This window comes from Vulpes vulpes, chromosome 12 (genome assembly GCF_048418805.1).
Source record: "Vulpes vulpes isolate BD-2025 chromosome 12, VulVul3, whole genome shotgun sequence".
Classification (NCBI taxonomy): Eukaryota; Metazoa; Chordata; class Mammalia; order Carnivora; family Canidae; genus Vulpes; species Vulpes vulpes.
Genome location: NC_132791.1, coordinates 20,318,224 through 20,563,447, shown reverse-complemented (window position 1 = coordinate 20,563,447; position 245,224 = coordinate 20,318,224). Strand labels below are relative to the sequence as shown.

The window sequence follows — 245,224 nt, the reverse complement described above, 5'->3', positions numbered from 1 at the left end:
CACACCCTGTCCCTGACATTTTCAGGATGACAGCCCTGCCTGATCAAAACCAATGAGTAGCTACCTATAAGCATATTTTATCATCTTAGAAACAAACACAGTAAAAAAAAAAAAGAAACAAACACAGAGCTTTCTAAAAGTAGGAATACATTTTATTCTTGCATATTAAAGTTGAATTGCTGCGCATTGTACGAATTGTGAATTAAGGAACATGCCAATCTTCCCATCATGTAATATTTAGACTCCAGTTGGGGAAAATAAACACTAGGCTTTATTTTGTGAAAACTTATCTTAACATCCAGGGGGTCTCTTAAAGTCCTTCTCTGATGCTTGACCCCTACCTCCAACATCCCTGCTTCTACTAGAGTCAGCAGTGGCAGGGAGCTCACACTTTACTGGGCAGTTCCATCTGTCTTCAGGTAGGAAGCTGTTTTCCTTAAGGCCAAAATCTGCCTCTCTCTGCCATATTCCCACTCGTTTTAGTTATGTCTTCCTAAGTGTCAGAAGCCAGTTGGGATCATTCTTCTCGTTGGATGTATAAAAGCAGCTTGGTTCTTCCTTTATTCTTTGTTTTCTTTAGGCCAAAAATAATTTTTGTAAGATTCTCTTAGAATTTTCCAGTTTCTCCTTATCTACAACCCTAACTTTTCTAGTTAGCAATGGACTGATTTACTCTGAGCTACCTGGCCTCACACCTTCCCCACTAACTGCTTCCCTGCCTGTCTCCCCAACAAAAGGGACATATTGAGTCCCTGGCAAGAATCTCTGGGATTCAAAACCAGAGATTCTTTATTTTTTACTCAGAGATTATCCTTGAACAAGAAGTGTGTGCCTGGGTTACCTGTGTCTTCCTTCAGGGCTCTCACAGTCGTGGATGGAATTCCTTGACCATCTGTTTTAGCTCTGGCCATTTGCACTGGAAATGAAGGCCAACTGTAGGACATGTTAACAAGAGGTAGTATGGTTGCAATAGGAAAAATGGGGACTTTGGAGTAAAGGTTAGGTTGAACTTCCAGCTGCTCCATGAAGTTGTTTTGAGATCTTGTGCCTGAACTTTTCTGGTCTTTTGTTTCTTCATCTGTGACAGAGAGATCTAATATCTACTTCCAAGTGTTTTAAAAGCTAAATAAGATGATGAACTTCAAAGTGCTTGCCTAGGGTGGGAATTCTTTAAATGGTAGCTACTATTAATCATAAGATATAATTTTTCTCTAGAAAAATGATGGCGTTGGCATACTCTAAATGGAACAAGTAATTTTTTTACTGCAACAGGACCTACTATCATTTGTCATCTTCATTTCAGTTCTCTCTGACCTCTGATTCACAGTAAATCTTTTTAAAATTATGATCCATTCTCCTGTTTCTCTTGTCTTTACCTCCTATTCATTTTGTAGCCCAAGGACGGATTGGGCTTCTGGCCCCACCTGTTCTCTGAAACTGTTTCCTTTAAGGGATGTCCTTATTGTCAAATCCAAAGGACCCTTGTGGGCCTCTACCCCGCCCCTGCAGAATTTGACACTGCTGGTCACATGACCCTTTCAGGGAAGCTCTCCCCTCCTAGGTTCATGGGTACCACATTCTTCTGGTTTTCCTCTAGATGCTCCACATCCTCCTTCCGCAGCTCTTCCCAAATGGCCACTTTCTTTAAGGTTCTTTCCTGGACCCTTTTCCATTCTCATGGGAAGTCTAATCTGCCTTTAATTGCCATTCTTAAGCTAATGATTCACCACATATGTCTCTAATTCATAATTCTCTCCAGAAACACAGACCCATATATCCAACAAACCTATTGACTTCACTATTTCCTTGGATGTCCCATGGATACATCATACATCACTGTTCAAAGTGTATCCAGTCCTCTTCTCTTCCTAATCAACCTTAACTCCTGTGCTCTGTGGCCTAATAACTGATACCACCATCCAGTCCCTCCAGTTGCCAAAACCAGAAATCTTGGAGTCAACCTTGAGCCTTCCTTCTCCCCTTGCTTCTATATCTGCTTAACCATCAAGTTCTATCAATTCCATCTCTGTACTACCTCTAAAATTCATTATATTCTTTCTGTCCCTTCCAATCACTATTTTTGCTCAGGCTACCCATCAGCTCGTCTTCTTTCTTCTGTCGTATCCCTGCAAGTGTGTTTTCTGCCTTGCAGTCTAACTAATCTTTTCAAGTATAGTTTTCATAATGTTAGTCTTTTGGATAAAATGCCTTAATTATTCCTCATGGTGCTCAGGAAAAAGTACAAATGCTTTGGGTCTATTTAGAAGGCCTTTTATCAATCTGGTTCCTGTCCTCTTCACTAACCTTCACTTCACCCTTTCCACTCTTCTTCCCATATCAGGAGTCTCTTCTTCTGTCCTCTTCCCCTGCAAATTTCCCACCTCCACCTCCACGTGGCTGTTCCCTGAACTCACAAAACCCTTAACTTCTGGGTCTTTGCCATGCTTTTCTTTCTGATTAAAATGATTTTTTCGTACCTCTTCATCTGGCTAACTTCTAGTGTCATTCAGAAATCACCCTAGATGTCACTTCCTTCAAGAAGTCTCTATTAGTTTAATTAAAAGTGATGAGCTAATGTTGGTTCCTCAGTTTTAAGAAATGTTTCACAGTAAGAGAAGATGTTTACACTATGGGAAACTGGGGTGAAAGACATATGAGAACCCTCTGTATTATCTTTGCAACCTTTCTGTAAATCTTAAAACTACTCTAAAATTAAAGTATCATTTTAAAAAGTCTCCACTAACCCTCCTGTGCTCGCTTAGCTGCTACTTCTGTGTTCTCTAAGACTTGGACCTGCTGTCCTAGATTCAAAGCTCTTAACATAATATCTGGCCATTGTCTATGTGTCTGCCTCTTCCACTGCAAAATGTTGGGAATCATGCTTTCCTCATTTGTTTATTCCTGATAGCATAATGCCTAGCAAATGGGCAATGCTCACAAAGTATCTCCTGAGTAAATTTTTGATGTTAAATATATTGTTTTTAGGGGGACAATACCAAGCTTTTGTTGTAGGGTAACCTGAAATTACAGGCCTACGAAAAAGAACTTAAAAGTATCAGACATTATGAGTGACTCGTAGTTTTGTTTCTCAGCATGACGAACTTGGGAGACATGCTGTGCTGGATACACTTGAACATCACATGTGTCCTTACCCAGTGCGTCTGTTTCCAAGAGAGTCACATGACATTCGTTCCTCTGCAGGTAAAGCACCCCAGGCCAGCTGATCTGGGTTAGTTTGCTCTGGGTGAACCTTACGGGCTGCTGACACATCCCAGGAGGGTGTGGACTGTGTGGTGAATGCATGAAAGCCAACTAGGGCAGAGAGCAAAAGAACCAGTTGGAGGAAGAATGACACCACAGGGAGATGAATCTCCAGTTTGGCAATTCTAATTCCAGCTCTTTCATTAATGAGCTGTGTAACCTTGGCCAAACATCTTCCTCTTTGTAGGCTCCAGTGTCTGTGTTTGTAAAATGAGGGCTTGGATTAGCTGGTCTCCAAAGTCTGTTCCAGGATTGATGCTGTGGGATTCTGCAATCAGTGTGTGGCCTGGACACGAGTGGAAGGAAGCAGGTAAGTATGTACTAGGAGCATAAGGGCAATTAACCTTTGGTTCCAGGTCAGCAGCAGTCTTCAGCAAAAGGAAACCAAGCTAGGACAGAGACTTGTTTAAATCATCCTAGAAGTAGAGACCTCTGGGGCATAGTAGCTCAACATTGTATCTTGAGGATCTAACTCAAGTCTATCATGAAGAAGCAATTCCAAGAATTGGAGTGGGTGAAGGTGGGCAGCAGAGCAGTGGTGATTTTTGCTAAATAATAAAACGATCACATTTGGGGAAAGTTTTTGTGTTTATTGGTCAATAGCTTTGATTATCTCCTTTGCACTGATATTATCCAAACTGTGTTAGAGATGATGCAAGGAGTACCACTGGGAGCATGGCTAGGGCAGGCATGGCAGCAACATGTATTTTTGAGTTGGAACTGTTAGGTGGGTGAATTGAGATTATTTGGAATGTGAGACTTTCAAGTCATGGAAATCCAGAATTACCTTAGTCAAGTAAAAAAAAAAATCCAGTTTACTTTAAATTTTATTTGTCTTAAATGGGTGGTAGTGGTTTTGATAATTAATGATTCCTTGGGAAGTGCAAGGAAAAGTATAGTATGCATTTGCCTAATTGAATAAATACATCATAGTCAACCTTTACTGGTTAAGAAGATCTATTCAGTGGAGAACGTAGGGTGAGTAGAGAAGAAAATAACATTATGATTCAGAAAAATTCCTGGGAAGATTCTTTTGTGCTCACCGTTCATTGGTATCTGAATTTCTGAGAGGTATGTGGAAACTCCTGCCTTTGGTTCTGAAAGAACTGGAAATACGTGGGCACAAGGGATGCTCAGGCTCTTGGCTTAGGGTGACACCGTTCAAATCTGGTCCTTCCTCTCTGTTGACCAAGTTTAGGGTGGAGATGTGTCGTTCTTGGCTCTCAGCAATGGGATGGGCCAGGAGCAAAGAAAAGCCCCTCCTGAAAATGAGGAAACCCATCAGATGCAGAGAGAATTAAGGGAGATGTACCAAGCTTTAGGCCACCTGGGAAGAGGAGCAACTTTTGGTCAAAAATAGTAATAGTTAAATTTATTATTTGCTCTGTACCAAGCATGGTTCTATATCATAATGATCATAATAGGAATTCGTCATAATTCTCACACAAACCTTTTGAGGCAGGCTCATATTTCCATTTCTTTTTTTTTTTCATATTTCCATTTCTAAATGAAAAACTCAGGTACAGAGAAAATAAATATTCACCCAAGGATAATTAGGTGGTGAGTCATAGAGCCAGAATACAAACCCAGACAGCCCCACTGTAGTCATCGCTGTTAACCACTCATGCCCTGGTGCACATACAGTCTTTCAAGGTTGCATGTCTCTCTAATTCTGTGTCTCTAGCATCCATCCTGGGGCTGAGAAGGTAATGGGCTTTGCTGAGTGTTCCCGAACTGAATGGAACCAAGTGGACTTAGCCTGTGCCCAAACCTGGTACCTGGAGTCTTTGGGAGGCCCTCTTTGGCTCAGCACAGTACTGAGAAAAGCAGAATGCTAGCCAGTACTTGAGGGCTGGCAGCAGAAACCCAGCTGGCATGGAATCATGGGAAGAACTCCCCCTTCCTGCACAGGAAGAGAGAAGAAAACCATGGGCACTCTGAAGCCTGGGACCCAGGGGTGTGGGAAAGCAGCCCTGTCATTCCATAGCGTGGCTGAGAACTCACTCTGCACAAGCCCCTGTGCTGGGCAATAGCCACTGTAGATATAGGGTTGGGTCACGCACGTTCTGTGCCCTGGAGGAGCCCCATTTGACACTGGGAAGGGCTGCCTCTGATAGGAACCCCCCAAACTGCCTTATGATCCCTGTCCTATTTTGTAGGGCCAGACAAAACTAATTCTAAAACAAACTATCTCTCTCAGTGGGATTTTATATGTTCAGCCCAGGGTCCACTAACTGAATTAAGGAGACAGGCTGTATAATTTTCAGACTCCTGGATGAACTTTCTGGATCAAGGATGTGGGGGCTAACTGGTGGCAAGACTGGGTAGACAGAACTTGTGAAAGGACTCTGCAATTAAAATGGCTAGAACAATTGTTGAATAAGTAAAAAGAAAGAAACCTGTTCCCATATTCATAAAACTCAAGGACCTACTTATCCCAGTAGGAAGGCAAGGGTATTTATTTTCAGCTGTGGAAACTTCTTTCAGGTCAGTTCTCTTGAATGAAGGAGAGAATTAGATAGGCCAGGATTCATTTGGTGATCAAAATGTTGTCTGGTTGCCCGGAAAGCACCAGTTTATGCTTATTATACTGCTATACCGGTGGCATTATTTATATTGCCTTGTTTCATTTGGAAAAGTATCCTGATTTGGATGATAAATTTTATGATCACACTGTCCAGGCACAAAAAAGCCCTGTATTATTCTGGTGAACCTGAGTTCTGAAGTTTAAGCCCAAAAGATTTTGGGGCATAAACACCTCATGCTAGAAAGCTTTTTCCTTTGTCACCACCATGCCTGGATATGGACAAAAGTCTTTCCTTTTCCTCCTTAGCTTGGCTGGAAAAATATAAAACCAAAATTTACTTAAAATAATTAATAGGAAACAGGGACACCTGGGTGGCTCAGCGGTTGAGCATCCGCCTTTGGCTCAGGGCATGATCCCGGGTCTGGGGATCAAGTCCCGCATTGGGCTCCCTGCGAGGAGCCTGCTTCTCTCTCTTTGCCTATGTCTCTGCCACTCTCTCTGGTCTTTCATGAATAAATAAATAAAATCTTAAAAAAAATAAAAATAAAATAGAAAAACAGACACAGGGTACAAATTCATTCAGTTCTTTCCACAGATCAACTGGACTGGCTCAGGTTAGAGTCACCAGTTCTTGGACCTTTTAGCTCTCCTGCACCTAGAGTTCTGGGACACACACCCAGAGAAAGGCCGTGATGGGGTGTCTGGAGGGAATGCACATGTCCTGCTGGACTATGGGACCCCAAAGTATTAGTCTCCGAAGTGTCCTCTCCTGACTCCTGGGGTGGGAGACAGGAGGGAGAAGAGTTATTTTCTCATGTGGAGCCACCCCTGGAGATCCACTTGAAGCCTGGTCATAATGAATGTAGCAATTATTAGAAACTTGCAAAAGGATCAGGGAGAGGAATGAAATTGGTGTTTCATGGAGTTTAATTGAGCATTACTCTGCTCATTAGCAGCAATCAACTCAGTTTATGTGGCCTCGTTTACAGATGGAAGAAAACAAAGATTCGGGGAAAGAGCCTGTCTTTTGTGTCCTTTTCTCTCTCTCCTCTCAACAGCGCATCTACCCCATCTGGGGTGGTGTGCTGCTGTTGCTAAATCCACCAAGCAAAATATATCATTGTATGTGACCTTAGTCACCTATTTGTTACAGACGCATTTTTGGACTGTTTGAACCTCTTCATCATCTCTTTCCTTTGGATACAGATGGAGATTAGGCGGATTATTAATAGACAATTATGGAGCCTTAGCTCTGTCATTGACGTTGAAGAGAATTACAGGGTCAAGGATTTTATAGTTAAAATTCAAAGAGATATAAAAGGAATGAGAAACCTCAGACATTGCTTAGGTTTTGATGCCAGAAACTCATTGCTTCAAAGATCTAGAAGTGTGTAATAAAACCACACCAGCTCTGTTTCCACTTTCTCAATATAAAACAGCTAAAGATCACTGAATAAATTAACACAAGATAATAAGAGTGTGCTTCTCCAAGAAAGTTCCTCTAAGAAGCTTGCTGTTTCAGGAAGACCTGAGTTGTGGCCTTTGTGAATCAATGTTAAAAGGAGCCAGATGAACTTGTAGCCAGTGATTCCATCTGTAGCTACTGAAGTCAAGACATGGTAGGGAGTCATTTCTTATGGTTCCTTCCACTTACACCTCCTATATCACAGGGGCCACAGAATGGGCTGGGAATATTTTCCCTGAAGGATCCTTGCTGGTCTCCAATTTCTCCTGATAAACTGCTTCATTCTCTGCATCAGACACTCCCTGAAACTTGAAATAAATTCTGAGTTGATTAACATACTATTTAAGAAATGTGACATTAACCTACCTAGAAAGACTATTGAATGCATGCAAAAGCCTTCCAAATTTTAAACTCTGGGGGCTAGAGACCAATTCCAACAGCACTGCCATGGCTCAAGACTCTTCTGTAAATCACCCAAGAACTGACACAAGAGACAGTGATCAATCTTAAAAACAACCACACTCACAACTTTATAGTAATGATAGAAATACTGACAGAGAGTTTAGGTTTCCATTAAAATAATAGTTAAATGATAGCAAGGGCATATTGTGTGCCAGGTACTGCACTGAGAGCTTTACATGCATTGTCTTGTTTCATCCTCCCCATAGTAAGTACTCTTATGTAGGCATTATTGTATTATTACTTCAATTTCACATGTAAATATGATTATAGCCCAACCTCCAGAATTCCAGATCAGATATCCAACTGTCTACTCAGTACCTCTGTTCAGATGTTTAAAAGGTGTCTTAAGTTCAAAATATCCAAAATGTGGCTCCTGATATCCACCTCTTATTGCCCTGCCTCTAACAACCTAATACCCCTTCAGTCTTCCTCATCCCAGGTGATGACAACTCCAGCCTTCAGGTTGCACGGGCCAAAACCCTTGGAGTCAGCTTTGATTCATCTCTTCTGCTTACACATCACATCCAATCTGGTCAGCAAATCCTGTTGCTTCACACTATATCAGAATCTGGCCACTTCTCATTCTTCCATTGCAGCTTCTCTGGTTCAAACTACCATCCTCTCACACCTCGATGATTGCAGTGACCTCCTTCTGCCCTTGCTCATTTCAAGTCTAGTCTTCTTACAGTAGACAGAAAGTTCCTGTTAAAATGAAAGTTCAAAACCCTCCAGCAGCTACCCATCTGACTCAGAGTGGAAATCAAAGACTTTATAATGGCTACAGAGTCTCATCAGGGGCCAACTTCTTTTCTGATCTTTACCTTGAGTTTACAGACTCTGAATTTTATGAAATCTTTTGTTCATATGTGAATCTGTGTGTTCTTTTAGGGGGAGCCCATGTGGCTTGTTACCAAGTTCTTGAAGGATTCAAAATCTTCCAAAAGCTTAATTACTGATTGGAGGAAGTTTCACTCTTGAAAATCCAATTTAAAGAAGGGATTTATTCAAATAATAAAATGATTTGGAAAAGATTCTTTGATTAAAGTAGTCATTGAAAATGTTTTGTGTGGTTTGCAAGACAATGAAATTGACAAAATTAAATATATGCACTTATTTTAGTAGACTCTTTGTGACCCAAGTGTATCAGTTCAAAGTGGATTTGGAATAAATCCCACTGCAATGAAATCTACGTGTAACAAAAAGATGTTTGAGTCTCCAGCTAAAACTTCTCTTATTTCAAATAGTATCAAACTGGCATGCAAAGCTTTGGGCCAGTTGTGTGTAAGGTGCTGTATTTGGGAACATTTTCAACATATTTCAGTACTCAGAGGCTAATGTAGAGCCTGGTACAGTAAGCCCCTGGTTTCTGTCTTCTGTATCCTCTTCTCCCTTTGCCTCTCATCCTAGAATTTGTAGCATTTCACAGATCTGGTATTAATGAAATTGAACCAAAAGTGATTCTGTCAGCCAAGGAGAGAAATCAATGATGCTTCCAAGTAGATCAGCCTGGATATAGGTTCTTGAGCCACTGAGACCTAGCAATGCAATTCTCTCCTCCACTGGACCCCAGCATGTGTGCAAAATATGCTGAGGCCCTTGTCTTTGGCTTGATTCCCTTGACCCTGACCTATATCCCGAGGGTGTTATGTGGATGAACCAGTAAATCATAATTAATTGCAAGGTAAACATTAATTGTTGTTATCACCATCAGTTCCGGCCTGGGTTCTTGACCCTAAGAGAGAACTTGCTTGTACAGTGGCTCTCTGTGGGATTGCAGAACAGCTTACAGACTTATGAGGGATGAGACCTTCTTTGAAGTATGTTAGGAGTACTCTAAAGTATTTTGAAGTACTTGAGTTCATGCTGGAGAAATGTGTTGTTTGTAAGTAACTGCAGGGAACCAGGTCACTGTCCCTGACATCAGAAGAGCTGCCATGGGACAGAGGATGTGGATTTACCCTTCATGGGCCGAGAGGGCAGAATTAGGACCAGTGAGGAGGCAAATGTTAGCCCAAGAGTGGAAGGAACTTTAATAGCTAGAGCAGTTCAACTGCAGAACTAGCTGCCTAAAAAAGTAGGGAATTCTATCTAGTTAAGGAAAAAATCAAGCAAAGCTCAAGCAAATTGATTACCTGCCATGTGCATGGCATTGTTTTAAGTGCCAGAGGAACCCAATTAGGAACTAGGCAAGAACCATGCTCTTAGAGAGCTTCTGGTATAAGAAGGAAGGTAAATCGATCCAACCAACCATCCATCCATTCATCCAGGCATCTTCACACTGGGAATACAGCAATGAACAAAGCAAAGGTTTTGGTTTCTTCACATGGTAGATGATATTGACAATAAGAACCCCTAAAGCATGAAGTTAATGTTACCCTTTGAGAATGAAATTAGAAGAAGTTAACATGAAACAAATGAGTTGGTGAGTGGGGATATAATTGTAACTAAGAAAGGTTAAATACAACATATGAGATCATATGTTGGTGACTGGGAATACTGTTGGTATAAAGGGCATGGTCTGCCTGGAGCTAGAAGACAGAAGGTCAGAGGAAAAATATCTGTGAATTTGTTCCTAGCATTATCTAAAGACAGGATAATCAACCAGGGACTGAAGACATCAGTCTGTTGCAACTCAGTGACATTGGCCACTGAAATCATTCAATTTATTCTTTCAACCATCCCCCTTCCTCTTCTTCTGGCCAAGTCCAAGCTCAGATTTTGACTTAAATTTAACTTTCCCAAAAAACCTCCTCTGCACTTTCACAGCACTATGTATTTCTCCTTTTTTTTTTTTAAACATATTTTATTTATTTGAGAGAGAGGGAGAGAGTGTGCACACAAGCAGGAGGGAGGGGCAGAGGGAGAGGGAGAAGCAGATTGCCCACTGAGCATGGGAGTCCGACATGGAGCTCCATCCCTGGGCTCTGAGATCATGACCTGAGCTGAAGGCAGATGCTTAACCAATTGAGCTACCCAGGCGCTCCTGTACTTCTTCATAGCACTTATCACAGCTTTGATTTATGGTTTCTTAGTGTCCATCTTCCCCATTGGATGGGAAGCTGCATGAGGGTAGAAACCCTGTCAGTCTTATTCACCACCATATCCCACTAACTAGCACACCGAGGCACTTAGTAAATACTTGTTAAATGAGTGAATGAGTTAATGAAAGACTGAATGAATTTGATTTCCCAGGAAGATTTTCCTATAAGCAAAGAACACTCTAAGAGATGAGTTTTCTTTCTGGAATTCTTGGAGACCTCACTCTTACTGCAGAATTCTAACATAAGATAGAAAGTGGGATTGAACAGGAAATGAGCTATGGGACTTTAGAGATGGACCTGCAATTATTGAAGTGATTATGGAAGAGAGGGCACAGGACCTGAGTCTTGAATTGAAGATGGGGATTTGATCTGTGGAGCTGAGGGAAAGAAGTTCCAGCCAGAGATGGATAACATGAGCAAGGATATCAAGTTTGGAATTTAGAGTGCATGTAGGGAATAATGGGACAGAACATGGGGAGGCAGCCCAGGGTCTCAATGAGATAGGCAGGATAAAGTATTTGGATTTATTCATCTGCTATTAGGCTTTGCCATAAAGGAATACTTGTATGGTGTGGTGATGGTGATGTCAGTTCCTTCTGCATTGTTCCAAAAAGAAATGGTGTCAAGCAATGACAAGGAGGGGATTACTCCAAGAGAAGGTTAGCTGGCTGTCTCCCTAAAGGTCTTTTATTGTAGGGTATTACCTCATTGAACTCGAAGGGTCCATGTTCTGGTCCTCTGCCAATTAGGCTCAGAAATCTGATATGGAAGCATTCAAGGGTAGATCTAAGCTCACAACACTGTTGTATATAATCTAGAATGGTAATTTAGTGATTTACAAGGTAAACTACAATTGCTGAAGGTTTAAAATGTTCAAGTCCTATGACAAGAGCATTCTGGCCCTGTAAGCAGGCTGTAGAAGAAGCCATATTATAATTACTTATATATATATAAATTTATATATATAATAATTTATTAACTCACAATAAGAAATATAATTACCAAAGGATGCCCAAGTCCAATGGCTAATGTATTCATTTCCTGTAGGTGGATCTACATGGGAAATCAAACTCAAATCAGATTGCTTGATAAGCTTACAGTTAGGGCAAGGGGAAATCATTAAAAGTATATTTAGAGACATCTGACCTAGACCTCTGTAGTAGGAAGATACTTGTCACCAGAATTACCTGGGTCACTTTCTTAACCAAAGCCCCTCTGCCCTGGATGGTATTAGATGGCTAATGCCAAGGTTTGCTTATCTGACCTCCTTTCCTTGTGTTTTCATGATTAGTCAATATCTCTTTTGACTGGTGCTTTCCTTCTTCAGCTGTATTAATACTTTTTTTAAAAAAAGGTTTTATTTATTTATTCATGAGAGAGACAGAGAGGCAGAGACATAGGCAGAGGGAGAAGCAGGCTCCCCATGGGGAGCCTGAGGCAGAACTTGATCATGCCCCGGGATCATGCCCTGAACCAAAGGCAGACAACCACTGAGCCACCCAGGTACCCCTGTATTAATACTTTCTTTCTTTCTTTTTTTTTGTATTAATACTTTCAGTCAGATTTTGTCAAGTTCTCGTGGTCTGAGAACCATTCTGTTTCTTTAAGGTGACTTAGCAAATCTCTGCTGTAATCAATTATGTGTTGGTGTCCTCATTAAACTCTCAAAGGACAATCTCATTTCTAATTCTTTCAGGATCACTCAGAGTTGCCCCTAGTACTACAACACTTGCCAGCATTGAGATTCTAGGGCACCCTAAGCCCCAGATGGCTTAGAAAATCTTATTTAACATTGTCAGAATTTCAACAATTAGATATAACCTCAGTGATAATGGCCCCTGCCATTCTATTCATGTGTTTCATTGCAATCAAAACACATGTTAACATCTGTTATTTTATTCAATCATTCTAAGAACTCTTGAGGTAACTAGGGCAGAGATTGGAGTTGCTCATAGTCACATACTTACTACATACTTACTAAGAGGCAGAGACAGAGTTCAGACCCCAGATTATTTTTGTGTAATCCTGCTGTTTCACCAAGAGAAGAGAATTTTCTTTTAAATGCCACCTGCACTGAAAAGAACATTCAAATAATACTATTGTTTATTCACTTGAAGGTCAGGCAAAGAAGTCAGGTGTTGAGGCTTAGGATGAAAACCATGACTGAGGATTTTAGTATCAGATCTAGGACTTGATTAGCAATAGACATGCCCAATCCCATCCCTACCTCAAGGAAGCAGAACAGTGGGGTTAGATGGACCCCTTTGGGCAGAGCTGGCAGGAGCAGTAGGAACAAAGACCCAATCAGACTGGAATGGCCATCAGTGAGTCCAGAACTCGGAAAGAGAAAGCTGGTATCCTGAGTGATATTGCCACCAAACTGCAGGGAAGGGTAAATGGCCCCTCTCAGCCTTTCTAGAATCAAAACATTCTTTCCTCTAAGCACTGCTGGATATACAAGGAAAATATACGTTCTTACTCTTTGCTTCCTTGTCCCAGATTTCACAGAGCCTACCTCTCTTTATGATGACGCTTTTTAAAAAAGATTTTATTTATTTATTCATGAGAATACACAGAGAGAGGAGAGAGAGAAAGAGAGAGACAGAGACACAGGCAGAGGGAGAAGCAGGCTTCATGCAGGGAGCCCGACGTGGGACTCGATTCGTGGTCTCCAGGATCATGGCCCGGGCCAAAGGCGGCGCTAAACCACTGAGCCACCCGGGCTGCCCTATGATGACTCTTGATGAGCACCCACACTGTGCCAGGCTAGGGATTAGATACATTATTTTGCTCATAACAAGCTGAAGATTGTATTGGCTCTACTCTATACCCAAGAAACTGTAACCCTTAGAGGTTAAGTAAATTGCCCCAGGTCAGTCACTACTATACAGTGGAAATGGGGTTCTAAGGCAGGTCTGTTTAGATGCAAGAGCAAGCTTTTCTCTTTGTGTCATACTGACCCTCAATACACTCATGTCTCAGAAGATGTCACAGTTCAGGCTTCTTAGGTCTTCTGTTCCTGCTGGTCAGAGTAATGAGAACAAGAGACAAAAGCAGAAAGTGATGCATTTCATTACATGCTAGACCTGGACTGCCAGATCCAAATTCAGACTACCACCTGCCAGCTGTGTAACTTGGGGCAAGTCTTACCCCCACCATGTCTGTTTATTTGCTTGTAAAATGAGGGTAATAGTAGTACTCACATTATAGAGTCATTGTGAGCATTAAATATATTATTATAACGAGAGTGCTTAGAAGAGTGTTTGGTACATAGTAAATGCTCAATAAAATTAGCCATTGTCTTTTGATTAAATTGAGGTCTTGGTCTCAGTCCAATCTGACTCCTTCGTTGGATTTGGGAGACCCTGCAGTCTCATTAATTCTATAATTCTAAGCCATCTCTTGAGGTGGTTTGCTTTCTAGAGGAGTCTTCTTAACCATTTTAATAGATCCCTATTAAATGTTAATATTTACATCTGATATGTAAATATCAAACCTCATCTAGAATTCAAGGGTTACATCGCAGGTGGTCCCTACAGTTTGCCACTACTGTACCCTCCTCCTCCCTTTCTTAGAAATGCCTGCATAAAGTGACTGGGTTTACTGGAGAGTTACACTAGGTGGGTCCCAGCAGCCCTTGGTTATTAGCATTCCTTGTGAGAACCCATTCTTCGCATACTTTGGAGCTCAGCAGGCTCCCTGAGTCTTCTCAGCTAATGATGTTCCAGATGCCAGAGCTGGCAGGACAGGGTGGGGCAGCCCTCGCTGACTCCAGAGAGGAAATCAGGTCTGTTCACCCAGACAACTGCAGACCAATTAAAATAGTGCATGAGCTAATTAAGGACCACGAATCAGGCATCACTGCTCTGCGGTGCCCCCCAAAAATGCAAGATAAACAGAGCCTTGGGCAGGCACCTTCTATGACCTGGAATTGGGCAACTTAGGTGACAAGATTAAAATAAAAAGAACAGAACATAAATTCATATATTCAAGTTGAATCTTTAATGCAGTTCAATTTCAGAAATATTTACAAAACCTAATTAAGGCAGAAAACAGTGCTGGACATTACAGGGACACAAATGGGTGACAGTCCCCGACTTGAGGATTTCAGTTCTCCATTCCCACTGCCACTTCTCACCAGCCCCTACAGGCCCTCTCACCTGGACTGTTGCAGTCATCCCCCTAACTGGTCTCCCTATCTCTTAGCTTTCCTCAACCACAATCTTACAAAACAAATTTGGTCACATACTCTCCACTCAAACTGGTTTCCCACTTGCCTGCACATGAAATGCAAATACCTTACTGGTATTTAAAGCTCCCACAGATTGGTCCAATTTGGTCTCCCAAGGTTTTTCTCTCTACTTACACAGTTCTCCTCCACTGGTTATGCGACATGCCAGCTTTACTGGTCTACTACAATTCCCTCAAACACCCTGTCTTCATTCTTTCTCCATTTTCCTCCCTGATTTATTACAAAGCATAGCAGGCCTTCCCTTTCGTCTGACTAGAAAGATCTTGCTCACTTTTCAAAGCTCCCCTCAACACCACTTCTTTCCTGAAGCATTCTGTAATGTTGGCCTTCTCTAGTGGGATGTCATCCATCCCCATGGTATCCTCCATTGCATTTGGTTTAACCTTCTCTCATGTCACAGAGTTTTCCTCCTGCATGTTCTCCGAGGAAGGGGGTCTTTAATGGGCTGTTACTCTCCTCCCCCAAATTGTGGCTAGGACAGTGCTCACATGGGGTGAATTATACTGAATGGAATGGAGGAAATAAACCCAGCCCGAAGTGACTGATAGAAGCCAAAAACACCACAGGGTTCTCTGCCAGAGCTCTAAGGTGGGACAAAATTTGGGCTGGAATGGGGATGAAATATATCCAAACAGGAAAGACCAGAAAAGGTTTTGTTTTTTCCTGTCAACCTTCCCTGATTTTTCCTCCTCTTGGCTGTGTCCCTCTTGTTCCTGTCCCCAACTGTGGTATTCACAAACTAGTACTGTAATTGTATGCTAATTTGTCTGACTTATTTACTAGACTGTAAGATCCTTGAGGGACCAAGCCTTAATCTTTGTTATTAGCCTTGTATCAAATCCAGTGCTTGGCATTTAGTAGGTGCTCAACAATTTTTTGTCAGCAGGGAGGAAAAAGAGGGTGGAAGGGAGGGCAGGGAAGGTTTATTCATGTAGAGATGGGACAGGGTGAAGGCTACAGAAAACTGAAACCAAAGAGGTACAGTCCTATGTGGGGATCCTGCCATATTGTCTGGGTAGATTAGCTTGATATAATGAAGGTGCTCCCTTGCTTCATATGGCTTTCTGTAGGCGCTGACACTGAGTAATAAGAAAAAAGCCTTATATTCCCAGATCCTCTCCCCCCACTTCACGCTCTCCCTCACTTCGCATCCTGGAATTGGTGCTGATACATTCCTCAATAAAGACAATTAGGAGGCATTTGGCAGCCACACTCCATTCCTATTCTGCAACAGAGGGGTCATTGTGATTGCTGATTTCACTAGCAAAGACCAGCCCAATGGCCACTTATGGTAGCTTTTAAAAAAAAAATCAAAGGCTTCTAAATGAAGATGAAATTCCTTTTCCCTTGCTTCTGCACAGATAGGCAACATTAGGAATGGAACCCTCACTAGAATCTGCTCCTATGCCAGATCATCATAGCATAGTGGAGGGAGATATGGCTCTGGCATGACTGCCAGCCAAGCATAGCTAGCATATTCACCACTCAAGACAAGTGCCTTAGTTCCTGAGGCTCGTTTTCCTCATCTATAAAATGGGAATATATAGTATTTTTTCTACCACAGGACCGTTGTGAAAATATCACATGCCATAAATAACTTAGTTCAGCACCCAGCATAGAAACAGCCCTAAGTAAATGGTAGCTATCGATCATCATGATTATTGAAAAAAAAAAAAAACTATTTAGGTTAAGGATTTAAGGGCTTAGTGAAGTAGACAACTGTTATATGATATTTCAGAAATCCTGTTAGATGTTCCAGTTGTCTGATAGAGCAGTTTTAGAGTACTTGGTATTCCTTTCAACTCCTGCTTTTATTTTATCCTGTCCATATGCCTGTGTTTATATGCTATAGGAAGTATGGTTGGTTTTTTTTTTTTTTTTTTTTTTTTTTTTTTTTTTTTTTTTTTTTTAGCAATAACTAAATTCCTTACTGGCCCTGATTATTCTCAGCTTGTTTCCTACTACCCCTGGCTCTATATATTGGGAATACATGATAAAGCACCTCCTTTACTAAACATTTTTAAGGCTTGTGTTTGCAAAAGCTTTGCAAGAACTTTGCAACTTGAACTTTGAAGAACCCAAATTCAAATAGACAACATCCTAAGCTTTGAGTTCAAAAAGTTACTATGCTAGGAGGATAATTTGATATCCAATATTTTCATTATTTACTGTAGCTTTTTATTTTATGTTTTCTTAGTCTGCTTGTTTTCCACTTTGGTACAGAGAGTGAAAAACTTTTTTCACACATGTCTACAATGATAGCTGGAAATCTGTAGAGAGAGGGAATGATTGATTCTTCATCATAACATTGGATAGCAGGAAGGTAAAGAATAGAACAAATGAGGAAGAGAAAAGAGGTAACAGAAACAGTCTACATTAAGGTAGACCTTCAATAACTGTTGGCCAAATACATGAGTTTGTTGTACAGGAGGGTTAGATTCCAAGTTCCCACAGAGAATCAAGACACACTAGCTATCAGATAGCCAAATTGAGGGACAAACCACCCAGAAGAATCTGCACAAAGGATTTAGCAAAGAATGGTTATATGACTCAGGTTCTCACGTCAAAGGTCAGAAGATACCATTATATCTTAATTTTTTAAAATTAATTTTTAATTTTTTTTAAAAGATTTTTTATTTAGTTGTTAGAGCACAAGCAGGGGGAATGGAAGGCAGAGGGAGAGGAAGAAGCAGACTCCCCACTGAGCAGGGAGCCTGATGTGGGGCTCCATCCCAGGCCCCTGAGATCATGACCTGAGCTGAAGGCAGACACTTAAACAACTGAACCACCTAGGTGCTCCTGAGGCTTATTTTTTTTAAAAGATTTATTTATTTGAGAGAGAGAATTAACTGGGGAGGGGGTGTGCAGAGGGAGAAGCAGACTTCCCCATGAGCAGATCAGAGAGCCCAACATGGGACTCCATTCCAGGACCACCACCTGAGCTAAAGGCAGATGCCTCATTGACTGAGCCACCCAGGTGCCCCTTGTTGAGGCTTTTGAAGAGAATTTCTTCAGAGGGAGCAGTGAGCGTGCTAAGTACCACTCCTGGACTCAGGAAGTAAGGGACGTGGATGCCCATCTTATCTTACCTGGTCTCAACAGGACCACTCAGAGTTTGAGCTGCATCCTGCTGTTGGAGGCCCAGGGCACTGAGTCTGAATCCTGCTCTGAAAATTTACAGAAAAAAAAAAAAACAAGCCAGGCTTAATGCTTTGGCAGTAGAGCAAAGGAGGTTGCTGCTACTTCCTGATTGGCCAGTACTCCTAGAATTTGTTAGGTCAAAGAATGTTCCCAGGAACAGATATGGGCCCTTGCAAGGGCTCTAGAGCCTGGCTGTGAAGCACCTAAGATCTGTTTAATAGGGTGTCCGTAGATCCAGCTGAGAAGCTGGATGAGGAATGCTCGCTAGGGCCTCCTGGGGCAGGAACTCCTGTCTGAATGGATTGTTTTGGTTAATTAAAGAATCCTCAAGTAAGAGCACCTAGGTTGGGGGGCAGGGCTTGGAGGAACTCACAGTAATACCATATAGGAGAAAGTCAGTTCTAGACAACTGCTAGCCCTGCTAGTGTGGTACCATGTCACCAGGGTCCCCATCAAACAAGCACTCTCTGCCACCTTCACTCTCCTCTCTTTCTCCAGGAGGGGGTTTAAAACCCCAGGTAGCAAGCTGGGAGTATTAAGAAGGAAAGAGAAGATTCATACCCTGGTTTCTCACCTGCCAAAAGCCCCTTGAATGAGATTAGAAGTTTCTATTACTACGTGGATATGGATATTTTAATTTACTGAATTGAAACTGTGTTCCTTCCTTTTAAGTGAAGGAAGGACTTTTGGCTACTTAGGAGGGACTGCCCAACCACAGGGGCATGCTTGAGTTTCTGTCTTGTGGCAGGGGAACGAAACTCTCTCCCCATTTCACCTCTGGTAAGTTTAAAAGGCAGGAGATTAAAAATAGTGTTTTCATTGTATTCCATGAGTTTGGGTTGTTTAGCTTACTGGCTACAGAATGAATATATGAGTGTTTGTTTATATTAGATTGCCCTGAGATTTCAAATTTAGGCCTTTAAAAAAATGGAATTCTTGGGATGCCTGGGTGGCTCAATGGTTGAGTGTCCGTCTTCGGCTCAGGGCATGATCCTGGGGTCCTGGGATCCAGTCCCATGTTGGGCTTACCACAGGGAGCCTTCTTCCCCCTCTGCCTATGTATCTGCCTCTCTGTGTGTCTCATGAATAAATAAATAAATAAAATAAAAATAAATAAAAAATTGAATTCTCGTAACATTTTATTACTTTTGGAAGGCATGCAATTGTTAAGTGGTAGATTATTCTGTAGCTCTTAGCTATATTAAGATCCCATGTTGAAATTAATACCACTCTGTTTCCTGTTACCTCAAAAGCTGTAGCAAGTGGAGTGTCAGCAATGTCTATTTGTTAGGGCCCTAACCTCCTTTTATTCCTAGTACTTCGGTGACCTGCTTAAAGCCTCGGCCAGTTGTTCTGCAGAGAAGGTGCTGAGCGTGCATTCGTACTCAGGTGTAAATGAGTTACAGAATTGGTTGTATGCTTATTTCCAGGAACAGTTTTGCTTTAACAGTAAAAGTGAGCTCAAAGAAGGAATGCCTTCATGGTGGATTTGGGCATCTGCCACAGACAAGTGTCCTAGGAGGTTTCTTTGGGAAGGGGCATCCCAGCTCCTTGGGAACCATCATTGATGTGACCCTGAGCTCTGGGCACCTGGGCAGCTACCCTTGCCTGAGAGAGTAAATGTGAAAGCAGGTTGTAAACGATAATGTACCATTCTGATGAGAGCTAGTATTGTTATCAGTATTGTTACTCTTAATAGCTCTAACTCCTGACAACAAACTTGTAAGTGCTTCTTAAAAGGTTAGTTACCACGCAGAGGCCTCTGCTGTCCTTATCAAATTATCTCCTTATGCCTGGAATTTTTTAGTATCCCAAAGGGCTGGAGGAGCTCTCATACATCAGACAAAGTGCTAAAAATCAAAGTGCTAAAAATCAAATGCCTCACAGGGCATTTCTTCTTTCTCCTTGTCTACTTTCACCTGCCCAAAAGCATTCTGCTTCTGACCCTATCAGTCCCATCTTGCAACTGAAGCAAGACTCTCGCCTGGCCTGAGCTTTTTCTGTGTGTTCAAAATGATAAGAAACAGCTGTCCTCAGATTAATGCCATCATCCCTGTTATGATTCAGCCATTCAGCTTGTGGCAGCAATTGTGTGTGAGATGAATGTCTTTCTAAATTCAATCACCCCAAAATAAATACATTGCAGTAGCCTCATTAAACAAAATTGGATGCAGGGAAAGGATGGGGCTGATAGGAAATGAGAAAAAGTAGAATATTTCAAAGCTGCATGCATCCACTTGCCCTTCAGAAACCTCTACTAGGACCCTGTTCAGTTGTGGCATTGCTAGTTTGTTTTGTTGTTGTTATTTTAAGATGCTTATGTGTGTGGTTCACTTTCCCCAAATAGATTTTTTTAAGAGAGATTTTTTTTATGAAATAGTATGTATTCATATTAAGAGACAGTCATACAAAATAGGCAAATATGCAGATATTTTCATATGCAGCATCCCATACATGACATTCAACATACATTTTCCAGGTTGTTCAACTTATTCAAATGATTTTAAGGTCTAACCACAGTAGACCCATGTTAGGTGCTAAAGGGATATTAAATTGAATCCATTCATCCAAAAGATACTTGCTGAGAGCTACTCTGTGCTATGTCCTGTGCTCATAGCTTAGGGGTACCACCATGAAACTGTCTGGAAAAGATGCTTAGAATGGGGTGTGGGATAGGATGGACACAGATAAGTATACAGAGAGGTGCAACTTGTTGAGTGCCATAAGAAAGAGATGCAGAAAGACCCATGAGAATTTAGGAGAAAGTAGTTGTTTATCTCTGTAGAGAAACAGAAAATCTTCAGGCAGGAAGCAATGTTTGGGCTAGCCCTGGAAGTCTGTGAACAGTTTCAAAGTTAAGGCCTTTCTAGGCTAAGGGAATGGTGCAAATAAAGTCAAGATCATATATTTTGGTGAGGGGTTGGGAAACAGAGAGCATGGAGGCACACAGGGGAGTTGTAGATAAGGCTGGAGACCCAGGCAAGAGCCCTGCGTGCTGGCTAAAGGAGTGTGAACTTTATGCTGTAGTCATTTGGGAACCATAGCAGGAATGACATGATCAAAACTGTGCACAGGGAAATTTAATCCAGTAGAAGGCTGTGGATACGACTGATTGAAATTGGGAGGCACCAGAGATGGGAGTTCACTCAGGAGACCCTCACAAAGTTCAGAACAGGGATAAACAAGGGCCCAAGGTAAGATTGTGGCAAATAAGCCCTGGAGAAACATACATTAATTATTAAAAGGGAAAAATCAATGAGTTCGTGACTGTGGATGTTTTAGGCTCACTGTGTTCCTCTGGGTATTAGATTTATTTTTACAGGTTGGAGCTATGTGGGAGAGAGGTGTGCATGATTCAGGGTCCTAGCAGGGAAACAGAATCTAACTGAGGTGGTTCAAGAGCTTTTAATGAAGGCACCATTTGCAGGGGTGCGGGTGGGATTAAGGAAACCAACAAGGAGAGGGGAGGCACCTAGACGTTAATTAGAGGGGAAAGCTGTTAGTACCCCTAAGGGGCAAGGGGAAAAATGCTATTATCAGCTTCCAATGAGAGTTGGAGTCTTGGAGATGCTGTGGTCTTACCTCTCTCTGTTGTAGCGCTTTGGGTTTCTGGTTCCTTTCACTGGCCAGATTCTCCTGAAAAGGTGACTAGTGACAGGAGTGGGCCTTTCAGGGCACAGAGGAGGGGGAGACATGAGCAGAAATATATATAGGGCAGAGTGTAAGGGGGAGCAAATGGAGAATAACCAATATACAATGCTAAGTTGTGCTGTATTTTAAGTGATTTTAATGTCTTGAAGCTCCTTAAATCCTAGGGATTTCAAATAGAAAGGTTTCATTATGAGATCTGATTCTAGTTGATAGTCATCACATGCTTGATAACAAAAACTAATAATAACATCTAAATAATGAAAGGTGAGGGCCAGGCTTGTGCACATAATTTCACTGCTGAATCTTTGTCTGTAAAACAATGCTATTAATTCCTGCTGTACCCACTCTGTAAGGTAGTTATGAAAAGAAAGTGAGATAAGGTTTATAAAAGTGTTTTTTAGATTAATTTTTGGCATACATCACTAGAAAGATAGATGTGTAGGATTGTTATTGTCGTCTGGGATCATCCTTTCTACTTTTGGTGCTCCCCGCTCCACCAGCAGTGTCTGGGCCAGAGGGCTGCTCAATCACTATCTTTGGCACTGAATTAACTTCAATTCCAAACACATACTCTTTCTCCCATGATTCATGTGTGACCTCTTTCATTCAGGTTTGTTACTGTGGGGCTTTATACTTCTTCAATATGTTCCACTGCCTGATAACCTGTCAAGAAAAAAACTAAGACCCCCTCAGGATTCAAATCGCTGGAAAGTATTAAACTGCACTTCATCAAGGGACAGTTCCATCACGTGTTCTTAGAGTGGGTCCTTATTAGGAGTTTTGACCACACACACCAGATCTGAGCCTGGGATTCATTACCTCACTTTACTAGTTTTCTTTCACGGCTTAAGACAGCTACACATGCAGATTTGGAGGAGATGGCAGTTTGAAAGATGAAAAGCCCTTCAAAGCTGTACGAAATCTTAAAATCCCATGGGTGACAACACCTGGTTCTTGTACCTGTAATTGCTTTAACTTAGTCTGGCCCTAAGGGACAGGTCCTAAATGAGATATTAGGCTGGTTCCATCTCCAAATCTTATGAATTTGCCTTCAGATCCCTGATTCTGCTGAAGTATGTTGGAGGAACGGCAGGCAGAGAGCTCTGTGCTGGGAAGTCAGTTGAGGAAGTCCTGTGCATCGCTTGCTGCAGCAAGCCTAGGGAGACTCCTGCATTGTGAGGAGTGCTCCTCATTTTGTCCCAAACAACATGGACAAACGAAGCTCACCACGGGCCTATTTCTCCTGGACATTGACTGGTTCTTAAATGTTTTAGGGGAATCTATTGACCACAGATCTGTCCCAGTGGCATGCTGATCTAATGGTAAGTAGCTGAAGGAACTGCAGGTGTAGGACATGGAAGGAGATAAGTAGGGTGACGAGCATGGTGTGGTTCTCTCCCTGCAGCCATCTCAGGGAGGGAAGGGGCAGTTTCCTCCAAAGAAGACACCTTGTATGCACAGTTTTGCCTTTCCATGTCCACCAGCATAGTATTCGCAGCTTTGCCTTTGCATGCCCACCAGCGTGCTTCCCCTTATGAGGCTGTGTGGGCAGTGCTACTCAAAGTGTGGTGGGCATATCCGCAGCATCAGCAGCACCTGGGAGCTTGTTAAAAATGCAGATTATAGGCCTCACTGTAGACCTACTGAATCAAAACCTCTGGGGGGGGGGCAGAGTCCTGCCATCTGGGTTTTTGCAAGGCCCCTGGAGGATTTATGTGCACTTTGAAGTTTGAGAAACACTGGTTTAGAGTACAGATAGTGCCCTGCTGGAGAGTGTGCAGATCTGGTGGGTAAAATCACATGCAGAGAGGTGATTGTGTTTGTCTTCGTTCCACTGAGTGTAACAGATTTTCATGGAATGGGTTCCTAGAACAACTGTCAGTTCCTCCATCTGCCAGGCCACTTTTGCTAATCCAATTCTTATATTTGCCCAGAGTTGTTTATGTCAGTTCTGATGGTCCCAAAGAAGCAGTCCTTTCCCTTCACTCTCCATTCTCTCAACTCCAGCTTGAAACAGCAGTCTTCTCGTTCCTTTGAATTCTAGCCCAATCCCCTCAGTTCCCTGAGTTGTAGAACTTTCCTGGTCTTTCTCCTTCCTGGCTCAGGGGCCACGTGAAATCCCAAGAGACCTCTTTGCTTTCTCCTGCCCCCTGCCCCACTTTTAAGTTTTTCTGTTTTGTTCTCTACCTCCTTGAATTTCTGAAATAATAACTCCCCTGACAAAATTTTATTTCTTCTTCTTTCTATCCCTGGCATCATCCCATATCACTGTCCTCTGTGGGTCCTTCTCTTTCATCTCCGGTCATTGTTGGGTTTCCATTTTAAGCACCTCAATTTTATTTCATCATTCCTTCCTCTGGAGCGGGTTACTCATACATAATCTCTTTAGTTTTGGGATGGTGAGGAGAGCAGGGTACATCCTCAGGCACTGTGTAAAGTTGCCAGATTTTGGCTGGGAAAATATACAGCCTATTCTGGATACAAAATAATGGGAAGAATGGGAGGCTCCTAAGAGTTATCAGCAGGGTCCAACCAGGCTTAGGCTTAAATTCAGCTCAATTCAGCCAACATTTATTGGGGACCTACGCACTGACAAGGATGTATATCAGGTGTGTAGGAATAGGACCATGATATAGAATGGCACAGTTAAAGGCAGGATAAGTTTCAGACAAAAAAGAAAACCCAATCCTGGCAGACCCTCATTAAGGCACGCTCCTTTGCACATAGTAGACACTTAAGAACATCTTTGTTAAATGAAGAAAATAATTTCTTTGATTATGTATATTTTTTCACCTAGTTGCTGTGAATTGGGGTTTCCACAAAAAGATTTTTTTTGTAAGATTTTATGTTGTAGGACTCTGTGTGCAACAACACATCCAGTCCTACTTGTCTTCCTTCTGCTTCTGTGATAATGGATGGGGCAGCGGCAGAATGGAGTCTTCCTGGAAAATGTGAAGGAGACACTTGGACTCAAGACAAGAAAGAACTTGTAAACATATTAGTCTTTGGGGAAATCTTACTGCAAATTGCTCTGAAGAATGTAGACAGAAAAAAGGACAGAGAAAAAGAAAGGGTGAGGGAGGATAAATCCAGTTTTAAAAGCAAACAGAAATAATGGCTTAGGTCAGATGGGTTTGTTGCACCAACATACTTCATGACCCAAGGAATCTCATTTGATTATGAGTAACCATCCTTAAAATTTAAATATAAAACTTAAATTTTGGGGGTACAAAGTGCTTATCAGATTATTTATCACTCCTCTTTGGGTTGGTGTCTACTGTAGCTATGTGAGAGGAGGCAATGTAGTGTAGCATCTTGAGGAGAAGGGACTTGGGTCTCCTGGTTCAGCTTCACCATAATCTTACTGTTTAATCTTTGGCAAGCTCCTTCCCTTCTCAGTGCTCTAGTTTCTTCTCCGTAAAATGAATAGTTTGGACTAGGTCAGTGGTTCTAAATGCACGGTCCCTGAATCAGCAACATTGGCATCATCTGGGAACTTGCCAGAAATGCAAAATTCCTTCCACATCAGAAACTCCCTCCAGGTGATTCTGGTGCATGCTCAACTTTGACACTCCCTGGACTAGTCATTCTGTGTTTCTATAAATGAAGTCATGGAAGCACATGCAGATCAGATGTAGGCAATTGAGGCAGATGTCAGCGCTGTAGGCCACCAATTCACAGCTGCTTGGTTGTGGACAGTAATGGGCCTGCTCTGCATAGAGTGAACTGAATCACAGCTCCCATCCTTCCCTTGCTCTGGCTCCAGATGGCCCATCATAGGCATACTAAGTGCGTATCTAGGATACTAGCAAAGCAGGGCCACTCACCAATGGTATTTGTGTTTGGAAAAAAATTTGATACCTGATGGTCCCAAAAAACATTGAAGTATTCCTCATATGAAAAATCAGAACATCATTAGACCTCTTTATATTTAGTTTATTGCTTAGTGCTTTTAAAAAGTTTTTTGAAATTCTCAGGGCAGGGATGGGGACATGATGGGCACTATACAACCTTTTCAAGGTTAGGGTATTTAAAGTTCCCTGTTCTGCCCTTTCTCCTTGTTCTTCCCTAAGGAATGCAATAAGTAAGTCACCATACTTCATAGACTCTAAGAAGCTCCTCTTTTTTAATTAAGGATTTTATCTATTTATTTTAAAGAGAGTGAGAGAGTGCATGAGAGCAGGAGGAGGGGCAGTGGAAGAGGGAGAGAATCCCATGCAGACCCTATGCTGAGCAGGGAGCCCATCGTGGGGCTTGATCTCTCAACCCTGAGATCACACAACCTGAGCCAAAACCGAGAGTCGGATGCTCAACCGACTGAGCCACCCAGGTGCCCCTAAGAAGCTCCTCTTTCCCCTCTCTGAGACTGGGATGTATCTTACAATTTTTGGTGCCTTAGATCCAATTAAATATATTGTTGCCATTGTTGATGTTCCTTAGAAAACATTCTGTGTCGGGCTCTCACCCATATCATTTCCTGAAGTCTAAAACTCTTGTATAACCCTTGCATCTGGAATGAAAGTTCATGGCCAGTGTGTACCATGGTTTAGGCATTCTGACAAACTTAAGCAGGAGGTACTTACTTGGTTATGTGTAGAGCTCCCACAGTTGTGGCGTCTCTTAGGTTATTTGGTGCTGGGGATCAGTAGCTTCCTCTAGGCAGGTTGACTACTCTTGGGCAATGATTAATGTTCTGGAATAGAGTGTAGTGGTGGAAAATGTCTTAGATGCACACCTGTCATTAAGGAGCTCATGTTATAGTGGACACACATGAAGGTCAACAAGGAATAATAATGTAAAATGCTAAATGCCATAAAAGGCAAATATAAACGTCTAAAGAGGGAAAAATTGAGTCAGCATGGGTTTGTTGGGTGTGACTTCACAGAGGAGGTGACAGTGCCTGGCTCTTAAAAAGGAATAGGAGATTGCTAAGTAGAAAAGGAAGACATGCCTAAATGTTCTTAGGATACACTTACATTCGTGAATTTTTTTCATATGTAAATTATACTTCAATGAAGTTCTTTTTAATACCTTTCCAAAGGAAAGTGCTTTGAGCCTGAAGTGCGAGGTCCATTTGGGAAGTGCTGAGCAAACCTTCGTGGCCTGCAAAGAGAGTGCTGTGAGTGGGGAGAGATGAGGTAGGAGGGTTTGTTTGTAATCAGATTGTGCAGTTTTCTCTGTCATACTAAGGAATTGAATAAATTTAAGAGGGTGTTGGGTAGAAAACAGATATTTGGAAATAAGCAGGATAGGCTGTGAGGTTGTGGGATTTGTCACTATCAGCTAGAAAAATTTGCTGTTATTTAGCAATAAATGTAACTCTGATTTCCTTGGCAGCCCCGTCAAAAAGAGATGTGTGGTGAGTTAGATAGTTTTCATTAATTGATAAAGGGAAGCAAGTCAGTTTGTCAAAAGAGAAAAACTATTTTCCTGGTGCTAAATTGTAAGGAATTTCCTATGTGCACTTTAATATTGGGGTCTTTGAACAGCATAGCTTAAAATAATAATGTCACATTTCTTTATACTAACTCCCAACTCCATGGCAATGGCAACTGTGTGACTCATCTCTGTAACTTTAGAAGTCAGGGCTCAGTAAATCTGGTGGAATGACCGTGTGACTCTCAGAGGCAGTGGGAGGCTCAGTGCTCAGGACCCTCTGCTTCCTGGAGAGGAGATTGACCCAAACCCCAGCAACTGGTGCTGTGCTTAGTCATTAAGGACTCACAGGACAGGCAGCATTGCAGTGATAGTGTGGAGAGAGGACACCCTACAATTAATTCATCACGGGACTTTGGATTAAGGTCAGCCGCATGTAACAGAAAATCTAAAATAACAGTTGTATTAGTTCAACATGGATTAATTTTCTCTCACATATTTTCACGAACTGAGCCCACCCATGAGACCAGATAAAAATAGAACATTACTCAGAAGCCCTCTTGTGCCTCCTTCCAGATCTTAGCTCTCCCCAAGGGTAACTACTATCTTGACCTCTAGCACAAAGAGATTAGTTTTGTCTGGTTTTGAACTTTGTTAAATGAAATCATTAGTATGTACTGTTTTCATCTGACAGCAGAAACTTTAACCTTTTTTATTATAAAATCATATATAGGGGTGCCTGGGTGACTCAGTTGGTTACACATCTGACTCTTGGTTTTGGTTCAGGTTGTGAGTTGGAGCCCCATGTCAGACACCATACTCAGCATGGGGTCTGCTTGAGATTCTCTCTCCTTCCCTCTGTGCCCCTCCCCTTGCTCAAGCCCACATGGGCACACTCCCTCTCTCTCTCTCTCAAATAAATAAATAAATAAATAAATAAATAAATAAATAAATATTTTAAAAAATAAGTAAAATTATACGTAGATACAGAAAACTATAAACAAGTATGTAGTTTAATGAGTTCTTGTAACCTAAATCAGGAAATAGGACCCTGCAGCGAACCCAGGGCCCTCCATGTGCCCACCGCAAGTCTCAAACTCCATTCCAGTAAAAAGTGATTACTCTTAGAATGATCATTTCCTTGAGTTTGTTTATAGTTCCATCACCTAACTCTGCATCCCCAGACATTATATGTTAATCCTGTCCATAAAATATCTTGCCCATTAAAGTTCATTATGTCATTTACGTCTCTTTTATTTTTTTTAAGATTTTATTTATTCATGAGAGTCAGAGAGAGAGAGAGAGAGAGAGAGAGAGAGAGAGGGAGAGGCAGAGACACAGGCAGAGGGAGAAGCAGGTTCCATGCAGGGAGCCCGATGCGGGACTCAATCCCGAGTCTCCAGGATCGCGCCCTGGGCCAAAGGCAGGCACTAAACCGCTGAGCCACCCAGGCTGCCCAATTACATCTCTTTTAATCTACCAGCCTCCCTTCCATTCCTTTCTTATTCTCATAATTCACCTGCTGAAGAACCTAGACCACTTGACCTGTGGGGTTTCCTGCAACCTGGATTCTTATTCCACACTCATGGTGCAGTTTAACATAATCCCCTGTTCTTTATATTTCCTGCAAAACTAGCAGCTGGGGGATCCCTGGGTGGCGCAGCAGTTTGGCGCCTGCCTTTGGCCCAGGGCGCGATCCTGGAGACCCGGGATCGAATCCCACGTCAGGCTCCCGGTGCATGGAGCCTGCTTCTCCCTCTGCCTGTGTCTCTGCCTCTCTCTCTCTTTCTCTCTCTCTGTGTGTGTGTGTGTGTGTGTGTGTGTGTGTGACTATCATAAATAAATAAAAATTAAAAAAAAAACTAGCAGCTGGATCCAGAGACTCTGTGGAGTTGGGTTGGATCCCATTGGTAGGACTCTAAGTGGTGTGGCATTCTTTCATCTGGAGGCACATGATGTTCAGTTGCACCTACTAGTGTGGTGTTAGTAGCTCTGGTGCTCAATGCCAAATCCATTAAATCACTACAAGTTGCAAAAATGGTGATGTTCTATTATTTCTCTTTTACTTATAAGTTTGACTAAGAGATGTTTCCCTTCACCTACTATTTTGCTACTCAGAGATATTGTCAGCAGTGTGCTTAAGCCACATTTTACCGGCTCTTGAGAGTCAGTTGTGCATGTCTCTTCCCAATCCTATGTTCATTGATATCACATTGGTAGCTTGAAATTGGCCACGGTAAGAGAATTTACAACATGGAAGTTGGCAAATGGTACGAATCAGGGCTTTCCCCCTAGAGTCAGTTGTTAGACATTCACCAGCACACAACTGGCTACAGTTTATATAGGAAAGACAGGTTAAATACTCCATTCTTCCCCCTTTATTTGCCAGCTTTCAAGGTAATGAATTGGTTCCCTAGCATTTTCCAAAGATAATCAAATAGGATTTTCATATCATTATGAATTCATGGAATTAAACATACTAGGTGAGTTTTAATCCAGTGCTCTTATATCCTCTTGAGGTTCAGATTATCCCCACTTTGGCCAGTGTGGGGATATGATAGATGGGGCTCCAGCAGCTAGTTAGGCTTGTAATTTGTTTGAGTTTATAGCCACCATCTTATTATTTGTTTTCTATTTGTCTCATCTGTTTTATACTCTTTTCTATAGTTTTCCTCACCTTATTTTGGATGAATCAACTATTATACACTATTCCTTTTTTCTCTTCTCTGAACTTGTTAATTATACATTCTTTTATTATTATTTTAGTGGCTACCCTAGAGAGCACAACATATATTCAAGCTCTTTATGTCCTTTTGTTCCCTAGTCTTTAGCATAGGTTTCCATCTTTAAGATCACCTCATGGTCCCAATTGCTGCTACAGCTCCAGCTATTTTATTCACAGCCCAGATAACTGGAAGGAAGAAATGGGGAAGGGCAAAGGGGGTACTTTATTAAAGAGCTTTCCTGGGAATCTTTTCCCAAGAGATTAAATCCCAATGGGCATCTTTATCCGGGGTGCAGACATGGAAATGTAGTTTCAGTTGGGCACAATACCCAGGACTTTGTTACTAAGGAAGAAGTGCAGGATGGATACTGGGTAGGCAATGTGCAGTTGCTGCCTTACTTTAATCTCTTTAGACCTCATCTGAAAAAGTAGGCAGTTAGACTGGAAAACAGCTAAGGCTATTTAAGAATTCTAAGCATAGTCAAAAAATACTTTTATACCTCTGTCTTCTTAGTAATTTAATGACAAATGGCAACTTTTTTCCTTAATGAAAATTCTTTTTACCTTTCTGACCTTTCTAAAACATATTTTTATATTGTGAAGAAAATTCAGTGTCAAAATCTAATAGAGAAGTACACAATTGAACAAAGCTCTCCATCTGGCTTTGTGAAAACATAATGTCCAATACCCTCTCTCCTCATCTCTTACAATAATCTGGAATTTTTCAGCAAAATTTTCTGAAGTGAGACACTTTTTGAATACTTTGGACAAAGATTGTTAGAATGGTAGTGTTCAAGTGTTTCAGAAATGCAGCTGAATGAGAGCAATACAGTGATCTGTCTGTAGAAAGGGATGGATGGTGTGGATACAAGTATGTAAGATTATAAACTGAGAACTGTAGGGCCCAGAGGGACCTCACATGGAACCAATTTTCCTTGTAAGGGAAGGAAATAGAGGAGTTAAGAATTTTTGGAGGGTCACGTTTGAGTAGAGCTGGCTACAGATCAAGTTGCTCCCCTCTATGGATAACACTGAGTCATGTCTACTAATACCACATTTGATAGGGCCTAGTTTTGCTTTCGTTGGTTGTAAAGTCAGGTACTCCCTCTTTTGCCAGTGCAGGAGGGAAGGAACCCTAACCTAATATGGAAGTCTGACTTCACTCCTGAAGTCTTCCTTCTATTGCCTTCAGCTCTGCTTTCCAGCCATCTCCAGTTCCATTGGTTGTGGCTCTGCCCTGGAGGCCCACAGGATAGGCTGAATTTGTCTTGTACTACATGGACCCCCAGAGAATTGAAAACAGCCATAATCTTCCCCCATATGGCTGATTTTTTCTTCAAGAACTCCAGATCCCCATGGGGGAATGGTAACTATTGATAACACCTTTCTGTCACAGAGCACATCTGTAGTTGTTTGCTGCAGAGTGTCCCATGATGCACCTGCCAAGAACATGTGCTTAGAGACTGCTGCCTTGCATGTGTCCCAGGAGTACTTCCCTTTGAATGGAGGGTGCAGGTGCTGCAGCAGCCATTACAGAAGCCAAAGGCCCATGGGTAGTAAGGCTTCATACTTACTTTTCTGGGTTTGCTGGACAGACTGCCCTTGCTGATTTGGATCTGGATTTTAAAGTTGCAGGGCAGTTTGTGAGCAAACTAAAAATGCTTACCATATACTGTGAAGATGGCACACTGTAAGACAAATAGAACCTTCCATTTGTTTTTCTGGTAATGGTGAGTAGCTGTGTCCAGCTATCCATAGGCTAGTTCCTCCAGAGACTACAGGCTGTGACATATTTTATCCAGACAGGGACTCAGTCTATCTCCAGGATAAAAAAATAACCTTCCCATCAATGACTCACAGAGGAACAGAGCTGGGAAGAAATCTGAGGGACTGGCTGGGCGGGCCCCTCTATGGATGAACAAATGATGCACAGTTATATCTGCTGTTCCAGTATAGCATCTGCTGTAACTGGTCATACAGACCGATAGTCCATTCTTCTCCCTTTTCAAAGGAGTCATTTCCATGGAAAAGAAACCCATAACTTCGGCTAAGAGATTTCTGTCCCCACCCCGAATCTCTGTTTCCTTGTTTGTAAATTGAGAGAGATGTCCTTAAAATATCCAAGACCTGTTTTGAGTTCCATGACAAGTGAGACTAGAGTCAAAGATTGAGCTAGGGATAGGATCTTGGCATTCTAGGATCCAGCCCAGGGCCAAGCATATACTCCTTGCTGCCTAGCCTCATCTCCTGCTCCTACACAGTGAAATAGAAAGAATCTTTCCTTGTCTTTTCAGAACTATGTAATACAATTATTCTGATTACTACGGAGAGCACTTACCACTAAACACGAGGATTCATTTTCTGTAACGCTGATATTTCATATCAGGATCCTTTTAGGCTCAATTAGCCTCATGGAAGATAATGGAAGGCACTTGCAATCTGTACTTTTAAATATACATGCAGTTGTTTAGACACCTTTTGTTTGTTCCTCAATGCTGCTCCATGAGAAAAGCAAGTATAAAGGTGCTTATATAAAAACTCAATATTAATAATGAAAACATTGCCTGATTAGCTTAAGTACTGATGGCAATACTATTGGGCAGGTGCTTTATATAGAACCCCCCTGAAATCTGAGCAACATTCAAAGAGGACCGAAGTCCACAAACCTAAACCGATATAATTACCAATAGATATCGATAAACACATGAAAGCATATTTTAGCTTCACTGGTAATCACATAAATGCAAATACATTTTTAAAATGATGAGATATCATTTTGTTACCTATAAAATTAGTAAAAAAGTTTTTTTTCATGATGCTCAGTTTGGCAAATGTGAGGCGAAATGGGTTCCTGTATATGCACAGTGAATCGATTCATCTCTCCTGGAATGCAGTTGAACAGTATGTATGAAGAGCCCTTTGACTCAAGAATTCTACATTTATCTATCTATCATCTATCTATCTATCTATCTATCTATCTATCTATCTATCTATCATCTATGTCTTTTTTGAAGATTTATTCATTTTTCTGAGAGAGAGAGAGTGCAGGCAGGAAAGGGGCAGAAAGAGGGAGAGAAGCAGACTCTACACTGAGCATGGAGCCCCATGCAGGGCTCGTCATGGGGCTGTTGTGGGACTTGATATGATGATCCCAAGTTCACAACCTGAGTTAATATCAAGATTTGATTGCTTAACCAACTGCACCACCAAGTTGTCCCAAGAATTCTGCTTTTAGGAATTTTACTCTAAAACATAATCAAGGAGGCAGATGTTGATTTATGCACAAAGGTGTTAATCATAGGAATTTTAGGGGGAAATTGGAAACAATGTCTAAAAATAGATGAATGATTAAATAAATTACAGTATGTCTTCATGAAAGACCATTTTGAAGCTTTACTGATCATGGTTTTAAAAACAGCTGTTAATTCAGCTGTTAATTCACTTTGCTCCTTCCCAGCATCACTTGGGGCTGCTTTCCTGAACACAGCCTCTCACAACTGAACCACCTTAGCATTTCTCATTCTTAAATGCTTCATGAATGTCTCGTGAACACTGTGTTCTAAACTGCCCCTTCCTTCAGCCACTCTGAACCAGACTCTGCTGCAAGTAAGAGGTAACAAGGTGCAGGAAGACCACTACACCCCTCCCCGCCAAAAGAAAGGAAAAAGCACCAGGCTAGCCTCACCTCCATGGTCTGGAAGAAAGGGGGATAATGTATTCCTGCCATTACCCACTGGCTTCACTCTCCCCATCCAAGGCAGAAACTCCAGTAGGGAGAAGGTCATAGCAGCAGTGGAGAGGTGACAGCAGCCCACTACACTACATGAAAAGCAGTGTTCAGCTTTAGGTAATGCTCTTTCTAAGAAATCCTAGGGATCAGAGAGGGTCCAAAGACTGGGACAAGGATGAGGAAGGATCTTTCCTAGAACTATTTTGAGGGAGCTTGGCTGGAGAAGTGAGGACTCAGAGTATCAGATATCACCCCTGTCTAGAATGAAAGGGGGTTAAACCTACTTTACAGTGACCCCAATGATAGAAACTGAATCAACAGGTAGAACTCACAGGGAAGCAACTTTTGACTCAATACAAGCAGGCACTTATTTTTAAAAATATTTTATTTATTTATTCATGAGAGACACAGAGAGAGAGAGAGAGAGAGAGAGGCAGAGACCCAGGCAGAGGGAGAAGCAGACTCCTCACAGGGAGCCCAACGTGGGACTCGATCCAGGGTCTCCAGGATCACACCCTGGGCTGAAGGCGGTGCTAAGCTGCTGAGCCACCCAGAGCTGCCCCAAGCAGGCACTTATATTTGAACATAATGTACTTAAAACTTGTTTTGTTGATTATATAATATTTGCATATGGTAAATCATTCCAAAGCCACAAAGAGATGTACAGTGAAAAGGAAATTGTCTTCCTACATCTGTCCCTCAGCCACATGTCAGTCCCAAGCCCCCTGCCTCCCGCCAAACTACCCACCCTTCCCACCACCAGGCAACCAATATTGGTAGTTTCTTGTATATTCTTCCAGAAATAGTCTATGGTCTTATGGAGTCTAAATACATGCATACTAAGGCAGGAAACCACAAATGTTGGAGAGGATGCAGAAAAAAGGGAACCCTTTTACACTGTTGGTGGGAATGTGAAATGGTGCAGCCACTCTGGAAAACTGTGGAGGTTCCTCAAAGAGTTAAAAATAGACCTGCCCTACAACCCAGCAATTGCACTGCTGGGGATTTACCCCAAAGATGCAGATGCAATGAAACGCCGAGACACCTGTACCCTGATGTTTATAGCAGCAATGTCCACAATAGCCAAACTGTGGAAGGAGCCTCGGTGTCCATCGAAAGATGAATGGAGGGCAGCCCAGGTGGCTCAGAGGTTTAGTGCTGTCTTCAGTCCAGGGTGTGATCCTGGGGACCTGGGATCGAGTCCCACGTCAGGCTCCCTGCATGGAGCCTGCTTTTCCCTCTGCCTGTGTCTCTGCCTCTCTCTCTCTCTGTGTCTTTCATGAATGGATAAATAAAATCTTTAAAAAAAAATAAAAAAAAGAAAGATGAATGGATAAAGAAGATGTGGTTTATGTATACAATGGAATATTACTCAGCCATTAGAAATGACAAATACCCACCATTTGCTTCAATGTGGATGGAACTGGAGGGTATTATGCTGAGTGAAATAAGTCAATCGGAGAAGGACAAACATTATATGGTCCCATTCATTTGGGGAATATAAATAATAGTGAAAGGGAATAGAAGGGAAGGGAGAAGAAATGGGTAGGAAATATCAGAAAGGGAGACAGAACATGAAGACTCCTAACTCTGGGAAACGAACTAGGGGTGGTGGAAGGGGAGGAGGGTGGGGGGTGGAGGTGAATGGGTGACGGGCACTGAGGGGGGCACTTGACGGGATGAGCACTGGGTGTTATTCTGTATGTTGGCAAATTGAACACCAATAAAAAATAAATTTATTATTAAAAAAATAAATAAATACATGCATACTATAAGCACATGACAGACTATTCTATATATATCTTTTTTATTCAAAACGGTTTAAGATTATTCTTTATTAATCCATAGAGTACCACCAACTTCTTTTTAATGATTGTATATAACTCTTTGTATGACTGAATTATAATCTATGAAGCTCTCTTCTTAGTTGACATTTCGGATGTTTTCAGTTGCCAGCCATTATATAAAATACTTCAGTGAATATCTTTGAATATATGAAACACATGTGTAAATAATCTGTAGAGCTAATTCCTAGAATTGAAATGGTTGTTAAAAGATCTTTTCAATATAAAAGTTCAAAAACATTTAATACCATTAAAAAATTCAGAAGATACAAAGGGTATATGTGAAAGGTTAGCTTTCATTCCAGTCCTTCAGCCTTTTTCAGTTCTTTTTTCCCCCTTATCAACCAGTGTTAAGGGTTTCATATATATTCTTGAATACTGATTTCCTTCCGTTTTTAAAAGTGCAAATGGTAGCACATTGTATTTGTGACTTTGTGACTTGCTTTTTTTTTTTTTTTAGATTTTATTTATTTATTCATGAGAGACATACACAGAGAGAGAGAGAGAGAGAGAGAGAGAGAGGCAGAGACACAGGTAGAGAGAGAAGCAGGCTCCATGCAGGGAGCCTGATGTGGGACTCAATCCCAGGTCTCCAGGATCACACCCAGGACTGAAGGCAGCGCCAAACTGCTAAGCCAGGGGGGCTGCCCTGCACCTTGCTTTAAAAAAACTAGCAACATATCATAAAAATTGTTTTCAATGGGTAGTAGCTAAAGAGCTTTCTTTTTCTTTTTTTTATAGTTATATGGCATTTCATTAAATGCATGTGCCATAATTATGATGGGCGTTCTGGTTGTTTATTTTTTTTAATTTTTATTTTTTAAAGATTTATTTATTTATTTATTTATTTATTTATTTATTTATTTATTTATTTATGATAGACACACACAGAGAGGCAGAGACACAGGAGGAGGGAGAAGCAGGCTCCATGCCGGGAGCCCGATACAGGACTCGATCCCAGGACCCCAGGATTGTGCCCTGGGCCAAAGGCAGGCGCTAAACCTCTGAGCCACCCAGGGATCCCCCGTTTTGGTTGTTTAAAATGTTTTGCTATTGATCCACATTTTAAATTTTTTCATAGATATTGCTAAATTGCCCTTCAGAGAAAATGTACCAATTTACACTCCTGCCAACAAAACATGAGTTTGTTTTTCAACGTCTCCAACAACACATGTATTAGGAAACTTCCAATCTTTGCCATTATGTTAGATAACATGATATCTCAGTGTTGCCTTTATTTCCATCTCTTATGAGTGAGTTTGAGCACTTCTGTAGATGAACCATTTATAATTGCTTTACCATGAATTAGCTATTCCTATCTTTTGCCCATTTTTTATAGGGTTGTTGGCCTGTTAATTACTGCTTTTTAGAAACTTTGTATATATGTATAAATATGTGTGTATATATATGTGTATATATATATTTAGAAACTTCACATATATCCCTTATTTATTTATCCCTTATTTGTTATCTGTATCGTATTTTCCCTAACTTTTCATTTATCTTTTGACTAAGCTTATGTTGGTTTCCCCCATGCAAGATTTTTAATTTTCATGTAAAAATGTCTATTGATCTTTTGTTTAATGTTTATGATCTTCCTTGTACATTAGCCAGTGTTTTCTTCTAGTACTTTTATGATTCCACCATGAAAATATTTGATTCATTTGGATTTTATTTTAAAATGAAGAGTAAGATATAAGAAGTAAGATAGGGATTCAACTGTTTTATTTTTTCAGATCATCATATAATTTATATAAACTTCAGGGGCTCCTGGGTGGCTCAGTCAGTTGGGCCTCTGCCTTTGGCTCAGGTAGTGGTCTTGGGGTCTTCCAATCAAGCCTGAGTTGGGCTCTGTGCTCAACGGGGAGTCTGCTTCTCTTTCTCCCTCTGTGATCTCTTTTACTCTCAGATAAATAAAATCTTAACCAAAAAAAAAAACCCCTCAGAGATGTTTGAGGGTCAGGACCCCGTGTTCTTCATAGCACTCCTTACTAATACCTAGCACTTGATAAGAATCAAGATATCCATATATCTGTGTTCTGAGTGACTCCAAAGCTCTGGAACTTTCTAGGACACTATCACCATTATAGCACATGCCTTACCCATACTCTCCTAGTCAATGTTATTTTAATGAATGAATAAATGTGGATGTATTTAATTTGGGCCACATCAGGCTAGCAAAGCACAGCAATTCACAGAGCCCAGTCAGTCCAAGTATATGCCTCTATACATCCAATGTGGGGCTGGGCCATTGCATTAGACAAAGCATAGCTCTGCCACTTAGCCTCTGACCTCAAAGTAATAGTTTAACTGTTGTGTACTTCTGTTTTCCTCATCTGTGGAATGGGATAACAAAACCTAGCTCAGAGGAGTATTGTGAAGGTCAAATGAGATATTGTCTGTATAAGGTCTTGAAGGACATCAAGGTGGTATGCCCTAAGGGATTATGGCTCAAGTGTGGATAATGCAGATACCATTAATGGCACATACCTAGTTATATGTCGTTTCCTGGTGGGACTGTAAGAGGAGGAGGCTGGAGAGAGGACAGAGTTGTTGGGAGATGGTGGCTGTAAGTAGCTATTTCTGTTCCCCAAGTGACCGTTCCCTAGGCATAGACTGAAATTCCCTCTGGAATCACACTAATGGACACATTAGTATCAGTTGACAAAGTACCGTATGCTCTAAAATGTTCTCCCATTAAGTTTCATGGGAAGTGGCAGGAATTCATGGACCATTATAGGAAATCTTCCATGACTTTAGCCTCTATAAACCGTAGGCTTTAGAAGGTCAGGCTATGCCCCCAGCTGTATGGTGATGCACAAAACATCACTTATTTTAAGACAGAAGGTCTGTAAAATCAGGTTATCCTTGTCTTGTCAATACTAGGATCAGAAAAGGATCTTTTATTTTTGAAAAAAATGTATGTTTTAATAATGGATTATTTTGTGAATGCATGCTGTTTGGTTTCAAGCTAATCAGCATGTATAACAGTCATTAATTGGGGTCTAGGTTATATATTTCTTCAGTGTCATTGTGTTTTTTCATAATCCACAACTTAAATTTACAGTAGTTTCAGCATTCTTTCACAAAAAGTTAATCTCTTTTTATATTTATCAATCTACATCTTTTAAAAAGAGAAAAGAAAAAAAGAGAAGAAAGACCCAAACTCCACAAATTGTGAAAGAAAAAGCAGATTTAAAGTGTTAAGATCTGGCAGTTTCTTTTTATTTTTTCAGAGAGGGAAGGGGGTTGGGGGAAGTGTGGAAGGAAAGAGAGAATCCCAAGCAGACTCCATACCCAGTGCCAGGCCCACTGTGGGGCTTGATCTCATAACCCTGATATCATGACATGAGATGAAATCAAGAGTTAGACACTTAGTGGACTGAGCCACCCAGGCGCCCCAAGATCTGGGAGTTTCAAAGTGTATAATAATAGCTGCTTTTATTTTTTATTTTTTTTTAAGAATTTTATTTTATTTTATTTATGATAGTCATAGAGAGAGAGAGAGGCAGAGACACAGGCAGAGGGAGGAGAAGCAGGCTCCATGCACCGGGAGCCCGACGTGGGATTCGATCCCAGGTCTCCAGGATCGCGCCCTGGGCCAACGGAAGGCGCCAAACTGCTGCGCCACCCAGGGATCCCTGCTTTTAATCAAAATCAAATGTCTACAATACCCTGATTCTCTGCTAGGTGCTTTATCCTTATTTAATTTGATCCCCACAACACTCCCCAAGGTCAGTATTATCTGTTTATTATGATGTGAAAACTGAAAGGCTGCATTAGTTGTCCAAGGTCACAAAACTAACAAGAGCAAGAGCTGGTATTCAAGCCATGTCTGAATCCATGGCCCAGATCCTTCCCAGAGTATCCCTGATTCAAAGAAAATACTAAGACACAATGTCTCGGTACGTAGTCCATCGTAACAAAACATGAATAAAGCCTTGTTTTTAACAAAATCTAGGTCATCAATCTCTCTCCCTATCCTACACTGAAGATGGAAGAGAATGCCTCCAACACACTCCCGTGTCCAGGGTTTCTCCATGAACTACTTCCAGAATTCATGGTTGTAAAAGAGTGTTTTAACTGAAGAGGGTTTAGGCTAGCACTACGCCTAGATCTCCCTTCAGTCAGATTTGCTCTGCTTATACCTGTCTTCTACATTGAGCTTCTATTTAATAGGCTTTGAATTGAATAAAGGATTCCACTGGTCTACCCTTCACCAAAGTTAGAAAGATACTAGGGGCTTCTGGCTGGCTTAGCTGGTAGATTGTGCAACTCTTGATCTTGGTGTTGTAGGTTTGAGCCCCATGCTGGGTGTGGAGGTTACTTAAAATCTTAAAAAAAAAAATTAAGATATTTAAAAAGTCAAGGTGCCATAGGGGCACCTGGCTGGCTCAGTCATGAGACTCTTGATCTCAGGGTCGTGGGTTTAAGCCCCATGTCAGGCATAGAGTTTACTTTAAATTAAGTTAAATTAAAAACAAAAACACTGATGTAGCTCAATTCTTTCTTTTATAGATGACACTCAGACCCAGTGGGCTTGCTAAAATCACCAAGAAAGGTAGGATCCTTTTCTCTTTAAAGTTTTAATTGCTGGGACACTACAGGGAAACTATGGACTGACAAAGACAACCATCATGGGAAATATGTCCTAAGAGCCTTTCTGGCTTGTCAACCCAATAGCAGATGGTGGATGACCCAGATTTAAGTTATGACTATCACCTACTACTGGATTATTTTGATCAAGTTATTTAACTTTGCTGAATCTCTTCATCAGCAAAAGTAACACCCTAATACCTGTTTGTTGGGGTTTTGCCATAATTAATAGTGTATTTAAAATACCCGGCATGGGGATCCCTGGATGGCTCAGCGGTTCAGTGCCTGCCTTCACCCCAGGGTGTGATTCTGGAGTCCCAAGATGGAGTCCTGCGTTGGTCTCCTGGCGTGGAGCCTGCTTCTCCCTCTGCCTGTGTCTCTGCCTCTCTCTCTCTCTCTCTCTCTCTCTCTCCCTCTCATGAATAAATGAATAAAATCTAAAAAAAAAAAAAATACCTGGCATATAATAGGTTTTCCTTTCCATCCTTGGAACCTTCTAGTATGTTGTTCACTGTCTGGGAGTTCTCTTCTTGCTCTCTTATTCAGGGAGCTAACTTACAGTCACTCTTTAGTTTTGTTCATTTCTTTCCTGGGTTTGAATCTAAGGTCTTAGATTCTAATTAAATGACCTTGGGAAAGTCTCCTCATCTATATAACAGGGGACCTAATAACATATATCACATAGAATTAAAAAATGAGATGACATGAACTGCTTAGAACATTGACTAACATTGACACCCATGAGCCATATGAGTGGCTCAGCGGTTGGGTGCCTGCCTTTGGCCGAGGGCGTGATCCTGGAGACCTGGGATGGGTCCCACATCAGGCTCCCTGCATAGAGCCTGCTTCTCCTTCCACCTGTGTCTCTGCCTCTCTCTCTCTGTGTCTCTCATGAATAAATAAATAAAATCTTTTGTTAAAAAAAAAAAGAACATTGACTAACAAATATTAGGTCTCAATGAATTTTAACAAGGGCAGTTTGTGGGGTCCACAAAATAATTCTGGGCAACTCTCTTTCCTTCATAAGTAAGCTATTCACATTGCCTGGAAGCTTAGGATCTTAATGCTTTGTTCTTGGAGTTCAGGAATTTCACCAGGGCATGTTTTTAAAACTCTGTTCTGCCAATCTCTGTCTTTTAATTGATATATTTAGACTAGTTACATCTACTGTAATTATTGAAATATTAGGACTTAAGTCTGACATTTAATTATTTATTTTGTTTGTCCCCCATTTTCCGTTCCTATCTTGCATGCTTCCCTGTGAATTACTTGAGCAATTTTTTAGAATTCCAATTTGAATTGTCTATAATGTTTTTTAGTGTATTTCTGTATAGTTTTTTTGTCAAATATAAAGTTACATTTTTTTGTCAAATATAACTTATCACAGTTTACGGATGCTGACATTTTACCACTTCAAGTGAAATGCACATTTAGGTCCCTTTACCCTCTCTCCTTTTTAATATGATTGTCTTAAATAATTCAAAAAAATTTTAAAAAGATTTGTTTATTCATGAAAGACACAGAAAGAGAGAGGCAGAGACAAAGGCAGAGGGAGAAGCAGGCTCCACGTAGGGAGCCTGATGTGGTACTCGATGCTGGACCTCCAGGATCACTCCTTAAGCCAAAGGCAGACTCTTAACCGCTGAGCCACCCAGGTGTCCTGATTATCTTAAATATTATATACATTGAAAACATCTAACAATATTATAATTTTTGTTTCCAATACCAAACATAAATCAGAAAACTCAAGAGGAAAATGACATTTTATTACACTAACCAATATTTTTATTCTTTCTGTCATTCTTTATTTCTGATATTCCAAGTTTCCTTCTTTTTTTTTTAAGTTTCCTTCTTTTATCATTGCTTTTGTGTTTGAACTTTTAATTTTTTTTTAAATTTATGATAGTCACAGAGAGAGAGAGAGAGAGAGAGAGAGGCAGAGACAGGCAGAGGGAGAAGCAGGCTCCATGCACCGGGAGCCCGACGTGGGATTTGATCCCGGGTCTCCAGGATTGCGCCCTGGGTCAAAGGCAGTGCTAAACCGCTGAGCCACTGGGCTACCCCATCCAGAGACTTTTTAACTTCTTTTGTTGTATTTTCCAGTTATATCATTTCCATGTCATTATTTTTTAAAAATAACATCTGTTTCTTTGTTGATATTTCCTATGTTTTCATCTGAGAACTCATGATTGCTTATTGAAGCATTTTTAGGATGGCCACTTTAAAAACATTGTCAGATCATTCTACATCTGCAGCTTCTCCATTTTGGTATCTGTTGTCTTTCCTTCATTCAAGGTGAGATTTTTCTGGTTCTTGGTATGATAAGTGATTTTTAAAATTGTATTCTGAACATTTTGGGTATTATGTTATGAGATTCTGGATCTTATTTGAATTCTGTTTTAGCAGGCCTCAGCAGACACTGTCCTGGTAGGGAAAGAGAACCGTGCCTTGTGACCACTGGGTGGGGATGGAAGTCCAAATCCCCACTCAGCTTCTGCTGATACCACCCTGGGGCAGAGTGGGAGATGTGTCTTGTGACCTCAGGGCAGGGGTGAACATCCACGTTCTCTAGTTAGCCTCCACTGACCAGGGGTGGGAGAGTGGGAGTAGGACCACTGTGTGTAATTTTTTACTCTAGTGTTTGGCTGGAATGGGGTACATGTTGTCACAAAGACTTCTGTCTTGTTGGGCTGCTCTTTCCCATCCCTTTGGCTACGGAAATCAGACTTTTCTTGAGGCCTTTTGAAAAAAAAGTCTGTGCCCTTTGGCATTTCCTAATTGTGGGCTTCTCTAGTGCCTCATCGGGGATATATAGGATGCAAAAAGAAAATCCACGGAATTTGTTGCCATGTTGTTTTTTGAGCCCTGAGGTGCCTGGCTGGTTTGCATTCTCTCCATCATTCAGAATTTCCTTATGTTTGTTTTACACATGTGTCTAGAGGGTTTAACTATATTTAACAGGAAGAATAGGGAGAAATATGTTCCTCTATCTTATCCAGAACTGGAAGTCCTAGGTATATGATTTTATTTTATTTATTTTATTTTATTATTTATTTTATTATTTATTTTATTATTTATTTTATTTTATTTATTATTTTATTTTATTTTATTTTATTTTATTTTATTTTATTTTATTTTATTTTATTTTAAGTAATCTCCACACTCATTGTGAGGCTTGAACTCACCACCCTGAGATCAAGAGTCTCATGCTCCACCAACTGAGCCAGCAAGGCGCCTCCCTAGGTATGGTATGTGTTTTAAAATTACTGCTGAATAGCATTCAATGAGTCTTTTTTCTAGCTGAAAATTCAAGTTGATTAAAATCCCTAAAGTTTTCTTCTTTTACTTCTTTGATGATTGCTTCACCCCCTTATTAATTTTGCTCCATTTGCTGCTCTATTATGTTTATCTCTCCTAGATATATCAGCCATGGTTATAACCTTTTCACTCATAACTTCCATTTCTTTGTATTTTTGGTTTGGTGGGGTTGTTCTCCTTTTTCATCTTTCAGGTCATTAAACCAATTTTCAGTGGTGTTCATTCTATTTTTCACTTCCACAATTAAAATGTTTAAATTTAGAAATTGTCTTTTTAACTTCCCAAAACCATGTGTCTTCATTCTGATTCTGTCTTTTTAATCTCTACTTGAATCTCAGAATTCTTATTTTATTTTATTATTTATTTATTTATTTATTTAAGATTTTATTTATTCATGGGGGCGGTGGCAGAGACACAGGCAGAGGGAGAAGCAGGCTCCACGCAGGGAGCCCGACATGGGACTTGATACCAGGTCCCCAGGATCGCGCCCTGGGCTGAAGGCGGCGCCAAACCACTGCGCCACCGGGGCTCCCCTCAGAATTCTTATTTTAAAAGCTTACTTTTTCTTTTAAACCTATCTCAATATGTGTAACCTCTTCTAGCTATTTAGCTTGGTCTTCTTCCTTCAAGCTATGGAGTCTCCTTAAATGATCTCTGATCTGCTTTGGCCACTCATGTTGGCACCTGGGCAAATCAGGATACGATGGCCTTTTGGGTAGCAACAGTGTAGCAATCGTGAAAGCAAAGGAAGCTGATGCTTCTCCAGTGGCCTAGTCATGAACGAGGCTGGTCAGCTGGGCCTACCATGCTGAGGTGAGATGGCAGAGGCTTCTAGGATCTTCAGACATCCCAATATGAATAGGAGAGGGTTGGGCTTCTGTGTGCCATTGTATAGGTTGTCTATACTATACAAGGGTACCTGGTTGAGAGGATCAGTAGGAACTAAAATCCACTTGCTGATTGTATACCATGGTGTGGAGCTACATCTGCCTGAAGGAAGGGAACATTATTTTCTTGTTTTCACAAAGGCATCTGAGGAGGTGATGCTTTTTTTCTAATCCACATAAAGGTGCTGTATGAGCTAGTAGTGGCCCTGGGAGGGGTAGATTGGCCCAACTGTGACATTCCCCTCTAGGAAGATAGACTTCAGCCAGGGTAGGGGTCTTCCCTCAGGGCTATGAGCAGCAAGTGGGCAGGGATAGTTTCTACTCACCTGTGAAAGGGTCCCACTCTGTCAAAGCCAGCTGGGCCTCTCAGGTGGCCCCAGAATCAAAAGGCTTCACTGGAGACTCACTAGCAAGACAGGTACTTTCCAGGCCCCTGGGAGTTGGTCCTCCCCACGGTTTTAAACAGTGTGGCAGAGACAGCATCCTCCACCAGTCCTGCACTGGTTCAGTCTCCCTGGGTATATGTGACATCTCTTTTATGTTCTAGCTCTAGGCCCTCACATCCTACCCTCTCCATTCATTATATGTCTCCCAGCATGACTTACCTCTATATGGAGCTGGCTAAGAAAGGGAGTCAGTTATAGGATGCAGGACCACATCTTTAGAGGACCCCCCGGATAGTCACCCTAAAATGATTTATGAAATTTCTCCATATTATGATGGTGTTGCAGCCATCTTCCTCCCTACAAGGATAGAGCTCTGTTACCCAGATAAACTTGAATTTGAATCCTGTTTGTCAGCTGTGACCTCATATAAATCATTTGACTTCTCTAAGCTTGTCTCAGCTTATACTCCTGTAAAATGGGGATAATAATGTTTGTGTTGCATAACTTAAGGAGCTATTGAGAGAATAAAGTGAGATGTTTACTTTGTCTGGGGTTTTACAAATGGTACAGTGCTTTGAAAAGTATAGGAGCTGAAGAAAGTGATGATGGAGGGATAGTGGCATCTGCCTCTTGGGCTATGGGGAGTAGAGAAGTAGTGTGATCTAAAGCAGAATCCAGCCTGTGGTAATTGGAGCAGATGTAGTGGCAGGACCAGAGTAGGGCCATGCTAGACACTGGCTATAACACTATGGGCATGCCATTGGAACTGATCTCCCAAAAGCTGCACCAATAGAGAAATAGAGAATTTTAAAAAGAATTAAAAAGGAAATAGATGCTGAAACCACTTCTATTTCCAAAGGTGTTCCTCAGAACACTGAAAGATTTATCATCTGGGGAATGAGATTTAAAACTTGTCTGACAGGACACATAAAGAATTCAAATATTTTCAAAAAATTGTGATAATCATTCCTGGCTCTATCCCATCCTTTCCCTCTGTTCCCAACCCAGTCATGAAATCCATTGCCATTAGCAATAGAGTAGAATATCACTTTCTTTATCAAGAAGCAGAGAATGTGATTAGGAATAGGGAAAGAAATGTAAGCAGACAAGGCTGATTGGAGAACTAAGGAAGCAGTCCAGAGAGGAGACATACTTTCTACATCCCCATCCCCCAATCCTCCTAATAAAGTAAAAATGGGCCATCTTTAGGAGCATGAGTGTGATAAGGAGTCAGGCACAGTTTGGAGAGTCCTGGGAGACAGGGCTCTCTTCACTAATACACAGAAAATGGACTCTCTCACCTAACTCTTTATTCATTGTATTTTACAGTGAGCTGGAGAGTTCATTTTTAAGAAGTGAGTGGTGAATGTCTGCTCCTGTGTCCTCTAGGATTCTAATCTTGGGAGTAAGAACATGTTGTTTTTATGTCATCATTTCTCTCTATAGAGCAACAATTTACTTGTTCTCAAGAGGTAATATAATCCTCGTGATAAGCACCCAGTTTCTTTTGCAGAGAACAGCTGAACCTCTCTTTCTGAGGAGATGACACTTTAGTTTCCTTATTCTCAAATAATCATTCAGTTTGGAGCTCAAGAGATCTTGGTCTATAAGGTATCATTCTCTCCTTTTACAGAGAAGAAGATAGTATCTCAGAGAGGTGATGTGACTTTCCCCTAGCCACACAGCAGGGTAAGGACAGAACTGGGTTTTAGAACAGGACACTGCTTTTCTACAAGCAGCTCGCCATAAGTGCAGCCTTGGATCTCCTATAGAGCTACTCCTAATGGTCTTCCTGAAGTACTCCAACAGTTCATGACCTTTGGCTCATCCTAGTTTCAAAGTAACTGCCTTTGTTATAGTTCAGTATTAAGTAGGTCTTGAATATTAAAGATAGGTATTTAGTTTTTGTGGTATAATAACACTCTCATAACCAAACCATTGCATTCCCTATCCAGTCTGCATTTGTGTTCATAACGCAAGGCACAAGTCCATAGCCAGCAATCAACAATGTTGGATGAATGACCTCTTGGAGTCCTATTAAGGAATCATATCATTTTAGATCTGAAAGAAACCACCAAGGTCATTCAGTCTCACTTCTCCTGTCTTCTGTAGCCTGAAGAGTAATAGGACTTGGGCAAGTAGCAAAATGGTACTAGTTTACCCTGTTTCCCAGACCACTGTTCACATTTTTGACCTGCACTGCCTCTCATTAATTTAACACGAAGGCATTAAAATTGCCAATGTACTTGTGTATACAAGTATTGGCGTACTGTATACTTGTGTACTGGTATACAAAATAGAAGTTTCTAACATTGGGATCCCTGGGTGGCTCAGCGGTTTAGCGCCTGCCTTTGGCCCAGGGTGTGATCCTGGAGACTGGGGATCGAGTCCCACATCGGGCTCCCTACATGGAGCCTGCTTCTCCCTCTGCCTATGTCTTTGCCCCCCTCTCTCTCTCTCTCTCATAAATAAATAACATTTTTTAAAAAGCAAAAAAAAAAAAAAGTTTCTAACATCTACTGTAAAAACACTGCTCCATACAAAATGATAGGGAAAGGTTTAAAAAAATTTTTTTTAGTCATAAGGAATTTGATCATTCAGAGGAAGAGCAGAAACTCATCCTAAATCACTATAGGCAGTAAATCTGAAATTTGAAGCAGTAAACTATTCTATTTTGGGAACAATAGATATAAAGTCAGGAAGAGTTAGGCATTCCAAGAAGGAAATTATATAGAAAAGCTTACTATTAAGTCAGCTCTCAGAAGTATTTGAATGCAAAGGAGATTAATATGGAGAAGGGGAAGGTATGGGCACTTAGCAGATAACAAATGGCACACTCATGCCATAGAGAAAGCAAAACTTTTAGCTGAAATGGTACTTATGGGAAATAAATTCAAACCTCAGATGTTTTTAGTCAGGAAGTCTCATTAGGATGCAACACAGCTTCTCATTATGGGTTATTACATAGTGTCACTAAAAAAAGGAGAGACATCTGAGAGGGACAAGGCGTGATCAAATAGCCATATGAGAAATTTCAGTCTTGCTGTATCTTGCTCTATGTTAATATTGGATCATTTGATGGTATTCTCTCAACAAAAAGGACTTCAGAGTGACAAAAACAGAGATTAAAAGTGATCTAGAGTGAAATGACAGCTGTTAGGGTAAAGTTCTTTTAAGAAGCTTATGTATATTTTATTCATCGACTTATTTATTCATTCAACAAATATCTATAGAGTCCTAGGAAGACAAAAATAAATAAGATAATTGTCTTTCTCAAGGAGGTTTCAAGAAGACAGATATGTAAATAAATCATTGTAATGTAGTGTGCTTGGTACTTTATTTGAAGAACAGCCCAAACACAGTACAGCCACGAAGGAGGGGCTGGGAAGACCTTATAGAGAAGATATTTTTCACCAGGATTTAAAGGAAGAAGAGTGGGACGCCTGGGTAGCTCAGTGGTTGAGTGTCTGCCTTCAGCTCAGGCATGATCTCATGGTCCTGGGATCAAGTCCCACATCGGGCTTCCCACAGGGACCCTGCTTCTCCCTCTGCCTATGTCTCTGCCTCTCTCATGAATAAATAAGTAAATAAAATAAAATCTTTAAAGGAGGAAGAGTTTGTCCAGCAAGTTGTAGGTAAAGTGGGAAAGGAGAAAGCCTTCTAGGGTGAGGCATCAGCTTCTGCAAAGCACTTAGTTGTGGGGGGATTTAAAATCCCCAGTGAGGCCCCGTGCAGCTGTTGATGGGCTGTGGAGTCTTACATGAATGACTATACTGCCTGGAGCCTCAGTTTCCTTCTGTGAAAAAGGAGCATGGGTGTCCTCACCAGGTACACTGATTATAGGCACGACTACGTGCTGGGTAGCAGACAATGAACACTGTTATATCTCTAAGTCACTCTTTTCAGAAGATCCCTAGATTTCAGGTATTCTTACGTATGCTCCCTTTGCAAAGGAAGAAACGGAGAACGGAGGGGTTGTAGAACCTTCTCACACTGACACGGCTTAACAAGAGGCTGTGTTGGGAGTTGAGGAAAGGCAGTTTGGCTCGAGACTGTATATTTTAGCACTACACTCCATGGCTTTCCTACATGAAATGCTGTGTGTAAAGCACTTAACACAGTGCCTGGCACACAGTAGTACATTAATAAATTGTAGCTATTTTTACAATTGTGAAATATGATGTGCCCTAGGAACGTAAGGTATTTGCTGTAAGGTAATAGAATGATGTCTAGACAGCGCTATAGCCATATCAAGTCAGATTACTGAGGGCTTCATGCCATGCTAAGCACTTAGGATTTTATCACAGGGTCGAGAAGAGACAATGAAGGTCTCTCAAGCAGGAGAGTGACTTGCCAGATTTGTGATTTGAAAAGATCCCTGGCAGCATGTGGAAGAGGAATTGCAAATAGACTAGACTAGAGGCATAGACTTCAGCTTCGATGGTGAGGCCTCACCTAAGTAAGGCACAGGCAGCAAGCAAGATGAAGAGGAGGAGACATGGATAAGACGTGTTATGGAAACAGTGTTGACTGGACTTAGCTACCAGTAAGATAATGAGGGCCAGGAAGAAGGAAGAGTCTAGAAATCCCCCCTGGTTTAGGTTTAAGTGCCACTACTATTAGAGATATGGAAGCAATGCAGAAGGGGCAGTTTAGGGGGAAAGTTGTGGTTTAGTTGTGGCTCTTTTGAGACTGGGGCACCTGAAGAGGATTCAGGAGATGTCCAGCTGGCAATTAGGTTTCTGGGTTTGGAGCACAGAAGAAGGATGAAGCCATGCATCTGATAGAATTGCTCAGTGAGAGGGAAGAGGTAAAAGAGATCAAGAAGGGACATGAGGAGCATTGGCATTTAAACAGCCAGCAGACAAGGAAGGCTGAAGGAGAAGAGCAATCAGAATGGGAACCTGGGCAGAGTGGGGACCCAGGAGCCAAAAGGTAAAATTGTTTACCCATTAAATCTCCTGAAAAAGCAGATGCTTCTGGCATAGGCAGCTAGGACACGGAGACGGAAAGGAAAAAATTCCATGGGCAAAATCTATACACACTGGCCAAGAGGGTTGAGTTCTTATTTTCCTTTCTGTCAGGTGCCTCCCTTAGTCCGTAATAATTTGCTTTAGGGAGAGTAATTTGGTTATTAATCTTTATTTACAACACATAATAAAAAAAAACTAAACTCTAGAGATCATTGTAGATGCACTGGAGTTGTAATAATGTGGACAGGTACAACACTTAAATTTTTTGGAGGCTTACTTTCTTTCCATAATGGCTTCAGAACTTTTCACTTTTTTATCCATTTTTTCCCTAATGGTGCTTATTCAAAGGCAGAATTTGGTACACTGTGTCTAGAGTGGAGACGGGTGGGGAAGCAGACCCCAAAGAATGAAGGGCTAACTCAGCCTGGATCTGGGTGGCAGAGGAGCTGGGGCACCGAGAGAAAAGAGATCTTTGAGGCACTGAGAGAAAAGAGATGTTGCAGGTTGGTTAGGAGGCCTTTCAAAGATAGCCTCTGAGGAGAGAGGTTTGGAAAAGAGGCCTGGATTTGGAAGTAAAAGAGAAGAGGTAGGTGCTGGAGTGATGTTCTTCACCTGGGCCAGGTAGGCTCCAATGGCTGCGATGCTGTTTTTGTTTTTTTGATGAAGGACACATTTATTAACTTCCATTTGTGCTTCATTCCATCACCAGAACGATCTAACATACCAACCTGATGGTGCCCCTTCCCTACTCAGAACTCCGTGTACCTCTCCTTCAGCTCTCAGCTTCTGTCCTTCCCTCATTGGGATGCTCTCATTTTGGGGTCTTTGTTCCTGTGGCCTCTGCCTAGAAAGCTCTCTCCACACTCCTCCCTTTCACTGGCCAAGCTCCTTGGTCTTTCTAGGTTTCTGTAGAGAGGAGGCCTTCTTCCCTGGCTCAGACAATGTAGCTGCCCAGCGACGGCACCCTGGGATCACAAGAAGTGCCCTGTATTAACAGCCCATTAGACAGTACATTCCAGAGGGCAGGGAGAACGCTTAATTCGAAGCTCTATCTCCAGTGTCCAACATGGGGCAGGGATCTAGTAGGTGTGGAACAGATGTTTCAGCAAAGAAAAGAGGTCTTGGACAGAGGTATGCATTTGGGAAGGATAGAGAGGTGGTAGGACCGGAGCCAGAGAAGTCGTTAAGATGGCCCAGGGAGTCTGAAGAGGGCTGAGTGCAGAGTCCCAAGGCACTCCAGCATTTTAGGGCTCTGGGGTTTGAGGAGCCCTCGAAGTGACCAAGAAGGAAAGAGCAGGGAAGTTGGGGTCATTTGCATCCCTCAGAGTCCTACATAGCTGGAGTTCTTCGAGAGGCCTTGGAGTATGACAGCCAGGAGAAGGGTGGGGTGAGAAGGCCGTGCCTGGAGACTGGGTTACAGTTCTGGAACGCCGCGGGGCTGGGTGACCTTGGGGAGCCCCTTCCCTCTCCTGGCCTCAGTCTCCCCGTGGGTACTCCGCGGACGCTGCGTGCCCAGGTGGGGAGCCGCGGAAGGCCGGCGGAGGCAGGGCCCGGGTGGGAGCGGGACCGCCCACTGCGGCGGGCCGGGACCTCCGGGGCCCGCGGAGGCGGCGCGCGGGGCTCCTCCCCCGGGGCGAGGGTCGCGGCGCCGGCTGGCGAACCCGCAGCTGCAGCCTCAGCACCTGCCGCGGCCAGACGGCGCGGGCGCGGCCGGGCCCTGCGCCCCCGCGCCCCCCCCCCCCCCCACCTCCGGCTGCAGCCGCGGCGCGGGAGGCGGAGCCCGAGCCGAGCCCGAGCCGAGCCGCTGCCCGAGCCTTGCCCGCGTCCGTGCCCGCCGCCGGGCGGGGCCGCCCCTCGCCGAAAGCGTCAGCTCTCCGGGTCCGCGTCCGCGCGGGCGGCGCCTCCTCTGCAGGTAAGGGCGAGGTCCCGGCGCCGCAAAGTTTTGGGGGCACTGACGGTCCCCACGCCCCGGGCCTGCGCCTGCCCGAGCCGCTGGCCGCCTGCCCCTCGGCTTCCTCCGCGCCGCCCTCCGCCGTGCGCTCCGTTTGCACCGCCGACCCCGGGTGACCCGCGCCCGCCTCCAGTCCTCGTGTCCCCATCCCTGTGGGAGGCGCGCCCGCGGGCTCGCTCAGGGCCTGCAACGGTTAAATTTCTCACAGTATCAGTGTGTTGCTTAAGTTTTTGAGATCTGCAAAGAGCGGCAAACCGGGAGGCGGGAGACCTGGGTTCAGGTGCGGCCGCGGCCAGCGCCAACTTTCTGAGTGACCTCGGACCAGCCAGCCCTGCCCCGTCTGGACAGCCACGCCTGGACCAGGAGGGGTTCGCCAGGGATGATCATCTGAAGTGCATGCCGGTGTTGCCATTTTGTGAGTCGGGGCACCCCTGAGTGTCTCAGCTGCAGGGCTCCCTGGGGCGCGGGGATAGAACCCACTGAAGTCAATCTGGGGCGGGGTGGGCCATCACGTTGCTAACCAGCAGCAGTTTGGGCTGAGCTGCAGGAGGGTTGTTGAGTCAGTCTCTGGGAATAGAGGGTGCTCCCAGAGCTAGGAGTCCGGGCTATGGGTTTTGGTGACCCCTCTGCCACCCACGGACTGTGTGACCTTGGGCAAGTCCCCCCACTGGTTTTGCCGCCCACGAAGTGGGGAGGGAGGAATGTGCACTAGATGATGGTTGTGGTCCTTCCGCTGTAAACTCTGGAGAAGTAGAGTCTTCCAGGTCTCTCTATTTAGGGTCAGTTTGGAACTCTTTCACAGTTTTGGAACATCCACCTATAGCACTTGCAAATGGGAAATAAAGGCAGCATTTGCAGTATGCTTTGGGAGTCTTGAAATAGACATGGCAAGGATTGGTGAATGCTGCCCTTCCCTCCTTCAGTGCTTTGGACCATCATAAAATATTCAACAGCATAATGATTTGTTTTCAGAGTGGCTTATAGATCAGCAAGCGTTTCTGTCTGTGAGTTGGTTATTTTTGTTAAAACCTCAAAATAATTTGAAGAAAAAAAATAAAGCACCATTGTAGGGGTCCTGACATAGAGGCCAATATCTACCTGTCCCTAGCCTAAAGTGATGTTTTCCAGTCAAGATGATGTAGAAAAACACTCTAAATCAAGTAGTTTTTGGTGTGTGTTCAACATAGGCATGGTTGGAGAGGCCTACAGTTTGGCAAGTACCTATTTTCTGGAACAGGTGCATTCTGGTGCAGCCAGAAGGAGAACTCTCTCATGCAGGAGAACAAGCATGAGGTAGTTAACCCATGTCCTTCAAAGTGAGCTTTGTGCTTTTGCCCAATCTCCTGTCCCCCTTGTGCTGCAATTAGCGTCTCCCCAGTGTGTGAGTGAAATCTGCTACTGTGAAAGGGTTCTTATGGAAGTGATTTTATTATTTTATTTCCTTCCTAGACTTCCTGGTTTTAAGTTTCAAGCTTAATGAAATCAGAGAACTAGTAATAGTGCCCTTTGTGACCAGGGCAGGAAAATAGCAGAGTTGTGGTACATATGTTTGCCTTTTCCCAGCCATACTCTGTAGTGGAAGCTCATTTGTCTGGAGCCTCTGATAGCTCAGATGCATTAGAATGCCACCAGTCACTTCCCTCTTCCTTCTTCAGTGGTTCGGTTCAGCAAGTGCTTTCTCACCACTCCTTCGGGAGGAAACAAATAGGAAAAACACCAATAGGCCCTCCCCTCAAGGAGCTCAGGGTCTAGTGAGGAAGAAGGAGGAACATACCACAGGCCATTCTGGGAGTATTCCTGGGGGACCTCTGGGAACACTGAGGAGTGTGGATTTTAACTGGGGGTAATGGGGAAGACTGTGTCTTGGAAGGTGGAAGGAGGAAGAGGATTTCAACAGGTGGTGGAAAGTGGAAAGGCCATTTTAGGTCAAGGAACTGGTGTGAGCAAAGGTACAGGGTCAGGAGAACTCAGGGCCCAAATGGAGAACAGTGGGTCAAGTGGAAGTGAGGGGAAGGCAGAGCACAGAGTGGAGCACCGTGGGGTGCAGGAGGCTCTGAACCTGGGCTTGAATCCACACTGATTTGGGGGATATTGGGCCTCTGAACCTCACTTTTCACATTTGCAGAAGGGGAATTATAATTCCAAATATACAAGGTTAAATGAGATCATGTATAAAGTGCCTAACAGAGTGTTTGTATAATGATAGACACTTGATAATCGTGCCTTTTATTAGAGTGTTCATGGGCAAGCTCCATAAGTGTTGCTAGACACCAATAAAGTGAATGAATGGTGCCTTTTGTTTTAGCATAGGTATTGACTTGGAACCTCACCATCAGACTGGAGTTCTTGTGACAATGCAAGGGCAGGGGCTTTTTGTCATTTGGGGGTGCTCAGATCAGACGCTGACATCAACAGCAAACAATGCTCTGTAAATACTGTTAGGTGGTGGGAGGCCACAGAGAAGTTAATCAGAACACGCAATCCCTGCCTCCCATAAGCTTATCACTATGTGCTCAAGGACCCAGGTGGGGGGATTTGACAGTCAGACACAGTTATAAATATATCAGCATTGTCCATATATGCTGGGAACCGGGCGCCAGCTCCCATCTGCCTTAGTGTGGGTTGCTGGGGATTTGTAGTAGCCAAGGACGGAGAATAGGACAGGAGGGTGAAGAAGGACACTGCAATACTTTGTGAATCTGTGTCCACCACATGGCAGCCATTCTACCGCCCTTCATTTGTTCATGGAACACTTATTCACAGAACACCTTCTCTGTGCCAAAGAATGATTCTAGGTGCCCCAGGAATACACTGGAACAAAAGGGAAGATCCCTGCCTTCCTGGAGTTTATATTCTAATTAGAGGAACATAGTAAACAAGTAAACATATAAATAATTACAAATTGGCTAAGAGCTGGGAAGGAAACAAGCAGGGTAAAGTGAGAGAAGGTAATGGGAGTGGCGAAGGAAGGTCTGTTGAACCACTGGGAGCTAAAGGAGACAAGGAGCCAGTTCAGACTAGAGCTGGGGGTAGGAGTGGGGGTGGCATGCAGTCCAGCTCAGTAAGAGGCAGGGTCGCTTTGGTGTGAGAATACAGGCTCTGGGCCACGGTGTCTGTATTTGAATACTGGCCCCACTGACAACTAAATATATTCCATTGTCAGGTTATTTAATCTTCTGGGCTTCAGTTTCTTTGACTGTAAACTGGGCATAATAACCCTACTTGATAGAGTTGTTTGGGGATTAAATGGATTGATATATGTAATGTACTTGAAATAGTGCCAGGTATGTAGCAAGCACCAAATGAAAGTTAAATTAAGAGGGTGGGGGGATGGGGGGAGGTGGGGCGAGGCAGCAAATGCAAAGACCCGGAGGCCTGAAAGGCTTTGTGTGTTCTAGGACCAGACAGGCTGTGTGCATGGGTATTATCACTACAGTTATGGGGATACTCCAGAGCAGGTTCTCTGCTCCTTCAATACAAAGCTATGTTTTAGGAATCCTGAAAAGAAGAATACCCAGCCATAGCATGGTCAAACCTAGAGTGGCATGGTAAGCTGCTGCCCACTTTGGGAACATCCCACTGTAGACCTCCTTCAGTATCTTTCCCTCCTTCCCTTCCACTCTCCTTTTCTTACCTTCCCTCTCCTGCCCCTTCTCCCTTTCCTCTCTGTCCCTACCTCCCTCGCCTTCTCCCCCGCTCCCCCATCTCCTCTCACTGTAAACCCTGAAGAGTAGTGCCCCTGGACTGCTCACTGATGTGCAGAGGGGAAGCATGCTGAGTGGCACCAAAGCCAGCCTTGCCCACTTGCTGTGTGATATTCTCTGGCCAGCAGTCTTCCACTCCCACCCTGGAAATTCCATGGTAGTGGGGGCAATGTGGGGGGTGCTACATAGTCACCCACAACCTTATTCTCTCCCTTGATCCCTCTTTATTGAAATCCAGTCACTCACCAAGTCCTGTCATTTTGACTTGTGAAATCTCCCTCAAACATGTCTCCACATTTCCATTCCCTCTCTGAACATCAGACTTCTGTTTTGTCTAATGTATGGCCCAGAGACCTTCAGTGGATCCCTTGCGTGTGGATAATGAAGTCCAGAGTCATCAGGCCCGCGGACATGAAGGCTGTCTCCATTTATTCTCTCAGTCCCCCTCCTCCCTCACCATGTCCTCCACACTTAATCCCTCCAGGCATTGCCTCTCCATCTGGCCCCTCTGCCTCATGTACCTCAGCCCTGGTGATCCTGCCCATGCCTGAGGGCCCAGCTTAAACCCTGTATGCCCTGGCAGCCGTCTTCTAGACCCCCTCGTCCCAGGGTTCTTGTCTGCCCCTGCTCTTCCCCTGCATTTAGTACATCTCGTAGGGAAGCTATTGCTGTCAATTGTGGAGGATTTTGTGTGCCGTCACTTATGCATGTAGCAATGGCTTTGAGAAGTCCCTGGGAGGCCAGACACAATGTCCCTCTTACCTCCGCCTCACAGTCCTTCTCATAGACCCTAGCCCTAGTGCGAGCTTGATATGTGTTTGCTGCAATGGATTGACCAAAGCCTGTGATTTTCCTGAGATCTGAAATGATTTGAGTCATGCCAGAAACATGATGCTGATGCTCAGGGCTTGTGGTCCCCAGTTGAACTCACTTGAGGCATTCTGATGCCTTGAAATGTAGGCCCTTCATTTGATGAAGAGTTGATGTTAACTCAAACAGGAGTCTAATTTTAATTTAGCTTTCCAATGTGGCCAACTTTTAATAAATATACTGTGCAAAAAAGCTAGATAAACTCATCAATAATTATTTATATTATGAAAGGATTTTTCACCATACCAAAAGAAAGCTGGTATGGAAAGCTTTCAAATATCCAACATGGGGCAGCCCGGTGGCTCAGTGGTTTGGCGCCGCCTTTGGCCCAGGGCATGATCCTGGAGACCTGGGATTGAGTCCCCCGTTGAGCTTCCTGCATGGAGCCTGCTTCTCCCTCTGCCTGTGTCTCTGCCTCTCTCTGTCTGTCTCTCATGAATAAATAAATACAATCTTAAAAACAAAAACAAAAACATCATGCCTGTGAACTTAACGTTATTCAGTATATAAAATTTTGATTTATGCACAGCTGTTGTAGCCATACTTCTACTATAGTCTAGGATATACACCAAACTTAATATGCATTCATAGAAGAATAATGATGTCTTAAATTTGTTTTGCTAACTACAGATTACATTATGTAGCTCTGCAAATAGGAGAGTTTTTAAAAATAATGAACTATCTGCCTGAAGGACAATGGAAAGCCCTATTTGGTGCTTGGCCAACTAATGTGAGGGCAGTAGCCGTTAATTTCACTCAAGTGACACAGTATTTTCAGGGACCCACCTGATGTTTGGAGACCTTTTTGCCATGGCTAGAAATGGCTTGGGCTTCCAATCATTTCACAAGCTGGCTGATAAATGATGTGTGTGCTTAACAGTGGTTCCTTTAGAAAAAGGAGGGGGGGGGACACTAATTACAGGCTAGAAAAGATAGGGTGGCAAATCCAAAAATATGAAAGTCTATTCTTTTGACCTCTCGAGGAATGATCTGAGAAGCTCAGCCATTTCAGTAAAAGGGTAACATGGCAAATTTTCAAAATTCTGAACAGAAAGAGCTTCAGAGGAATCCACCCGGATGCAACGATGAGATTTTGACTTAAGAGAAGACAGACAGATGTGCAGGCAGATGAGAAATGCTATGCTTCCTGTTTTCTGAGTATCCAGAATGTAGGGTGTAGGCTAGCATTTGTTACAACTGGCGATAACAATACCCTTCCCCTTGCCCCCAAAAAAGCCCTCTCCAAGACTGTTTTGAGCATTAGCATAGGTAAGCTTCTGAGTTACTGCTTTGTTGTTTGATTTGTTCCAAATCTAGAATTCAGAAGAATGCAAAAGGAAAAGCATTTATTAAAATAAACATGGAGTCTGTTTTCTCTGGTTTTCCCTGGAGGAGGAGATGAGCCCCAAAGCTCCCTTGGTACTGGAGCATGGGCTCTTGGCTCCTGGTCAGGGTAAAGGGTGATGTCCATATGGAGATATGTGCCCTTCCCTCTTTCTTCTTTCTTGGGTGTCGGAGACATTTGTATATAGGAGCAGGAGGAACTATTTCTTTTCTGAGTTCATTTCTGGATAGTTACAGTACTAAATTTTTTGGGTTTTTGTCTTTATAAAAGCTGCGTGGTAAGTTCCTTAGTTAGAGCACTGCCTGTCTATATGCCAAAAGCCCAGACTCATGCAAAATATTTTACAGGATATTTTAACTAACAGAACAGTCATAGACTTTCAAACAGGATTGCGAACTCCGGAGATGATCAACTATATCCTTTTCTGGTGCAGGAATTCCCCTAGCACACCCCAGCCTCTTTCTGCTTGGACCTGCCAGTCCTGGAGGCATTTCTATTCCATTGTCAATTGGCTCTGATTATTAGAAAGTTCTTCACTGTGCTGAACTAGACTCTCCCTACAGGCTGGGGCTGCGCTGTTTGCCTCTATTCTGCCCTTTGAAGCCCCACATAAAAATCCACTTCTTCTTCCCCACGATGGCCATTTAAGCCATTTGGACAATCAAAGACAGGGATCAGGTCCCCGAGTCTTTACTTCTTCAGTTAGAGTGTCCCAGTTTATCCAATTCCCTGAAAAAGACAGAACTAAGAATTGGACATAGTGACCATGCAGGTGAGATCTGACCAGCGTGGCGGGGTGCAAGACCATGGCAGCCTCACTTCAGAGTCTGTCTTTGCATTTAGCACAACCTGAGAACCAACTGAGTTCCTTGTGAGCCCCTCTAGAGTTTTGGGGGGAACCACATGCATGCTGGTGTCAGAGAGACCTGGGGGGGCTGTAGAGGAGAGTGTCAGGGACCAGTGGCTGATGTGGAGTGGCACTGGGTGAGGCAGCCCCCTCTCCGGGACTCAGATCCCTCATCAGTCTGATAATTTCTTTTTTTTTTTAATATATTTTTTTAAATTTTTATTTATTTATGATAGAGAGAGAGAGGGAGGGAGAGGCAGAGACACAGGCAGAGGGAGAAGGCAGGCTCCATGCACCGGGAACCTGATGTGGGATTCGATCCGGGGTCTCCAGGATCGTGCCCTGGGCCAAAGGCCGGCACCAAACCGCTGCACCACCCAGGGATCCCCAGTCTGATAATTTCTAAGGCACTGTCTTAGTCTTCTGCGGCTGTAGTAACAAATCACTGCAACCCTGGCTAAAAACAAAGCCCAGGGGCAGCCCCGGTGGCGCAGTGGTTTGGCGCCGCCTGCAGCCTGGGGTGTGATCCTGGAGACCCAGGATCGAGTCCACATCGGGCTCACTGCGTGGAGCCTGCTTCTCCCTCTGCCTGTGTCTCTGCCTCTCAATCTCTGTGTCTATGAATAAATAAAAAATAAAATATTTAAAAAAATAAATAAAAACAAAGCCCAAAAGTCTGAAATCAAGGTGTAGGCAGGGCTGTACTCCCTCTGGAAGCTCTAAGGAAGAATTTCTTCTTTGCCTCTTCCATCTTCTGGTGGCTGCTGGCATTCCTTGACTTGTGGCCAAACCCTGCCAGCTCTGCCTCTCTAGTCGCAACGACTCTTTCCGTCTGTGTCAAATCTAGCTCTGCCTCACTCTTACAAGGATACTTTGTCATTGCATGTAGGGCCCACCTGGACAAACCAGGATAAGATCCTCACCTGAACACTCTTAACTTAATTACATCTGCAAAGATCCTTTTTCCAATTAAGGTAAGATTTATGGATTCCTGAGATTGGGGCATGGACATATTTCTTAGGGGGCCACCATTCGGCCTTTAACTTTCTACTTTCTCTTTATGTGACTGTCTTCTGTGGATTGTATTTGAACCCAGCTCTCTGGGGTCCCCAGCCTCAGGTCTTTATTTTGGAGGTTTCATGTGTCTTCCTTTCTTTAGCATGGCAGCTGCTGCTCCAAGGTGCCCTGTTTTGCAGATGTGGCCAGGTCTTTCTGGTCCTTTGGTCTTCACCGGCATGCCCTGGCTAGTCAGTGAGTTTCTATCAATAGGAAGGAGAAGCTGTGCTATTAAAATGTTCATTACCAGTTCTTAGACTTAGGGGAGATCCCATAGTGAACGCGTTCTGTATAGAGAAGGGACACAGAGAAGAAGATTGAGTGTCCTTGTGTTTTCCTTATAATTTAGTCTGAGATTGGCTCATTGAGCGGGAGGCAAATTATTTACATTCTCAGTGACCAAGTACATATCTCTTTCTGTGAAAAACCAGGAAATGCTTCTTCACAGCTTTCAGAGTGTGTTGTAGCATGGTCTTCCTGGCCTTTAGCTAGCCTATCTCAGAAGTTCAAGGCCCTTTAAGTGGAGTCTTTGACCTCTGCGGGCTTACAGGCCCCTCAAAGGCAACACCAATAAAATACGCTTTTCCCCAAAGAGTGTCCGCATCATTTTGTTGGCAGTTGACATGCCAAAGTGCCAAAAAGGCCTGGGCAAGCAGGAGGGTTGGGTCTGGAGAAGCTGGGGAGAAGTAGCAGGAGGATGGTGGCCTAGGTGAGTCTAGCATTGAGCAGTTCCAGACTCTGCTCATGGCTGTCACTGCTGCTCTGTGATTACTGACTCACACCTGCCCAGAGCATGCTTCTTGACTGCTACTCCTCTCAGTTGGACATGCTTTGGTAAGAAAGGTCTGTGCAGGGGGTAGAGGCATGCGGGGGTGGGGAGGAGGGAGGAGACAGATGACTCACAGTCCTGCCCCATCTACAGCTGGTAGCAAGTCAGTGTGGGGCAGGGTGCTGCATGTTACAGAGACCTGCAGAGGGCTGGGCATGCCTTGAGTGAGATCCAGGAAGGCTTCCAGAAGAGACTGGCATAGAGCAGTTGGACTCTAGATTGCCACCTTCTTGGTCATCCAACCAGACCTGACCTGTACTTTGAGTTTGAAAAGGATCTTAAGGATCAGCTAGGAAGGCAGATATTCCAACTTCACTGCTTGGACTTCTAAGGGTAGGGGTGGGGAGCAGTTGAGAGAACTCTGCTTCTTATTTTGCTTACTAGGTTTAAAGAAGAGTGATTTCCCATTTTGACAAGGCTTGATGGAGCTGCCTACAAATATCCCCACATCAAAATGCCCTACTTTGTCTAGGAAGTCTTTTCCAGCTAGAGGAGCAACTCCCCAGATAATGTGGCTGAGAGGTGTTTCCATGTAACCTGCCCCACTTGAGTATGAGCTCTTCTCAGGCAAGGGCTCAGTCTGGTTCAGTCCAGAACCGAGAAGATGCCTGGTCCTGGGCACAGACTTGGTATATACAATGCTGACTGATGAAATGAAAGATGTCATTATGATGACTGCCTGCCTTGCATCTGACTCCAGCTGCCCTCATTGCTCTTTATGGTCACCAATGGTACCCTGGCTATGTTAAGGCCTCTGTGTTTCTCTGTCTTTTACCGCTTCTGCAGGTACCTGTCAGCCAAGTGCTAGTACGGAGTGGTGTCTGTTCTCTGCACTTTTGGGAAGCAGGGAGGCTGCAGACCTAACATTCAGGCTCTAGAGGTGCTGTCTCTTGTCCTGGGACATGGCCAAGGCCACCTGTAAACTCACTCAGTCTGCCTGGCTCTTCCTTGGTCCCCTGTAGCCTCAGGACAAGGATCAGAGAGTCAGTGGGGAGCAGGCAAAGTGCCAGAGTTTGACTCAGTGAGACCTGGGCTTCCTAGCTGTGTGACCTCAGGCACATTATTTCCTTGCTTACTTAGTTGATCATCTGTGAATGTTAAAATTACAGAAGACATGAGGAAGACACAACCACTGTCTTCTACCTAACCATGGTAAATTTTCAATAAATGTTAATCTCCCTTTTATGTTAGCTAAAGGGCTAATAAGGAGAAGAGGGACAGCTTCTATGAGTTAGAGGCTGTCTAAAACCAAACTTTGTTTCCCTCCATCCTTTCCAATTCCATCAAGCCCTTCAGCCTCCTAATTCCTCAAGCATTGCTACCATCTTTGATTTCTTCCTCTCTTTCACCTACTAATTATTATCAACTAATTTTTTGTGTATATTTGAAGATGTTGCTTCCCCTGCCTCAGTTTTTTTTTTTTTTGTTTTTGTTTTTTTTTTTTTTTAATCTGCGGACTGGGTTATTTCTAAGGTCCTTAAGGGCCCCTGCATTTAATTCCACAACATAGATTGACCATCCACTTTGTGCGGCCTTCAAATCAGGCTGGTGAATGTTTTAGGCCCCAGGGCACATAGGGATGGAGAAAAAGTCACGAGTCTTGTTGCAGAGGTCACAGCCCAGTGTGGCAACAAACAAGCAAAGCAGTGTGCTCAAAGCTCTGGTAGCGGATGAATCCAGAGCCAGGGGAATCTGAACCAGAACAGGGAGAGACTAGTCACTTGATGAATGTATGGGCTCTTCGGCCTCAGGGAAGAATTATCTAGAAATGTTTGCTGCTGGCACGAAGGCATTAATCATGGAGACTGATTCCTCCCAGGTGGCATTAAGATTTTCACTTTCAATTGGAATTATCAGATGGAAATTCCCAGCAGAGATGACATGCATTAGGGACCTTATTTCCTCTCTTCCTCCTGCTTTCCTGCAAAGAAAAAGAAATCCAAATCTCCAGAATACATTGACCTTTATGCACAGAAGCTCTTGGGATACGCAGCATAGTTTAACAAGTATCGTTTGTGTGCCTAACTGAGAAATGTCTAAGCAGATGCAGAATTACACGCCTAAAGAGAATTAATCTTATTTTTTGTCATGATTGTGTTCAGAAGCTAATTTTCAAAGACCATCCCAATGTTCCCAGCTGTCTGGATGATAGTTAGAAGCACACGACCCGTGCACTCCTATCCCTTCTCTTGTATTTATTCTGTCCCACGTAATTTGGTTAGAGTCTATAAGCTTTTACTGGTTGCCTATTATAAGTTAAGCCCAGTGTTGAAAGGCTATGGCTATGATAGAATATATCACTATCCAGAAGTTTCTTTCCAGCTGGACTGATAAGACTTAGCCCAGGAATAAGCAAACAGAGCCATCTATTCATTGGAGATTGCTGAGTACATTGGTGTGAGTGCCAGGATTTCAGCTCCAGGCAGAGAGGCCTGGAGAGAGGATGGTGAGGGTGATTCTCAAGAAGGTTTTTGGAGGAGTCTATTGGAGAATGGCCAGGGATTTCAAGCAAAGTCAAGGTGCAGGGAAAAGAACAGGTTGGCAGGTGAATTCAGCAAGGGCCAACTTTTAATTCTCAACCCCAGCCCCTCATTCTCATGTCTTAAGAATGAAAATAACATCCAGATGACCAAGAGACACATGAAAAAATGCTCAACATCACTTATTATCAAGGAAATACAAATCAAAACCACAATGAGATATCACCTCACACCTGTCAGGATGGCTAAAATAAAAAACACAAACAGCAAATGTTGGTGAGGATATGGAGAATAAGGAACCCTCTTGCACTGTTGGTGGGAATGCAGACTGGTGCATCCACTGTAGAAAACAGTATGGAGATTCCTCAAAAAGTTAAAAATAGAACTACTCTATGATCCAGCAACTACACTTCTGGGTATTTACTCCCCAATACAAAAACCCTAATTCAAAGGGATACATGCATCCCTATGCTTATAGTAGCATTATTTACAATAACCAAGATTTGGAAGCAGCCCAAGTGTCCATCTGTAGATGAATGGATAAAAGATGTGGTATATATATATATATACAAGGGAATATTTTTAAGCCATAAAAGAATGAGATCTTGCCATTTGCAATGACATGGATGGAGCTAGAGAGTATGCTAAGCAAAATAAATCAATCAGAGAAAGACAAATACCGTATAATTTCATTCATATGTGGAATTTAAGAAACAAAACATATGAGCAAAGGGGGATAAAAAGAGACAGAAACCAAGAAACAGACTCTTAACTATAGAGAAAAAAACTGGTGGTTACCAGAGGGGACATGGGTGGGAGGATGGGTTAAATAGGTGATGGGGATTAAGGAGTGCACTTGTGATGAGCACTGACTGGGTGTTGTATACAATGGAATCACTATATCACACACTGAAAACTATTGTTATAGTAGTATGTTAACTATACTGGAATTTTATAAAAAGAATGAAAATATTTCTTTCCTATATGATGCTTCAACAGGCCTCAAGACCTTTGCTCATGTGATTCCCTCTGCCTAGCCTGCTCTTTCCCTTCATCTATCAGTAAAACTCTGAGGTATCTTTCAATTTAATTTTTCAATTTAAGTTCAGGCCTCATTGACCCTCCCTCCCCTGGCTTCTCATAGTTTTGTTTACAGTTCTCTCTCAGTATGGTTCCTGAAGCGTTCCAGACCCCAGGAGATATCAGGTGAATAAACTGATGGCTGAATAACTGATCATTGGGTTCTGTGTCTGGCTTAATTGTTGGAACTGTGAAATGTATGCTGAGAAAGGAGTGGAGGGTACCAAGGTGAAAATGTGGATGGTAGATGCTGAGCCACCGTGGTGGGGTGGGAGGGAACGCCCTTTGAGGGGGAAGAGGACATTGGTTTTCTAATGAATAGAATGTACACAGTAAAAAAAAAAAAAAGCCTCTGAAAAACAACAACAACACTCTAGACACAGAGCATTTAGGAAAAACTCTGCTTCTGGAGTAATCAAAGAAGGCAACACCCAAATAAGGGCAACATTCCCTTTATAAACTTACTGAAGTAGCGGTCAGTGAGCAATTAGGGGAGGTAGCTCTTCTATGACTGAAGGAGGGAGCCTGCAATAGCCCTTCTGAAGGGCAATTTGTCTAGATCTAAGGCTGTAAAAACTTGTGTAGTTTTTCGCCCAGCAGCGCCACTCCTAATTATCCTAAGAGAATAATTAGCAGTGTATTATGTAAAGATATATTTCAATATTGTAATGCAGACATTGCTAAAACAGACCAAATATCCAGCAATAGGGTGTTAGCTTTAAATATGGCAATCCTATCAGTAAGATATACAAAATAATGTTGTACAATAATAAACACACAGGTAAATGTTTAAGAGGTATTGTTCTAGGGGGAAAAACAGGCTATAAGCCAACACATACAGAAAGTTCCCAGTTACATTGAAAATATGTATTTTCACACATAGAGGCTGGAAGGGTAATTAGCAACTTATAGATTGAGGCAGATTATTTTTATTTTCTTCTTTCCAAAGAAGAATAATTTCAAAATTTTCTACCAGACTCATGTATGACTTTTATAATGGTGCAGGGATGAGTGTTATTTAAGAAGAGAGAAGCAACTGGAGGGCATTCTTTGAGCTTCAGTGCGTTGGAAGCAAGATGGGCACATCATTTATCTTGCAAATGCCAGACAGGTAGTGTTTTCATAAGGAAGAGTGGTCTTGGGTCCATTTGTGTGAGTGTATTTATAGACGTGAAAGCTTTGGGGGAAGGAAATTGATTGATTGTTTTTCCCCTTGAACTTTTGAAATTATCCTTTCCACTCCATTTGTAATTGAGCCTGAGGAGGCATTCTTATTTCTTCCTTTCTTGGGCACTGCATTAGACCTAAAAATGTTAACTGGTGTAGGATGTGGGTTTTGCTAAAATGATTCCCCTTGAAGTCTTCACTGGACTTTCTTGAGTGCTAAAAAATTGGAGTTTCAAGGAAGACCACCTTCTGAAATTTGTCTTGTTCTTCTGCCTTCTGCCTGGTTCATTTTGCCCCTGCTCTCTGGCAGCCCTGGATAACCCGTCAGAAGCCAGCCCCTGAATTATTGGGATCATGGGTCCCATCGGCAACATGTAAGAAAGGGGCTTAGGGTCAAGCACCTGCTTTGGGTGCTGTCTGCTGGAAAGGTTTATGTAGACGCCAATCTGGCATCACCTTATCCTGTGGACGTAACATTAGTCTGCAGAAAAAGAGATCAGAGCTGGGTAGAGACTCTTTAAATATTAATACTAGTGATGCCTTTTGCCACACATCTCTGAAGAGCTCTGAGCATTTCAGACATTACCTCATCCTTAATTTTCACAGCGTTCTTGGGTGAGAAGCTGATGGCAAGTCTTATGGTCTCCATTTGGGACAGAACGTAGCAAATGCTTCAGCTAGTTGATCTAAACTTAGGAGTGGTCCTGACCAGATACCAACTGATAAAGAGTGGAGGCACTCTTTGTGGCATATTTTTCTACAGTTGTCACTCATCTCACACACGTGGGATTGCCTTCCTGCATGTTGCTCCACAGCATTAATGGGGGCCTGCTGTGAGCAGGTGTAGGGCTGAGCACTGTGGCCAGAAGCGAAGGTCAATCTCCTTAGTCCCACACTTAAGGCCTTTGGTGATAGGGCTTCTACCTGCCTGTCCTACCAGAAGTCCCTCAACCCTATTGCACATCTCCTTGGTCCTTCTGTCCATCTTCCTGGTCTTCAGGGTAGCCCTGGGCCATCTCCCGTCTGTGTACTTTCTCTGTCCTCCCCAGCTCTGCAGGTGTCACTCTCCTGCCCTCCGTGGCCTGGTCCCCCGCTCCACGGAGCCTGCCCTGAGAGCACCCTCCTGTGTCCACAGCTGTACCTGAGCTCCCATCATCCAAGTCTAGCAGCTCATCTGCTCTGGCCCTTTCTAGTCTCTACTTGGTATTTTAGGGGTTTGGGTATGCTGCTCAGTGACCTTTCTTGACTGCAGGGATGGTCCGGTTCATTCTTGTATCTCTCAGTGACTTGCCCCTGTGGGGTGCAGAGGACCCAGGGCCTGGATGGAACCCAGCTGGGCCTGACCCCTCCTCTGGTGCCAATCACCGAGGCCCCTCACTGCCTGCACGCCTGTTCTGTCCTCTCAGCACCCACACCCCGTTCCACCCATCCTTGTGGTTGAAAGTCCTTCTGTCACAGAGGTCTGGAGAAACGGGCAGAGAGGGACCATGGAAGGGTCTTCAGCAGGTGACCTCTCTGCTTTTGTCTTTTTTCACCTCTGGGGTACAAGGCCTCCTACTGCCGGAAGGGCTTTCTCCAGAGCATTCTCTCCATTCATGAGCCGACTCCAGGGCTGGGACTGCCACGGGCTCCACCTGCGGCAGGTTGTGTGAGGCCGGGCAGGTCATTTAATCTTCCTGTGGCGTCATTCCCCCATCTGTTGAGGGGGGATAAAGTGTTTAAGGGTGACCTACCTCCCTGGGAGGCTTATCGACTTAATGCTATGCCGTTCACTTTAACCCGAGGCAGCTGGGCAGACCTAGCTGGGGAGCAGGCACCCAGTCAGCGCTGCAGCTGCACACTGGCCACCTTGGGACACTCAGGTGTCACAGTCTCTGTTGCCCATGGCTCAGGAGCAGCCAGGGTGCCGCAAAGAACCTGTAGGGTCTCCTCTCTGGGCCAGTTCACGTGGCTGAGGGAGATAAGAGCGGCATTTGGAGGGCTTCTGGGCCTGTGGTGCTAAAGGGGAGAGAGTGACTCCTGTGGAGGGCAAGGCTGAGGCTGCCCGGGATCCGCAAGAGAGGGGGGTCCCCGGGCCACTGTGGGTACCTTCCCACTCAGCCCACATGGCCGGGTCATCAGCTTTACGGGGGCTCATTGACAAGCTATGGGAAAGTCACTTGATACTCCCATTCCTGTGGCCACGATCTTGGGAAGGCGGCCTTTTCTCTTTAAAGAGAGCTGTGTGCTGGGAGGCCCAGGAGCAGTGTGGGGAGGCAGGGGGGGCCAGCGCAGGGAAGGGGGGCTGGATTCTCTACTTGGACGACTCCCCTCAGCTCTGCTCCACTGGTGAGTTGTTTTCTCATTCTGTAACATGTCCTGCTTCCTCTAGAGGGTTGCAGAAAGGTAGCTGGGCTTTTTAAATTGTAGCATTTTTTAACTTAATTTTTTTTAACTTAAGTTTTTAATTCCAGTTAGTTAACATACAGTGTTATTTTAGTTTCAGGCATGCCATATAGTGATTCAGCACTTCCATTCGAGACCCCAGCTCGTCATGATAAGTGCCCTCCTTAATCCCCATCACCTATTTCTCCCAACCACCGGCCCTCGAGTATCCATTATTTTGTTGTCTATAATTAAATCTGTTTCTTGGTTTCTCTCTTTTGTTCCCTTTGCTCGTTGGTCTGTTTCTTAAATTCCACATTTGAGTAGAATTCTATGGTATTTTTGTTTTTCTCCAACTTATTTCACTTAGCTTTGTACTCTCTAGCAACATCAGCATCATTGCAGATGGCAAGACTTCATTCTTTATGGCTGAGTAGTATTCCTAATTGAGTATTTTTGCTGTATATTTTAAAAGCTCTTTCCATGGTATAATCTGAATGCTCATTATTTGTGAAACCTGTTTAAGTGAAGGTTCTTTCAGTCTTCATAATTGCAATTATTTATTCTGGGTTCTTCTCCCATTTAACTGTTATTTCTCATTTTAAGTTTCCAAATTGCGGTATCTTTCTTTTAAAAAAAAAAAAAAAAGATTACTTATTTGAGAGAGAGAGTGAGACCACTCTAGTGCATCCGGGTACAAGTGGGAGGAGGGACAGAGGGAGAGGGAGAAGCTGACTCCTTGCTGAGCAGGAAGCCTGAAGTGGGGCTCCATCTTAGGACCCTGAGGTCATGACCTGAGGCAAAGGCAGAAGCTTACCCAACTGAGCCATCCAGGGGCCCCATATTGCAGTATCTTTTAGCATCTGCTATAGAGATGGGTAATACTTCGTTTTGGAACTAAATTGCCAACAGGTTTTCTACATTATGAGATCATAGGATGTAAGACCTGATCCTGGAGATTTTTCTGGTGGAGCATCTCTGTGGTTCTAATGGTACAGTGATGTCCTGAGAAGGTAGCGAGGGGTCTTTAGCTACCCAGCTAACTAGTGACGGAAGCAGAACTCAAACTCAGGTCTCCTAACTCCCTTGTCCCTAACTCTCCAGGCTACCCTGTAGTATTTAGTTTCTGAATTACAAGCGAGAGGGAAAAATCACGGTATGATTTTGTTTTTCCATGTGCCTGCCTGAATCTGATTAAAAATTAGGTTTTTTGGCTTTCCATATGCCTGTGTTGAGGGACTCCTGAGTGGCTCAGTCAGTTAAGCTTCTGCCTTCAGCTCAGGTCATGATCTCAGGGTCCTGGGATCGGGTCCTATGTCAGTCTCACCGCTCATTAGGGAGGGGAGGCTGCTTCTCTGTGGCCTCCCTACCTCTGCTGAGGCTCTCTCTCTCTCCCTCTCTCTCTCTGAAGTAAATAAATAAAATCTTTAACAACAACAACAACAAAATGCCTGTGTCATGTACCACAGCTGATCCTCCTACCTTGAACCTCTTGATTCATTTGCCCATCTACACGGAGGATCCCTCAAGTGAGGGCCCTATCAGCATTATCTGGAGCTTGTTAGAAGTGCAAAATCTGAGCTCCACCCCAAGTGAGAGACACAGAACTGGGCATAGGAGAACTGTGTTTTAACAAGCTCTGCAGCGACTCGGTAAAGTCAGAACCGCTGCCTGGCAGGACTTCATCGTACCCTCCCTCTCTGTGCTTGACAGCAAGTGCTTGGCTCTCGTGGATTTTGAGCTGTCTTCCCTGAAGAAGGAGCTTCTTTGTTGCTGCTGCCAGGTTTTGATGAGCATCCCCCTCCTCCACTCTGCTTCCTTCCTCCTGTACAACACACACGCACATGCATGCACGTGCACAAACTCTCACACACGCACATCCTGCAGGACTGAGAGATCTCTGGGTAAAAAATGAGAGTAATTAGGGGGTTTCAGTAGAAACAGGTTTGTAGACCAAATGTTCTGACCACTGGATAGAGTTCCTGTGTTTCCAGACTTGCTCCCTCTCTAAGCACATGATAAGTTGGGTGGCTGCTGACCATTTTGTACTGTTTGCTGCCATTTGTTAGTCATTCAGGATTGTTTAGTACCTTCTGTTTGCGTGACATATGTTCAGTGTGAGGGGAAAATGTATTGGTTTATAGTTTATCAGGAGGTAGAGATTTTGTTCAGAAATAACTGTAAGAGGGCAGCCCTGGTGGCGTGGCGGTTTGGCGCCGCCTGCAGCCTGGGGTGTGATCCTGGGGACCGGGGATCAAGTCCCACATCGGGCTCCCTGCATGGAGCCTGCTTCTCCCTCTGCCTGTGTCTCTGCCTCTCTCTCTGTCTATGAATAAATAAATAAAATCTTTTTTTTTTTTTTAAGAAATAACTGTAAGACAAGTCAGCCAGGTATCAACAGAGGGGAATCATCTCCAGTAAAGGCTGTGGAAGCCTGGAGGTGGTGGGCAGCCTGTGTTATGGAGGACATCATGGAGGACTTCGTGGAAGAGATAGCATTGGAGTGAGTCTCACAGGGAGGCAGGGTTTGGACAGGAGGAGTTTGGGGGTGGGTAAAGAACATTATAGGCAGAGGTGGGAAAAAGACAAAGGCACAGCAGGGGCTCTCGCTGCATTCTGATGGGAGCAGGGGTTATTTGAAGGTGATTAGGAGGAAATGAGGCTGGCTATTCAAGTAGGTCAGTGCCAAAAGGAGAAGGATCTTTAACACTCACTTAGGAGTTTGTCCTTTATCCTGAAGGCAATGGGGAGCCATTGAAAGGGTTTGAATGAGGGCAAGGCATGAGCAGAGCTGTCTTTTAGTAAGAGTAATCTGCCATCAGAGTATGAAGTAGACTGAAGTGTGTGAAGGGGAAGTGGGGAGGCTTTGTTTTTATTTTGTAACTGTTTGCCACAGTATGTTGATACATTAAACAATCATCTTAATGTTTAATTAGGAGGTAATTGCTTTTCTTATGGTGGCCATTGAATTTTGAAATAAGCTTCCAGGGGCTAGATTATTGTCCAGGGGACACAGTTCTCATTTCATAATGAGAAATCTGCAAGAAGATAGAAATTGCTCAACAGAATGGCTTTATAGGAAACGTCCAGAACTTCTTCCTTCTTTTTCTTCTCTAACATTTTCTTTTAAATAAAAATATTTGCATTCATTTTACTCAGTAATGACCTGGTAATGTCAGGTCATATAAAATCTAAACAGCAAGCACCTGAGATGTGGCTCTTCCTTGCTGCTTCCTCCTCTGCCTCCTAATCTGTTTTCCATCTCAGTCAGTGACTTGCTTTGTTAAAGCACCTGAATCTTGCTCATTTCACAAGGATCTGCCTCCTTCCAGCTGTTCCAGTGGGAAGAGTTGTAGCAAACTGGGATGCCATGAAGTTCTAGATGTGCTGTGACTTCTAGGATTTGCCTCTAGGGAAGACTGCGTTCCTGTTGATTATTTTCAGTAGGGCAGCATTTCTGGGGCCTGGGCTTGTCTGGTTCGCACCATTGGTTTCAGTTCTTGAGCTAATATTTCCTGAGCGTCTGTTAAGCACTGAAGACTCATGGTGACTCAGACGCCCAAGGCCCTGCTCGCAAGGATCTTCTATTCCAGCAGGGGATATTGTAAATAGTCAAATAGAGTTGTGAGAGAGGGAAACAAGCCACAGAGGGAAGAGCACAGCCAGCAATGATGGTGTCCTGAGCAAAGGCTCAGTGGCCAGAGCAGAAGGGAAGAGGGTGAGCAGGGCTGGACAACCCTGGGAGGGGAATACAGGGGATGCAGGAGAGTAGAGCCTGGAGAACTGAGTGGGGCCTGAGCAGACAGGGCCTTGAAGGTCTATAGAAAGCACAAATCTGAAAATAGTAGCTACCATTTGCAGAATGCTTCTCACCAGGCGCTGTTAAGCAGTTTCCATGCATTAACTTAGTCCTCACAAAGAGCTGGTAAGGCTGGTACTGTTGTCCACATTTTACTGGTGGGGAAACTGAGGGACCAAGGGCTTAAGGAATCTGATAGTCACAGATCTAGTAAGTGATAGAGCAGCGATATGAGCCCAGGTGGACTGGCTGCAGAGCTTGCACTGCAGACCCTAATCAATTATCCTTAAAGTGATGGGGTGATTCATAGGGTTTGATGCAGGGTCTGATTTGTATCTTAGAAAAGTTGCCATGGGGCACCTGGGTGGCTCAGTTGGTTAAGCAGTTGGCTCTTAGTTTTGGCTCAGGTCATGATCCCAGTCAGGGTCGTGGGATCAAGCCCCACTACAGCCTCCTCACTTAGTGGGGAGCCTGCCTGAGGATTATCTCTCTCTCTCTCTCTTTCTCTCTCTCTCCCCCTCCCTCCTTCCCTCCCTCCACCTCTCCCCCTCATTGGGTTGTGAACGCTCTCTTTCTCAAATCTTAAAAAAAGAAAAAGATGACAGTGTGCTGTGGAAATGGCTTGGCAGGAGAGCAAGACTGAAGCAGGGAGAGCAGGTGCCATGTGACCCAGGTAAGAGACCTTGTAAGAGCCTCAAGGTGTGTGATGGCAGCAGAGGTAAAAGAAGTGGTAACGTGGGAGATGTTTGAGGGGCTGGAGAGTGGTGGGGTTGGCAGGGAGGATACCAAGGCTCTGAGACCAACCCTGGGTTCTAGACTGGGGAGTGGGGTGTTCATGGTGTTCCCGATGGCCCCAAGGTGGGCTGGTTTGTGTGTGTCACAGGGGAGCCGACCAGACAGCTGAGCTCTCTGCCAGCCAGAGCATGGAATCTGAGGTGCAGACCTTTGAACCCTTCCAGGTCTGCAGGCAGGAGTTAAGGACGCCAGGGGAGAAGGGGCAGGGCTGCTGGTGGGCACGGGCCCTGGTGCCCTTCCCCTGTGAGCCTTTGTCCTCGGAGCTTAGATTCAATCTCTCTGAGATGATCTCTCTGATTTTTAGGTGTCATCGTGCACAAACAGTAATAATGGGGTTTTAAAAAGAAATGAGTAAGTTTACCGCTTATTTCCAGCATCCAGATCAGACTTGTTTTCCGTCTCTGTGTCTGTCCAGCGTGACTTTACAGTTGTGCTCAGAGCACTGTTATGCCCAGAGCTGTATCTGTATAGATATGGCTTTATTGCCTATTTTTTAATACCTTACTTCATTGCCTATTTTTAAATACCTTACATTAAATCAATTGCAGCTCCTGGAATGTTGTATAGTTTCTTGGCTTTTTTTTTTTTTTTTTGAGGATTCCCCACAAAGGATGAGCTGTAACTTCTCTATGTCAGTTGATTAATTTCTTGTTCTTTCCCATGGTGACTCACCGGGTGCCTGTGGCCTAGGCTGTCCCTCCTTTCCTTAGGCAAAATCCCAGCCATGGCAACTTCTGTGTCCTTTCAGAGAGGGGTGACCCCACTGGGCACTTGTGAGTTCAGGAGACAGAAGGCAGAATGCTTCCTTAGGGCTGAATCTCTGGTTTCTGGGCCCTATTGTTTCAGTGACCTACCTCTGAGCCGAGGTGGCATTCATTGACCATTGTCAGCACTGCCACCAATAGCTGCCATCCCCCAACAGCTGATCCGATTCCCTGCATGGTTTGCTCTAAAGTGGGCAATTGTACAGGAGCAAAAAGAGGTTTCTGGGTAGAATGCTTAATGAGGGCTTAATGAAGCCAGCCAGAGTGGCCTGCTGGTTTGAACCCTTGCACGGGGGCCCGATTGGCAGGCAGCACCTGGCACTCTTGGCTCCCTGACAGCCATCAGCCTTTCCCGAGCCCCATGCAGCGATGCAGGACCCATGATATGCCACTGGCTGGCAGGAGCCATTTCGTCGGTCTCTGGAGCATTGTAGATGTCCCTGTCTCATGGGCCCCACATCCTGCCAGGAGTTATTTGTCTAGGTGTCTTATAGGCTCTGTCACACTGTGAACTGTCCAAGGGCAGGGACTGTCTGATGACCCTGTCTCCTCTACCAAGGCCATCACCAGGCCCAGTCTCAAAAGGTGCTTGATGAGTTGAACGGAAGGCATTGATTTGGGACCAAGTTCCTTGACTGAAGATGGTGGAGACCTTTCAGCTCGGAAGACCCAGGGACTAGACTTGAACTCTGCAGAGCAGAGCCCCCTGTCTCCGGCCACTGCCAACTCTATGGGAGGATGAGGACTTTGAGAGAAGATCCAAGACCTCTCTGGCCAGGACAGAGCCTATGTCCCAGGTCCCAGAGGCTGGGGCTCTGGGAATCGTGCGGGGCCCAGCTCCAGATGCCAGTCTGGTTCTGGGCTGTACCTGTGGTAGTTACTGTGCATCCACTGATGGATTTGGGGATCCCACCTTCCTTCTATGGATGAAGACACAGGCCGTCAAATCCAGCTGCCTCCTTTGGGCCCCTGCAGGAGTCGTCGGTCTGCATTTCCCCAACATTGCACTTGCTGTGGTGCCTCTGGTATCAAACATGTCCAGAAGCAACTGCAAAGTAGTTGTCTTGCATGACAGTTGGTGACTCAGTTGGTAGTAAAAAACAAGTCTGAGGGCTGAGTTTATGTTCCACTATTTTGTGAATTATGTCCAGGTGGTTGTCAAGAGAATTTTTCTTAACCAGATGAGGGCATTTGTAAAAACCCACAAGTCTATGGGGAGGGAAAGAATTTTACACTGAATGTCAAGGACACACTAGACACTGTCGGATCTGGTGGTGTCTGGCTGGAGAGGCCTTCCCTGGCTTCAGGGTCAGCCTGAGATCCTCTGTGGCTGTGTAGCAACAGGTGGCAGCAGGGGATCTATTATCACCAGAGTCCAGTCGCCAAGTCTGTGGCCCCTTTCAGGGTGGGTCTTTTGGTTGTCTTTGCTGTGTTTGTCATGGTGACATATTCTTTTGGTAAACTTTATACACATAAACTTCACCTTTAAAAAACTATTTAAAAATGCACAATTCAGTGGCATTAAGTGCATTCACAATGTAGTGCTACCATTACCACTATTTAGTTTCTGAACTTTTTCATCACCCCAATAGGAAACCTTGTACTCATTAAACAGAAACACCATATTTTGTCCTTCCCTGAGTCCCTGGCAAGGAGTAATCTGTTTTCTGTCTCTGTGGACTTACATAGATATGTTTTGTAAATGGAATCGCCATGTTGCCTTCTGTGTCGGGCTTCTTTCACTTTTTGAGGTTCACTGATGTTGTAGCATGTGTAAATATTTCATTCCTTTTTATGACTAAACAGTACTTCATAGTATGGATATACCACAGTTTGTTTATGCATTCATCCATTAGTGAACCTTTGGGTTGTTTCCATCTTTTGGGTATTGTGTGAACATTAATGTATAAGTTACTGTTTGAATATCTGCTTTCAACTATTTTGTGTGTATACCTAGGAGTAGAGTTTATGGGTCAATGGCAATTCTATGTTTAACTTATTGAAAATAAGAATGAGAAACTATTCTCATTCCCCCTTTGGAACCTTTCTTCTCTCCAGGCTCTTCTGGTGGTTCTCAGGCCTTATTGACTATTTCTTCTCAGTTTTCCTCATGATTCCTTTGTGTCTTCAGTCCCTCAAATGATAGTCCCACCCAGGCTTATTCCTTCTGTCCTTAGCTCTGCTCATTCTATCCTAGTGGTACTCAACTCTGGCTGCACATTACAATTCCAGGGGCTCCTTTAATAAATCCTGCCCAGGCCCTTTTCCAGACTAATTAAATCAGCATCTTTGGGCAGGTAGAGGCTGAACATTGATGTTATTTAAAGGACCTCAGTGATTTTAATATGCAGGACCTTTTAGGATATTCATTTATTTGCATGGTTTCAGTTTTTATTTTCAGCTCCAATTATCTAATGGACATAATTCTGAATATTTATAAATACCTCAAATCGGTATTTGAGCCTCTTTCAACCAAACTCATCTTTCTTCCCAAAGCTTCCCTTTCCCAATATTTCCCCCTTTGGTGAAAGGGACCACCATCTCCAGCCATCCAAATAAGAAATCAGACGTATTGTGCCTTTTCTTTCCCTGATCATCCAATTTCCACTGATTGATTAAATTTATTTATTCATTACCTAGTAGTTAGGAATAAGGGCAATTGGAGAGAAATGCCATCTGGGATTTATGTTAGGTATTACTAAAAGACAGAGATGATACAGTTAAGTAATAATATAGATAAGAGGATAACCTGTAATCAACAACATTATTATAACTGTCATTATGAAGGACTTCCTGTGTGCTATTGGTTCTGGTAGTACTTCATATATATTATCTAATACACTGGGAAGAAAGGGAAGTCAGCCCACTTCACAGATGTCAGTACAGGTTTAGGGAGGCTGTGGTAGTTGTCCAAGGATGTGTGGTTAGCACATGGCTGGTCAGAGTTGGAATTGGAATCCAGGTCATGTCAGGGCTCATGCTCTTGTCATGAGAGGTCACTGGGGAAGAGCCTTGAGTCCAGCAGCACTGTCAAAGATGGAAGGAGGAGGATCAGGATGTGACCACCAAATGAGATCATCCACACCCATGAGAGTGTTTTGGAAACTGTAGAGGATGGTGCAAAAGCCTGCGACCTTTGTTCCTGTCTCTTGCAGATGTCTTCTTCCATTCTGCTCTGAATTACAACTGGGTGTTCATAGCTCTGATTCCCTTGGTGAATTGTAGACTCCATGCAGGCGAGAACTATGCTTGCCGGTCTCCCCGTCCTCCTCAGCCCCTGTGCCTAGCATGTTGTTGCTGATCAGTAAGCGTCCTTGAATGAATGTATGGGTGTGAGTTGACTCAGAGGTAGAAAGGGAAGCAGAAGATGTGGCAATGTTTGTCTAAGTGTGTCACAGCCAAGCACTTTGACTAAAGATTTACCTTAGAGAATTGGGAAGAAAGAGGGGAACTCTGTGGCCCCCTGGAGATAGGAGTGGGAAAACCCATAATGAGATCTCCAAGTAAAAGCACTTCATCCTGAGCCCAGACCTGTAGCCCATGGCACTAATAATCTAGTTCTCCTTTTTCTCCCCAGCACTTACACTTTCTAACATTCTCAATTTCCTTTGCTAGCTATGTTTATTGTTTCTTGCCTATTGAAAGCCTCAGCTGGGCTGTAAGCTTCAGGAGGGTGTCAGTATTGTCTATTTTTTTTTTTTTTATGTGCTTCTGTTCCCTACCTCCTCCAGCCTAAGCAAACACCAGTTACTGTCTGCTGCTGTAGATCTGCCTGTTCTGGACTTCCTTATGACTGGAATCATATCAGCTGTGGCTTCTGGTGAATGGCTCCTTTCACTTTAGGACAATGTTGTCAGGGTTCATCCATACTTAACCCCTCAGAAAAGGAAGGGACATGACTTGGATCACATGTTCTGCTGGTAGCAGAGCAGGAACCTGATTGCAGGGCTTCTGTGTCCCTATCCAGTACTCTGGATGTCCAGGGTGGAGGCAAGGGGTTTGGCAGCCACAGACAACTCAGCAATGACATTTGCCATCCACCTTTGAGGCTGCTTATGGGGCCTCTTTAAGCTTGGTTGTGGGGAGGTGACACCTTCCAATTAGTGTTACTTTTCTCACTGTACTGCCCTTCCCTATATCCCTTCCAGGGCTCACTGTCCATCTGATAAAGTAGATAACTTGTGTGACCAGCTTGCAGTCTTCTGCATGGAGTGGCCTGGGAATCTAACAGGAGAAAGGCACAGCCTGGGTTTCTACTTGGGGTGGCTATTCCTGTTGTCACCCTGCAGCTCCCAGAGGGCTGTGCGGAGGCCATCTGTATTGAGCTAGAGAAGAGGCTATGCCCTTCCTAAGAGATGTCTAACCCTGTCCTGCGCATGTGAAATCTCAGTGGCATGACAATGCCCCCAAATCATGTTTCCCAAAGGCTTGTCTTTTGTGCCACATGGCACCCAAGATGGTTTTAGATGACATGTGAATGAACATTTTTGTATAACCATATTTATTTTAATATGTACCATGAAAAAAAAATATGGCATGATCAGATCTGTCATTTAATGAACGTTATTGTTTAGGATAAAGCTACAGAGGGAGTACTACACATAGAACCTTCTTTACACAGATTGTGTGTGTTGCAGGTGTGTTAGTCTGGCTGTTTGCTGACATGGCAAGAACCATGAGGGCAGTTGTCATTTGGGGACTGCCACCCTGGGGTGATAATGATCCAGGGTACTTTCCCATGGGTCACCTCCCACATCTCCTTTACACTCATTGCAAGGTGAGATGGCAGAGGCTCCAGGTGACCAGAGCTCCTTTACATGACTGAGGGACTTAGAAAACTAGAAGAACCTGCCATGAGACCCTGGTTTATTTATTTGTTTATTTCCTGACATCTATGATAAATCTTTATTTCAGGCATTCAAAGCCCTTTTCTTAAAAAAAGGGGGGGGGTGGTTCCTGCTGAAGACACTGAAAGAGGGGGAAGAAGGGAAGATGGAGGAGGAAGAGGAATGATGTGTGGTGTTATTTCAAAATAAGTGAAAATAAAATAAGTCTATTTAACTTTTGAGTCTATGACCACAAATGAAATGACTTGTGAAGTCAGAATGTTGGAGGCTATGTTGCAGTGAAAGACTTGACTGGGATCCCTATGGAGGGAAGAGAGTTGCCGCTCCTTCCTGGGGCCCTGGTTGCAATTATAGTTGAAGAATAAAAATGTGACTTGATGGGTAAGTCCTCTTCCTGTCTCATCTTAGTCTGAATTCCTTTTACAATGTTAATGTAGATGTAAGATCCCAGCCCTTATCTCTTACTGAGCTGTGATCACTGAAATGAACTAAGGCAACATCAATTGATTGACATCAGAAATATAAATAGGAGTTTACCTAAGAATTTATAAATAACTTTCTTTTATTTTTAGAACATTTAAGAATTAAACTTGCCTATTTTTCTGGTGTTCTGATCTTACTGTAGCATTTCAGACATCCATAAACTGCCATTATTAATTCAACAAATGTCAGCTGAGCTCAAGCATTTTGCTAGGCCCTCATAAAGAAACAGGACACCTTTCTCTTACTGTCAAAGAGCTTACAATGTAGGGGGCAGAAAACAAGACCTGAATCCATAGGAAGTGAGGAATCATAAGACGAGCATAGACGAGTGGGTCACCTGCTGGATGGAAGAATAAGACATAACATAGCAGTTCTGCAATCAGGGCAGTAGGAAGAACATGGTAGACCAGTAGGCAGAAACCCATCCTGGATGTGGTAGAGCTTGAATTGGGTTTTGGAGGTTGGAGAGGATTTGAATAAGTCTCAGGGAGTGGGGAGATCATGAACAAAGGCACAAGGAGGGGCCACTTAGGGCTGTTTGAAGGGATCAAGAGTCATGGGTTTGGAGAATTAAGTGATAAGAAGAGGATGGGACCTCAAAATGAAATAATTAGATTCCCACCATGTGAGGTTGTCATGAGTAGTAAATGACATGCTATAGGTTACATACCTGATGTTTCCTTCCTTTTTCCAAGTTGGTCAGGAGAGCAGTAGTGGGAGATTGAGGAGAACATTTGGGAAGTGGTTTGATTTTGAGGATGGGGAGCCTTGGAGTACCTAAGAAGGGAAATGAGATAATACAGTTTTAGAATTGGAAGATACTTAGAGAAATTCACTGCTAAAATGAAAGAGATAGCGAGAGATTTGGTTACTGTCTAATTCCAGGCTTAATTAGAGACAAAGCCAGGAAGAGAAAGCAGGTCTCCTGACTTTTAGTTCAGTGTACTTCTCAGCATTCCCTAGGTTTGACCTAGAGAGATATTATAAATGCAGATTCCTGGGCACCACTGAATCAGAAACTCTGGGCAATTTGTGTTCAAAACATTTTTAAAAATTGTATTTATTTTAGAGAGACCGAGCCTGAGTGAGTTGGAGGAGGGGGTAGAGGGAGAGGGAGAGAGGGGATCTCAAGTAGATCCCCAGTGAGCATGGAGTCTGATGCAAGAAGGGCTCCATCCTACCACCCTGAGATCATGACCTGGGCTGAAATCAAGAGTTGGACACCCAACTGACTGAGCCACTCATGAACCCTACAATTTGTGTTTTAACTAGCTCTCCAGATGCTTTAATGTTTTTAGGGAACCAATGTTCTTGGTTTTACTAAAAAGGAATGAGGAGAGGGATACAAGAAAAGCAGGTTCCTTATCAGAGTTAGGGTATACTTAGCACCACAGGAAAGGGTGAAGCTCAGTGCCAGAGGTTAAAAGAAGCAGTGTCTTTTTTAAAAACTGAGAAAAAGTTTCACATACCACAAAATTCACTCATATAAAGTATAGAGCTCAGTGGTTTTTAGTATTTCACAAGGTTGTACAATGGCTATGTTCTAATTCTAGAGCATTTCATTGTCCCCAAAAGACATCTCTTATTCCATTAGTAGTCTATTCTCTTTTCCCCTTCCCCATAGCCTCTGGTAACCACTAATCAGTTTTCTACATGTATGGATTTCCCTATTCTGGAAACTTAATGAAATCATATAATATGTGGCCTTTTGCATCTGGTTTATTTCACTTCACATGTTTTTAAGGTTCATCCATGTTATAACATGTGTCAGTAGTTCACTCCTTTATATGGCAGAGGTAAACTTCTTATACTTCCAACTTTTGCTTCAGACAAATTTGGTGATACAGCTGAGCTCACACTACCTCAGAAAAAGAGATTTCAAAAAAAAAAAAAAGAAAAATGGTAACATTGCATAGAACTTTATAGTTCTCAAAGAATCATCACAAGTAATATAACATAAACCTTAAACCAACCCTGGAACATAGCTGGGCAGGGTTTTACAGATGAGAAAAGCTGAGAGAAGTGTTCTGTGCTTGTCCAGTGTACCACCTTGGCCATTCATCGATGTGTGAGTAGGAATTTGGTGGGTGACAGGAAGGGAATGAAGACAAAGCAGAAGAAACAGCATCTGCAGGGGCATGAGGATGTGAGAAATCAGGGCCTATTTGGAGAACAAGAAATAACTCAGTTCTGCTGGAGGTCACAGTGTGAGGGAGATGAGACAGACAGGTGGGCAGAGGCCAGATCACAGAAGGCTTGACTGCATCTTGAGGCCAGGAGGGAGGCAGTAGGCTGGAATGGTTGGGTCCAGTTCCAGAAATAAGCAAGAAATTCTGATTTGGAATCCAGTTCTTGCCATTTCGTTACCATGTGCTCTTGGCCAAATTACTTTAAATTCTTCCTTCCTCAGTTTCCTTTTTGTAATGAAGAATGTAATAAGCATTAAATAAGGCATATGAATTGCTTAGGCCAGTGCCTGGTTCATAGCAAACATTAGTATTGTTAATATAGTTGTGTTGTTAGTATTGTAATTCCTGAGCTCAGACATTATCCTAAAGATAAAGAGGAAATTGTCTAAAGATGAAGAGGGAAAGAGTCACATGATTAGAATAACATGTTATGTCATGTCACTTTCGTTGCCATATGGAAGGCAGATTGAAGGAGGGTAGACTCGGAGGTTATTATAAGAAGTCACAAAGTTTGAATATGGCCGTAGCACTAAAAAAGGAAAGGAAGTGAGAGATTAAGATAACTGGAAGCAAAGTCAAAAGAACTTGGGGACTGGATCAATGTGGGGCATGAAACGAGGTGAGTCAAGAGTAATTCTGAAAAATTAAATGGTAGTCTCCTCAACAAGATGTTCCATTTGGAGGAGGGTATTTGAGGAATGGAGCAAAGAAAGATGGTGAATTCTGTTTCAGATATAATTGGCTCAAATGCTTAGGAGACATCTTGGTAGAGATCCTAGAGAGTCAGTTGGTTCCCAAAGCTGCTGAAACTGTGGGAATAGAGGACAATGCTTACGGAGAGTGGTTAAAGCAATGAGTCTCAAACTTTGCTGTATGCTGGAATCACTGGGGAAGGGGGATTATTTTTAAAAATCATCAGTGTCTGGCTCGTACCCTCAAACATTTTGATTTAATTGGTCTATGGTATGATCTGGGATTGTTAACAACTCCAGAGGTGATTTTAATATGTGGTGAAGTTTTGGAACCACTTGCTGAGAAACAATAGGTACCATTTATTTAGATGACATTGCAGCTGAAAATCAAAACCGAGAATTTGATGATGGGGGAAGAGGAGTCTGTGGAGAAGGCTTTAGTAGGTTTATGTAGTCTGAGATGCTGAAGGAAAATGAAACCGATATCACAGGAGCCAGGAGAGGAAGATCAAGAAGTTTTAACACTGTATGTATATTCGTTTAAGAAAAAAATTTTAGTTTGGTCATTTATTTCTCTCCTTATTCAAAAGACTGGATTTTGCCAAGCATTTGGTTTCTTATGTTGTTGGGTTTTTTTCTTGTGTCAACAGTTAGTTTATATCCTTGGACCTTGTGTATATTGGATATTAGGTGTTGTAAAAAGGTTTATTTATATCTTATTACTTTTTTTCTGTTTATTACTAGTGTGTAGAAGTTCCACCATCCCATTTTGTGTTCCATTCATCCATTTGTCACTTATTTATGTAACAAACACTGATTGAATTTATTGACTATATTGGGAGCTGGAGGTGACTCAACTGACTAAAAGAAAAAACTTAAAAAATTTTTGGGGGGATATAATTATCTTATGTTTCAAGTTTTTATTTAAATTCTAGTTAACTAACATATAGTTATGGGTTTCAGGATTTAAATTGTTTGTAATTTGCCCAAGATCAATTTATAATCTGGATTATCTCACCTCCTAAATCACAGACTCCCAGAAGGCATATAGGGATTTAGTCTCCATCCAATTTTGACTATCCTCTGTAGCTTCCCTGACCTGCTAATATCTTGTATAGTTTTTGCACACCTTGCTTATGAAAAGATCTTTCTCCTTCAAGAAAGCCCAGTGCCATTTTGATAGCTCTGATTATGAAAATGCTTTACAAAATGAGCAAAATAGATAAAAGTTAAAACTAATTTCATGATCTCATGGAAATTCATGACACTATTCAGTCTACTTTTGTGTATGTTTTAAATTGTTCTTTAAAAATAGAAGTTATTTTTTTAAAAGATTTTATGTATTATTTACTTGAGAGAGCACACACAAGCAGGGGGAGGGAGAGGGTGAGACAGACACCTGCTGAGCAGGAAGCCCAACTGGCGGCTCAATCCCAGGACCCTGGGATCATGACCTGAGCTGAAGGCAGATGCTCAAGCAACTGAGCCACCCAGGCGCCCCTAGAAAAGCTCTTTATGTTGAGTTGAGATTTGTCTTCTTGAACTTCAATGAATTGTCTTTTTAGGGCCATTCAGAACAAGTCCAGATTCCTTTCACACGTATAGTCCATTCCAATATTTGTGATTATTCATAAATTCTAAGTTTCATAACTGAACAATTTTACGTAGGTTATTTTTCTCCAATATTTTGAAATTGAGGCCCATATGCAATAATGCCACCTGTTGGCACTGGTGGTTTCCGTCCCTTTACTATATATATTCTCTTTCATGTTGCACTGGCTGGCAACTCCAATGTTGTAATGAATATTGTAATTTTATTTTCTCTTTTAAGTAGAATGCTTCTATTTTTCTTTCTAAAATAATATTGGGGGCAGCCCAGGTGGCTCAGTGGTTTAGCGCCACTATCAGCCCAGGGCGTAATCTTGGAGACTCGGAATAGAGTCCCATGTCGGGCTCCCTGCTTGGAGCCTGCTTCTCCCTCTGCCTGTGTCTCTGCCTTTCTCTGTCTCTCTCTGTGTCTCTCATGAATAAATAAATATTTTTAATTTTTTTATTTTTATTTATGATAGTCATACAGAGAGAGAGAGGCAGAGACACAGGCAGAGGGAGAAGCAGGCTCCATGCACCGGGAGCCTGACGTGGGATTCGATCCCGGGTCTCCAGGATCGCGCCCTGGGCCAAAGGCAGGCGCCAAACCGCTGCGCCACCCAGGGATCCCCTAAATAAATATTTTTAAAAAAATAATATTGAATTATTTTTTAAATCAAACAAGATTAGTTTCCAGCATCTTATGATCATTTACTTTATTATTTTTTGAGATAAATAAATATTTATTTATATTTGGTATAAATATTTACTATATTAATAAAATATATTAATAGTTTCCTTAGGTTGAGATTTTCTTTCTTAGGATAACCAGCTTGACTATGGTATGTTATCCTTATAATGTGGATTTTGCTGGAGGTAATTTTTTAAAATTAAAATAGCAAGCATATTAAGAACTCTCTATACAAAAATAGAACAGTAAAATGAACTTTTACCTACCCATATCCCAGCTTCAATAATTAACATTTTCTGGCGATGATCTTATTTAGGAATTTTTTTAGTATTTCATGCGTGAGATTGACCTATATCCCATTTTTAGTGAAGCTATGTCATATTTTAAATGCAGGGCTATCTTTGCATTATTAGAAGAACCTGGTAGCATGCCGTCATTTTTCTCTGTTGAAGAATATTGTCTATTAATTTTGGGGAGAATTTGAAATAATTCGTTGTAAACACAATAACACATCAAAATCTATGTAGGGCACTTTTTCCCCCCCAACAGACTTTTTTTAAAAAATTCACTTTCTAAATTTCTTCTGCAGGTATAGATTTACTTGGAATCTCTATTTCACATTTTTAGTCCTGGTTCTTTGCTTTTGGAGGTAAAGGTGGTGAACTGCCTCAGTTTCCTGAAGTTGATCAGCCTTGTCGAAGCCACAGAATAAATGAGCCACATATGCTGACCACTTTGCCAGGTACCTCTCAGTACCAGGCACCTCCTACCACCAGTCACAGAAAAGAAAGGGGTTAACCCTTCCCTGAAGAGGGGGCTGCATTTCATTCATCTCTCATTCTTGGTCATCTGCACCAAGTGTTTTTTTCAGTAAATGAGTGTTTCCTGTATTTCATTTTTTAAAATACATAGTATCTTCAGCACATCCAGGAAAAACCAACTTCAACCCCTCAGTCTCTTGGGTTCCCAGAGGCTACCAGGGGGTTTCACTGTTAAACTTCCTATTTTTATCTTCCTGCATGGGTCTTAGAGTCTTCTCCTATTAAGACCCTATATGGGAAGTATACGTCTTCCACTATGCCCAAGGAACTAGTCTAGGAAAATCCCTTGATAGGTAAGAGTGCACTTACATACTGAAAGGTTAATGTGGAAATCTTGGAAGGCACCATTCTGTGAGGCTGACCCTGTTACCCAGGAGTCTGCCCCTCAGGAAAATTAAGTACTTACTAGGAAGACTCTAGAAAGAAACATTCTTAATGTATCTTCCAAAGCCACCCATATTTACTTAGCTTATCTAAATTCCTTATGCATGACACGGATAGCACTCTCTAGTATTTTTTTTTTCTCTAATGCTTGTCTGTCTTTGATCATTTCTCATTTTGTTAATAATTATTTGTACCCTTGGTTTATTGGCTTTGTCAGTCTTTACAGTTTTTAACACACATTAACTTTGCCTCTATTAAGTGAAATTTTATACTAATTTTCCAGTTTATTTCTGCTTTTATTTTCAATTTTGTTTGTTCACTCATCCAGCAAACATTTGTTGAGCCTAGGTGACAGGTCCTGGGAGAAAATAGAGATAAGACATGGTCTTGGGATCCCTGGGTGGCGCAGCAGTTTAGCGCCTGCCTTTGGCCCAGGGCACGATCCTGGCGACCCGGGATCGAATCCCACGTCGGGCTCCCAGTCCCACATTGGGCTCCCAGTGCATGGAGCCTGCTTCTCTCTCTGCCTCTCTCTCTCTCTCTGTGTGTGACTATCATAAATAAATAAAAAAATTAAAAAAAAAAGACATGGTATTTACGTTCATGTTGCTGACAGTGTAATAAAAGGTGAGAAGAAGTAGTGTAAGAGAAAAGAAAACACTTAAGTTGACAAAAGACCTTCATTAGTAGGTTAAAAAAAAATCACAAGAGGACTCCGTGGGATGTCTTTCAGGAACACAGTTTCAAATACCACTTGTGAAGCTTTTGTATTCTCCAGAGAAAAAAAGAGCAAACTTGAATCTATACCTAAACAACATGCTGCAAAACATATGAACCTAATCTTTTCTTTTCCAAGCAGACATATTCTTTTCCCTTTTTAAAACAAGTTTGAAGGGTGCTTCAATCTTTGAAATTTAAGAACTTTAGTTGATGTGTAAGGAGCCTTCCTCAAGGCATTTATTAGTGAGTTGCTTTTTGTGATCTTTATGTTTGAAACAGGTATTTTTCAGCTCAAGAAATTTACCTTTGACTCTTGGATTTCAATTTTGTGCCTTTTGTCTTTCCTCTGCTATCCTCTATTAAGTTAAATACCATCAATCTGATTCTATATCTGATAGCTTCACTTAAATTACAAGTTTTCTTTTAAATTCTCATTTAGTGGGATCCCTGGGTGGCGCAGTGGTTTGGCGCCTGCCTTTGGCCCGGGGCGTGATCCTGGAGACCCGAGATCGAATCCCATATCGGGCTCCTGGTGCATGGAGCCTGCTTCTCCCTCCGCCTGTGTCTCTGCCTCTCTCTCTCTCTGTGACTATCATAAGTAAATAAAAAAAAATTAAAAAAAAAAATTAATTCTCATTTAGTGTAAGTGGTTTTTGGCTCTTGAGTTTCTCTTCTATCCTTTGTTGCCTCAGTTGATTATTTTCATTTCTCAATAACCGGTTCTAGTTGCTTGAAGTCCTTTGCTATAACCTCTTATTATACCTTTTGAAGGATTTATATCCTTAATTATAAATGTGCTTTTAAGATAGCTGTCTCCCTAGTCTCTTCTCCGTTTGCAAAATATTTTGAGAGAATTTACTTTTTCATATTACTTTGTCCCAGACAACCAGAAGTGTGTTCAGTTTGGGGATTCATGCCCCTTATAGGACTTTGGCAAATTGGTGTGTGCCCAAAGGAGGGTGATCCAAAGTGGTCTTGTCATATGAAGAACTGTGGAAGGAACTGGGGATGTTTATTCAGGGGCAGAGGAGACTTGAAGACAACAAGATTGCTATGTTCAAATCCAGAAAGGCCAATATATAGAATAAGGAGCTGATTTATTATAGATGGTGGTGAAGGGGTGGGGAGAAGTGGTCAGAGGGTAGCACTACTCCTGAGGACTGAAGCTGCAGAGAGGTAGAATTTAGCTTTATGTGAAGAAACTTTCTAGCCATAAGAGGGGCCCAACATGACAGAACAATTAAAGGTCAGGTGACTTCTTTGCAGTGGGATTGCAGAAGAGATTCAAATGTTTGAGAGATTATCTGGACTCTTATTTTCTTCCATTAGCCCAGCAATCCAGAGGCTTATATTAAAACCATTAGCAGGTCATTTTCTGGACTTTAAACTCTCCTGCTCAGACCTTGCTGAATCAGGGAGCACTTTTAATGGCTTGGTTGATGTAGTCATTTGTTTGGTCTTCAGGGATCCCTGGATGAAGGCATGTGCCTTACCCCCAGTCCAGATCTATAAAGCAAATTAATTCTTATCATTAAAGCCATATATGTTTATATAAGTCAGTTAACTAAATTGTATTTGGTAGTAGTTTTGTAGCAATTCCTTGTAAGTAACCATTGTAGTTTGGTGACCTTCAAAAGGAATGGAAAAGCTTTTGGATATGTCCTTTCAAATGTGCCTGAGATCCCTGACATCTTTGTAGTCATTTGGAGACTAAAACAACAAAGAGGTCAGAGATTTAGTATTTACTAGTGCTGTAGCTATTTCAGGATTTCCAGCTGCCTAGGTGATGTGGATCTTAATTTAAAGACAGAGCACAAAAAATATCATTTTGCCTGGTTTCTAGATCTAGTTAGAGACCTCAGGCTGCATGGATGGAAGAAGCCACAGAAATCATCTGGTACCTATATTCCATTGCAGTATCCCTCTTATATCCATGTAGTTATTTAGCCTCTATTTAACTATCGTTGACTAGGATCTTGCTCATTTTGGAGCAAACTCATTCCATCCTCAGATCACTAGAAACATTAGAAAGATCTAGGATTGGGGCACCTGGGTGTCTCAGCAGTTGAGTGTCTGCCTTTGGCTCAGGTTGTGATCCTGGGATCTTGGAATCGAGTCCTGCATCAGGCTCCCTGCAGAGATTCTGCTTCACCCTCTGCCTATGTCTCTGCTTCTCTCTCTGGGTCTCTCATGAATAAATAAATACATCTTTTTAAAAAAGATTTATTTTAAAAAAGATTAAAAAGATCTAGGCTTAGCCTGAGCTAGAGTCTCCTGCTCCATGGCATTCCCCCCATTAATCCTGGCTCTGCACCTCAGAATTGTATGAATTATGTCTCTTCCACATGGTGGCCTTTTGGTGGTTTGTGAACCAGCATCATATGGGCCACCTCCAAATCTTAGTCAAATAAATATACTCTGATTTTTTTTTCAATGAGTCTTCATATGATTTGGTTTTAAGTTTTCTTACCATCCTAGACCTTTATGGGAAGGTGCTAAAAGTTTGTTGCTTAGAATAGAAATAAGACAACATTAATATCCATATCCTGAAATTGTCACCTGACTCCTATTAAGGGCCTGACCGAAGCAATTAATATTTGAAAACAATATCCTGTAGGCCTTGATGAGTGTTTATCCTTCTGTCCTTTGTGATCAGTCTCTCTGTGTTGTCAGGATGCTAGAATGTTCTAGCACCATTACCCTCCATGGTAGGTCTCACAGAAATATGATGTGATTTTTGTGTCCTTGGCAAAGTGACATTAAATAATCCTTATTATGAAAGAGATTTACAATAACAAGAAGGCAAATGTTCCAGTAGAAAAATAAGGAAAAAATAGAATTTGGAAAGTAACAGAAGAAGAAATATAAGTGACCACAGCTCATGGAAAATGTTCAGATGTCATTAGTAATTAAATAACTTCAAATGAAAACCATAATGAGCTCTGATATGGAAAGATGTCCATGACATATTCACAGGGTAAAAAAATGCAGACTATTGAGTATAGAATGATTCTATTCCATTTTTGTGGACTATATATTTTAATATATGTAATACGTATGGGTATAAATTTAGTGCAAAGTTGGTGTACTAAATTTAATTTAATTTAAATTTAATTTAATACGCAATTATATATATGTATAATTTTTAATATGATAGAATTATGTGTATATTTATTTTTTCTATATTTTCGAAGATATACATATTCCAACAAATAATTAAATGCTACTTTTGATCCTATTAGCAAATATTTTTTTAAATGATAATATTCAGTGTTCACAAAGTCTGGCAGGGATTGAAATCCGCTACCTTCTTGGAAGCAATTTGACAATACACATCCAAATTCTCAAAAGTGACACATGCTTAAATTCATTAATTTCACTTTGAGAAATTATTCCCAAGAAAATATCTGGGAAGTAGCCATTTACCATGAATAAGGATGTTCATTGTAAAGCTTTTATAATACTGAAAAATTGCAAATGGTACAAATGTCCAAGGATAGATTTACTGAATAAATTATGATATGGCCAAAGAAAATAACACTATAGAGCAATTTCAAATGATGATGTAAATGCTTAAATATTAATATGGAATAATATTCATGAACTAAGTGGGAACATTATATCTTACTTGAATAAAAATATGTAGCATGTAAGCATCAAAAAATGAAAAATTAATAGTTGATAATTCTGGGAGGTATGATTGTAGGTGATTTTATTTTCATTATGTTTTTCTGTGTGTTTTACTATAAGCATATGTTCAATTTTTAAAATTTCACTAAAATAATTAACAATAGCTAAATAGTTAAAAAATAGAATAGTACTAAGGGCTTTTAATAGAACTCAACAGTCCCTGCTCCACTTTTCCTTAGCATCTAGTTTCTTAGAGGCAACCTCTTTAAGCACTTCTAGCTGTATCCTCTGATTTTTCCCTCCATATTTCTGGGAAATATGCTTGTATTGCTATTTCCTAATTTATTAATTTTAGATATTATTATAGTGGATGAGGACTTAGCTCTTATACCAGTACACTAGAATGTACACCTTCACCATATCCTCCCCAAATCATATCAGTTATTTTTGAGAAATCATTTTTCAGTGTTTACATTATTATGACAATGTAAATATTCATTTCTGAGACAAGTGATGAGCTAAAATTTGGTTTCCTTGGGCGACTGGGTGACTCAGTTGGTTGCATGTCCAACTCTTGATTTTGGCTCAGGTCATGATCTCAGGGTCATGAGATCAAGCCCTGTGTCAGACTCTGTGCTCAGTGAGGAGTCTGCTTAAGATTATCTTTCTCCTTTTCCCTCTGCCCCTCCCCCCACTCATGGGTTCTCTCTTTCTTTCTTTCTCTCTCTCTCTCTCAAAATAAATCTTTAAAAAGTTGGTTTCCTTTATTGTACAACTTTTTGTTTTCATAATTCTCTGGTTTTTATTTGCTTAACTTTCCATGAGCTTATTGCTAATTCTTTTCATACCCTCTCCAACAGCCTCTCAGTGAATTTTTCTGCAGAAACACTTAAGATAATCTATATTCATATTTTTTCCTAAAACCTTGGTCTTCATGCACCAGTCTGTAAGGTTGCTCTCTAGGTCTCATGTACAGGTGTTACCATAGTATATACCTTCATAGTCATCCTGGGTAATCCCTTTGCCTCTTGTCTGTATTTTCCCCAATTCCTGGATCCATTATTTTCTTTATTTACTTCCTTGTTTTACTGCAGCACATCCTCTGTGAGCATCCTAAGAAAGGATATATGAAAGGTAAATTTTTTGAGACATGAACATCTGAAAACGTCTCTACTATTTGATTGGTAGTTTAGCTGGGTATAGAATTCTAAGTTGAAGTGATTCTTTGAGGCGTAACTTCAATGTCTTCAAGCTTCCATTGTTACTAAGAAGTCTGATGCCATTTTTATTCTCAGTTGTTTGTATGCAATCTATTTTTTTCTCTGGAAGTTTTGAGGATATTCTCTGCCTTTAGCTTGTGAAATTTTATAGTATTATCTCTTGATGTGAGTCTTTTTTCACTTATTATGCTGGGCAGATAATAGACTTTCTTAATCTGGAAACTTAGGTTTTTAGGGAAATTGTATTGAATTATTTTATAATTTTCTTACCTCCATTTTGTTCTCTCCTTCTGAGATTACTAGTTAGATGAATATTGGGTCTTCTGGATTGATATACATTTCTATGCTTCTCTGTTTTCCCTGTCTTTGGCTTTTGGCTACTCTTTCCTCAATATTTCATAGACTTCACTGACACTCTTAAATTTTTAATTAAACTTTTAAATTCTAGCTATCTTATATTTAATGTTCAAGTGTTCTCATTCTTTTCTCCCCTTTTCAAAGAAAATCTTCTTCTTGTTTCATGGATGTAATATCTTTTTAAGGATCTATAATATTTTCATTCTGTTTCCTGCATTGTCTGTTTCTTCTGAGTTCTTCTGTGTGATATGTTTTTCATAATAATGGCTTTTCTCCAATATAATTCATATGTAAGAAACTTTGTATGTTGTGTGGGTTTCACTGCATAATAGATTTCAATGCATGATCAGGCAGCAAGTTGCCAGAAGTGTCAATACCTGAACGTCTTTCCTATGGTTCTTTTTAATTCTCCAGAAAAGAATTATCTAGTCTTTTGCTTGGTATTTATGGTCTTAGCTGCCAGTATTTTGGGAACTGGGCAAAGGAAAAAACCAAAAATCTTGTCATTCAGTAAGAAGAGTTTTAGTTAATCCTTCTATTTTCAATCCTGGAGTCTCTATTGTGCCTGGTTTCCCTAATTCTGGAGCCTCTCTGGTTTGATTTCTCCAGATAATAAGCCTCTTGTCTCTAGTATGGTGGAGAAGGGATGGTTGTCTAGGTGGGCAAGTGGCATGGGCTGGGGCCTGTGAACAAAATTGCTGCTTATAGAAATCCATTTTCATATTTCCAGCCCTATGCTTCATCTCTGCTTTCTCCCATACCTGTTGCCTCTAGTTCTTGGGCCATCTTGGGGGAGAATCAGCTCATTTTTCATCAGAATCCTTCTGTAAAAGCACATAGGTTTCTGTTTCCTCTTCTCTGAATAGTTTCTATCTTCCCAAAATTGTCTACATCTCTCATCTCTCATCTTCTCTCTTGTTTTGTTTTTCCTTATTCAATGGGTTTAATCCCCTTTATATTCCTTTGCTGGAATTTATAAGGTTTGGGAAAGGAGAAATTAAGACATAGTTTGAATTCACCGTGTTTAATTAGAAATCTTATATTCATATGTAAGTAACTTTGTATGTTGTGTGGGTTTCACTGAATAATAGATTTCAATGCATGATCAGACATTAAATTTATAATTTTAAAACAGTGAACTGTCTAGAACTGAAGACAGCATTCAGGTCTGATGTCCCTACTGTAGAAGAAAGCTAGACTGACACATCCTTGAATGTAAATGGAATTTATTTTTGGCTGTAGCTTGTTTTTGTCCATTAATTTGTATTTGGCTGCTATTTAACTGAAAAGTATAATTCTCCCACTTTCAAGGTCAGGTTGGTTGTCCTGCTTTCATTTTTTTTATGCCCTGGCTAGTGCACTCCTGGGTAGATCCCACTATTACTCTGTTAATTGCTGATAGATTCTATTTGCTAACATTTTGTTTATTTACTTTTATATTCACAAGAGAGATTGTATTTTTATTTTATTGTACTGTTTTTATCAGAATTAGTATCAATGTTCTACTGGCTATTCAAAAAGATTTTGGGAACTTTCCATGTTTATGCTCTAGAATAGTGAAAATAGCATTTGGGGAAAAATAAACTAAGCTGGTTAAAAGTAATGTGGTATCCAGGATTGGACCCTGGAACAGAAAAAGAACACTAATGGAAAAACTGGTGAGATCTGAATAAAGTCTAGAGTTTAGTTAATATTGGACTAGTGTTAATTTTGACAAAGATACAATGACTATGTAAGATGTTAATGTTAGGGAAAGCTGAATGAAGGATATGTGGGAACTCCCTGTATTTTCTCTGCAACTGTTTTATACATCTAAAATTATTCCAAAATAAAAAGATTATATTTAAAATAAAAAAAATTATCAGAGTGAGGCACATCTTATAGATTTGTAAGGATTCACCTTTGAATCTGTCCATGCCTAAAACTTTTTTGTAGGGGTGGCTCTTTATCAACTTTCTCTTCTATGGTAATTGTATTTTTAGATTCTGTGTCTTAAAGGGTTATTTCATATCATTTATCTTTTCTTTACAAACCACTGTGTCATCAAGGTTTTAAAATGTATTTGTGTAGTGTTAACCAATATAATCTCTTATAATTCATTTTTATTTTCTCTGTATCCATAGTTATTTCCCAATGTCATATCTTTCTTTCCCCTAATGTCGTATCTTACTTTGTGTGGATATTTACTGAGTTGTGAAATTAATTTGGTGAATTGAAACCAGTATTTTAAAAAGTGAAATAAATTAGAATAGAAAAATATATACTATTTTATAAACCTTTAATCTCAAGCACGTGTGTTGTTTTCTTGGTAACTTGACAATACCTATCAAAGCACAAATACATATAACTTTTGACCTAGCAATTCAATTTGGGAACTTATCCAGATACATAATCACATACATGCAGAAATGATATATGTGCAACATAATTCATTACATCATTATTATAATAGTAAATGATTGGCAGTGATCCAAATGCCTATCAAGAGAGGACTACTTTTTAAATTACAGTACATTCATACAGTATAATACTTAGGGGTTGTCAAAAAGAATGAAGAAGCATTCTATGTATCAATGTGGAAAGATACCAAGGATATATATTTTAAGAAGAAAGCACACTGGGGCAGCCCCAGTGGCTCAGCGGTTTAGCATCGCCTGCAGCCCGGGGCGTGATCCTGGAGACCCGGGATCGAGTCCTATGTCGGGCTCCCTGCATGGAGCCTGCTTCTCCCTCTGCCTGTGCCTCTGCCTGTCTCTCTCTCTCTATGAATGAATGAATGAATGAATGAATAAATAAATAAATAAGAAGAAAGCACAGTGCAGAACAAGTTGTATGATATACTATCCTCTGTGTTATTAAGAGGGAGGACAAATGAAATCTTTGTTTATATTTGTTTATATAGATATAAACTTTGTAAAGAAAAAAGAGAGCAGTGATTATGAATGAGTGTGGGAATTAGCTGTATGGGAACAGCACAGAAGGGAGACTTTTGACTATTCTTTTAAAATTATTTTGGGAAGTGTGGGTGGCTCAGTAGGTTAAGCATTTTCCTGATTCAGCTCAGGTCATGATTTCAAAGTCCTGGGATTGAGTCCCACATCAGGCTCCCTACTCAGCAGGGAATCTGGTTCTCTCTCTCCCTCCCCTCTCTTTCTCTCAAATAAATAAAATCTCTAAATAAATAAATAAAATTATTTTGGCAAGAACACACTTAACATGAAATCTGCCTTCTTAATAAATTTTTAAGTGCACAACATAATAATGTATATCTTCTTTGTACAGTTTAGGGTTTGAATTCTACAAATAAATTATCCTTTTCAAAAATTCAAAATATTCAGCAAAAGAAGCAACAATCAGCAGAATAGGCACAGTGTGATTAGAATGCTTCCATGTACATGCAACTTCCAGTGCAGGCAAAACTAAGCTGTGCTGTCTAGGGGTGCATGCGTAGTTGGGGGCAGCAGGCAGTGTCATGTGGCAAGGTGTGTTTCTTATGATAGGCCATAGTCACAGTTTGAGAAACCGTCTCTATTTTATTCCCTAGTCCTTATCTTTAACTCTTTAAGACGTGAAAGGTGAATGTGTTTCCCACAAGACCATGGACTCCTTAGGCGGAGGGCTGCTATAAACTTGTTCACTCCAGGAACATTGAGGACTTGTTTATGTTAATTTCAAAGAAAGAGAACCCCAGTTATTTGATCAGCATGTCATTAAATGGGCAAATACAGGAAACATCACAATGATTTGTCAGAATCCTCTTCCAAATATTTGGTTAGCTTCTTAAGAAAGCTCTTCTTCTTTTTAGGTAAATGGAAGAGGTGGAGACCAGTTTATTCCAGACACGGAAAGCACACAGAATAGAACAAATGGTGGCAAGATGGCTACGACGTTCGCGGGACAGCTCAGCCCGGTAAGGCTCCTGGGCTAGCAGAGATTTATGTCAAAGATTTGGTGTCCCTGTGGGAGGAGATTTTGCAGCACCAGGGATTGCTATCTCCAGTTTGCTTTGTTCTTACACCATACGGTGAGGAAGGCATAAAGAGATTGGCAATTTTGCTGGAGTGCCTGTCTATCCCCCATCCAACTCTTCCCTCTTTGTCTCTCCACACACACCCACAATGTACGCTCACACCAAACTCATACACACATTCCCAGAGACAAACACTCGCACACAAATGAACTTATACAAACAGACACACTCATACATACTGATGTGTGCATCTGCTTTCTGGAATATACACTCACTCATACACTTGTAAACACTCACTCAAGCTGTGTCTCACAGACACACCTCTTGTCTTAGTACTTGATGCAAGGGTCAGGCAGTCTTCTATTTATACTCTTTCCCCGTCTTTGTTTCCAGCAGCTGTTCCTTCCTTGCAGTCCCTATTTCATTCTAAACAAAATAAAATGAAATCAAATACAGATCTGATTTGACTGCTACAGGAGAACTTAAAATATGTTCTGTTTCGAAGTGTTCATTTTCCATCTCAGATTTCCCATCTGGCCCTGCCACAGAGATGAAATATCATGTGTCAGGTGTTTCTGAGACTCACAGTCTTCCAAAGGAACTGGAAACAGCTGTTGTGCTGCTGAGCGATAAACCTTGCTTAGGACCGGGCTGCCCTGCAGTCAAGTGCTCAGATCCTCACACACAGCAGTGAGATAAAGCTGGTAGGGTTAGCCCTGTGTTTCAGTTGAAATATCTGAGGCTCAGAGAATGACTCGTTTAAGATCATCTCCATCCCCTGTTCAGAAATTGTTGATAGGTTCCTTGTTCTTAGAGGATAAACATTTTGGTTTGGCATTCAGTGCTTTCCATGATTGACCTAGTCCTTTACAGCTGTCTCTCTTACTGCTGGGCTTCCTTCACATCATACTCCAGCTAAAAGGAACTATTCATTGTTCCCCTACTCCAAGCACCCCTTCTTCTCCTCTCATCCCTTAGATCAGAGCTCTTGTGCCAGATCCCTTCCTCCCAACTTCATGCATACGGAACATACCTGCTGCTCAAGATCTGGCTGAAATACTCAATCTTCCAGGAAGTGTTCCCCAAACCATAGCTAGACTTGACCATTCCCATGGGACCCCATTGTATTTGATTGGTAGCATCGGCATCATGCTCCACCTGGTGTGTTCAACCTATTTGAGCACATCTCTTTTTTTCCTCATGGACAGTAAGCTTTGAGCACAGGGACAGTATTGGCTTCATCTCTATGACCCAGAGGTGATTGAGCTCCAGGAGGTTGATTGCATGTAGTCAAGTAGTACTTGATGGTGAGTGGGAAAACTGCTAGGTGCGTTGCTTCCTAAAGTGGCTTCTATAAAACCTAGTCCCGTCTTATGCTATTCCACTAAAGTTTGGAAGTGACACAGACCATATTCCACTCCTACCCACCTCTGCTTTCATTTTGCACAGTGCATTTTAGCTCTATGAATTCCTGCAGAAAAGAGACCTGTGTAACTTTAACTTTTGCCTAAATATTTGATGTTGGTACTCTCTAATATCCTGCTTTTTCCACGGAATGTAAATAAAAGATGACATTGACCTGTAGGAAGTTGTTTTATCCAACATCTTATTTGAGATATACTTATGTATCATGAAGTTTATCCACTAAACATATACAAGTCAGTGATTTTTAGTATATATTTAGTATATGTACAGGATTGTACCACAATCACCACAATCCAATTTTAGAACATTTTCAATACCACAGAAAGAATCATCATACCCATTAGCAGTCACTCCCCATTTGCCCCTCTCCCATCCCCAGGGAACCACTCATGTAGTTTCTATCTTCATAGATTTGCCTATTCTGGTTATTTCACATAAACAGAATCATATAATATGTGGTCTTTTGTGCCTGGCTTCTTTCACTTCACCTTCTGTGGTCAAGGTTCATCCATGTTATAGCATGGATCAGTGTTTCATTTTTATTACCAAATAATATTCCATTATGAAGTATTTTCCTTGTCTGTTCATCAATTAATGTACACTTGGGTTGTTTCCACTTTGGGGCTATTATGAATAATGCTCCTATGAACATGTGTGTACAAGTTTTTGTTTGAACATACATTTTCATTTCTCTTGGGTATATATTTGGGAGTAGTATAGATGAGTCACATGGTAATTCAATATTTAATCTCTCGAGGAACTGCCAGACTGTTTTCCAAAGTGGCTGTACCATTTTACATTTGCACCAGCAGTGTACAAGGGTGCCATGCCTCCACATCCTTGTCGATTCTTGTTTTTATCTCTCTTTTCTGTTCTGGCCCTCCTAGTGTGAGCGAGGTGGGATCTCACTGTGGTTTTGATTTGCATTTTCCTGATGGTTAATGATGTTGAGCATCTTTCCATGTGTCTGGACAGTCATATTTCCAAGTGCTTGAGAAAGAGTAGCAAAAGAGGGAAAGGTTCCTGGAAATATGCATGGAAGACATCATTTCTGTGTTTCTAGGATCAATTTAGCCTTGTCTAAATTGCTTCTCATTTCTAATCTCACAACCTTTATACAGGGTGGGTTCTTGGGGTCCTCAGATGACTTGAAAGTGATCAAGAGTTGAGCAGCTAAGTTTGGGGTAAATAATTCAATTCCCCAGAGTGGAGTAAATGGTACCATCCACCACCAGCTGCTTAAGAACAAGTCATCCTGACTTGTTTTCTTACTCACACTCTGCACCCACCTTATCAGCAGCTATCAATTCACCTTCAAACATATCTCAGGTCTATCCACCTCTCTGTCTCTGGGGGCACTGCCATGGTCACTTAACTCTTTGTCTGATCCAGCCTATTCTCTACCAAGAAGCTGTAGTGGACTTTTCAATACACACCACTCGTGTCCCACATACTCACCTTCCATGCACCTGCCATTGTGCCACAGCCTACAAGCGCCTTTATGATCTGGCCCCAGCCTAACTCTCCAATCTCATTTTGTTCTTCCTGCTTCCTTGGCATAGCAGGTTCTCCTCTTTGTTCCTTTCAGAATAATTAGCCCTCATAACACTTATAATAATAGATCCATTGATAACTTGTTTATTGTCTACCCTCCATCCCCTGTTTATTATATGGCCTTTCTCCTTTCAACTCACCTCCACATATGAGACCAAGGATCACAACTGTTTTGTTTCACAAAGTATCATCAGCCCTGAAAGAGTACGTAGTATCTAATAGATGTCCAATAGATTTTTATTGGCTAAGGACTTTCATAATGAGGAATTATATTATTTATTAAAATACATTTAGAGATACCTGGGTGATTCAGTCAATTAAGCTTCTGCCTTAAGCTCAGGTCATAATCCCAGGGTCCTGGGACGGAGCCCCACATCAGAACTCAGTGGGGAGTCTGCTTCTCCCTCGGCCCCTCTCCCCTACTCATGTTCTCTCTCTTGTGTTCTTTCTCAAATAAAAAAAAATATTAAAAAAAATTTTAGGTCCTTCCTTCTTCCAAAGAAAATTTTTGATGGCTTGTAGCTTTAAACCATGTAGAAAATTTTAAATAAACTGAAATGCTATACATTGTTAGCCAATTAGATGTAGGATTTAACATTCGAGTATTAACGGGGATCTGAGTTTTTTGACAGCCAGAGCAAGAAAAGAAAGAAGTACATTAACATGTTTTTTTCTAGTCCAGAATAAAGAAACCTAGAAGCTCATCTGCAGTCATATAATTTTACATGCACCTTTTAACAATCCTGTTATTTTTTTCCCAGACTTTCAAAAACTTCCAATCATTTCAGCCTCTTTTTACTTCCTTTACTGGTAATTGCCATTTTTTTCCCATAAAATTTAAGCTTTATTTCTGACTCTAATTTAATTGTTTAGGAGCAAATTAGCCAAAATAGCCATTTACATTTCCAAATATTGCTGAACAGATTGATAACTTTTAAGGACCTAGGGTTCTATTAGAGCTTTATAATGCATCATAAAACAGGTGTTTTTCTCTGGAGGTATGCCTGTGCCAACTTTCAAAGTTGCTTTGGATTTCTTAAATTTCAATTAAGTTTCAGTGGATGGTTATTATTATAATCAGTCAAATTCAGACAGTGGTGCTCAGAATGAAGTGCGCATGCTCGGATAGGTACAAGGCCTAGTGAAACTTATAAGAGTGCAAAATCATGCAGATGTGGTGAAGATGACTACTCTCACTACCTATGTTCATATTCCAACATAAAAATAGCATGTATAGTGTCATTGCTCTTTTCCAAATACCTAACCCATTAAATGGTCACTGTAACGTGTTTTGAATTTCTGTATAAATAATGCAATAAAGAGATGCCTGAGTGGCTCAGTGGTGAGCGTCTGCCTTAGGCTCAGAGCATGATCCCAGAATCTGGGATCGAGTCCCTCACTGGACTCCCTCTGGAGAGCCTGCTTCTCCCTCTGCCTATGTCTCTGCCTCTCTCTCTCTCTGTCTCTCATGAATAAATCAATAAATCTTTAAAAAATAATAATCAATAAAATCTACTTAAGAGCTGCAACATAGTGACATTACATCATTACCTAATTTTTAACCATTTTGCGTTGAACTAAATTGTCATCTTTTTTTTTTTTTTTTTAATGACAGACATAGAGAGAGAGAGGCAGAGGGAGAAGCAGGCTCCATGCAGGGAGCCTGATGTGGGACTCGATCCCTGATTTCCGGGATCACACCCCAGGCCGAAGGTGGCATCAAATTGCCAGGCCGCTGGGGCTGCCCAATTGTCATCTTTTTAATAGCTCTGGATAGCTATAGAAATAATAACATAAGGAAGATTTAGATAATTGTATACTTTTCCACTTAATTATACCATTTTTTCCCTCCTATGAAAGTTTTGGCTTTTATGTAGTTAAATGTCATTTTCTTGATGATTTATTTGATTCCTTCTAAGCTTAGAAAATCTTCATCCCATAATTAATTAATTTCCCATTTAATTTAATAGCTTAAAAATATCTTACATTTAGTTCTTTAATTTGGAGTTTTAGTATAGGCTATGAGATAAAGAACTGGCTTGATTTTTCCCAAAACAGTAAGTAGTTATTTCCATCACCATTGACTGTGAGTGATCTTTCCTTTCTTCAATGATTTATGACTCCTTTTTTTATCATTATGAAATTCTTCTGTGAGTCAGAAATTGGATCTCTTTCTAGGCTAACTATTCTGAAGCATTGATCCGCTTGTTTTCACATCCCTGTAATAAATTTTCTATTTTTTTACCCTTACTTGTAATTCCTGCATATAAACTTTAGAATAATTTTACTATATTATTAAAGCAACCCAGGGATGCCTGGGTTGCTCAGTGGTTGAGCATCTGCCTTCAGCTCAGGGTGTGATCCTGGGATCCCGGAATCAAGTCCTGCATCGGGCTCCCTGAGGGGACCATGCTTATCCTTCTGCCTATGTCTCTGCCTCTGTCTGTGTGTCTCATGAATAAATAAATAAAATCCTAATAAAAAAACAACCCAGCATAAGATTTACTGAATTCTCTTATGCTTCATCTAGAAGTATTAGTTTTATAGAGCAAGATTTAAAGAAACATGAAGAGGTTAATGCAGCTTGGTGCTTGGTTCTATCCTCAAGGCTTAAGAAAGATTTCTCAACTTACCTTGAATCTTAATATTAATGAACACACATGCACATGTTGCAGACATGTGCACACATCCACGCACATACACAAGCACATGTGCACACACCTACCTGTGTGCACTGCATGTGTATTGTGGCATCTCAATGTCAGAAGCCCTCCCTGTTTGTTTTACATGTTTTCCAAATGTACTTTTTCACTACAACCATAAAAAGACTATTTACTAATTATAGGGATGGCCTTATTTGGCCTTTTTGATATTCCTATGATGTAGAAAGACCACTTCAGGTATCAATTTTTGCTTCTTGACCTATGAGCAAAAGTGGAAAGATCTGAGAACAGGCTAGAAGGCTCTTGCACTGCGTTTTCAGAATTGCCATCATCTTCTGAATCTCCTTTTTAAAGTAATAATAGAATAATTGCTTCTCTCAACTGTAGGCCTTCACCCTATGACACTATATTCACAGTCTCTTCGTTGCATAGTCCCTAGAAACTGTCATAAGCATAGTCCTATGATTATGACTACATGCTACATTTCTTTCCTGTATGGACTGCTCCCTCTATTTCTGCTTTCTTTTAATAAACTTTAGATTAAAAATTCAGCTTATACCAGACTTTAGCTTTTAAAATCACTCAAGCTGAACATCTAATACAGTGTTTAAACATTGATTCAAAATAGTTTCTCCATGTCCTGCTGGCCCTCAAAAATGAATTCTTTGTTGTTACAGGATAGAATAAAATACATTTTCTGATCTATTAGAGAACAGATAAAAAGCCACAGAATATCGGAAGCATAATCTATTTCCATGTGGAATTTTTTCATTTTCAGTGTTGATCAGTTCGGTGTGAACTAATAACCCATGAAATATAGAATTTGTCTATTTGAGACTACTTTCATGGTAAATGTAATTTTTTTTCTAGTCCTACTGTAGGCTAGATTCATTTATCGGACAGGAATTCCACTAGTGTGCCCTTAGGTCTTATTCTGTTACAATGTAAAATCATCAGAATGATCTCAGATTTATGGTTTGAAGCTGTTACAAAGGAACCAGACATAGGTTTTTGGATTATCAGTGTTCAGTTCGATATTTATAAGATGCTTCAGAGCATCTTAAATCAAATTTTGCAGCAGAGAGCATTTCCTTCAGCTCCCTGTCAAATATTAAACACTCTTTGTGATGAGAAGCCACAGTTTGGTCATGTTCTCAAACAATCCCTTTTCAAACAAAAGCTGAAACATGGCCTTTGGGGAAAATGTCAAATGCAGACTTTGGGCCAAAGCCACTGACACTGTGCAGAGATAAGTCAACACAGTGGGGCCTTGTTTGTCTACTATTGTTGAGGAATGTACCCTTCCAAAGGGAAAAGTCAGATAACTAAAGACTACACATTTGAAAAACATCAAAATGGATTCTATTTTAACTGTGCAGTATGGTTTGTTTTTTTTCTTTTATTCTCCATACATTAATAACCCTTACTCTATGCCTAGCTTTGAGTTTAGCACATGTGACAAAAAAGACATGGTTTTTGCCTCACAAATTATAGTCTAGAGAGGACAAGAGACTTCACATTGGTCATTGCAAATATTATTTATATTTTTAAAAGAGATGTAACATGTTCTGTGGGTGTGTTCAACAGGAGATATTTCTGCCCAAACCAGAGGATAGAGTAGGGGTTGGGCATGTTGGGTAAATTTCTGGAGAGTGGGTGCTATCAGGGGTTATGGGGCTGGGGGAGGATTCTAGGTAAAGGGAAGAGCTTGTGCAAAGGCCAGTGTATTTGAGGAACTCAAAGGAGACTCCTTTGACTGGAACAAGAATATCGGAGGATGAATGGCTTGTTGGTCAAGGCTAGGGTGGTGGGCAGGAGCTGTATTAAGCCATATAAGGGGTTTTAGATGAGGCCATTTCGTCAAGGAAGACATCTGAGCAATGTTGCATTTATAAAATCAATATGGGTATTGGATGGAGAAGCATTCAGGAGAAACAGAAGTGAAAAATGAAGAGACCAGTTTAGAGGCTATTGGAGAAAGCTGTCTGCAGGACAGGTAATGGAGACCTGAAATTGAATGGTGGCTGAGGAGATGGAAATGGACATTTTTAGAGATCTTTTGGTGTTGTGACTGATCAGATAGTAGGGATGAGAGTGGGGTATAATGAAGGATGATTCCCAGGAGTTTTCATGATACCATTTGCTGAGCTCTGGGACATGGAGAAGATGAGTCCTAATTCCTCAGGGCTGAGCTGTGTAGCCAATTAAGCAAACAAAGGAAAATGACAAATATTGAACTCTTGTTACTTCCATTCAAGTTGTCTGCTATTTTTTAATGGTTATATATACATTTTTACCTTTGCCAATCATTTGAGGTACTGTTTTGTATCATGATTTCTATATACAGTATTTTGCTCAGGTATTCATTCATCTAATAAGTACAAATGCTTCCTTATGGGCAAAGGATCTTCACTCAGCACTCAGAGAATTTAGGTCTAGAATAATCCAAGCTCTTCTTAGGAAGTAAATCTGAACTGTAGTTTAGAGGATGCTCTGAGTGGGTATGTTCTAAGCTATGTCTCCATGTATGTCTAAAGTTCTGAGGCTTGTGATATTTCATTGATGTAGAGTCTTGGAGTAATTCTTTACTACGTCCATCTTCTGTTGAGTTATTTTGAGTTTTTTTTCACTATTCTAAATGAAGTTGTGATAAATATTTTTGAATATTTAAGAATCAGGGTATTTTGAGTTCATATTCTATTCTAGGACTTTGCCAGGCCTGAGGAACACAGAGATAAATAGATACTACCCTTGTCTTTTAGGAACTCATAATCTAGTAAGATAATTTGTGTTTTTGTTTGGGGTTATCACTTTGAGAAATGGCGGTCTGAATAGTAACAGAAGGTCAAAGAAAATGATCACATTTTAAATTCATGTTACAATTTCCCTGATTATTTTCTAGAGAGATTGAATAGCCAATTGATATGGTCAGCCTTAAATCCCAGGGCCCGCACATATTGGACTTTAATATTTTTATTTATATTTTTGGTGCTTTACTTGACATGTAATAGCACTCTGTAGCCCTTTCAATTGTACTTCTTTAATAACATTTTTCATGTTATTTACCAGCTTTATTTCTTCATGTGCAAGTTGTCAGTTCACTTGCTTTGAGCATGTGAAATCGGTATTTTACTCCATGTACTTATGCCCATTTTTTATATATTTGTATCACAACATTTTACCCCCAGAATTTTATTTTTTTAAACTGATTTATCTTGGGGCGCCTGCATGGCTAAGTCAGTTAAGCATTGGACTTTGGCTCAGGTCCTGATGTTGGGGTCCTGGGATCATGCCCTGTGTCAGGCTCCAAGCTCAACAAGGAGTCTACTTGTCTCTCTCCCTCTGCCTCTGCCCCTCCCCCTGCTCATGGTCTTACTTTCTCTCTCTCAAATAAATAAAATCTTTTTAAAAACTAAACTGATTTACCTTATTTTCAACAGTTTTACTGAGATACAATTTACATACCATACAACTCACTTACTTAAAGCATACAATTCATTGGTTTTTAGTGTACTCACGATCCATTTTGGAAGATTTTTTTCACCCTAAAAAAACTCCATATCTATTGGCAGTCATTCCCCATTTCTTTCCAGAATTCTCTTGCTTTCAGCCCTAGGCAACCACTACTTTGTCTCTATAGATTTGCCTCTTCTGAACATATCCCATAAGTGGAGTCACATAGTATGTGTTTTTTTGTGGCTGGCTTTTTTCACTTAGCAGAATGTGTTCCAAGTGCATCCATATTATAGCCATGCATTCATATTTCATTCCTTTTCGTTGCTGAATAATATTCTGCAGTGAAATATTTTCTTTGTCATTTCATCAGTTGATGTACATCTGAGCTGTTTCCACTTTGGGGCTATTATGAATATTGTTGCTATGAACATTTGTGTGTGAGTTTATGTGGACATAAGTTTTCATTTCTCTTAGGGATATTTGTAGAAATGGCATTGCTGGGTCATATGGTATTCAGCATTTAGTCTTTTGAGGAACTGCCAGATGGTATCAAGGTTGCTTTTTCTCCACATAGTTGTCAACGCTTGACCTATCTTTCTGATTATGGTCATCCCAGTAGGTATAAAGTGGTATTGTGGTTGGCATTGTGGTTTTGATTTGCATTTTCATAATGGCTAATGATGTTGAGCATCTTCTCATGTACTTACTGGTTGTTGGTATATCTTCATTGTAGAAATGTCCACATAAATGTTTGCCCACTTTTTAATTGAGGTATTTTTCTTTTATAAGAATTCTTTATATTCTAGCTCCAGTTATCAGATACATTATTTACAAATGTTTTTTCCCATTCTGTGGGTTTTTACTTTCTTAATTGTATCCCTTTTTTAAAGATTTAGGGATCCCTGGGTGGCTGAGCGGTTTAGCACCTGCCTTTGGCCCAGGGCATGATCCTGGAGTCCTGGGATCGAGTCCCACATCGGGCTCCCTGCAGGGAGCCTGCTTCTCCCTCTGCCTGTGTCTCTGCCTCTCTCCCTCTCTCTCTCTCTCTGCCTTTCATGAATAAATAAAATCTTTAAAAAAATAATATTGATTGACTGATTGATTGAGTTGATAGAGAGAAAGAGACAAAGAGAGCATGAGCCAGGGGAAGGGCAGAGAGAAAGGGAGAGAGAGATTCACAAGCAGACTCAGCCCTGAGCTCTGAGCTGGATATGGGACTGGATTTCAGCATCCCAAGATCATGAGCTAAGCCAAAATCAAGAGTTGGATGCTCAACTGACTGAGTCACCCAGGTGCCCCTTAATTGTGTCCTTTGAAGCATAAGAATTTTTAATTTTGATGAAGTTCAATGTATCTGTGTTTTTGTTACTACTTGTGCTTTTGGTATCATATCAAGGTCACAAAGATTTACTCCTTATTTTCTCTTAAGAGTAGTGTAATGAGGGATCCCTGGGTGGCGCAGCGGTTTGGCGCCTGCCTTTGGCCCAGGGCGCGATCCTGGAGACCCGGGATCGAGTCCCACGTCGGGCTCCTGGTGCATGGAGCCTGCTTCTCCCTCTGCCTGTGTCTCTGCCTCTCTCTCTCTCTCTCTGTGTGACTATCATAAATAAATAAAAATTAAAAAAAAAAGAGTAGTGTAATGTTAGCTCTTACATTGAGGTCTATGATCCATCAGGAGTTAATTTTTGTGTGTATGAGGGAGAAATTATAAGCTTTTATGGCTTACTTTTTTCCTTGAGAGAGAGAGAGACAAGCAGACTCCCTGCTGAGTCGGAAACCGCCCAATGCGGAACTTGATCCCAGGACCCTGAAATCTCGACCTGAGCCAAAGTCAGATGCTTAACCGACTGAGCCATCAAGGTGCCCCTATCCTGTTATCTAGGTTTTAAAATTTATATGCATTTATTTATATATTATTAAGGGACTGAATATTTCATTTTATTTAAATGTATTAATTTAAATTCAAAGGCTGGTAATTCAGTTATTGGAAAATTTTAAGTATGTTTGGAATAACTCGGGCATGAAAATTTACTTTTAAGCTGTAAACTTTATGAAGTCTGAGTATTTCTGGTAAAAATATAGTGTCCAAACTGAATGTTCTCTAAATATGATTTATATCACACTGGATTTTGAGGACTTAATATAAAAAAGAGTGCAAAATACCAATTTTTTAATTGGCTACATGATGAAATTATAGCATTTTGGATATATTGAATTAAATAAAAATATATTATAAATTAAATTTTAAAAATATATTGTAAAAATTAATTTCACCTGTTTCTTTTTCCTTTTCTCATGTGGCTGTTAGAAAACTCACATTTACATATGTGGATGCATTAAATTCCACTTGGCCAGCACTGTCTGAGAAGCTGTGCCACAGAAACTTTGAAGAAAGGGGCCCATTTCCAGCTGCATGATTTTAAGCAAAAGTCCCTTGAAGGAAGATTCAGTATCCTTATCTATAAAATAGGGATAATCATTGTATCTCCCTCACAAGTTTGTTAGGAGGGTTAAGTGAATGAACTATGAAAATAAGTTGGGTCACTCCCTAGTACATAGTTATTGCTTAATAAATGTTATTTATGATTATTCTCATTGTTACTGCTACTATTGCTGTCTTCAATTTATCAAGTTTTTTTTTTAATTCTGGAAGAATTTTTGACTGACGTATTAAATCTGTATTTTTTATTAGAACTCAATATTTTTATTTTTTAAGATTTGGTCTTTCCCAATCAGGAATCCAACATAACTTTAGCCCAATTACTTGTTATTCCTTTATTGCATCAATTCATTAAGATTTATTTACGTATTTATTTGAGAGAGAGAGCGAGAGCTCACACATGAGCAGAAGGGGGCAGAGGGAGAGGGGGAAAGAATCTCAAGCAGACTCTGTACTGAGTGTGGAGCCCAGTGCAGGGCTGGATCTCACAACACCCTGAGTTGAAACCAAGAGTCAGACATTCAACTGACTGTGACACCTAGGCACCCCCTTTTAAAGATTTATTTATTTATTTTTGAGAGAAAGAGTGAATGCATCATCTTATTGAGAATACTTAGCACCTAGGTGTGTCTGGCTGGCTCAGTCAGTGGAGCATGCAACTCTTGATCTTGGGATTGTGGGTTCAAGCTCTATGTTGGGTGTAGAGATTACTTAAAAATAAAATCTTAGGGGTGCCTGAGTGGCTTAGTCAGTTGAGCATCTGCCTTCACCTCAGGTCATGATCCCAGGGTCCTAGGATCAAGCCCTGTATCAGTTTCTCTGCTCAGTGGAGAATCTATTTCTCCCTCTCCCTCTGCCTGCTGCTTCCCCCTGCTTGTGTGCGCGCACTCTATCTCTCTCTCTCTCTCAAGTAAATAAATAAAATCTTTTAAATAAATAAATAAATAAATTCTTAAAAAGAAAAAAGAATGCCTAGCACCTAATACACATTCAACTAATCTGTTTCAGTGAGTTACCGAGTGCTTTTTGAGGCTGTGTTTTGTGTTTGTATACTGCAACTCCACTAACCTTACTTTTTTAGCACCAGCAGGCCTCTTTGTTGATCATTTTCTAGTTGTAATATCATCATTTATTTAAAAACAAGTGGTACTTTTCCATTTCCTGTGTTTATTATGTGTCTTACTGTTTTTCCTTCTCTGATAACTATTACGTGCATTTTCTCTATATTCAATAGAAGTAGTATCTAGAGTATCTTTCCTGTTGTTTTTTTTAAAGAGTGTAAATGTGATTTTTAACACTTGGTATAGGATATTATTATTTGGAAAGGCCCTTTTATAGCTTTAAAGTTTTGTGTTGTTTTTTTAATCAGTAATGGCAATGGGCTTTTTTCACTACACATTTTCAGTTTTCTGTTTCTTTCCTCTCATGAGGTCTATTTGCTGACGCTTCTTAGTATGACGCATGTGCTTGCATAGATGAAATCCTCTTTGCTTCTGAGCTGGGGAGTCAGATCATCATCTGTTCAAATAGCCTAAATCAGCTCTAAGCTGAGGTGTGAGGAACTCCTTGATGGATAATGTACATGAGGTTTTGTACTTGAGTTTATCACATGCATTTGGACTCCATGGAGCAGTTTTTTATCTTTCCCAATTCTTGTTGAAATTGGAGGTCATTATCAATGACAGGTGATTTTCAGATAAGTGAGGTCCTGTTGCATTAGGCAGAGTTCCTGACAGTATTTGTTAAATGGATGAGAATAAATGATAGGGCTTAAATGCAGAGCCCCGGGGGTGCTGTTATTCCTCCACAGTCTGTTATTTATTATGACAATAAACACCGCATCCCATCCCCATTTGACCTTTCTCAGAAAGGACCACTGACTTGTAGGAGAGAAAAATCATTTGCTACAGACAAATGAGAAAATAGCTCATGACTTGCATTGTAGTTTTGAGAGAGAGAAAATACAACTTTCAACCTACCTGCTTTTAGATTTATAGGGAACATGTATGTTTTTAAAGATCATTATAGAGAGAACCTTCACTATCTGGGATTTCATATTGGAATCCTCACAGTTACCAAGTTGAAATGGAAGTGAAATTCATCTTAAAGCAAAAAAGAAAAAAAATCACCTAAGAAACAATCCATCTATGGAATTAGCATTATGCATCCAAACTGAACATTCCTCGTTCCTGTTTATGGTCCCTGTTTTTCCTCTTCTGTACCTCTGCTGAAGCACTGCCTCCTGCCTGATGGCTGGCTGTTCATCCATGCACCCATGCATCCCTGCATCTATACTTCCATCCACTCAGTAGTGGCTGGTGAATATCTTCTGTATGCCTGGATCTGGGATGTATAGATATGCCCTCGATATCTCTCAAGGTGCAGCTCAAATGCCCCCTCTTCCAGGTAGCAAATGTTTTCCTTGATTCCTTATCCCCTACCCCACAAGCTTAGAACTGCTCTCCCCCTTCTCTGAGTGCCCATAGCACTTCAATACTTCTGTTTTCGAGCATGGTGCTACATTCTACTGGATGTTTTAATCTACTGGTATTTGTGCCTTATCTCTGTCAAGAGGAGAGTTGAGCTGTGCTCTGCTCTGCATCTTTCTCCACCAGGATGCCTAGTGCTGTCCTGGTTTGTGACCATTACCTAGAATCTCCTCTCTCTCTTTTTTATATTACTCCTTCTCTTCCAGGGCTAAAGTTGCTGCAGCTGATGGGCCCGCAGGGATCCCAATCCAGACCATCACCCCTGTGAAACACACAGTAAAAATAGACAAAGATGCCCTCCTCCAGGACTATGGATTTCACATTTCTGAGAGCCTTCCCCTCACAGTGGTGGCCGTCACAGCAGGTAGGGGCTGACTGGGAAACAAGAAAGGATTTTGGCCTCTCAGGGTGGGGAGAAACAGCCCTGGATCTCTTCCCATCTCTCTGTCCTAGAATATAATTTTGAAAATGCCATCCCAGGAGGTTAGATAGGGCATATCTAATTCTGACCTAATTCTGTCTAGAGCTTTGTACCTTCCTTTGGTGCAGAGAGGGAGGAAGCCCCAAGTGCACTTGCCGATCTGAACCCCAGGCTCCTGCTGGCCTCAACCAGGCTTTTGCCCACCCATGGCTCCCTGGCCAGTCTCAGGGCAGTGACAGTATTTGGATCAGCTGGCCCTCCTCTCTGAAACCCTACATGCTCCACGCTGGGGAAAGTTTCTGGCCAGAGAGTAATAGAAATTATTGATTTGTTTTCACTTGAGTCTTTGTAAAATACAGGCTCTATCAGGGTGAAGAAGAGCAGGCTGGAAATGTCTAGTGTTTGTTTTCATACATCAGCTATGTATTGATGTTAGATCTGGAACTAGTTAAAATCTACTAATTTCAATTTACACACACACACACGCACACACACACACACACACACAGTTCTTTAGAGATGAATGTAGTAGATTCATTGGCCAGGTCTTTTGATTCAGGGGATTTCCACTAATTTTCTTCCCTAGGACAGTCTCCTAATATCCTCTGAAGGTGATGGATGGTAGGTACATTATCCATGTTTTGTAAACAGGAAATAGATCCACGGGAGCCCCAGGCTGGCCAGGGGAGTGAAGAGAGGGGTGAGCTAGTGCCCTGGGGACTGAATCAACCTGCCATTCAGTTATGCTGCTGTGACCCATGAGGTCTGGGTCCTCCTGGCCTGAAGACCAATTACTTCTTCTTTGTCCAACAGGAGGCTCTGCTCACGGCAAGCTTTTTCCTGGTGATCAGATCCTCCAAATGAACGATGAGCCTGCGGAAAGCCTTTCCTGTGAACGAGCAGTCAATATACTGAGGTACTAAATTGCTTCCATTATCTGAAGAGTCACACAGATTATCACAGAGCAAAGACGGGTGACAGGAATGACATAATTGATCTCCTGTGGTTTTAGTGGGTAGGGTCCAGGCTCCTTTAACGTGGAATTTGAGAATTCCATCTTGGTCACTGTGTGCTCTCTTTCATCTACCTAGAGAAGGGATGAAGAGGCACTAGGGTGCTATATTTCTCAACCCCCTGCTATGCTAGACACCGGACTGGGTACTGCAGGGGTTGTAGTTATGAATAATACAGGGGCTTTACCTGGTAAGGATTTCTAGGATTGTTGTAACATATGCCAAAGATTGGACTAAATTGATGCTGAATCTGTTAGCTCTTTCTTCAACTCTTCTGATAGCTCTTCTTAAATGCCCTTGCATACACAGCCTGCTGGGCAGATATGTAGTTTCATTGATATGGCAGCAGCCAACTTCTCCCTGGTGGCATTGTGACCTGTGCAAGCACCTCATTTTCTGTCTAGACTGTGATCTTCCTAGGAGCTGGCACATAGTGAGTGCTCAGTTGAATGAGCCAAGAGAGTTAGCACCAACAGTTACTGACCCTGGTTTTAAGACAGGAATGTCAATGGATAGGCAGGTAGGTGTGAAGAGGGCTAACAGACTCACTCTAACCTAACAGACTTTGTCTTCCAAATTGGTCACTCAACACTGTTTTGATGACTTTTATATAAATAAAGAGAAATGAGAACTTAGAGTTACAGGAAAACCAACTTGAAGATGCTTATTATGCCTTTTTTGTAAGTGATTTGGGGTTGGTTTTCATTTCTGAGAGCATCTCATGGACAGTACACACTGAATAATAGGTAACTAACAAAGAGTATGACAAAATGAAAATGCAGGAGGAGGCAGTCTTCGCCCTCAGGAGGTACACAGTCTCATTGCAGGGAGATACATACACCCAGTTTAAGATTTACAGAGACTTCCATCAACATGTGGAGAACAGAATCCTTTCAACCAAGCCCAGTATTGCTTCTGGATTGCTGGAGAATAAGTTGAGTGGGTGGGACAGCTGGGATGGGACTTGGTTATTTCATTTCTACGAAATGAAGTAATGGCGGTGGAAATCATGATGTTTGCTTTCCTGATTATTGTGTGATTTTCTCAAAGATAATCAATGCCAGCAAATTAATTTTAGGTTTTCAGTGATCCTAGTATTTCTGGCAAGCTAGATCAAACTCTAATATGCAAAAATTATTCTCAACTTAAAAGCAGTACACTGGAATTTGGGTGTTGGGGTAACACTGAACCCAACCTGCTTACTGAGCACCTTCAATGGGCAAGAAGCTCTGTGGAGCAGAGGGACTGCATTCTCCACACACCTTCAGGCTGGTTGAGCAGAAGTGACCTATGCACACCCCTGTGAGGTTGAGGGCAGACCATGCATTAAGAGGAGCAGACAAAAGGGGCTATAAATGCTACAAATTCCTCCAACTAGTGAGGCAGTTGTGTTTGACAAAACAGAGATGTCCAGAAGCACTTCAACTGTACTTTTAGTGTTGGGACGAATTTGGTGCACAAAGGTAGACAATCCAGGTGAAGAAGTGCTAAGCGGGAATTACCAGGTGGGGTACGGGGAGATGCTGAGGGCTCAGCTTGCCTGAAGCACCAGATGACTAGAGGTGACGTTCTGGGAAGTGAGGCCCACATGGTGAAGGGTGTCGCATGCCCACACTGCAAATTCAGGTGTTAGTCTCCGTCTGGAAGGTCAAGCCATTGAGGACTTCTTAGCTGGGATGCTACTTGATGTGTGCCATGTGCTGTGGTCTCTATCCTACACTGCATGTGAGAAGGCCGTTTTTTTGTTTTTTATTTTTTAGCTTAGTTCCCGGTGCCATTGCCGCCTATAAAGGGCTAAGTCCAAGCAAAACATGGTGCAACAAAACCTTTCTAATCTCTCCAGATATTGTGGGACCTAAATGTCCTTTTGAGAGCATTTGGAGCTTGGTTTGTTGTAGATTATCTTAGGAAAGGCCTGTTCTTATACAAAATGGAAAAGAGGCAATCCCCAGACACTTAGAAACCACAAGTTGATTTTTTTTTTTCCATTTGAGGAAGCAACACACCAGCAGCAATTGGCCTAAATGTTCATATTGCAAGAAGTCAAATGAAATTATTTGCAGACAGCTTCTCAATGTAGCAAGGGCAAAGAAAAAGGAAATATAGATTGATTTTTCAGTTCTGTTCTCTAATACAAAATGGAAGTTTGGCAGACATCTGTTTGATTTTTATCACTTTGGGAATCTAAAAGATAATAACAAGACAGAAATATCTAGTATCTTGATACACAAACTGGTTGGTTTTTACCTGATAAATGTTATCTATATTCATTTATTCAATTTAGTGAAATGTTTAGCCTCAGTTGTCTGAACAGCAACGTAAATTATCTGTGTTATTACTGTGTTTTCTCTTAAAGAATTTTTTTTTTTTTGGACATTAACCTAGCTAGTGGTCATGCCAACTGCATGAGTTCCCCATCATAAAGACTAAATTAAATCTAAGTGACTTAAGTGGCTGGAGGTATAGATTAGATGGTAGAGGCCGGGATCTGAAGATTCTCTCAAGGTGGGAGGGGCACTCTAGGACAGTGTCAGCTCCTGCAGAACACTGCTTTCCTCAACGTCTTTCTCAATGTTGCTGAGCCAAAGAAGCTGAAGCAAAAGAGGCTGCTTTGTAATTCTGCTGGTCTTTTTGACCTTGACCCCCCCAACACACACACACACATCATCCAAAGTGATGAAATGTTATCTTTATTCTGTTTTGTTTTTTTTTTTTCAGGGAAGCTGAAGACCCTCTTTCAATCACAGTTGTTCGCTGCACATCGGTAAATCTTTCTATGTCCTGTTAGTTTTACCTTTTTCGGACCCAAGACTCCATACCCCCTCATAGAATAAACAGGGAAGGCAAATGGCAGAGGGGACAGCAGACAAGCAGTGGGTGGGCAGGCAGTCAATGTAGCCTGAAGACGGCTTATGCATCAGTGCTGTGGAGGAAACAGGCATGGATTGGTCCAGGCTTCCAGAATTTGTCGTCCAGCTAAGGAGACAGATCTAGGATTAAGCAGAGTGGGATGATGACAAAAGCACCAAACTACAAGTTTTAAGATAAGTTTGTAGGTTATGACTTTGGGGAAGTCATTAACTTTCAGTTTTCATTTTTTGTAAAACAGTGATGATAACAGTAATTGTCTTGTCTAATGAGTTACTGTGAAAACCAAGTGAGATGTTGGATGTGAAAGTGTCCTGTCAGCCCTGGGGTTCATCACAGGGCAAGGTGTGGCTTAAACAATATGCTGGTAGGAAATGACAGTCCTAAATGCCACAGACCAATGAGCCCTTTATCTGTGATACAGAGAAAAGTGTATAATTAAGTCCTAAGAGAAAGAACTATCAAGGAGGAAGAGTTGACAGAAAATTCTCATTTGGAGACTTTAATAAATACCTCTTAGCTTTAGCCACATAAAGATAAAAAAAATAAATAGGGGTATGGAGAATTTCAGTGATGCATTTGATAATCTAATCTTATTGACCACATACCACTCTATCAAAAAAAAATTCAATAAATTCCCCAAATAAGAAACTATATAGAGGTACCTGGGTTGCTCAGTGGCTAAGCATCTGCCTTTGGCTCAGGTCATGATCCTGGGGTCCAGGGATTGAGTCTCTCATTGGGCTCCCTGTAGGGAGCCTGCTTCTCCCTCTGCCTATGTCTCTGCCTCTCTCTGTGTGTCTCTCATGAATAAATAAAATCTTAAAAAAAGAAACTATATAAATCTCTTTTCCAAAATATAATGAAATAGAAGCTAATAACCAAAAACTTAATTAAAACTGTCCAGACATTTGGAAATAAGAATGTAATCTCCCAAGTAAAGATAGAGTCGGATAGAAAAGCAAAACTAAAAAAAAAAAAGAAAAGCAAAACTACCATTATATAGACTAGTTAGAAGAAAATTTAAAATTAGAAGTGTGCTTTTTAAAATGTATGTGCAGTTGAAGCTATACTCAGAGTAAAATGTATAGCCTTAGGTGATTTTATTATTTAATAAGGAAATAGGTCAAGAGAATATTCAGTGCAAGAAGTTGGAAGAAAAGACTATAAAACATAAAGCAAAAGAGAGAAAATGATAAAAATTAAAATCTAAGTGATGCTTTGGAAAACGAAAGTTATAAAGTTGATAAATAAATCCCAGAGTCAGTTCTCTAAGGGAAAAAATAAAAAAGGAAATCTTCATGGAAAAGAAATAGGTGGACCCTATGTGAAGGAAAGTAGATTATGAAAGATAGGATGTAAAAAAAATTTTTTTTTAATACAAAAAGAAATATACCATGTTCTTTGATGGGAAGACTGTTATGAATACATTGGTTATTCTCATATTAATGTATATTCTGAATCAAAATTCAAACTCCTGATAGGACTTTCATTTGGATTTTGGCAAAGTTTATCGAAGTGAGGCTTACCAAGAAAATCTTTATTAAAAAAGGAGAGTAATGGGGTGCCTGGGTGGCTCAGTCAGTGAAGGGGCCCAGTCTTGATTTCGATTTCAGCTCACATCATGATCCCAGGGTCATAGGATTGAACCCTGTGTCAATGCTCTTTGCTCAGTGGGAGAATTTGCTTGAGGATTCTGTCTCTCCCTCTCCCCCCACCCCCTCACACTGCTCTCTCTTTCTCTCTCAAAAAAATAAATCTTTAAAAATAAAAAAATTTGGACAGCCCAGGGTGTGCGGGGCGGGGGGGGCTCAGTGGTTTAGTGCCGCCTTCAGCCCAGGGCGTGATCCTGGAGACCCTGGCTCTAGTCCTGCATCGGGCTCCCTGCATGGAGCCTGCTTCTCCTTATGTCTGTGTCTCTGCCTCTCTGTCTCTCTGTGTGTGTGTCACATGAATAAATGAATAAAACCTTTAATAAAAGTTAAAAAATTAAAAAATAATTTAAATTAAAAAAATTTAAAATGTAAGAATAATGAGGATGACTTTGGTGTAATAGATTTTAAAACTAATAAAGCTAAAATAATTAAAACAATATGATATTGACAAAATGGTTGGACATGACAGTGTAATCAAAAAGTCTTAGAATAGGTACTGAGATAAGAATTTAGTATGTGAAAAATATCGCATCTCAAGTCACTGGAAGAAAAGATGATTACTCACAAAATCATACTAGGACATTTCTTTAAGTATTTGAAAAAAGATAAAGTCTCATCACACCATTTGATGTAATAATAATTAAATATAGAAAAACATAAAAATGTAGACAATATAGATGAGTGTCTGTGTGGTCATAGGTTATAGAAAGAATTCCTAGCTAGAGAGTGGGAGGAAGCACAATGAACAAACAGCTATTTGATTATGTGGAAAAATTAAATTTCTATGGTTCAAAAACTTTACAACACCAGAAAGCGAAGAAATTGTGGTCTCTTCTCATTTTTGAAAAATACTGTTTTTTGTTTTTATTTCCTGGAAATAGAATAGAGGAAAAAAACACCTAAATAGTATTAAGATATTTGCCATAAATATGACAGACCAAATGGTTTTATGAGCAAATAAACAGAGATTCTTCTAAACAGAATTTGTCTATGAAATAATGTGAAATCAATATACAAAAAATAGTATACTGAAAGCTAATCAGTATAAATGGTTGTGCAGGTGGTAAGAGATTCTTTTTATTTAGCTGATTAGCATCTCAATGGAGAACATCTTAATCTTAATTAGGTGTTTTTTTTTCCCCTGCTGTTTTCAAGAAATGAAAACAAAAGAGAACACTTGTTAAGTAAATAAGAGGAAAACAGCTTATGGTTGCATTCTTTTATTTTTTTCTAAGATTTTATTTACTTATTTATTTGAGAGAGAGTATGAACAGGGTGGAGGGGGCAGAGGGACAGAGGGAAGCAGACCCCCAGCTGAGCTGGGAACCTGATACAGGGCTTAATCCCAGCACCCTAGGATCATGATCTGAGCCAAAGGCAGATGCTTAGCCCACTGAGCCACCCAGGTGGTTGCATCCTTTTAAAAATGAAAAATATAGGGAGAGGAAAATTAACATGTTCCAATACAACTCCTGAGTTTCCCCTGAGGCTCCCAAGCAGAGGAGGATGCAAATATTGTACTCTGGAGGTCCTGCAGGGAAAGCTTATATTGGTCCATGTCCTGAGAAATGCCCTGAATATTGTCCAGCTCACTCAGGCCTCTATTAGGAATTATACAAATGATCACATATGTCTTGCTTTAGTAAGGATGTTCATCTTTGCCATAGCAGATTCTTAGGGTTCTCAAATGGCTTGAAATTAATTATGATGGATAAAATCCAAAGTTGGTGGAGGAGGGTACCTGGCTGGTTCAGTCAGTGGAGCGTGTGACTCTTGATCTCAGGGTTACAAGTTTGAGCCCCACGTTGGGTGTAGAGATTACTTAAAAATAAAAAAATCTTTAAAAAAGTAAAAATCCAAAGTTGGAATAGTAATTACTACTTCTGTAGGACATAGAATTTTATGGGGAAAAATAAATGTATATTGGTGCAGAGCTGTATTTATATTAATGATTTATAATATATTGGTATTAATATTGGTATTGTTATATTAATACCAATATTTAATGTCTTATTAAATCTTCACCAAAAGAAAATCGTACAGGATAACAAATATCCCCCTTTTGCAGATAAGGACACTGTGGCCTCACATGCTCATAGTCTCATACGCAGAAATCAGTGGAGCTGGGTAATTTCCCAGGTAGTCAGATTTCAGAACCCACAGTCATTCGGATTATGCTAGTATACCTCCTTAAACTCTGCTGTCTTTTTTTATTTATTTTTTATTTTTAAGGGGGAGGGGCAGAGGAGAGGGAGATAGAGAATCTTAAGCAGGCTCCACACCTAGCACAGAGCCCATCATGACCCTCAGATCATGATCTGAACCAAAATCAAGAGTCGGATGCTTAGCCAATTTAGCTACCCAGGCACCCCAACCCTGCTGTCTTTATAAAATGACATTGACCAGTCCAGGGCCAATGTAAAAAAAAGATATAGAACTTTTTAACTTGTCCCTTTTGATGCACTTTAAAGTCTTAGTTCAGTAAAAATATGCACTGAGAAAATTTTTATCAGCTCAGGTCTGCTACTCTCTGATGAATTAATTTAGAACCCAGGGAGAATCTAAATATCCTAGAATAATGGGGAGCTCATATTGTTTAAAGTGCCTCTTTTTCATATTAGATGGCACAGGTGAGTGGTTCACAACATGTTTTAGATGCCAGGGCATACAGATAGCAGCAAAGCTGCCATTCAGATGTAAAAGTGGGACCTGTGGTGGTGCCTGTGGATTGGGCATTTCTATGACAGAGCGTGTATTCTTTCTCAAAGCAGCTAGTTTCATAGCTAGGCGGTTTCAAATGTGAGAGAGGCCCTTCTTCCCTGTGACTCCCACCGACTAGTGCTAGTCAGGGCAAGTCTACCTTGTGTGAAATAGATTGGCAAAGATTTCGGGTTGTGGCCTTCTCTTCTCCAGGCTGTCTACTGTTCCGTCAACTCTTCATCATAAGATGCTTCTCTGAATTCTCACTTCTCTGATAGCTTTCTGGACAGATTCCAGTTCCACAGTGGACTTTCCAAATGGTGGCACCTGAAAGGAATATAGTTCCTCCTGGGGCCAACTGGCGAGAGTACCCAGGGAATGGAGGGCGCACTTTTGACATGCATCAAAACTGCCAGTGACGCCTAAGATTGGGTTAAGATTTTAGTAGGCCCAGTCACGCTGTTGGCTTGGGTAAAACTTGTGGTTAACCAAAAACAGAGGCTGTGTTTCAAATGAATAGCTTCCAAGCCCCCATCCCATGCTGTGCAATTGAGTTTTTTGGATCCTCAGTGCCACACTTCACATTAATCCCTGTCAAATCGTGTTGCTTCAGCCCAGTGTTCTGGCATGCTGAGATTTTGCCGTCAGGGAATTACAGAACTGAAAGGAATATTTGTACAGTCATCAGCTGTACTCATTCTCCCTTCCTGTCAGGGATCTGCCTCTTCCCACGCTTCCTCCACTTCCTCCATTACCCAGCTCGTTGATTTTCTTTAGTCTGATCCAGCTCTGGGCCTCAGTCTTGCAGGGTTGCTGTCCCCAGGGCGAGAGAAAATAGAGGTTGCCTGCCCCCTGCCCACACTCCTGTCACAGATTCTTTTTCTCTCTGCATCTCTCCCTGTTCTGCCCCTGGTTTGTCATTCCTTTGAATCTTTAGCATAGTGATGGTTGCACCTGTCACTTTGACCCTTCACTTTACTCTGTTCCCTTCAGTCTTGACAGCCCTGCCCTCTTATATCCTCTTATGTTTGTTCTTAGTGATTTTTTGGCATCTGGCCCATAGCCACCCCTGCTCCTCAAGTTTTCCACACAGCTCCTTTAGATACCGTTCTTTTACTTTTCCTCCCAAACTTCTGCTGCCTATGACACCATGTAGCTCTATGTCATTCACAGGTTTGGTAAGTACACTTTCTCTGACTTCATCCAAGGCCTTGCTAAACATCATCAATGGAGACTGAGCCAAAGGGAGCCTGAGTTGCTTAGTTAGATATTAGGACAGTTTTGAGCATAGATCAACTCATTTTGAATCCTCCTAATGGCTCTGCATCTGGCCTTCTCCACAGGGGGATTATAGGAGACCTTATCAAACACTTTGCAAGAATGAAGGAATACTGCTATATCCACAGGACCCTGCCTTACCAATCTGGAATCCCATCTTCAAAAGGAAAATGAACTTGGTTGACTCTGACTTATTCTTGGTAACTCCATACTGGTTATTAGTGATCAATGACTAAAACTCCTTGACCATCTTTTGTCTTGAATTTTGCCAAGAAAAAATGACAGGCTTACCAATATGTGTTCTCCTTAATCTTCATGTTCATTTTCTGGGAAATTTGACACTTAACCATCTTTAGTCTTCTAATATTTCTTCCTTTTTCTCTTCTGTGGGTGATGCCAACTGTTACATATGACCCCTAGATTTACTGGGATAGGTGTCTTGAACTCATTCAAGGCAGTCTGATAGTCTTATCACCAATTTGAGGTTGTAACTTTCTTTTTTCCTTTATTTCTTCTATCTCTTCTGATTGGAAAATCATTCTACTTGAAGAAGAAAGCAAATCAAGGTTAAATAATTTCTGGAGTTGAGGGATTACCACACAGGTAGACTTCTTCCCCAGGGACATCGCTATTTCCTCTTCTCTTTTTACTAAATTTTTAAAAAGCAAACTGTACATTTGAGATACTGAATCATAGTCATGAACCTGTTACATGAATGCTCTAGTTACTGTAAGATCAAATTTATCTTGCCGTAAAATTTCAGGGTCACTTCTTCACTTCATGTACTTAATGGTATTGGTCTATTGATATCCGAGGCTATGAGCATTGTTTCCTGTAGTTTCTCTGATTGTTGTTCTATCTCTCTTCTGTCCTCTATGCAAAATGTGGTCCAGAGCTCCACCTTAAGACTCTTAATGTATGTAAACATTCTGCAGCTGGCCTAACAGACTATCTAGACCAAGAAATGTAGCATGCCATGCTGGGAATAATGTATCAGAATTCCATCCAGGAAGATCACATTCTGTTGGTCTAGATCATGCAAATTACTGTTTTTGTGGTCACAATTTAACCTGATACATTCTAAGCCAGGGCCTTCATCACATACCCATACCAACCTGTGATGACTCTTTCTACCTCTGGGGAAAGAAAGTACCACCCAAAAGATGAGAAGAGCAAAGAGGGGCCAAGGATCAATCACAAGGGTCAGAGCTTCAGGGAGCCCTAGAGGTATTCAGATCCAACTCTCACATTGTACACAGGAAGATGAAAGGCCCCAGAGGAATGATAACTTGGCCAAAGTCATGTCACACACAGTTATTTTGTTCACACACACACACACACACACACATATACATGTGGTCTTATTCCATAAGAATTTGTGTTTGAGGTAGTTCTTACAACTTCACAACTGTTTAGTAACAGAACTTGGGTATTCTTGTTCACAAGCCAGTTCTTGCTTCATCATACACAACTATTTACAACCATATTGAATCCTTGACTGTCCTCAGACACATAAGAACATTGTCTGGGTTGGGATTCCCAAATTTCATGAAGAAATCTTTAGTGGGACTATCCTTCTCTGTGGGTTTTAATTGAGTCCTCAACAGTTGTCAGGTTTATCACTTTTGTTTTTAAGAAGTGAGAAGATGTGTAATGGCTTTTACAAAAGTCCTGATCTCAAATGTGTCATGTTCATATTTTGCAGGGAGTCCCCAAGTCATCCTTCCTGACTGAGGAGAAGAGAGCCAGGCTAAAGACCAACCCCGTGAAGGTGCACTTTGCTGAAGAAGTGCTTGTCAGTGGACACAGCCAGGTACGTCACTAGTCAAGGGGTTGAAATCACTTTTCATGAAGCTGGGGAGCTGCCTCCTGGTACTTATCTCTTTGAGATTCTGGAATCTTGCAGCACAGAGAGGATACCAAGGGAGTGCAATAGGTGTGCTAAAGACTCTGAGCACCCTCAATAAGTTACCTGCTGACCATGGACAGGGAGAGCCAGGAAGAAAAACACTGGGTGTTTCTCTTTTATTCTGTGACTGAATTCTCACCCATGAAATGTCAACAAGCTCCAAATGATAATTTCTCATTTTGGCCTTGAACTTAGTGTTGCTTCCATATTGATAGTGATGGTTGTGATGAAGATTGGCTTCCCCCTACCCGAGAACCCATTTTGTATTGAACTTCTATTATATGAACCTAAACTTTTGGGGTACATAATCCTTCATCATCATGATACCCTGGAAAGGAGGTATTTTAACATGAGAGGAAGCAGAGGCTTGGAGAAATTAAGAGAATTAACCTCTGAGACCACATAGCAAAAAAATATATGAGCCCAGGTCTATGTGACTTCAGTTCTTTTGTTTTCCACTGTAACATTCTGTCTAGTCTTTTGATATGGAGATGTCCAGGATTGAGAGTTCAGAGGACAAATTTGAAAAGGGAAAGTATTGGCTGGAGTTTGATGTTTTTAATGTCGACTATTGGATTAAAGACTCGTTTATACATAGTTTACCCATTTTCTTCCCAATAGTCTGAAACTATTGCCATTCTGAACTCAGCAATCAATATTAGACTTTGAAACTTTCAGGTCAGAGCTTATCCTTATATGGTCTCCTTGCTGTAGAGACCAGCAGATGGGGGAGTCATGGCCATTTTAACAAAGGGTCCAGGTGATCTGGTTCACATCTGCCAAGCCCTTATTGTCTATATCACCTGCTACTTAACAGACTGTACCTTCATTAGACCTGAGAGTGGAAGGTGGATTTGTTCATGAACGGGCCAAAGGGAGGCCTAATGCATTAGAAAAGACCTGAGGCCCTGTCACCCAGCCATGCTTGTGTCTCTGTGTGTCCATGTTTGTGGAAGTGGATTGAACCTCTTTAGCAAATTAAATTTAGATTCAGTGTGTGTTTTTAAGACTAATGCACAGTGATGAGAAGTAGGGGCTAGAACCACCTCACAGGACAGGTAGAGAATAAGAGTTCTGCAGGTGTGAACCCAATCACTTGGAGCCTGTGTTAAAATGTGTACCATCCCCCACTTGCTGGTATTGTGAGAAGACCAGGTGAGGACAGGTTTTGACCTCAAATGGCTACAAAAATTCGATCAGAGTTTGGGGAGGGGTGGAAGTTTAGAGAAAGAGAATGCTAAAAATGTGTCGCTGGGGACACTTGCAGGTCAGAGCACCAAGTCTCTGTATCAGGCGCATAAGGCAGAGAGAGCAAAACCAATGGGAGTTCATCACTGTGACCTAATTACTCATCCTTTCAAATGTTTAAAAAATGATAAAACTGGGGCACTGCGGTGAATCAGTTGGTTAAGTGTCTGACTCTTGGTTTTAGCTCAGGTCATGATCTCAAGAGTAGTGGGATCAGTTCCACTTCAGGTTCTGTCTGCACTCAGTAGGGAGTCTGCTGGAGATTCTCTCTCCCTCTGCCTCGCTGTCCTACTCACTCTCTCTCTCTCTCTCTCAAATAAACAAATAAATGTTTTTTAAAAATGAATAAAAGTTGGGGATCCCTGGGTGGCTCAGCGGTTTGGCGCCTGCCTTTGGCCCAGGGCGCGATCCTGGAGTCCCAGGATCCAGTCCCGCATCGGGCTCCCGCTGTGGAGCCTGCTTCTCCCTCTGCCTGTGTCTCTGCCCACCCCCCCCCCCTCTCTCTCTCTCTCTCTCTCTCTCTCTCTCTATATATATATATATATATATATATATATATAATAAATCTTTTTAAAAAATGAGTAAAAGTTGATAAAATTGGTTATTAACCTTTTCCCCTGAAAGCAGGATAAGACCCCAGAAGAATTCAAAATAGTAAGCTAACACTTGCAAAATACTTAACTTTGCTAACAGTTAAAGAAATGCAAAGGAAAATATTAGGAAGTGCCACTTTACACTTAGTAACCAAGCACAAATAAAGAAAAAAATGTAAGGCCTGATGCTGACGAAGTAGCCACAGTCATGCACTAACTGGTGGCTTTGTAATTTGGTTTCATCTGTTTTTGTGTGTGGGAGGGGAAACAAAACATAATGAGTACCATAAAAAAAATGGCCCAAGGATCACATTCCTATTAATTTAGTTTATAAAATAATTTAAATGCAAAAATCCATATGTTCAAAGTACCTATGGTACTGACATATAAAATAGAAAAAAAATCTTTGAAAAGAATGCTCAATGTCTAGGGCCAAGGAGTAGTTAAATCAATTCTGATATTTCAAATCCATAGAAAATCATGAGTCCATTAAAATTACAAACATTAAACCTCTAGGAAAAAGTGTATGAAATACGTGTTGAGTAAAAATGAAGATAGAAATTGTGTATCTTCTATTATTGCCACTCTCTAAAAACGATTTACAGGTATAGATAAAAATTGGAAGAAGCCTTAAAGAAAAGTAAATGGTGGTAGTTATGTGATGCTGTTGTGGACATATTTTTTGGAAATCCCAAATAATAAAGTCCCAAAGAAGAAATTTTGCCTTTGGGAAATCCAAAGATGAAGGTCATTCTAAATACCCAAAACCAGAGAAGTGAGATGAGAGCAGAGCCAGCAGTTTGCAATCCCTCATCCCAGATTATGAAGCGGCACTGTGATCTGAACTTGCCTCCCTTTTCTTTCACAAAAAGACTTTTTTTTTTTTTTTAATTATAGAGAGTGATGAGTATGAGTCTTACCTAAAAGATACAAGTGCCCTTACAGTTAGAAGATACAAAATTCTCATGTAAAGCAGACTGTCAGGTTTTTTTGGAAAAGGATGATAGGCTTCTCTATCTAAATGGGCTTTATACCCAAACTCTTTGCAGAGACTAAAGCGGGGGCAGTTTGAGCTCAAATCTTGGGGACTCTAGAGCTGCTTACTCACTGATTCTCGAGGATACCAATCCCAAGAGCCCTTTTTATTTGCAGCTAAATACTCAGAGGTCACTCTTTATGAGGGCCAGCTCTAGGGGGATTCCTAAGCCCAAAGGGAATCTGCCTTCCCCCACCCCAGGAAGTCTGGCTGGCATGGGGTTACCACACAGATGAGTCCCATGCCTGCTTCCCAAAAAAGACCTTCCAAGAGTGGTTGAATCCCTTAGTGGTTGAATTCTGCAAGTCTGGGGCGATGGTTTGGATGAATGAAGGTGGGAGCAGCCCTCTGCACTTTGATGATGCTTCACTACAGGGAATGCAGCAGGAAAATGGTAGCAGGGAGGGAGGAGCTCTGAGGGAGCTTCCCACCCCAGTCAGCCCCCTAGCCCCTCCAGGAAAGGCCCTCTGGGGAGAGTGTACATGCTTGTCTCTGATTTATTAAATTGTATCACATAAGGGTAACAACCAAAGGTATTGAGGTTGCAGCTGATGGTTGTGAGACCTCATTCGGACTCATGCAGTGCCATGGGTATGCTCGTGACCGGGCTCACTCTTCTCCACCATCTCATATCTGACACTTTTAGTGGATATTCCTGGAACAAAGCATGCCTGTCTCTGTGTGGCATAGACCTGGTCCACTGGAGGAATTTCCAGATGCCAAGAATCAACCACTGCATAGTGAGGAAGTTAGGATCCTGCTCTCCACACCCAGCAGGGCCAGGGGAGCTGAGGACTTGTCACACGCAGGGAAAGGAAAGGCCAGTTTCAACACTACTCTTGTGTTTTCCAGGGTAATTCTCTGCTGTGTATGCCCAACGTGCTCAAGCTGTACTTGGAGAATGGACAGACCAAAGCTTTCAAGTTTGAGGCAAACACAACTGTGAAGGTATTAAGAGTAAACTTGAGTTTCTCTCCCAGTGAGAATTTGCTGGCTCCCGGGACTCCCAGGTATCCTGCCCCGCAGCTGCCTTGGTGTTCCTGTAACCATTATGGCCTGAGTACCTGCCATAAGCCAAGCACTGTGTTACCTCATTAATTGTACAACCACCCAGCAAGATGTATTTTTATCACCATCTTCCAGGGGAGGAAATGAGGGCTCAGAGGGATGAAGTACCCAAGGTCCTATGACAACTTGTAAGCCTTCACCCTTGACCTCTGGGCTCCCTGCCTCTTGTATGTGACTCCACCTGCTACCAGAGACTAGTGCAGCTAAAAACTAAAGCACCGTATCAGAGCAGGCCCACACATCTGCATATTCTGTTCTGGGTTGAAGTCAGTTCAACTTATATTTGACAGGTACCTCCATATGAGGGAGATACTATACTCCAGGGTGGGGAGAGGGGTACAAACTAGGTGAAGCGTAGTTTTGTCTTCCAGAAACTTACAGTCTAGTTGAGGGAGGTTAGACATTCAAGGAGCTCCCGGGAGTCCAGAGCAGGATGAAATAAGAGCTGCAAAGAGAGGGACAAGGAAGTGTGCTCTGCATGCCAGGGAAAGAGCACCATCTGGTTCTTTCTGTCAGTATGTCAGAGAAGGCTTTGTAAAAAAAGCTGGACCTGAGCTGAGCTTTGAAGGGCAACCAAGAGCTCAACAGGGGAAGGTGGGGGACAGGGCTGTTGGTGGGAGTTGGAGGGTACACGTCAGTCTGAGGAAGTTACATTCCTAATGTGAGAACCAGTAAGGCAAATGTTGCCCAGGAAGTAGTAATCTGTCCTACGGGCCTGGAGCATAGGCCATTTTCTTGTGGGAGGAGTGGGAGATGGCAAGGCTAGCTGTGGAGGGTGTTGAATGACAGGAAACAGAGTTTGGATTTTATTCACAGAGAGTGAGGGACAACGCAATGGTTTCTGAATGAAGGAGTAGACTGTGTTAGAGCGAGGCTCCAATGAAGAAGCAAATAAAGGGTGTTCAGGTGAGCCAGTGCATCTATAGGTAATGGATAGTAGCCAAGACACGCACGCGTGCACACACTCTCTCTCTCTCTCTCTCTCTCTCTCTCTCATGTATCCCTCCTCCACACACATACATGCACCAGCCAGTGTTCCTCTCTGTCACTTTCATTTGGCAATTCCCAGAGCTGTTCCAAATGCCCTATCCCAGTTTTCCCTCAGCATGACTTAGGAGAAGCCAGAGAAAGCCTCTCTGGAGCTGGAAAGCCCTTACTCAGAGAAGGAAAAGGAGAGAAGAATGGATTTGTTAAGCATTTATTACATGCCTGCTCTCCCAGGTACTTCCTTATGTACTATCTCATTTAATGTCCCCAGTAACCTTGTGAAGTGACAGGTGTTATCCCTATTTTGCAGATGAGAACACAGGCCCAAGAGACCTCCAAATTGTCAAGGTCAGCTAGCTCATAAGTGGCTTCAAACTTGGTCTGTTTCTGGACCCTGCCCTGGACCTTCCCACACACTATCCTGCACCAAAGTTTTGCAAATGAATTAGACAAGGTTTCTACTTCTGCCATCTTTGATCCAAGTGCATTGGAATGGAAGGGATGATTTATTTAAAGTGAGTCCCACTTTGGTGGCCAAAAAGACTTGGAGAGGATTTATAATAAAAGCACACACCATTAGATCCCAGATGATAGAGTTGGAGAAATGGGCAAGTTTTTAGCTGGTATAATACTGGTTACATTTACTTATCTATGGTAACCAAATTTTTTAAAAGATTTTATTTATTTAAAAAATATTTTATTTATTTATTCAATAGAGAGAGAGAGAGAGAGAGAGAGAGAGAGAGAGAGGCAGAGACACAGGCAGAGGGAGAAGTAGGCTCCACGCAGGGAGCCCGATGTGGGACTTGATCCCAGGACTCCAGGATCACACCCTGGGCCAAAGGCAGGCACTAAACCTCTGAGTCACCCAGGGATCCCTATAGGAACCAAATTTTTTAAAGCAAATCTTTTAGTTCTTTATGACAGAAAGGGCGGGGGGAGATACAAACAAATCCTGTGAGTCAGACAAAGGAAAAATCACCATCCATTCATAACTGACTTCTCTTCCCAGCTCCCTTACCAAGAGAAGCAGAGTCCCTACATTAGAAAACCCTCTTTTTCTAAGTCAAGAAAAGTAATACGACATTCGATACAGTGAACAGTTGTGTGCCTGCAAAGCTGTCAGTGACACAGCAATACATATACCAGGTCACACCTAAAGGGAGCCCAGAGACTTGGGGTGGGGCTGGGGACAAGAGGGGAGACCTGGGGATAACTCAGCATGAACTGAGGAAAGTGCAGTGTGCTCAGGAATGGGCCCTGAGTGGTATGTGAAGACAGTGAAGACAGTGTCCCAGGCATGGGAAATGGCACCAACAAACACCCAAAGATGGGAACGTTTGACAGGAGTAGAGGGCTTGTGAGCGGAAGACATTGGAAGAGGCAGCAGCAGATCAAGTGGGAGAAGTTGATTGACACCTGATGACACCTGAGTGTCAGAGCTTTGAGTATTAAGCTGAGGAGTTGGGATTTGGGCTAGCAGGTGGGGGCGGGGGGGGGGTGTCTATTCTTGAGCAAGGAAGCACAATCAGTATACAGTCAGTCAGTCAGTCCTAGGCTTAGACAGCTTTCTGTAGGTCAGAGGTCAGCAAACTTTTTCTGTAAGGGGACAGATACTAAATATTTCAGGTTTTACAAACTGTAGGGTCTCTGTCACAGTTACTCAACTCTGCTATTGTAACAAATGGACATAGCTGTGCTCCCATATAACTTTAATTACAAAAGCAAGTAGTGGGCTAGATTTGACCTCTGAGCTATAGTTTTCCAACCACTGCTCTAGATGCAAGGTGGAGGTCAGACAGTGGTAGGGTGGTCAATAGGATCCCACTCTATACAGCGGAGGAATGGCTGAGCCTCAGATTACACTAAACATAGGAGGATGGAGAGGGGGATGGAGTCAGGAATTGGGCTCTCCATCAAGGCCAATTCAAAGCAACCATTAGATAATGTTGAGTTACAGAAGCAGATAGATTCTTCAGGACTTAATCCCTGATGCATTATGGAGGGTGATAGAGCAAGCAGAAAGAGGATTCAGAATGGGGGGTCATGAGGAGCGAGTAGCACCTGAAACTTTGGCACCTACTAACCTGAGCTGCCAGCAGGACTTCTCTGATAAGTCTGTGATGATTATTTATTTGCTGAGTGAAAGTTTACTGAATGCCATTGAATGCCACGCTCTGGAGATCTAATGGAGCACAAAACAGACAAGGTTCATATTCTCAGGAATTTACCATCTAGTGGGTGAAAGATAGGAAGCAAGAAAACAACTATTAGCAGCTTGCATGTATTGAACACTTGTCATCTACTAGGTACTGTTCTAAGTGCCTTCAGTGGGGAAATTAACACACACAACAGCCCCATGAGATAAGTGTTATTATTACCATTTTACAAATAAAAACAGTGAGGCATAGAGAGAGTAGGAATTTAACCAGGGACACACAGCTAGTAGTGGTAGTCTGGCTCTAGAACCCAGTCACTTAACTTTACTATCTATTATTAAAGAATATACCTGTTATTGAAGCACATAATATTAAATATTGATGAGGGAAATGAACAGGACCCTCAGACAGAGAATGGCCAGGGCAATCACATTTAGATGCAGTGACTGGAGAAAGCCTTTCCGAAGAGAGGGAAACATCCTTGTGAAGAGTAATGGGAAAAGTGTGCCAGATAGAGGGAACAGCATGGGCAAATGCCCTGTGACAGCAAAGACTTTGTGATGACAAAGGCTGCTATAGTGAAGGAGGGGAACGTGGCATGGCAAACTCTAATGGCACAGCAGTAATCATCATCCCATGCTGTCAGCCACTCTGAGGCATAGGCATCATTATCCTCCATTTTGCAGGAAGAAACTGAGGCTGAGAAATGTTAGATTGATTTCCCAGTTGCAGAGTGGTGGGCTTCTGTCGGTTAGCAGTTGAAGATGCATATATCCCAGCAAGAGGATGAATCCAGAGATGTTGAAGAGAGGCATAAGCCCCAGCACATGGCTTCAGCCTTCCAATAAAGCAAGTCAGGATGGCTGTCTGGGTGGTGCTGGAGCCCCAAGGAGAGGGGGAACAATGGGTATGGGGCCATGAGAGGCGATGAGAAGTCCCACGTGCAGTTTGTGATTGTTTGGCCACCTAAATTGGCAGTGGACCCTGTCAGCACAGGCTTTTTTCTCCCCAGCTACACCGAGAAGCATAGAGAAGGTCGAGGAGGTCCCCCTTGCTCTGTGCCTGAACACAAAGTCCAGCCTACCCCTCAGGTGACCCTTATGCCTCTCTGTGCCTGGCAGGACATCATCCTCACTGTGAAGGAGAAGCTGTCCATCCGAAGTATGGAGTACTTCGCACTGGCCCTGGAAGAGCAGTACAATATCTCACGGCTACACCTGCTGCACGAGGAGGAGCTCATCCAGCAGGTACACCTGTTCCTTGTGAGGAGATCCTGGCTGGGCAAACCACATCCCTCAGCCAGAACCTTCAAGGCTAGGTTTCAGCATCTCTGCAGTTTTGACCCACTTTCTCGTGCCCTCACTCAGCCTGGGGATAACAGGGCAAGAATCAGGACTGATTTTCACATCAGTATGTGGGTATGTGGGAATTCCATTTCACAGATATGGAGACAGTGACTTTGAAAGATAAGGTCACTGAGTGAAGGCAATGAAACCAATAGAACCCCATCTTTTTGCCTCCAGCACTGAAGACCTTTGAGAAGTCAGGGAAGCATTTGTTGCTGGGTCTAAGCCCTTTATTGTAAGACTTACTCCCTGAACTGGTCCCTGACGGATGGATAGGGCACAGTCTGTCTATACAACTCAATCTTTCAGCCATTCAGTGATTTGGTGTACCAAATTTTTAATGCTTCTATTCCGTTGACATTGAAAATGAAAATCAAATGAGATCCTCAAGATAGTTGAAGTAGAAAAGTGAGGTGTATAATATTAAAACAATGTATATGATACTATTATTTATGGAAGAGAAAATAATACACATATGTAGAAGCAAATATACACATAGACTATCTCTGAAAAGGCATTGAAGACCTGTGAGCAGATTTCTTTTGGAAAGGGGAGCAACTTGACAGGGTCAGTGAGAAACTTTACTTTTTGAGCCTTTTACATTTTATACCCATGGGAAAGTCAGCAACAAAGGTCTGCAGCTGTCTTGGGAAGCACTAAAATTGAAGTCTCTGGGGACTTTATTATCTTTCTTTTTTTAAATTGCTTTGTGGAATAGCTACGAGAACAAAGGCGATTAAAAGATTAACCATATCTCCCTTACCCATTGTAGGTGGTAGAAAGGGAGGAGTCACATGACTACCGCTGCCTCTTTAGGGTGTGTTTTGTTCCCAAGGACCCCCTGGACCTCCTGAAAGAAGACCCGGTGGCCTTTGAATACCTCTATCTGCAGGTGACTGGTCTGCTCTTCCTAAAATAACTGGTTTCTCAAAGATGGCACGTTGGGTTATTTTGAACATGAGCTTAAGGCAATTAAGCAACTCCCTGGTAGGGATTATCTTTATCAGAAGGAGAGGCCTGATTATCCCTCGAAATTCCCTTTCCATCGCTGAATTGCTATGTTAGGAGATTTGCTATGTATTAATGAAATTTAGGCTTAGTCCTCAATGTGGATGATACATTTTCTACTGCCACTTTTTTTTTTTAAATATTTTATTTATTTATCAATGAGAGACAGAGAGAGGCAGAGACACAGGCAGAGGGAGAAGCAGGCTCCCCTCAGAGAGCCCGATTCAGAACTCGATCTCATGACTCCTGGATCACAACCTGAGCCAAAGGCAGACACTCAACTACTGAGCCACCCAGGCATCCCTCTACTACCATTTAGAGCTTCAGTTTTTATTGCTACAAGGGGCATTAGTGCTTTGAAGCCTTATTTTAGAAATGATGAAACGGAGTCTTGGGAAGTCACATGATCTGCCTGGGTCATGCATTTGGTGGCAGAGCCTTGGTGTTCCCCCAACTCTGCCTGCTTGGGTGAGATTTATCACATCATTTTTATATTGATAAAAAAGAGTTATTTGGGAGGCATTACCATTTTACAATTGAGGTAACTCAAACTAGGTGGATTAACTTGTCCAAATCTTACAGAAATGGTGGCAGCAAATAATTACAACAACACTACTGTATATTTGTATAATGCTGTGTCCTGATGCCTGCTTTCATATGTTACCTAATTTAAACCTCACAGAAACCATGGAAGGTAAACTTAACTATCTTCATTTAGCAGTGGGTAGAGTCTTAGTTCAGTGTTCAGAATCTTAGTAAGTTGACCAAGGTCACACAGCCAGGAATTGGCAGAGCCAGGTCTCAAAGCTTTTTGCCTAAAAGAACTAGGAACACAATCCATCTATTCTTGTTTCCCAATTCCTCTGATGTAATCTCTTCTAGAGCTGCAGCGATGTGCTCCAGGAGCGCTTTGCTGTAGAAATGAAATGTAGCTCTGCACTCCGACTCGCAGCCCTGCACATCCAGGAGCGGATCTACGCATGTGCTCAGCCACAGAAGATCTCTTTGAAGTACATAGAGTGAGTGGCAGGGGACTTCTAGGTCCCATCAACAGCAGCTGTGTTGCATTTATAACTTGGCTGGCCCCTGGCCAGGATGGCCAGGTTCCACAGAAAGCTGATACTTGACTACCTACCCCTCTGTCCATTGTCTTTGCATCCATTTCCCTCCCCACTGTCTCTGACCCAGCCCACCTCCTCCAGATGTCAGAATCTGGCGGCTCCCTCTGGGGCAGAAGCCAACTGCAGATGGAAGGACACAGGATCCCTTTGTAAATTCCCAGGTCTTGAGAGAATGTCTTGGAAATCAGTTGACAATGTCCATGTAAAGCTCTCCTGAGGGCAGAAGTGCCTTGGAAATTAATTTTGTGTGAACCGGTTGTGTTGCATTGTATTCTTTAAGGGCAGTTTCAAGTCCTCAGATTTCAATACCACCTGATGCTTAGCATAAGTTTTCATTTTGCTCTGGGCAGCATCAACCAGGTTTGCTAACCCACTCACCAAATCTCAGCTCTGTCCTGTCTGGACATGAAAATCAATCAGGGAATCATATTTAAAAAATAAAACAGATCCTTGGCTCTGTTCTAAGGTACTGGGTCAAACCTCTAGGAAGTAGAACCTGAGAATCTATATTTTTATCCATTTTTGGGGGGAATTTTGAGGCTGTGAGGCTGGTACCATTCAGAAGCATGGCCTCAGGGATTCACAGGTGCTGTGTGTTGCCTCGTTGAGCGTGTTATACATATGTGATCATTATTTTTCACATATACTGTAGGGAAAAGGATTGAGATCTGTTCTGATTAATAGAATATCATACCACACCAAAAGTAATCAGCTCCCAGAAAGATAAGCGGGGTTAACTCCTGAATGGGTGTGGTTTTGTGGAGAGAGTGTATGTGTATTACATATTTATAAATGTGATATTTAATACACAAATTTATGAATATATTTTATATATTTACATTAACATGTATATATAGATATATCTATCTTCTGTTGAAAAAGAAGCTCATGATTGCAGCATTCTATGAACACTAAGTTCCTGAATCAAATGTAATTATGCTCTTCATTAGAGCCAAGTATACTGTAAAAATGGTATCTCCAATATCTCATGGCAGGAAGGACTGGGGAATAGAGAACTTTATATCTCCAACTTTACTCCGAAACATGAAAGGCAAAGACATCAAGAAAGCTATTAGCTTCCACATGAAGAGGAACCAGAATTTGCTGGAACCCCGACAAAAGGTAATGTTGTGGCCTCTGCTGACACCAACCCTACCCCCCACCCCAGGGAAAGCATTTTCAACATTGTGTGGATTTTAGGCAAGTGAATAACTCTAAAGTCTTTTTTTCCCTCTATTTAAGCAACTTATATCTGCTGCCCAACTACGTTTAAATTATCTACAGATCCTTGGGGAACTCAAGACATATGGTGGAAAAATCTTTAATGCTACTCTAATGGTACGTATTATAGAAATGTGGACCCCCCACACACTCTTTTTTAAGATTTTATTTATTCATGAGAGTCACAGAAAAAGAGGCAGAGACACAGGCAGAGGGAGAAGCAGGCTCCTCAGAGGGAGCCCGATGTGGGACTCGATCCCCGAACCCCGGGATCATGCCCTGAGCCAAAAGCAGACCCTCAACCACTGAGCCACCTAGGTGTCCTGACCCCCCACTCTTATAAGAGACTGTAGAAGTCCTCTGAAGATCAGTGTCTTTTAGCCTACAATTCCTGAGTGCCCCATCATATACTAGAATTTGTTTGGGAAGCAAAATATTATACCATCGGGGAGTGTTTATCATGCTTGGTGCCAGCCCTGTGACACATGCTGGGGGAGGCAGAACTCAGTAAGACGTGATTGCCACCCTCAGTGAAGCAAGGTACCCAACAGACCAAGTGAGGCCATGAGAAAGGCACAGGACTGTTGCTGTAGTCTGAGACTGAGTCTGAAGACAGAGGGTACCACTGCTAGCTTCGGGTTGAATATGGAAAGGAGAAGGGATTAGGGAAAAGCAGGAAGGTTGGATTTGGCCAGATTTCAGTATGGAGGAAAGGCATTCTGAGGGATGGGAAGTGTACACAGTTTACTCTGGTACTTTGAGTATATGAAGGTGAAGAGGAAGACTTGGAGATCGTGAAAAGGGGATGAGAATGTTAGATTGACAGCTGGGCTGGGATCCTGATTGTTCAGAAGGGAAGAACTGAGGGTGTATCTGAGAAGGGAAAGGAGAAGCGAAAGAGTCCTCTGCTCCATTACTCATTCCTCCCCCAGCCTGCTTTCTGGAGCCTAAGCCTAAAGTTCTATGCATCGCAGCCGTCCATGACTGGTAGGCTGCGGCCTACAGGGACTCTCCCCCGCTGCCCTGTTCAGACAACCCCAGACTCCTGCACAAAACCAGACAATTTGCCCATTTGAAGGTTTTTCAATATATTAACAAAGCTCCTTTCAGTGTATTTGGTGTGCTTCTCAGTCATTTACAGTAATGGGTCAGTTTAATCAGGTGGAAAAAGAGAATCAATGTTTGGAGAGAAAGGAAGAGCATCAGATAGTTGGGAAAGGGAAAAATAGTTGAGTCTTTGTACAAGTAAGGTGACAAAAAGGTGGACAAGAGACTAAATCACAGAAAGGAAGGCTTGAAGATACAAGAAAAACTTCTATGTTTCCAATGGGCTAGTCCTGTCCCCTCCCAGCTGTCAAGTTCCTGTCCCCAGCCTCCCTTTACTTTTTCCTATCTAGGGTGAGAACTGGTAATGGGAGAAGAAGCCAGCCCCATTGAACTGGCTCAGGATGCTTGCTGGGTGCAAGGATGCCACCAACAGTAGATAAATAGACTCTTGTCAGGAAACTTAATGTGAATATGATACTTGGATACAAATAATTGCAGTTAGAAGTGGCAGCTCAGTGCTATCAGAGCAGTACAGAGGCTGTGGTATGGGAACGACACAAAGGGAAAAGACTACTCTGGCTGGAGGAGATAGATCAAGCAGTTGCTTTCCATAGGCAGTAGATTTTGATGGAAGCTTTTAAAGAAGGGTCAGGATTTCAGTAGGGCACAGCATGAATATAGGCAGATAGGTATGAAAGCACAGGTTGTGTTTATGGAACAGGTAATGGGTCCCATGGTCTGGCTCTCTGTTGTGAAGCATCTTATAGGAGACACGTCGATACTCTTTTAGTTGTAGATAGGGCCCAGATTGGGCTCTTGCCTAGCTTGGTAATCTAGGGAAGAGGGGGTGAGGCAGGATCTGAAATAGATATCATGGAGTTTTGCAGAAAGCGGTATCATGTCTTGCATGTGCAATGTATTTTCACTAGCTTGTGAATGAAAACTAATTCTTCTTCCACCGAATGCAGTTACAGGATAGAGAATCCTACATTGCCCTTCTAGTTGGAGCCAAGTATGGGATTAGCCAAATTATCAGTAGCAAACTCAACATCATGTCCACGTTGGCAGAGTTTGCCAACATCAGCCGTGTGGAGCTGACAGAGGAGTCCGAGAAAGTGAGCATGGTCAAAGTGTATCTTCAGGACGTCAAGGTAATGCATGGGGAAGGCATTTTGAATCCAACTTCTGGAATTTGGGGCTCAATTATCCTAGGGTAGTTTATTTATGAGAGTATGGATATTAACAAAGGCTAATATCCTGCATTTGCTGAAGAGGATTAATCATCTATCCTATACCATCAAAAGGAAAGTAATGAATATGGTGCATTTTCCTGGGAAGGTCCTAAAAGGGGTGAGGGTTTTTTGGCTTTTGGGGTTGGTATAAACTGAGCTTGGAATATATACTTTCCTTACGGGTTTTTGAAACTTAGATGGGAGCAGCAGATGACTTTATCACATGCATGGGACCAGGATGGCTGCCCAAGATTTTTGAGGACAGCAATGAAAGTGGGTAAATGATGCAGAGTACTTCCCAAGCCCCTCTGCAAGGTCCTACATTTACCCTCCTTTGCTTTAGTTTCTGACATGTTCAAGGATGGTGCTTTATTATTTTTTTTATCACCTGCTTCCACCTTCTCCATTTGCTCTCCTTTTCCTTTTCCAGATCAGATCTTGAAGGGGACCCCACTGTATGAATGAGCAGGGTGGGGTGGGGTGTTTGGGATGGGGATATTGGACTAGGGAATGAAGAGGCAGGAGACATTGTAAGATTCAAGGGGAGAAACCCATTGTGTGTATATGAGTGTGTATATACTTGCACGTGTGGTTGGCCCTATGTATGCATGCTTATTTCAAGTCTTGCAGGTGAGAATATGAGATACCGGGAGGCCTGCCTGTGGGGCATGGCTAGACTTACTTTGAATCTCTCACTGGCCCCATGCGGGGCCAATGAGAAGTTGTCAGCCTTCAGACTGTCCCTTAGGCCTTTATATAAAAGCTCTCTTTACTTTCAAAGGTTCTGACGTTGCTGCTGGAATCCAACAGTGCAAAAGACCTGGCCTGCCTGATTGCTGGGTACTACAGGCTATTTGTCGACCCAGATACCTCCATTTTCCTGTGGCCAGGAAACAAACAACAGGTGCACCGGGTATCTGCTGAAGAAGGTGAGGTGCCAAGGCTTGCTCCTATAAAGGACAGGCCCTTTTCACAGCCTAAAGGGAGGGAGTGAATTGAGTTGAGTTGATAAGAGCTATTTTTTCATTTATTTCCTGGTAAACAGTTGATCTTTCTAAAATCCTAAATAGAGAAGTTTTCTTTGTATCTGAGAGACACCTAAAGCCACAAAATGTGGTTGAACATCTCTGATTCCCTGTAGTATTTCCTAAAATTGTTTCTAAGATCCACTGAATTTTGTCTTTATTTGCCAGCAAAAAAAAAAAAAAAAAAAAAAAAAGCCATTCATTTATTCAGAAAGTACAGATGACCTAGCTTTTTATTCCATGTCTAGGTGCTCTGTTGCATTCTCGTGAATTATAATAGAAGTTCTCAGCCTTATGTGTTTAGGAGAAGGAAGTACCCAGAGATAGAAGGAAATAGAAGGAAAGAAACCATGTATAAGGAATGAAGTAGTGGAGGCCAGATGAGATGCATAGACTCCCAGGCCAGCTCCCAGTTTCTATCAGGCTTTGGCTTCAGCACTGTTAATACAGCATTTTCCCACTGGTTTGCTGATAAATGTTGTAACACTCTCACTATGGCTAATTTCAGGCTACCAATGTGATATCATTGAACGTGAAGATGGGAAGAGATGCTCAGTAGCACAACATTGTATGGCATTTCCTCCATTTGGATCAAATGGGCATGAACAATCTCAAGAGATTAGATGATAGTAAGATAAAGTAAAATAATCAGGAAGTGATGAATTTTGGATGCTTTTGGTTTTAACACAGTTTATAAACAAAGGATGATACCTTAGAGTCTAATCAGACAATGCAGAGTGGGGCAGTTGTGAAGGTCTGGTAGTGAGAGGGACTGCTTCTGTTGGGGCAGGTGGCAGTGGGAGGGAAGATGCTCTACAGGGGGGCAATATTTGAAATAGATCTGGAAAGACTTGTGGAGCTAACCAGGCAAAGAAGAGAGGAGAGATCATTTGAAGCAGAGGGGACAACATGGATACATGACACAAGAACAAGGTCCTGATCTGTGAGAAGCTCCGTATAGTGGCTGGAGCATGTGAAGCCTACAAGGGGTAACCAGGCTGCTGAGGAGGGGTCAGGGCCACACTGACAGACCTTAACTCCAGTAGGAGAACTTAGGCTCTTCCCTGTGTAGAGGAAGCCATTAGGGGGTTTAAGTAGAGTATGATATGGCCAGAGAGAAGTTTTTAGAAATATCACGATGGAGGCTATGGTAGAAGAGAAATTGGAGGCCTGGCTCAGTGTCCCCAGTTTTCCTGCCATGAATCTTTCCTGAGTACCAGGAGCTAAATGAGTTTTGACTGTTCTAAAAACCCCATAGTATCAGTGGGTCTCCAAAGCCAGGTTTCAAGATGGTGCCAGCCTATTGGCCTCAGACACACATAAGGTGGCTAAGAATACAGATTCTTAGCCCCCATCCCCTAGATATTTGACTTAGTACATCAGGGTTAGGGCTGAGGATCTGTTTTATTTTTTAAATATGATTCCTCATCTGATTTTGATGCCCAGACAGGACAGAGCTGGGATCTGAGAAGGGTGTTAGCAAATCCGGGTGATGCTGCACATAGCAAAGTGAAATCCAGCCACATAATCTCCATGTTTTCATGAATATATAGCTTTCCTCAGAAGTAATCCTGTCTCCATTATGCAATTCAGTTGATGTGGGAAAGTAGCCCTGATGTGCAGGGAGAATGTGGACTCTGGAATCCCAAGAGTCCTGTGTCAGTCAGTACAGTGTGATCTGGGCTGGCCACCCTGGAGATGGGAGGGCAGAGAGAGTAAAGGGTGGGAGGACATGAGCCTCTGCTGGTCCCTGAATGCTGTCTTATAACCCCTGGTGTCCCTTGCATTACAGGCTACGAATCCAGGGCGTGCAGTGACTCAGAGGAGTCCTCTGAAGTGGACTGCATGCTGGAGCCTCTCTCTGACGGGCACGTGCTGAAGCTGGGCCCCTGCAGACCGCTCGTAAAAGAGGAGCAGCCTCCTGGGGACAGCCCCATGCCTGAAATGGCCAGGAGGGGCCCGAGCACCTCCGGGGCCAGCAGCATGACAGACAGTGCTGAGTCCGAGGCTTCTGACTCTGCCAACACTGAGAGCCGAGGCTGTAGGACCAGTGGCTCCAGTGAGTCTATGGATGCCCTGGAAGAGGATGACTTGGACACTTGCTCTTCTAGCAGGTCTGGCTTCTTCCACTCTAACTCACCAGGCTTCCCAGAGACTCTTGGTTCCAGCAGCCAAGAGGAGAGAAGCAGGATTGAAACCAATGGCTTCCTGTGTCTCCTGGACTTGGCCCAGAGAGCCAATCATCCATGCCAGAAGACTGAGTTTTCTGAGAGCCCCACTCCTGAGACTTTCAGCTGGGGACCAGAACTGAGTGCAGTCAGGCTGGACCCTAGGCTATATGAGGGCAGCCGAACCGACTACTATAGCCTGTGCTCCAGTGTCTCCCTGGCCAGCCACCTGAGCAACAGCTCAGAGAGCACAGCTTCCCGGCAGGGCAGGGGCCTGCCAGCCTGGGGTCAGAAGGGCTGGACTGAGGCCCAACCCAGCTCTGCTCTGGAAGCCCTGGCCCCGCATCTGCCACTGGCCTTTGAGGATGGTAGCTCAGATGAGGAATACTATGATGCTGCTGACAAGCTCACACCCCCAGACACCCTCTCAGGTGAGCCCTCCCCAGCCGGTCTGTAGCCTCAGCTGACAGCTCCTGAACACCCAGCAGGGGCAGGGACCAAGCTCGAAGCAAAAAATACATGGGTAAAGCAGGGTCCTTATTTGAGAAGGCCCATCTGGGCTCAGTGGACCAAATATTAAGTGTCACAACTTTAAGTCAGGGCTACAAGGGAGGTTCAGAGAACTATAGGTGAGTGGAGATGGGAGGCACTAATTCAAGAGTGGGAATCAGGAAAGGCTTCCCAGAAGAGGTTACAAATGGGCTGGGCCTTGTGAGCTGGACAGAATTTAATAGAAAAGTGTTTGAGAGCAGTGCTCAGCAGAGGCAAGTGGCTGCATCCTTATCAACCCTGATTCTACATTAAATGAGACTTTAATGCAAGGAGAACCCAATAGGCCATTGGTGGCCCCTTAAGAGAATCAGAAGAAAAGGCAGGGGATCTGTTGGTCCTGTTTCTTTCTGGCTCCTCATCCTTTCCTCCACATGGAGTGTGAGATGTCTTTCCATGTAGAGTGACTTCCTGAGTTGACTTGAGATCCTTTCAGGACACCTAGATATGCACATGCATGTACACACACACACACACATACTCTGCATGCTAAAGAAAAACAATTGGAAATAAGCACACAGACATTGATGGTGACCCAGCAGAAGCTGGGGAAGCTGCAGCCCTTTTATTTCTGTCTCAGCCCTTCCCTGTTGTTCCCTGCCCTCCAACAGTTTCCTGTTGCTGGTGGGAGAGAGGCCAGCTGCTCCTGAGCAGCCCCTATAAGGCCACTCAAGACCCTCTATGACATGACCTTTCTCTCTCTCTCTCTCTCTCTCTCTCTCTCTCTCTCTTCCCTCCTAAGCCCTCTTTCTGTGTACCTACCACACAGACCTCCTTGCTGTTCTTGAAAAGTCCCAAGCTCTTTCCCACCTCTGGCCTTTGCACATGCTGCTCTTTCCTCCGAAAACACTCCTCACCATGATCTTTGGCTGCTAATTTCCCATCCATCTATCAGGCCCCACCTGGAAATTCACTCCCCCCCCAAAAAAAAACTAACCAGACCACCAAGACTAGGGCTATGTTTCATAGCCCACCCTGGGGGCTTCCCACCTAGCACTTAGCACTGCCTATAATTGTCTATTTATTTGTGTGATTTGTGTGTTGATGTTTCTCTTCCTGACTTAAAAATCAAGAGTTCCTTGGAGTGTAGGAGCTGTGTGTTTCATGCTCAGCCCTGTGTCACCAGCACATAGCGCCTGGCAATTTTGCTAAATGAAGAAATGACCTCTCTGCCATCTACTGAGTTCATTAATTGACCATTCCCCTAGAAAAGGAGAAACTTAGGAGCAGATTTGCACTGTTCTCCAAAGAACCCAGCCTAACTGCCATCCATGCCCTCAGCTTTGCCCTGCTGGGCCAACCATTGTATTGGCCAGGATAGTGGCCCAACAGAGACCATCAGTCGGTATTCCTTTACAGGAATCTAGCCAGGGATATAAAGCCCATACAGAACACTTTCTTTTCTCACAAGGAGCCAGTGAGTTGCTGGGGAGAGACCCCAGAACTAGGACCACTGAGCCTGGACTCTGGTCCCTAACTCACTGTGGGAGCCTCTCCCTTTTTAGGCCTCAGAAACGTCTTTGGTGAGTCTGTAGGTGGCCTAGGGCAGCAGCTCCAAAACATGTGTGGGCATCAAAATAACCCAAGGGACCTGGTTTAAATACTATAGCTTCTTAGGTGGTAACCTCCAAGATTCTGATTGAGGTCTGAGGAGCAGCCTAGGACTTGATAAGGTTTTAAATGAGGTACAGCCAGATTGGAAACAACTGATCTGAGTATAAGAACCCTCAGTTTCTCAAGGGCTGGGATATGATCCTGATTCCTCTGGGTGATTACCTGGACTTCTTTACAAAGTGCTTGTTCACTCAGAAACATCCATTCTGGTATGCACAAAATCCCTCACATCCACAACTGAGTAGTGACACTTTTTTTTAAAAGATTTTATTTATGGGGAGGGATCCCTGGGTGGCTCAATGGTTTAGTGCCTGCCTTCAGCCCAGGGTGTGATCCTGGGGTCCGGGGATTGAGTCCCATGTCAGGCTCCCTGCATGGAGCCTGCTTCTCCCTCTGCCTTTGTCTCTGCCTCTCTCTCTCTCTCTCTCTCTCTCTCTCTCTGTGTGTCTCTAATGAATAAATAAATTAAAAATCTAAAAAAAAAAGATTTTATTTATGTATTTGAGAGAGAGAGCACATAAGCAGGAGGAGGAGCAGAGGGAGAGGGACAAGCAGACTCTGAGCTGAGCATGGAGCTTGATCCCATGACCTCAAGATCATGGCCCAAGCTGAAACCAAGAGTCAAACACCTAACTGACTGAGCCACCCAGGTGCCTGGAAACATGACATGTTAAAAAGATGTCAGAGAGCTTATAGAATTGCCAGCAAAGGTGAAGGGCTGGTTTAGACACAGGCAATAACCAGGCCTGGAGACTAGGTGACAGGATTCCCCATCATGTTATCAGGGTAATGTGGCTGCAAAAGATGTGCTCTACTTTTATTATTATTTTATTTGTTTAAAGATTTATTTAGGGGATCCCTGGGTGGCGCAGCGGTTTGGCGCCTGCCTTTGGCCCGGGGCGCGATCCTGGAGACCCGGGATCGAATCCCACGTCGGGCTCCCGGTGCATGGAGCCTGCTTCTCCCTCTGCCTATGTCTCTGCTTCTCTCTCTCTCACTGTGTGCCTATAATAAATAAATAAAATTAAAAAAAAAAAAGATTTATTTACAGAGAGAGAGCCTGATGCGGGGCTTGATCTCACCACCCCAAGATTGCAACCTGAACCAGAAACCAAGAGTCAGATGATTAACCAATTGTGCAACCCAGGCACCCCTTATTATTTTAAATCTATGTGTTCAAGTGTGAAGTTCTAGGAAATTTGTGGCTGACTTTTTAGATAATAAATCTGGCTGCCTGGCTTATTGTGAATTAGGGTATAGTCATGAAGAGTTCCAGCAGACTGTAACCATTGGTGAGATTTCATTCCCTGAAAAAAAATCGGGATGCTGTGACCAAAAGACAATAAAATTATTGTGGACAACCAAGAATCAAAAACTATCTCCTACAATCATCATCCCTATCTTTTAGATGAGCAAATTGAGGAGGTCAAGATTTAGCATATCTAGGGTTACCCAGCCCAGCCAGGATTTGAACTCAGGCAACCCTGAGCCCTGGGCCCAAGCTCTGTAAGTCTCTCTGTTTTTCTGCTTTTCATATACTTTTCCTTTCTTGATTCTCAGGGCCCAGAGCTGTTTCTGCTGCAGAACCCAGTGCCACAAACTCACAGAATAAGGTTAGCACTTGCACCCTTGAGGACGGCCTGAATCCTGGGCCAGATGGAAGAGAACCAAGCAGAAGGGGAGGTGTGAAGAAGTATGCTAAGACACTGAGAAAAAGAAGGTCTTTCCTACAGACTGACTACACCTGTCAAGTTTCATTTCCTCTGGTGCCATCAGCCTCGCTGGAGAGTGTGGACGACGTGTGCTACTACAACAGGGAGCCCTATCTAGCCCTCGGTGCACCCTCCCCAACTGTATCCTCTCTGCAGGACATGCACAGTGAGCCCGGCCTCCTGGAGACGAAGGCCCTGGGACTGCTGGGTCCCTTGAGGAAGCCCAAGAGCAAAAACCCAGCCTCCCGGGTCATGGAGATGGAGCCTGAGACCATGGAAACCAAGTCAGTCATTGACTCTCGAGTGTCTTCTATTTCTGCCATTCGCCTCCGGATTGACCCCAACCATAAAGAGAGTTCTGGGGATGCCCCCCTGACTGCCACTGTTGCCAGCTCCCCAGCGAGTACCCCTAGTACCCCTCTCTGTTCCAACCCAGGTTCATCTGACCCAGATAATTCTCGGGCAGAGCCTTCCCAAACCTTGTCTCCATTTCAACACTCAGATGGCAGTGCCCCCAAAGAAATCACCCTAGAGCTTGGGGACAGTACTTCCTCCCTCTCCAGTACTGACCCCAACCCAGATAGAGGCTGCCAGGCCATCAGCCCAGGGCCGCATAATGCCTCTCAAGCAGACACACTAGAGCTGGGAGGAGTCCAGTTTGAAACAAGATCAGGATCTTTGTTTACAAATCCTATGCAAGAAACTGCCCCCAAATGCACAGAGCCTTTGTTGTCTCCTCCACTCAGGCCTAGAAGTGGTGAATATGGAATATATTCAGAAGAGAAGATGGCTTCTTTCCCTTCAGAGGAGGAGCAACAAGGACAGCTATCTCTGGGACATGATGGAGAAGTTACAAACAAAAATGGCACTGATTTATTTCATGATGAATCCTGGAAAGATTCAGGTGACTCCAGGGGTGACCTGTCGAATGCTGTGCTACAGACTGGTGTCAGCGCTCCAGCTGGTGAAATAATAGCCTCCCTCTCCTTGAAGTCTCCTGTAACAGGAACTGAGCAGATCCTGCCACATTCCCCCACAGACCCCAAAGGACAGAGCAGAGAAACCCCAAGCCAAACCTGCCAGGCCCAAGAGCAAAAACTCTTGGAAGAGCTGGATTTAGACCCTGATTTCTTGTTTGGGGGCCAGACCATTCCATCAGCCTTCCCTCTGGAGGAGGTCAAGGCAGAGCCACTTAACCATATGATAGGGAAAGATACAGCCTCTAGGGACACTACACAGCAGATCTGTTTTAATCCAGGTCCTTCTCTGCCAAAGCCACTAGCGTGTCCCCAAAAGGAGCCCCACTTAGAAGGCTCAAATCATTGTTCATTGTCAGAAAGCAAAGGCAAAAGCTCTAGCATCTGCCTTCCTGCTGAGAAATCTTTCCTGTGTTTTGCCCCAGAAAGCCATCCTAAAGTTTCTGCCAGTCTCAGGATGGCCACATCTTTGGGGTTTGTGGGTGCGAATGAAACAGTGGCCCCTAGGATTGGGATGGAGCAGTGCAGCTGCCAGTTCTCCTATGCCACGTGCTTCCGTGGCCTGCAGCCAGAGACAGAGGAAGAAGACAGGGACTTGGAAGCACACCCCACAGCCCCCCTCACCTCACCACCCTCTGCAGGAAGCCGGCTGGCTCTACCTTGGAGGCCTGCCCGGACCCACAGCTGCAGTGCCGAGCCCCTGCCGAGGAAGAGCCACATCTGGCCAGAGTACTGCTCCAGGGCTCTGAGACAGCTGAAAGCTGCCCCTGCCAGCACCCCAGAGGGCTTCATCCAACTCAGAGAGAGCTTACTGGAATTACAAGATATTTTAGAAGCTGCCTGGGGGAATGGGAACAAACATCCCCCGGAGAAGTGCACCTGGCACTTTTCAGAAAGCCGGAGCCGCCTCTGCATGGGTTCCCAGAAACTCCTGTCGAGCTGTCAACATGTGATCAGAATGGACCAGTCCCCTGAAGAGATGCAGGGGGCCGTGCGGGACACCTTCCAGCACCTGGTCCAGCTGGCTGGCCTGTGCTTCCAGTTCACAGACTGCAGCCGCTGCTCCAGTCGGCACAGGGAAGCAGCAGGGAACCTGAGGGATGTGGTGTACGCCTACCATCAATTTGTAGAGGCTGCTAAGCTGACCTGTGAGAGAGGCTACCATGATCTGAGTGTGAAACTCTTGGCCCGTCGGTGCACAGCCCTCACTGCTGCCGTATTTTGTTTGACGCAGAAGTTCCGGGCATCCGCTGCCCTGTGAGCAGGCTGCTTGCCCAGGCCCCTACCCTGCCCTGGACACTTTCCTGAGAAGCCCCTCCATTCCTCCGCCCACCCCTCCAAAATGTTTACTAGAATATTAAAATAAACTGCTGCTTCATCCTGGCCTGAATCATACAGAGTGATGATAATAAGTTGGAGTCCAAAGCATTCACTCATGGTCATTCAACAGTCACTGGATACATTGCATAAGACAAGTCCCTGCCCCTGGTTAAGATGCTCACAGACCCCCCCCCCCCCCCCGGGGAGTACAGATCAGTAGATTGCCATCAGTAAACTATGCCCTACCAGGAGCTTATACTGGGGGTGTGGAAAGAAGCAAGAGGAATTCACAAACTATCCCAAGATGACAGGAATGAGGGAGGAAGGTGGCGGTCACTGAAAAAATGGTCCTGACTTCTCATATCACACTGATTTGGCAATAACTCTCACAGATAGGAGTGAATACATGTGACATTTGATAGATTCTACTTTCATAAGGTTTGGCTTGTTGGCCAGGTATTCTTGGCCGCCTTCCCAGGACACGTATAGGCTGCCACTAGGTGGCAGTAAGTTCCTTAGTTGCATGTGACCCACCTCCAGGAGTGTGTGCTCCATGCTTCCTCTGAAATTGAGGGCACATCTGAATACTGCACCCTTTCTTTTGTTGTAAATATCCAAAACGGCAAACATTAAAGCCCAGAATTAGATTTGCCTTTTTAAGAGTAATATTAGAGCAAAAGAAATATGTTTAGTACTTTTCTCACTGATTTCAGTTGAGCCAGTTAATCTCAGTTAATCTTAGTGGGATGTTGGACAAGCTACTTAACCCCTCCATGCTTTGGTTTTCTCTTTAAATATTAATAGTTCCTGCTTTGTATGGTAGAAATCTGGTAAATAATCTAGCAAATAGTAAAAGTTAATAATAACTCCCAAACTTTATGGATGCTTCAACCAGTATGAAACCATTTCTTACATTTTGTTTTCAGACCCCGGGTAAACTGATTTCAAGATACCCTTCGGATGTCTTTTTAGCCTGGCTTCTCTGTCCAGGCCAATTCTGGCTGAGATGCTCACATTGGGCTACTAAGGTTCATGTAAGGGGTCCCTTTGTCCCTCTGGTACTCCTGATCAGTTGTGGTCTGCACTGGCCCCCTAATTCCTCTCCTTCACCCAGAAAAAGCAGGGAGCAGAATGAGTACCTAAGTACCTAAGATCTTGGGAATCAGAGGAAAGCAATATTTTAGGAGAAGAGAAGATACTTGTTACCACCCTTGTTACCAGTTACTTGTTAACTAACCAGTTAACCAGTACTCGTGCCAGGAAAAGATGAATTTTCTTAGAGGCCTATTTCTTTTCACACAATATTTTGAATAAAATTTAAATAAGGCTCTTGAACATAGATTTGAAGTGACTTTGTGGCCATGAAAAATAGGAACAATAGTACACTGAGATAATAAAAATTGTATGATGTTAATTAAACAGGACTTGAACACTTTTACCAGCAGAGAGCTCTGAAAAGCTATGCAACTTATTTACATGGACATGATTTATAGGTTCACAAGTTAAAGAGCTCAGCACTTCAACTCAACCAAGGCTTGAATCCTGATAGTGTTGTTATAGGCACTGCTCTGGGCCTCAGTTTCCCCAATGGACAAAAGGAACTATTACTAGTCTCATTTAATGAGGGCCTACAGTGTGCCAGATGCCTTATTTAGATACATTGAATACATTTTCTTATCAATGGGACAACATCCTGAACTAGAGATCGTTATGTAATACACATTCAGTGTTATTGTGAGAAATAATCATGAAGGCGGGAAGACTGTGAAGCCTCTGGCATAGGTACTCAAATATTTATTTCTGTCTTTCTTCACTTGCTCTCCCCTCAAATCCATTAACTCTCTTGGGTTGCTACTGTATGGAGTTGGTAGTTTACTCTGCAGTTCCCCTGAGGAGTACTAAGTTCCAGAAGTTCTGGGAAATCCCTTATTGTTGAGAGGCTAAAATGAAGGGTGGGGTGGGGGTGGTCCTGTTTAGCACTTTGAGATACATAGGCCCCTAGATGAAATACGCAGAATGTGATGCAGTGCAAGAGTCGTGTTTAATGACTAAGAAACTAGCAGACATTTGCACTTCTCTATCCTTTTCCCACTCACCATCACATTGGCTGATCTATTTCTTTATAAAAACATTTGTTACACCCATCACAGGTGATGCCTGATGCAGGATTACAGATGTAAATAATTGGATGAGAATCCTGTCTTCAAGAGCTCCTAGTCTAAGAGATAGGATGACATGTAAAGATAGAGACCTATAATATAAGGCACTGTCGGCTCAGGACAATGAAAGAGGACAGATAAGATGCTGTGAGAGCTCAAAGAAGAGGAGTCATTTTGGAGATGTGGACAGAGTAGTGATTGTGGAAGGCTTCCTGTAGAAGGCAGCATTAATGAGAACTACTATGTCAAGAAGTATTTATGGAGTAGCTACTGAGTATCCTGTCCTGGACTTGGCAGATAGGAAGGTAAGTTTGGGATGTGTTAAGAAAGGAGAAAAATCACTCATTTGGTGATTCTATCATCAAACCATGCAGTGGCATTGGGAACCAAACCATCAACATGATAGATGTTCCCTCAGGAACTTAAAATTAGTAGGAAAAACAGAAAAAAAAAGATTACTGACAGGTGATATACAGAAACAAAGAGTGCCAAGATGTGGATAGGATGAGCCAATCTTACCTGGGTGATCAGTGAAGACCTCTCTGAAGAGGGAAGGTTTAAGCTGAAACCTAAAGGACAAGAAGGAGCCAGCCATAGAAAAAGTGAGAGGAAAGGGAACAGTATCTGCAAATCTTTGGTATACTTGAAGCATTTCAAGAAGCCAGGTGTGACTGGACCACAGCAAGCCAGAGGAAGAGTGATAGATGAGATTGGTGGGGCAGTCAGGAACCAGTCCAGAAGGCTTGGGGAAAGTTAGACTTTATATCCAAGTACAGTGGGAAGCCACTAGGATTTGGAACAGAGGAGACACATACAATCATCTGGGAAACAGATGTCCACTGCGTGGTGGGATTTGGGGGGTGGCGGTGAAGGGTGGAAGGGGCAAGAAGAGATACAAGAGCAGTGGCAGGGAGTGCAAAGTGCAGGGACCAGTAGGTGTGATGGGAGCCACTGAAGACCATCTGAGCCACTTCCCAAGCCCAGCTGAGTGAAATCCAGGACCAGCTTCTGAGCAGAGAAGAGGTGTTATAGTTGGGTTTTGGGAAAAGCCTTCTGGGAGATAAAGAATGTTTACTTTTAGCATTTAAAAATTGCTGTAGGGGCAGCCCGGGTGGCTCAGCGGTTTAGCACTACCTTCAGCCCAGGGCCTGATCCAGAATCAAGTTCTGCGTCAGGCTCCCTGCATGGAGCCTGCTTCTCCCTCTGCCTGTCTCTGCACCCCCCCGCCCCCCCTCTCTCTCTGTGTCTCTCATAAATAAATAAATAAAATCTTAAAAAAATAAAAAAAATTAAAATTGCTGTAGTAGCCAATAAAGGATGAACTAAAGGCTTAGGGACAGGGTGGAGGTGTTGGAGGAGCTGTGGGAAAAAAGTCCAGAGAGGAAAACAGTGTGGGGTCAAGGAGGAATCCAACAGGGCTGTGGTATCTTTGGCAGGAGATATTCCCAGCTCATTCATGCTAGGGTCTTTCTGAAAGGGTGAGGCCCCTGGGAATAAGGGGAAGAGTGAAGAGTGGCTGATAATTTTTATCAGACCAAGGCTTGGACAAGTCTCTTCATGTCTCTGAGCCTGACTTTCCCCATGGATCTGTGAGGTGAGTTGAGTAAGGGAGAATGGCCAGAGGCCAGATTCATTAGTTAAGGCCCCAAACCGGGATATTTCTGTTCTCTGCCTGAACAGCCAGGTGGTGGTAAGGGCCGCTGTGTGCTCAGGGAAGGCTGTGTCAGCTGGTGGGTTCTGTGGCTTGTAGAGGAGCCCAGAGGAGGGCAAGGCCCCCAGGCTTGAAATGAAAGGTGACTCAAGACTGGTTTCAAAAAAAAAAAAAAGGGAGGGGGGGAAGAGTGGTTTCAGGGAACATCTGGTTGAGCATCTGCCTTTGGCTCAGGGTGTGAAGGGAGGGTCTTGGGATTGAGTCCCGCATCCGGCTCTCCAGAGGGAGCCTGCTTCTCCCTCTGCCTGTGTCTCTGCCTCTATGTGTCTCTCGTGAATCAAATAAAATCTTTTTTTTAAAAAAAAAAAAAGGCTGGTTGCAGCCCACTTTCCCAATTGCCCAGTTCTTGACAGCCCTCAAAACCCCTGGTTACCTGCCGCTACCCTGTGAGGTCTGCGAGCGGCTGGGATTGTAATCTCCATCTCACAGCCGGGAAACAGGCTCAGACAGGCGAGGCAATCAATATCTGCGTAAACCATAGGCAACACCCTAGTGTCAGCGCGGGTGGACTGGTGGACTGGACCTAGATGCCAGGGTGAGAACTACAACTACCAGAATGCCATTCGGAGAGGGGCAGGAACCGGAAGTGAGGCCGGAGGCGGGGCTTGACGTGCGCCGCGGAGGCTGCGTGAGGTGAGGGGTTCAGGTACGCCGGGGGCTCGTTGCGGGGCGGGCCTGGGGCTGGAGGGGTCTGGTCTGGGACTGCCACCTCGTGCGTGGGCGGCACAGTCACCGGGGAGGTACTCTCGACAGTCTTGTGGCCTCGTGTCCTCCACCTTCTTGGTGCTTTCCCTTGCCGCCTGCCCTCACACTAGCAGCCTGTAGGAGAGGCGGGGCCCACAGGTGGGGTACTTTCGGGTCGGGGGTCTGGGTGCTCTAGTGCTGAAGGTGCCAGAGGACTGGAGCCAGCTTCGGTGAACTAAATTTTATTTTATTTTTTTGAACTAAATTTTAAAAAATGAGAAAAGCGTGCAGCGGCTGGCCCATCACTTAGCGTCCAGGGATATGCTCATCAGGTGGGACTTGGGTGAGGAAAGATCTGAGGCCTCTGCCAACTCAGAGATGGAGAGTGGGGTGGGGAATTGATCAAGTCAGCAAGTATTTATTGAGCGTCTGTTATGTACCAAGCCTTTTTGTAGGCATACAGGGTAATGGACAAGGCAAACAGAACACCTGCTTACATGATAGGCATGGAGAAATTCAGATAAAAAGTAAGTAAAACATGTCGGATAATGAAAATCAGAATAAAATGAGGCAGGTAGTCATATAGTTATCTAGGGGAAGAGCACTGGAGGTAGAAATGAGAGCAAGTGCACAGCCCTGAGGTGAGACTATCCTTGGTATGTTAGGAGCAGCAATTAGACCAGAAAGTGCAGAGGACACTTGATGGGGGGGGGGGGGGGGGGGCGGGGAGGCAGACCTAATGATCAGTATAGGCCATTGTAAGGATTTCAGTTATGTATATAAGTGAAATGGAGAACATTGCATAGTTGTGAGCAGAAGGGTAACATAATTATCAAACATTTAAGATGATGCTTTTCATTCTGCAAGGCTCAGTACTGGTCACTGAGTATGTGCACCTGAATTCTTTATCGTCTCTTCCCTGGAAGAGCTTATAATGTAGTGGGGAAACAGACCAGCTATGATGCAAGGCTGAGTCAGATAATTGGAGCCCTGTGAAGGCAGAATGGACGTCATTCTCAAATCCTCAGCATGCACTGTTATGTTGGGTGCTTAGTAACTGTTACATGATTAGTAACTAATTGAGAAACTCCAATACTCAGTACTGGACTGTAACAGAGGCTCAGAAAACATCTTTTTTTTTCTTTTTTGTAAGACTTATTTATTTGTTTTAGAGAAAGAAAGAGCGAGAGCATGGGAGAGGGGCAGAGGAAGAGAATCTCAAGTAGACTCCAAGTGGAATGCCACGCCTGACACGGGGCCCAATCCCATGACCCTAAGACCATGACCTGAGCTGAAATCAAGAGTCGGATTCTCAACCGACTGATTCCCCCAGGCGACGCCAGAAAACACCTTTTTTTTTTTTTTTAAAGATTGTATTTATTTATTCATGAGGGACAGAGACATAGGCAGGGGGGGAAGCAGGCTCCTCGCAGGGAGGCCTATGCAGGACTCAATCCTGGACCCCAGGATCACGCCCTGAGCCAAAGACAGACGTTCAACCACTGAGCTGCCCAGGCGACCCCAGAAAACACTTTTTAATGAAAAAATTAAATGCTAAAACTGGCCATAGATAACATCTCACACAGATGATAAAGATTTGTTCTTCTGTGATGTCCAATTTCACATTTGTTTTCTGAGGATCAATAGGTAGCAAGCTTCTATTTAATATTTACTGAGCTTCCATTTTGTGCCAGACTTTGTGCTGGCCTCTAAAGATACAAAGATGAAGAAGATGTGGTCCCTGCCCAATCTGCTATATTGCAGACTCTTCTGGTAGTGATTGGAATTGCCTTCATTGGGTTTTCAATATTGCTGTATCCCAGGTTCCTGAGAAACATCCTCAGGGATTATAGGAACTTGGAGAGGTCTGAGATACAAGGAGGGGAATAGGAAGGAGGAAATGGGGATGGTAATGGTAAAATGCAGTTTCGTTTAACAACATTTATTCAAACACTGCTGTTTGCAAGGTTCTGTACTGTGAGTTGTTAGTGTTTATGTAAATATAAGTACACAGTCCCTCCTGCAAAGGAATTCAGTTTGGTGGGAGAGAAAACATGAGCATAGACTTTCCAGTTTTCTAAACAACAGTGGAAAACTCTACAGCCCCTCCAGCTACTCCAACACTGGCTCTCTTTTCTCCTTCCAAGCCAGACTTTTTGAATGAGCTATCTACATCCATTGCCTACCAGCCATTCCCCAAAGGCTCTGGCAAAGAGGAGGAGCTCAATATTTATTAACTGAATGAATGGACAAACAGATAAAGATACAAGATGCTGTGGAGTTCAGAGAAGGGAAAGCACTTGGCTGTTAACAAACTGGCATTCATTTAACAAATTGATGTGTTTTCTCACCTTGATAACAATGAGGTTGTTAGGTATTGGACCAGTTTATCCTAAAGTTTTCATTTGTCCTTTTTTTGAATGCCTAAATGTAGAATGCAGATGATGACTCTGATGATTGGCACAATAAGATTTGTCCAGTCATCTAAAGGAATGGTCATAACTGGGATCCCTGGGTGGCGCAGCGGTTTGGCGCCTGCCTTTGGCCCAGGGCGCGATCCTGGAGACCCGGGATCGAATCCCATGTCGGGCTCCCCGTGCATGGAGCCTGCTTCTCCCTCTGCCTATGTCTCTGCCGCTCTCTCTCTCTCTATCATAAATAAATAAAATTTAAAAAAAAAAAGGAATGGTCATAACAGGTCTGGCTATCTTTTCTTAAAAAAGGTATTTATAATCAACATCGCTGCTCATATGTGAACAATGCAGCACTTTGGAAATGTCTAAGAATAATTGGTATTTTCCACATTTCTCTAGAAATAATATGCAGTACTAAATGTTATGTATGCCATAAATTCATAGTGATGCAGTCAATGGTATAACTAAATACATTAAAATTTGTACTGAGTATTAAAGGATTTCTAAGCAAAAGTAAATGTTACCTTGTACAAGAAAATGAACGCAAATTTCTAATCTTTAGTTTTGAAAATCTAGAATGTAATTTACTTGGCCATCTTCAGGAATATATCTGGTGGTCATATGCTGTTCACATGATATGTGATGAATACCCAAAACTTCTCAGAAGCTTACCTTTTTAGAAAAACTAATAGAATAACACCGATTGGGGTTTGAACAGCCTGTATTTCATGTGTAGTTGTTCCATGTCAGGTAAATGAATGTGTAGTTCTTGCACCAGTCCTGGCATGTAGTGTTATCCCATCTCATAGAATCAGTGACAAAGAGTTAAGTGTTTTAGCTATTACCCCACTACTCACATGTAGGGAGCTGAGAAGCATGGTTAAATCCTAAGACTGCAGTTTCCACTACAATAACTTATGATGTCTAAATGAAAAACAAAACTAATATTTGGCCTGATTTTGAGCATTTGATGGAGTACAAGAAAAAATGAGCTCTACACTAGAAATGATTGCTAGGAACAGGAACTGCAGTCAAAACATTAGAGAACAGGGGCATCTAGATGGCTGTCGGTGAAGTGTCCAAGTCTGGTTTTGGTTCAGGTCATGATCTCAGGGTGGTGAGATCAAGCTCTGATCCTTCTGTCAGGCTCTGAGCTCAGTGGAGAATCTCTACCTCTCACTCTGCCCCTCCCCCTGCATGTAAGTTGCATGTGTACATGTGCTCCTGAGCTCTCTCTCAAATAAAATAAATACAAAAAAAAAAAAAAAAAAAAAAAACATTAGAAAACAAAATAGACACTACTCGGCTCTGTAAGGGGTAATATTTACACAGTTAATGTAAATGCAATTTATTGGTTTACAAAACTTAGAAACAACCAAGGGGATAGACAAAGCTCAAAAGGATTAAAAATGATGACACAACACAATGTAGAACCTGTCTTGAACATGTAAAATTAAAGTTTCCGCTTACCAAAATTGGAACATTGAAGGAGGAAGAGAGAGGAAGGGAAAGATAAGGGTGTTTTTGTTCAGAGCCTAACCCTGAGATTGTTGAACGAGAAGTTTAAAGATATTAAACATAGTAAAAATATCTTCTGGTAATTATCATGACAGAGGTATGGTATTAGACTTACCTTCCTATGATTGAAAAAAAGCTGTGAAATTAGACAGGTTATATGAAGAGACTGCTTTCAGGCATTGGACAATAGGCAGGACAAGACTGTTATCCTTGAGAGAAATGAATTTGAGATGGATTATAGGCCTAAATGTAAAAGCTAAAATTATAAAGCTTCTAGAAAGCAACATAGGATATCTTTGTGCTTTTAGGGTAGGCAACGATTTCTTAAAGGACACAGAAAGCATTAACTATAAAAGAAAAAGAATGATCAATTAGACTTGATTAAAATTTTTAATTTCTGGTCAACAAAAAGCAATGTTAGGAAAATGAATAGGCAGGCCACAGATGGGGAGAAAATATTCTTAAATACCCATATCTGAAAAAGGACTAGTGTCTAGAAATATGATTAACTTCCACAGCTCATTAATAAAAAGATAATTTTAAAATGAGCAAAAGACTTGGTCAGAAATCTTACAAAGATATATTATGAATGACCAATAAATTGCCTTAAAAAGTGCTCGATATCATTAACAGTCAAAAAAATGCAAATTAAAACACAACTCGGGTCCACTACACAAGAATAGCTAAGATTAAGAAATCTATCAACAGCAAATGTTGGTGATGATGCAGAGCATCTGGGAGTCTCCTTCATTGCTGACAGCACTGTAAAATGGTATAGTTACTTTGGGAAACTTTTGGCAGTCTTTTATGAGGCAACTGTCCTATGTCCCTCAACTCTGCCAACAGATATGAAAACATACATCTACAAAAATACTTGTAAGAGAATGTTTATAGCAGCTTTATTTTTAATAGTCCCAAACTGGAAAAATCTCAAATATCCAACAACAGGAGAATAAACCAATTGTGATTTGGTCATAGAATGGAATTCCACTAATCAATTAAAAGGAAAAAACTTAATACATGAAGTAACATGTATGAATCTCAAAAACATGTTGAGGGGGAAACTGTCAGTATCACTGGTTGAATCCATTTATATGATGTTTTATAATAGGCACAGTTAATCTATAGTTATAGAAAAAAAAAAACAATGGTTGCTTTTGTGTGGTTGTGGGAATGGGATGGAGATGGACTTGGAAAGTGCAGAAGGAAAGGAACTTTCTAGAGTGATAGAAATGTTCCATATCTTGATGAGGGTGTGAGTAACACAGGCCTTATGCTTTTATCAAAAATTCATTGAACTGGTATATTTCTCCCTCACACACGTTACTGAGCTATACCCTTAAAATCTTTGCATTTTACTGTATCTAAATTATACCTCAAAAAATTTTTAAAGGTTGGTGTAACAGAAAAATTAAAAATAAAGGTGATTTGAATTTTTTATTTTTAAAGATTGTATTTATTTATTCATGAGACAGAGAGAGAGGCAGAGACACAGGCAAAGAGAGAAGCAGGCTCCGTGCAGGGAGCCTGACGCGGGACCCGATCCAGGGTCTCCAGGATCATGTCCTGGCCTGAAGGCGGTGCTAAACCACTGAGCCACACAGGCTGCCCAGGTGATTTGAATTTAAGTGTTTCATAGGGAGTTGATATAATTCAAAGGTGACGATTTAAGAAGAAATGAAAGCATATGATTTCATGTTAAGGAGTCAGTTATCAAATGAACTAAAAACATCTGGTTAACAAGTTGCCCCTAGAGGTGAGAGGGGTTGGAGTGAGGATCATTACCTTTCATTATAAATAGGGCTTTTTTTTTTTTAATTATATGCATGAATCATATTACATAGATTTACGTTTGCAGAGATAATACTTTTCCAAAGATGGTGGTAGCATGCTGGACTCAGAGGAGCAGCCAGAGCAATGGACATATCATTCCTTGTGACACTTAGCTATAGATGGGAGCTTTTTTTTTATGTACAACATTCCCAGGGATTTTGAACAGCACTTTGAAATTATGACATTGGTTAAGTGTGCCATAGCAGTGGTTCTCCATATTTTCCTACCTCAGCACTTCTGATAGATATTAATATTCTCAATGATGACTGTGGCTTTCAGCTGCAGTGATACTTAACTGAGTTGGGAGAGGGAATAGATAGTTTGGAAAAACAAATTGTGAAACATCACCAGCAACCCAGAAGGATTCTTGGTTGGTTTCAGGAAACTTATTACCATTTTTTGGCTAGCTCTTATTCTCTTAGGATATTTCTAGTACTAGACTTTGCATATAGTAGATACTCAGTAAATGTTTGCTAAAGGAATAGTTTTGAATATAAACTGAAACATAATGGAGGAGGTGGCTTTTGCTATTTCTGTCTGGCCCTCAACTACTACATGGATTTTGAAGAGCACAATAAATGTCTGGATTACTTGTGCCACTGCAGCAGTGAATAATCGTTGATTGCTTGGAGGTGTCAGTTTTGTTTGTCTTCTAAGAAGTGGATTCAGTCCTTAGTACTAAAACATTTCTGTGCTGACTCATTTCTCTGGAAGACACAGATGCTTTTCTGTTTGATACATCTGTGTTAATATTTTCCACACTTTTACTCCTTCAGCAACACAGTAACACTCTTTGATACCTCTGTAAGTGAAATAATGTAACATCTCACATAATTATGCCTTTTTCCCACCTGGGTGAGAAGGACAGAAGACTAAGCACATGGACTGGAAATTGGAAGGGAGTGCTCAGAAAACAGACTCAAACTTGCTGCAGGAACAAGAAGTCATCCTAGAGGACACGGGTGAAGATAGCATCTCTGAAAGCTTCCAGCTTCTACAGATCGATGTGGAATGCGAGCATCGGGAGGGAGAGACGCTGCCCACAGGCAGTGCAACGTGGTGCTCAGTAAGTGCAGCGAGTTGCCTGGCCATTGGCTTTGGGATGATCCTAGGTACTAGTAACAGACTAGGAGTGAGTTTGGCATATTCCAAAATTGGATGAATTTCCTACTAACTGGTTTAAGGTTTCAGTTTCACTTGCTTCATAAGAAGAGTAAATAAAGCTCAAGGGGAATTTTTGATACACCTTGGAAGGATCAGGAAATCTAAAGTCTGCTTTAGGCCCTGTCCCTAATACATTTACTTTGGACACATCACATCTCTTTTTCTGAGGTTCTGCTTTCTCTGAACATAATCCAATCTTTTTCTAATATCTTTTTTTCTCTCCTAACTTTAAATCTGATTTAAAAAAATAAGTAACTTTTGAATATTCATTTTCCATTTCAATGCTTACGAAGTTCTCAATTTTGTTTTCTGGATAACATAAGAAAAATGTCCAAAGAAAACAGAGACACTGGGAAAAGATAGTTGCAGCAAAGAAGAGCAAAAGAAAGCAAGAAAAAGAAAGAAGAAAGGCCAATCGTGTAGAAAATTCAGGTAACAATACATCAATACATCAAATTGCTGGTGTAATCATATTTATATCTTAGCAAACTGGTATCTGCATGTTCCTGGGAGAGTGGGAGTATTGTTTTTAAGTAAAAAACATCTCGGAGGTAGAACCTTCCTATTTTGTTGGGAAACAAAGTATCAAAGCAGAATTTAGGCTGCCTTTCACAAATCTAGTGCACCTATGTGTTTATAAGCTCAGAAGCAGAAGGAATGACAAAATCAGCAGCTAACGTTTACCCAGTGCCTTGTGCTGGGCTCATTGCTGAGATTTTTACATGCATTACCCTAAGGGATAGGTGCTTTTATTATCTCCATTTTGTAGGTAAACTGACTGAGGCTCAAAAATTAACTAACATGCCCAAGATCATCTAGTAATAAATGAATGGATTGAACTCTGATTTACACCTGGCAATGTGCTCCAGAGCCCACACTCCTCCCCACTCTGCTGTACCCAAATGAACGGATACATTGCATGAGTTTCAGGTTTCTCTTTGTATGCAAAAAGTACTCAGTTGACTGGGAATATTTGTTTCTTACTGAATGTATTCCTTTATTTTCCCACTTTTATTCCTTTCTGATAATTTCACTCTAGGCATCTGCCCCCAGCACAGCAAACGTTTTCTGAGATCCTTAACCAAGGAGAGACTTTTGGAAGCCAAACACTCAGGACCAAGACTCTGTATTGATCTGAGTATGACCAAACACATGTCTAAGAAGGTAGGACATCCATTAAACTCTGAATTCCTGCTCACATGAGGGATGTGAGCTTCTATAATTCCAGCTTCTATAATTCCATAGTTCCAGCTTCTATAATTCCATAGTAAGCCAGCAAAAGTGTTTAGTTCCAGTTCCAGCTTCTATAATTCCATAGTAAACCAGCAAAAGTGTTTAGTTTTTTATGCATTAAGCCACTCAGTTCCAAGATGGCTGTTGTTATGAATCAGAAAAAGAATAGATAACTTCTAGTTTAGTTTGCAAAGTTTTATCTTATCTTCTTTTCTGAGCTTACACTGTTGCCTCTGTGTTCATGGTGTCCCCAGTCTAGATGGGGCCTTTTGTGTTCAGTTCGCCAGAGATGAAATCTGGCTTTCTACTGGGAAGAGAAATACTTGCCTGGTTGCCTGTTGTGAGGACATGCCCTGGTGGAAGATCTTCCTACAATATATGTTTTAATGGTTTTCCATTCACCCTATTGTGAAGGAGGGATTCCACCCTAGACTGAAAAAAAACACACTTGACATTGGACAGATAAGAGTGATAGCAGTTTATTAGTCACCTGTACTCAGCCCAGGGAAAGGATGACACTGCATGCCATGTAGGGCCATAGAGGGTTACACTCAGGAACAGATTGAACAACCAGGGTCTGTGGGAGGCAAGCTTTGTAGTGTCATGAGCCTGGGGTACCCCCTTGGTTCCTAAGGAAGATGTGATTGATTTGCTGGGAAAAGTTCCTAGGCTGGCAGGGAATTGAAACTCACTCCTCACAAATAAGCAGGAACTATGCCTGGTCCCTTTGATAGAAACGACTGTTTAGCTAGGGCACCTTATCGAAGGGAGAATTGGGAGAACTTTCAGTTGAGTTTTTCAGGGCCCACCTGGTTTCACCAGATGTCCAATTAACACACAGTGGTGGGCCTTCATTTTTGGCCTTCCACCACAAAACATATTTTTCTGTTTGCCAACATCTCTTGTTGTATGTGCTGGTATTTGCATGTTTTTCAGAGAAATTAGAAAGACTGAAGATCTGGGGTTCTTACATGGAAACTCTAAGTAAGCCCTCTGAAAAGGTCAACCAAGAATTTTCTACTGTTTATAGTAATTGAGGTATCAGATTAAATCAAACCCAAAGTGTTTTTTCTTGGGCAGCCTGGGTGGCTCAGCAGTTTGGCGCTGCCTTCAGTCTAGGGCGTGATCCTGGAGACCCAGGATGAGTCCTGCGTTGGGCTCCCTGCATGGAGCCTGCTTCTCCCTCTGCCTGTGTCTCTGCCCCTCCCTCTCTCTCTCTCTCTGTCTCTCATGAGTAAATAAATAAAATCTTTTTTTTAAAAGAAAAATGTTTTTTCTTTTGAACCAAATCAGGCTAGATTGTTTAACTACCTTTCTTAAGGGTGTTGTCTCTGAATCAGGAGGGAAAGTTAAAACTTCCAACCCTAGTAAATCTTCCAGAGTTAGGGAGAACCTGCCAAGTTTATCTGATGGAGTATTAGAAAATGTATAGTATTCTGACCTTGTTAAAGTAAATAGTAAATAACATATGGTAATATTTTAGATAGGAGCTAGAAGAACAATTCCATATATCATATTAGATATATAACAACAGGTCCAGAAGGAGGGAGAGTGCTCAGTTTTTGCATTAACCGACTATTTTTGGGCTAGTGTCATTACCTTAACTTAGGTGTAACATGCAGGCCCACATATACATACTAGATCCTAGAGTAAAAGGAGCCCTTCTAGTTTATGAGATTTCCCAGAGTAGCATTCAGCGAACTTACTGAGTAACCATTTGTTGATAATGAATTTAGAAAGAGTGGGCATGTTTCCAAGCTAAGTCATCGGCATTTCTTTGAAGGAATTAGGTAGACTGGCTGGACAGATCCGAAGGTTGTATGGTTCAAATAAAAAAGCTGACAGGCCATTTTGGATCTACCTCACTGGATTCACAACAGACAGTCCCCTCTATGAAGAGTGTTTGAGGATGAATGATGGATTTTCTAGTTACCTGGTAAGCCTCATTTTGTGTCTTATTTGAAGTGTCATTTGAAAAGTAGGTTGTGTGCTAATAGTAAATTTTTAAAACTTTTTTATATTTTGATATAAAAACGTGTGAAATATTTGTTTTCACTATTGCAATTTAAAAAATGTTAGAACTTCTTATCAGTTCTTATATTTCTAAACTTTCAGCCTTCCACTGCATTGGTGATTGAATATTACCAGTCTCTAGGACTGGATTTTGTATCTTGTATATTGTATGGTAGCCTGTATGCTCCAGGAAGGATTGGGGAAAATGCCATGACTCCTTTCTTGATTATAGTGATACAGAATTAGGGAACATGAGTTGTGGGGGAAGAGAAAATCCCTATGGAAGTAATGTGGATTCAAGATGAGTTTTAGAGAATACTCAGTTTTTACATCTTTCCCTAGGGTCTAATGAATGTAGTGATTGTAATACAGGCAGTAGTCCAGATCACTTCCTAAGATGTGCCACTGAATATGTCCTATGTGTTTGTGTTATATAGCTGGGACTGGGCTGTGTGAACTTTCCCAGGGAGGTTCACAAAGGCAGTGAGCGTGCAAAGTATCCTGTATGGTCCTACACTGTTAGTTGTGGTCACTGTTACCGTCTTAACAGTCTGTTCTGTAATACAACCATTTCCAGCTTTTCTTCTCTACAAGTGTTTTATGATTCTTTTATGTGAGCCCATCAGGCCCACTCTTAGGGCTGCAGAGTTCCCTTGCTTCCCTGTCTTTATGCCTTTCTTCCGTGACTCTCCCCACATTCAGTGCTTCTTCCTTTTGTATGTATCAATCTCACCTCTTCTCAGAAACCAAGTTCCAGCCTTCCCTTCAGTAGAAGGTCATCCCTAGTATTGTCACTCCCTCATCTGTCATCCTGGGGCAGCCTTCCTGTACATCTGTTAGGGCCTCTTGTTGCTTTGTCTCATTTTGTAGGATTGAGTGTCCTTTCTGCTTCCCCTCCCCAGCTGAGCACCTTCTGAGAACAGATTGTCAGACATGTATCTCCTTGATGCACATAGGGGCCATACCCAGCAGAATAGATAGATGCCTGGTAACTAGTTGCTGCAGTGTGGGCTGCATCTTAACCTAGTTCACACTACATTGGATTATTTACATTTTTCAGCTAGACATAACAGAGGAAGACTGCTTTAGTTTATTTCCTCTGGAAACCCTTGTGTACCTGACTCCTGACTCAGAACACGGTATGTACTTGACTGCATGGATTCATGTAGCACTTTGTTCTTAGCCCTTGTTTGACTATTCTCTGTATCAGAACTTGTTAAAGCCACCCAAAGCGTTATCAAAAAAAAAAAAAAAAAAAAAAGAAAGAAAGAAAGAAAGAAAAAGAAAAAAGAAAAAGGAATGAATATTAATTACACATGTCTTATGGATGGATACATCACTATGCTTTCCATGTTTCCTACAATGTATGCACAGCTGTATAGATTTGGGTCTTCAGCCTCGGCTGGACCTTGTGAGCTACCTGGTAATCTTTCCCAGTTTCCCCAGTCAGCTCCCTTCCTTGGCCCTTCTTGGATCAATGTTAAATACATATTTTTTTCCAGAAAATTGACTAATTCACATAATTTTCAAATTATTGGTATCAAGTTGATCTTAGTATCCTTTTTTTTTTAATTTTTTTTTTTTTTTTTTTTTTTTTATGATAGTTACAGAGAGAGAGAGAGAGAGGCAGAGACACAGGCAGAGGGAGAAGCAGGCTCCATGCACCGGGAGCCTGACGTGGGATTCGATCCAGGGTCTCCCGGATCGCGCCCTGGGCCAAAGGCGGGCGCCAAACCGCTGCGCCACCCAGGGATCCCTCTTAGTATCCTTTTTTAATTATTTCACGTTCCTCTGTCATTTTAATTTTGTCTCTTTTCTGGGTCCTCATACTGATTTGAATCAACTACCTTTTTTTCTTGATCAGATATGCCAAAGCTTTGTCTTTTCAGAGAATTAACAAATTACCTTTTGGTTTTCGATTTCATTAAATTTCTACTTTTAATCATTAATAATTCTTTGCTTTTACTTTCTTTGGATATAGAAATTATAAAACCGATTTGATCTCAATGGCCTTCATTTTTTCATTAGCTCTTGAAGATATTCATCTAAACAAAGTTTACATCCTTGGTGGACTTGTGGACGAAAGCATTCAGAAGGTAAATGTACATTTCAGACCTAACAGCTGTATTTTGAAAAGTGGGGCTTACTTTCAGAGGCAGCTGCCCTATCATAACCTTATGCAAAAGGCCTGAAAACTCAAGACTAGGAAGAAAGAACCTATCCTACCTAGCTTGACCCTTCTACTTGTGAAGCTCCCTGTCCTCATCAGCGTTAGCAATCCTGACCTGACAGCCCAGTTGGGAACTGGAATGGGAATGTTTGCTAATTAGATAAATAGCTATTGTTGAACTCCTTTCTTCTCTCCTCTTTTTAGTTCTGCAAGGGTAATTCTGATATGATATTGACCAATGAAATATTGACTCAGCATTCTTACCAGCTATTTGTTCTTTGTGGGAGAGGAGATTGCTCCTTCTTAGGCCATCTTTTCTGCTGACATAAGACTTATTTCATAATCTCAACATCGGTAGGACAGTCCAGATTTCTTTTGTTGAATTGGAGTTTTATTGGAATGGCCTTCTTGTGGAAGAGCCATTTTACTTGCTTGGTGTGTGGCCCTGAGGGGATGCAATTAGGACAAATGAGTGAAAAGCTCAGAGAAAACTGAAAATTTGGCTATCAAGAATTTCCTTTTAACCTGTACTGTCAAAACTAGAGTAGGTTTCCCCAGGATGCATGGAACTCCCTTTGACAAGGATTGTCCATTTGAGGACAGAGCCCACTTAGGAGGGAGGCCATAGAGGATACACCAAGATTGGAAGGAATGTTTAGAATGGAATGGTTAACTATTGAGGCCCCTTCCCAACCCAAGGATGTTAATTATCCCAGTAATCTAAACCTTTCTCTTTAATCCTCAAATTTTAAGTAGGTAGATGATCTTTCCAGAGCTTCTTACAAGATAGCAAATATAATTTAAACTTCAGTTCATGACTCAGGGACATCTTTAAAGGGATATTAGTTACTGTACTCCGATCCTAAATGGCCTCAGATTTGGGAGGTTTGTTGGGTTCTTATGACTCTTTTCTGCAGTTTTCAGAGCCCTTTTAATTGGGCTGTGTGCTCTCATACCTTAATGCTGTCTTGTTGCTCATGGTGTATCTGACTTGAATCCTCTCTCTTTTCTGTAATTTGCTGTTGCCCAATGGCAATGGGCTAAAAACTCCAGATATCCAGAACTGTATCTTACTGAGTTAGGGTCAGGAGTGTTCTCTGGTTGATTAGACTTCTTGAACTTTTGGATACAGATTGTGGCTGCAGATAGGCCTCTATTTCCTTTTTGGTTGTAAGTAGCAGTAAATGGAAACTAGTGGATAGATGACTCCTAAGGAAGTGAGATGTTTGCTGCACAAGCCATTTCTCACATGGAATAATATTCTGCATTACCTGCAGTTCCTTCTACTCTGCCACAGGCTACTGATTTTTTTTTTTTTTAAGATTTTATTTATTCATTCATGAGAGACAGAGAGAGAGAGAGGGAGGCTGAAACACAGGCTGAGGGAGAAGCAGGCTCCATGCAGGGAGCCTGATGTGCGACTCGATCCCAGGTCTCCAGGATCACTCCCTGGGCCAAAGGCGGTGCTAAACCACTAAGCCACCCGGGCTGCCCAGGCTACTGATTTTTAATACACTTTTCACTTTTCATGTAATTAATGATTACAGATGGAAATTGGAGTGGTGGTAAATGAGGTTTTTCAGTTTGTTATGCATATTACAATGGCAATCTTTGTTACTTTTAAAAGGAAAATATTTAACTGTGATTTACAGAAGGTGACATTTCAAAAAGCCCAAGAACATTCTGTCAAGACAGCCCGCTTGCCAATCCAGGAATACATGGTCAGATGCCAGAATGGGAAAAACTATCATTCAGAGATATTGGCCATCAATCAAGGTACTGCTGAATGGCCTACACTTAACATGTGTTAGTTCTGGTGCTACTTCTTTGCGTTGTGTTGAAGTATAAATGGCCCTTGAAGCAACCCTGTCTGACTGATGTGCTCAGATTTTATTGCATACACTTTATGACGGGTATTGTGGCCTCTCAGAGGCATTTTTCATTTTCTTCCTAGATCCCAACTATGTTAAAGGTAGTTGAAATTTTTCCCTTGGCCTAAAATGCCCTGTATTCAACCCATCATTCGACAGTGAATTCCCATTTGTCCTTTAGAATTCAGCCTAGGAGTGTCTCGGCCCCTCCTTGCCCCCTCTCAGCCAGGTCAGGGGCCCCCCTTGGTGTTCCCATTGTACTATTTTCCTCTCAGTGTTGCAGCACTGTCGGTAAAGGCTCGTTCATATCTGTGTAGGCTGAGGTCCCTGTGGGCAGTTGGGTCCATGTGTGCTGCAGCGTAGTTTTGTTGAATGAAATATTCCAGAACACCCTTTTCCTCATTAGTCCTTTACTAGTTCTTTTTCCTCAGTGTGGTCACTGTTTTCTTTTTACCCTTCTAACAGTATTTGATATCCTGTCCACATACTTTGAGACTCAAAACTGGCCTGAAGCACTGAAGAAAGGAGTTTCTTCCAGGAAAGGCTACGTTCTTCAGGACCCAGTGGAATGATGGACAGCCTAAGTTGCTGCAGGAGGCAAAGTTGCTGGAGGTGCTTTGACAGACAAGCAGAGCAGAGGCTGGCAATGGCACACACTTGCCTTTACCTTGACATCCTGGTTCTTCCCTAGAATATAAATTACTAATAACAGGGACCATATTTTATGCTCTTTTCTATCTCCCATAGTGCCTGGCTCATGGGAAGAGCCCAGATATATATTGACTAAGTAAAAAGTTTACATAACAAGGAATTAGCCCTAAACTATATGGCTTTGGATGTATTAATTCATTTTCTATATACCTATTTGTGAAATATTTACTCTTTAGAGATAGCTTAAATAATTGTTACATCAAGTTTAATTTTCACTCAACTGTCATCATAAAGTTGTAGCACTTTCTCTAGCCTCCTCTGATGCTGTTCATTTTCCCCAACTCAGTAATATGCTTGACATGTTTCACAGGATTGGCCTGTCCTAACCTAGCCCTGCTTTAAGTCTCTGTAGCACTTCATTCCCACCTTTGGCTCCTACTGTGTTTCCCCTGCTCTGAGTGTGGGAGTGGAGGCTTTCTTCCTAAAGTAGCCTCCTAATAGGACACTTCGTGGGAGTATCTTTGTATCCCTTCTGAGCTTTGTACAAATTAGATTCTTCATATATATTTGTAACTAACGGGTCAAACTGAAAAGCAAAACCACAGTATATAAGTCTAACTTAAAAATAACCAGAAAAAAAAAAAAAAAAAACCAGAAAATACATTGCTTCTGACACAAGCATGTTGGATCACCTCTCATTACATAAATCTCAGTGATCCCTTCTCTCATGTCTTAGTTATGTACAGTTGCTTCAGTTACTCTGACCAGTTTGGGTTAGTAAACTTGAAAGCTAAATTGTTAGCAAATTCAGAGAATGTATTCTAGATCTCAAAAGAACCAAAACGTTACTCCTCCGCTCTGTCCCTTCCCCATCAGAATTTAATTCTTAAGGAGCTATGATCACCTTATAAATTATATCAGTGTCCTTTTCTTAAAAACAGCCAATCTTCAGGAAATATCTTTGGGAATATATAATGCTCCTTGGTCTTTAGCACCATATTGAACGAGTTCTATAATCTTTGTCATCCAAAAGGGCCCTCCTATGGCTAGGCTTCAAGGATAACTCATACTCTCAGGGAGGTCTCTGACCCCAGAACACTGACCTGGATCATCTGCCAGGCTTCATTTTCACCTCTAAAGGCTTAGCTTAAAACACCAAACAGCATGGAAGAATTTCCTCTCCAACTCTATCACCTCTACCATTTTTTAAAAACCTAGGCATCAAGTTTTGGACTTGGCTTCAGAGATCCTCATCAGTGTTATTTATAAAACATATTTATAGGGACACCTGGGTGGCTCAGTGGTTTAGCGTCTGCCTTTGGCCCAGGGCGTGATCCTGGAGTCCCGAGATCAAGTCCAACGTCGGGCTCCCTGCATGGAGCCTGCTTCTCCCTCTGCCTGTCTTTGCCTCTCTCTCTGTCTCTCATGAATTAATAAAGAAAATCTTTAAAAAAATAAAATAAAAACATTTATTAAACAAAAAGCTGGACATACCCAAAATATCCTATAATATGAAAATAATGAGATCTATTGCCTTTTTAACAACAATCACATAAGAAATAAATGTTGTTCAGACAGAGTATATTATAAAGTAGTATAAAAAGTAGAATCCCATAATTCCAATTTGAAAAAAATTCACATAGACTGTGTCCATAGTGTATTTGCTTCTTTACGTATTCTATATTTTCTTTGATGAACATGTTTTACTATTATCAGAAAATAATTGTTATTTTAACACTTACTTTGGTTTATTATAAAAGCTGCCCTTGAACAAAACTAGAGGAGTTAATGTCAAATAAATGATCATACTTTTAGTAAACTTTATTGTAAAGAAAAAATACATCATTATTTTATAATGATTTTTCTCACCCACAAGAACATGGGTGGCAACTAGTAACATTTTTATAAAAATATTTAGGACTTTGATAAGACAATATGTACATTCACATTTTGTCTTCTGAAAGTTTAATGGGGAGAGAGTCCCCTGAAAAACTTTTCCCCAGGAAACCCATAGTCTCTTGGGTCAACTGACCCATAAAAAAATTCCATCTAACTTTCTGCCAATCTGGAGAAAATCTGTTTTCTCTGATCTGCTGTCATGTGTTCACAAGCTTCTAAAATGTTTGCCAAAATTAAGGTCTGCTGAATGGTCTTTGCCTTAACCCATATTCTTCCATTCATCCCAAATACTATCTCCAGTGGGTAGAGTTTTCCCACTTCCTGTAGGATTTCACAGTCTGGAGCCAAGAGCCTAGTGAAGAAATGGAAAGAAAATTAAATTTAAGAAGTGTGACCTGACTCTCTTTTAGAAGAAGACTCCTACTTTCTGGACAGCTCTCCATAGTTATTCAAAACCCCATCAACATCATCTAAGAATATGGCACATGACATTTGCTGCCCCCTTTCATCCAAGCACACTTAGCAGTATACCACAGGTCACAACAGTGGATTATCCTCTACAAAGAAATCAAACTCCTGGGGCACCTGGGTGGCTCAGTGGGTTAAGTGTCTGCCTTTGGCTCAAGTCATGATCCCAAGGGTCCTAGGATCATGCCCCACATTGGACTCCCTGTTCAGTGGGGAGTCTGCAGCTCCCCCTCCCTCTGCCACCCTTCCTACTCATGGTCTCTCTCTCAAATAAATAAAATCTGTAAATAAATAAATAAATAAATAAATAAATAAAATAAATTAAATTCCGTGTGTCACCAACTTTACAAAAACTGTATAAAGTTCTTCCCCAATACTGTCAGAGTACCTTAATTCTAGGCTTTAGAATTCATAGTGTTTTTTTTTTTTTTTTTTTTTAAATCTATGGTGCTAAAAGAACAGTTTAAGCTTATTTCCCTGACAATGTAAGTTATTCCCTGGTATTAAATTCAGTACGTGGAGAGAAGCATTGACTTTCAAACTACAAGGATGCTGCTTGGTTAATAATGCTTTTCTGTCTTGAACTAATTGTCCAAATCTGCAGAATAAATAACAAAGAGAGGCATGCAACGCTGAACTCTGAGGCTCAGGGGTTCTAGGAGTAAAGCTTTTTTAATAGGTAAAGATTTAAACACCTAACAGAATCTATGTCTGGGACTATTAAATCTAGTGGGAGAGAACAGCAGGAGCCTTAATGAATGTATGCATACGCCTGAAGAGCACATCAGCCTACCTGCATCTGGCCCCCATTACTAAGAAATTTTGATTTTATACAATTGTAAATTGCTTCTGTATTCAAATGACTTAGGAGGAAAGGCCAGTTTTTATATTTGGAGGCAGTATATCAGCTGTAAGAACAGCAGATTTTCTGGGAGAGAAGGCCAGACTCCACATCAACACAAAAACTACACTAGATACATGTGAATTTAACATATTCACATGAAGAGAGAATGGGACTAAATGCAGGAGTTTAAAATGGACAATGATTTTTAAATTTGAGGAAATTTAGACATTGTTACAAAGAGTCCAAACCCCAAAGATGAGACAACTTTCCAAAAAGGTAGAATTATAAAAGAGGACAGGTGAGCCAGAAGGCATCAAGACTTACTTTCTAATTAAGCCCAAAGTCACTTTAAAAAGCAGACCGTCCTGTCCAATCACACCCATTCCACTGGCTCGTCCACAGCTGTCAATGCAGACCATCTCTGGTTCCATATCTTTATTAGCAACCACAAACTGGCCATAGATGAGATCTCCAACCTAAAATGAGAATTTCAAACAGTTCATTTCCTCTCAGCAAATCACTCTACAGGTGCTGTTACTGGTTCTTTCTCACAGGCAGCAATGTCAGCCATCTGTATTTCTGTGACTAAGGGACTGTTCTCCAGAATACCCATCAGCCTGGAGTTGAGTCTTTAAAAAGACAACATGAGGAAGTGTGCCCTCCTTAGACTGGGAGCTATCTCAGAGACAAGAGAACATCCTCAAAGGTTACACCATCCAATATAGTAGCCATTACCCACATGCAGTTATTTAAACTTTCATTTAAATTAATTAAAATTAGACATTTAAAATTCAGTTCGTCAGTTGCATCAGCCACATTTCAAGTGTTCAACAGCTACATTTGGCTAGTTGCTACCATACTAGTCCATGCAGATATAAAACATTAGTGTCATCACAGTTGTTCTATTAGCACTACTCTAGGGAATTTGTGAGATCAAGCCCCACATTGGACTCTGCACTCAGTGTGGCGCCTGTTTGAGATTCTCTCTCCCTCTCCCCCTCCTCCCATTCTCTCTCTCTCTCTCAAGTAAATAAATAAATCTTTAAAAAATAAAACCTCAGAGTTGAACTTCAAAATGATGAAACAAAGGGAATGGAGGAGAATTAATTTGTTCTGTTGTGTATCTGCTATTAGTTGGTGACTGGCAACTAACGAGAAATAAAAACATTCTTTGTATTTTAGAAGCATTTGGTCGTGGAGGGCAGTGAGGATGTACATATAAATAACAAAGTTCATTTAAGAGGTGCTAAAGTTATAAGAAAGGTGACTGTAGATGAGGGATGGTGTTACCGAGGTGGTGGTGTTTAGCCTGGTTTTCAAAAGATGAGATGTTCCATAGGCTAAGGGGACAGAGCAATCCAGATAAAGGGAACAGCACGAGCAAACATACAAGAGCAGGGACTTATGAATTCAATAGTGCTATTAGTTTGAGATAGGAGCACCTGGGTGGCTCAGTGGTTGAGCATCTGCCTTTGGCTTAGGTCGTGATCCCAGGGTCCTGGGATTGAGTCCTGCTGATGCAGGTTCCCCACAAGGAGCCTGCTTCTCCCTCTGCCTAGGTCTGTGCCTCTCTCTGTATCTCTCATGAATAAATAAAATCTTTAGTTAATAAATAAATAGTTTGAGATAATTCAAGCATAGATACAATTGTAGACAAGAAAGGACTTCTGGAGTATAATGCCAATGAAATCTATAGGCTTCAAAGAAACTTTTTTCCCTCTTTTGGAGAAAGGAGAGTGTGTGAGGCTGTTGGCTTTTGAGAGGGCAAAAGTGTAGAGGCAGGGATGTTAATGAAGAGGTCACTGACCAAGTCTGGTCAAAAAATAGCTAAGGTCTGAACTTGCAATATGGAGATATACAGGGATGAACATGCAAAACATCAGAGACAGAATCAAAGCTGTTGGGAAATGGTGATGTGACTGAAGTTGTGAGATGCCAGTCAATCAGGATGGATAGATGGCTGATATGGCAATTTGCACCATCTACCCCTCCTTCTTCCCCAGCCTATGGTTTACTTCCTTGTCCAGTGGATATGGACATAACAAAAAACAATAGAAAGAACAAATATAACCTTTCAACTCAGTAGAGATGAAACAGCCCCCAATATAGCAAATGTAAAATAAGTATGTGACTCTGGTTAGAGCTGGAGCACTGGAAGGAACTCTTGGACCCCAAAGTGATTACACAGATGCTCAGAGATGACCCCATAGAGCTGGGAAAATAGATCATGCTTAGGAGACAATTTAGGTAGCCTTTTGGTTATTTGAGTGTTTCTGGATATTCTTCTTTTCTTCTTTTTGAAACCAAAAGCTCCCATCGTTACCTGCACATTTGGTCTGTTTCTTTTAGTTGCACCTTCAAATGCCAAGTAAGACAAAGAAGCTGGCTCACTCCCTCCAACATCAACTTTGAAAATATCTCCAGACTTAGCTGTCACTATGCCGATCACATGGTCTCCTTTCACGGGGACATACTACAGAAGAAAACAGAATGAAAGAACAGTCATAGATGACAATCATTTCCATGGTATCTTGGAAGATATCTTTAATAAGTCCTTAGTGGTCATTAGAGTTATTTAAAAAATATTTTGAAGTTCAAGTTTACAAATTAATACAAATCAACAACAAATGTGATGTTACTCTCAGTAAAAGAAAAAAAAAATCACACCATAAACTCTCAGGTTTACAGCTTCTAATACTGTTCATTTGGGCCAGTATCCCACACCTCTTGTATCCTTATCAGAACTTCCTAGAGCGGGGATCCCTAGGGAGCTCAGCGGTTTGGCTCCGGCCTTCCGCCCAGGGCCTGATCCTGGAGTCCTGGGATCGAGTCCCACATCCGGCTCCCTGCATGGAGCCTGCTTCTCCCTCTGCCTGTGTCTCTGCCTCTCATGAATAAATAAGTAAAATCTATAAAAAAAGAAAAAAAAGTTCCTAGAGATTCTGCTGGCATATGAAGTCCAATGGTACAGGGGACGAGGTCCTTACAACCGAGAAAGGCTATTTCATTGCTAGACAAACTTTCCCATATTAAAGTTCTTACCTACTCTAAGAGAAATTTAACTCCCTGTAACATCCACGTATTGAGCCTGGTTCTGGCGCTCCCTGACCTTTGAGACTCTGTAGGCAATGGCCCTGTCTCACAACCCCTATCCTCTTAGACGCCAAGATTTCCAGTCTCCTTTCTCTCCTTCTCGGGCCACGTTCCATCTGTTCACAGTCCCTCTGAGGGGGATGCAGCGGTGCGCACAAGATTACGGTGGCTCTGGACCAGCATTCGCTGAGAAGAGATCCAGGGCCCATGCAGAGCGAGGATACCCCCCCTCACGGCCGTACCACCTCTCCGGAGTCCCCCAACTCACCCGTTTCTGCTGTGAGTCCACCCAGTAAACGCCACCGCCGCTGCCGCCGCCGGGCTCCTTGTGACGGAGGCGGCCGCACTTGGTGACCAGCAGGCGGTCGCCACAGCGCCGCAAGCCCGGGCCGCACACGACGCGCCCCCGGGAGCGCGTCCCCGCATTCAGGCGCAGCGGTCGCTCCCCAGCACCCCCTGGGCCTTCAGCGTCCTCCTGCTCCGGCAGCAGCAGCTCCTCACCCGGGAGCACCACCTGATCCAGCACGGTGCGCGCCGCACGCGCCCGGTCTCCCGGCAGAGACTCGGCCACAGCACCCACCGCCTCAGCCATACCGCGAACCTCCACACGCAACCTTCAGCTTCCGCTTCCGGCCCCGCGTCCAATCGCCAGCCTGCCCGAGGCGTTCCGTTTCCGGTAGTAGCGGTCTATAGGAACCGAACCATCTACGTCCCTGAAACCTGAGAGCTGTGGGCGGGGGTCCTGCCGAGGTGGCTGCGGTAATACGTCCCGTCCGTCACCTTTCTTGCGGTCTTTCTGCAGATCAGTACGAGAAACACGCGGCTTAAGCCGATGGCAGATACCTCACTTCCGCTGTCTCGGGCTGCACCGCTGGATACAAGGCGCTCCCAAGTGTGGTTCCGTGGGAACCTCGACGACGGAGCCGAGGGGCTTCGGGATTGATCCTTTCCTCCCAAGACTCAGCCCTCTGAAGGACAAGCATTTTCCTTTTTCTAAATAAAACCTGTTTTTATGGTTGCTAGAGAAGATATCAATTCACACTGTGGAAAACAAAGAGAATAGAAAGAAAATAAGAGGTATTAGTCTTGCCCCCATTTGTCTCCTGCTAGGCCGCCAGATAATTCTGTGTCGCCCAGTCTCTGTCACCTAAATAGATAGGACCTGATGAATCAGTGCATATTAGCATTTTAGTGTGTATTTCTCCGCAGACCTTTTCCCCCTGAAAATATACACATACGCATGCGCATTTTCACATAATTCACCTACCCCTATATGGCCTGGGGAAATCAGTAACTGCAATCAGGTTCTTGTAGCTACATTCCTTGAGACACACTAGTTGACCAGGTGAGCGGTTGGATTCCAAATCCATAGAACATCAGGACTGCTCTTACTTGAAATCCAGGTTCCTCTGTACACCAGGATTTCCAGTTAGCGGTTGGTCAAATTCCCTAGCAGGGTTGAGAGCTCCGGGGGACTGGGAGGGTTTGGCTTTGCCTTTCCCTTTGAGGCACTGGCTTCCAACGTGAATTTTTAGTTTTGGGGGACGTTTAAGACAGATCATCTCTAACTTATCTTCCATATTTGGCAAAGTGCTGGCAAGCCGACTGAGTAAGAGTATTAAGAGGCCAACTGAAACGTAACTTTTGTTGTTTTGCAGTCAGAGTGTTGTAGAAGCCTATGTTGATTGGTTTATCCTGGCAGGAGGGATGGTGCAGATTTTTTTCCCTCCTCCCACTCCAACCCAGCACTAGAGGACCTGCAACCAGTAGGTATTCGATGACCAAGGCCGCCTAGATGGTGGCTGGCCCAAGGCCATGCCCAAAGGGAGCTCAATGGCCTCTAGTCTGGGCTGGACAGAGAGGTCGGGAGTGGTCCCAGGATTGGTCCCTCCCGCACCCCATGCTGATCGAGAAGTCTTTGGAAAAAATACTTGGCCCAAACCTGGCTAAAGAGGCCTTCAAAGTCCACCACCCGATAGGGGTGGCACGTGGGTACCTCCTGACTGGTTCTCTAGTCAAGAGATGAAACCCCAAGCTCAGGGGAGGGCAGTCTCCTAAAGACTGGCAGCTGGGGTCGGAAGTGGCTGGCTGTAGATCTGGGGGCGTGGCTTACTCCTGACACGCCCCCGGGGGCGGGTCCAGGGGCGGGGCGCGCGGGAAGGTCGCCTTTGGTGTCTCCCCCCACCCCCACCCCGCCAGCCGCGTGCCGTTGTTTCCGTGCGTCTGTGCTTCGCGGCTTTGGTGCCCTGCGGCCGCGGGTGAGTGAAAGCGCACCGTGCGGGCTGGCGTGGCGCGCAGGGCTGGGGATGGAGGAGGTGCGCCAGCGTGCGGGTGGGTGGGGAGCCGAGGCCTCCAGCGAGTGTGCAGAGCCCGGCTCCCAGCCGCGGCCACCGACTTCTGCGACATGCGGGTCCCGCGTTGGGGTCCGATGGAGTCCCGGTGACGAAGCTGGCGTTTCCACAGGGGCGTGCTGCCGTTTCTGGGTGCAGAAGTGGCGGTGGGGCTGGGGAATGCGGAGGAGCCCCGGCCCATGCGGTTAAGGCAGGCCTTCCCGGGTGGAGAGAAAGCTTAGCCGTTGGCCCTGGTGTTTGGGCTTCCCCGCAGATCCACCCCGGTGACTTAGGCCCGTTCCCTGTTTGGGGGAGGCCGGAGCTGTAAGGGTGATGCTGCCCTCGATGGCTCGTGGCATACACCTCTCCAACCTTCAGGATTCTCTTCCACGAAATTACCAGATTGATGTTTGAAAAGGTTGGCAGACTGCAGCCTTCCAGACGATTTCCCAGAACTTCCTCTTTGGAAATCTTTGCGACTTGAGAAGCTGCAAAAGTAGCATTTCATGGTTGCTTTTCTTTGTTGACTGGTGAAATTGGGCCGTTTTGTTTTGCTTGTTTTTTAGGTAGAGATCAAGATCTGACCTGAGGGCGCCTGGATACCTAAGTCGGTTAAGCATGGGCTCTTGGTTGCAGCTCAGGTCATGAACTCGGGGCTCTGGAATCGAGCTCCATGCTCAAAGGGGAGTTTGCTGCTTCTTCTACCACCACCATTGCACACTCTGTCTCTCAGATAAATGAATGAATGAATTAGTAAGTGAATTAATAAATTCTTAAAACAAAAAAAAAAAGACCTGAGCTGAGATCAAGAGTTGGACGCCCAACCCACTGAGCCACCCAGGCAGAATGGGGGAGGGGGATATTGTTTTTTCCTTACAATCAACAACACTACTTAAGCATTTGCTCTGAGCCAGGAAGTGAGCTGAGGAGTCAGCAGAATCATGGCTCCTGCCCTGGGAGAGTTCAGTGTCTTCACATGAAAATATCAAGGGTTATGGTGGCTGTAACAACCTGATAGGCTGTCAGTCCAGAGGGTAGACAGGACAAAATGGTTACCACTCTGTGGGAGGAAAGTATCAGGATAGGTGTCCCAAAGAAAGTGATAATTGAGTGAACCTTTAAGATTTTTTTGGTCTTTCTCAAATTACAAATGAACTACATGCTGATTTACATTCAGAAATTAAGAGTCTGGGCAGCCCGGGAGGCTCAGCAGTTTAGCACTGCCTTCGGCCCAGGGCCTGATCCTGGGGACCCGGGATCGAATCCAACGTCGGGCTCCCTGCATGGAGCCTGATTCTCCTCTGCTTCTCCCTCTGCCTCTCTCTATGTGTCTCTCATGAATAAATAAATAAAATCTTAAAAAAAATTGAGTCTATGTAAGTATTGTTAGTCTTTATTTAAATAATTTAAATATAAATGCTTACAATTGTCCCTTATAAGTGAGTCTCCTTGCTACAGATGTTTTTAATCACAAATAATCATGGCAAGTAAACACTAAAGATGTAAGGAACAGCCATTATTCCTAGCAGTGAGGTAGCACAACTGAGGAAGTCTCTTCCTGCTGTCCAGTACTGACTGAGACTGTTGGAGAGGATGTGTCATAGCAAGAAGTCAGTGGGATCCTGTACCAGTGGAGCTTGCTTAGAAATCCACCCTCCAGGGGTGTCTGAGTGGCTCAGTTGGTTAAGCGTCCCACCCTTGGCTGTAGCATGTCATGATCTCAAGGCCCTGAGATCAGCCCGAGGCGTTGGGCTCTGTACTTAGCAGAGAGTCTGCTTCCCCTCTCACTCTCTTTCTCTGTGTCCCCCCCCCCCCCCCCCCGCCACTCCCCACCATTTGAGTGTGCACATGTTCTCTCTCTCTCAAATAAATAAATCTTGAGGGCAGCCCGTGTGGCTCAGCGGTTTAGTGCCGCCTTCAGCCCAGGGCGTGATCCTGGAGACCCGAGATCGAGTCCCATGTCAGGCTCCCTGCATGGAGCCTGCTTCTCCCTCTGCCTGTGTCTCTGCCTCATATTCTCTCTCTCTCTCTCTCTCTCTCTCTCTCTCATAAATAAATAAAATCTTTAAAAAAAAGATTCAAATAAATAAATCTTGAGATGAAATCCACCCTCCAGAACTTGCTGGGACTATTAGGGTTCTGGGAAAAGCCATTCTGGGGAAGCGTTTCCTGGAAGCCTCTGTTAGAAAACTTCCAGATAGGGTCCTAGGGAAAACTGCTGGCTGCTGGGTGCTTCTGGCCACCAAGAGAGGCAGGAGCAGATGCTGGAGAAGCTGCCATGCTCCAGGAGTATACCAGAATGTACACTGGAACCAGTAAGCAAAATCTATTCTTCCTGAAATGCTTTTTCAGGGTCTTCTACATATAAAGCCTGTCTTTGTGCTATATTGCAAAGGAAAAATGCTTTAAAGGCCCAGATCCATTTTCTCAGAGCAGGCAGGAAGGGTGAGCTTAGAGCACTGTGGCAGTACACTGGTAACTAGCTCAAGGTCTCATGAAGCTGTGAGATCAATGGACTTGTCAGTAACAGCAGTTATGGTAAGAGTCTGCCCAGGTCCAGATGGCTTCACTGACAAATTCTACCAGACATTTAAAGAATACTCATTCTTTACAAATTCAAAAAGAAGAAGAAGAGGAGGAGGAGGAGAAGGAAATACATACTAACTCTTTCTATGAGGCCAGTATTACCCCAGTATCAAAACCAAAGATACGACTGGATAGGAAAACTACAGATTAATATCCCTCATGAATATAAATGCAAAATCCTCAACAAAATACTAGCAAACTGAATCAGGCAGCATATAAAAAGGATTATACACCATGATCAAATGGCCTTTATCCTAGGATTGTAAACATATGAAATCAATTCGTATACTATAACAAAGGGACAAAAACCGCATTATCATCTGAATAGATACAGAAAAAGCATTTTAAAAGGTTCAACAGCCTATCATGATTAAAACCCTCAATAAACTAGGATTAGAAAGGAACCTCCTCAACCTAATAAAGAGAATCTACCAAAACCCACAGCTAACATTCATACTTAATGGTGAAAAACTGAAAACTTTCTCCCTAAGATCAGGAACAAGACAAGGATGTCTGATCTTTTCCCTTCTATTCAGCATTGTACTGGAGGCTCTAAAACATTTCAGCAATAAAAAAAAAAAAAAAAGGTATCCAGACTGGAAAGGAAGAAGTAGAGCTATTTATTTGGAGGTGATATGATCTGGTATGTAGAAAACTCTAAGAAATCCATTTTAAAAAGCTGTTAGAACTAAAAAAAAAAAAAAAAAAAAAAAAAAAAAAAAAAGCTGTTAGAACTAACAGATGAGTTCAGCAAGATTGCTAGATTTAAGAACAATATACAAAAATCAATTGCATTTCTCTGTGCTTGGAAAACTAAAAATAAGACAATTCCATTTATAGTATCAAAGAGAACAAAACATTTGGGGATAAGTTTAACAAAAGAAATGCTAAACCTAAACTCTGGATTACAAAACATTATTAAAAGAAATTAAGTATTTTAATAATTGGAAAGAGTTTTCATATTCATGAATCAAAAGATTTAATATTGTTAAAATAGAACTCCTGGGGCACCTGGGTGGCTCAGTGGTTGAGCATCTGCCTTTGGCTCTGGGTGTGATCTCTGAGTCCTGGGATCAAGTGCTGCATCAGGCTCCCCACAGGCTGCCTAGGTCTCTGACTCTCTCTGTGGCTCTCATTAATAAATAAATAAAATCCTTAAAACAAGATAATAGAACTCCCCAAATTAGTATACAGATTCAGGGATGCCTGGATGGCTCAGTGTTTGAGCATCTGCCTTTGGCTCAGGTCATGATCCCGGAGTCCTGGGATCGAGTCCCACACCGGGCTTTCTGCATGGAGCCTGCTTCTCCCTCTGCCTATGTCTCTCTGTCTTTCATGAATAATAAATAAAATCTTTTAAAATATATATACAGATTCAAAGCAATCCCTGTCCCTGTTTTTTTTTTTGGGGGGGGGGGGGAGCAGCTCACTCTTTATTAATGGAAGGCCCTGGGTCACTTGGAGCTGGTGTACTTGGTGATGGCCTTGGTGCCCTCAGATACAGCATGCTTGGCCAGCTCTCCGGGCAGCAGCAGACGCACCGCTGTCTGGACCTCCCGGGATGTCAGTGTGGTCCGGCCCGAGTACTGGGCCAGCCGGGCAGCCTCGCCAGCCAGCCGTTCAAACACATCGTTCACAAATGAGTTCATGATGCTCATGGCCTTGGAAGAGATGCCGATGTCCGGGTGCACCTGCTTTAGCACCTTGTAGATATACATCGAGTAGGTTTCCTTGCGCCGGCTACGCTTTTTGGACTTCTTATCGCCAGAACCACGGCCCCTGCGGCCCCCGGACTGCGGCTGCTGCCCATGCTCAGCGCCCATCCTCCTGCTCCTCCTAATCTTTTTTTTTTTTTTTTAAATACAAAAATAAATTTTTATTTTGTTAAAAAATGTTTAAATATTTTTTTCTTTTAATTTAGACACACGCATTCATACTTCTCCCAAAGAGGATGGGCATGGCAGCAAGGCTCTTGGGCCCAGGGTTTGTGATCAGGGAACAAAGGAGAAGAGGGGAGGCTCTGTTGGGGGATGGGGGAGCAGAAATCCAGAGCTCCCTTGATTTTCAAATTTCCCAAGAAGGCGACCTCTACAGCCTAGTGATTGCAGAAGCATACCCCGAAGACTCCGGGACCTATTCGGTAAATGGTAAATGCCACCAATAGCGTGGGAAGAGCTACTTCGACGGCCGAATTGCTGGTTCAAGGTGAGGATGTCGTACCCGCTAAGAAGACAAAGACCATTGTTTCGACTGCTCAGATTTCAGAAACAAGACAAACCCGAATTGAAAAGAAGATTGAAGCCCACTTTGATGCCAGATCAATCGCAACAGTTGAGATGGTCCTGGATGGTGCCACTGGGCAACAGCTGCCACATAAGACCCCTCCCAGGATACCTCCCAAGCCCAAGTCCAGGTCCCCGACGCCGCCGTCGGCCGCGGCCAAAGCACAGCTGGCCCGCCAGCAGTCCCCATCGCCCATACGACACTCCCCGTCGCCCGTCCGCCACGTGCGGGCCCCGACCCCTTCTCCAGTCAGGTAAAAAGCCTTTTGCAAGGAAAAAAAAAAAAAAAAAACGCGACCGCTCCGGCCCCTGCGGCCCCGGCTCGGGAGGCGAAGGTCACTATTGGCTTTGGTGGCAGCACAAACCAGAGTTCTTCACAACACGGTGGGGATGCAGTAGCTGTAGGGTAGGGCTGAGCCACTAGGCAAAAACACCACACTAATTACTTTTTCCACGATTAAAAAAATCATTTGAAATAAAAAAAAAAAAAAAAAAAAAAGAGAGAGAGGAGAGAGGAGGGAAGAGTACCAAGGAGCGTTACTGAGAGCTGACAGTTGTAGGCACGGTGCTAGGTGATGGGACCTATGAATGTGCTTTCATAGTCTTTGGTTCATTTAGTGCACACGGCAACCTTGGGAGGGAAGTGAGGCTCAAAGAAGAAGCTGAAGTGCCGCCTTTTCCGTGAAAACGTAGACGCCCCGAGACCAGCTCTGCCGCGCTCCCCTCAGGCTCTCCGCCAGAGGTGCCCGTCCAGGCTTCTGAGGCTGCGTGAGATGATGGGAGTGAAGGAGAAGGGACTGAACGCGGGTTTAGCTACACCACCCTCCTCCCCTTCCTCCCCCAGTGCCCCAGGGCGCTCCCCGCAGGCTCCCTGAACGGCCGGCTCGGACCCGAGGCCACGGCGCCTTCCGACTTGGGAATTCCGTCGACCTGGGAAGCGCGATGGGCCCTGAGAAGTGGGATGTCAATAAAGTTTTTGTTTTAAAAAAAAAAACAAAAAAACTACTATCTTCATTGCAGAAATTGACAAAATGATCCTAAAATTAATATGGAAGTTCAGGAGATCCAGAATAGCAAAAACAAGTAAACAGACAGAAAACTTGAGAATCAGAACAAAGTTGGAGAACTTAACACTTCTGATTTTAAATCTTACTACAAGGCTTACAGTAATCAAGACCAGTACTGGCATAAGGATAAACATAGATCAAAGAAAAAAATTTAGATCATAGCAGTAAACCCTCACATTTGTGGGCAACTGATTTTCAGTAAGGGTGCTGAGACAATTCAGTGAGGAAAGAAAATCTTTCAACAAATGATGTTGGGACAACTGGATATCCACATTCAAAATGATGAAGTAAACTCTTAGAAAAAAACATTGAGATAAGTTTTTGTGACCTCGGATTTGGCAGTGGTTTCTTAGAAACAGCACTGCCAAAAGCACAAACACCCAAAGGAAAAAAAATGGACTTTATCAAAATTAGAAGCTTTTGAGCCTCAAAGGTACCATTACAGTAAACAGAGGGGTGCCTTGGTGGCACGTTGGTTAAGCAACTGACTCTTGATTTTGGCTCAGGTCTTGATTTGGGGGTACTGGGATCAAGCCCTGCATTGGCACAGAGAGGAGGCTGCTTATACTCTGCCTCTGCCCTCCGCCCCACTGCTTTTGCCTCCTCCAAAATAAATAAATCTAAAAAAAAAAAAAAAAGTAAACAGAGAACCCACTGAATGGGAGAAAATATTTGAAAATCATGTATCTGATAAGGGACATGTATCTAGACTATATAAACAACATCTACAATCTGGATGATGGACATAGGGTTGTTTTTAATTCTATTCTAATTTTGATATTTTTCATAACTAAAAAAATATTGTGAAGATAGGCAAAATAGATACCTTCTTGAGGTGGAGCAAATAATGGAAAAAGTTACTGCAAAACAAAAAATAAACACAGCTTTGATCATGCCCCTTTCTCCTGCCTAAATTCTCCAGGGGTCATCTTGTCACCTATAAGAAAAAAACCAAGACTGTGTGACAGCTGGCCTCAGCTCACCCTGCCATCTTCACCTTGCTTCTCTCTGACTTGATTTTCTTCTGAGTGATACCAAGTCACTTGAAAATTTCTTACTTATGTGTCCTGATCTGTGCCATTCTTCATGCCATGTATGCCCTCTGCTTAAAATTCTTAATTTAGCAAACCATTCTCCCTCTCCCTTCTTAACTGTCCTTCAAAACTGGGCTGGATCACCAGCTCCTCCAAGGAATATCTTCTGATCCTGGTTTGGAGCTAACTGTCCCTCATCTGTATTTCCATAGTTCCCTATCCATAATCTATCATAGCAGGAAATATGAGATTGAAACCACCAAATTTGGGCAGCCCAGGTGGCTCAGCAGTTTAGCCCTGCCTTTGGCCTGGGACGTGGGATCCTGGAGACCCTGGATCAAATCCCGCATCGGGCTCCCTGCATGGAGCCTGCTTTTCCCTCTGCCTGTGTCCCTGACTCTCTCTCTTTGTCTCTCATGAATAAATAAATAAAATTTTAAAAATAACAAATTTATATACATCCACACACACATGCCTAGAATGTAATATATCAAAAGGCATTGCATGAAAGCCTGAAGGAATTTCTGTACAGGAAGAGCTTTTAACTTAAGATTGCTAAGTATTTTTTCAGCTTTATGAATATTTTATGTCACAGATTCCTGCAAGAGATTATTTAGCATACTTTTTCTCTAAAGTGTTTGAGGAAAAACACTCCTCTATGTGTTTGAGGAAAAACAATAATACAAACCCCTCCCCTGACAATTCACTTCTAATTTTTATCTAAATAATGTACATAAATGGTTCTAAAAGTCTACAAGCCTTAAAAACATTTTTTTTTAGTGTAGTTGATGCACAATGTTACATTGGTTTCAGGTGCACAACATAGTGTTTCCACAAGCTTATGGAATGGCTCTTTTTCCAAAAGCCTTGTGGAGATAAAAGTCTATATGACTTTTTGAAAAACAGCTATGGTTGTCAGAACCTGGGAGAGGAGGGAAATAGGAATAACTGTTTAATGGGTACAGAGTTTCAGATAGGTACAGAGTTTCAGATGGGAAAGTGAAAAAAGTTTCTCTAGTTCCTAACCAAAAGCAACCACCCTTACCTGCAGTTCATTTCTTCAGTAAATACCTAGCCATTGTTTTGGGGGTGAAGGTGGGGATAGCAGCCTGGCCATCGTGGTAGGGGCCAAGTGATATACAGACTTTGAGCTGCTCTCCCTGCCCTCTGCCTTTTACCACGAATAGTGTCTGTACCTTTGAGAGCTGAGCCTCCCCGGGAGTCCTGTGGAGCAAATAGATTCTCTTGTCTTTTAAGAAGTCCACCTGCAACTATTTCAGGTGGAAACTGCCTTCTCTCTACTAGTTTCTACTTCCATTTTCTGTCCTGTGAACATTTGTTGAAAACTTTCATCTGCTGTTGTCTGCTCTTCTGTTCTTGTTCTCTGGTGGATTTATACCATATATATTAAAATAAATATATATTTTTTTTCTTTCTGGATAGAAACCCTCTATGAGATATATGATTTACACATTGTTTCTCCCAGTCTATGACTTGTTTTTCATTTTTGTGACTATCTTTGAAGCATGTTTTGGATTTTGATGACATCAAAATTTTTACCAATTTTTTTTGCTTTTTAAAAGAAATTAAGTTCAATTAATTAACATAAAATGTATTTTGGTTTCAAAGGTAGAGGTCAGTGATTCCTCAATCTTATATAATACCCAATGCTCATTACATCACATGTTCTCCCTAATCTTCATCACCTAGTTACCTGTCTCCACCCCACCACCCCTCCAGCAACCCTCAGTTGGTTTTCTATGATTAAGAATCTCTTATGGTTTATCTCCCTCTCTGATTTCATCTTGTTTTAGTTTTTCCTCTTCTCCCCTATCATCTGTTTTGTTTCTCAAATTCCACATATGAGTGAGATCATATAATTGTCTTTCTCTGATTGACTTACTTCACTTAGCTTAATATCCTCTAGTTTCATCTACGTCATTGCAAATGGCAAGATTTCATTTTTTTTTGGATGGCTGACTAGTAATCCATTGTGTGTGTTTGTGTGTGTGTATGTATATATACATATATGTGTGTGTGTGTGTATAGACTATGTCTTCTTTATCCATTCATCTGTCGGTGGACATCTGGGCGCTTTCCATAGTTTGGGTGTTGCGGACATTGCTGCTATAAACATTGGAGTGTGCACCCCTTCGGATCACTATATTTGTATCTCTGGGGTAAATGCCCACTAGTGCAATTGCTGGGTCATAGAGTAGCTCTATTTTCAGCTTTTTGAGGAACCTCCATACTGATTTCCAGAGTGGCTGCACCAGCTTGCATTCCCACCAACAGTGTAAGAGGGTTCCCCTTTCTCCACATCCTCACCAACATCTATTGTTTCCTCACTTGTTATTTTTAGCCATTCTGATTGGTGTGAGGTGGTATCTCATTGTGGTTTTGATTTGCATTTCCCAAATGCCAAGTGATGTGGAGTATTTATTTATCTGTTGGCCATTTGTAGATCTTCTTTGGAGAAATGTCTCTCCGTGTCTTCTGCCCATTTCTTGATTAGATTATTTATTCTTTAAATGTTGAGTTTTATAGGTTCTTCATAAAATTTTAAATATTAGCCCTTTATCTGATGTATCATTTACAAATATTTTCCCCCATTCTGTAGGTTGCCTTTTGGTTTGTTGATTGTTTCCTTTGCTGTGTGAAAGCTTTTTATCTTGATGAAGTCCCAGTAGTTCATTTTTGCCTTTGTTTCCCTTGCTATTGGAGACTTATCTAGCAAGAAGTTGCTGCAGCCGAGGTTGCTCTGTATTTTCCTCTAGGATTTTGATGGATTCCTGTCTCATTTAGGTCTTTCACCCATTTTGAGTTTATTTTTGTGTATGGTGTGAGGAAATGGTCCAGCCTTATTCTTCTGCATGTGGCTGTCCAATTTTCCCAACACCATTTGCTGGAGATACTTTTTTCATTGGATATTCTTTCCTGTGTTGTCGAAGATCAGTTGACCATAGAATTGAGGGTCCATTTCTGGATTCCCTATTCTGTTCCATTGATCTATGTGTCTGTTTCTGTGCCAGTAGCATGCTGTCTTAATGATCCCAGCTTTGTAATATAGCTTGAAGTCTGGAATTGTGATGCCACCAGTTTTGGTTTCCTTTTTCAATATTCCTCTGGCTATTTTGGGGTCTTATCTGGTTCCATACAAGTTTTAGGATTATTTGTTCCAGCTCTGTGAAATAAGTTGATGGTATTTTGATAGGGATTGCAATGAATGTATAGATTGCTCTAGGTAGCAGAGACATTTTAACAGTATTTTTTCTTCCAATCCATGAGCATGAAATATTTCCTTTTTTTTTGGTGTGTCTTCCTCAATTTCTTTCATGAGTGTTCTATAATACTGAGTACGGATCTGCTGCCTCTTTCGTTAGGTTTATTCCTAGGTATCTTATGGTTTTGGATGCAATTGTAAGTGAGATTGACTCCTTTATATTTCTTTCTTCTGTCTCATTGTTAGTATTTAGAAATGCAGGTGATTTCTGTGCATTGATTTTAATCCTGCCATTTTGCTGAATTCCTGTTTGAGTTCTAGCAATTTGGGGATTGAGTCTTGGGTTTTCCATATAGAATATCATGTCATGTGTAGAGAGTGAGAGTTTGACTTCTTTTTTGCTAATTTGAATGCCTTTTATTTCTTTTTGTTGTCTGATTGCTGAAGCTAGGTCTTCTAGTGTTATGTTGAACAGCAGTGGTGATAGTAGACATCCCTGCCGTCTCCTGACCTTAGGGGAAAAGCTCTGTTTTTCCTCCATTGAAAGTGATATTCGCTGTGGGCTTTTCATATATGGCTTTTATGATACCGAGGTTTGTTCCCTACACTGTGATGAGTTTTAATAAAGAAAGGATGCTATACTTTGTCAAGTGCTTTTTCTGAATCTATTAAGGGGATCGTATGATTTTTGTCCTTTCTTTTCTTTTTTTGTTTTTGTTGTTCTTGTCCTTTCTTTTGTTAATGTAGTGTATCACACTGATTGATCTGTAGATGTTGAACTACCCTTGCAGTCCAGGAATAAATCGCATTTGGTTGTGGTGAATAGTCCTTTAATACTGTTGGATCCTATTGGCTAGTATTTTGGTGAGAATTTTGGCATCCGTGTTCATCAGGGATATTGGTTTCTATTTCTCTTTTTTGGTGGGGTCTTTGTCTGGTTTTGGGATCAAGGTAATGTTGGCCCCATAGAGTTTGGAAATTTTCTTTCCATTTCTATTTTTTGAAACAGCTTCAGAGGAATAGGTATTAATTCTTCTTTAAATGTTTAGTAGAATTCCCCTGGGAAGCCATCCAGCCCTGGACTCTTGTTTGTTGGGAGGTTCTGATTACTGCTTCAATTTCCTTGCTGGTTATGGGTCTGTTCAGATTTTCTCTTTCTTCCTGTTTCTGGTTTAGTAGTTTACATGTCTCTAGGAATGCATCCATTTCTTCCAGATTGCCTAATTTATTGGCATATAGTTGCTCATAACATGTTCTTATAATTGTTTGTATTTATTCAGTGTTGGTTGTGATCTCTCCTCTTTCGTTCATGATTTTATTTATTTGGGTCCTTTCTCTTTTTGGTAAGTCTGGCGAGGGGTTTATCAATGTTATTAATTCTTTCAAAGAACCAGCTCTTAGTTTCATTGATCTGTTCTTTTGTTTCTATTTCATTGATGTCTGTTGTAATCTTTATTATTTGTCTTCTGCTGGGTTTAGACTTTATTTGCTGTTCTTTCTCCAGTTCCTTTAAGTGTAAAAATAGGTTGTGTATTTGAGACCTTTCTTGTTTTTTGAGAAAGGCTTGTCTTGCTATATACTTACCTCTTAAGACTGCCTTTGCTGCATCTCAAAGCTTTTGAACAGTTGTGCTTTCATTTTCATTTGTTTCTTTAAAATTTTTTTTTAAAATTGGAGTTCAATTTACCAACATTTAGCATAACACCCAGTGCTCATCCTGCATTTGTTTCTATAAATTTTTTAAATTCTTTAATTTCCTGGTTGACTCATGCATTTTTTAAAAGATTTTATTTTTTTATTCATGAGACACACACACACACACACACACACAGAGAGAGAGAGAGAGAGAGAGAGAGGCAGAAACATAGGCAGAGGGAGGAGCAGGCTCCATGCAGGGAGCCCAATGCAGGACTCTATCGTGGGACTCCAGGATCACACCCTGAGCTGAAGGCAGACCCTTAACTGCTGAGCCACCCATGCGTCCCAACCCATGCGTTTTTTTAGTAGGATGCCTTTTAGCCTCCATGTATTTGAATTCTTTCCAAATTTCCTCTTGTGACTGAGTTCCAGTTTCAAAGCACTGTGGTCTGAAAATATGCAGGGAATGATCCCAATCTTTTGGTACCAGTTGAGACCTGTTCTGTGACCCAGTATGTGATCTATTCTGGAGAATGTTCAATGTGCACTTGAAAGGAATGTGTATTCTGTTACTTTAGGATGGAATGTTCTGAACATATCTGTGAAGTCCATCTGGTCCAATGTGTCATTCAAAGCCCTTGTTTCCTTGTTGATCTCATGCTTAGATGATCTGTCCGATGCAGTGAGTGGGGTGTTGAAGTCCCCTATTATTATTATATTATTATTGATGTGTTTATTTCATTTTGTTATTAATTGGATTATATAACTGGCTGCTTCCATGTTAGGGGCATAAATATTTACAATTTTTAGAGCTTCTTGTTGGATAGACCCTTTAATTATGATATAGTGTCTTTCTTCATCTCTTATTAAAGTCTTTGGTTTAAAATCTAATTTTTCTGATACAAGGATTGCCACCCCAGCTTTCTTGTGATGTCTATTATCATGATGAATGGTTTTCTAACCCCTCACTTTAAATCTAGAGGTGTCTTTAGATCTAAAATGAATCTCTTGGAGTGGCCAACGGCTTGCAGAGCAGCATGCCTAAGTTTTTTCTTTTTTTAACATGCCTAAGTTTTATTGTGACTACTGTGACACATACCTAACCCATGACTCCATCTATGAGAAAGACACACTGCAGTGGTAGGAAACACAAAGAGAAGGTGAAAGACTACTATCAGAAATGGATGGAAGAGCAGGCTCAGAGCCTGATCGACAAAACAATCACTGCATTTCAACAAGGAAAGATACCTCCTACTCCATTCTCTGCTTCTCTTCCTGCAGGGGCAATGATCCCACCTCCCCCCCAGTCTCCCAGGTCCTCCTCGCCCTGGTATGATGTCAGCCCCCCATATGGAGGGCCCTGCCGTGATGCCAGTGATGGGCCCTCCTCTGGGATGATGCCAGTGGGACCTGCTCCCGGAATGAGGCCACCTATGGGAGGCCACATGCCAATGATGCCTGGGGCCCCAATGATGAGACTTCCTGCCTGTCCCATGATAGTGCCCACTCGGCCAGGAATGACTCGACCAGACAGATAAGGAGAGACAGGAACCTCTTTATATTCATTTTGTATTACTTGTTCTACTTCACGAGGAGATCATGGTCCTGTGACTCTGGGTGTTTTCTAACAGCATGACAAGGAAGACTTGCTTCCCCTTACTATCAAAGAGAGAACAGCTTTTGCAGGGGAGTAGTAGAACAAGAAAAAAAAAGGCAATTTTCATTTGTATTGTGAAATGTGAAAATAAAATTGTCACCTGTTTTAGTTAATAAAAATAAATAAATAAAATTAATCTCTTGCAGACAGCATATTGATGGATCTTGCTTTCTTACGCAATCTGAAACTCTTTGTCTTTTGATTGGGGCATTTAGCCCACTTACATTCAGAGTAACTACTGAAAGATGTGAATTTAGTGCCATTATATTACCTGTAAAGTTATTGTTTCTATATATTATCTTTGTTCCTTTCTGGTCTACATTACTTTTGGGCTCTCTCTTCACTTAAAGGATTCCTTTTAATATTTCTTGTAGGGCTGGTTTGGTGATCACAAATTCTTTTAGTTTCTGTTTGTCCTGGAAGCTTTTTATCTCTCCTTCTATATTGAACAAGATCTTAGCTGGATAAAGTATTCTTGGCTGCATATTTTTCTCATTAAGCACCCTGAATATATCATGTCAATCCTTTCTGGCCTGCCAGATCTCTGTGGGTAGGGCTTCTGACAGTCTAACGTTTCTACCCTTGTAGGTTAAAGACTTTGTCTCGAGTTGCTTTCAAGATTTTCTCTTTGTCTCTGAGATTTGTAAGTTTCACTATTAAATGCTGGGGTGTTGACCTATTTTTATGAATTTTGAGAGGGTTCCCTGTGCCTACTGGACTTGGATGCCTGTTTCCTTCCCCAGATTAGGGAAGTTCTCTGCTAGTGCTGTATTATGAAGAATGATAGTGGAACCCAGTCTATTTTTTTTTCCAGTCTCTATATTGTAGAATCATGAAGTGTCTGGTTTTTTTTTTTATATAAAACAAAGTTTTCAAAAAATAAAATAAAATAAAATAAAATAAAATAAAATAAAATAAATAAAATAAAATAAAACAAAAAACCCCCAAAGTTTTCAATTTTCATCGGCCAAAAGAAAAGAACTATTATTTATTTATTTACCTAAGAATTCAAGTACTGTGCCCATGTTCATAACTCAAATGCTTTTGTAGTTGGCTTTTTAAGCTAGCATTTGTGAGCTAACAACTTGCAGACTTTTGTGTCTGTGTGTATTTGTTCCACAGGTTTTAAAAAAATAATTTAATTTTAGCTTTTAATTTTTTATTATGAATGATTCTAAGTATATAAAAGTTGACAGGTTCATATAATGAACTTCCATGTAGTCAATATACAGCTTCTGTGGGCACTGGTGCTGTCCCATGTACACTCATGGGAAAAACAGTTGAGTTAACCCTCAATAATCAGATTTCACTTGAAAATTTCAATTTCTGATGAGTTAATCCAGAACCTCCACGATAGGTTCAAAGGTTGGCAAGAATAGTATCACCTTTGGGTTGCTTTTATTTTAATTTATAATCAAACCAGAAATAAACTGGGCAGTGTGCCCAGAACAAGGATACACCTGCCTTTCCACTGTCTCAGGTATCTAAAATTCAGGGATGACTACTACAGCTCATCATTAGGCTAACAGCAGGCCTCATTTTGAACTTTGACATTCAGCTCCTTTTGAAAGAGCAAATGGCATTACTGAGCTGGCTCTCCCTCAGGGTAGCTGAGTCAGGCTGCCCCGGTAGGGAGAAATACAGTGGTGATATTAATGTTCCAAGACAATGTCTACAAAACTCCTACCAATAAGCCTGGTATGGTACTTTACTCACAGGGAAGTTGTTCTTTTTAATAGTATTCTGGTTATTCAAAGGTTCACAATGAAAATGTCTACAAGTGTTTAGGGGAAAAGGAGGACGAGACCTGAGATTTATAGAGTGACTTGGAGTTTAGGGGTTGTATTTTTTTTTAATTTTTAAAATATTTTATTTATTTATTCATGAGAGACAGAGAGAGAGAGAGACAGAGGCAGAGACATAGGCAGAGGGAGAAGCAGGCTCTATGCAGGGAGCCTGACATGGGACTTGATCCCAGGGTCTCCAGGATTATGCCCTGGGCTGAAGGTGGCGCTAAAATGCTGGGCCACTGGGGCTGCCCTTTTTAAATTTATTTTAAAGAGTATTTATTTATTTATTTATTTAAGAGTGAGAGAGAAAGCATGTATGGGTTGGGGGGGCGGGGAGCAGAGGAAGAGGGAGAGGGAAAGAATCTCAAGCTGACTTCCCACTGAGTGTGGAGTGTAGAGGCTGACATGGGGCTCCATGCAGGACTCAGAATCATAAGCCTGACATCATGATTTGAGCCAAAACTAAGAGTAAGATGTTTAACCAAGGTGCCACCCAGGCACCCCCTTAGAGGCTTGAAAAAGTAGTTGCCATCCTTGCCAGTGAGCTCTAAACATAGCACAGCACATGATTATGATTGTGGACTCTGGAGCTAGACTGCCTAGATTTGAATCCTGTCACTACCACTTGCAGGTGCTGTGACTTACCTCTTTTGTGGTTGTGTTTTCTCATCTCTAAAATTGGGATAATAATATAACAACATAACTTGAGTTTTGAATTAATATAAGGCAGCCAGTGGGGTACCTGGGTGGCTCAGTCAGTTAAGCATCTGCCTTTGACTCAGGTCATGATCTCAGGGTCCTAGGATTGAGTCTTGCATCAGGCTCTGTGCTCAGCAGAGAGTTTGCTTCTCCCTCTCCCTCTGTCCCTCCCCCCCTACTTATGCTCATTCTCTAATAAATACGTAAAATCTTTAAAAATCATATATATATATATATATATATATATATATATATAGAGAGAGAGAGAGAGAGAGAGAGAGAGAGAGATCTCCCCACCATCCAGCTAGTGGGTCGAGAAAGATATACAAATACATATATGTGGCAGCCAGAATAATATTAGGCATGTACTAAGTATTTTATGAGTGTTTGCTTTTTATTTTAAGTTTATATGGTAGGGCCATTTCACTCCTGACTACATTGTTTTCTTTGAGTTACAGAAGGTTCCCTGATTGGAATGATACATTTGCTTTCTTGGTTGTTATCTCTGATTCTTCTTGTCAATGCCCTCTTAAGTATTGGAAACCAAGCAGTTATGCCACATGGGAAATGAAACTCAGAGTTCATTCTGGTACTTCAAGGGACATCTGCAGCAGGATCCTGGGAACTCTGCCATGAACAAGTCTCAACTGCCTTTTGTCTTTGTTATCTATCTGCATTTCCTCCTACCACCAATTTTCTTCCTTACCCTCCACCCTAAATTTTTTCTCTCCCTCATAACTGTTGCTTATTCATGATTTCTCTCTCACTCTGGTGTACTCATGCCCATCATGATTCCAGTGGCCTTGCCTTGTCTCATACTTTTCAGCCCAAACTCTCATTGCCAGTTAACTAACTTCTGATTTCCCAATTCATAGAGTATGAATCTATGTGGATAGGGCTTTTTGGCCTGGGAGCCTAATGGCTGGTCTATGGCCTGGTTATTCAGATACTTGTCCCATCCAGCTAGTGGGTAGGGGAGGCTGAAATTAAAAAGCTACAAAGTCTGACAGCCTAGACCTTCCCCTTCAGTAGTTTGTCAAATGTGAATGTGAATGTCAGGCACGTGGGCTGCTACAGGAGATACAGCCCATCCTGGGTTCCTAGAGGGTGTGAGGGGAGTTGTCCAAATCTTTTTTGTGAGTCTAGTATCGAATATGTAAGCAAATGTCAATTGATAGATTTTTAAGTGTGCCCCAGTATACTTTCATTGAACCCTTATTTTAAACCTGTAACATCTCCTTTAATTTACAGTGTATACTAAGAGCAAGGCTCTATTTTAAAAGCTTTATATGTATTAACTCATTAAGTCCTCATAACAGCTCTGAATTGAATATCTGAATTTGATATTACTATCTATACTTTATAGATGAAGCTGAGGAACCTGCTTCTGCTCACCTATTTGCTTAGTCAGGGTTTGGATCCAGCATTCTGGCTTCAGACAGCCCTACATTACACTATCTTTCATAGATAAACCCGACCACACACTTTCTAGAAAAGCACACCCCTCTTAGAACTTTGTGTGGTAAAAGGCACAAAGGAGCTTCTCATTCAAATTTATGTGTTTGTTTCCCATTCTTCTTTTAGAATATTGTTAGTTTTTTTTTGACATTTTTTAGTTAGACTTTTAAAAAAAGAGACAGTACTACAAAGTAGGAAGAACATAGACTTTGGAATCAGACAGTTCTGTGTTTGAACCCAGAGGTTCAAACATTTATCTGACCTCTTTAAGATAATATTACTTGGACAGCAAATATCATTCTCAATGGGGAAGCACTGGGAGCCTTTCCCCTAAGATCAGGAACAAGACAGGGATGTCCACTCTCACCACTGCTGTTCAACATAGTTCTGGAAGTCCTCGCCTCAGCAATCAGACAACAAAAAGACATTAAAGGCATTCAAATTGGCAAAGAAGAAGTCAAACTCTCCCTCTTCGCCCATGACATAATACTCTACATAGAAAACCCAAAAGCCTCCACCCCAAGATTGCTAGAACTCATACAGCAATTTGGTAGCGTGGCAGGATACAAAATCAATGCCTAGAAATCAGTGGCATTTCTATACACTAACAATGAGACTGAAGAAAGAGAAATTAAGGAGTCAATCCCATTTACAATTGCACCCAAAAGCATAAGATACCTAGGAATAAACCTAACCAAAGAGGTAAAAGATCTATACCCTAAAAACTATAGAACACTTCTGAAAGAAATTGAGGAAGACACAAAGAGATGGACAAATATTCCATGCTCATGGATTGGCAGAATTAATATTGTAAAAATGTCAATGTTACCCAGGGCAATTTACACGTTTAATGCAATCCCTATCAAAATACCATGGACTTTCTTCAGAGAGTTAGAACAAATTATTTTAAGATTTGTGTGGAATCAGAAAAGACCCCGAATAGCCAGGGGAATTTTAAAAAAGAAAACCATAGCTGGGGGCATCACAATGCCAGATTTCAGGTTGTACTACAAAGCTGTGGTCATCAAGACAGTGTGGTACTGGCACAAAAACAGACACATAGATCAATGGAACAGAATAGAGAACCCAGAAGTGGACCCTGAAATGTATGGTCATCTAATATTCGATAAAGGAGGAAAGACTATCCATTGGAAGAAAGACAGTCTCTTCAATAAATGGTGCTGGGAAAATTGGACATCCATATGCAGAAGAATGAAACTGGACCACTCTCTTGCACCATACACCAAGATAAACTCAAAATGGATGAGAGATCTAAATGTGAGACAAGAGTCCATGAAAATCATAGAAGAGAACACAGGCAACACCCTTTTTGAACTCGGCCACAGTAACTTCTTGCAAGATACATCCACAAAGGCAAAAGAAACAAAAGCAAAAATGAACTATTGGGACTTCATCAAAATAAGAAGCTTTTGCACAGCAAAGGATACAGTCAACAAAACTAAAAGACAACCTACAGAATGGGAGAAGATATTTGCAAATGACATATCAGATAAAGGGCTAGTTTCCAAAATCTATAAAGAACTTATTAAACTCAACACCAAAGAAACAAACAATCCAATCATGAAATGGGCAAAAGACATGAAGAAAAATCTCACAGAGGAAGACATGGACATGGCCAACATGCACATGAGAAAATGCTCTGCATCACTTGCCATCAGGGAAATACAAATCAAAACCACAATGAGATACCACCTCACACCAGTGAGAATGGGGAAAATTAACAAGGCAGGAAACAACAAATGTTGGAGAGGATGCGGAGAAAAGGGAACCCTCTTGCACTGTTGGTGGGAATGTGAACTGGTGCAGCCACTCTGGAAAACTGTGTGGAGGTTCCTCAAAGAGTTAAAAATAGACCTGCCCTACGACCCAGCAATTGCACTGTTGGGGATTTACCCCAAAGATTCAGATGCAATGAAACGTCGGGACACCTGCACCCCGATGTTTCTATCAGCAATGGCCACAATAGCCAAACTGTGGAAGGAGCCTCGGTGTCCATCGAAAGATGAATGGATAAAGAAGATGTGGTTTATGTATACAATGGAATATTACTCAGCAATTAGAAACGACAAATACCCACCATTTGCTTCAACGTGGATGGAACTGGAGGGTATTATGCTGAGTGCAGTAAATCAATCGGAGAAGGACAAACAGTGTATGTTCTCATTCATTTGGGGAATATAAATAATAGTGAAAGGGAATATAAAGGAAGGGAAAAGAAATGTTGGGAAATATCAGGAAGGGAGACAGAACATAAAGACTCCTAACTCGGGGAAACGAACTAGGGGTGGTGGAAGGGGAGGAGGGCAGGTGTTGGAGGGGAATGGGTGACGGGCACTGAGGTGGACACTTGACGGGATGAGCACTGGGTGTTTTTCTGTATGTTGGTAAATTGAACACCAATAAAAATTAATTTAAAAAAATAAAAAATAAAATAATATTACTTGGGCACCTTGCCTCATATCACCTACCCATGTCAGACATTACTGATTATCTCTTACTGAGCCCAGAATCCCTTTCATGATTGTTCAAGATGAGATTTATAATCAGTGGGAGTTATGCCAGGAGGTGGAACCTATTTGCCATCTTTTTCCTTTAGGCCCAGGTATACTGGCCATCCATGCCAGTCCTTCAGTAGCCCATCCAAACCTGTCTCTGTTTCCTGCAGTCTTGTCTTTACCTTGTGACGAATAGCGTTTGGGAAAAGTTGCCTGTGGTGATCCTGACCTTGAGTCTTTATGAGACTCAGCAGGAAGAGGAGTCCAAATCCATCAGCTTGTACCCCATTCCCTACAAGGACTGGTCTTTTGACATTGTAGAGCTCATGAAGGAGGTAGAAAAGGGGGTGAGACCCTCCCCTCATGTAGGGAGTCAGCCAGTGCAGACTGTGTTGGCCGCAATGGAAGCCCTGGAACTGGTTGCCCTAGTCTGCCCAAGTTTTCTGTGGACAGACCCTTCCTTTGGGGTCCAGCTGTATCCCAATGAGAAGGACAAATTTTTTCCTCTTAGGCACAGGCTCTTATGTTCTGGGACTCTTCTTTGTCACTCTGTCCTCTGCCACCTGTGAAGTTTGCTTATAGTTTCCTTTAGCACTATAATATGGTGTAGAGATTTTTCCACTGAGATATATGCTATCTGCTTAAACAATATGAGAGATGTCTTGCTGCTGCTTAGAATTACATGCTGAAAAATAAGAAAAGGAGAAAATTCAAAAATAATAAAACTTAAATCTGATTCTACCCAGGTCATCCACTATTAGCATTCTGATGTGTTTTCTTTTCTTTTTTAAGATTTATTTATTTATTTATTTATTTATGAGAGAGAGAGAGAGAGAGACAAAGACACAGGAGGAAGGAGAAGCAGGCTCCATGCCGAGACTCCATGCGGAGAGCCCCATGCGGGACTCAATCCCGGGACTCCAGGATCGCGCCCTGGGCCAAAGGCAGGGCACTAAACCGCTGAGCCACCCAGGGATCCCCTCTGATGTGTTTTCTTATTTTCTTTGTATACATATACATGTAACTTTTTTAAAGTTTATTTACTTATTTAAATAATCTCTACACCCAGCGTGGGGCTCGAACTCACAACCCTAAGATCAGAAGTTACATGCTCTTCAACTAAGCCAGACAGGCGCCCATATACATGTAGCTTTAAAAAAAAAAAAAGATTTTATTTATTATTTATTCATGATATACAGAGAGAGAGAGAGAGAGAGAGAGAGAGAGGCAGAGACACAGGCAGAAGGAGAAGCAGGCTCCATGCAGGGAGCCCGACGCGGGACTCAATCCCGGAACTCCAGGATTGCGCCCCGGGCCAAAGGCAGGCGCCAAACCGCTGAGCCACCCAGGAATCCCCTACATGTAGCTTTTTAAAATTAAATCATGTTATCATGGACATATTATAGGTCAAAACATCATTATAATTAGTGGCTGCATAATATATTATTGTATAATACAGATATTTTAATTTATTTCAGCAGTCTCCCAATCTTGGACACTTAGATATTTGTGCATTTCTTTCTTGAACATGCCTGAATTTTTTCCTTAGGGTACTTTTTTTTTAAAAAGATTTTATTTATTCACGAGAACACAGAGAGAGAGAGAGAGAGGCAGAGACACAGGCAGAGGGAGAAGAGAAGCAGGCTCCATGCAGGGAGCCCGACGTGGGACTCGATCCCGGGACTCCAGGATCACGCCCTGGGCTGAAGGCGGCGCTAAACCACTGAGCCACCCGGGCTGCCCCTTAGGGTACTTTTTAATATTGGTACTCTATGTTGCCAAATTACAAGACCCTTCTTTGAGCATAGACATTTGTTGTAAGCTTTTATTTTTCAAACTTGGTGGTAGAACTTAGAGGATTTTTTTCCAAACAAAATCTTGTATGGAAATCCATTATATAAAAAAGATAAAAATCCACCTGCTCCATTGGGAAAGGTTTGGAGCCCTCAGCCTCTAACTCAGTACCACTTTCACCTGTCCATACCTCTCTACTTCCTAATCCCTGTCCCCAGCTGGTATATATATATCGTTCTTTATAATATGTCTTCTAGCTCAGTAACAGACTATTAGCATCTTTCATCAGGATGCTTTCAACTATAGGTAACAAAACCCAGTCCACTTCATGTAACTGTAAGGACAGTTCAGTGTCCCATATAACAACAGGATGATTCCTGAGTTATTTAATCCAGTGGCTAAGTGGTAGAGCAGGATGAGGTTCTTAGCATTTTTTGGTTCTGTCTTCCTCGGTGTGATGACTCTGGGCTAACACTTGTCCCCTCCTGGTCACTAGATTGCCGTATAGTAGCAGAATACATCACATCCTTCCAGGGGTTAGGAGAATGCACCTCTTCCTCATATTCTTTTTAGAGTGAGAAGAAAGCTCCCAGCTGATGTCCCCTTGTTTTTTATTCAGTAGGTGTCACATGTCCATTCCTAGACCAATCACCAAGAATTGGAATAGAATAACCATAATTGGTTTAGACCAATCAGGATTCACCCACTAGGGTTAGAGAAGGGCTTAACCTTCCCTGAAACCAGTGGCAGTCTGGTATCTGAACAATATCCAGGTTCTGTTGTCAAGGGAGGAGGGGATAAATGGCTGCTGAAGCCATTAGTTGGAGCTTCACAACAATGGAGCCAATAGTTGTCTGCCATAACATCCCATTAGGAAAAATACTGGGAAAAAAAAAAAAAGGAAAAATACTGAAAAGCCTATGTCAAAATTCCAAGGCTGCCTCTTACTTTTGGCATGGCCTTGGCCAAGTCAACCTCTCTGGGCCTTAGTTTCCTTATTTGTAAACTGGGGATAGTGATAACTGCCTTCCTTACCTTACAAAGTTATGGAGATGGATGTATGAAAGAAAGTTACAAAGTACTTCACCAGGGGCACCTGCCTGGCTCAGTCAGTTAAGCGTCTGCCTTTGGGTCAGGCCATGATCCTGGGGTCCTGGGATTGAGCCCCCAAGTTGGGCTCCCTGCTTAGTGGGGAATCTGCTTCTCCCTCTCCTTTCCCCGCCCCCTGTCTCACTCTTGTCCTCTCCCCCTCTCAAATAAATAAATAAAATCTTTAAAACAAAACAAAAAAACCAAAGTACTTTACTAGTATCAAGGCTTCTTATTAATTTAATTCTTAGAAATAAATGAGCATCAGGCACCTGGGTGGTTTAGTCAGTTAAGTGTCCAACTCTTGATCTCAGTTCAGGTCTTGATCTCAGGGTCGTGAGTTCAAGCCCCACGCTGAGGCTCCACACCCAGTGGAGCCTCTTAAAAAAAAAGATAAAGAAAGAAATGAGCACCACCAGGCCCTCTGTAAAAAAGGTAGGAAATCAGTAAAGCTTAAATTCTAAGAAGTGTCTTTTGGTTTAGTTATAACATTGTCTAAATTTCACAAAATTACTTATCAAAAAATCACAAGTACCTTTAGAAGTAACACTATAAGTTATAAAAATACCCTAAAAGGTGAAGAAGGTATGTGTGGGTACTTCGACACCAAGGCTGTGGCCTTCCTATGATAGCATCTGGCATTCAACTGACAGTATAGTGACTAGCAGTTACTGTTACCTATTCTGCTCTTTTTTTTTTTAGATTTTTATTTATTTATTCATGAGAGAGAGAGAGAGAGAGAGAGAGAGAGGGAGGCAGAGACCTAGGTAGAGGGAGAAGCAGGCTTCCTTGCAGGGAGCCTGATACGGGACTCGATCCCCAGACCCAGGATCACCTTCCGAGGGGAAGGCAGATGCTCAACTGCTGAGCCACCTAGGTGTCCCACCTATTCTGCTCTTAATTTTCATTTTATGTTTACATGGTGCTTCTTCCTGCAGACAGGATTTTTAGCAAATATTTTCAAAATGTCGTCTCACTGGCCATTGGAATTCAGAGCCTTCTTTGCTTATTATAATGCCACATACAACAAGGAAACAGGTAAATAGAAAAACAGTGCTAAATCATTCTTAGATGAAATCCAGATGCTTGCTTGCTAGAGTTCCTTCTCACATAGTTCCACATCACTGTGGAGCTAGAAAGAAGTTAAGAAAGACTAGTTTGTTGAGACATCCTTTGGATTCTGAAGCTGGGCTCTGAATTTAACTATATAACTGTCAATATAGAACCGAAATAAGTTAGGTAATGACTGTGGTTCATCTTTCTTATGTTGGGCTTAAAAGCCCTCTGGCTCCCTATAACCCCCTAAATGAAGTTCAGGGACTTCAGCCTGGCAATCATGGGTTTCTTACTTAGGATTCAAGTTAGGTTGCTGTTATCCACACCCAAAGATACAGTGGTTTAAACAAGATTTTTATTTTCTCTCTTCTCACCTTACAGTCCCTATGTAAGCTACTAAGGACCAAATTAGTGTTGTTTACTGTGTGGGATTGCCTTTGCCTACATGTTCATGCTGATTCACCACTGCTACCAGCAAAAAGAGCAAAAAGGGGCATTTATGGATACACATTCCTTCCCTTTAGGGTCATGACATGAAAGTCACACACATCACTTCTGTCTACATCCCACTGGCCTGAACTTAATCACATGATCACACTTAGCTGCAAGGGAGGCTGTGTGCTCATATGCATGGCTAAAATGAAGAGATTCTGTTATTGAAGAGGAGACAGCATGTCACAATGAGACTCTGTGGCCTGACACCAGCCTGCCTTCCCAGCCTCATTTCCCTCAGCCTCTCTGTGTGTTCCATCTGTTGGAATGAAAGTAGACCTAATTCTACTCTGAAGCATTCAGGTCTCATGATTTATCCACTCTTTACCTTTGTCCACCCTTTGTTGTGCCCCTGAGATGCCTTTCCTCCTGTCCATGCCTTGTGAGTCTGATCTTTCCTTCAAAGTCCATCTCACCTGTCTTTACTTAAAAGAGATACTTCCTTCTGTGACCCCCCACAGCATCCTTCATCTGTCCTTTTCCAGTGGCATACAAAGTGCTGTCTGCCCTACCTTTTCACAGCTTCCACAGCTCCCGTCTCCTGGTGGGAAGAGATAGATCCTGTGTTCACATCTGAGTTCTGCCATAAATGATGCACATGAACCTCAACAAGTACTTAAATGTTTCAGAGCTTTGATTTCCTTATTAGTAAAATGGTATTAATACCCATTCTGTAGTGCTGGTACAAGGATGAAATAAGGTTACATATGTAAAGTTCCCAGAATGTTACCAGTGCCAAAATGAATTCCTTCCTTCCCTGCCTCTCCCTATCCCCATGTAGTAGGTCCCCTGAGGTTAGGAAGTCTTTTTTTCTTTTTCCTTCCTCTTTTGAATGTGTTAGTCCAGTACCTGGTGGGCCTCAGAAATTGTTTCTGGAACTTTAGTAATATATATTCAACACATATTTTCTGAGCAACCCCTATATGTCAGGCACTCCTCTGAACAAGTCAGAAAAATTTCTAGGCTTTCAGATGTATGTTAGAGAGGAGAAAAGAATGAACAACTAAAGAAAATAAAAGAATAGGTTAACTTCAGAAGTGTTGAGTATTATGAAGAAAATAAATAGGGTAGTTGATAGCAAGAGACTAGGAATGAATGCTTAAGTGAAGGGGTAGGTGAGAAGGTGGGCAAATCTGTTGCTAAAATATGGCTGATCCGGGCAGCCCTGGTGGCTCGGCAGTGTGGTGCTGCCTTCGGTGGACCTGGGATTGGTCCCACATCGGGCTCCCTGCATGGAGCCTGCTTCTCCCTCTGCCTGTGTCTGTCTCTCTCTCTTTCTCTTTGTCTCTCATGAATAAATAAATAAAACCTTTAAAAAGTATGGCTGAACCTGTCTAGGTTCTTCTGACTTGATATCCAAGGCTTATGGACAGGTCCTCTCCCCTCCCTTCCTAAGCCAACTCATCTGAGTTGACAAGGAACTCATCATTGTAGTTGACCAGCCTGGCCAACAGGTGCCCATACAGCATGGTCGTACACAGTACCTGGTACAGGGTCTACTCGAAGAACCCAGTGCTCTCTGACCAGGCTGGTGCCCATGTTCCTCCCCTGTGCCAGTTTCAGGGGGTCTTCATATCTAAGGAAAAGGAAAGGTCCATGCCACTATGTGGTGCAGGGAACACCTGCTTCTCCCCACGCCCCCCACCCCTGAGCTCTTCCCATTGCTTGAGTTCCCTTCCAGTCTCATCACTGTGCCCACCTGCTTCTTTCTTTGTGTACATGATGTTTGGGACTAGGGTTAGCTGAGCCCCAGGTTTGTGGCAGACCTGATCCTGGATACCTGACAGACCTCTCAAATACATACAGCTTCCTCTCCAAGTTGAGCCTTATTATAACCATTTTATCCTTGACGTTCAGTGCTGTCACTTAACATGGAGCATGCAACTAGAATATGACAGTCCATTTTCAAAGCTTGCACTGTTTCTGTTCATTATATTGTTTGCATTTGCCAGTGTGAATTTAGCCACTAATTATTCCTCATGGGCCCAAACCAGTTTCTTAGGTTTTCTTTTATTTCTTGCTGCTGGCCTCAAGCCTACACCTGTCTGCCTCTCATTTCTAGAACTGCCTCCATCTTATCTTTCCCACCAAGAGGGGTTGTGAAATGGGTCTCACTCCCCCAGCCAACAACTTACTATCTCCTTCATCCAAAGCCAGGCCCTTGGGTGTCAGAGGTCATGCTAATTCTTCACAGAGAAATGAACTAAGGGTAAAGACACAGCAAACATGGGTTTGTCACCACCAAACTTAAAAAGTCCTGATCCCTATGCTGAAATTCCTGATCCTCTGGGCCAGGGAACAGAAACATCAGTTCTCTGCATTTATTCCTGAGGTCGAGCGTCATCAGTCTTCCCACCCCCCAGCTTACCATCCTGAGTCCACCTGAGTGGAGACCTTGTAAACTGTTCCTAAAGGGCTTCAGGTGCCAGCCTGAAGATAATTTTGGGATGGGTACATCCTCTCCCCCTTTGCTCTGCTGAGAGCCTCCTGTCTACTTGCCAGACCTTTGTTCATCCAAGATCATTGCTTCTCTGGTGGCCATAGTGTGGGCTGTCATACCATGGTTTGCTGAACTATTCTTCTATTTTTAGGTGTTTGGTGGTTTTCAGCATTTTTCTTGAGCAAGGGTAATGATTATAAATAAAATCTTTGGAATCAAATACAGTTAGAGTCAGTTCCCAGCTCTGCCTCTTTCCAACTCTATGACCTTGGGGAAGTCACTTGACCTCTCTGAGCTTTAGTTTCTTTGCCAATAAAATGGGGACAATAATAAAAATACTACTTCCTAGGATTTTTGTAAGCAATAACAAAATGAATATGAAGCATTGAGCACATTCTTATTAGCACATAGTAATTGCTAAGTGTTAGCTATTAATTTTACATATATTATGTCTTGTGTGGGATTAATTGGGGACAAAGGGATAATTATCTGAGCTTCACTTTACTAGTAAGAAAAAGTTTGGATTCGGAGTCATTATGTACTTAGAGTCTCTGAGTCTTGGTTCTGAGATTTTTGGTGCCATGAGTATTTAGAGGAGCTTGTAGCTGAGTGAGCAAAGAAGACTTCTTTGCAGAGGTGGGATTGAGCCAGAGTTTCAAGTTTGCATCACACTGGAAAGTTTATTTTGTCCTGACTTTGCCCCTTTATTCTAACCTTCGGTCTTTTCATTTTGTTAGGCCTTTTGTGTTCTCAGCTGTATTGTGATGAACAGAGATTCTGCTTTTGACCATGTGCTTTCTTGCAGGTCTGTGTGAAGTGGAGAAAGTCTAACCTCTCTGCTCAGGCGAAGGCAATGCTGGAGTTTGTACTTCTTATTTCCCAAGCTGATGATGTAATAGATGACCATTTCAAAAAGCTCGAGATGCATGGCTTCAATCAGGAAAATGCCTGGGATATTGCTGCCATTTCAGCCTTTTTTTTTTGCCTTGTCCATCTGCCTTGCTCATTTTGTCAATCTTGTTCCCAATAAAGAATGATGTCAAAGACATCAGGAGTAAATCTGCTGCTCCCAAAGTATAAAGCCTAAACAGAAAGACCAGCGTTATTTCAGGCACATGATATTATAAGGCATCACTTAGGAAGTAATTTTTAAAAAACATCTAGTCAATAGATAGGGAAGAGAGTAAATGAACTGGTTTTCTGTCTGCTCAATGAGATAGATCCTAAGTGTTGGGAGTATCCAGGGACATGTGATACCGGGCTTAGGGGAAACATTTGCCAATTGCTTCCTTGTGTTGTGATCTGAAAGGAACATCAAGGGAAAGAAGTTCAGAGGATGCTTAGGCATTTCTGATGAACTGATATCTGTGAAGCTGAGCTGTTGAAGTTGAAAGTTTTTTAGTACTCAGAAATAGCGTTACATAGAAATTGGTCTATATAAACTGTGATTTGCAGTCATTCCTGTTGACATGGTTGTGTTTGAAGGCTCTCAAAGGCTGTGGGTAAATAGCAGTCACAGAAAGTTTATCTTTAGTGCCTTCTCAATTAACTTCTAGTAAATTTTTTTAACTGATGGGTTGTAAAATCATGGTCATCTCAATAGAATTTTAGTCCTTAAATAATTTATTATTTTAGGTTTTAGCAAAAAATATTTGATAAGTGAGGACTCACATTTTAAATAGAAGCATAAGAAAGAAAGAAAACAAAACCCTTAGCATTACTGAATGACTTGTTCTGTGTTACAGCTGCTACTGCCTTTTTTTTTGTTTGTTTGTTTTTTTGGTTAGCTTCTCAAGAATCATTCTTATTTTCTAGCTGATAGTGGTACATGCAAACCTACAAAAATTTTTCTTCCCATTTGGCTTCTCTAGATTCTCTAAATTGTTAGTGAATATTTCTTAACCACTTTTACTACTATTACCACTATACTGTGTTAATTTTGAATTGCCTGAACTGTGAAATCTGTTACCTTGAGGCAGCACAAACTTTCATTGCAGAGCTTGTATTTTTCTGTTGGAACTATATTATAAATACTTCGGAATATGTATGTAACCTTTTAAAATTGTTTTACTTAACCTATTAAAAATAGTATTGGTAAATGGTCACCATAAAATTTTAGCCATTGGCCATAATTTAGGGGCCAAACAGAGGGCCTCTATTAAGCAGCCAGAAGTTGGGGGTCATTAAGGGACATTATTTAATTACAGAATAGACTTCTACACCGTCTACATTGTGGAGCAACATGGAGAGTATCTCCAGAGGATCAGATGCCTGATCTCTGAATTCAGGATGCTTGCTTTTTGCCCTTTTTTCAATCAGCTCATGGACAATAGCTGAAGAACTAACTTACCTGATGGGAGGACCTGCTGAATGTTCAGCCCTTTCTGAATCTCATTCTTACTGTAGAGATCCTTCAGATCTGTCCTCACAGGATAGCTCTTCTACAAAGATCCTCCAGGTTCCTCCTCAGTCATCACATGTGAGCCTTCTACAACATAGCTCTTGATCAAGGCCTAGAAGAGTTGTCAGTTCTTATATCCACCTTTCCCTTGTACCTCAAGCCTTGCTTTATTGTAGACTCTCCTTCCCTTCCCAAGACACACATCAGTTCCCATTAACTCTTTTACAAATAAGTTCTGTATATTGATCTCTAACAGCCCTGGTTGAAGGGCCTTGTACCCGTCATGCCGTCCGTGCCCTGCCTGAAACATGTAAGCAGGATTTGACCTGGGGCTCTTGTTGCTTGTAAGGTTGATTTGATTTAGGTCTCCAGCTCCACTCAGTGACTCCTGCTGGATATATGCTCCTTCCTGAGGAGAGGAAGACTACGGCCTTGATAAAATCTTGACCTTACTGGGCAGTAACTGGGAGTTGGGCAAATATTCAGAGCACTGATAGACACCATTCTCCAGGCTCTGTATAGACCTGGACTTCTTTTTTCTTTTTTTTTAAGATTTTTTTTTTTTTTTAATTGAGAAAGAGAGCAGGGGAAAGGGGCAGAGAGAGGAGGAGCGAGAGAATCTCAAGCAGACTCCCACTGAGCTGGGGATACCCAAGAAGGGCTCCATCTCACAACCCTGAGATAATGACCTCAGCTGAAATCAAGAGCTCCACACTTAACTCATTGATTGAACCACCGAGACGCCGCAGATCTGGGCTTTTAGGGCAACGGTGAACTTGAGTCCTAGACTCCCAGTCTGAGTAGGCAATATACCGTGCCACTTACTATGTGGAACCTGCACATAATATGGAAGTTTTTTCCCCTTGTGACCTTAGAGTAAATTGGGGATAAGGACATAATCTTGGCCCACCCCTTTGACTATTCAGGCCCACGCATCCCCAGACACACAGTCACGATGACTGACAACTACAGACTGTCGCAGGGGTGCCCTGATGCTAACACTGCCCTGTGCAGCCCGAGCCCTGAGTTCTCCCAGTTACGCTCAGACACAGCTGGTCGCTCCCGGCATAAAGCACCTGCCATGGGCGGTGTCCCCGCTTTCGCGGTCCCCAACGGATGGCGGTCGCGGCGGCGCGCGTTTCCCAGCCGGCGGGGTTAGGCGGTCGCACGCCGGAAGTGGCGGCTGGAGCGGGAGCGCTGAGGTGTCTGCCGGCGGGGCAGCGGCCGGGAGCGGGGGGCGGGTGCGTCGGTCATGTTTCCCTTCGGGCCCGGTAGTCCCGGAGAGGATGGGACGGCCGGAGCCGGGGCCGAGGAGCCGGCACCCCGCGCGGGGCAGGCGGCAGCCGGCGGGCCGCTCCCTTCCCCGCCCGCTCCGCCGCAGCCCGGGGCTGACGCAGCCCCTCCCCCGTCGCCCTCCCGGAGCCCTCGCCGCCCCGGCGCCCCCTCGCTGCCCCTGGCCGCGCGCGTCGGGGAGCTTGGGCCGCCCGGAGCCCTGGACTCCTCAGCCGCTTCCGCCCAGGGAGAGCCGTCACCGCCCTCCCCGCCGCGTCGGCGACCCGGGCCAGACTGCAGGGCCGGGAGCCGGGGCCGCCACGGCCTCGGCGTCGGCCTGGGCGGCCCCGGCGCCCGGCTGTTCGGGTGGCTGAGAGAGCGCAGCCTGGGCCGCGGGCTGTTCGTGGACCCGGCGCGGGACAATTTCCGCACCATGACTAACCTCTATGGTTCCATCCATCCCGCGGACTCGGTGTACCTCAGCACCCGCACCCACGGCGCCGTCTTCAACCTCGAGTACTCGCCCGACGGGTAAGCGCGGCCCCTCGGAGGGCGGGTGCCCGCCTCCGCCTGCCTCTGCTGCCCGTGGGCGGCGGCCCGCTCGGGGGCCGCCGGCCTGCAGGCCCCCCGACACTTTCTGAAGCGCTCTGTGGCTGTTGGAGGTCCCGGCCCGGCCCTCGGAGGTAGGCAGGCCCGGGACTCGTTTGTGCGCCTCGGGACGCGGAGCTCTGTGAAGCAGAAACGCGTGGGGCCCGTCGCCCCGCGGGTCTGCCAGAGCCAGGCCCGAGCTAGGGTTCTCTGGTACACAGCACAGGCCTAGCAAACAACGCGCTGAGGAGATGCTCATTCTTTCCCTGTCATCCCAGGCTTGCGCTTTTCTCACCGAAGCTTCTGGCAAGGGTAGGGAGCCTGCAGATTCCATGTACTCTGTGCCTGACCTGCCGTGAGGGGACACGTGTGCGTGTTCCTTTGCTCCTGGAGGATACTAAGACGCGGCAGCGGGGTGTCCTGGGATGCGGGGGCATTTGTGAACTTCCCCAGCCGGGACTACGTGCTTCTGTCTCCTGGCAGATTAAATATTTCCTGTTCGGTCTCGGTTTACTCTGCGTTATGAGGAATTTTCAAAATAGTATGTATTTTTTTTTAAACTTTGGTGAATACACGAACAAGTTCAACAACAAAGGAAGAAAATTACACACAGTCCCACCCTGAGAGGAGATAGTTAATATAATAACTCCTACCTAATCAAGGCCTCTGGATTCTAGTCATTTGCGTAGCTGTCCGCTTATTCATTCCCTCATTCAATAAATACTTGTTGAGCACTTGCTATGTTCCAGATGCAGAAGTTGCAGTGGTGAGCCAAACCAGCTAATGGCACCACCAGGCTTACTAAACTTGGGACTTACTGGTTCAACTACATGCTAAATAACCGTGCTAAAAATTTCATAATGTGTATTTGTAAATCGAGATAAAGGCTTGAAGGAGCCAACTGTACACACCAGGGTGTTTGAGGTTTTGCTGTAGAAGTGACATTTAACCAGAAAACAAAAAAATGAGAAGATGAATTAACCAAGATAGGGTGGGGGAGGAGATAGAAGTAGTCCAGATGGAGGAATTGGTATGTCAAAGGACTTATGGTTGGAGGGCCAGTATGTCATGTTAGAGAAGCTGAAAGATGATGGCTTAACAAGGCAAAATGTTTTGCTTAAGAAAAAACTAAAATGTGCTAGGAAGGAGAAAAGTAGCAGAATTTGGAATCACAGTGAGGAGGTACACCATATTCCACTTCATTGATGCATTTGCTTCTTCCTAATTATACTTGGTACTAGGATCTCTGGGGTTTCTACTTAAGCAGTTGGGTGGAACCTGTAGCAATGAATGTGCTGAATACAGGTAAGGAGGAGGAACTACTAACGTTTATTCATGTAACCTCCCTTCCCTAGTGCTCTCTCCAACAAAGCCCTATTCCTAAAGCTCCTCCCAAAATACGAAGAATCTCTCCCTCATAAACATTCAGTTCCTTTCTTCTCCATACCCCAACTCCTCTCCTCTCACCCTCCTATCTGTTCTGTCAGGCTTTCAGAAATAGCTGTTTTTACTCTTTGGAAGTGAGATTTTAGGTACATGATGAGAGAGGTAGAATGAGTTATGAAGAGGAAATTCCCATTGCCAGTGCTATTAGAATGAGGAATATATTACTGATAGTTTTGTTTGAACCAGGACAACATAGTCCCGTACAACATTTTTGTAAAAAGTATTTAGGCACTCTGGTACTTAAATAATTTAATAATGTTTAATTTGCAATTGATATGTACTCATTCTAGAAAATCTAGGCAATAAATGAACAGAAAGAAGTTAAACATCACTTATAATCCCAGAGTTTAAAAGGCTGTCCAAGGAATTTTGTGTGTGTGTTGTTTATATTTTAAAGGTATTTATTTAAGTAATCTCTACACCCAATGTAAAACTCGAACTCATGACCCGGAGATCGAGTCACATGCTCTTCAACTGAGCCAGCCAGGTGCCCCTGCGTATGTTTATTTTAATATAAACATGGAATCATGTTATTTTGTTGCCTGTTCTTTTTCATGCAATATATTGTGAATTACCTATGTTAATATATTTTTACATTATTTAACATTTTTCATTAGTTTAAGTAAAACCTCTAGAAACATTTTTAGATTTATATTCTCATGATAATTCTCTAGAATGGGTGAAAGTTATGAAGATTTTGGAGACCTATTATTAAATTCCCCTATGTGAAGATTTTACTAATTCTCATTCTATCACACACATGAAAGTGCCCGTCTCCCCATACTTTTGCCAATATTACACATTGCCATTCTTTTTCATCTGTGTCAAGGAGATAGCTGAAAATAGTTAAACGTTATAATTTTTTAGTATTCTTACTACGTCTAATATGCTTCAGATTTTTATAGGACTTAATTTTCTAGAAAAATGACATCTGTGTTAAATGAGATAATTTCTTATATCCTTCAGTTATATGGGTTAAATCAGCTTACTGGGTACCATTATCACTGTTATTTATGAGGACTTCTCAGTACAGAGAAGAAGTGACACAGAAGGTTAGAATTAAAATTAGGAATTTAATAGAGACCAGACTGGAAAAATTTGACACTAAAAAAGAAATGAAAGGATACCTGGAGTAGAGGTAATTTCTAAAGAATTCTAAAAACGTTTTTACAGTAACAATATAATCAAAAGAAGTATCACTTCCTAAGAGGACATTTTATAAAATGAAATTTGATGTTAATAGATTAGAGAATAATGTGTGGAAATTTGTCAGGCTTTTATGAAAACACATCAGGCACTGCTATAGAGAGTAGTATCGGAAAATAGAAATGAAGAAATTATCTAGACTGGAGGCCAGAAAGATGCAGAGATTGGAAATATGAAGGAGGTTTAGTGACATGGAGCATAGACAAAAAAGGCATACTATATATTTGGTCAGCTCCTGAAGAAAATGAGATAATGGGAAAAATAACAAAAAAACAATTTGAAGAGATAATAGCTGGGAACTTGAAGAACTTAAGAAAGTCACAAGATCATGATTTAAGATGCCCAATAGACCCCAAGCAGGAATCCTTTCTAGGCATGCAGTGACTCTAAAACAAATATTAAAATCTTAAAAGCTAGAGAAAAAAGACCTTCAAAGGAGTACTTATGAGGTGATAATTTAAAAAGATGGAACTAAAATTGAAGAAAATAATAAATTTTGAAGGGGTGTTGGAAGAATTTGATATATTAACTGTAGTTTTTAACGTTTGCATATTAAAGTTTGTAAGATTGCAAGACCAAAAGATAAGAAAAGATATATTATTTCCAGACTACTTGAGGAAAAAATAGTGCAATGAGAAAAAAATATTCCAAGAGAAGACAAGAAAGGGAAAGAAAAAAAGTAGAAAAGGTATAATAAATAAAAAACCAAAGAATGGCCAAAAATAAGTCCAAATATTGCTAATTACAGTAAATATAATAGTACTAGATGTTCAGTAGGATAGACGAGAATATATCAAACACACTCTAAAGCTGGTGAGCTATATTACTATACAAACTAGGATTTTAGGCCAAATTACTAGAGATAGGAGATCACATCATGTTCATGAAAGCTCAATTCACGAGAAAGATTTTTGAATTTTGAAATTTTGAAACAGTTTTGAATTGAATGAGTCTTTTAGATTGAAAATCTATGAATCAAAAATTGGTAACTTTAAGGAGAAAACGGACAAATTTATCATAGAGGAAGATTTTAATGTACATTATAGTATACCTCAGTCAGGTAGACACAAAACATATGATAAACACCACCGCTTAATAAAATCTTGCTCTGACGAGCAGTATACTGCATTCAGACCTGATACTCAGCTAGTACACATTGTTTCAGCTGTACCAGTTGTTAAAGTATTGATATATGTCCATAGTGGTTAAATAGTTAACTGCCCCAAGATCACTGAATGTCTTCCATGGAACCTCCCAGAGCAACCCATTATATACCAACTACAGAATTAAGAGCTAGCACTGCAAGCTGCCAGCAAACATCTCACTTGAGAGCTATAACATCAGTTTTAATTGCTCTTTATCCATGCTAAATACACTCCCCACCACAAAAAATCTTTAAGATAATGCCCAGTGACCATTTGGCTTCCCTAAGTGTGGGGCTGCCTGCCTTTCACAGGCAATCTCACAGTCATTCTCACATAGTCATTTGTGAGAACTGCAGCCTCTGGGGAGTTCCAGAGAGATGAACAGGGCAGTCAGATGAAAGTAACACTATTGTAGGCAGTATCCAAACATACTCTTGGTATAATGTGTACTCCCATGACAGATTTCAATCCACAGCAGATGAGTGGGGCCTATGGGGATGATTTATGTCAGTACTCCTGGGATACAGATCCCTAATTTTATCATTTCTATTGAATTTCACCATTATTTAGTGGGATCGTTTTGCTAAAACCCACTGAATACCTGCCCATCATGGGTGTCAGCGACACTCATTTTATTAATGAAAATGACCACCAACATAAATCTCAGTACCAGGAATATTTAGTTGAGGAAACAACAGCAGGAAGGTCATTCTGGCTTATGCTTTTAACTGCTGTATTATATTACTTCTCATCTGGGCTGAAGGATTAGGTCTGATACAATTAAACATGACAACAGATCGTTTTGTGGCATAGTTATTAATATAATTGAACACATATTTAATGTACAAAATAGCAAGTGTTAAAAAATTGTTAATATATTTCAGCAAAAGCTAAAAAGAATATTTAGCCCCATGAATAGTTCTGTTAATGTTAAATAATTTTTTTACTTACAAGATGACAGTTAAAAAAATTTTTTTTAAGATTTTATTTATTTGTTTGACAGAGAGTGTGAGCACAAGTAGGGGGAGCAGCCAGCAGAGGGAAAGGAAGAGGGGAAAAACAGGCTCCCTGCAGAGCAGGGACCCTGATGTGGGGCTCGATCCCAGGACCCCAAGATCATGACCTGAGCCCAAGGCAGACACTCAACTGACTGAGCCACCCAAATGCCCCCATTACAAATTAATTAATGTGGACATTCTTGGAGGGGCTTTATGCAACTTCCTACATCCATTCATGGTGCAGACAAGGGCATCTGGGTCAAAGAAAAGATTATGGCAACAATTTCCAAAAATTGATAAATAATGGAAATTACTAGAATACTTTGATGAGCAACTTAATTAGAACTTCACTTGGCACACATTTTTATAATCTATAGGTTAGTTTATTTTGAAGATGTTTTAAAATTTTTATTCATATGTTAACTTATATTGCTATTGAATGTCAAACATTTATTTTTTTTCAAACATTTTTTTAAAAAGATCTTATTCATGAGAGACAGAGAGAGAGAGGCAAAGACACAGGAAGAGGGAGAAGCAGGGCTCCATGCAGGGAGCCTGATGTGGGACTCGATTCCGGGATCCCAGGATCACGTCCCAGGCCGAAGGCAGGCGCTAAACCGCTGAGCCACCGAGGGATCCCCTTTTTCAAACATTTTAAAATCTCATACTTGACTATATGTAACAGCTATCTCCTGCTTGCTTTTTTTTTTTTTTCAAACACATGTTAGATTTATAAAATTTTCACTGATAAGGCCACATTTCAAAAGATTATCATAGAAGGGATGCCTGGGTGGCTCAGCGGTTGAGCTGCTGCCTTCAGCCCAGGGCGTGACCCTGGAGACCCAGGATCAAGTCCCACGTCAGGCTCCCTGCATGGAGCCTGCTTCTCCCTCTGCCTGTGTCTCTGCCTCTCTATCTCTCTCTGTGTCTCTCATGAATAAATAAATAAAAATCTTAAAAAAAAAAAGATCATCATAGAGTTTCTCAACAAAATGTAATCATTAGAAATGAATAACAAAAAGATAACCAGAAAAACCTCATGTGTTTTCAAGTTAAGAAAACATTTATAAATAATATATGGGCCAAATAAATGATAATGGAAATTAGAAATATTTAGCACTAAATGATAATGAAAGTACCATATGTCTAAAAACTTGTAAGTAAAACTGTACTTACTAGGAAAGTTACAATCATTAATAAACTGGAAAAAGGAAGACAAGGAAAATTAATGAGCTAAGTATCCATCTGAAATAGGGAATAGTGAAGTTATCTGCAAATAATAGCAAAGTAAGTTTGAAGAAAGCAGAAGGAAGGAAATATAGTAACAGTAGAATTTCAATACAAATACTCAACAGAGAAAATCTTGTCTTTGAAAAGACAAATAAAAATGAAAAACACTCATATTGATGAAGTGAATCCCCTGGACATCAGAGTGACTCGATTTTGGCTCAGGTCACAAACTCAGGTGTGCGAATGCAGCCCCACCTCAGGCTCTTGGTGCTGAATCTGCTTGTCCCTCTTCCTGCTCTCACAGGCACTCTCTCAAAATCTTAAAAAAAAAAAAAAAAAAAAAAAAATCCCCAGGGACACCTGGGTGGCTCAGCGGTTGAGCGGCTGCCTTTGGCTCAGGGCATCGTGATCCTGGAGTTCTAGGATTGAGTCCTACATCAGGTTCCCTGCATGGAGTCTGCTTCTCCCTCTGCCTGTGTCTGCCTCTCTCTGTGTTTCTCATGAATAAGAAATGAAATCCTTAAAAAAAAAATCCCCAAGTAAATCATATTCAGAGTGAAAGGGGACATAATTTCAGATGCAAGAGATAGAGATTGTAGCTTTCCAGAAATAGAGTAGGTGGTTTGGACCAACCTTTCAACAGAGAATAATTAGAAAAGCTAGAAGAAATATAAAATATTTAATGTAAGTTATAAAAAGATTATGTTTAAAGAGATTGGAGAATTAAGGCAATAGGTAAATTTCAGGACCAAGGGATCCCTGGGTGGCGCAGCGGTTTGGCGCCTGCCTTTGGCCCAGGGCGTGATCCTGGAGGCCCGGGATCGAATCCCACGTCAGGCTCCCGGTGCATGGAGCCTGCTTCTCCCTCTGCCTGTGTCTCTGCCTCTCTCTCTCTCTCTCTCTCTGTGTGTGTGTGTGTGTGTGACTATCATAAATTTAAAAAAAAATTTAAAAAAAAATTTCAGGACCAAGATCTACAAAAGAAGGGAAGCCAGAAATTGAGCCCACCATTTTAGCCAACTGAATTAAGCAATATGGTAGAAATGAAAAGTATAGAAAATAAAATAATGTAAATCACTACACTAACATATTGAAGGAAAAATCTAGGGTAATTTCAATAAATGTTGGAAACCATTTTATACAACTGAAAATATATTAATGGAAAAACAGCAACTTTGAGTAGAACATCCTTAATCCAATAATAGGAATCTACTCCCAAAAAAGAAAAGAAACTCTACAGCAAACATTGTACTTAATGATGAAACGGTGAATGTATTCTTAAACAGGAATGAGAGGAGTGCCTATTACATTAACATTTGCATTTAACATTGTACTGAAAGTCTTAGCCAGTGCAGCAATGAAATAAGTATTAAATAAGAACAAAGCATTTGCTTATAGATGTATGATTATCAACAAAACCTAAAGTATAAAACTTACAGATAAAGTATTAAAATAGCAAGATTGATGGATAAATAATTTTAAAAATCCACTGCATTTCTGTACACCAATAACAAACAAAATTTTAAAAGAACATTTACTAGGGATGCCTGGGTGTCCCAGTCAGTTGAGCATCTGCCTTTGGCTCAGGGTGTGATCCTGGGATCCAGGATCAAGTCCCACATCGGGCTCCTTGCAGGGAGCCTGCTTCTCCCTCTGCCTATGTCTCTGCCTGTCTCATTAATATATAAATAAAATCTTTAAAAAAAAAAAAAAGGAAAGGTCTGAAATGAGACAGTACTAAATATCATAAAGGAAAAATTAAGTTTGACTATATCTAACTGGTTTGGTAGGATATATGCCAAACCTTTTGCAGTACATTTTAATAGATATTGATACAGAAATATATAATTTTGCCATATATGACTTTTTTTTTCTAAGTTGCCTCATCTATGCATGTTTTTCTACAACCAGCTTTTCTTATTTAAAAATGTTTTGGGCCGGGATCCCTGGGTGGCGCAGCGGTTTAGCGCCTGCCTTTGGCCCAGGGTGCGATCCTGGAGACCCAGGATCGAATCCCACGTCGGGCTCCCAGTGCATGGAGTCTCTCTCTCTCACTGTGTGCCTATCATAAATAAATAAAATAAAAATTAAAAAAAAATGTTTTGGGGGCAGCCTGGGTAGCTCAGCGGTTTAGCGCTGCCTTCGGCCCCAGGCCTGATCCTGGAGACCTGGGATCAAGTCCTGCATCGGATTCCCTACATGAAGCCTGCTTCTCCCTCTGCCTGTGTCTCTGCCTCTCTCCCTCCCTCTCTCTCTCTCATGAATAAATAAATAAAATATTTTTTAAAAATGTTTTGGAAGCACCAGGGTGGGTCGGTGGGTTAGGTGTCTAATTCTTGATTTCTGCTCAGGGTCATGAGATTGAGCTCTGCATTGGGATTCTCTCTCTCCCTCTTCCTCCGCTTCTCCCTAACTTCACTCCTTAGCTCTCTCTCAGGAGCATGCTCTTTCTCTCTCCCTCTCTCTCAAAAAATATATATGTTTTGGAGTTCTTTCATATCCATATGAAACTATCCCTTTCCTTTTAAATGTTGCACCATAAGGGCACTTCAGTGGCTCAGTAATTGAGCAGTCTGCCTCCGGGTCAGGTCATGGTCCCCAGTGTCCTGGGATCGAGTCCCATATCGCCGGGACCCTGCTTCTCCCTCTGACTATGTGTCTGTCATTCTCTCTGTGTCTCTCATGAATAAATAGATCTTTTAAAAAATAAAAATAAATGTTGCATCATATTGCAAAGTATTACATATCATGGCTATATAATCAATCATTTCCCCTTTCATGTACATTTAGGTTACTTTCAATTCCTCATTATGGTGAAATATATCTTTATATATGCTTCTTTGTATTTATAAATGATTATTTCTTTAGATTAAGTTCCCATAAAAAATTACTCAGTCAAAAGGTACACACATTAAAAAGTTTGATACATCAGGTACTCTCAAAACCTAAGCTGTACCAGTTTATGCTCCTCTATAATGTTTGAGAGTACCATTTCCTACTATTGCCAAAAGCAGATAGTTTCGGTTTTTGAGATATTTGCTTCTAACATGAGCAAAAAGAAGTTATTTATTATAGTTTGTGTAATTATAAATAAGTGAATATCAGTAATAAGAGAATGCTAGAAAACTAAAGAAAAATGTGTTCTTTGCTTTCAGGTCAGTGCTGACTGTTGCTTGTGAACAGACTGAAGTTCTGCTTTTTGACCCTATATCTTCAAAGCACATAAAAACACTTTCTGAAGCTCATGAAGACTGTGTAAATAATATCAGGTTAGTGTTATAGTGAAATTTACAGTGTGACACAAAATATTCTATTTTGAAAGTTAATGAAAATTTGTAATGTTTTGCCCAGCAGTGCTAGATATAAATTTGCGAATTGTGAATTTTATCCCTTGTGAAATATATCCCTTTAATTACAAAACTTATTGTTAACCATTTTGGATTAGAATCTTTCTGACATGCATTTTTACTCCCATATGATTTTACCTTTTCTCTTCATATGTCAGGGTCATCATTATGAACCTCAACCATGTACTATGACAATCCTGCAATGTCTTTGGGTTAGTGATCTGTATAGAATTATGACAGTCCCATCACTAGGCTTCTCTCACCCCTAATCCCAAATCCAAACTTTTGAGAGGAAAAAACACATATGCACAGAGAACTTCTTTCTAAAAGCATGTTGGAAACTCCTTAAATTCTCAATAACCTGGGAAGTAAATAACAATTGAACAGCTTGGTGGATTAATATGCAGTCATTAAAATGATGGTCACAGGGACTACATAACAACATGGACAAATGCTTGGGACAATATAGGTTAAAATCATGATAAAAATCGTTAAAAATATGACATGAAGCAGAAGATAAGGAAGTATTTTTCAGTGCTAACATGGGATGGTTTAGAATGAATGGATAATGAGTAATTTTCTGTTTTCTAAACTTATATAATAAGATTATATTCCTTTTATAATGATTACTTATAATGTTCAAAAAAAAGAAATGTGGAAATTACTTCTAGTCATGGTGACACGCTGAATTTTGATTCAGTTCTACTGAATTTTGATTCAGTTCAGTTCTATGCTCCAAACACATAGAACAATAGATTAAATAGCACAAAAGATATAGCCAGGCTCTGAAACAACATAAACATTTTTGTGGGCCGGAAATGGAACACAGACACAAGCTGTTACAGGGCTGAAACCACAAGGCCACTGGGTTTTGAGTCTGGTACTGAAGTGTAGTAGTTTTGGTTCCTGTCAAGAATCAAAAGTACTAAAGTGCTTCATGTGAGGCAGAAACCAGAGCCCAAATTACTACCAAAGCCATGCAATTGGCTAGAATACCTGTCCCATTTGTGAAAGGCCAAAAAAAAGGAAAACAACTATTCACTACCTGAGGCCATGGGTTTTGGCTGATAAGATACAACCTCATGGCCAGGAATTGAATAAAGTTATTACTGAGTCAGTGATTGAATGTATATGTATGATAGCTCCAATATCAGTATGAAACTGGAGGCCTTAATGTCATTATAAGGTCCAATTGTGCATTAGGGGTTTAGAAATCCAAGTGGGGGCAGTTATAAAATCATTAAATAGGAAAGAGAGGAAAAAATAATTAAAAACCTTGCTTACTTTAAAATAAGCCTATAACCAAAATTCTAAAACTAATGAAGACATTTAATATTAATATAACAAAATCAACTAAAACAAGCATTTTTTCTGGATGAAATTAATTTTATGGAGTAGTCCAACAAAGACTTTATTTTTAAAAATAAATTATTTATTTTTTTTTGACTAGGTAATACATGCACGTGGTACAAAATTCAAAGGTACAAAAGGGTAAACAGTGAAAAGTAAGTCTGTCTCCCACCTCTGTCCCCTAGCCACCCAGTTCCCCTCCCCAGAGGCAACCACTATTACCAATTTCTTGCTATCCTTTTTGAGATAGTCTCTGCATGTACAAGCATATACACCCACACATACATACACTTTTATATAAATGGTAGCATTCTACATACACAATTATATACCTTGGCTTTTCCCTTTATAACATATTTAGAAATCATTCCATGTTAGTGCCAATGGGATGATCTTATTCTTTTTAACGGCTGCATAGTATTCCATTGATTGGAAGAAACCTTAAAGCATTTTTAGGATGCTCAAAGAAATAAGTTAACTGATACTTTCTATTTAAAGATAACTCAAAATTATGAAACAAAAGAATTGAAACAAGAAACAGGTTAATGTGGAAAAGAAGCAACTACAATTCTTAGAAATTAAAAATGTACTTAGTATATAAAAAAATTAAAAGATGGGATAAATTTTATCCTTTATGCCATTGATGAAGGAATTAATGGGTTCAAAAATACTAAGAGTACTTAAAAGACATAGAGAATTAATTAAGAGATTCCAATGTATATATTTGAGAATTACAGAAAAAGAAGATGCAGAGATTGGTGGAGAGGCAGAAAATTTTAAGCATTGAAGAAGTTCCTGAATCTTTGCATCAAAAGTAAACTCTAGAGTGTCAAGTAGGTTAAATAAAGATAAATTTATCTACATTTAGACAGGTTGTAGTAAAACTCTAGAATATCCAAGATAAGGAGAAAATCTTAAAAGCCACTTAAGTTAGAAGCCAGATTACCTACAGAGGTATAACTTAGCATTATAACAGAAGGCTTCTCATCAGCAACAGTTGATGCTAGAAGATTATGTAGTACTATCTTAAATACTAAGGGAAAATAATGCCCAATGCCATATCATATCCAGGTAAACTATTATCCCATAATGAAGAATTTAATTAGGTGAAATGACAAATGTTATTAATTATTAATAGCAGAAAGATAATAATTTAGGTTTTTTGGGAGAGCATATTTAAAACAAAGTTTAAACTAGAAGTCTAGGTTTATTTTCTACTAGTCAATGAAAAAGAAAAAAACATGAAATTAATTTTTAGTAATGTTTACCCTCGTAGGACTAAAATATTATCATTTCAACATGTAATCATTATAAAATTTTTTGAGATATTTTAGTTTCATTTTTTAATGTAAAATTTTCAAAATCTAGTGTTTTATACTTAGAGTACAACCCAGTTCAGACTGGTCACATATCAAGGACTGAAAAGGCCACATATCACATGTGGCTGATGGTTACTGAACTGGACAGTATAGCTTTAGATGGTAACAACAAATAGGTTGTGTGTAATATTGTAAGGTTCATGTCATGTTCAGGAAGAAGATAGAAATATTAAGTAATTTTAGACTCTTTCAGAACAATGTATAATTAAATATATACAATGAAAAAAACTAAATTAAAGGTAAGTAAAATAGCAGACATACAGTATGTCGCTAGCTTCCAAAGCAGTAGAAGTGGGGGGACAGGGAATATTGAAAGCTTGATTAGTTTTCAGTGGAAGATAGGAAAGCTTAAAAAAGTAAGTAAGTAAGTAAGTAAATAAATAAATAAATAAATAAATAAATAAATAAAACAAAGGAAAGGAAAGGAGTGATAAGTAGAAAACAAGAAGTAGAAATAGACCCAGTATATGAGTAGTTCATAGTAAATATAAATGGATTGACTTCTTTATTAAAAGACACAGAAACAGCAATTTGAACAAAAACAAGAATCATCTGTATATTCCTTAGAGAGATACCACACTAAAAAAACTAATGTAGATTATCCTTATTGGACAGATGGAAGACCAAAGATTTTAATAAGGATAAAGTGTAACAGTACACATTAATAAATGGAAAAATCAACTAAGAACATATAATAATTATGAACTTCTGTATACAACTTGAAATTTGTATATTTCAAAAAACAACAAACCCAAATCAAAGCAGAAAAGGAATTACAAGTTTATAATCATAATAAGAGAGAGATTTTAATACATTTCCATCCCAAACTAGTAAATCAAATAGATAAAAATTAAGCTATAAAAGTTTTTAAAATATCTTAGACAACCTTTCTACTAAAAATATAAATGAGGGATAAGATTTTTTTTAAATATTTTTTTAATGTAAAGTTGAGCTGATAAGAAAGGAATCCTAGAGACAAAAATGAAGTAGAAGCCAGAATGCAAAGAAATAAACAGGTTCAGCTGGCTTTTACCCTGGCTTTTATCTGCCAAATGCAGGTGACCTTGAGCTTCTGTTTTGATATGTATAAGGAGTTATAGTGGACAGGAGAGTTGATTCTATGGCCAGTTGAAGATGAGGAGTCTAATAGAAAATTGTACTCCAAAGGGCTATTCTTAACAGCATAACAGTGATCTAGAAACATACCACTTTGTTCACGTAGATCATGACATTGGTAGAGAAGTGTCAGAAAATTTCCTCAGTAAATGTCTAACCATAAGTCAGCATTCATGCATGTGTGGGGCCCAAATTCATACTACCATATGGTCCAAAACCATCTAGCCAGCAATTTAAAATTGGATCTAGGATGGTAGTACTGCCAGGTACCTGCAAAAACAAATGCAAGTCTTCTCTGAGGAAGAAAACTCAGTAACATAAAGAAGTCAATTCTTTCCAAATTAGTCTATACATTTAGTGCAGCTCTAATCAAAATACCAACCTTTTTTTTTTAACTTGACTTAAAAATTCATATTGAACAGGGAAGTGCCAAGAATATCTGAGACAGTTTTGAAGGAGACTAAGTTGGCAGTCTTCCAGATACCAAACAGTCTTAGGACAGGGATAGATTAAGTGCCTAAAGAAATGGGGTAGAACTTCCAGAAACAGACCCATGCATATAGGGAAATTTAATATATGACTGCAGGGGGATTACAAATTGGGGGAGGGGAGGAAAAAAGAGAATTAGTTCTATATATAGGAAATATCTGTGAGTTAAAGACCTATTTATGAAAGCAAACCTTTAAAGCTTTAGAAGAGATATAGAATATATTTCCATTCTAAGTATGAGAAAGGATTTTTTAAGAAAAAAGAACATAGATTAAAGGATTGCTAAATTCAACTGCATTAAAATTTAAAACTTTATTCTAACCAAAGACATAAATAACAGTGTGAAAAGATAAGCTATAAGCTGGTGGGAGAAGATATTTTCAATGCACATAGCCACAGAAGGATTAGTATGCAGAATATATATGACAATTACCCTGGAGCAAAACAGGCAGAGAATCATAGAAGCTAAAATGAGCAATAAATTTGGAAACATTTTCAAACTTCCTAGTTATCATGAAAATGCAAATAAGAATAAACAATGAAGAAATACTAAGTATTGGCAAAAATGTTGAGAAGTAGAAACTCTAAGACATTGTTGATGGAGTATAATTGGTAAAATTTTTTGAAGAGCAATTCAGGAATATCTGGCAAAATTGAGGATCAAACAGATTTTTAAGAGATTAAAGCATGCGTAAAGAAGGAGCTGTGTAAAGGTTTGTTATAGCATCGTTAGTAATACAAGTTGGAAACAAATCTCCATCAAAAGGAAGATAAATTCCAGTATACTCCTACAATGGAATACTATACATCAGTTAAAATAAATGAACTGGAAGCATCAGCATTTGAGATACCTCTCAGAAATTCAAAGTTGAGTCAGAAAAGCAAATTGTAAAATGAGCTGAACAGTGTGATACCATTTATATAAAGTTTGAAAATATACAAACATAAGTTTGATGAGGGCATGTATTTGTCTGTTCTCTGCTCCCTAGCACCTAGAACTGTGCCTAGCATATAGTGGGTGCTAATTAAATATTAACGGAATAAATTGAATGCAAAACAAAACTATACATTGTTTATGGATACATACTTAGGAACTCATGGTATTAAAAACTTGCATGGGGAGTGACAAACAAATTTTGGATAGTGGTTCCCTCTGGAGAGGGAGGGAGGGGAATGGGATTGGGGAGGGATATTCAGGGTGCTTCAGTTGTGTTTGTAATGTTCAAAAAAATCTGAAAGATAACAGTGTTAAAATTTGAGAAAGCTGGGTGGTGGGTATCACAGGTTTTGTTATATTCTTCATAATTTTCTATATGTTTTTAATATTTTACAACTTAAAATTTTCTATCTCAAAAAAGAAAAGATGTGCTGTTTGCCCCTACTCAGAATGATCTCTGACTAATCTACTATTAGAATTTGTTCTTTATCAATGTCAGCTCTCATTTGCTGCTATCAGTGTATCTGCTTTAGTACTCCACACCTGCAAATTTGAATTCACTTATCTGTTGGTTAGAAAAACGATTTTAAAGCTTTTTTAGAAGGACATACCACTTAAGAGTTTTGCATGAGGATCTGAGGGGTCCTCTGGCAGGAGCTTAAATGTGCATTACTTATTAATAATACTAACTTTAATTTTTTTGAGTGCCTACCATGTGCCAAACCTTTTGTGAAGCACTTTTCATGCAATATTAATTCTCACAGTATCCTGATATTGTACCCATTTTAAGGAATAAAAAATTGCAGCTTAGATAGAGATTTGCCCAACATGGTTAATATGTAGCAAGTGGTGGAGCTGGAATTCATGTTCAGTTCAGTTAGACCACCTCACTGAACTGTTCAGAAATATGGGGATACATTTCCTCCACAGTGATTTTACACATACTTAGTAATGTCTTCTAGTTCATTTCTTAGTTTTTAAGATTTGCTTATCTTGTAAACTAAAAAAAATTCATAGTTGTGAAGAATATTTTCTTTGCTTCATATGGGGAAAATGTGTAATTTAAATTCTTAAGCCCATTACATAGGTTTACTTCTCATTCATGAAGGCTCTGTATGTGGATTTGAGAGTCCATTTAATGATCAAGCCTCCAATCTTCAGTTATGACATTACACGGGTAGTTGAGGTTATCATAATATTTACTTAGTGGTATGGCAGTTAAAAAAATAGTGCCTATTTAAATATTCCAAGATCTGCTTTTCCCTCCCACTGTCTTTGTTGGTCTTTTCCTGATTGGTATATTTCAAACACTATAATGTAAATGCAGTGCTCAACACTGGGAACATGAAATTTCTTATCTTGCAAAGGATTTCACAAAACTCTGAGAGTGACATTAGAAAACCAATCAATGACATGTAAAATCATTGGCAAATGATAGACTAGTTCCAATTAAAGAAAAGGAAAGGACAGAAATGAGGACATGATAGTTCAGAGAATTATATGAATATTTCATGGGACTAAGGAAACGCCCTTGAAATGGATAAGCCCTTGAAGGTTATATAGAACTGATTCTTTTTAAATTATAGTATAAAACTCAAATAAAGGTGTTATATTTTGCTATCATAATTTCATTGGAAAGATTATGGAGAAAAACTCAAACATTTAATTTTTCTTATTCTAAGAATTTGCATTTAGCTAAATAAATGTAAGGTAAATGTTAAAATTTTTTTATGACTTTTAGTTTTTAAATAAAGACAACACTTTCTTTCCCTTGTATGATGACATGTTGGTACCTGTTTTAAGGAAATTCTATTTCAATTGCTGTTCACCAAGTATCCTGAAGACCTCAGTTTATCCAGATGTCCAGTTTATCCAGAACTGTTAATAGTTATATGTTGGGGTTTGATGGGAACATATGAAGCAGTTTTATATTTCATAAACTCATAGGCTTCAGTGTTTAGAGTGTCTCCTATTTATAAGAGACTATGGAGTTAAAAACACTTTACAGTTATTAACTTACTAGGCTAGACTGAGTTTTAATTTGAGAAGATTAAGCCACATCTCCAAGAATTTGTCTAATACTTTACATTCTCTACATCTGCTTGCTTTAAGATAAGAATTGTTAGTATGTTAACTGGTGTCCTAATCTACATTCTTAATTTTCTATAATTTATCTATTCTCTTCACCAATGATTCTCTAACACCAAGATTTTTAACAGGTAAAAATTTGAGGCAAAATGAGAAAACTAAAGTCAAAGTGTTGAATTTTTCATTAAGGTAAATTTATTCAATTTGAATTATTAGCTTTTGTTCCGAGATTATATTCTTTATACATCATTGGTATTAAAATATTTTTCATTCAACAATGGTAATTTTTTAGTGGCCCTATTGGTAACAATTTTAAAACTGATCCTCTACTTCATTTTATTTTATTTTTAAAAGATTTTATTTATTTATTTGTTTGACGGAGTCAGAGAGCACAAGCAGGGGGGGCGGCAGGCAGAGGGAGAGGGAGAAGCAGGCCTCTCCCCACTGCACAAGGAGCCTGACATTGGGCTCAATCTCAGGACCCCAGGATCATTACCCGAGCCAAAGGTAGATGCTTAAGCAACTGAGGCATCCAGGCGCCTCTCATTTTATTTTTTATGAAAATCCAAGTGTTTTGGAAACTGCCTACCTCAGAGATCTTTCTGAAACTCTAATCAAGTCATTCTCTTGCCTAAAGCCTTCAAGGCGGACCACTGTGGCCTAAGGCAGTATAATGCCACCAGGGTTTTGAATCCATATGTGCATTTTAAGTATTTTCTGTAGACTAAATAAAATATCTTATTTTTTCCCTAAATTTTTAAAATGTATGAAGATGCCCTATGATGACTATCAGTTTATTTTAAAACTTTGACTTTCCAGTAGTAGTCTTTTGTCATTGCATATATTTTTTAATCATATAATTCCTGTCAGGAAGTCATTAAAATATATTTATTTTAAAAAGCCTAAAAGTCAGGCAGCCCAGGTGGCTCAGCAGTTTAGTAACACCTTCAGCCCAGGGTGTGATCCTGGGGAACTGGGGTCGAGTCCCACGTCGGGCTCCCTGCAAGGAGCCTGCTTCTCCCACTCCCTGTGTCTCTGCCTCTCTCTCTCTCTCTGTGTGTATCTCATGAATAAATAAATAAAATCTTAAAAAAAAAAATCTGTGTGACAGGGCTTAGAGAAATGGGACACTCCTAACTATTGGTGGAACTACATATTGATGTGTTCTTTTGAGGACAGTTTGGCTGTATGTATCAAAAGCCTTACATTTTTTTAAATCCCTTTTTAGCAAAACATTTTTATGGGAATATACTTAGAAAAATAACTAGGGATGTGATTAATATTTAGCTGGGTTTTTTTAGTGTAAACTTTTTTACACTAAATAAAACAATTTTATAGTTTTTAGTATAAACCGTAGTAAAAAGTTGGAAGCAGTATAAACACCCAACACTTGCTTGTTATTTTAAAAAAAGAGAAAAGATTACGGTTCATTCAGTAAATCTGTTCAGCCATTAAGAATCATTTTGTCAATAAATCGTTAACATGGCAAAATATTTATGACATGATATTAGGCTTGAAATAGAGGAATGAGGCTATCAATAACAGTGGTTATTTTTATGGTAGATTTTTTTTCCATTAAAAAATATTTTCGGGCAGCCCTGGTGGCGCAGCGGTTTAGCGCTGCCTACAGCCCAGGGTGTGATCCTGGATACCCTGGATTGAGTCCCACGTTGGGCTCTCTGCATGGAGCCTGCTTCTCCCTCTGCCTGTGTCTCTGCCTCTCATTCTCTCTGTGTCTCTATGAATAAATAAATAAAATATTTAAAAAAATATTTTCAATGGGCATGTATTTATAATTAAGAAGTAGTTACTGGGTGGGAGGGTGCCTGAATGGCTCAGTTGGTTAAGAGTCTGCCTTCAGCTCAGGTCATGATCTCAGGGTCCTGGGATCGAGCCCGGAGTTGGGCTCCCTGCTCAGTGGGGAGTCTGCTTCTCCTTCTCCCACCCCCTACTTTGTTCTCTCTCTTGCTCACTCTCTAAAATAAAACCTTAAAAAGAAAAAGCAAAGATCTTTAAAAAAAAGTAGTGATTCAGAATCACTATAGAATAAATCCATGATGTATTTTCCTCTTATCTCTACTTTTCCACACATAGTACTTTTTTTTTTTTTTTCACACATAGTACTCTTAACTACTGTTGCCTCTCAAAGTATACCATCTCTCTACATGCCTCTGTACCTTTGCTTATCCCTTGGCCACTTAATGAGTGCTTGCTTCATCTTTTAAAGTCAGTTCAAATGACACCATTATGAAGTCTTTCCTGACCACATTTTTCTTTGCTTATTCCACACATTTATTTTGCACAATTATGTATTTATAATTTCTTCTCCACTAGGCAGTAAACTGTCTCACTCTTGCATAATATTTTTAAGTGCTTATTATGTGCCTGCCACTGTGTGTGTTGGGTACTACAGATCTAACAATGAACTATGTAGACAGTTCCCATCTTCAAGGAGTTTATAGCCTTATAAAGTTATTCCTTACACTGTTTATTAATTGTTGTGACAGAAGCGTAGTGTACTTTGGGAGATTAGAAGATTCATAAATCTACCCCAGGGTGGTTAGAGAGGGAGGCTTCCTCAAGGGGATGATAGCTGAATAATAAAAAGAAAACAAGTGTTAGTTAGGTCAAGGAGTAGGAGAAAAGTGGTTTCAAGTAACAGAAACAGTTTGTATAAAAGCCTGGAATTTTAAAACTGTGTTAAGTTTTAGGAAGATTGTTAATGGTATTTGTGGATACTGAGGGTGGTTTCTGATAAATCTATTTAATTTTATCTTGGAGGAAGTTCTAGAATTCTTTTCTCTCTGCAAGAGGTTAGGAAGTAATGTATAACAGTGTATGTTAGAGAAAGCATCCTAATGTTGAATTAGGCAGAAATTCAAGTGTGGAAAAAAATTTTTTTAATTCAAGTGTTATTAGTAGTCTATTATAAAAAATAATAGTATTTGTATAAAATATATTCTAAGGATTGAGAAATAAGTTTAAAATTAAAAGTTTGAATGATAGAGTATTTTATTGGTGTATCTTGTAATCTTAACTGGTCTTAATAAAATACTGCTAAGTATGATTATTTGGGGGAATGCCTTTGAATTAATAGATTAAAAAATATGGCATTTTATTAGCAAATTTTATATGTAAATGCCTTCTAAATAGAAAGACATTACTTGTAGCAAAGTAAATATTTCTCATAATTATGAACCCTTTCTGCTTAACATATCTTCCTCTACAATCAAGTCTTCAAAATCTCCTGTCTCCTATTAAATTCTCTTACCATTTGTGTTTCCTATATAGATTTTTCTTCTTTCTTTCTAGCACTGTTCTCCAAACATCTACCCCTATTTTTAGTTCCAAATAAAAATCAATAATATAAAGCAGTTGGATAAAATTACATTGTGGTCCTCATTAAAACATAGTATCCTTCCCTGTGATTATGTGAATTATGCTTACTGTTTATTGATATCCATATCACTGGGTTTATATAGTTTGTGGTGCTTTTTGTTCGTTTGTTTTCTTGATTAGGTAATATAGAGACTGTTTCTCAAGTTTTCTTTAACAAGAGATTAAATAAACCAGTTTTTCTTTTCTGCTTTGTAGATTTCTTGATAACCGGCTGTTTGCTACCTGCTCTGATGACACTACAATAGCACTATGGGATCTGAGAAAACTCAACACCAAAGTATGCACTTTACACGGTCACACTAGCTGGGTGAAGAACATCGAATATGATACTAATACAAGACTCTTAGTAACATCAGGATTTGATGGAAATGTCATTATTTGGGACACCAACAGGTTTGTGAATAGGAGACCATGTTAGGATTGTGAACAACAACAAAATTTTTTTAAAGATTTATTTATTTGACAGAGAGAGTGAGTGAGCATGTGGAGAGGTGAAGCAGAGGGAGAGGAGAGAGAGAATCTCAAGCAGATTCTCCGTTGAGCACAGAACCCAGTGTGGGACTCAGTCCTATAACCCCCAGAGATCATGACCTGAGCTGAAATCAAGAGTTGGACATTTAACTGACTGAGCCACCCAGGTGCTCCCCAAAAATGTTTAAGATGGGGTAAACAAAGTCAGTGTTTTGTCTTAGCTTTCATATCTCTATAGGAGAAAGAACCTAACTTTGAGGAAAACAATCAAAAAATGATTCCATTTTTTATTACTTGCACTTAGTCATATAATAAAACTAAAAAATTTGGAGAAAATTATATGGTAAAGAGACCAAGTAGTATCGTTAATGATGAAAACTGGTTTATACATGAGTTTCCTGAATTTAAGGGAAAATATTTTTATTTCTTCTGTGGAACTGAAATATTTTTTATTCCTCAACCTTTCATTTCTAAACCTATTTATTTTGTAATTTTTGTACCCTTATTCATGCATTAAAATAATAGTTTCTCAGGTGGAATGGTACTGATCTATAGGGAAATGTTTGGAAATAATGTGTGGTGCAGTTTTGACACCATAGGGAGAAGAAAGGATTTCTACTAGCATTTTACAACAGGGATCAGAGTTTGTAAACATCCTGTATGGGACAGTTTGTACAGTAGACTAGTCCCATCTAAAATGTCAGTAATGCCTCTGTTGTGAAACACTTCAATGAAATGTCTCCTGTAGAGAAATTGATTATTTGAAGAGTTGAAGTTTGGGGCACCTGGCTCACTTGGTTAAGTGTCTCTTGATCTCAGCTTAGGTCTTTTTTTTTCTTTTTTTTTTCCAGCTCAGGTCTTGATCTCAGGGTGGTTAGTTCAAGCCCTACATTGGGCTCTATGCTGGGTGTGGTGACTACATAAAAAAAAATAATAATAATCAAGAAAAAGAGTTGAAGTTTGAGAAATATTGAAAATATACCTGTTGCTAGCTATAGTGAAATGACAATACAATAATGCACCAGGCCTACTTCTGAAATACTCTTTTCAGAGGTCATATATTAAAAGAAAGGGATATTCTTTAAGATTTCTAACTATACATACTGTTTGAACAGAGGATATGTGGATCTCTTTAGACTAAGACAAGTATATCTGTTAAAATTTAGAAGTTTATTTTTTAAATTTAGAAATGAAATTTGAATAGGAATATGAATGGTAACTTCCAAATTAGTCAACAAAAACTAGTAAAACATGATCAATCCAATAGAGGCAGAGAAGGGGGGAAATCATTTTTAAAAAAGAGATAAATCAGGAAGCACAAAAATATGGAGGCAGAAAATCCAAATATCAATAATTGCAGTAAATACATATTATAGATAGGGTTAGATTGGATTAAAAAAGAAAACCAAACTATGTTCTTGGCAAGGAACACACATCTAAAACATGCAAATGAGAAAGTCTGAAAGTAAAAAGATGGAGAAAAAATAACAGGCGAATGCAAATCAAAGAAAAACAGTTATATATATGTTAATAGCAGACAAAATAGAGTTTAAGGCATAAAGCATTATTAGTGATAAAAAGGTATTTTATATTAAAAGGTTTATTTCACTAGAACATAAAAGAATTCATATATGCACTTAATAACATAGCTTCAAACCATAAAAAGCAAAATGGACAGAATTAGAAGAAAATAGTGAGACTCCCCATCTTAGTAGAAAATATTAACACCATTCTCTAATTTACAATAGATAAAATAGACCAAAAAATTAGTAAGACCATAGGAGATTTTACTGTAATAAACTTTTTTATTAGGCATATTTACAATTCTCCCAGCAAATAGTAAATACATCTTCTGAAGCTAACTTAGAATATGTACAAAAATAGAGCATATAGAGTTGTAGTCTATAGCATTAGACTACAAAGTGAGTTGCAACCAATATCAAAGATTTGTTATCACAAAAATGATTTTTTCCTGAACTCAGTATAGTTTAACATAGCTAACTGAAAATTCCCATGTTTGGAGACTTATAAACTCACTTCCTAAATAATTCGTGGATTGAAGAAATCATAGGGAAATCAGTAGGCTAAAAATTAGTGAACTAATAAGCATTTTGCTAAAAAAAAAAAAAAAAAAACTGGAAAAAGATAAAAAAGAGTAAACCCAATGAAAGATATGGAATAATAAACATAAAAGCAGAAGTTAATGAAATTGAAAATGAAAATATAATAAAGTTTTTTTAAAAGCCTGCTTTTTGAAAAAGCTAATTGAATATGCAATTATCTAGGAAGATTCATCCAGATAAATAAGACAAAAGGATAATCTTAACAAAAAAAGGAAACAACAAAAAAAATATACAGTAAAGTAATAAGATCACCTTTATGCCAGTATACTTGAAAACTTTGGTGAAATAGTTTATTCAAAAAATACACCTTAGCAAAACTTGATCAAGAGAGAAATAGAAAATTTGAAATACACCTATTACCTGGACTAATAATTAACCAGTATGCACTGATTTAGCGGAAGTCATGGTTAAAATATTAAACTAATACTTTTGTAGTTAATACAAATGTTAAATGTGGTAACTGTAGTTAAATGATAAATAGCCAGTATCCTAAATCATCCCCAGGTAGTTGTATCCTGGCACCCTGTGGTTACCTGGGCCCCTCTTTTATGGATACCTCCCTCAAGATCTCCCTATGATCTAGTAGCTAAAGTCCCCCTTAAACTACCCTCACCTTCCCCCTCCTTTTTTTTTTTTTTTGGTTCAGCATCTCATTTAATTCTGAGAACAGCCTCATGAGTTAGTTAACTATTTTCCCATTTTAGAGCTAAAGAGATCAAGGTCAGAGAGGTTGGGTAACATGCCCACATGACTGTCAATAAGACAGTAAAATATGAGCCAAGAGTCAAACCCTGGTTTATAGACAGCTAAGATATACCCTTTGCTTATGGGAGTTTTAAAATTTTAGAGTAAAATGATTCTAGGACCCAGTTCCAACACTGTGAATTGCATCAATTCTGCCTGCTAGTTTTCATGCATTGCTTTCTGGTTAAATATTCTAAATATTGCCTCTGCCATAGCCATTAAAGAAATGGAAAATATCAATTAAAATTTATTTACTAAGAAAACAGTAGGCTTGTTAGTTTTACAGGTGACTTCTACAAGATGGTACAAGAAGCAGAACATTTCAATTTTATTAAGTGTTCAGATTCCAGAAGTAAGGGGAATTCTCCTTACTTCATGTATGAAGCTAGTATAACCTATACATAAAATCAAGCTTTTCTGAGTCCATAGCGGTAGTGTCGCAGCGGCCTGAGCCAGGGGTGTCGCGTCAAGATGCTTCAAAACCTTGTTAAAAATGTTTGGGTCCCCATGAAGCCCTACTATACCCAAGCTTACCAGGAAATTTGGTTAGGAATGGAGTTGATGAGTGCCATCATTTATAAAATCAGGAGTGCTGATAAAAGAAGTAAAGCTTTGAAAGCCTCGAGTCCTGCCCCTGCTCATGGCCATCATTAACCAGCTCGGGGAACACATGAGATGGAACGTCAGTCTGGCTGTAAATCTCTGCATGCTCTGCTAGTTGGGAACATGGAGTCCCGACGTACACGTGCACACGTGTCGTGTCTGCTGCGGCGTGAATAAATGTAACTGTGAGGTGAAAAAAAAATCAAGAAAGATAAGAAAAAAATTGAAATGTCTTTCTGTAATATGAATATAGATACAAATATTGTAAATAAAAGGAAACTGAATCCTGTAAGATATTAATCAAAATATCATGGCCAAGTTAGGTTTATGCAAGGGATGAAAGAATGATATATCTGGAGCCCTGGCTAGCTCAGTAGGAAAAGCATGTGAATCTTGATCTTGGGGTCCTGAGTTCGATCCCCATGTTGGGTGTAGAGGTTATTTAAAATCTTAAAAAAGATATATCAATAAAAGTTCTATTAATATAATTTATCACATGAACAAGTCCATATGATTGTTTAAATCAAGGAGTAAAATTCAATATTTGATCATAATTAAAAACAAAAGAGACATTGTTACCAGTATTATAGAGATTAGAAAGATTATAAAGGTATACGTGAGGGGGGGTGGGGGCTAAAAAAAAAAAAAAAAAGGTATACGTGAAACAACTTTATAGCAACAATTTAGACAACTTAGATAAACAAATACCTAGAAAGTGACAAATTACTTAAACTTATTGAAGAACAAATAGAAAATCTATAGACCTACATACCTAAAACAAGTAAAAAATTGAACTGGTAATTTAAAAATCTTTCCACCGTGAAAAGCCCAGATCCAAAAGTCTTCACTGATGAATTTTACAAAACATTTATAAAATAATACTAATCTTTCACAAACTTTTCCAGAAAATAGAGGAGGAAAGAACACTTCCCAACTCATTTTATGAGTCCAGTATTATTACTCTGATACCAAACCAGACAAGCATAAGAATAGAAAACTACAGACTAATATTCCTCAAAAACAAAAAGAAGAATAGATACAAAAATCTTCAACAAAATATTAGCAAACCAAACCTAGCATCATGTAAAAAGAAGTCTATATCATAATAGAATTTATCCCAGGAATATAGGGTTGGTTTAATATCCAAAAATCAATTACTGTAATAACAGCATATTAATAAAAGTCAAAACCCATATATAGGATAATCTCAAGAAAGGCAGAAAAGCCCTTGACAAAATCCAACATGCATTTGTAATAAAACTGGGAATAATAGGGAACTTTTATTCCCAGACATCTGATAAAGGACATCTATGAGGAAATTTGTGGCTAAAATTTTTTTTAAGATTTTATTTATTTATTAGAGATCATACAAGCTGAAAGTAGGGACAGCAGGAGAGGAACAAGCAGACTCCCCACTGAACAGAGAGCCTGATGATGTGGGGCTCTATCCCAGGACCCTGAGATCATGACCTGAACCAAAGGAGGTGTGTAACTGAGCCATTCAGGCGTGCGCCCCTGGCTAAAATCATCTTAATGTTGAAAGACTGAATACATTCCCCCTACCACTGGGAACAAGTCAAGGATGTCTGCTCCACCACTTTTATTCAATATTGAAGGTACGATTGCACTGGAAGTGCATCCAGGCAAGAAAAAGAAATAACAGGCATCCAGATTGGAAAAGAAGTAGTAAAACTGTCTTAATATGGAGATATGATCTTATATAGAGAAAATCTCAAGGATTCCACATAAATACTAGAACTAGTAAACAAGTTATACAAGATTAATATACACAAATCAATTGTACTTCTAAGTAATGAACAATCTAAAAATGAATGAAGAAAATTCCATTCATAATAGACTCTAAAGAAATAACGTACTTAGGAATGGATTTAACAAAAGTAGTACAAGATTTGTACTTTGAAAACTATAAAAACATTGCTGAAATAAATGTAAGAAGGTGTAAATGAGTGGAGAGACATTTCATCCTCATGGATTGTAAGATTTGGGATCAGTAAGATGGTAATTCTTAGGGTACCTGGCTGACTCAGGACTCTGATCTCAGGGTTGTGAGTTCAAGCTCACATTGGGTGTAGAGCTTACTTAAAAAATAAATAAGATTACAGAGGACAAACCACTTAAATCTTTTTTAAAGATGGCAGTTCTCTCCAAATTAATCTATAGATTCAATGCAATCCCTACCAAGATTCCAGCTGCCTTTTTTGGACCAATTGTCAAGCTGATTCTAAGATTTATATGGAAATACCAATGACCCAGAATAGCCAAAACAATCTTGAATAAAAAGTTGAAAGACGCACATTTTGAATTTCAGAACTTACTACAAAACCACTGTAATTAAGACTGTGTTTGCTGGCATGGGATAGGCGTATAAATCAAAGGAACAGAATTTTGAGAGTCAAGAAATAAAACCTTGCATTTATGATCAGTTGATTTTCAACAAAGGTGCCAAGCTAATTCAGTGCTTCAGGAAAAGATAGTCTTTCTGATAAATGATACCTGAGCAACTGGATATTCACAGGCAAAAAGATGAATTTATAGACCCTTATATCAAAAAAAGGAACTCAAAATGGATTTGAACCTGAATGTAAGAGCTAAAATTATGTATAATTCATAGAAGAAAACATGGGAGTAAATCTTCATGCAAACCAAAGCACAAGTGATTTTTTAAAAACTGATAAAATGGACTTGATTAAAATTAAAAACTTTTGTGTATCAGATGATACCATTAAGAAAGTGAAAAGAAAAACTACAAAGAAAAAAAGAAAAACTACAAAATGAGAGAGGATATTTGAAATTATATCTGATAAAGGATTTGTGCCCAAAATATATAAAGAACTCACTTTATATAAACATAATTATATGTACACAAATAACCCAATTTAAAAATGGGCAAAATATCTGCATAGACATTCCACCAAGGAAGAGAATAGAAATGATTAATAGGCCTGTGAAAAGGTTCAACATAATTAGTCATAAGGAAAATATAAGTCAAAACCAAAATGAGAAACCACTTCACATCCACTAAGATGGCTGTAATTTAAAAAGACAGTAACAAGTATTGGCAAAAATGTGGAGAAACTGGACCCTTACACACTGCTTATAGGGATGTAAAATGGTTCTGCCACTTTAGAAAAGTTTGGTAGTTTCTTAAAATGTTAAACATAAAAAATTTTTAAAAAGTTAAACATAGAGCTATCATCTGACCAGCCATTCCACTCCTAGGTATCTGTCCAAGAGAAATGAACACCTATCACCACACAAAGATTTGTACATGAATGCTTATAACAGAATAATGCTTCTATTATTCATAATATACCCCAAATAGAACCAGTACAAATATCAATTGGTAAATGAATAAACAAAATGTGGTTGTATCTATACAATAGAATACTATTTGGTAATGAAAGGAACAGAGTACTAATATGTGCTACACATAGATGAACCTTAAAAAAAAGTACACTAAGTGAAAAAAGCCAAACCAAAAGACCACTTGTATGATTCTATTTATATTAAATGTCCACAATAAGCAGGTCTATAGAGACAAGTAGATTAGTGGCTGTGTGCGACTGGCAGTAGGAACAGAGAGAGACTGCTAGTGGGCAGGAAGGATTTTTTTTTAAGATTGTATTTACCTGAGAGACTGCACAAGCAGTGGGGAGGAGGCAGAGAGGGAGAAGCAAACACTGAGCAGGGAGCCTGATGTGGGGCTTGAGCCCAGGACATTGAGATCATGACCTGAGCCCAAGGTAGACACTTAACTGACAGTCACCGAAGCACCCCAGCAGGAAGCATTTTTTTAGGATGATGAAAATGTTCTAAAGTTGGGTTGACTGGTGGCATAGCAGTTTAGCACCGCTTGCAGCCCGGGGTGTGATCCTGGAGACCCGGGATCAAGTCCCACGTCGGGCTCCCTGCGTGGAGCCAGCTTCTCCCTCTGCCTGTGTCTCTGACTCTCTCTCTCTCTCTCTGTGCCTCTATGAATAAATAAATAAAATCTTTAAAAATAAAAAAATAAAGTTGGGTTGATTGCACAACTCCATAAATTTACTAAATATCACTTAATTGTAAACTTTAAGTGAATTTTATGATATGTAAATTATATCTCAAAGCTGTTAAAAATAGAAGAAAACTCATCAAAGGATACACTAAAACCTTTTTAAATGGTGAAACTTTTAGAAGTTTTCTCTATAGGAGTGCCTGGCTGGCACAGTTGGCTGATCTTGAGGTTGTGAGTTCAAGTCCCATGATGAAAAAAGTTTTCTCTATAAAATTAGGAAGGGAGGGATGCCTGGGTGGCTCAGCAGTTGAGTGTCTGCCTTCAGCCCAGGGCGTGATCCTGGATCCTGGAATCAAGTCCCATCAGACTCCCTGCGTGGAGCCTGCTTCTCCCTCTGCCTGTGTCTCTGCCTCTTTCTCTCTGTGTCTCTCATGAATAAATAAATATTTTAAAAAAAAATAAAAATAGGAAGTGAAAACATGGCTGCTATTACTACTACTGTTTACCATTGTTTTGGAGTGGGAGAAGGCAGGGTCCTAGTTGGTGCAGTAAAATAAATATATAAGGATTGGAAAGGAAAAAATGAGAAAATCGCATTCACAGATGATATGATTGTATGAAAGGTTGAAAATTTTTCTGTAAAGAACTGTGTAATACTTTAGTGTGCTGTATAGTCTCTGAGCAGCCATAGACAATTCACAAATGCTGTGTTCCAACTAACTTTCTATATAGAAACAGGGAATAGTCCAGACTTGGCCCATAGAGCAGTTATCTGAATGGTCTACATAGAAAACCATAGAAATTTTGCTGACAAATTATCAAAATTCATGAGTTCATAAAGATTGCTTGACAGAAGATCAAAATGTAAAAGTCAGTAGTGTTCCTGTTTATCACAACAAATAATTTAAAAATTTTAAAGTATATAGTTTTTAGTAATTAAAAATAATTTTTAAAAACCAGGATAGGTCAAGTAGCAGATTAGACACAACTTTAAAAAATAGATTATCTATATTGTAACAAATGAAAAGATAGAATACATGAAATAGCAGCTATGAGAGAGGGAGAGTCAAATATGAAGGTTTCAAACATCTGTTTGGAGCTCCAAAAGAATAAATGAGAGACAATATTGGAAAAATGATGGAGATTTCCCCAGAATATATGAATAATATGAATATTAAGTTTTTTAAAAGATTTTATTTATTCATGAGAGACACAGAGAGAGGCAGAGACATAGGCAGAGGGAGAAGCAGGCTCCATGCAGGGAGCCCAATGCGGGACTCAATCAACAACCCTGGGATCACACCCTGAGCTGAAGGCAGATGCTCAACCACTGAGCCACCCAGGGGTCTTGGATCTTAAGATTTAGAAAGTCAAATGAATCCCAATAAAATAAAAAATCCAAATTTAAACATATCAGAGTGAAACTGCAAGTATTCCAAAGAAAGATCAACCAAAGGAAAAAAAATAATAAATTGTCCAAAGTAACAATTGTACTAACAGCAGACTTAAAAATAGCCAGGGTTCAATAGAATATGTATCCCCAATATTTGGAAAGATACAATTAACCTGAAGTTACATGCTCAGCTAAAAATCTTTAATCAAAGAAAGATTTTCAGAACATAAGGTGACACTTTACCTCAATGAAATCTTACTTAAAAATATTTAATTGCAGAAAGAAAGAATAAAACAAAGTTGGAGATGAATTAAGGATGGTGAGGAAAAAAATTATCATGTATATAAGGTTAAGCATACTTTGCAAATTATAGTTTGAAAGCCAAAAATATAACTATCACCAAATCGTATATTTATGATAATTCTAGGTTTTGTTTTGATTTCTTCTGTAGGTGTACAGAAGATGGGTGTCCACATAAGAAGTTCTTTCACACACGTTTTCTTATGCGAATGAGATTAACACCAGATTGTTCCAAAATGTTGATCTCAACGTCCTCTGGATATCTCTTGATTTTGCATGATCTTGACTTAACCAAGTCCTTAGAAGTAGGCAGCTATCCTATTTTGAGAGCAAGAAGAACTACATCAAGTTCAGGTAAGCTTTTCTTTTTTGATTAAACAGAGTTTTCCAGAGAGTCTCACACAAAAGGATGGTATATGCTTCCATTCTGAGAAAGACAGCAGGAAGAAGGGAAGGAAATTAGAAGATATTTTTGGAAAGCTCAGTCGGACCTTTTTTCCTAAGGAAGTATGAACTGTTTGAATCTCTGACATAGCATTATTTTGTGCTTCTGTATCACCAATGATTTAGGAGAAACTGCTAACTATAAAAATATTTTCTTTTAGTTCTTTCTGCTATCCAAAAATCATCAGTATTTCTAAATCATTGCTATCTCAAAAATTAGTGGTGGCTCAAGGTAGGATCAATCTTTAAGTGCTTCTGAAACCCCGCAGAGCTTTTATCTTACTTTATCTTATTTTGTCTTATTTTATCTTATCTTACTTTATTTCATGGCCCTGAGATCAAGACCTGAGCTGAGGTCCAGTCACAGATGTTTTACTGACTGAGCCACCTAGGCACCCCACCTAGCATGGCTTTTAAGATATATTCAGTATAGAGTTTTAAGTCTGTATTACATCCTAGACTTCCAGATGTCTATACTCAGGTATAGACATTGGGGTGGGGAATCCAATGCAGGGCTTGATCTCTCTCAGGACCCTGAGATTATGACCCCAGCTGAAACCAAGAATTGGCCACTTAACCAACGGAGCCACCCAGGCGCCCCTAAAGTGGTAGTAATCTTTTTCCTGTTGCTGATTCCATTAAACTTCAGTGAAATTGGAGCTCAGGAAAACTTAGGCACTATAATTTATCTACATTATGTGAATAGAGATTATATTTCATCACCTTGGGAAAAGGAGGGCTGTTCCAGGAATATACCTATTGTTTATAATTTTGCATTTTATGAAAAAGAACCCAGGGAAAAAAAAAAGACTTAAGCATTCAAAATACATAATGTGTATAAATTGCTATTTAAAATCAGCTTCAAAAAAAATAAAATAAAATAAAATAAAATCAGCTTCAGATGGTTAGACGCTCTCCTGTAAGCATAAGGCAGGGCCACTTCTGAAGACTCTTGGGAAAGTGCAGGCTCCATTGTACTGCATTTGCCCAACTTCACTGCTAAAAGTAGAAATTTAAGTTTTACCAACTTACTTGCAAAGCAAGAGATTTCATAAATATGTGAGTATAATCCTTTTACATTCAGAAATTTATTTTTAGGTTCAACATTAATAATCAACTTTAGCTTAGTAAGAAGTAGTGATTTAGAAGATCTGGTTGGCATTTCTTTTATTCAGAAACGAAGAAAAAGGGATCCCTGGGTGGCGCAGCGGTTTAGCGCCTGCCTTTGGCCCAGGGCGCGATTCTGGAGGCCCGGGATCGAATCCCACATCGGGCTCCCGGTGCATGGAGCCGCTTCTCCCTCTGCCTATGTCTCCGCCTCTCTCTCTCTCTCAATGTGTGACTATCATAAATAAAAAATAATAAAAAAAAAGAAACGAAGAACATTTCTTCTAAGGGTAATTCTGATAATAAATCAAAGGGAATTAGATGAAGACATCCTCATAAAAGTTTGGGACCACTAGAAGAGTAGGGTAAAATAGAGATTGCTATTTGGAATAATACATCAAACCCAACTATCTGATACTGATTTTGTTTTAATGATACTCATTTTATACCAGTATAAAATTGGTATTGCATTTCAAAGATAGTGTTCACATAATTTCATGAATGATAACAGTTGTTTGGCATGCTCAAGAAGGATCATTTAATGCTCTCAGTAATGGAGCTGGTATTTGGACCCTCTTCTAGGATTCAAAGGGCTGATGAACAACAAGCTCAGTTTTCATATTTACTGAATTTTCTTGTTCCATTTTACTACATAAGTGATGGGGAAACCCAAAGATGCTCCTGTTTTAGTTAGTCATATTTCACTTAAGTCATTGGGAGAAGAGATTTTAGAAAGGGCCCAGGCCTTAGATAGAACACTTCAAAGAGCTGCCCTGCTTACCTTGGTCTTAGTTATCAGCAAGCTTTTTTTTTTTTTTTTTTTAAGATTAAATTTATTTATTCAGGAGAGACATGGGGAGAGAGAGAGAGGCAGAGACATAGGCAGAGAGAGAAGCAAGCTCCATGTAGGGGGAGCTGGGTTGTGGGACTGGATCCTGGATTCCAGGATCACGCCCTGGGCCAAAGGCAGATGTTCAACCACTGAACCACCCAGGCATCCTATAAGGAAGCTTTAAGGGGCCATGTACTTGCCTTGTTTCAGATGGATCTTAACAATATGCTTCAACTAGATTAAAAAGTTAAGAGACACTACTAGAGTTTTGCTGAGTTTGTCAGAATTTTTTTGTATTTTCAAGATCTGACCACTTCATCAAGTTCATCTGGTCCTCGAGTTTCTGGTTCACCTTGTCATCATAGTGATTCTAATTCATCTTCTGAGAAACACATGTCACGAGCCACACAAAGAGAAGGTAGGTTAAAAGTGGGATTTTATAATCTTGCAACAACAGGGTCTACCAAAGAGCTTTCTCTGGTTTAGTTTTAATCCATACAAATAAAAGCCAATAAAGAAGAGGTTATTCTTTGCTCCTCAGTCATTCATTTTCAGAAGATAACCAGAGTCTCTAGGGTTGAATATCTTGGGCTTAAATCTTTGTTGGAATTTGAGCTTTGGTTTTATTTATTGAACTTAGTTTGGTCTAGATCGGAGAAAAAGTAGTTAGGACATGTAGATCCCAATCAAGATTAAGGAAATTAAATAAGATATGCATGTGATGGTGTTGTATACGTGATGAGTTTGTTAGGTACTTGTGAAAGTCACCTGGTTCCAGCCCAGTAGCTTTTTGCTCTGCCGTTTCTTTATCTGAGCAACACCTGACAGCCTTGGAGGGGTTGTGGGATAAAGTAGACTATAACCTGGCCCTATTTTGCTTTTGCCCATTTTTCCCCACCACTCTGGCAGAACTAGCTGTTTAGCTTATTCTTTCCACTCCCTAAATGAAATGCTTTCTACGTATGCAAATCCATACCAGTTTCACATCTAAGCATTTTTAGTTTGTCCTCCCCTTTGTGGACTGATGGCCAGATGTGGTTTTTTTTTTTTTTTTTTTTTTTAATTTTGGGTCACCTTTTGGAGATGCACATGGCTCCTACCTAGATCTTTAGGGGAGGGACTATCCATTAGACTTCTAATTGTGTTTTTCCTGGGTGTCCTCACCTGGTAAGTGTTTGATAATTGCATACTTGATGAATGGTTTGAGAGCCCTTCCTAAACCTACAACCTATCTACTTTCCTCTGGATGTTCAAGACTATGACATGTAAGGTTAAAAATTCCTCCTGATAAATTTAGAGATTTATGCCCAGATATGTAACATTTTTCCTTTGATTTGTAGCATAAACTTCTTTTATAGATTCTGTTTTTCTACTTTGGCTACAGAAAACAAGCCAAGGCTCTTAATAATCTTTGAGAAAAATCTTTATTGAACTAAACCATACATGAGAAAAAAAAAAAAGTAGTTGACTGCTTGTTGCAGTGGTAAACCCCAAAATCAAACTACACAGCAGTTTCATGATATAGAGTTGGGAATGGGAGAAGAAATGATGTATGGAGAGCCTAGGCAGAGTATGGAGAAGAAAGTGGGGCTCATACATAAAGTTGTTCTGAATGTTGGCAATCTTGGGTCTTCAGGGTGTCAGCACCATAGTTTGACAGATACAGTATTGAAAAGAGCTGAGGCTCTCAAGCTCATTTAGGATTAGAACTTTAAGTGATCTCTACACCTAAAGTGGGGCTTGAACTCCAGAGCTTGAGATCAAGAGTCAGATGCTCTACCAACTGAGCCAGCCAGCCAGGTGCCCCTAGAACTCCATTTTTGACATGAAATCTGCTGTGGATTATATTATAGCACAAAGTACAAAAACTGATTCAAGTGAAATTAAAGCATTCCTCGACCAGTCTTTCCTAGCCCATCCCCATGTGGTTCCCTCCTTTTGCCAGCACTAAAGGAACTTTCAAGGAGCACAGCTCAAAAACCACTACTTACTTAATGGGTTTCTTTTCTGCTTCTGTTCAAGTTTCAGAATTAATTCTGGAAATAGCTGTTTGTTTTTCTCTAAAATTGTTATTAAAGTTCAGTCACATGTGAAATCATTATTTAGATATAGTTTGGTTATAACAATGTAATTTAGAGCTTCACAGATTTCCATCAATGCTATAGTAATCTAAAGGGAAACTTTAAAAGATAACATCTATTTGAGAAACAGTTCACAAAGGTCTGACAGAAGGAGCTTAATCTTCACAGCATTTCCTTCCACAGGTAGAGAAGTGTTGAAATATTTCTCTTGATACTAAATTTCTAAACTGCTTCTTTATAATGTCTGTGAAAGTGGTTCTCCGCATACCTGAGGGATAGGATGTAACTCCCAGTAGTAACGGCTTGCTGTAGCAGTCACTATCATGGGGGGCTAGGAAGAAGGACATGATGAGCCCTAACAGAGTACCAGTCATATGTATGAATGGTAATGTCTCCTTTGTTTTGATATACTCGTATGTGAAATATTCTCCTTTGCCTCCAAAATCATAGATCCGTTTGGTTATTTATAATACTGCCCTTGGGGGCCATAAGTCCTGCTCCTTGCACACATGATATCCTTTTATTTTTTTTTTTATAAGATTTTATTTGTTCATGAGACACAGAGAGAGAGAGAGGGAAAGAGAGGCAGAGACACAGAGGCAGAGACACAGGCAGAGGGATAAGCAGGCTCCATGCAGGGAGCCCGACATGGGACATGGGACTCGATCCCGGGTCTCCAGGATCACTTCCTGAGCTGAAGGTGGCGCTAAACCGCTGAGCCACCCAGGCTGCCTGATAGCCTTTTATTTATATTAAGGCAGTCTGCATGGCTTCCACATATTTCCTTCTCTAGAGAATATAGGTCCTCTGAGATGAGAATTACCTTTTACTTTTCTACATTCCTTTCATGTCACATAACTTTCTTAAAAGTTTTCTGAGTTGTAAATCTTAATCAAAAAGATCCCTAGTCCACTTTAATGCCTTAGTCTTAGGTTACTGGGATTCTCGCTGCAAGAACTTGGATTCTTTAGTCCTAGTCATAACCTTTCCCCATACCCCCACCCCCAACGACCACCCAAGCACCCCCATAGTTTTTTGTTTTTTGTTTTTTTACATGTGGTAGAACAAGAGGCTGACAGTGGAATGAAGGCTGGGGGCAGTGTGGCTGTCAGAAATGAAAGCTTTGATGAGCTGCCTTTGATAATACAAATCTCATATCCTAATTTTCTTATCAGGAGTATCACCACGAAACAGTCTTGAAGTCTTAACCCCTGAGGTTCCTGGTGAGAGAGACCGTGGAAACTGCATCACGTCCTTACAGCTGCACCCAAAAGGCTGGGCCACTCTGCTTCGGTGCTCAAGCAACACTGATGATCAGGAGGTAGGAGTAGCAGCACTCCACCTTTAAAGCAGTTAATTTAAAAAATAGCCATTGCTGTATATGCTCATCGAATCTTTATCCCTTGAACCTCTCCTTCCTTTGCAGCCTCCTCTACAGTGTGGCACACTGGGAAATACTTTAAACCATTATCAGCTCAGATTGTGCCCAGCTTCTTAATTCTTGCCTCCTTCATCTCACCACACACCTGTTATATAATAAACTTTAGATGGAGATGCTTTAGCCAAACTGGCTAAATGTAAGGTTTTGCTAAGCCAATTGAGTACTGGAATTTGCTCTTTTTAAAATCTGGGGAAGGGGGCAGCCCGGGTGGCTCAGTGGTTTAGTGCCACCTTCAGCCCAGGGCATGATCCTGGAGACCCAGGATTGAGCCCCACGTTGGGCTCCCTGTATGGAGCCTGCTTCTCCCTCTGCCTCTCTCCCTCTCTGTGTCTCTCATGAATAAATAAAATCTTTATCAATCAATCAATCCAGGGAAGGGGCTCCCAGGTGGCTCAGATGGTTAAGCATCTGCCTTCAGCTCAGGTCAGGATCTCCGTGTTCTGAGATCAAGCCTGGCATCGGGCTCCCTGCTCAATGGGGAGCCGGCTTCTCCCTTTCCCTCTCCCCACTGTTCATGCTCTCTTTCTCAATAAATAAATATAAAATCTTTAAAATAAATAAATAAAACCAGGGGGAAACTGGAAAAAGGCTAAACTGATGACTAGGGAAAAGGGCCTTATATGACCTCATGAATCTTGTCACTCTGGAAAGCAGGAGGATCTCACTAGCTCTAGAAGTCACAACTGAAAAGAGAGAAGAGCCTTTGAAATATGTAGGAAGAGAGATATTTTAAGGCTTAGATGTCTGAACTCTAGAATTTTGTAAATATCAAGGCTGTTACTTTCACAAAAGGGAATTATTACCATAGAAGTCACAGCAGCCTGAGGGAATAAAAGGCTTGAACACATCATAGTACACAGAATAACCTTGGCTTTTTTGAAGATAAGAAGGTTTGGGGACTGCACATCTTAGTAGTTGGGAGAAGGGCAGCGGTAGTCGTTTGATTTCTTGCAACAATTCTGTGGCTTTGGCAGTCTGTTGAGCTTTTTACAAAAAGAAGTATCTAGCATTACCTGGGGCTCTTTAACTTTGGTTTGTCTCTCTTCTCTCCCCTTAGTGGACTTGTGTCTATGAATTCCAAGAAGGAGCTCCCGTGCGACCTGTCTCACCTCGTTGTTCTCTACGATTAACTCATTACATTGAAGAAGCCAATGTAGGCAGGGGTTATATCAAAGAACTTTGCTTCAGCCCTGATGGGCGAATGATCTCTTCCCCACATGGCTACGGGATTCGCTTGTTGGGATTTGACAAACAGTGCAGTGAACTAATAGACTGTTTGCCCAAAGAAGCCAGTCCCCTGCGGGTGATCCGTTCTCTGTACTCTCACAATGATGTGGTACTGACAACAAAATTCTCTCCAACACATTGTCAGATTGCCTCAGGGTGCCTTAGTGGACGGGTTTCTTTGTATCAGCCAAAGTTTTAGGCACAACTTACATCAAATAAGGAACTTTTCTGGTGTTTGACTTATAAATTACTTCAATTTAGGTGAAGTATTTTCTTTTTAGAAGATCTTAAAAGTTTGGGTCAAGATCCCAGTTCTTATGGGTCCACGAACACACCTGTGACCTGAGGACTTGGCCGTCCGGCATCGTAGGGGCCTCACCAAGTTAGACTCTACGCAGCAGCAGCTTTTGCCGCATTCCTCTGCTCCTGCTCATCTGTGCCACCTGAACTTCGGTTCTTCTGGTTATTTTGCATGGTAGCTCTTGTCAAGTTTCTTTATATCTTGTTTTTTGATTTCGGTGTGAATTTTGTGAACATCTGGCAGGAGTTGTGGCTGGGTTAGGAGAAACCCATGACACTAGTATTGAATAAAACCCGGAAGTTTGATGTCAGCATACTGGTCATTGAAAAAGAAATTTCATCTTCACTTATCAGCATACTTGGCCTTTTAAAGTTGCTGTTATGTTTCTCTATAATGAGCACAGATAATGGCATTATTCTCATAACTGTTAGATGATCTTACAACAAAAAAGTCTTCTAAGTTTCCTGTTAAAATTATACATATTTTTTTTTTCACCGTGAGGGGAATTCTGTTGTAAAACTCTAGAAAAACTACCGCCTCTCTTTGTAATTTACTTGTATGAATTTAAAAATCTCTAGCATGTGTCCTTATGTGGTATTTTGTTCCCTTTAACAGCATTTAGAAAGGAAAAGAGGAGAAGGAATGGGCTTTGGTCATTTCTCTTATATAGAAGAGAAGTCATTAAGTTAGTGTACTGTCTGGTCACAGAGTGATAAGAATAATGTGGCTTAGAGTTTGTTTTCTCTGCCAAACTGTTTGACTCACACAGGGTCACATGTTATGATACTAGAGTGGAGAGGGCAGTGAGAGTAAAGAGGTTGTGTTTTCCTCATCTTTACTCCTTGAGCCAGGTGGCACAGGCTCAACCCCCTTAGCATTTGAGAGGGGAGAACTGCAGCCCTCTTCAAGCCGTGACCTAACTACAGTAGTCAGCCACTTGGTTGTCAAGACAAAGAGCTGACGTGAAGACCTGTTGTATTTTGTTATGGAACACAGCAAGTAAAAAACATGAAGCAAGGGTCAATCACAGGGCTGACTGCTCTGTTGAAGCAAGCAGCTTTCTTCTAGTCTCCACTTGGAATGGTATTATATTTAGGAGGGATCCACCAGAGGCTGGAGTAATTTTAAGCCGCAAGCTAGCTCTTTCCCTCTCAGATCATGTTCACTTAGGCCAGTGGTTCTCAAACATGAGGGTGCATTACAATCATTGAGAAACTTGTGAAAAACACAGAAACCTGGCTCTCACCTTAGGAGGTTCTGATTCAGCCAGGGAGAGGACAGGATCTGTATTTTTAATGGGAACCTCAAGTAATCTTTATTCAGGTGGTCCCTGGATCAGAGTTCAAAAAACACTACCTTAAACATCAGTAAGTACTTCTGTACCTATCAGGTGCTTAACTCCCAGAAGGCATTTTGATTATTTAAAAAAGTAGTAAATGAAATCCACTTTAGAGGTAGAAAATGTAATCAATCTCATTATTTGATGAATGAGAAAAGTTAAGTGACTTGCCTAAAGTTATCTTACAAAATTAGTGGCAGAGCCAGAACTTATCTCCTAATTCCTTGCTCAGGGCAATTTCTACTGTATTATGCTGGCTGTTAAAACAAAGAATTATGAACACTTTATCTTGTTTTTAAGTTATATTATTGAGACTATCCTTAAACTGGCTAATAGATTGAAAAAGGCATGGGAGTAGATGCTGAGAATTCCAGCCCTAAGAAAAGAATCTTAAATCTTATAGAAATATTGAAGCATTTCTTTAAAGTGGGCTAAGCAACCCAAACACATGAATAAAAATGACATTTTGTTGTAGACCCTACCAGACAGCCATTCATTCACACACATGTGCAGAGGCTATGTCTTGCTTGGAACAATCCTTGGCGCTAGGACAAATTTTAAAAATTAGGTCATTTTACCAAGGTTGTTAAAAAATTCGAATTTTTTTAGCCATTAAGAAAATCACCACAAAGTATAATGAAAACACAAGTTTGCCATAAACTTCAAAAAACCCCACATATTTAAGGAAAGTAATGTTTTGGAGGCAAACACACCCAATGTTAACATTAAAAATAAGCTACTAAGTACAATAATTATATTGGTAAAAAAAAGTTCCACATATCGCATCCCTTTTGGAGAGTTGCATGTCCACATGTCGCCCAACTCTGAATTTCAGTCCATGATTCTTCGACCATTATAGAGTTTCTATGGTGTCAAATAATCTACACACTTGATTGCTAACCTTCACTCAAAATACCTTGCAAGGTAGGTGATATGAGCACCAACTTTGGAGGAAATGGAGGATGCAAAAGGTTAAGTGATTTGCTGAAAGTCTCAGAGCTGGCACTGGAAGAGGGCAACATGGATTCAAACCCAGCTATTTTAGTCTAAAGCCTGTGCTTAGAACTCAACCACTTTGCCCTTTTGTTTATAAAGGATGGGAAGCTGGCATGTGCTGGCTTACCTTCCACACCATCCAAAGGAACCGATTAGAAGACTGAAAATGTCCATGAAAATGAGCACCATAAACCACAGGGCACACAGACTGTCCATTCCTAACTGAAAGACTTCAAGCAGGATAAGTAGCTATAAAATAAAGAAAAATGTGGGATAAATAGTCTTGTATAAAAATAGAGCCAAACAGATGAGAATTAAAAATAAGCCAGCAAACTCAACAAAACCAATTTTGTCCTCTTTGAGGTACAGTCCTGATCGAAAAATTCATGAGGGGGATATTAATCCAGGAATTACAGGGCATCAAGAATGCTAGACTCTTGAAGGAAACAGCATCTCAATTTCAAGGTCTCATTTCACTTAACAGCATAAAATCTAATCTGTTTATTATAAATTTTGTTAATCATTTTTATTCATGATAATTGGTGAACGTATTATAAATGATAATGTGGTATAATTGTTGGTAAATGTAGTATAAATTATACTTGTTTGAAAAAGCTTTCTACAGGGGTGCCTGGCTGGCTCAGTCATAGAGGATACAACTCTTGATCTTGGGGTCATGAGTTCATGCCTCACCTTGAGGGGTAGGTTGTACTTAAAAAGAATCTTGAAAAAACTTTCTAAAGAAATGCTATGTTAAGTTTAGGAACATAAAATATATTTAGTAGTTCCTTATCTTTAATTGTGAAAATGAAGTGGCTAAAGCAGACAAGACCTCTATCTTTTGAAAATGTATGTGATCCTTTTTTTCTCAGAAGCCCAGAGAACATGTATATTTTGTTATTTCTCCTCATTATATCTAAGATGAGGCTAAACCAAAAATTTTAGGAAAACAAGCAAGGATAAGCTTCCCCTCTCCTTTCTAGAACCACAGTCGCATATCATGGTTAAAGTTTTGTTTTCCAGAAAGTGCAATATAGGAAAACCACTCTGAGAATCTTTTAGAAGCCTAATGTTTCCCATATAAGTCAATATATGGTACTGGCATCCATAAGTATCTGTTAAAGCTTGTGTTTAGCAGGAAAACTAGTCTGATAACACTGATGACAATCATCCCCATTTAATGACCAGTGGCCACGAAGAGCTATGAAAACTCATGCAGTAATACCCTATGTTGGTCATGAAAGAAAGCATATATATGAATTTTTAGATAACTAATACATATCTCTTAAGTGCCAAAATTTAAAACTTGTAATCTATTTTTGATGCAAGTGTTTCAGATATGTTAGTATACCTCCCTGCCTTCTTAAACAGCATGCTCGGTATAATTCACTTTTTCATGATGAAAAGTAAAAGTTATATTCATGTGTTATTACAAATACCCAATGAGCTCTGATGTATGTAAAATACTTCATAAAATGTAAAGGGCTATATAACAAACATAAGTTAATATCAATTATTGTAAAATAATTCCCCCAGCCCTGAGGTCTATATGATCATTTGCCTCAGGTTGCTGGGATTTGGGAATTTTTTATTTAAAAATTTTTCTATCTGCTAGGTAGTTTGTTCTGTCTCCTACCACAGTGTCCACCTGCCTGCCTCTAACAGGCTCTTTGTCATATGTGCTGTGTTCATCTGTTACAAGCTGGGACAAGCAATAACCAAGCCTGCTCGGTGTCTAAAGAGCTACTCGAGCCCCATATACAGTCTTTGAGACCGCTCTTTTGGTTGCTCACCAGCTTTCTGACCGGTTCACAATAACCTTCTGGATAATAGAAGTACCCAGGTAAGGCCTAGGCTAGTGATTTTTTCAGTTGCCACCAAGTAAAATACTACAGACTAAGGATGCTGCTACATTAAGGAATAAACAGCAACGCACCAAAGTATAGCCAAGTAACAACAAAGGCTCTGTATCTGCACATGGATCGTTCATGCTTTAAAAAAAATAAGGAGAATCAGTGGAGGGAAGGGGGAACAATGAAAATTAAATCCAGATAGACTTGAGTATTTTTGATGCCATTAAACTTGGTCAATAGCCATTAAAATACATGTTTAAATTATCACACATTGTTACAAAGAGTTTTAGTTTGTACCAAAATTTATACCCTAAAGATTCCTCAGAATTTCTCCCATTCAAATGACAATAGAAATTATCAAAAGGAAAGTCTCAAATTAACCTGTATGCTGCTGCTTTAGTTGTAAATGAATAGAAATATAGGTTTTATCAAAAGCTCCAAGGAACACATCTCACATATGCACACCTCGTGTATGTATGTGTATATGAATGTCACTATAAATGAAAATGTCACCCAGAGACAATAAAATCATTTTAAAATTTAAATCTTGTTTATAGTATTTAAAATAGAATCTTCAGCTTTCCTAAGTTTCTTATTTCAGTTTCATGGTGTCTACATTAAAGTTTGGAAATTGGATTTTCTTTTAAATTTCACTGCATCTTCCATTTCTAAAATGTGCTTTCTGGTAAATTTTAGACTCATATTTTTAGGAAAGTTGAGAATGTTCTGGATAATATCCTAGATACTGGAAAGTCTTCTCACTTGGCTCTGAGGTATTGTTAAGTTCTTATGCTAGACTGTAAGCTCCTTGCGGGCAGGAACTCTCACTTTTCTGCTATCCCCAGTGCCCAGTCCAGAATCTGACAGAGTAATTGTTCAATAAATTATTTGTTGTATGAATCAAATGAACTTTAGACATACGTGGCCTTGAATTTCCATGAGACCAGAATGTGATGTGCAAATAGAGAAATCATATAGTAAGATTTTTTTCTGGTCATAGATCAGAAAAACTATTTCTCATTGCTTTGGAAAACTGAAAAACTCCATTTTTCATTCAAGAAACATCTGAGGGCAGCCCGGGTGGCTTAGCGGTTTAGCAACGGCTTCA

The 245,224-nt window shown here is 41.2% G+C and overlaps 5 protein-coding genes and 3 pseudogenes across 19 annotated transcripts; 6 read left to right on the top strand and 2 right to left on the bottom strand.

The window, feature by feature from the left end:
• The first annotated feature begins 3,230 nt into the window (after positions 1-3,230).
• FRMPD1 (FERM and PDZ domain containing 1) lies at positions 3,231-143,649 on the top strand. 10 transcript variants are annotated; one of them, XM_072727902.1, is made up of 18 exons: positions 3,231-3,571; positions 39,994-40,036; positions 94,113-94,217; positions 108,511-108,668; positions 109,539-109,641; positions 112,457-112,502; positions 118,305-118,439; positions 119,945-120,052; positions 123,878-123,973; positions 128,361-128,486; positions 129,358-129,477; positions 130,476-130,612; positions 131,710-131,836; positions 131,957-132,052; positions 133,951-134,133; positions 134,996-135,143; positions 137,032-137,838; positions 141,131-143,649. In XM_072727902.1, exons 3-18 carry the CDS (start codon positions 94,117-94,119, stop codon positions 143,518-143,520), a joined length of 4,881 nt encoding a protein of 1,626 aa, XP_072584003.1. In that variant the 5' UTR covers positions 3,231-3,571; positions 39,994-40,036; positions 94,113-94,116; the 3' UTR covers positions 143,521-143,649. The 10 variants fall into 10 exon arrangements, with proteins under 10 accessions (XP_072584003.1, XP_072584007.1, XP_072584008.1 ...); XM_072727907.1 differs by lacking the exon at positions 118,305-118,439 and adding an exon at positions 26,842-26,938 and having other exon boundaries at positions 3,233-3,571; XM_072727906.1 differs by lacking the exon at positions 118,305-118,439.
• A 9,849-nt stretch (positions 143,650-153,498) lies between these two features.
• Positions 153,499-170,102, bottom strand: EXOSC3 (exosome component 3). 4 transcript variants are annotated; one of them, XR_011995493.1, is made up of 5 exons: positions 169,573-170,102; positions 168,535-168,684; positions 166,536-166,687; positions 160,743-160,923; positions 153,499-156,727 (listed from the first exon to the last, which is right to left on the bottom strand). XR_011995493.1 is itself a non-coding variant. In XM_026013182.2 (4 exons), exons 1-4 carry the CDS (start codon positions 169,894-169,896, stop codon positions 160,824-160,826), a joined length of 726 nt encoding a protein of 241 aa, XP_025868967.2. In that variant the 5' UTR covers positions 169,897-170,102; the 3' UTR covers positions 160,236-160,823. The 4 variants fall into 4 exon arrangements, 2 of the variants coding, with proteins under 2 accessions (XP_025868967.2, XP_025868966.1); XR_011995492.1 differs by lacking the exon at positions 153,499-156,727 and adding an exon at positions 156,750-159,520; XM_026013182.2 differs by lacking the exon at positions 153,499-156,727 and having other exon boundaries at positions 160,236-160,923.
• On the top strand, positions 154,779-163,307 carry TRMT10B (tRNA methyltransferase 10B). Of its 3 annotated transcripts, none has more exons than XR_011995491.1 (8): positions 154,779-154,964; positions 155,386-155,494; positions 156,102-156,226; positions 158,079-158,231; positions 159,369-159,447; positions 159,913-160,404; positions 162,131-162,254; positions 162,815-163,307. XR_011995491.1 is itself a non-coding variant. In XM_026013179.2 (8 exons), the coding sequence occupies exons 1-8, from the start codon at positions 154,779-154,781 to the stop codon at positions 162,919-162,921; spliced, it is 951 nt and encodes a 316-aa protein (XP_025868964.1). In that variant the 3' UTR covers positions 162,922-163,307. The 3 variants fall into 3 exon arrangements, 2 of the variants coding, with proteins under 2 accessions (XP_025868964.1, XP_025868965.1); XM_026013179.2 differs by having other exon boundaries at positions 160,337-160,404; XM_026013180.2 differs by lacking the exons at positions 159,369-159,447; positions 159,913-160,404.
• A 5,542-nt stretch (positions 170,103-175,644) lies between the features above and the next one.
• Positions 175,645-176,262, bottom strand: LOC140594865 (histone H2B type 2-K1-like). The gene has a single exon (XM_072731981.1). The coding sequence runs from the start codon at positions 176,041-176,043 to the stop codon at positions 175,675-175,677; it is 369 nt and encodes a 122-aa protein (XP_072588082.1). The 5' UTR covers positions 176,044-176,262; the 3' UTR covers positions 175,645-175,674.
• Positions 176,178-176,771, top strand: LOC140594827 (titin-like; annotated as a pseudogene).
• A 7,756-nt stretch (positions 176,772-184,527) lies between these two features.
• On the top strand, positions 184,528-185,116 carry LOC112930882 (U1 small nuclear ribonucleoprotein C-like; annotated as a pseudogene).
• A 16,928-nt stretch (positions 185,117-202,044) lies between these two features.
• Positions 202,045-245,021, top strand: DCAF10 (DDB1 and CUL4 associated factor 10). Its single transcript, XM_026013142.2, has 7 exons — positions 202,045-202,659; positions 211,897-212,010; positions 223,042-223,239; positions 232,647-232,849; positions 235,183-235,296; positions 238,135-238,280; positions 239,458-245,021. The coding sequence occupies exons 1-7, from the start codon at positions 202,109-202,111 to the stop codon at positions 239,824-239,826; spliced, it is 1,695 nt and encodes a 564-aa protein (XP_025868927.1). The 5' UTR covers positions 202,045-202,108; the 3' UTR covers positions 239,827-245,021.
• LOC112930755 (ATP synthase subunit ATP5MJ, mitochondrial pseudogene) lies at positions 224,151-226,969 on the top strand (annotated as a pseudogene).
• Positions 245,022-245,224: the final 203 nt, after the last annotated feature.

What these genes read in the sequence shown, in the direction of transcription:
- FRMPD1 (XM_072727902.1), top strand. Translation starts at nt 94,117, where the DNA reads ATGGAAGAGGTGGAGACCAGTTTATTCCAGACACGGAAAGCACACAGA. An exon ending in AGTGGTGGCCGTCACAGCAG is followed by an intron (nt 108,669 to 109,538) that starts GTAGGGGCTGAC and finishes TTTGTCCAACAG; the next exon opens with GAGGCTCTGCTCACGGCAAG. An exon ending in AGGAGGAGCTCATCCAGCAG is followed by an intron (nt 128,487 to 129,357) that starts GTACACCTGTTC and finishes TACCCATTGTAG; the next exon opens with GTGGTAGAAAGGGAGGAGTC.
- TRMT10B (XM_026013179.2), top strand. Translation starts at nt 154,779, where the DNA reads ATGGACTGGAAATTGGAAGGGAGTGCTCAGAAAACAGACTCAAACTTG. An exon ending in ATGGATTTTCTAGTTACCTG is followed by an intron (nt 158,232 to 159,368) that starts GTAAGCCTCATT and finishes TACATTTTTCAG; the next exon opens with CTAGACATAACAGAGGAAGA. An exon ending in TGGACGAAAGCATTCAGAAG is followed by an intron (nt 160,405 to 162,130) that starts GTAAATGTACAT and finishes TGTGATTTACAG; the next exon opens with AAGGTGACATTTCAAAAAGC.
- EXOSC3 (XM_026013181.2), bottom strand. Translation starts at nt 169,896, where the DNA reads ATGGCTGAGGCGGTGGGTGCTGTGGCCGAGTCTCTGCCGGGAGACCGG. An exon ending in TGGACTCACAGCAGAAACGG is followed by an intron (nt 168,685 to 169,572) that starts GTGAGTTGGGGG and finishes TTTCTTCTGTAG; the next exon opens with TATGTCCCCGTGAAAGGAGA. An exon ending in GAAACAGACCAAATGTGCAG is followed by an intron (nt 166,688 to 168,534) that starts GTAACGATGGGA and finishes TTCTCATTTTAG; the next exon opens with GTTGGAGATCTCATCTATGG.
- LOC140594865 (XM_072731981.1), bottom strand. Translation starts at nt 176,043, where the DNA reads ATGGGCGCTGAGCATGGGCAGCAGCCGCAGTCCGGGGGCCGCAGGGGC.
- DCAF10 (XM_026013142.2), top strand. Translation starts at nt 202,109, where the DNA reads ATGTTTCCCTTCGGGCCCGGTAGTCCCGGAGAGGATGGGACGGCCGGA. An exon ending in AAGAACTACATCAAGTTCAG is followed by an intron (nt 232,850 to 235,182) that starts GTAAGCTTTTCT and finishes TGTATTTTCAAG; the next exon opens with ATCTGACCACTTCATCAAGT. An exon ending in ACGAGCCACACAAAGAGAAG is followed by an intron (nt 235,297 to 238,134) that starts GTAGGTTAAAAG and finishes TTTTCTTATCAG; the next exon opens with GAGTATCACCACGAAACAGT.